Source organism: Mirounga angustirostris, unplaced genomic scaffold, assembly GCF_029215605.1.
Source record: "Mirounga angustirostris isolate CCGP_5_RB_7025 unplaced genomic scaffold, mMirAng1.0.hap1 SCAF_4, whole genome shotgun sequence".
In the NCBI taxonomy this organism is placed as follows: Eukaryota; Metazoa; Chordata; class Mammalia; order Carnivora; family Phocidae; genus Mirounga; species Mirounga angustirostris.
In genome coordinates, this window is record NW_026991712.1 from 10724443 (window position 1) to 11012800 (window position 288358).

Sequence of the window (288358 nt, forward strand, 5' to 3'; positions counted from 1 at the left end):
GATGCATTGAAAGCACCTTCCTGACCCCTTTACAGAGTAGCACTAACCCTGCTATTTAGTAGGTGCTCTTAACAACTGATCTCATATACTCTGAGAGGGATTGCCCGATGAGGAAGTGCCCCACTTAGAATTCAATTTAACATTCTTGGGGCTATAGGCTTTCCTTTTCTAATTTTGAAGATTTTTTTTTTTTTTTTTGCTCCAGCTCACAAAAACTGTAGGTTTTCTCCTGGCCCGGCTAACTCTGCTTGCATGGTTTGCCTATATCAGTCACTAGCCAACTAGTTAGTTACCCAAACTAGGTCATTTTCACTAATTCATTCAAAAGCTGTTTACTAAGCTTCTATTATATGCCAAACCCTGAGGAGAGAGTGGTGAAAAAGGCAGAATGGTCCTCACCCCTGAGGAGAAAATGTTCTAGTTAGAGAAGGCAGAAAACAAGTAAATGAACAAGTAAATGGGATCATTGCAGATTATAAGATGTCCTATACAGGAAATAAACAGATATTTTGGGTTGGAAAATTCTGGAAGAAGGTAACTTAAGTGGGATGGTCAAGGATCACTCCTCTGAGGAGGTGACTTCTGAGTGAGACTAGAATGAGCCAAGCAAGAAATGATCTGGAAAGGGACTCCAGACAGAGGGAACATCAAGCATGAGCGAAAGCAGTTTGTCCTCTTTACCTTTTCTTCTTAGCTAATAATTCAGCATCCGCACCTATTTGTCACAGGGCCTGGTACAAATGTCTTATCCTGGTATCTCTACATTATATATCCATTAGTCCATGAATGAATGAATGAACTGCAAGAAGTATGAAATATTCCTAGTACAATAGGAAGCTAGTGAACAATTTTAAACTAAGAAGTGATATTATCTCATTTATGTGATAATCCCAGCTTAAATCACTGATGAATTTATAAAAATAAAAATTTTTACTGAAACTATTACAAGACTTCTCCTTCCCATATCTTATGAGTTTTTCCTGTATTTTTATGAATGAAAAAGAAAGAAATGCTTTTCCGCCATTCTGATTAGTTTGCAACTGGTTCATTGTTGTTATGGCTTTGGTTTGGTTTTTGTCTAAAGAAACATACTTTGGGGCACTTGGGTGGTTCAGTCAGTTAAGCGTCCAACTCTTGATTTTGGCTCAGGTCTTGATCTCAGGGTCGTGAGATTGAGCCCCACATCAGGCTCCACGCTCAGCATGGAGTCTGCTTGAGATTCTGTCCCTCTCCCTATCCTCTGCCCCTCCCCCTGTTCATGAGCTCTCTCTCAAATAAATAAATAAATAAATAAATAAATAAATAAATAAATAAAAATCTTAAAAAAAAAATAAACGTACTTTACCGGAGGCAGTCAAATAATGTATCAGTTATCTATAGCTGCATAACAAATAACCACAAAATTTGGGGGGGCTTCAAACAATAAACATCTATTGTCTCACAGGTGATGTGGATCACAAATTCAAAAGCAACTTAACTGGATGATTCTGGTTCATAGACTTGCAGATGCACCACCTGAAGGCTTGACTGGGGCAGGAAACTTCACTTCCAAATAGCTTCTGGAAGGGGACATCAGTTCCTCCTTGACTATTGGTAGGAGGCCTTGGCTCCTCAATACATAGATGCCTGAGTGTCCTCACAGCATGGTGGCTGACTTCCCCAAGAGTAGACAATGCAAGGGAGGGCAAGCAGAATGGTCTAGTCTTAGAAATGACATGCCACCATTTCTGCTGAATTCTATTGATCAAACAAACTAATTCTCATACGATGTTGGAGAGGACTATGCAAGGGCATGAACACCAGGATGTGGGGGATTCTTGGGGGTCATCTTAAAGTCTGACTACCGGAGATGAACAAAGAGAAGGGGAGGTGACTGGATAGAGCTGAGATGGAGATGTACACCTTTCTAAGCAAAGAATTAATAGGGGTTAATAAGATAATGTCTGCTGCCTATTCAAGACCCATCTCCCACATGCTTCTTTGTATCAGATCCCTTGATCACTGGAAAGGTGGCCAGGTCCTGGCTTTAGGTATAAGCATGAGATACAGTTCTGGCCAAGGACATATATACGGAAGTCTTCTAGGTGATTCTGGAGAGACTTTTTGACCTCTGATAAGGAGGAGGTACTCAGGAGAAACTCTGAGCAGTGCTCCTACCTCTGCTTTGATCTTTCCATGTGGTGCAAGAGAATGAATGCTAAAAGAGGCTGTAACCATCCTGGAACCATGAGGTAAAGGTCAAAGGAATTCTAGAGTGGCCAATACAAAGCCCCAGATATAACTGATTTCCTGAACCAAATCAGCAAATTTCTACATTCCCCACTTCTTGTTGTGTAATAAAAATAAACTCTTATTGGTTTAAGTCACTCTTATTTGGGTTTTTCCATTATTTGTTGTCATTCTAACTTATAAAGGCATCTAACCCAGACATAGGAGGCCAGGGAGAGCTTTCCTGGAGAAAGTGATATCTGTGCTAAGAGCAGAAGGATAGGTAGGAAGAGGCTCTGAGGAAGGGGGGCAGCAAATCCCTAGATTCAGAGAGAAGGGAGAGCAAGATATGTTTGGAGAGCTGAATGTAGTTGAGTGTGGCTAAAGGCCTGAGGGCAAGATGGGCAGCAATGGGAGAGGGGACTGGAGAGGGCCATCCTAGAGATATTTGTCTTTGATTTTAAGGCATAGGAAGGCAAAGAAGAGCCACTGCAATGTTTTAAGCAAGGGAGTGACATGTTGGCAAAGGAGGTGGGGAGTTGTTCTTTTGTAGATATAAAGTTTCAGTCATGGAGGGTGGTGAGGGAGTTCTGGGTTCATGCTGTACAACAGTGTATGTGAAGTTGACAATATTGTACTGGGAACTTGGAAATTGCTGGGAGGGGGAATTTTATGTTATGTGTTTTTTCCACAATAAAAAAGAGTGACACATTCATATTTTTAATTTAGAATGATCACAGCAGCTGGAGAAAGGAGGCAGGCTATAACTAGAGAGACACGTTCAGTCTACTACCATCACTAGGTGAGAGAGAATGGTGGCCAGAAATAAGAAAACATCAGTGGAGGTGGCAGAACTATAAGAAAGTTTTCATCTACTCTATCAGTAGTTAACAGACCTTATTAATTCAGTGGATGAGGTAGGGCGAGCTCTTAAATATTGAGCATTTGCTACGTGTGTTGTACCATATCAGGTACTTTATGATGAATTGCCTGTAGTCTTCACAAAACCTAGCAAAGTTTTTGCAGTCTTCACAAAATTTAGCAAAGGTAATTCTCCCTTGTTATGAAAATTCCAAAGTGTTAAGGAATTGGTCAAAGTCACCGAGATAGCACCTTGTAAAGTTAGAACTCAAGAATGAGTCTTCCTGACTAAAAAATCAACTCATTTCACTAAACCATGACTTTAGGTAAACATAATATTTAATGATTCTAGTAAGCATCTGAGGACTAGGCCAATCACTTCCAAACGTTTTGTTTACTTCTATCTATATTAAGAAATCCACTTTACATTGTGCCCAGTCCATGTAGTGTGTGTGTGTGTGTGTGTGTGTGTGTGTGAGCATGTGCATGTAGCTCCCAATATCCAAATCTATTTGATTCCTATTTGTATAACAAGAGTTCAAATATCATTTTGGAGAATGAGAAATACCATGTCAAACTGAATTTTATGTTTTGTGAATTTCAGATACTGTAACACTAAGAACTTGATAAGGTATTTTTCTGAAATTTTATCAAATTTTCTTCTGTTCTTTACTTCAGAGAGGAAGAATTTGGATGCTAAAGAATGTCTTTGTATGGCGTAGCAAGACATAATTGTCCTTATTATTCTATTTTACTACCTTTCATTAATGTATTCTTTAAATGCTAATTATGACCCACCAAGTAATTTTGCAGTCTCCCCGATTTGGTTGGAACACACAGTGGGGGAAAAAAAAAAAAAGCTCTGATTGGGAGAAAGAATGAATCTCATACATTTGTATATATGAATCATATTTTGAGATATTAATTCAAGGGGTTTGCTTTTGTGTGCTCCTCTTTTTCTTTGCCTTTGTTCAAGCTTTCTTTAAGTCACTTCCATAAAGAAGGAGCAGAAAGCAAAAGTAATCTTTTCATCTTTTGTTTTTACAAAAATATAACCCCCGAGGAGAACTTAAAGGTTTTAGAGGTACAAGGAGCACAAGTTTTAGAGGAAAGCATGTGCACAGGGGAAAATCAGAATGGGCCTCAAGGAAACGTAAAGGACTGTATCGGTCTAAAGGAGATCCTCCCAAGCTGGAAGAGGAAGACAGACAGACCGGAAGACAGACAGACAGAAACAGAGAAAGCCAGCAAGTCTCAAATAATGACTTTTCAGTAGTGCCCTGGAGAGGGTTCATCACCCCAGAGAGGAAGGGCAATGTGTTACATCGAGCACATGGGACCAGAGGCAGACCTATGAAGACTCTCCCACAGGGACCATGAGAGTCGGACAAAAGATCCACTGCCTCAGGGGTGACCTTTATAAAGGGAGAGCCAAAGACCAGAAGGCATGCACATTCACGGGTGCACACCTTCCTCCTGACACACCTGGGCACTGAGTAAGAGCCAAGAACCAGGGCATCTCTCCAGGATAAGAAAGGTACAAATGAAAGCCTCAAGAAGGATGTGAGTTAAATGTCTCACCAACTGGGTAAAAACAGAAATACATCGTTTTTTGGAAGGTAAAGAAATGTATTTCTTTGATACTTATTTAATGGACAGAGATCCATACATACAATTAATTACATGAATGTGTATAAATACCTATATTATAATGTCATGTATAAATTTTTAGCTTGAATAGTCTCCATAAACTCCAAAGGTCTCCTGGGGGGCAGGGGGCAGTAGTGGGGGTGAAATACTTACAAAATAAGATGTTTTGTGTTATTGAAATAGCACTAAGGTAGGGTAGTTGTTGTTTTTTTTTTTTCCCAAAAAAGAATGAAGAAAATGATCTGCTTTATTTTTCACTGAGTCTGATCATTTTGTCCCCAAACTTCATGTGTGTCAAATTAAAAAGCAGGTCTTAAACCATGACTAAAAGAGGTTTTGGTGATATGGGTGAACTAGCTGGAAACTCTCGTATTTTTTCTTTCATTACTACTTCTTTTAGCTAACTTCTTAATGGTTCCTCCAAAGGTCTGTGCATGTGTGTGCTATTAATTTTATGATTTCAATAAGGGAAGCCTTAGTAAGTAATGTCATAGTAAGCTCATGCTGTAGTTAAACCAGAGACAAGGGGATCGTCTTTTTTTTTTTAAAGGTTTCTTTTATTTCTTTTTTTTTTAAAGATTTTATTCATTTATTTGACACAGAGAGAGAGAGCACCAGTAGGCAGAGCAGCGGGCAGAGGGAGATGGAGAAGCAGACTGGACCCTGGGATCATGACCTGAGCTGAAGGCAGCCACCTAACCAACTGAGCCACCCAGCCGCCCTGGGGATCATCTTTTTTAAAAAGATTATTTATTTATTTATTTATTTATTTATTTATTTATTTATTTAGAGTGTGCATGGGGGAGGGGCAGAGGAAGAGAATCTCAAGCAGACTCCCCACACCTTGGAACCAGATGAGGGGCTCAATCCCACTACCCTGAGATCATGATCTGAGCCGAAACTAAGAGTCCAACACTCAACCCACTGAGCCACCCAGGTGCCCAGTGAATCATCTTTTAAGAAGAAAAAAAAAGAAGAAAAAAAATCATCTTTTAAGATTTCTTCCTCTCACTTGACTAACTGATGAATTCTACATACAGATACATTGTTTCAGAATTGTTTTCCCACTGATGAGACTCTCTTCTCCTTCCAGGCACCAGAATCCAATTTAAACTAGTTCCTGTGAAGATCCAAAATGTATACAAAGAGTTTTTTTCCGCTCTTGCATTTTTTTCAAGGCAAAGAAAATACAAGATAGGAACAAAATAGATACTTTGTTTTTTCTATCGTACATTGTGCTGCATTCCAGATGAAATGTGAGTCCAAGGTTTGTAATTAATACACCGTTTTCATGGATGAGCCCTACTTACTTTATTTTTTTAATTGAAGTATAGTTGACATACAATATTATATTAGTTCTAAGGTACACCATAACGATTTGACATTTATATACACTTTGAAATAATTGCCATGATAAAAAGTAAGCCCTACTTTCTTTAACCATTGACTTTTCCTTGAGTTCCATCAAAGCAGTTAATAATGCCTTTGATATTTCCTAAGAGTAGTGCTTCCAGGCAAGACAGGCATGCCCTCCCCCTGACCTCCAGCTTTATTGGGGTATAATTGAAAACAAAAAATGTGCATATTTAAAACTTGTAAAACTTGATATAAAATGTGAGTTAATCACCACAATCAGTAGTTAATACATCCATCACCTCATGTCGTTACCATTTGCTTTGTTTTTTCTTTGTGTGTGGTGTGTGGTGGACATTTAAGATGTACCTCTTAGCAAATTTCATGTACTTTTCCTTTAAGGATTTCCAGCTATGGAAGCTGCCCTGTCACAAACACCCTCCTTCCCCTTGGAAACAGGATCTCTCTGGTTTCAGGTCCCCTTCCTGAACTGAGTCCATCTTTTCTTTTACGTGTGAATATTTTATGTCTTCAGTGAGTGTCAGGGTTTCTATGGGTATTTTGCAAAGGGCCCAGTGCTTATAAAATTTAAATTTATATGTTAATATACTTAACCTGTGAGGTCAAAGATGCATTGGAGGGAAACAAATTTCCTTTTCTTAAACATATGTACTGTAAATGTGGCCAGTGGTATGCATTAGCATCACAAAGCAAACAATGTTATTTTCTAATGGGGCAAGAGGGATGTTTCCCCCAGGACCACCCAAAAGGAAGTAAAGTAGACCAAAGCAATTATTTTGGTTAAATCCAGTATGTGAAAATCTGCTTTTTCACAAACTGCAGAAATAGTGTCTGTGGCTTGACCTACACAAAAAACTAACAGGCCCTCTACCCAAACAAGAATTAGTTCTGCTACCTGTATCTGCCACTCGGGGTCATGCTACCAGACTTCTCAAAGCCTAAATATCTCAGAAGTCTCTTACTTAATCTGTATTTGGAAAGTCCAAATATATTTGACGTTTTCATTTCTATCAGTCCTATTTAAATTAGGTCAAAACTTGTTGATTTCTTGTGACAGCATTTTTATTAAGCATGTGAAAGCTAAAATTATACAATCTAAATTTAATTGCTGGAGTTTTGTTGTCTATTAACCATGAGGTCCCAAGCAAGTTATTTAGCCACATGGAGGCTCAGTATCTTAGTAAAATGGAAATAACATTTTATTCTCTTTAACTCAGAGACTTGTTGAGATGCTTAAATGAGATGATGGTAAAGATCTTAAGTCCTCAATAAATTGTTGCTAATCTTTTTATCTTCATGTACACTTGGGGAAACCTCATTAAAGTGAGTAGGGAGGCTGGAAGGGGGAGCTATACAAGAATTACAATTACAGGAAGAATTGTAACATAGGCTCCAACAGAAGACTCATCAACAAGAAAGAATGATCAGTTCCAGGCCCCCAACAGGGAAAGACCTACACTGAATCTTCAAGAAATCCACTACCCTTGCAACTTACCTATAAGAAACTGGAATCACCCTGAACTCTTGCCTTTCTCCAATGGACTTGCTTTCAAAACGACCCTTCCCACCTTCCTCCTTCTCCTCCATAAAATAATGTTCCTCTCCTTTGTTTGTTGGATTGGCCTATGGTTTTTCCATAGTTTGCATGTCCCAAATTGCTATTCCCGAATAAATCCATTTTCTTCTGGTAAAATAACTGACAGCTTTATGTTTAAGGTTAATACTATAGTTGCTAGAAACTGGAAGTTATGGGCCCAAGGAAAATCAGTTCTCCCTTTCGATGAGTTCACTGCTTCATGGGGAGAGGTGAGAGACAAATGGGTGAGCAAATGGGACAGAGCTGATCCCCATAGTTAAGTGCCACACTAGCAGAACCAGAATAGACTGGCAGGCAACAAAGAAGTGTCCACCAAGAAGACAACAAGGCTGTAAAGCAACCAAACGTGTTTATTTGGGGTCTTAAGAATTGCAGTCCAAGAGATACAGAAGACACAGAATCTACAGAATTCAAACATCTGCCCTGAAATGTGAAAGTGGTGTGCAGGTTTGTAAAGGCAAAACCTACAAGGCTACATAAGTTGTTTTGAAAGAATTATGATTGGTGCTGGCAGAGTTTGAAGTGACCTTCCGTACATGGCTGGATACTTGGCTAACAGATGTTACGTTATCTCTGTTTCAGTCCAAAGTAGGAGGGTGTGTTCCAGGAGGTGGTAGATCTGTAATTGACAGAAGTCAAAAGTTCTAAGAATTACAGCAGGGATGTGCTTAGGTCCTAGTTCCTTGAGATCCTTCTGACTCTATTTTGAGTGACTCTTTTAGCAATGCTTCTTCATTTTGGAAGCTTCTTTCACAGAAGGAAGTTTTTAATTTTCACTGGGAATATCAGGAAAGGATTTGCACAGAGACATCGCTCAGGCTTTGAAGGATGAGGTGAGTAGTATTTTGAGGGAAGGAAATGGTGGGGGGAGGGACGAAGATACAGGGCCATGCTAAGAGAAGGCATCCATGTACAAAAAGATAGCGAGTTTGCAAAGTACTGTCCCTGAACATAGCAGAGACCACTCATAATAAACAGGCAGGGGACAAGTGAAAGCATGCTGAGAGGTACATTGTAGGATCAAAGCAGCATGTTAACTTGTTTTAAGTGATAATCATTTGGTGGTTTGCCTGTTTCTAAAAGCCTCTCAATATTTGTGTAAAGCCAAGTCTGTCATTTGAAAACAGAATGTTTTGGGGGCTGAATGGCACTGTGTCACCCCAACAAGAAGAATAATAATTGAATCTAATTGTCATCTGTGCTCTTATTTTAAAATAACCTGTTCTAACACCCCCTAACAGCAAAGGAACTTTCAGAGGAGTCAGTTGACCAGATACAACTTTTTCCCTGATATGTTAGTTTCAATCTGAGTTCATTAAATTCTTTGGGTTTTTTTCTGTAGCATGTATGCTCATTCATCAGCCTGAGTCATTTTATCTGATTGGGTCCAGTCTCCCCCTCCTTGGCATGCCTGCTTTGCTGCTGAATAAATCATCCTGGGATATGTCCAGGAGGAAAATTTTCATAGGAAAGTTCCATCTGCATTCAACCCCTCATTTATTCAGGCTGAGTTCTTAGGCTCCCAAGGAGAAAGATTGAGAAAATAAAGAGGCATCTTCCACTGCCAAGTTTACTAATATGGTCATTAGCACAGATGACTTGGGGCTATGCCTGCAGAGAGAGGACACAGTTGGGCATACATCCTGGCACAGGGTCTGCAGGAACCCGCCTCCCTCCCCCACCAGCCTTCTGCCCTCTTTGGGCTCCCTCCTCAAGTCAAGACACTTATTACCAGCCAGAGTTTCAAGAGAGCTGGTGAAGCTGATGAGTCCAAGCAATTTAGAAAGGGAGAAGCAAGAAGTGTTTCTTTTCTGGGATGATTTCATTAATGTCTAGATCACTGCAAAACTGAGTTTTGGGGTGCTCTTTGCCCTTAACCCCCAGGCCCTTGGGAGTGGGACAGCTACCCCAGGAGATCTTTATAGTTAAATTAATTCATCCACAAACCGTCTTAAAAATAGAACCGACTTTCTATTTAAAATTGAGCATTTAGTTTTGTTCTCTTGAGAGATGGTGGACTACAACTCTAAAGATCTGGGATCAAAGGAGTTTTTCAGGGTGTATATTACATCCCAGAAATCTACTGTTAGGGGATAGGGGAAAATGTTAGTCATTTTCTCCCTTGGGATTCTCCTTACAAGGCAGTGGACCAGTTCTGGATTTAAACCGAAACCCATGTGTGTGGATAAGAAAGAATAAAAAGGAAATGATTAAATCCCGTGTTTCTGGGACACAGTGGACACAAATAACCCTGGACATGGAGTATGTGGTTGGGGAAGAGGGCCATCCAAAGCTATTCCCCACTCAGGGCAGGCAGAGAGAGGGGAGTTTCTCCTCGGGAGAACAAGGGAAATCAATCGCTCATTCTTGAGGGCTGAGGGGGCAGCGAGGCGGTCTTCTGGGCTTTCGCGGGACGCCACGGGGAGCCGAGAAAGCGCCCAGGGCTTGACGTCATTGGCCATCAGCTGACTGTGCTCAGGGCTCGGGCTCCACGGCTGCAGCCGCAGTCGCCGTGGCGGAGGTGGCGGCCACCGCGGCTCCGCCACCTGCAGCCGGGCTCGGGACTGCGGCGACCACACTGGCCCTGCGGCCCCGGGACCCGGCGCTCCCGCTCGGCCGGGCGTGGGCGCGGAGCCGGGAGGGCGGGAAACCGGGGCTTGAGCGGGCAGCTGGAAATGTTTTCCCCGCGTCCTCCCCCTCTCCTCCTGTTGTAAGCAGGGAGAAACTTGGTGTGCACTGCACTCGGGGACGAGCCCTCCACTTCTCCGGATTGGTGTAGTAAAGGCTCTTGCTGGAAGCCGTCTCTGCAACTGCGGCTTCTTGCTTTTAGCCCGATAGTTGGTTTCGCCAAAATATGCCCGGGCGGGGAGGACGGAAAGGAGACCCTCTCTTTCATCGCGCTGTGCTCTCGGAGTCCGTGGGCAGAGCGGCCTACGAGTCCTGGCTCTGCACCTGCCGAGGACCCGAGCCAGTGCCTAAAAAAGAAGAGCGGAGGAACCGGCCCGCGCGGCCAGCTGGAGCGCTGGATACTCGCGCGGGGGGGGACAGGGGAGCCCGCGGTCGTCCTCACCCACGCCGGCCTGCGCGTGTTGCTGCCTCCAAGACCTGGGGCGTCCTGGCCAGATCAGGGTGCCAGCTCCCCGCCACCACCCCCACCCGGTTCCGGGGGCGTGGCTTGGCGTGGGGGCGGGCTTAAGTCGCCGCGGGTGTCTGACCGATCTGACAGGTCCCCAAATTCCTCCCCGCCGCCGGGTGCCCGCAGCGCGCTTCAGAGCGCCAGGGTGGCACGCGGCGCGTCCCTGGATCCGGTGGCGTCTCAGTCGACTTCCCCGCGGCTTCGGGCCTCCCTTCTCGTCCAGACCTTACACCCGCCGCACCCGCCGATCTTCTGTTCTTAGGCTTAGGGATCCGCACCAGTAGCTTCTCGGCGATCTCAGAGCTGTTGGCTTCGGAGCCCTCCCCACTTTTTCCGGCTCCCGCCTCCCAGCTCCGGGCCAAATGGACTCCGAAGAGCGAAGTGAAGGGAATGGGAACTGTGGGCTCCGACCCCTCGGAAGCGCAGCTGGAAGGGCTGACCTCGTCTAGCCGCGACTGGGACCCTGCCGCCCTCCCCCTTCCCCGAGGGATGCGACGGGCCAGAGCCAGCGCCGCGCGGTCAGTCCTCGCGCAGGAAAAGGAGACAGCCAGAGATGAGCCGAGGAGGGAGCCTCAGCAGCCCCCTGCTCCAAATTAACTGTTTGGTGACTTGTTAGCCCCGAGGCTACCACCTCTCCAACCCTTCCGCGGGGCACCCCACCACCTCCCCGTCCCCCACACCTCCCCCTTCTTTGTCCCCGCCCCCAGCTCCGCCCCGGCTCCCCATCCCGGCGCAATGGAGTTCTCCGAAGGGCTCTGCTCCAGCTACAGCGGCTAACTTCGCACCCGCCGCCGCCGCCGGTCACCCTCGGCCAGTCCTCCTGCAGGCGCCGAGTCGTGGGTGTCCCGAGCCCAGTGCCGCAGCCAGGACCCGCCCGGCGCGCAGCAGAAAGAAGCACGGCGCCCAGGCGCCTCTTGGAGAGCAAAGGCTGCGCCAAGACGCTGAGCCGAGGAGCGGCCGAGAAGCCTGAGCCCGAGAAGGGGGCTGCGTGGCTCAGAGCGCCGCGGCTTCTGCGGACACCGAGCCACCGCCGCCGCGCACCCCAGCTGCGCGGTTTGGCGGGAGGGCGGCGCGCAAGGACGCAGGGGTCTGCGGCGATCTTCCCGACGCCCTTTGCCCCGAGGAGCACTATGACCTGACGCGCGGGGCCTCCCGTGCAGGGCTCGCGCGACCCGGCGGCCGGGGATACCGGGGCTCGCCGCCCAGCTCCCGCCAGGCCGCCGTGGGGTCTTTGGGACCCCTTCCCCAGCTGCCTCCTCCTGGCTCTGCGCCTCCCCGCCTGCGGCCCGGCGCCATGGAGCTCTCCGATGTGCGCTGCCTGAGCGGCAGCGAGGAACTCTACACTATCCACCCGACGCCCCCGGCCGGCGACGGCGGGAGCGGCTCGCGGCCGCAGCGGCTGTTGTGGCAGACGGCGGTGAGGCACATCACCGAGCAGCGCTTCATTCATGGGCACCGGGGCAGCGGCGGCGGCAGCAGAGGCTCCGGCAAAGCCTCGGACCCTGCAGGCGGCGGCCCCAACCATCACGCGGCGCAGCTGTCCGGCGCCTCGGCGCCGCCCCTCTACTCGCTGGGCCCCGGGGAGAGAGCGCGCAGCACCGGTGGCACCAAAGTCTTCCCGGAACGCAGCGGGAGCGGCGGCGGCGGCGGGGGCGGGGGCGATCTGGGCTTCCTGCACCTCGACTGCGCCCCAAGCAACTCGGATTTCTTCCTCAATGGGGGCTATAGCTACCGAGGGGTCATTTTCCCCACTCTGCGCAACTCCTTCAAGTCCCGGGATCTGGAGCGCCTCTACCAGCGCTATTTCCTGGGCCAGAGGCGCAAATCCGAGGTGGTGATGAACGTGCTGGACGTGCTGACCAAACTCACCCTCTTGGTCCTCCACTTGAGCCTGGCCTCGGCCCCCATGGACCCGCTCAAGGGCATCCTCCTGGGCTTCTTCACTGGCATCGAGGTGGTGATCTGCGCCCTGGTGGTGGTCAGGAAGGACACCACCTCGCACACGTACCTGCAGTACAGCGGCGTGGTCACTTGGGTGGCCATGACCACCCAGATCTTGGCAGCAGGCCTCGGCTACGGGCTTCTGGGTGATGGCATCGGCTACGTTCTCTTCACGCTGTTTGCCACCTACAGCATGCTGCCGCTGCCGCTCACCTGGGCCATCCTGGCCGGCCTGGGCACCTCGCTGCTGCAGGTGGTCCTGCAGGTGGTCATCCCTCGGCTAGCGGTCATTTCCATCAACCAGGTAACTCCTGCCTGCCTTGCTCTTCACCCCCCACCCCCCACCCCCACACTCCCCTGGGTTATTTAGAAATAGCTTTCAGAGAGGCCGACTTTCCTTGCTCATTTGGAGGCCCCTCCCCCAGCCTGGCACAGTGCCTCGCACTTGGGAGGTCCTGGGTGTTGGTGGGATGGTATTTCGCTCATCTTAGAGGAGTTGGAACTAAATGATCTCTAAAGTTTCTTCCAGCCCTGCCCTTCTCTTCGGCTTCTGTGAGTAATTCTTCTCTGACATCAGCTAAGAAACAGCCTTCTTTCTGCTCTGCACGTGTCCCCCAGGCCCTGTAGTCTCTGGAGCAGGAAACAGAAGGGGAGGAGAAGCACCCCGATTTAGAAGATGACCCACTCCTTAACAGCTTTTGGTGTTGTAAGGGACTCTGGGATTCAGAGTTGGGTTTCTGTGTATCTCTGTGCCACAAACCCTCAGTTCTAGAAGTTAATAGCATTTTTTGAACACATAGCAATTGTTGGTGGGGACCCTACATATGTTATATCGTCCAGTCCCTCAGTCCCATGATACGTATTTTACTTGGGAATTCTTTACTGCTTCGGGGTTCTAAGAGGATATCTTCTCTTGTAGGATCCGAACCCAGTGCTTGCATAGATCAGCCTCATCTGGGACCGGTAGGGTAGAGAGGGAAGAGTCTTTGGCAAAGAATGCAAGTTTTGCTTGATTGATAAAGGATATTTTGATGTAGATGGTCTGAAATATGTAGGTGGAACCTGACCCTCCGTCGCTTTTCTTCCTTTCTTCCTGTCTTTCCTGCTAAATGTGGATGTGTTTCTGGGAACAGTGTTCCCATGGTCTGTGAAGGAGAAGGTAGATGGTGATTTTATTGTTGAAATTCATTAAAATCAATAGATAATTAATGGTCTGGAACTTTGTTTGCCAAATGCTTGATAAGTAGCAGGAGACTGAATTTGGGGGCTTCTCCATAAAAATGAGGGAAACATGTCAGCTGAAGTGTTTCCACATAGGAGGCTGACAAGAGGTGCTTGGACAGGGGCCTGGTTTTTATGTTTCTGCTCTAGGCCCAGCCTCTGTGCCTTTGGCTCTATAGGAAGCTTAAAAACTCCTCTTCCTTGTGTTCGGGTTTGAATATATCGTTGAATAACCAGGTACAACACCTCCAAAAATGGCTTGTGGTTTCTGGAACACAGACACCTATAGAAGGCTTTACCCATCATTGACCCTCTGGGTTTCTAGTGGATTTGGGATTCTCTCTTTTCTGATGGCTCTGTATCCATTTGCTCAGGTTACTTATCTGGTTGGCTGCTTTTACAGTGCTTTTTGAAGTCTCCCTGGGTAGAGCAGAGTATTATAAAGTACATGGCTGTGATCATCAGACATGAAATGGAGAGATGAGAGCCTCTTTGAGTAAGGGCTGACCAGCTGAACTTGTCCTTATAAGACAGTAATGAATGTTTTCTCGAAATCACTGTGAACCTTTAATATCCACATCTGATAAAGTCTCAATTTGGGATTGTGTAAAATATGTCTTCAGAACTGTGTTTCTCAGTCTTCACACGTGGATCTGAACCCCACTAGCCTCTGAAAGTCTCAGTTTCTTCCAAGCCCTCCTCCTTTTTTGCACTTTCTTTATTATGTATCTCCACATCATCAGACTCTCCTTCCCCATCTTGCTCCTTTTCCCCTTCTCTTCCTCCTCTTTTTCCTTCTTCTCCTCCTTTTTCCTTATCTTTTTTCACTATGAGTCGTTTTCACGATATATCACAGGTATCTGCTCATTTGCAGAAAATCCCACTGATCATAACCCACTGCTTTCCATGCAGTAGCCTTCCTTAGTACACATTGTTGAGAGACTTCATCAAGTAAGTTTGAATAGTATTTAGAATAACAACATCCCAAGTGGCAAATGATGAATATTTTCAAAGTTCTAAGTATAGAGACGCTTTGCTTGCCAAATGAATCCAGAAAGTAAATTTTGGCTTCATATTTGTTTTATGCTCTACTCAAATACTACCAGATGGGAGAAGATTAAAAATAACCCTAAAATGTCTTCCCACTTCCATCCCATGATAAACAGTCCTTCGATGGAAAACCAAGGTCCAGGTACCTGCAAACCAAGCTCACTTGACTTTCTGTTTGGGTAGGAGTTGTAGATGAACTGCAGTTTCCCAGTGGAATCAGCTTTTACCAGACTCCTGGGAACAGCCAGAGCGCTCTCCTCTCACTTCAGGTGCTGAAAAGACCCTTGTGGCTTTGGTTACCAAATGTTTTCCTTTGGCGCCCTCTAGAGGTCCAAGCTTCTTTCTTAGATCTTGCAGGTGGGTGAAGTGGAGAATTAATAGCTTTTAAAATCATCTTTGACACATTCTGCATGGAGCACTAGGTGTTATGCACAAACAGTGAATCATGGAACACTTCATCTAAAACTAATGATGTAATGTATGGGGATTAACATAAGAATAAAAAAATAAAAAAAAATCATCTTTGATTTTTGAATAGGTACTGTTTAGTTTTCCCTGTTTGGGAACATACAAGGCATGCCCTGCTAATGACCTCTTATAGCAATTAGAATAACATCCTAACTCCTTCCCATGGTCACCCGGTCCCCTTACAAACTGGTTGCTCCTTCTCTCTATAATTATGTTTCCTTCTGTTCTCCTCCTCAGGCTCCAAATACATAGTACCTTTTCCTGCTTTCAGAGATCTTGAGCTCTTTCCCCACTTCTTAGCCTTTGTGCTTGCTGCCTAGAATGATTTTTCCCAGGTCTTCCCATTATCCTGGACGCAGTTCACACGCCACTCCCTAGTGCTTGGCTTGTTCTGTTTTCTCCTGAGCACGTACACTGTCTGAAATTATTTTATTTGTTTATATTTGTTCTGTTTCTTCCCCCACCCCCACCCCCACAGGAACATAAACATCACCTAAGGGCGTAGATATCTATGTGTTTACCAGTTTATGCTCATCACCTAGAAAAATGCCAGGCACCCAGCATACAGACACTGAATGAACAAGACTGTTCAGTGCAGAGGTAATATAAAATATCCAAGCCACCTACTGTGCTAGTGAAAGTTTTCCATGTACACAATCACATGTAAGTTGTATGTGTGTAAGGCAGTCTTTTATACATAAACGCCCTTGGCAAAACCAAGGCACAATGATAATCCTTCACATACACACAATGCTTTACATGTAACTAAGGGCCTTTACATACATTATCACATCTAATGATGACAAACAGATGGCATCCTTCATTTTCATTTCATAGAAGAAAGAACAAATTTCTGGGAACTTTAAAGAGACATCCCAAAGACGGTGAGCCCAAGTGGTGAGAACACGATTCAAATCCTAACTCCAAAGTCATTCATTCTTAAGAAACTTTCTGAGAGTTTCTTTCCAAACCTACATTTGAATTGACTCAGCGTGAGGAATACCTGTTTCATTACTCAGGAGGACAATACCCAGTATAGGACACGAATGAACGTATAGTGAAAAAAGCCAAAGGGAAATCATGAGAGAAAAATGTCTGAATTTCTAGGCATGAACTCTTTGTGGCTAGCTCATCATCTTGCTCAGTTGGATACAAACTTGTCAAGTGAAGGCCATTGACACTGGAATATCATCTTTCTCCACATTTATCTTGATTCCCATTAGTGGATGGCTCACATTTAACTTAACATTTTCAAGAAGCAAGAAGCTACATGAGAGTGTGAAGTCAACACACCTCAGCAACTGTTCCACTTACTGAAAATGCCATTTTCAAAAGTAACAAATGAGTCAATGATTGCCTTCCCTTTACCCAAGCTACGAGAATCTGTTTCTGTTCTTTTCCTCCCGGCGGAAATTACATCCGTGGCTTGACAGGGTAACAACCAAGCTGCGAATCTCGGCAGATGCCCTATATGAAGAGACAGGGCCTTGTGTTCATTTAGATCATCATGTGCTTTCCACTGTGGACACAAGATGCAACTGGAAAAGGGCCACCCAGGAGGTCCTTGCCATCAGCACGGAGATAGCTTATGTTTTCTCCCCTCGGTGAACCGTGAGACCTAAATCATGGATTTCCCACCCAAACTAAGAGGTATTGTCCGTGGCAGATAAATAGGATCACCCATGTATGTTCTAGGTCCCAGGTGGGGATTGGAGATACAGAGGAACCTTCAGAAGGTTCAGAGCTCAGTTCAAAGTGTTGCTTTTCTATTCACCCTGACAAAGCTCAACTACAGGCAACACGAGGGCAGCAGCCATTCCTTCCTCAGGATGCCTCATCCACCTCAAGTTAAATCTGCTTCATGTCAGGTCACCAATAGGAGTGCCTTTGTCCAGAGACGACAGATTTTTTTCTCCACATCTTAAATTGTTTATCCTGCCAGGTCACTTTGTCCATCTAAACCTTGATTACAAAATCAGGTAATATGTATGAATAAAATATTAATAATAAGGGTCTTATTTGCTAGGTTCTTTCATGGCTCAGGTAAATCCTAAGGACTGTTGCTGTAATTCACATTTTACTCAACCTTAATTGCTGGTGACGGTAATGTGAGCTACTTCACATTTGAAGCTCATCTTGTTCTCATTCTTCAGCTCATTAGTGATAAAATGGTGAAGATCATTTGGTTATTGGAAAACTGAGAGGCAGCAGTATTTAACCAGAAAGATCCCTGCGTTATGTTTCCTCTTGGGGATTCTGAAATGTTAAAGCTTGTGGCTAATTAGTCTTCTGTACCTCTTGGTGAGGCAGATAAGCAGAATTGTCAGAGTGAAGGTGATTTCTCCAAGATAACTCTAGGAGCAAAATCAGCCAGGTATGCAAATCCAGGTTAGTTAGTGCTCAAGGTCATGCTGTCAGGTCTGAATTTCCATGCAGCATTTTCTTTACTGTCTTACACAAATCCCATCAAATAACAGAGGCTAGAGCCAGAAAAAAATACTGATTAAATCATGATCATTAAACTTGACTAATAATGAGGGACTTTTAGCTTACATTTGGCCTTTAAAAAATCCTTTGGGAGAAAATGCATTGTTTGTAGGGGTAAGATAGTGGTTAATGGTATGAGCTGGTTTGGGTCAGGTGAGAAGCAGCTTTTGTGCATGCTTTAGAATGCATTCCTGCTGATTTAGGGGCGCCTCGGTAGCTCGGTTGAGTGTCTGTTGATTTCCACTCAGGTCATGGTCTCAAGGTTGTGAGATCTAGACCCGCAGGGGCTCCGCATTCAGCGGAGAGTCTGCTTGAGATTATTTCTCTCCCTCTCCTTCTCTCTCTGCCGCTCCCCCTGCATGTTCACGCACGAGCGCACTCTCTCTCTCTCAAAATAAATAAATATTTAAAAATATAGAGAATGCATTTCTGATTATTTAAATGAAGGATTGGCTTCACAGTAAACACAGTCAGTATAATAGAATCACTAATATCTCTCCCCCCATTTGTAAAATTTAAACATAAGTGTATATTCTGTGTTCTTTGTCTAAATCTGCTAACTCAAATCAAATCAAAGGAATTGTATGACTACTTAATGTACAGCAAATGGCACGTAATTTAAATCATCCCAATTTGGTGGTTAGTATCAAGGTAAGTGCTCAATTCCAAAACACAAAATATCCGTTAAATGAGTGTAACTGGGTTTCTATTTAATTCACCTTGCTAGCTATGGTGTGCATTTTTTTAAAACTCCAGATAGAAACTCCGTTTCTGTACATTTTCCTTTAGCAAATTCATATAGGCTTAAAAAAAATAATTGCAGTGTCCCAGCGTGTCTCAGAAAATGTCTTTCAAAACCAGATTTGACTGTCACCATTCCCAAGAGGTTCCTCTGAATGCCAGGAAATGGAAATACTACTTTTTCATTCTTGTGAAAAATGCCCAGAGACTTTTTGGTTCTAATCCTTCCTTCCTTCCTCCCTCCCTCCCTCCCTCACTCCCTTTCTCCCTCCCTCCAGCTCTCCCTCCCTCCTTCAATCCCTTCCTCCCCCCTCCAACTTTTTTTGTGTGTGATGGAGATGTTAGGCTTTGCAAAGGATATTTTTAATGACTGCTGGAGTGGCCAGTTCAAGTCCTTCAGCCCTGTCCTGTACCCCCCTTGGCCCTAGATTTGCAAATAAGCTTGGTGCCTGTGTATTTAGAGATCGTTGTAAAATGATTGTAAGTTGTGTGCTTTGCAAGTTTGAATTATGAATTTGTTTTCCTTCATATCCGGTAATGTCACCTGACCGGTATCAGTGGGTCAGAGCATAATTAGATCAAAACCGGGAAGGCTGGGAGGACTTTTCCTTCTGGTGCAGCTGCTGCAATGTCGTGCTAAGTAGGACAAATGCATTAGTCATATTTACACCTTGATGATTGATGGCACTGTAAGAGCTCATCAAAAATAAGTGAAACCAAGTATAAGAAGGAAAGACTAAAAAAACAAAGCTTGTCTCACAATCAGTGTTGCTGGTAACGTGTAATCAGAGGATTCTACTACAATCATGCTGCCATGACATTTCACTGTTGTCTAAATATTTTTTGAGATGCTAATTTATTCATTTCACAAGTATATCTCTTTTAGTTGATCCTACATGGGTTTATTTTCAGAACATAGGAGATACTTGCAACATTCCTCTCAAACCTTTCCTCTTACCCACAAATGGGCACAATATTAATCCTTCAAGAAACCAGCAGGTCTAGAATCTTCAGCTGGACAGCATATCAGTTCACTTGACGTATGGCTTTTGAAGCGCGTTCTTTGCTTTCCCTGGGCTGGAAATCAAGGTAACAGAAACTGAAGGTTGGCAGATTTCTATGGTACATGGATTTGAACCTTAGTTAGCAAGAGGTTGGATCCTGGAAATAATGTCTTCCTTGGCTTTTCTCGGGGCCTGAGTGCAGGAACGCCACCTCACCCAGCCAGCCACGGCAGAGCAGTGGACGCCCGGACCATCTTCCCTGTGCTTTCCCAGGAAATGTAATTGGATTTACACACTCAAATTATATCAGGCGCGTTTTGTTTATGAAGGACTATTTTAAGGAGTCAGGTCAGTTAAGCAGCGCTTGGAAGCCAGCTCTTCTCACTGCAAGATTTCACTGTCAGCCCTGCAGGGTAGAGAAAGAACAAGGCAGATTAATTAACCACTGAGGTGCCAGACATTCTGAGGGAGGCCAGGCCATAGCCTGGTAGGAATAAAAGCCATGCTATCTGTAAATACAACCGTGTGACCACCTCCCTGACCAACAAACTGGGGTTATAACTCAGTGTGTTGTCAGATAAACCTGCCAGTCCTTGTTTCTTGGATATCTGTGATTTGATATTTGAATTTGAATTCGCTAGATCATGTATTTTCATACGTGCAATATCTTACACATTGCTTAGCTCCTGGGGATTTCTCTCCCTTTCATCCCATGTCTTGCCTTCTATGCCAAGATCTCTTTGAGGCACAAAATTCTCCGAAATCAGGAAATGATAAAATTCTACATGGTGAGGGACATGAGCTAGATGTGAAATTAAATCACATTAATGGGGTTTTTTTTAGGAGGAAACTTTAAAAACTGCCCTCTCTATGTAGAGTGCATACCGGTATAAAATTTTCATATAAAGCAAGAACTGTTGCCACTTCCTTGTGTAAACAACACATCTTTTCCTGTGTCAGCTACCTTTCCAGTTGACTGGAGGAAACCATTTCAAATCTTTTTTTTTTTTCTTTTTGGGATTACGTGTTGAATACACACGATTGTTTATAAAACAGAGATGACCAAGGATTAGGGAGTGCATAATCAAAATATATATAACTTTAACTTAGAACATGGGAAGATGAAGTGCCGCATAAGCAATTTAACAGAACAAGACCAAGAAAAAAGGAAGAACCCTCGGAAACCTAGGGATACAGGGATGTAGAAGAGATATGGTGGGTGTTCCCAAATGTCTGGGGTGCTGTCATGGTGAAGAGAGACTCGTTATTTTACGTGTCTCCTTGGGGACAGAATACGGATCAATTGATGGCCCCTATAGTGTGAGAGATTTGGGTTAAAGTGATGAGCTCCCTGTCATGGGGATTCTTCAAGGGAGAGTTGTACAGCAGTCCATCAGGGATGGCCTAAAGTAGATTCCATACCAGGCAGACTTTTCCTTAAGGTCAGTAGAAAGCCATTGGCGTTCATCTCCAAGCCATCAAGGCCTCTTTGTAGACAGGAAAAAGGAGAAGGCAAAGGGCAAAAGGCAAAAGGTTAAGATGGCCAATGGGCATTTGCCAACTGAATGGGTTGCCCTTCTAGGAGCTCTTCTGGATCCCTGCCCAATGACATCTGTACATTTTGGGGACCAGAATACTGACACTTAGCCACTCCATGGGTAAGACAGGGTGGCAAAAATAGATGAGATTTTACTGCATCTCAAAAAGTCAGGATTGCATAGGAAGAAGGAGAGAATGAGGAGTGAGTAGGTAAATTGTTCAACAAATATTTGTTGACTGCCTATTGGGTTCTAGGTTCTGGAGCCCAGCTGTGTACTGGACAGTCAAAGCTGTTGCTTTGACTGGAATTTGGTTAATATTTGACTGGAATTTGGGAGGGAGTTTGTGACTCTTGGTGCGGAGGTAGGGAGGTTTGTACCTGGTTCTTAGAATACATCTGGAGGGGCGTCTGGGTGGCTCAGCCGGTTAATCATCCAGTTCTTGGTTTCGGCTCAGGTCATGATCTCATGGGTCATGAGATTGAGTCCTGCATCAGGCTCATTATTCAATGGGGCGAATCTGCTTGAAAGATTCTCCCTCTGCCTGTCCCCTGCTCTCTATCTCAAATAAATATTTTTTTTTTTTTTAAAGACACGTCTGGAACACAGCATTCAGTAGAGATGTAAGTCTTTGGCTTTTTTTTCTATAGATGTTTAAAGCTTGAAAAATCAAAGCTGTGATGGGATGCTTTTAGGAGTTGTGTGAAAGGAAAGGTCAGATTCTAGAAGACATTGTGGACGGGTATGGATCTTCCTTCTTAGTGAAGAGAGTGTATGGGGACCCAAGAAAGGGCTAGAGGATTGGTTATTTAAGTAGTTCCTTTCCACAAACTGAATGCATCCCAAGCCTGGACTAGAAGATGTGGCAGGAGGGAGTGTCTGCCTCACGCTGGGGAGGGTCAGGCTGGTCTGCAGCTCTGGGCACACCCAGTTAGTCTGTGTTCACAGTAACCTCAGCTAAAAATTTGGGAGCTGCAGGAGACCCATTCCCACCCACAGGTAGGCAGACCAGGTACTCAGGTAAAGCTCAAATCCCTCTCCTTGGTACATTGTACACCCTGCATTTGTCCCCTATCAGAGCAATGTCATAATATTCCCTGGGAGCCCCTTGAGCTCAAGGGCAGTATTTTACTCACCTCTATGTTCCTAGCATATAGCATAGCACTTGGCCCATGGAACAGTTCTGAGCATGGTACTTTTAAACAAATGGAATGAATGAATGTTACATGACCCCCTCCTTTCCTCTGGCCCCCCACCCAGAATCACACAGTTGTCAACAGGGAATGAGTAACCAGTGAGAGAAGAGAAATTAGTTTCTCTAAGAAAGAAGAGAGAAATCAGAAGAGGAGGTCAGTGAGAAACCAGAAAACACATCAAAAGTTACCCCCTTCTGAAGTGCTTTGGGCTGGAAGCCCCAAGCTGAGTTTTTGCTAGACATGTGTTTAAAAAGTTATAGTAGACAACATGAAGAAAAATCCCAAGTGATCATCTAGATCATTTAAGTCAAAAAAGAAAGAAAAGGGAGAAAGAGGTGGGGAAGTACAGGCACCTAGAATATCCATTAAGTGTTTGTCCATTCGTGAAAATTTTAAATGGGTCAGGCCCATCCCCACAAAATAGAGTCTTAACAAGGGGCTCACCTCATTCACTTCCTTCTTGGTTCTTCAGTACCTTGGCTCTGAATCCCAACACCAACACCTTGCTCAGGTATTCTTTGAACACATCCCAAATGGCCCCTTTGGCCTGACTTCTTGTCACCAGTCAATGTTCACCTTCTAGCTTCATGCAGGTGCAGCTGTGGGCAAGAGGCGCTCTCATCTTCAGACCTCATTTCTGTCACTCCACACCAGCAGGGCTAGTCTGCCTCACTCCTAAGGGGAGAACATTGCACAAAACTGGTTGACTTTGCTGAGCATGGTGTACAGATCATTGCTTAGACTACTGTTCATTCCCCTCAGCTTAAAACTTAGCACAGAAAGGCTAGTTTGTACCCTAACTGGATCAGTTTATCTGTATATTGCCTCACGGCAAAATCAAGCCTGATTTTAGATGTTGGAGTCCAGTGCAATTAACTAAAACAGTCATCATGAAGTCCCTTAAAAGGATGAATTAAGTCTTCCCTTTTTGGAATTATCCCACGTAATTCCTCTTCTCTACTGTCAATTAGTTCAAGAAACAAAGTCAAAATCAAGAACAGCAAGCTTGTTTTCTTTTAAGTTCGAAGTCAAACTTCCCTCATTTCTTGGGTGAGCTTTCCTCGCCTGTTGGTGGTGGGCAGTGCATATGAAGATGGGTTCATGACCCCAACAGTCAGTTTCCGATGAACAGAGTCCCCCTCCTTCTCTATTTAAGAGACAGAGCTAGTTCTTCCCTTTTACCAAGTGAATAATCGCATCATAAGCAGTCCTTGGGGCCCTGCCCATGCCATTTCAGCCAGAGACCAACTCAGCTCTGTCAATGGACAGTTAGAGATATTTTTGAAATCATACATGTCTTTAAAACAAATTCTCATCCTATTTTTGCCATGATTTTTTTTTTTTTTCCTAGCGACTTTGACCAAATGGCTTTGGCTTCTTTGGCCACGCGTTTCTCTATGCCTAAAAGAGTTTTGTGAGTAGTGGAGAGAAATACAGGATCACAAAGGGTTCCCAGGACCCCAGACCAAGTTAAGTATTCCTGCTCTGCTGACCGCATCACCCTTTCTCTGCCCATGTGCCCTGCCGCATGCTGCTGTCATTGGTCTCCATGTTTCTCTCGCCAGCTGGGCCATGAGCTTCACAAAGCAGGTGTTGTACTGGAGCCGTGGTTGAGTCTCTGTGATAAAGTCTAGTGCTGCTTACATTCTCTTCCTTCTTAGATGCTTCAGTTCTCCTCGTCAGTGTTGGGGCTTCTTAAATTTCCATTGCACATATCTCCTTGTTACCTCACTCCATACATCCCCCTGGGCAATCACTCCCTTCCTCCATTACTGACCATGGACCTAGGTGCTGCTTACTCCTAAATCTGTATCTCTAGCCCAGTTTTCTTGGCTAATTACCAAGCCATTTAATGACCTGCTGGGCACCTCCAGTTAAGGGTCTCACAGGGAGCTCAATCTCAATAAATCAAAAATCATCAGCCTCCCACCCAGCATCTGTGTGAATGCCTGATGGTGTTGTCTTCCATCACTGGGATCTGTCCATAGCTCTCCATCCTTCTCCTCTTTGCTGTTCCAGTGCAGCATGATCTCTCAGTTCTGTCAATCCCTGTGCTCCTCCAAGCCACCCCTCACCCACCAGGGAGTAGGCTTCTCCCAAATTCGAGTCATCTCACCCCTTGTGCCTGAGGGTAAGTTCCACAGTTGAACACATCCCCGGTTTCCTGACACCTTGTGCTGGCTTGCTTCTGCGTCTGCTTTCTGGGGCAGTTCTTCTGTCGTCCTGTCCCTTCCCTGTCTGCTAGTACTCACACAGGGGTCACCAGCTCCAGGAAACCCCCCCTGTGCCCCTTCTCCAAGACACGTGCCATCTTAAGAACAAATGGCATTTGTTTCATTGGAGAATCATATGTGCTTGTTGGATTTTGAGAATCTGAGCTCAGATGAGGTGTTTAAGGGAGGAGGAGTAGGCAGACACTATGGAATTTGACAGAAAGATAAACAGTCTTTCGAGCAAGACTCTTTCAATGGGTCAGTACATGTATGGAGGGCTGCCATGAACCAGACCCACCCATATCACTGGAGAGCACTTGAGTGTGAGCCCAGTGCAGGATGAGGATTCACACCGCCTGGGATTGATTGCCATTGGTAATGTTAGGACACCAATAAGGGTCTTAATCTTTCTGTACCTCACTTTCTTCAGCTGTAAATGGGAATAATAACATTAGCCCAGAAACTTGTTGAAGAGATGAAATAGACATGGAATATCTAGATCTGGGCTGGTTCATAGATTTGCACAGTACATTTTATTTTTTGTTGTAACTTAATTTTTAAAACTAACCATCTTTTCTATGGAGTCCTCTGCCGTAAGGAGTCCTTTCCCAGGCTTTACCTTTCTAAACACCTGTGTACGGCAGACCAATGCTTGCAAACTTTAATATGCATAGAAATCACCTGGAGGTCTTGGTACAGCCTTTGGATTTAGGAAGGGGGTCCCAAGAGTCTGCATTTCCAGCGAGTGCCCAGGTGCTGCATGCTGCAAGTCTGTGGATCTAGTTTGGGGAGAAAGACCTCACCTTCTCTGCAGTGGTTTCCCTGACACTCCACTGATGGGCTCAGGTCCCTGACTCCGGGTTGTCCTCATTCTCTTTACATCCTCCCATCATTTATTGGTTCATACGTCTGTTTAACCTTTTATCTGACAGATAAGTATGGAGTACCATTGTGTGGTGAGGTCAAGAATGCACGATCCTGCTATTAAATGGATTCTAATCTAGAGTGAGAGCCAGCCATCAATCAAATAATGACCTAAGCATGTGACTCATTTCAAACTGAGTTAAGTACTTTTAAGCCAGGTGACGTGGTTTGGTGCCAAGCTATGACTAGGTTGAGGCTAGGAAGGCGTCCAGGATACAGAGTTTAAAGAGGCACTTGCTGTCAGGAGCCAACCCTGGGATGTAGTGAATCCTACGCATCTAGCTTGCCTCACCCTATCTTGGCCCTGGTTTCTCTTTCAAAGGAGAAACCTGACTTGGGCTGAGATAAGGAAATTCCTTTTGATTAAGACCTGAAAGGGGAAAAGGGGCTGGCGGGTAAAATTGGAACTACGGCATCTTTATTTGTTTCTACTACTAAAACACGTGCTCTCCGAGGTCGATCTCTCCTTGTGTATATCTCTGGACTAGACATTGGCACATCCCAAGGGAAGCTTGCAGCAGAGGTTTACCGAATAAATCCCTGAACCATCACCTTAGCATGGGTATGGCTGCTTCCCTTCTCGTAGCAAAGGATGCTGAGCTCGGAGTATTACGTCATTTCCCTTTTGGTCATGGCGCTAATAAGGGATTCTCAGCCACATCTGTCTCATTTCAAAGCTACCCCTGGATTTGATGGTCTTTTAAAGCCGCTTTATCTCAATTAACTCTGCTAGTTTCAGAGGCAATGAGTTAAAAGTAATAAAGAAGAGGAAAAACGAGATTTGTATTCCAAACAGTAGCAGTGCTTATAACAGTGGTCTTGCTCCATGGAGCCAGGGGACCACACATTGTACTGAAATAGCACCTCAACCGTCGTCAAAAGACTGACCCCAGATTTTGCATCCAAAGTGGTAAAACTTCGTACAGACTACTCCACCTGTCTTGGCCTCAGAATGAATTCCTTACAGCTCTAAAAGTCTGTCACCATGAAATGATTTCTGAGGTTCCTCCCAGCTGTAAAATTTTTATTCCCGTGAATTACAGGGAATGCGAATGTGGGGATTTGTATGCTTTTCTGGTTTGTTCGGCTCCCAAGATCAGATAATGACATTTCTTATAGAAAACATAGCTTGCCGAGGTCTCTGACCTCTGAGAAGGAAGAGAACTATGATGAATAATGATTTAGCACATACTGAGAGAATTACTTACTAGGTGGTATTTAATATTTAATTTCTCCTCATGGTTTAATTACATTGACACCATGAGTTGTAAAATTGCAGATCATTTTAGTGATTCAATTTGTTTCAAAGGGAATAGTGATGGAGAGATTTAATTGACAGACAATTGTTTCTTTTGAATATTTAATTAGTAACTTTGTGGTGCTTGTCAGAATTGCCTATCTGGCTTTGCAAAATGGGAATGTCCGCTGTGATCCAACAAGCCATTTTATGTCGGTATTACCCAGAAGCAATTGAACTGGACACTTAGCAGCCTGAATATCCACAAACTGGGGGGTCTGGCTTTTGTGGTTCCCTCTTCTTTGTCTGTAGACCCCAGGACATAGAGGCTGAAGCCTGGAGGAATTCACTTAATCTTGCTGTCCATTAGTCACTTCATTGGTAACAACATGAGAATGAGATTCCTCTTGTCAAGAATTTCACTGTTTTTCGATATGGGGGGAGCTGAAGACTATGAAAGGTCGTGAATAGAGAAACAACACTTGCTGAGCACTGGGTAGTAGTAGTATTACTTCTGTAACACAGATGGGTCTGCTTGCTGTGGTCACAGGCAGCAGGCTCTCTTGCTCTGGAGTTGGTGTGGAGCTCTGCCCAGCACAGGTTGGTTGCCTGAATGGTGGGTGAAATGGGAAGGCCCTGCCACTTCCAGGGATAATGATCATCGCAAGAGCTAGGAGCAACGATTGGGAGCAAAACTGCCCCCAGGATGAGGGGATGTCCACTAACTTTCAGGCTACCTACTGCTACCCCTCTGTTCCTTTTTGTGAACAAAAGCACCAGTCATTAGGAATCACCCTTTTGCCATGGATTTAGAACATTCTTATAAGGAAGAGAAACCATCTTGCCTTTGTTGTTGCTATGTCTCCCTACAGATAACCACACTCAAGCCCTCTCCTATGGAAGGTCCTTCCTAATTTTATGGAAGGGAGAAACAAATGCTCATTTGACATCCTGCAAAAAAAAGACCTTGGTTCAAGGTAATTTGACTGTAAAAAAGGCTGAGAAGATCATTTAAAAACCTAGTTAATAAACTATTTTTTTCATGCACACAGACAGGATTCAAACCGTCTGAATAGGTTCCAGTATTCCAATATTAAACAATCCTTAAATGACAGCAAAACGAATCCATTGTCAATAAAATTAGTAGGAAAACTCAGAGTAAACATCAAGTTCCCTCGAACAATTAGGATAAACAAAAGATTTTAGAATAGCAGGAATCCCTTTTTCAAACTAGACGAAGTAATAAAACACAAAAATAAAGAGGCGTGGCACTATTAGGGGAGGGAGGTCCGTTCTTTCTGTCTCCTTCCTGCATTGCTCTGCCCCACCAGCCAAGGCACCGCCAAGCTTCCCCTCCAACACCATTTAAGGACCACGCCCTTAGAAAACCTCTTCCAGGCCTCTGACTTTTGAGAACTTAACTTAGATGTTTCAAAAGGCAGAGCCATTATATGGTTTCACTCACAACCTATCCACTCCTAAGGGTATTCCTGTACTATAGTAGAATTATAACCTCCCCTTCGAAATGAAGAAATTGAGGTTCAGAAGTTAATTTCGCTGAAGTCATTCAGGATGTGTGTGGCCAAGTGAGGATTCAGCTTCAGGTTTGTTTGGATCCAACCATGCATGGGTTCCGGCTGGCTCCCACCACCACCCCCCTGCACATACCAGGCTGCCATTGAAGTAAATGTATGCTCACATTTAATAGAGCGTGTTCCTTTCATTCAACTGTCTACCGTGTGCTGAACTTGAGGACTGCAATTTCAAATAAGATCCGTTTCCTGTCCTCAAGTCATTTTATATTTTCAGGGCGAGAAGGCAAGAAAGAAAAGTTTACCCATTGATACCCGGCTGCCTCCTGTATAGTCTCTACAGATAGCTGCGATGGGTCTCATACCCTGAAACTATAGAGATACGAGAAATGGTACACTTCCTTACCTGGCCTTCTCTGCACACTTCATGTGCCCAAAGTAGAACTAACATTTAGGGAAGAGACGGAGACAGAAGAACTTAAAGTTTTGATGACTTCACAGTTCACCATCTGTCTTCAAGACCGGATTAGTGGCTACACCATAAGGAAAAGCAGAGGATCATTACATAATTTATTAAAATATGCAGACAAAGCCTTTTTTACCCAAGTCCCTTCTAGCAAAATAAATAGCTTCTTGAGAGTAATCTAGACCTAGTTGCCCATGTGATTCTGAGTTACCCTATATTGTTTCACGTGCTTTAAAATGATAAGCCATTTGAGGATATTAGCTTTCTACCTGGGGCAGGTTTCTGTATACTTCTGTGTTTTAGAGACTGCTGGGTGGTTGCAATATGCATTGTCCTTTCTTCCTTATATGTAGAGCCAAATTTTTATCTTGGGAGGTAATGTGTATAATGTGCACTTACATAGAGAGGGAGTGCGGGGGGGATTTGGCGGGGAGTGTGTGTATACAGACATACCGCCTCCGTACCTACGGGTAGCCAATAAAATAGAGGTACTCATTACTGGAGGATTTTGGAAAGTTTTGAAAAGATGCCTGATTCATCTGGGAGGACTGCCTTTTTTTACTCACCCCGCCTCCCTTAGCCATCTTACTGCCTGGTGAACAGATAGGATGGCACCTCCACCAGTCATCTTTGACCATGAGGAGCCATTGAGGATGGAAGCCATGCGGTAGGATGGTGGACCACAAAGAAATCAGAATCCTAGGACACTGCCAATGCTCTGAGATCACTATACCAGCTGTAGACAGCTCATCCCTAGGTATTTTTTTATGTGACATAAAATAGACTCCAAATGTGTTTCATCCACTGTTATTTTAGTTCTCCATTACAGCATCCAAATCAATACCGGCTGCAAAATATATTCAGGGTGCATCAGCCAATAACTTAAAGTTGTCTGTTCTTTGAGATAATATTGCAACTCTTACACTTGATGATCTGATCGTCTAAGAGAACAGACCCATTTTCATTTTGTGATTTTTTTTGCTCTGTAGTTGAGATTTAGGGAACAGAAAGACCCAGATCAGACGTTGTGTCATCTGATATATAATTTATAGCACTAGAATAAATGGCAGGCAATAATTAAGGCTGGAGAAGATGTGAGGGACTATTTCCCAAAGGAAGAAACCGATGTTTCCCTATTTATAGCTCTTTGAAATTGCACTAGGCCTTGTGAGATTAAAAAGTCATCGCTGAAGGTGCCCTGCAGAGGCCAGCTGCCCATTGTCAGGGGTATGGGGCAAAGGGGAAGGGGTTGAGCTAAATGATTTTTGAGATCCCTTCTATTTTGAAGCTTATGACTCTGTGGCTCGATGTTATAAATAATTGGTTAGATGTAGAATAAGTGGACTCTAAAAAGGAGAGAAGTCCCAGAAACCTGAATCTCAGAAAGGAGTGCTGGATATTTACATCCAGGCACTCCCCTGACCTTGTCCTCTTTGTGGATCCCCACCTCAGTGAGGCTAGGGGTCTGTCGTCCATCCTTACAGCTGCCCAAGCCAGAAAGCCCAAAGGCACCCCCAGCACTTCTCCCTCTGCCAGTCCTTATGGCCAGTCTGCTGCGTTCCTGACAAGTTTCCCTCCAGAATAGCCTCAAGGCCACCCACTTTTGTCTCTGCTCCTTCCTCTTTGGTGCAGGAGACACTGTTCCTCATCTGAATCACAACAGCCTTCCCGCATCTGCTTTCAACCTTTTCCAGTCCATATGATGATGGCTTAGAATCCTTCAGTAGATGTCAGTAGCTTCCATTGCTCTTAAAACAAAGGCAGAACTCCCTCCTGGGACCCACCTTTAGATCTGCCATTCTTTCCCTTGTCCTTCTTCAAGTCACATGACCTTCATTCAATTCCTGGAAAGACCCATGTCTTTTGGTGCCTCTGAGCTGTCTGAGTTTCTATTCCTCCCTTGCCTGAGGTGCTCTTCCCTCTTTCTCAGCTCAGAGAACCTTTCTCAGAGAAGCTTCCTCTGCCTTCTCTTAGGTCACCACTTAATCACATTTTCAAATGTGATTTTCATACTTTTCTTAGAAAACACATATCACTGTGTGTGTGTGAGAGAGAGAGAGAGAGAGCGAGTGAGAAAAAGAGAGTATTTGTTCCGTGTCTGTCTTTCCTACCAGATAGTAACCGATGAAAATGAGAATGAGTCAGGTTTGCTTGTTCACCAGAATATTCTCAGCATCCCATGTTTAATAAATATGTACTTAAGAATTTAAAAAAAGAGAAATTCACCAATCCCATTTATCAACAATAAAAGTAAAAAGCTAAAAAAAAGAAAAGAAAAACTATGGGGAAAAAAATGAATGAATGAATGAATGAATAAGAATGGCTGGGGCTGGTGTTCAGGCCCAGCTGGCGCTTCTGGTTTCTCTCGAAGATGTGTAACAACAGATTTCAACCATCCAAGAAGGTGAGATGATGCTGGTTTGGACTGGGGTTTGGGTTAGTGCTTCTCCTGGGCCTCTGGCCCATTTCTCTATGGCTTAAATCCTGGTTAGTGCTAAAGCTTATAGATAAAATATTTTCAGTACCAGAGACTGAACAGGAATCCTACCAGGAGAAGATGACCTAATGAATCTGCCAAATTGTAACTCCACAAAATTGTTATGCCAGGGTGATGCTTTTCTTTTAATAGTCTGTGTTCTGGTAAAAATACTTGTGGCTTCCACAGTCTTTAAATAGATGGTATCATTAAAGAGGCAAACAACAATTTTATGAAATGTAATTACTCTTATCTTGTTGCTTATTTCTTATGATGGATCTCATTATGGCTGACTTAAAATAAATAAAAAGGACTTTATAAAGAGGAAATTGACACTAATATTGGGTCAGATAGATAGATAGACTACTGAGGAGGATTTTTGAGTCATGCCACTCTTCATTTATCTTTTCAATTTTGGAAAAGGGTCTGGGAGGAGTAAAGAAACAACATAAGGAAGTGGGATATAGATTAACCTATTTAATCTATAAATCCCCTACCAAATTTTTATCCCAGTTCTGCTTGAATATCCCAATGATGGGAACTCACTCTCATCCCTAGGAGCTCTTTGCTTTATGTAACAACCCTACTTACGGAAAATAATGTTTGCTATGGACATGATCTAGGCAGCTGCCATTACTATGTGTTGCAAAAGGTCACCTCTGCTTAAGATGGCACACATTATCATTTTTATGGCTATCAGCATTACTATTGGTTTCATCACTGCCACCATCCCCTTTCTCCTCCTCTTTCATCATCCCCACAAGAGTCCCCAACATTTGTGGAGTATTTTAAGCTAGAAGGCAAATGGCATTAATTCTGGCTGAGGAAGACTTCATCATGGAGGTGGCAGATGAACTTGAAATTCAAGGGTAGGGGGGCACCTGGGTGGCTCAGTCGGTTAAGCGTCTGCCTTCGGCTCAGGTCATGATCCCAGGGTCCTGGGATCAAGCCCCGTGTTGTCCTCCCTGCTCAGCCTGGAGCCTGCTTCTCCCTCTCCCTCTGACGCTCCTCCCCACTTGTGCTCTCTCTCTCTCTCTGTCTCAAATAAATAAATAAATAAAATCTTTTTTTTTTTTTTAAAAAGAAAGAAATTCAAGGGTAGGATACGGAAAAACCCACAAAAGGCGTGGTGATAAGGCTAGACCCCCATTGGGAGAAGATGAGATGCCCACATTCATGCCCTTCACTAGATCTTAATCCTCAGGAAACATACACTCTCCTGTATTTCGTCTCAAATAGAAGAAAATGTTTTGGCCAAGTGAGTGAGAACACATGCTCTGGAGCCCAAGCGCTTGCGTTTGGATTAGCTTTTCTGAGCCGGCCGGTTACTCAACCTCCATAAGCTTCGGTTCCTTCATCTGTAAAATGGGGCTAGGTATGGTGTGTGTCTCATAAGGGAGGTGTGAGCTTTCACAGAGGTGATGCGGGCAGTGTCTTGGAACAGTACACAGCCTGTAAGTATCACCTGTTAATTATGCAGGCTGCAGGGCAAACTGTGAAGGCAGAGACTCTGATTCTCTGACTTACTGCCATATCTCCAGCTGCTAGAACAATGCCTTGCACATAGCTGGTGCTCCATAGTGATTATGAATGAAGAAACAGCTACTGCGGAGAGTAGCGTGGCCAAACTGAAAAGGTTGGCAGTAGGCTCAGGTCAAAGCACTAGCAAATAGCTTGATTTGTGAAAATGCATGCCTCTGATTTTTTAAAAAGATTTATTCATTTATTTGAGAGAGAGGGAGAGAGCACATGAGCGGGGGCGGGGGGGTAGGGGCAGAGGGAGAATCTCAAGCAGACAGAGTGCGGAGCCTGATATCAGGACCCTGAGATCATGACCTGAGCTGAAGTCAAGAGTCGGAAGCTCAACCGACTGAGCCACCCATGTGCCCCTGCCTTTGATATTTCTAATGGATATTTCCAAATCCTTTGAAAGCTGGAAGAATACGTGTAATGCAAACATCACTTCTCCAAGATGGTGTATTTTACCAAAAGAAAAAGGAAGACAAAGAACCACCTCTCTATCTTTGAGTGTTCTCTTTGACCTTTAAAACATAATAATAGCTAAAGGAGACAGCATCAGAACTAACGTTGAGTCATTATTTTATATTGAAGGAGAACATGTATTTCAAAGCCCACTTCTTTCCCTTGAACCAACATTTACTCCAAATGATCCACTCAGAGCACTCATACCAAAAAAAATATACTTGGCTTTTGTAATACAATTTATATTTGAAAGTTTCCTCGTATTTAATGTACCAGATGGTATAATAACTCAGTCATAGAGGGCCTATTTCTAGCCCCGTTGCCTATTGGACCAGGAAGCTCAGGCCTGAAAGATTCCTTAATATCCAAACACTGGGCAGGCTACAGTCCTGGGCAGTTCATCTTTTAGTTCATTTCCTACTGGGTTTTTTCTTTTTTTCTCTTACATGCCCTACTTCTCTGGTGCCATTTCTAAAACTCTGATGGGCAAAGGGACTTAACTGGTCACGGGCTGTGACTGCTATGGGCTCCAGCGTCACGTCCTGAGCAGTGGGATCAGACCCGCTTGGTGGGCACAGATGAGAGCAGAGACCCCTGGTGGCCGCCCCCCACAGACACCAGGACGGGGGAGTCTCTTCTTGAACCAGCACCGGCTGCTCCCTGCTTCCTGGTATTTCACTTCTAGATCCTAAAGAGCGGTTATGCAAACATATTTTCTGTACTTAAATTCAAAAGCCAAGACAATTATCCACTGAAGGATTCCGGGTGGGAGCAAGGAATTCTAATCTGAATGCGTCCGCTCATCCAGCTCGGATTTCTACCTGCTTTCCCTTTAGAATCATTGGCATTCCAAGTCATGGGGGGTGTTCAAGGCCACCGAAGGCCCCTTTGGATCAAAGCAAGTGTCTTTTATCCAGTATTCTGGATGGGGGCAGGACAGCGACTCCTGGAGCTAAAGAAATTTTAGGAAGAGTTCAGGAGATAGCCAACACGCCATTTTGTACTCTGCCAGTTCCAGCATGGGGCCAAGAGCTTTTTGGAGGATAACCCCTGAACCGAGTATGCCATCAAGGCAGCCCCTCCTCTGCTCCAAACCTAGCATGACTCCCCATTTCATGCTGGGTCACACCTGTGTGTCTCTGTCTTCTGCCCTGTCTCCTGCTACTCTCTCCATTGCTCACTCTGCTCCAACCTCACCTCTCCCTTAGAATTTCTCTGAACATACCCTCCTGGCCTTACCACTGGTGTTCCTCCTGCCTGGAGGGTCCTTCACCCAGAGAGATCCATGATCCATTCACTCTCTTCCTCCAAGTTTTGGAAGGAAAGCCACCTTGGTCTCAGCATCCACCCTGGTGTTCTCATTAGTAACCTCTCATACCACATCCGCACCCCCACACCCCTCTCCCTGTTACATTGCCCTCGTTTTTTAAAAAAATCACTTTTACCTTCTACTACCCCAAGTATTACTTAGTTTTATTGTTTACCTCTGCCAGCAAGGCAAGCACACAGATAGAAAATTGTGTCCGTTTTCCAAAAAGGAATCCCTGGAGTCTAGAACGGTTCCTGGCACGTAGGAGGCCCTTGGGAACAATGAATGAAGGAACGGATTTTCCTCAAAAACTGTGTCTTGACGTCTGCTGTCACCCTCTCATGGCCACAGGCTTCTCATCTAGGTGTTGGTACTAGAAGCAGAGTCTTGAGAAAGGAGGCCAGACACTGGAGACCAGTAGACTCGGATCTGCGTTTCAGAGCAGCCCCAGCCCCCTGAGTGCACAGAAAAGTTGCCATGTCTGTGAGCCTCAGATTTCTCACCTGAAAAGTGGGTGTCTTCTCCATACTGACATGTTATTGTAGGGAAGGACATATTGTTTATAAAGCACCAAGCAACCAGGAGAGGCTTAATGAATTTAACTGTTGTTTTGTAATGGCAACAGCTGGATAGAGCTATAGATGATGAATCATTAAATATCCAATAACCAAAATTATAGAGAAGACAATAGGCATATCTGAAATGAGTTTTTAAAATCTCTATAGCACTGGGTAACTTATATCTTGCCTGTCATCCTTTATTTTTACCTTTTATGTCTATCAAGGCATTACTGTGAATGTTCTTGATAATGGAATATATACTGACATTATTCCTTTGGATAGCTGTGTGGTTTGCTCACCTTTTTGAGTCTCTTCAAATACGACCTATCAGAGGTATCTTCTTGACCCCATATAAAATAAGGGTTCATTCCTTTCTCCCCTTCATCACCTTTAATTCTCTCCATAGCATTTTTTACCAATGCACAGGGAGTGCTATAATTTTGTGTTTTGTTTTTTTTTATTGTCTATGTCCCCATATGGTGAGGGAGAGATCTAGTCTATGTCGTTTATTGACATACATCCAGAGGTTACTCATACATATACATACTATGAATTGAAGTGACTGCTCTTCATTCAGCAGCTGCCCAGGAATATAGTCTGAAGATTTATATACTTGGCCTCCCCCTCACCCAGTGGTGTGTGCCGTGGGTAGGATGACCAAACATCACAGTGTGCCCAGGACACTCCAAATAGATGTCTGTCTCCTCTCACTCTCCAGAGCGTCCCAGTTCACCAAATAAATGACACTGTCATGATAGCGATCAGGTCCAAAAGAATTAAGCACGACACATAATCCCTCATTAGAGGAACTTACAGACTTGATGAGAAGGGGAAAGAAATCACTATTGACAGCAGCTAATGGGAACTGAACGCTCCTTCTATGTCTAGGACTCTGTGTAATTAGCTCTCTCAGTCACAACAACCTGTGACTTACCACCTTTTAATATGAGTAGCCTGACACTTAGAGGGGTTAAATAAATGTCTCCTCTTCCCACAACGAGTAAGAGGCAGGGTTGGGATTCAAATCCCAGCGACAGACCTGTGCTCTGCCAAGTAAGCGTAGCAGGTGCCAAGGCGGGGCGTTTCCGAATGTGACATCCTTGTGGTCTGTGGCAATCCTGGAAGGTTAGTGGTCCCACTTCTTTAAATCTGTAAAATCGGCTTTGCTGCGTTCAATGGCAGAATTAGGCTTCTAAGTTAGAATAAGCATGTTTATGAGAAAATGGCAAACAGCCTGGTGGGAGCTAGTCGTCATCATGAGCTGAAGACATTGTACGTTCCTGGCTTCCATGATACTTGTCACCTCCTACTGTGTCACGAGGTGTATACCTCAGCAGTATAAACCAAATCACATTGCACTTACTCATAACCCCTGTGTCTTAAATTTTGGAAGAACATCTTACTTGATTCAGACATTAAATGTTTACTTGACAAAACAAGGGTAAATGAAAGCCTTGTTAATACATGTATTCGTTCATGTTTATTCCCTCCTGCAGATGTCGAGCTATGTTTGCCCTTAGATAAACTGTCCTTTTAATTTTTTTTATTTTTTTATTTTTTTTAAAGATTTTATTTATTTATTCATGAGAGAGAGAGAGGCAGAGGGAGAAGCAGGCTGCAGAGTCTTGAGAAAGGAGGCCAGACACTGGAGGCCAGTAGACTCGGATCTGCGTTTCAGAGCAGCCCCAGCCCCCTGAGTGCACAGAAAAGTTGCCATGTCTGTGAGCAGACATGTCAGTCTGTGTCTGAGCAGGGAGCCCGATGCGGGACTCGATCCCAGGACCCCGGGATCATGACCTGAGCTGAAGGCAGATGCTTAACCATCTGAGCACCCAGGCACCCTAAATTGTCCTTTTTAAACCACTCTCTGGTCTGTACTCCTCAGAGAAAAGGAATTCTGCAAGACTTCTTTGTCCCCCAACTCTGTAAAATAGGACAGTTGAGAAACTTCGTGAAATTTGTAAAGTCACCTTCCTTATGAATTAGGCTACTCAATTTGGACATCATAAACTATTTTCTTTCTTCTCTCTCAGGTCAATGTGATGTTCCTTTGTAACAATAAGCACTTTTTTTTTTCTTTTTTTGGTAAAGCAGAAGGTGATTTGGCCTTCTTTTGAGAAGTCCAGATCAAGACATGGATGACTTGGGGAAAATGCTCCAATTTTTTGGTGCGTGTAACTGTACTTTATTAACCCCGAAAAACAGATGCATTTTAAGAGAAAACAAGCTCTTGGTAAGGTGCTGTTTTTAGCTCAGTAACTAATGATGAATCAAAATGTTTCTTCAAACCCAGTCACCCAGTAAAAATTGCCAGAGTAACCATCACATTACACAACACATCCTCATGCTCACACCACAAGCCTCTTTAGGAACTGCTGGCACCACCATCTGCCATGAAGTGAGAAGGAGAGATGGGGGAACGGTCTAAGGAGGGAAAGGTAATTCTGATCTGCGCAAATCATTGCAGGGAAAGGGAGTCTTGGGGCAGAGACATACTGGTAGAAAGATCCTGTTCTGCGGAAGTCTGGTGGTTTTCACCATGATCTAGGAGTGGCTCAACCCAAGAGCATCCGAGGAAATAAGATTAGACCTTAAATAAGGGTCCCCCTCCCCCCCATCACTGTGTCTGCAGTAGGTGTTCCCTGGTTCTTTCCTTGGCTGACTCTTCCTCATTCCTCAAGTTTCATGGAAATATTTCATCCCCAGAGAGGTTTTCCCTGCACCACTTGATCTAAATTAAGGTCTCCGCAGGATGCCTCCTAGGGAAGGGACATTCGTTATCTCATTTGCCACTGGAATCTAAAGCAGTGCCTAGATCCTACTTGGGACTCAGGAAATATCTATAAAAGGAATGCAGAAAGGGGAAACCACCTACGAGACCGTCATTATCATCATTTATCTGATGGTCTGGATGGTATTCATTGGTTAGATCACCCATTCCACAAATGCTAGAGGCTGACAACATTAGGAAGGGCAATGAACGCTTTCTGGCTGTTCCAGGTTCGATTCTCCAAGAAACAGACTCTGGGAGGGAGGTTAGTGGGTAAGAAGTTTATTAGGGGATGCTATTGGGATCAGCACCCATGGACAGGAAGACGTGGAGGCAGAAGTAGGCAAAGGGACAAGTTGAGCTGTGATGGGGTTTCCACAGAGACCTGTTGCTGCGGTGGGGAGTTCTGAGGCTGGGATGGTCTTTCTGAGATCTCAGAGTTGGAATTATGAGTGTATTCCAGGTGTCCTCCCGGTTGATCAGTCCTGAGCATGACCTTGGTGAGAAGGTCCCCTTCAACTAGGTGATCTCCCAAGGAGGTGGACAGCTGAGGGCTGTCTGTCCGCAGTAACCATGGGAAGATGCATCCTCCATTCCCGAGGGGGATCTGGTCCTACCACAGTCTACCCCTTGTGCCTCTAGGACTTACTTCACCACTGAAGTTCTGAGAGCCGTTCCATGATCCTGGGGGGCCTGTCTTCTTGGGGAAACCTAGAGGAGGACAGCTAATGGGATAAATTGTCGTCCCTACTGCTGCAGCTTGTCTCGGGACCCCTACTGATGTATGTTGTCTCCCTCCTTTCTGCTTTGTTCTAGATTCTCCTCTCCCTCAGCTAGTACCTCTGCTGGTCTTGGTCATTTACCTGATGGCATCATGCAGATTCTAACCATGCCTTTCTCAGGCCAGGTCGTAACTCCTACCTGGATGGTGACTCTCCTGTCTAATGGCCACTTGGCATGAGGAGCCCAACATGCCATATGTTATAATTCATTGGGACTCTTGCTGCATCACCTGGTGGACGTGCTCAGCCTGAGGAAAGCTGGAACTCTAAAGCTATAGAACCCAAGGTGCAGGCTCTGTAATCACAGGTTTCCCAGTTGGGTTACCAGGAGTGATGGCAACCAAGGCCACTCCTGCTTCTGGAAACAGCCCTTGTTTCCCAGACTCATGCATCCTTCCTATCGGGCACAGCACCATATAGGGCCTTTGATGGAAAGTGGCCATTGCATCCTAGAGGGTGGCATCCCATCCTTGGAGGGTGTTGACTACAAGATGGCACCAAGGAGCTCCCTTGTTCTCTCATGGGATCAGCTTCTGGGAGTGGGTAAATGATGTAGCCACTGGGCCCTGCAGCCTAGTGCCCCGTCCTGTCCCATACCCCTTCTGCCATAAGGGAGGTCCCTTGGTTTGACACGAGACCCCTGGAGCAGGACTCTCCCACACACATCTGTGCCCAGAGCTCTAGCGGAACCACCCCAGGCTCACACTTTCTCCTCCATTTCTAGTTTAAACCTAACCTGGGAAGAATAAACACTTGAGAGCAACTAAAGCAGAATTCTCGGCTCTTCCCTGCCCTGGGTGTCAGGAGCAAAGGGAGAATGTGGTAAAGGTGGCAGTTTCCTCAGTGACCTGCTGGCAGCCTGACCCGGGAGGGTCTCAGCCAGCACGGGAGCAATTCACCGGAGTCTCCGCCAGGCAGGCCCTTTGCCTCCTTCCAGACGCATCCATAAAGCACTTCTGATGTGGTGCTTGACAGGCCCCAGGTCAGGAGGGAAGAGAATTGAATCGGTGCCCACTTGGGTCTTCAAACCAGAGCTGATTTGCCTGCCAGTGCTTATTTATAGACCTCATTTCCCACACATGTTGCATATGCCTTGCATGAGGAGCCGTTCCAGAAAGTACTCCTGGTTCTCTTCTGACCGCCAACAGTGCGTGGGTCATGAATTCACTTTTTCATTCTAAAAACATTTATGATGCCCCCGCCGTCACTAACTACTCTGCCAGGGGTTGTGTGAATCAAGATGTTGGCTTTTCCTGCAGCTGCTTCTTTGGTTAACGCCTCCGTTTCTCTGTAACGTGTTGTAATGGGCCCCATCGCTGCTTGTGTGGACCCTACGCCATACTGGAATCACAGCTTACACTGGGGTGAGGTTTGAAGGCTAACAACTTAGTCAGAAATCCTGCTGTAAAAAAAAAAAAAAAAATCCCTGAAATGCCAGAAGAGTCAGGAAATGGATGTATCCTCTCTGGAACCCAAAACAACCAGGTTCTCCCCTGGTATGAGTAAGCTCCAAGCGAAGCAGTTGGTTTGTGTTCAGGGACCACGCTGTGTGAAAAAGATGGAACTTTAAGCCTCGTACACACCCAGTCCAGTCAGGTGGGCACGTTGCTGGAGGCCAAAGGCGTGAAACAGACTGCAGAGACTTATCACCTCATGCCAGGTCATGAGTGCTCACGAGCGGACAGCATTCTCAAGCCATTTAGAGTGCTTTATTCTTTGATTTCTGTCCCCTTCTCCTCCTCTCCTTCTCTCTCCCTCCCTCCCTCTTCCTCACCCCCAACCTGTAACAAATACATAAAACTAAATACACATATGTGAAAATTCCACTGTTCTAATTTGTCACCTTGTGGAACTCAGGGTCAAATAGAGAACCTTCCCCCAGTGCTCCATGCACATTGGACAAAACTCTTCCAGACCTGGCTCTTGGTTTTCCTTATAAAATGCCAGCTAAGTGAATATTGTGCCTACGCCCCTAGAAGAAGCATCTCTTCCCATCACAAAAGCCATTAGCAGAGCTGCTCATAACAATTCCTTGACGCCATCTCTAGCTGGGATGCTCAAGGAAGTATTGCAGACTCCTGAAATAAAGAGGGCCAAGTGTTCTGCAGTTGAGGATTAGATATAGTGAGATGGAATGGATTTTGGCATCAGACATACTCCCAGCTCCCGGGTCAAATGTCGGCTTTGGGAGTAGGAGGGGTGTCTAAGACTCTGTTTCCTTATTTGTATAAAATGGTAAAAGTTCTACTTTGCAGGATTGACATGAAGATTTATTTATTTATTTGAGAGTGAGAGAGCATGAGCAGCAGGAGAGGTGGAGAGAGAGGGAGAGAGAACCTCAACCAGACTCACACTGAGCGCGGAGCCCGACATTGGGCTCGATCTCATGACCCTGAGATCATGACCTGAGCCGAAACCAAGAGTCAGACGCTTAACCGCCTGCGCCACCCAGGCACCTCTAAGATGATTTAATGAACTAATTGACCCTGTCACATGTAGTGGATGCTTCCCCTGCTCCCACCCCCCACAGCCGGCCACTCCAAGCTTACAGCCCTACCCTCCGGCAATGCTCGACACTTTTCAGCTTCCCAAATGGTCCCTGCTTATTCTTGCCACCAGGCCCTTCCACATGTTGCTGCTTCAATACCCCTTTTCCCGTTCTTGACTTGTCCAACTCCTCTGCATTATTCAAGCTTCAACTTAAATGTCGCCTCCTCCAGAGAGCCTTCCTGGATCCCCTACCCTCTATTAGACTCCACTGCTATGCACTGTCTTTACAGCATACTGTTGTTAGTGCTTAAATGAGCAGGCTCTGAAGTCTGACTGGCTGGATTCCAAGCCTGGCCCTTCCATTTATGGAAGGGTGACTGGAAGCGAGCTCCTTAATTTCCCTTTGTCTCAGTTTCTTCATCTGTAAGTAGGGATTGGGCAGCCGTGCAACCTTGTTTTCCCTGGGGGTGGGGGGTGACGTTCATGCCTCTGATCCCAGAATCATTGAATGACCCCCTTCACTGTCAAAATAGTTTTATTTGAATATTTAATTGAATATTTAAATATTTAATTTATTTGAAATTAATAATGATTACTATTATTAGGTGACCCACTTCATTGGATTACCGTGTGAATTAAATGAGTTGGTATAGGTACAATGTTTAAAGCAGTGCCTATCAAAAGTTGACAAGGCAAGAAACGACAAATGTTGGAGAGGTTGTGGAGAAAGGGGAACCCTCTTACACTGTTGGTGGGAATGCAAGTTGGTACAGCCACTTTGGAAAACAGTGTGGAGGTGCCTCAAAAAATTAAAAATAGAGCTACCCTATGACCCAGCAATTGCCCTCCTGGGTATTTACCCCAAAGACACAGATGTAGTGAAAAGAAGGGCCATATGCACCCCAATGTTCATAGCAGCAATGTCCGCAATAGCCAAACTGTGGAAAGAGCCGAGATGCCCTTCAACAGATGAATGGATAAAGAAGATGTGGTCCGTATATACAACGGAATATTACTCAGCCATCAGAAAGGATGAATACCCAACTTTTACATCAACATGGAGGGGACTGGAGGAGATTATGCTAAGTGAAAGAAGTCAAGCAGAGAAAGTCAATTATCGTATGATTTCACTTATTTGTGGAACATAAGGAATAGCATGGAGGACATTAGGAGAAGGAAGGGAAAAATGAAGGGGGGGAAATCGGAGATGGGGGATGAACCATGAGAGACTATGGACTCTGAGAAACAAACTGAGGGTTTTAGAGGGGAGGGGGGAGGGGGGATTGGTTAGCCCGGTGATGGGTATTAAGGAGGGCATGTACTGCATGGAGCACTGGGTGTTATATGAAAACAATGAATCGTGGATCACCACATCAAAAACTAACGATGTACTGTATGGTGATTAACATAACATAATAAAATAAAAAAGCAGTGCCTATGACACAGCAGGTGCTCAATACTGTTCATTAGTTAATGACGTCAGCTGTTGACATGACCGCCATCAGTTGCCTTTGGGGTATCTCTGTCCTGACACCCGCCACCCCATGTGAGAATCGCACACTTAATCATCTCTCTTCCCCACCAGACCCAAGCCCCTTGAGGGCAAGGACATCACCTGTCTTATTTTTGTACCCCGCAGTGTGCCGCTCAGTAGATAGCTCAAGGTTAGTTACACAAAGAAAAGAAATCCACATAACAAGGTTAGAAAGGTGGAGCTACTTGAAAGAGAATTGTTGTGTTCTGTAAGCAAAGCGAGTTTTGAAAATGAAGCTGTGCACCTCCCACTTACCCAGCAGTAAATTTACTGAGCATCTACTGTGTGCTGGTGACTGCAGGACTCCCAGGGAGGGTGACTCCCAGGGAGGGTCTCTCCCCCTCGGCACTGTTGATTGGTTGAGCAGCGTGATTCTTTGTTGGGCAGGGAGGCTGTGCTCTTAAGATGGTTAGCAGCACCGTTGGCCGCCATCACCAAATACCAGTATTGCCCCCTCCAGATGAGACATTCCGAAATATCTCCAGACATTGCTGGAAGCCTCTGACTGCACAAAATCTCCCCTGTTTGAGACCCACTGTTCTAAGGGTAGGACCTGCCTTTTTCACCTTCGTAATAGTGTGGGGAAGCTGGGAGGTCTGGTACTTGTTGGTTTTGTACGAATGTGATCTTGACGTAGCATAGACACGGGCCTTTGATTTTCTCCCTAGTCATTAATATCTATAACAAGTTAATTCAGTGATACTCATTCTTTTTTGCGGTAAAGAGTTTATCAGACCATCAATTCTATATGTTTTCTACTGTTTGTACATTCACTCATTATCGTGCACCTACTGTTTCCCAGATGTGGCTTCTCTCCATCTTGGCTGTTATCTGTGTTGGATAGGATATCTTTCTCTTCCCTCCTTTGGTTTGATAATCAGGAAGTCTTATATGCTTGTTGCAAACAAGAGTCATGAATGGTTTTGAAAGATCAGTCTCATCAAAAATGAAAATCTTCTCTTTGAACAAAATGCCTCCATGGAAGGGTTGTCATCTGGCCTTGGCACCCACCCATGCCTTTCTGGGGAATTATTCAGAAAACATCAGTTCTGACATTTCTCATGGAGATCTAAACAGGGTTGTGAGAGAACCGGTTATGGTTATTTATATCTTCTGAAGCACCTTTCCTTTTTTGCAACATTGGCCACCATTTGCAATGGCCCAGGAAGTGATTTGTTCACTAAGCCACCAGGAATTGTGACAAGGTGGAAACACCCTCTGTAGGTTTCCTCCTACTTCACGGGGAAGAACACTGGACTAGAAACCAGAAAACATGTATTCTAGTAAATTCCCCAATTTTTTATAAGTTTTCAACCCCTGACAGGTTGGTGAGCCAATGTCACCCATGACCTGTCCCACCTTCCCCTTCTACCTCCCACACTCGCACATATACACACACTGACACACATATGCTGTTACCCCAAGACCACCTTGAAGAGCAAAAGGACCCACCTTCTTTCCCTAAAATTACCCCAGAATGATGGGGGAGGCAGGGTCAGCAAGATTTTTCTGCAAAGGACCAAACAATAGGGGCACCTGGGTAGCTCAGTCGGTTGAGTGTCTGACTCTTGATTTCGGGTCCGGTCATGATCTTGGGGTCCTGGGAACAAGCCCTGAGTCAGCTCTGCACTCAGTAGGACATCTACTTTAGATTCGCTCTCTCTCCCTCTGCCCCTCCCCCTGCTTGTGTGCGCTCTCTCTCTAATAAATAATAAATATTTAAGTAAATAAATAAATAGAATCTTAAAAAAAAAAAGGACCAGACAATAAATAGTTAAATATTTTAGGTTTTATGAACCACATAATGAAATCTTCCTCTCCCTCCACCTCCTCGTCATTCCCCTCCTCCTTCTTCCACTATTCCTTAAAAAACGTGAAAACCACTTTTAGCTAACGAGCACTACAAAAACAGAGGCTGGACTGATTTGTCTGGCCCGTAGTTTGTGGATTGTGAGGAAGAGCATGGATGAAAACTCCTCCTGATTTTCCCAGGACTGTCCAGATTTTAAAACTAAGTTCTGTGTCCCAGGCAAGCCAGGACAGTTGGCGACCCCACTTAAGTAATTACTTAACGTCTCTGAGCTTCACCTTTCTGTGAAAGGGGGCTAATAAGATCAAGCAGGATTGCTACTGAATTGTCTGTAAAATGGCACATCTGGAGGCCAAAGGACAGTGTCTGGTACACAATCGGGGCGTGGAAATAGAAGTTCTCCTAAACTCCCCTTATGAGGAGGTGGACAGGAGATTTTAAGTGGTGGAGTCACCTCAGGCTGCAAAACCCTCTTGGAACAATTAGGGCTATTTGTTTTGTTCATCTCTTTGAGGACAATGGAGTAGACATTGTAACCATGTTAATATCTTACCTGCTATGCATGAGCATGATTTATCTTTAAAATTTGGGCAGTCAGCTGTTAATGTTGCTCCTATTTAAGAAACAATCAACTTCGTCAATTGGTACCTTGTCCAGTTTTAAGGAGTTTAACCACTTATTTTTCCTCACTTCCAGTCCTTTCTGTGGTTAGCCTTTTCAATTTTTACTTCTTCCTCAACATCACAGTTTTTTAAGTCCATGAGAAAAGTCTTCTAACTCCGTTCTGTTATTCTTTTAATTCTTTTTTTTTTTCCCCCAAAATTCTCTCTTTGGTGGTCTTCCGAAAAGACTGCGTTGTCCCCTCATTACGTGGTCATTTCTCAGTACGCCAGTTGAGGAAGTCAGGTTTTTTCGTGGAGGTTTTTCATCAGTCTGTGCGACTTCTTACTGTTTGCTAACTGAGTTCAGGAGGACTCATTTTTTTTTTTATCTTTTTCCTAGATGTTCACTTAAGTTTACTACTTGATGGCTCTGTTATATTTTTTTAAACTTCATTCCGTTCCCTTCATGATTTATTTTTCCAGTTCCGTGTGTACTATTTATAAAGGGCAGGCAGGAAGCGTGGTCACGGGCCGGCAGCTGTGGGAGAGCCCACGACCCTGGCAGAGGATGTTGCTTGTACTGTCTGTCCCACCCGTTCACTCAGCCACTGCTGGGGATCCAGCTAATCCTTCCTCCGTGCCATTCTTCACCAAAGTCTTACAGACAGGAGTGTAACCTGAGTGTACGCATTCCGCATGCCACGTCATGAGTGGTCTTTCCAAAACATAGACATGACTGTTTGCCTACTCGCTCAGACCCTCACTGAGTCACCACTGTGATGTAAAAGACAACAAACCAGTAATGACCATCACCACAACCACAGTCAATACTCATTGAGTAATTACTGTGCTACAGGCCCTTTGCTAATTGCTTTTCATCAATTGACCAATGATATTTCTAGGAAAGTATTCTTATTTTACAGGTGAGGAAATTGGAGGACCAGAGAAATCAACTAACTAGGCCAAGGTCGCGCAACAAGGAAGTGGCATTATTGGGAGACCAGATCCTTAACCACTGGGCTAGGCTGCTGAGCTCTTCACCTTACAACAAACTGAGCTGTTTAGTATCCGGCCCTTAGTGAGGGGAATGGTTTGCCTTGGTCACCCTGGGGGAACATGGTGGTTTAAGGCCCACTCTGACTCCAGAGTTGGCTCCCTAATCCCCACCTCCACTATCTTCTCTGAGAGTAAATAATGGGAAATAAACATTCTTTGTAAAGTAACATAAATACAAAAGATTTTAATACTTTGTGCTCCTCTGGGGTGTTTCTTAACCTGCAGGAAGAAAAATTGTAAGGCATCCTTTATTCAGAAAAAAAGTTTGTGTGACACCAAAGAAGAGAATTGAGAAAAAAAGATGGCCTTATATTTAAAGATATATAGAACATCTATTGCATGTCTGCTGTTAGGTGCGTTCATATATATATATGTAGATGCAGATATGCATATGTATACATTACTTCTATGAGGTGAAGTTTTATTCTCATTGTTCAGATGAGAAACCTGAGCCTCAAAAAGGCAAAAGGTGACTTCCCTAAGGCCATAAGCCTAGTAAGTGGTAAAGATGAGGTATGCAAATCCAGGCCTCTGGCTACAGAAGCTCTAGCACCAGGCAGGTGCAAAAGCTTCTTGTGGGTAGCTGCCCCACTCACTTTGTCAGGACCCCCTTCCACCAAACCTGAAATATCCCTGGGGATTGTGGAGAGTATTATTTTCATCATTCGGCCCCGTGTTCATGTTTCCCACTTCTGCAGCCTCTCCCTCTGCCCAGGATGCATCCATCAATGTCCATGAGGACAAGCCTCAGTCCAAACGCAGAGAGGCCCAAACACGGGGACATTCTCCAGTTGTAAGAAGGACTTGTAAAAACATGCCACAGCTTGCCAAGAACACGGGCGTTGGGGTTAAAGAGCCTGGTGCTCCTCACGGCTCTTGAATCTTCTAACCTTTGGGCAAGTTACTCTCAGGTTCTTGGTTTTCACATTTATGGATGGAGGTAACTGGTGGCCTGGAACATCTTTGTTGGGAGAAGAGTTAAGAATGCAGACTTCTGGCTAACACAGGGTCTGGTTCACAGTCAAGTGCTCCGTGAATCTCTGAATCGATGTAAGTAACTGTTTTTAAGATGTGTTCGAAGGCCTTTTCCCTGCCTTGGGTGACTCTCTTTTATGTCCTAGAACCACTTACATGCCTTCTGGACTGTGTTAGAACAAGCCTGCTGGACGGCACACACACCTCTTGCACGGTTCCTTCCCCTTTCCAGGCATTGCAACCGAGCCACAAAAAATGGCCAAACCCTAGTGTCTGCCATGCATGTGCCGAGTCTGCATTTGTGGCTCTCGTGGACTTTCATTGTGTTCGCACAGCAGCGGGCTCAGGGAGGAGGGTGGAGGGCACAGTAGTTCAAAGTGCAGGAAGTTCTGATGCCAGTGACGCTCTGCCGCTGGCTTCGTCTGTTATCTCGAGCCAATGAATGAACAGTGCCTCCCACATCGGGCTCTTGTGAGGTCTACGTGAATGAAAACCTGCCAGGCACTTTGGACGATTCCTGGCATATACTAAGTGCTCGGTAAATGCTAGGTTTCAATTAGAGAAGGACGCCAGACCCTCGTCAGCCAGGCTCATTCACCTGCAGATACCAGGCCTCTACCTGCATCATTCACCTACGCCCATTATGTGGCAAAACATCCAACCTGCCTCATGTGTGGTGCAGTATTTAGTTGCTAAATTCTACCCTGGTCTCCTGAAAGGGCTCCATTTCTTCTGAATATCCAAGGTTTCTTTCAGGTCCTGGCCAACCCTTGCTTGGATCCCGCAAAGTCAGACTTCCTGCATTCAGTTCCCTGCCCTACCACCGGGAGAGCTGTTTAATCTTAGACAAGGTCCTTAACCTCTCTGAACTTCAGCCTCCTTATATGGACATAACAATACTTCCTTCCCCATTGAGATTATCTAAGAACATACATGAAAATTACTTCGTAAGATACCCTGTGCTTAATATGAACTCAAAAAAGTAAGTTATACGTGCGATTAGGTAGTCTCCCAATTTCAGCCTGCATATCCTCCAAAATTTATGATGTACCGTTAATGCAAAGGGCAAATCAAGGTGGAAATCCTTTAAAAATTAGTTTTCAGCATCTCATATAAATTAAGCTGCAGGGTAACACCTTTTAAATTTCTGGTTTCTATTAAAATATTGGAAATTATCCAAATACAAATCAATCCTTATGGGATTACAACACATCTCTTCTTCATTTTCTTTCTAAGTTTTAAAAATAAAACTATCTCCAGGGACAGAATCACTTTTCCAGAACTGGAAAACACACACAACGGCACTTGAGTGGATGCTTCTGGAGACCCAGAAGCAAGTGGAAGGAGGGTTTTCCTCCTGTTCTTTTTTTTTTTTTAAGATTTTATTTAGTTATTTGACGGGGGTGGGGGGAGCACAAGCAGGGGGAGCTGCAGGCAGAGGGAGAGAGAGAAGCTCCCCGCTGAGCAGGGAGCCTGATGCAGGGCTTGATCCCAGGACCCTGGGATCATGACCTGAGCCCAAGGCAGATACTTAACCAACTGAGCCACCCAGGCGCCCCTCTTTCCCCTGTTCTTAATAAAGCAGGCCTCCTCCAGCCATCAGCAGCTTGGGCTGTAGACCATGGTGAGGTTTCCTGTACAAAGTGAGCCACAGACAAAATGCAGTGCATCCTCCGTGGCACCAGAAAGTGCACACTTTGGTTGTGAGGCCCCCAGGGACCTGGTCTTCTTTCCCCACCTCTGATCTGGCTACTTGGCAATGAATAGCAGTGGATCTTTTCTGCAGTGACAAAATGCAAATCCTGTATCAAATGGGGAAGCCGACTTTCTGAGCCCTTCCAACTCTGAGCCTCCTGGCCTCAAACAGCAGTGTCCACACGTGGTCACCACCCTGGGCCCATAGAGGACCCTTCCAATGCCAGGGGCTGGGGGAGGGTGGGGGGAGGTAGGGAGGGACTTGTCCTGTTTTGGATGAGGTTGTGGAGGTCTTCCTACCTCAGTGACAACCTCCCTGTTCCCAGTGATTACAAAACTGGACCAGAGCGGTGGGTGATTGGAATTTGCTCCTGTGACTGTGTCAAATCAGACTGGACAGTTGTTTGCTGAGCACTAGGATCCTAGGCCCTGTATAAGAGATGGAGATACAACAGACATGGTCTCTGCCCTCTGGGAGTTCAGAATTTAGTAAGACTGGTGGACCTACAAAAAGGAGGTCAAAAAGTATTGCTATGTGTGAGCTTCAGGCCATTTTTTTGAAGCAGAGATTCTCTTATGCCAGCCTGTGGAGCCACTGCTATAGATCATTTTGTGAGCTTTCTAAAATGAAAGATTCTCTGGCCATATCGTTAGGTATTTTTACACAATAGGTCTGAGTAGGGCCCACAGGACTGGCATCTTTGTAAGCCCCCAGGTGCTTCTCCTGTGCAGTCACAGTAATGGTGTTTCTGGAGGCCATTTGGTCTCTGACTTTTTCTGATACTCTACACAAAACCCATCTGCAAATCGGGCTGTCTCTTCCTTTGACATATTCAGGGTCCAGCCATATCACAATGCCTGCATGATTGCTGCCCTGGTCTGAGCCAAACTCTCCTTCCAATGGGACTTTTGTAAGAGGCCTCCAGCTTGTCTCCTTTCCTCTGGCCTTGCCCTTCCTGCAGTCTGTTCTGTTCCTGGCAGCCAGCATGACCCTTACAACATGGAAGATGGGTCATCTGTCCCAGTCCCCAGAACTCGGAACTCCCTTCCCATCTCATGGAGAGAAAAATCAATGCAGGTTTCCCCTGCTTTCCAAAAGTAGAATGCTCCTATGAAACTTCTCATAGGCCGAAAATGGTGCACAGCCAAGAAGCAATTAGCGTTGACTTATATGGAAAATTTTTTGAGCATTCCCAGACCCCAAAAATCACCTCTTAGGCTTTTCTGATCTACTTAGTACATGTGTGGCTAATGGATGCACACAATAAGTTGAGATAAAGGACAGATGCTCCTAGACACAGAGCTCTGGCAGTTGTTGCTGAGATGCCGTGTGGTCCCCGGGAAGGAGCTGGGTGTTGCCACTCTCCCTGCTCAGGGTGCATGTGGCTTCTGTAACATACCAATGTTGGACACTATTTTTACATATGGCTAAAGCAAAAATCCTCTTCGGATTTCTTTCAGGTAACAAAAACAGGTGGCACCACCTGTCCTTCTCCTGCTGCAGAGCCTCTGCACTTTCTATTCCCTTTGCCTGGAATGTTCTTCCCAAATATCCTCATGACTCATGGCCTCACTTCTTTCAGGTTTTTACTCAGATGTCTTCGTATCAGAGAGGACATCTTTGAACTCCCTATGAATGAGCAGTCCTACCCCTCATTGTCACTTTCTATGCCGCTTATGCTGCTATGTTTTTCGTCATAGCATTTATCACACACCGCCACCACTTATTAAATATTCCTGGTTTATTTGTTGATTGCCTGTCTCCCACTACTAGAGTTGAGAGCAGGCATTTATCCGCTTTGCACACTCCCAGTTTATGAAACTATACCTGATGTAGAACTTGCTCCATAAATAATTTTGAATGGTTACATTTATTAATAGGAGCGAGGGGCTAGGAAGGCTTATCCATGGCAGTTTACAGATCTATAAAGGTAGAAAAATAGAGCATTGATCAACAAGTGCTTCTTAAGCATCTCACACTTAACATGTCAGCTGCAGGGCAGAGGTGGCTTACAGAGGGGTCTCACAGGGACCTAGGTAGAATTAGGTAGTTTGGAGGATTACAGAATATGACCAATCCAAAAGAGTTGTCACAATATATGCCGCTCCTCCATGGAACTACACATCAGCAGCTGCCACAGTGGAAAAGTATTTCTTTCATAAAATTTAGTTATAAGAAAGAACAATAACTTATTGAACAATGTAGGGTTTGAGGGGGGTACTTAGTTGATGCTAAAATGCAGCAGTAAAGGGCGCCTGGGTGGCTCAGTTGGTTAAGCGACTGCCTTCGGCTCAGGTCATGATCCTGGAGTCCCTGGATCGACTCCCGCGTCGGGCTCCCTGCTCGGCAGGGAGTCTGCTTCTCCCTCTGACCCTCCCGACCCTCCCCCCTCTCATGTGCTCTCTCTCTCTCAAATAAATAAATAAAAAATCTTTAAAAAAAAAATGCAGCAGTAAAGATATTTGGGAAGTCAGTTACTAAGAATCAAGTCCATATAGGAGTGTGTGCTTCTGGGCTCTGTTCTCCATCTCCTCAGCTTTTGTTTCCCTGGTGCCATCTTGTTAGATCTTCACAAGTGAGTTTGTCCTATTTCAATACACACACATATATACACACATTTACACATAGGCAAGCACATACACATGCAAATATATATATACATATATATATGTATTTCCTTTTATACGTGTGTACACGTATATATTTCCTTTTATTTTAAGCATGAGGATTACATTGGACTTATAGGTTTGTGTTTTAACACAGCTTTAAATTGAAAAGTTTTAAATTAAAGCTTTTAAGATTGAAGTTAATTTAGATTTAATCTTAAAAGTTTTGAATTAAAGTAAAATTACATTTTACTTAATGTATCATACAAATTGGCTCGTGCCATTAAATATTTTTCCTGTGATTTTATGTTCTTTTGTGTATGCACACCTCCAGTGCATTCAGCCATGTCCCTACTGGTAAAAATATGCAATTTTCTTTTTCTCTCCATTAGAAAGCTGCAGTGAAAATCCCTTAACAGAAGTTTCTGGTCCTATACCTGATTATTTCCTTCAAATAGATAAGCAAAAGTTGGGCCAGAAGGTCAAAAGAAATGAGTAAAACTTTGCAACATGTTGCCAATTGGCTTTCTACTTCAAAGATGATCAAATTGTTTTAATTTAAAAAATTTTAGTTATATTTAATTTGAGATTTGGGTCATGCTTTTGTGCTTACTGGCTCATTTTCCACGTGTAACTCCTTAATCCACTGGCATCTATACGCATATATAGCATGAAGTGACCGTCAATCTTTTTTCCTGTAGTTGACTAATAGTCAACAAATCCCTTTACTGACAGTTATTTTTCCCACCGAATTGTTGAGCTATATGTATCATAATAAAAACTCGTTGTCTTCTCTTTTGGCTATTTCTGGGTGGTGTACTCCCATTTTATTCTATTAATTTTTCAGTTGAGATTTTCTCTACTGCCACAGAATTTTACTTACTGGAGCATGATGATTTGTATTACCTTTTGGCTAGGCAAGCCCCCCATGTTCCCCACTTCCAAATCCCTTTTGTAAAAATGTCTTTGGTATTCTAACTCATGCATTCCTTTTTAAAAAAGATTTATTTATTCATTTCAGAGAAAGAGAGGGCATGGGGGCGTGAGGCAGAGGGAAAGAGAAAATCTCAAGCAGACTCCCCTCTGAGTGCAAGCCCGATTTGGGACTTGATCTCATGACCCTGAGATCATGACCTGAGCCAAACCCAAGAGTCGGGCGCTTAATCGGCTGCACTGGCTTCCACTTGGGAGTATAATATTGAAGCTATAAAGTGATTCGGGCACTATTTACATAGTTAATAATGGCACCCCTTATTAGAAATACCTCCCTCCTTTATCTCTGTAACGTTGCATATTTTAGTTACTCCCCCCCCACCCCCAGCTCTCACATATTTGCTATTATTATTGTCAAGGATATTCTTTGGTGTTTTACATTATCATTGCTACTGTGAATAAGATCACTGTTTCATCATATCTTGTAAATGATGATTAGTGGTACATAGGAAAGCTGTTTATCCATTCAGCAAATATTTAGTACTTAGTGGTTGCTGAGCACTTAAACAGGTACTCTGCTAAGCACATCTACTATGCTAGGTACTAGGTGTCAATCAATGTCTAAAACGAGCACCATCCTTGCATTATTAGAACTAATAATCCAGCGTGACAGGCATCAAACAATCAACCAAGCAAATAAATACACAATTACAATCTGTGATAAGTGCACAGTGTGCAGGAACAAAGAATAACAGGGAATTCCTATTTTGATGTAGTGATCAGGGAGCATCTCTTTGAAAAAAACAATAATAAAATCGAGAACAAAGGGTAAGAGGAATCAGCAAGGCAAGAAATATGGGGAAGTGTGTCTCAGGCACAGGAAACAACATTAACAATAGCCCAGAGGTGGGACAGGCCTACTGGAAGAACAGAAACTAAACCAGGTTGTTGGCTGGAACAAAATGAGTAAGGGGAGAAATGGTATGAAATGACCTTGAAGATGATCAAGCAGGCTTTATTGTCACGATGAGGAGCTCGCATTTTTCTCATTCTTAGCAATAAATTTATCAATCTTTTTAAAAATCCGTGCGTTGGGGGCGCCTGGGTGGCTCAGTTGGTTAAGCGACTGCCTTCGGCTCAGGTCATGATCCTGGAGTCCCAGGATCGAGTCCCGCATCGGGCTCCCTGCTCAGCAGGGAGTCTGCTTCTCCCTCTGACCCTCCCCCCCTCATGCTCTCTCTATCTCATTCTCTCTCAAATGAATAAATAAAATCTTAAAAAAAAAAAATCCGTGCGTTGGGATAGGAACTACATGCACATATTCAAAATATAAAAGGTAGATATTATAAACCAGACTTCAGTTTCTGTCCCCAGAATTATCCACTGCCTTACTGAAGGAGTCTGTGCATATAAAAATGAGAACAAATGTTAGACCTTTGCTCTTTCCCCCCACCTAGCAGTATGTCCTAGAATGTTCAGTACTCATACACAGAAAATCAACTTGATTTTTTCAGCATATGATCCAGTTGTATGGCCTTATAATTTAACCAGTCCTCTGTTCATGAGCATTTAGGTTCTTTCTAATTACACGTGAACGATGCTGTGTTATCCTTTGGTGCTAGCACCTGGTGGTCATATTTATAAGTCCATTGAAATGGAATCACTGGGCTGATGAGCATGAATATTGTCAACTTTGAGAGGCATTGCAAAATTCATATCTTCAACAACTAGGCATGAAATGACTTTATCCCACAACCTATCCAGAGGAGTATGCCACCAAATTTTTGATCATTGACAATTTGATGGGTAAGGAAAAAAATGCCATCAGATGCTATCTCACGTGTCCATAAACAATATATTGTCTAGTTTTATTGCTTTTATCTCTATGTCGCTGGATTATACCTTTTAAAATATTATTATTTTCTGTACTTCTCCATTTGGACGCATGCAGTGATAGTTCATATATTTTCAATGCTCAGTAGTATTTTATTGTTTTAATTCATCACAGAATATGTATCTAGGGCACCTGGGTGGCTCAGTTGGTTAAGCGACTGCCTTCAGCTCAGGTCATGATCCCAGGGTCCTGGGATTGAGTCCCGCATCGGGCTCCCTGCTCTGCGGGGAGCCTGCTTCTCCCTCTCCCACTCCCCCTGCTTGTGTTCCCTCTCTCGCTGTGTCTCTCTCTGTCAAATAAATAAATAAAATCTTAAAAAAAAAAAAAAGAATATGTATCTATTCCACTATTGGTGGACATTCAGAGTATTTCCAGTTTCAGGCCCTTATGAAGAATGCTATTCCAGACATTCCTGGATACGTCTCCTGGCCACACATGCAAAGGTGGCTGTGGAGTGAAAAGGTGAAATTCTGGGGTGGCGCAAATTAAATAGTAATGTGTAAAGTCAAAGTAGTTGCATCATTTCAGATTCCCACTGGCATCCTTGACAATTTGATGATGCTCCACTATATATTTTCTTTTTAGAGCCAACCTAGTAAGTGTGGAATGGGTGTGGACTTTAACTTACAGTTCCTGGATTGTTGCACTCAGTTTCATATTTGTCTTTTCTTGTCTTTGAAATATCTGTTTATCTTTTGCCCTTGTTTTCTATTGGATTGTTTATGTTTTCTTATACATTTGTACAAGTTCTTGTAAGCTAAAATTACTTCTTGGCTGGTTATAAGTATCACAAATATCTTTTCTTAGTTTATGTGTAGTTTTTTTCTTTCAATTTTATTTGTGGTGTCTTTGAATGTATAGAAATTCTTTAATCAAATATACTCCTCTGTTCTTTCTAGTTTGTATTCTGTGTGCTTTATTTTTTTTATCTTTTAAAGATTTTTAGTTATTTGAGAGAGAGAGAAGGAGAGAGCAAGAGAGAAAGAGTGCATGAGTGGGGGAGGAGGGGCAGAGTGAGAGGGAGAAGCAGACTTCCCACTGAGCAGGGAGTTCTATCCCAGGACCCCGAGATCATGACCTGAGCCAAAGGCAGATGCTTAAATGACTGAGCCACCCAGGTGCTCCTGTGGTTTATTGTAAAAATCTATCAAGGTGATAAAAATATTCTCCTAGATTGTCTTCTAAAATTTAATATTTTTGCCTTTCATAGTGAAGACTTTAATCCACCTGCAGTGTGTTTCCATGGGTGGTATTAGGCAAGGGTTTACTTTTACTCTATTTTCTAAATGGATAACAAACTGTCCTGATACCCTTTGTTGAAAATCCCTGTTTTCTCCTTAGACCTGTGGTGCCCAAACTTTGTGCCTTTGTGTTTCTGGGTTCTCTGTTGACATCCACTGGTCAATTTTTGGATACCTATATCAATACCATGATGTTTTAATTGCTAAAACATTATAATAAGTCTCAATATCTGGTATCACAACTCTTTCTATTTTGTTCTTCTTTAAGAATATCTTTTGTATTTTTGACCCTTTGCCCTTCCATATAAATTTTAGAATCATCTTGAATTCCACTGGAGGTAAAAATACCTACTGAGATTTGAGAACTTTACTGTAGCAATTCTTTCCTATCCATAACATGGTATATAACCCTCCATCTATGTAAGTCTTATTTGATTATTTTACATTAAATCCCATTATTTTCTCCACTAAATTAATTTCTTTCTGTTTGTTATGGGTGCATAGAAATGCAATTGACATTTTATTTTGATTTTGTATCCAGCATCTTTGCTAAATTATTATTAATTTTAGTCATTTTTCTGTAGATATTTTTGGATATTCCACATGGATAATCATCTGAAAATAATGAAAGTATATTTCTTCCTTTTCAAACTTTATCACTTTTATTTTGTTTCTGTGTTTGTCCTATTGAGATGGCTAGAATTCGAGAATGGTGTTGAATACATTTGATGGTAACTGCTACCCTGGTCTTTAAACAAATGCTCTTGAACCTTTTTCCATTGAGCAGGATGTTTGCTTTAGGTATTTTTGGTTTTGTTTCTGTACATATTCCTTGTGAAAAGATTTTTAATTATGGTTCCTTTTATTGACTTTTTCTCCATTTCCTTGAGTCAGTTCTGGTAAAGATGTATTTTGAGAAATACACCAATTCCATGTCAGATTTTTTGTAGCATTAAACTTCATAACATATTCTTGTTACCTATTAATTTCTGCAATATCTTTGTCCCATTTCCTATTCTTAATATTGCTTATTTGGACCTTTTCTGTATCTCTTTCTTTTAAATTAAGCTTATAAGAATTGTTATCCTTTCTTTGTCTTTTCAGAAAATGAACTTTTTGACTTCATTTATATATTTGTCTTATTGTATCTTTGTTTTTTATTTATTTTTGCTCCTGTTTTATTATTTTTTTCCTTCTACATACTTTGGATTTATTCTGCTTTTTGTTTTTTGCTAAATCCTTAAGTTGAATGGCTAGCACATTGATTTTCAGCTTTTTTTTTAAAAAAAGCATTTATTGGGCGCCTGGGTGGCTCAGTCGTTAAGCATCTGCCTTCGGCTCAGGTCATGATCCCAGGGTCCTGGGATCGAGTCCCACATCGGGCTCCCTCCTCGAGGGGAAGCCTGCTTCTCCCTCTCCCACTCCCGCTGCTTGTGTTCCTGCTCTCGCTATCTCTGTCTCTGTCAAATAAATAAATAAAATCTTAAAAATAAATAAATAAATAAAAAATAAAGCATTTATTAATATACATTCCTCTGTGAGGACTACTAAATTTTGTTCAGTAGTATTTTCATATTATTCTTTAACTATACATATTTTCCATTATAATATATTCTTAGATCCATGAGTTATTTAGAAATATTTTTAATTTCCAAACACATGATGTTGTCTTTGTAAATTGATTTTATTGTAGTAATTGACTATAGTTATGTGCTACTAGTTCTTTGAAATTTGCTGAGGCTACCTTCAGGTTTTATCATAAAATCCTATTTATAAATATTCAGTAAGTGCCTAAAAAGAATTTGTACCATCTAGTTGTTGCATACTGTATTCCATTTCAAGTTTGTTAGTTGTATGAGGTATTTAAGTTGTCTCTGCCTTTGCTGATTTTTTTAATCTGTTTGATCTGTTAACTGCTGAACATTGTGTAAAAAATAGATCACTGTGATGACAGATTCGTAAATAATGCCATAGACTTATGTCACACTTGGCATTGTGTATTCTGAGCTATGATGCTAAATGTGCTCAAGTTCGTAATTTTTAGATCTTTCTGGTGAATTAAAGCTCTTAACATTATATAGTGACCTTATTTATCACTAGTAATGTTTTTTTCCTTCAGTTCTCTTTTATATAGTATTTACACAGCAAAACCAGCTTTATTTTGTTTGACTTTCAAACTTTTCAGTGTATTTTATTATTTTTTAAAGATTTTATTTATTATTTATTTAGAGAGTATGAGCAGAGGGAGGGGCAGAGGGAGAGGGAAAGAGAGAACCTCAAGCAGACTCCACACTGTGAGTCTATGCAGTCAGTACTCCATTTCGCAACCCTGAGATCATGATCTGAGCCGAAGCCAAGAGTCAGATGCTCGACCAACCGAGCCACCCAGGTGCCCCTCATTTCAGTGTATTTTAGTAATGTCTTTCTTTTTTATTTACCCTGAAAATCATTATCATAACTAGAGAGCATGTCCCCTGTCTGTAACATTCTCTCTGACTGCTTTGAAGGTTATTCTTGGCTTATTGATTTATCTTCAAGTTTATTGGTTTTTTTCTTCTGTCACCTACATTATGCTATTACTATCCTCCAGTGACTGTTTTAATTTTCAGTGTTGTGTTTTCCACTTCTAGAATTTTCATTTTGTGTGCATGGTTTCTATTTCTCTGCTAAGATTTTTTTTGCATTCATTGCTAGTATATTTACCTTTATATCATCAAAAAAAGTTGTAAGAGCTACTAGATATAATAGTAGTACTATTAGCTATTTCTTATTAGTCCCTTTCCCTTCTTCTGACCTGCTCCTCCAACCATCTAGAAGGCTAAAAACTTCAGCTAGTGAAGGCGGAGAAGTAAGGCAGAGTGAGAAAGAGAGAAGTGCTCCTATCTAACCTCAAGTTTTCAATTCACGTTCAAATCACACTTGCAGTATGAGAAGCTTTAAATTGGATGAAAAGGTCAATGGGGGGATGACATTTCACCCATGACCTGAATGGTTCTATTAGGCTGATGCTAAATGTTTGGATTACTACCTTAAGATTTACCTTGGAAATCTTTCTTTATGTTTTCCTCTTTGTCTCCAAACAGCTCTTGTTTTAATCATCTGACCAGCCTATGTTTGCAAATGTGTTTTAGGTTGTGGCCCAGGCAGTGTTATTCATGTGTATGAACACAGCTGGAATCTTCATCAGCTACCTGTCAGACCGGGCCCAGCGCCAAGCCTTCCTGGAGACGCGGAGGTGTGTGGAGGCCAGGCTACGCCTGGAGACGGAAAACCAAAGACAGGTACCAATTGGAAAGGCCTAGTGTCTGAGTTACATGGAGCTTTTTTCCTCCCCAAACACATCCTGACTTCAAGTGTTTTCTTCAGGTTTGTGTCATGGATTCCAGAGTCTAAAATAGTTATGTTAAACTTATAGCTCAAAGCAGGTTGGTCTTGTTTCCCGCTTTCAATTAAATGTTGTCTACAAGAAATAAAATTTGTCACCAAGTGCTTTTCTGACACTTTGACATCTGTGTTTGTGAACAAGGCCATGGTTCCTAAAAACCATTAACATTCTCATTTTTGACCCTCTTTTTTTGAAACTGTGAACTCTTATTTGAAATAAATATTTTCATTACATACCAAATTGTAGTAAGCTTATGGAAGAATCTTGTACATGTGTAGTTCCTAATACCTCATCCTGATTTTCAGAAGAGATTACAGAACACAACAAATTTTGTGGAACGTGATACCAATCCTAGGAAAGGGATGCAGTAGGGAAAACAGGGTTGGGTTGGGTCAGAGACCATGTGTCTTCAGTTTGAAGAGATTGAAATGAAGATTCTTGGACATCCTGATTGGGTAGCTGTTAAAAGGATTTAAAAAATAGCTTTGGCCTTAAATTATATGTTTCCCCAAAATGAAATCAGCTTTCAAAAAATAAAGATTTGCCCCATGAAAATTATTCATGTGATATTCAAAATTCATGCCTATCTTTGCCTCTGAATGCAGTTTTCAAAGAGGAGTAACAGGAATATATGGAAAAATTGGTTATGGAATCAACATATTATCTCCTAAATATTATGCTCTTGGGAATTCTATGCTCAACAGATATATTAGTTTTATCATCCAAGGCTCTCTTAAAAATGTTACATCTATAGATACCCACTTGTTATATTAAGCTTTATACAACAATAGTTTGAGAAATTACGAAAAAGTGCCACATTGTCTTCATCTTAATTTGATCAAATTGTCAGTAAAACATGGATCTTTGAAGTGAGTGAAGCCAGGTATGTGTGATCATGGATGGGCCAAAACTCAACTCCCACTGCCATATGTCATTGCCAGGGGCACAGAGGAAACTACTGAATTTCCAGACCCTATGTGGACTTCACAGGAATCAGAGCTTGGAAATGTTGAAATTAATGTCTAGAATACTTATGCAACCTCATAATAGATTTATTATAATTGTCCTGAATAGCCCTATAAAATAATTGAGAAAAATAACTTGAAATCACCTTGTGCAATCAACACGAGTATCTGCCAGGATAAAATGTTGTGTTCCTCTGAAAAACAGAGCAGTTGCCAGACTGGGACGTCACTCTTTCCATGGGATGCCTGCCAATTCAGAGAATACTGCTGCATTAATAATTTATTTGACTGTTCTCGATGCCCTATTGCAACGAGAACGGCAATTGTGGGTGAGATGTCTGGGAAGCTCAGGCTTTTGTTTCATGTTTATGAAATATTGGAGGTCCTACAAATGATTGCTTTATCATACCCATAAAACTTTTCTTCTTTTCCTGTCCTTCAAGTTGAGTGTCTTGGAGTCACTGTGATGTAGTCATCCCACGTGGTAGAAGGACCTTCCTCCGTCCTTTATAAGCTTTATTTTTTTAAGCTGATGGACGAAAGAAGGAAAGAATACTATACAGGGAGGAGAACAAGTGACAGCTGGAATGTAGGAACACCTACTTTCCCATGTTGCTGTCCTTCATCACATCATATGTATCATATCATCAGTATCTTTGCTAATTCTTTCTTCCCTCTCTTCCAATAATAAAGTTCTATTCATCCTCCAGGCCTACTCCAGAGTGCAGACTGAGACTGACTTGTCTTTGTAACCCCACCATGTAGGTGTTCTCGACACCCTAGCAAAGTTATGTACTTTCTTCAGTGGCATACCACTATGCTCACTTTCCATTCAGTATATATTTATTGTTAACTATGCATTGACATAGCTCCCTGATGGGCATACCAAAATGAAGAAAATCTATTGCCAACCTCTGTTCCACCATGGAATACTGGACCTCGATCACTGCATGCCTGTTACCCTGTTAAGGTAACTGACCCCTTAAGAGTGACCCATGGCTCATTCCTCTATATAGCCCACCAGCAGTTCCTGAAAACCAGCATGGAATAGATGATTATAAAATGACTGAGATTGTCAATATTTAATAGTGGTTACCAATCATTTTTCCAAAGAAAATTGCCAAGCAGTAGCTAGAGGCTAAGTGGCACATGAGCCCTCTTGCTTGGCAGGTCCCATAATATGATGATATGCTTGAGGTCCGGGGAAAGAGGCTTTTTCCTGGGATAACCTGAGGTTGCGTGTGTGGGTCTATCGTTGAGAGCAAGCAGGTAGGTCTCTTCAAACAAGGTTTTGGTTTTTTTGCATTTTATTATTTTTTTAAAATTTTATTTTATTATGTTATGTTAGTCACCATACAATACATTGGTTAGTTTTTGATGTAGTGATCCATGATTCATTGTTTTCGTATAACAGCGAGTGCTCCATGCAGTATGTGCCCTCCTTAATACCCATCACTGGGCTCACCCATCCCCCCAACTCCCTCCCCTCTAAAACCCTCAGTTTGTTTCTCAGAGTCCATAGTCTCTCATGGTTCATCTCTCCTTCCGATTTCCCACCCTTCATTTTTCCCTTCCTTCTCCTAATGTCCTCCATGCTATTCCTTATGTTCCACAAATAAGTGAAACCATATGATAACTGACTTTCTCTGCTTGACTTATTTCACTTAGCATAATCTCCAGTCCCATCCATGTTGATGTAAAAGTTGGGTATTCATCCTTTCTGATGGTTGAGTAATATTCCATTGTATATATGGACCACATGTTCTTTATCCATTCATCTGTTGAAGGGCATCTCGCCTCTTTCTACAGTTTGGCTATTGTGGATATTGTTGCTATGAACATTGGGTGCATACGGCCCTTCTTTTCACTACATCTGTGTCTTTGGAGCAACTATCCAGTAGTGCAATTGCTGAGTCATAGGGTAGCTCTACTTTTAATTTTTTGAGGCATCTCCATACTGTTTTCCAAAGTGGCTGTACCAACTTGCATTCCCACCAACAGTGTAAGAGGGTTCCCCTTTCTCCACAACCTCTCCAACATTTGTTGTTTCTTTCCCTGTCCATTTTTGCCATTCTAACTGGTGTAAGGTGGTATCTCAATGTGCTTTTGATTTGAATTTCCCTGATGGCTAATGATGATGAACATTTTTTCATGTGTCTGTTAGCCATTTGTGTGTCTTCTTCAGAGAAGTGTCTGTTCATGTCTTCTGCCCATTTTTTGTCTTGATTATTTGTTTTGTGGGTGTTGAGTTTGAGAAGATCTTTATAGATCTTGAATACCAGCCCTTTATCTGTAGTGTCTGTAAATATCTTCTATTCTGTAGGTTGCCTCTTTGTTTTGTTGACTGTTTCCATTGCTGTGCAGAAGCTTTTTATCTTGATGAAGTCCCAAAGTTCATTTTTGCTTTTGTTTCACTAGCCTTTGGAGACGTATCTTGAAAGAAGTTGCTGTGGCCGATGTCAAAGAGGTTACTGCCTATGTTCTCCTCTAGGATTTTGATGGATTCCTGTCTCACATTAAGGTTTTTCATCCATTTTGAGTTTTTCTTTGTGTATGGTGTTAGAGAATGGTTGAGTTTCATTCTTCTGCATGTGGCTGTCCAATTTTCCCAGCACCATTTATTGAAGAGACTGTCTTTTTTCCATTGCATGTTTTTTCCTGCTTTGTCAAAGATTATTTGACCATAGAGTTGAGGGTCCATATCTGGGTTCTCTATTCTGTTCCGTTGGTCTATATGTCTGTTTTTGTGCCACTACCATGCAGTCTTGGTGATCACAGCTTTGTAATATAGCTTGAAATCGGACAACGTGTTACCCCCACCTTTGTTTTTCTTTTTCAACATTTTCTTGGTGATTCGGGGTCTTTTCTGATTCCATACAAATTTTAGGATTGTTTGTTCCAGCACTTTGAAAAACGTCATTGGAATTTTGATCGGGATGGTATAGATTGAAGGTATAGATTGCTCTGGGTAGCATAGACATTTTAACAATGTTTATTCTTCCGATCCATGAGCATGGAATATTTTTCCATCTTTTTGTGTCTTCTTCAATTTCTTTCGTGAGTGTTCTGTAGTTCCTAGAGTATAGATCCTTTTCTTCTTTGATTAGGTTTATTCCGAGGTATCTTATGGTTTTTTGTGCTATTGTAAATGGAATCCTTTCTCTAATTTCTCTTTCTACAGTTGTATTGTTAGTGTATAAGAAAGCAACTGATACAAAATCAATGCACAGAAATCAGGTGCTTTCAAACTAGGTTTTTAGCTTGTTCAAGGTGGCTCTCAACATCTTTCCTTCCCATGGCCACTCGCACAATGCCAGGGAGAAACTACTGAATGGATCCAAATTTTGACATGTTTCATTTAGATTGGCATCAAGAGGTTGAGCACATATTGGCTCTTTCTTTGGGGGAGGCAAGGACATTGCCTTTTTTTAAAATAATTTTATCCCCAGTTGTAACCAGCACAGCACATACTAAACATCTAGCTGGTCTCTCGGTCTCCAGCTTCTCTTCTTCCAATCTATTCTTTCCAAAACCCTGGTCTGGTTCAGAGTCAGTACAGGATAGGGTTTAAGAGCTAAACCTTCAATGTCTGGAAGATATGGATTCCAGTCCTGTTTTCTTTGCTTCCTGGCTGTGGAAATGTAGGTAAACTATTCCCTCGGGAGACCTTGACTTTGTCGGTTTAATGATTCTGCCTTCCTCCAAGGGTTGTGGTGAGGGTTAAGGATGAACTTAATGGAGGCAGAGTATATACTTAAGCTATATGAAAGAGGATGCTGTGATGATAATGACATTGATGTCACTCTTGCCTGCAAGAAAACCCTTCAGTGGCCACGTTCCCTCCCAGATAAAATCCAAACCCCCACATGGGGCCCAACACCCCTCCACCTTCTAGCCTCCATTGTCTCTCCCCAGATTCTTCTCCACTCCCTCTCCATTCTTGCAATACCATAGGACCATCAGCTCCCTGAACTGTTCGATGGCCCTGTGCTCTGTGGTTCTCTCGGCCTGGAAAGCCCACCTCCCTCCTAATGTCTTCACCCTGAAAATTCTCCACCATCATCCCTTCCTCCATGAGGCTTGATTTTCATCTTTCCAAGTTGTGTGGAAATGCTTTGCTCCTGCTTCCAGCATGCCTTAAAGTTAACTCTGTTATAGAGCCTGTCACACTTTATGACATTTGCTAGCCTGAGTGTCTCTCTATCCTCCACGGCCAGTACAGACTACTTAGAGGCACCTGCTCTTTTCAATTCATCTGATTCTCCTGGCATTTACCCAGCACAATGGCTGGAGTATAAGATCTTCTGATTAATGTCTATTTAACTCAGTTATATTGAATTCAAACTTTGGCTCCTGGCCTTACTTCTACCTACCTGTGTTGTAATAATTCTCCTATGTAAAAGGAAAGGGACTTGTGCTCCTTGTGACCCCCATGAATAACGGTGGGGGGAGGACGCTTATCCAGTTCAGGATCGACAGGGACAGCCTGAACACATGTCTTACACAGACCTGTTAGGGGAATTTTCCATCTAGAAGATGAATCTTAGAACATCTATCTTGGGGGAGCTGAATTCTAATTATTGTAGTTACTGTAATCCCACTTCTCCTCCCAAATGATCCAATGGCCCATGTTTATTTTAAATATTAAAATGTTTTTCTTTTAGTTTGAGAATTACCAAAACCTGCTTATGGTAATCATGGCATTTCGAGGTGTCTCAGAAGCTCCGGGGGCACTGGAATAAAGTTTCTGATGATGCCATATGTTGCAGCAGCAGGAAGATTATTATTAAATGCAGCAGATGTTTTAGCTGTTTTAAAGCAATTCTGTTTAACTTAAACATCTTTGTTAGACAACATTGGTGTAAACTAGTGGTTAGGACAATAGTTTGGGTGAGAAAGTTAGGTTTCCTATGGAGTTCTGAGTTAGTTTCACTCATATTTGTGCCCTACAGAATTGTTTTTAAAGTTACAGATAACTAAGTAAGGCAGCACCTTGTCATTCATTCATTCATTCTTTCATTCATTTAAGGTTGACCTGAAAATGCCAGAATCTCGAAATATTTGGATTTTCTGCTCCAACTTGCTGTCTTCCCATTATATTCCAAAAAACCTCTTGAGTCTCCTATCATCAAGCCATTTTTCTACTGTTTTCCATCTCTTGCATTTAAGACTACCCATGTACCATCCGCCATGCTCATCCTTATCTTTTATTAATGATTTCATATTAACTGTTCTCTAGTGTATACTGGAATATTCTTGTTCTCCTAAACATTCTTATTATCTTTTTACACTCATGCCTTTGCTTCTGCTCTTCTCCCTTCCTGGTCCAACACTCCTTTCATCAGGAAACACTCGGCTCAAATGTCACCTCTTCCACAAAGAGCCTCTCTTTTCTCCCCAACTGTGACCTCCATGAGTGTTTTGTGTGTGTGTGTGTGTGTGTGTGTTTCTTTATGGTGTTAATCTCCTTCTCCATTCTGCTGTGCTCTTGCTTTATTTTTCCTTCTACACTGTAAACTCATTGGAGATTGGATATATGTTTAATTTGTGTGCCTCACAATCGCTCTGGATCCAGAAGGGGAGAAGCCCAAGCTGGGAAGAAAAGCAGAGACAATGACCATAATCATGAGTGCTGTCATTGTGTTTTCCCAGTAATCTTTCATGCAAAACTACTTGTGAATAAATAGATCTGGGAAATCCTCTCCTCTTGTGCTATGGTGTCCAAGGTCTTTGTCCTCCAAAACCAGGAGTCCAACCTCTCTTTGGCAGTTAACAACTCCATCTTCCTGATCTTCCTGATCTTCCGGTCCAGCTTCTCCTTCTGTTATTCCCTCACATAAATGACTTCAGCCTTGGCAGAGCTGTGCCTCAAATTTAAAAAAGTAAATCTCACTTCAAGGCATCTTCTTGATTATCTGACTCTTGCAAGTTTCTCCATCTCCATGCTGTTTTTGTCGTAGCGTCATTTCATTTCTTCTCATGGTTTCACTTTCATTTCCCTCAGGTATTTTGGGGATAAAAAGTGAAATGTTATTCCAGTCACCATCTTACCCCAATATATAATGCTCTGCAACTCTGTTGTCCAGTTCCTGTGATGATGGGAAAATTTTAGAGCTGTATCATCCAGAAACCACCAGCCACCTAGGACCAGAGTGTAGCATGTGCAATGTGGTTAGTATGACTGAGCAATTGAGTCTTAAATTTTAATAAATTTAAATAGCCATTGAATCACCGTTTTTGTCTCTTGTCTCTCTTGTGGTGATTTATTGTGACTTCAGCCATCACTTCTGGATTGTTCCACGTCAGTATCTCTAACACCATGTTCTTTTCTGAGTTCCCCATGCCCATCATCAGTATCCTGCTGGGCAGCTTCATCTGCATGTCCCTGTGGTATCACTGGCTCCACCTGTTCAGGATCCTCTCACCACCCCCAAAATGTCCTTTGTTCTGATACGACACATTTTTTTGACCTGATCCATCTGAATCAATTATGGCACCAATTCCTGTTGATGCTGTCTCCGCCATATATGTACTAACTGTCCCTGAATTTCTTTTTCTAATCTTGTTTAAGCCCTCCCACACTGGTTAGCTTTCTAATGGGTGCTAACCAGTTTCTAACTAGTATGAACTGGTCTAGCCACCTGTAGTCACTCCACCCTGAGATTCCTCTTGCGAAAGAAGTTGTCTTTGCATTTTCTTTATGATCTATGAAATCAGACACACTGCAACCATATGACACCTCATGGAAATGAATGAAGCATGACCCACAGTTTTCTCTCCATCTATTCTTGTCCCTGTCCATCTTATAGAGAGGAGTATTCCTGTGTAATGTGCTTATTTTCCAGGTCTCTTTGTGTCGTGACAATGAGGATCCTCTCCTCCAGCAGGAAGCCCATTCCTGCAGGCTACTTTCCTCCCCACAGTTAGCCCCCTGAGGCAGTGAGCCCCACAGTGGCCCAGCTGCCCTCTCTTTGGCTGGAGATCTGTAGCCAGTACAGAAAGAAGGCATAGAACCCCATGTTCACTCACTTTGCAGCCACGGTGCCCATCCCTTTGCCAGCAAGACCAGTGTCTATTATGATTCCTGTATACTTCTGGTGTCTATTTCTCAGCTGGTTCTTCTGAGAGGTGAGGCATGTGCCTAATTCACGTCTCAGAGCCCTACCCCAGTGTAACATCTGTCAGGATCATCATCTTAGTGTCCCCATTTTTTATTTTTATGTTTATTTCTTTTTCGAGAAAGACAAAGATATTTATTTTTTTTATTATGTTATGTTAATCACCATACATTACATCATTAGTTTTTGATGTAGTGTTCCATGATTCATTGTTTTCGTATAACACCCAGTGCTCCATGCAGTACGTGTCCTCTTTAATACCCATCATCAGGCTAACCCATCCCCCCACCCCACTTCCCTCTAGAACCTTCAGTTTGTTTCTCAGAGTCCATAGTCTCTCATAGTTCGTCTCCCCCTCCGGTTTCCCCCCCCCTTCATTTTTCCCTTCCTGCTATCTTCTTTTTTTTTTTTTAACATATAATGTATTATTTGTTTCAGAGGTACAGGTCTGTGATTCAACAGTCTTACACAATTCACAGCACTCACCATAGCACATACCCGCCCCAGTGTCTTTCACCCAGCCACCCGAACCCTCCCAACCCCCACCACTCCAGCAACCCTCAATTGTTTCCTGAGATTAAGAATTCCTCATATCAATGAGGTCATATGATACATGTCTTTCTCTAATTGACTTATTTCGCTCAGCAAAATACCCTCCAGTTCCAACCATGTCATTGCAAATGGCAAGATTTCATTCCTTTTGATGGCTGCATAATATTCCATTATATATTTCTACACCACATCTTCTTTATCCATTCATCTGTCGATGGACATCCTAGCTCTTCCCATAGTTGGCTATCGTGGACATTGTTGCTATAAACATTGGGTTGCATGTAGCCCTTCAGGTCCCTACATTTGTATCTTTGGGGTAAATGCCCAGTAGGGCAATTGCTGGGTTGTACGGTAGCTCTATTTTCAACTTTTTGAGGAACCTCCACACTGTTTTCCAGAGTGGCTGCACCAGCTTGCATTCCCACCAACAGTGTAGGAGGGTTTCCCTTTCTCCGCATCCCCGCCAACATCTAACGTTTCCTGACGTGTTAAATTTAGCCATTCTGACTAGTGTGAGGTGGTATCTCATTTAGGTTTTGATTTGGATTTCCCTGATGCCGAGCGATGTTGAGCACTTTTTCATATGTGTGTTGGCCGTTTGGATGTCTTCTTTGGAAAAATGTCTGTTCGTGTCTTCTGCCCATTTCTTGATTGGATCATTTGTTCTTTGGGTGTTGAGTTTGATAAGGTCTTTATAAATTTTGGATACTAGCCCTTTATCTGATATGTCATTTGCAAATATCTTCTCCCATTCTGTCGGTTGTCTTTTGGTTTTGTTGACTGTTTCCTTTGCTTTGCAAAAGCTTTTTATCTTGATGAAGTCCCAATAGTTCATTTTTGCCCTTGTTTCCCTTGCCTTTGGCGATGTTTCTAGGAAGAAGTTGCTGCGGCTGAGGTCGAAGAGGTTGCTGCCTGTGTTCTCCTTTAGGATTTTGATGGACTCCTGTCTCACATTTAGGTCTTTCAACCATTTGGAGTCCATTCTTGTGTATGGTGGAAGGAAATGGTCCAGTTTCATTCGTCTGCATGTGGCTGTCCAATTTTCCCACCACCATTTGTTGAAGAGACCATCTTTTTTCCATTGGATATTCTTTCCTGCTTTGTTGAAGATTAGTTGACCATAGAGTTGAGGGTCCATTTCTGGGCTCTCTATTCTGTTCCATTGATCTATGTGTCTGTTTTTGTGCCAGTACCATACTGTCTTGATGATGACAGCTTTGTAATAGAGCTTGAAGTCCGGAATTGTGATGCCGCCAGCTTTGCTTTTCTTTTTCAACATTCCCACTTGGTCGTGGTGAATAATCCTTTTAATGTACTGTTGGATCCTATTGGCTAGTATTTTGGTGAGAAGTTTTGCATCCATGTTCATCATGGATATTGGTCTGTAATTCTCCTTTTTGATGGGGCTTTTGTCTGGTTTGGGGATCAAGATAATGGTGGCCTCATAAAAGAAGTTTGGAAGTTTTCCTTCCATTTCTATTTTTTGGAACAGTTTCAGAAGAGTAGGTATTAACTCTTCTTTAAATGTTTGGTAGAATTCCCCTGGGAAACCATCTCACCCTGGGCTTTTGTTTTTTGGGAGATTTTTGATGACTGCTTCAATTTCCTTAGCGGTTATAGGTCTGTTCAGGTTTTCTATTTCTTCCTGGTTCAGTTTTGGTAGTTGATACATCTCTAGGAATGCATCCCTTTCGTTCAGATTATCTAATTTGCTGGCATAGAGTTGCTCATAATATGTTCTTATAATTGTTTGTATTTCTTTGGTGTTTGTTATGAACTCTCCTCTTTCATTCATGATTTTATTTATTTGGGTCATTTCTCTTTTCTGTTCGCTAAGTCTGGCCAGGGATTTATCAATCTTATTAATTCTTTCAAAGAACCAGCTCCTAGTTTTGTTCTACTGTTCTTTTGGTTTCTATTTCATTGATTTCTGCTCTGATCTTTATTATTTCTCTTCTTCTGCTGGGTTTAGGCTTTATTTGCTGTTCTTTCTCCAGCTCCTTTAGGTGTAGGGTTAGGTTGTGTATTTGAGACCTTTCTTGTTTCTTGAGAAAGGCTTGTATTGCTATATACTTTCCTCTTAGGACTGCCTTTGCTGCATCCCAAAGATTTTGAACAATTGTGTTTTCATTTTCATTGGTTTCCATGAACTTTTTAAATTCTTCTTTAATTTCCTGGTTGACCCATTCATTCTTTAGTAGGACGCTCTTTAGCCTCCATGTATTTGGGTTCTTTCCAACTTTCCTCTTGTGATTGAGTTCTGGTTTCAAAGCACTGTGGTCTGAAAATATGCAGGGAATGATCCCAATCTTTTGGTACCGGTTGAGACCTGATTTGTGACCTAGGATGTGATCTGTCCTGGAGAATGTTCCATGGGCACTAGAGAAGAATGTGTATTCTGTTGCTTTGGGATGGAATGTTCTGAATCTATCTGTGAAGTCCATTTGGTTCAGTGTGTCATTTAAAGTCTTTATTTCCTTGTTAATCTTTTGCTTAGGTGATCTGTCCATTTCAGTGAGGGGGGTGTTAAAGTCCCCCACTATTATTGTATTGTTGTCAATGTGTTCCTTTGGCTTATATCATTGGCTGCTCTCATGTTAGGGGCATAGATATTTACAAGTGTTAAATCTTGTTGGATAGACCCTTTAAATAGGACATAGTGTTCTTCCTCATCTCTTATTACAGTCTTTGGTTTAAAATCTAATTTGTCTGATATAAGGATTGCCACCCCAGCTTCCTTTGGGTGTCCATTAGCATGGTAATTGGTTTTCCACCCCCTCACTTTCAATCTGGGGGTGTCTTTGGGTCTAAAATGAGTCTCTTTCAGACAGCATTTCGATGAGTCTTGTTTTTTTATCCAATCTGATAGCCTGTGTCTTTTGATTGGGGCATTTAGCCCATTCACATTCATGGTAACTATTGAAAGATATGAATTTAGTGCCATTGTATTGCCTGTAAGGTGACTGTTACTCTATATTGTCTGTGTTCCTTTCTGGTCTATGTTGCTTTTAGGCTCTCTCTTTGCTTAGAGGACCCCTTTCAATATTTCTTGTAGGGCTGGTTTTGTGTTTGCAAATTCCCTTCTTTTTTGTTTGTCCTGGAAGCTTTTATCTCTCCTTCTATTTTTAATGACAGCCTAGCTGGATATAGTATTCTTGGCTGCATATTTTTCTCAGTTTAGTGCTCTGAATATATCATGCCTGCCAGGTCTCTGTGGATAGGTCTGTTGTCAATCTAATGTTTCTACCATTGTAGGTTACAGATCTCTTGTCCTGAGCTGCTTTCAGGATTTTCTCTTTGTCTCTGAGACTCGTACGTTTTACTATTAGATGCCGGGGTGTTGACCTATTTTTATTGATTTTGAGGGGTTTCTCTGTGCCTCCTGGATTTTGATGCCTATTTCCTTTCCCAAATTAGGGAAGTTTTCTGCTGTAATTTGCTCCTATATACCTTCTGCCCCACTCTCTCTTTCTTCTTCTTCTGGGATCCCAATTATTCTAATATTGTTTCATCTTATGGTATTACTTATCTCTCGAATTCTGCCCTCGTGATCCAGTAGTTGTTTATCTCTCTTTTTCTCAGCTTCTTTATTTTCCATCATTTGGTCTTCTCTATCACTAATTCTCTCTTCTGCCTCATTTATTCTAGCAGTTAGAGCCTCCATTTTGGATTGCACCTCATTAATAGCCTTTTTGATTTCGACTTGGTTAGATTTTAGTTCTTTTATTTCTCCAGAAAGGGTTTCTCTAATATCTTCCATGATTTTTTCAAGCCCAGCTAATATCTTTAAAATCATCATTCTGAACTCTAGTTCCGACATCTTACTAATGTCCATATTGATTAGGTCCCTGGCAGTCGGTACTGCCTCTTGTTCTTTTTTTTGAGGTGATTTTTCCCATCTTGTCATTTTGTCCAGGGGAGAATAGATGAATGAGAGAACAAAATGCTAACAGAGTAAGAATGATCCCAGAAAAATATACACTAAACAAATCAGAAAAGACCTGAAAAAGACCTGGTTAACTACTATGAAGGGGTAGAATATGACTCTGAAAATGAAAAATAAAGATTTTTTAAAAAGGGGGTTGATAAGATGTTGATTGAAAAAGGGAAAAAGAAAAATTAAAAAAAAAAGAAAAAAATTTAAAAAAAACACTAAATTTGAAAGACTAAAGAATCATGGTAAAAAAAGCCATGAATTCTATGTGCAGTATTCCCCTAGCGCTGGAGTTCTGCTGTTCTCATTGATCGGTAAACTTGGTCTTGGCTTGCTGTTCCTGCTGATCTTCTGGGGGAGGGGCCTGTTGCCCTGGTTCCCAAATGTCTTTGCTGTAGGCAGAATTGTCCCGTTCTTGCCGGTCTGGGCTAAGTAATCTGCTGGGTTTGCTCTCGGAAGCTTTTGTTCCCTGCAAGCTTTCCGAATAGCTTTGGAGGACGAGAGTGAAGACGGCGGCCTCCCAATCTCTGCCCCAGAGGAGCCGAGAACTCAGGGCCCCACTCCTCAGTGCGCCCCCAGAGAAAAGCAGGTGGTCACTCCCATCTCCCTGGTCTCTGGCCACACTCCCTGCTCACCCGGCCTGTGACCAAGCATTTCTATCTCCAGCACCTGACTCGGTGTGGAGTCTCCAAACCCAGCAGATCCCTGCGGTGCGCCCCCATGCCGCTCCTCCCAGGGGAGGATGGGGAGTCTCCCCGGATCTGCCGCTTGTTGGGTCCCTGCTGGAGGAGCAGTGGCCCGACTGTGCCATGGATCACGGTTTATGGCAACCCCGAGCTAGAGCCCGTGCCTCGGCTCCATCTCTGCAGCCGGCTTCCCCTCTCTGATACCTGGGAGCTCTGCCGCACTCAGGCACCCCCGGTCTTTCTGTGACCCTGAGAGTCCCAAGACCACACTGTCCCAGTGAGGGTTCCACCCCCCGCTTAGTCACTGGAGCGATGTCCCTTAGCGGAGCAGACTTCTAAAAGTTCCGATTTTGTGCTCCATGGCTCTATCACTTGCCAGAAGCGGCCAACAGAGGCCCCCTCCCCCGCCGTTTATCTTCCCGAATATAGCCTCGGATTCACTTCTCCGCATGTCCTACCGTCCAGAAAGTGGTCGCTTTTCTGTTCAGAGAGTTGTTGCTATTCTTTTCTTCGATCTCCTGTTGAGTTCGTAGGTGTTCTGAATGGTTTGATCCCTATCCAGCCGAATTCCTGAGACCAGACCAAATTTAGGTCTCCTGCTCCTCCACCATCTTGCCCCCCCCCATTTTTTAAAAAGATTTTATTTATTTGAGAGAGGAGAGAGAATCCACAAGTAGGAGGGAGGGGCAGAGGGAGAAGCAGTCTCCCCACTGACCCAGGAGCCCAACTCAGGGCTCAATCCCAGGACCCCGGGATAATGATCTGAGTCAAAGGCAGATGCTTTACTGACTGAACCACCCAGGCATTCCCTTTTTTCCCATTTGATTATAGAAGACTTTAGAGTAACACTCCCTATGGATTGCTACTACCCACAGAATACAATCCAATCTCATTTACCCAACATTATAGTCCATCCACTACTTGGCGCAGCCTGAATTGTCAATCGTTTTACTTACTAACTCCATTCCCGTACTCCACCCAGACCAGCAAACATGCCCCCACTTCTGTGCCTTTGACTTTTTGCTGGATGTCCCCTGCCCACCCTCCAGATCCAGCCTCTACCCTTCTGTGCCTTCTCAGTGCCCCTGGAGGCTAACCTTTTGGGATGCACCAGCAAGCTCAATACCATCTAGCTTCTGGTTGGGTTTGGCCAATGGGAAGTACAGAATGAAGATGGGAGGGCAAGGAGGTCAATGGCTTTATCTCCTCATCAGCCTTGCCACACTGTGAAATGAGAATGGCTACATTTCTCTACCAAGGGCCACAGCTTCTCTCAGGCTCCCCTGTCCTCTGGCTGCAGGATTTGCCAGGTTCCAAGAGTATTTGTAGATTCACTCTTTCTAAAGCCTTCGGAGGTTTTACCATTCATTGTTGGGTTCCTTAACTCTTCGTTAACATCTCTTCTGTTACCCTTTCTGAAGTACCAGTTTTGTCCTGCTGGGACCCTGAATTACAAGTTGCTGTTGCTTCCTTTGTGTGAGATGCCCTGCTGCCCTCCCTCACTCCCTGTACATATGAGGTAGGTTAGGAGAGCTGGAAGGACAAGGAGTCAGAAAAACTGCCCTGCCCAACATGGTAACCACCAGCCACATGTGGCTATTGAGCACCTAAAATACCCTTCATCTAAACTGAGACGTGCTGTGAGAATAAAATACACACCAGAGTTTGAAAACGATAAAACAAAAGGAATGTTAACTGTCGCCTTAATAACTTTTTAACCATTGGTTACATATTGATTATACACCAAAATAATATTTGGGTTATGTTTGATTAAATAGAATATACTATTGGTGTGAGTTTCAACTGTTTCTTTCTACTTTTTAAAATGTGTACACTAGGGATTTTGAAATGTGGCTCGCATGATATTTCCACTGGACGGGGCTGCTCTCAATGCTCCTCCCATTTCCATGATGTGACCGAGTTAGTTGTTGAACCACTTTGTGTGTGAGCTTTCTCCTCTCTCAATTAGAAATGATAAGTCCTGCCCTATCCCATGGTGGTGTTCTGAGAGACAATAACATAATGCCTGAAAAAGTGTTATTTCAACTGTAAAGAATTCTACAAATGGTAGGGCTCTATCTATGAAAATCTCACCAACACCCCCTCTAGGAAGCTGATGCTCAGATGTCCTCTCTAGGAAGCTCCCTCTGCTCTTCCCAGTCATGAGCTATGACTGGCATTCAGAGATTTTTAGTTAGCATGTTTTTTTTTTACACTTTGCCTGGTGTCTCGATTAGCACCATGATTCCCTCCAAGCGCTGATAAGATGCTGAGTGGTGAACAGAGACCTCGTGTTAATAGCTTTGACCCTCCTGGAAGAGCTGACTTCACTCAAGGGTCTGTGTTTACCCCCTGTGGGTGGAACACCAACTCTCGAATTCCATCTGGCTGCCTTGTTCTTTGTGATCCTCCCAGTACATTATTTGCATTTTCTGGCACAGTGGAAAGAGTGTGAGCTCTGTGGAACAAACTTGGATTCGATTGCTAGTTCCATCTCCATATCTGGGTGACCCTGGGTGCATCAGTTAAACTCTCTGATTTTTGGATCTTTCATCCATCAAAAATGATAATCCCTCTATCTCAAGGTTGCTGTGAGGAAATCAAGCATATGGGTGAAAGTTGATGTCACAGTTGGTCCTTGAACTATTGGAACACCTGGGTCATATGCTGAACTTCATAGCAGAACATACTTTGATTCTAGTAACTATAGTTTTTCTTCTTGCAGTTTGTGTTCTTACTCGTATTGCCATCCCTGGGCAGTACTAATTCTAAATACTCCCCCTCTTCAAAGAGAGGCCATCACCCTGTGCTCATTTGCATACAATTAACATTTCCAAAGGCAGTTCGGAAGGGAAGAATCAATCACCATCCTTGCCCTTAATACCTTTGATCCAGCCTGAAGAAGCTGAGGAGTAGCTAGAGAGCCAACTGGGCCTCTTTTATCTCAGAAACCTGTCCAGGGAATTTTGACTAAAGAAATTGGAATTGGAAACCCAATACAGCCCAGCTACAAAATGCTGAAGGGAGGGCATGCTCTGTTGCCTGGATATAGTTGAAGGCACATCTCAAAGTGGTAGGAATATAGAACAGGGGAAAATAAAATAAGTGTTTTTAAAAAGCAATTCATGCGGGGTGCCTGGGTGGTTCAGTCGTTAAGCGTCTGCCTTCGGCTCAGGTCATGGTCCTGGGGTCCTTGGATCGAGCCCCGCATCGGGCTCCCTGCTCTGCAGGAAGCCTGCTTCTCCCTCTCCCACTCCCCCTGCTTGTGTTCCCTCTCTTGCTGTGTCTCTCTCTGTCAGATAAATAAATAAAATCTCTAAAAAAAACGATTCATGCCTACAATAGCTTATTTCAGCTGGATTTGAGTACAGGTCCACTGATGGGAATTCTGTATCCTCTATTTGGCATAAATGGCAGCCAAAATGGATTGGCCATAAAAGAGGACAAATAATTTAAGAATACTTTTAGAGCAATCTGAGTACAGAATCATCCTAGAATTGTGTTTGTTTCTAATCTTTTGTAAATGTCTTGCCCACACCTAATTTGAGAGCAATGTTTTAGAAGGAAACTAAGTATTTACAAAGTGTTCAATTTATTTTTCATAGAAACAAACACTTGCTTTCTTTTCATGCTTATATTTTGTTGTTTACATTATACTCAATTTAATTTGGTGATAGCAATGGCAAGTATAACTCATATAAACAGATTTGGGAACAAACATACTGCCTGTTCATAGAGATAGGACATAACTGAGGGAGCAGACATGGGTGGTGGATGGCCAGGGGCTTGATAGCTATGCGTATTTAGCATGTTGGAAGCCTCCATCAATCAGTTAAGTGGAGGTCTACTGTAATGCAATGACATTTTAAAAATTATTTATAAAAAATCAAAGGAATCCAAACTGATCTTTTAAAAATACTGAAACTACTCTTGATTAGCGGGCAGAGTCTACAAAGTTAAGACAGCCTGAGAACTCTGGTGTCAAGGCAAGAAGAGACACAGAGACAGAGAGGAGGGACCCCTGGAGCAAGGGCCAAGAGCAGAAGGAGGCAGAGACTGGAACTGACAGATCTAGGACTCCATTTGGACTTGAGATTGGAGAGATGCACAAGCCAAGGAAAGCCAAGGACCACTGGTACCCAGTAGAAGCTAGTAAAGTGGTATGGGGCGGTCTCTCTGAGAGCTCCTGGAAGGAACCAACCTGCCTACACCTTGATTCCAGACTTCTGACCTCCACAAATGTGAGAGAATAAATTGCTGCTGTGTTAAGCCACCTAATTTTGTGGTGATTAGGAATCCAGTGCCAATTTCCATTGCCTTTATTTTTTTTTAAGATTTTTTATTTATTTATTTGACAGAGAGATACACAGCAAGAGAGGGAACACAAGCAGGGGGAGTGGGAGAGGGAGAAGCCGGATTCCCGCCCAGCAGGAAGCCTGACCTTGGGCTCGATCCCAGGACCCCGGGATCAGGACCTGAGCCCAACGACTGAGCCACCTAGGAGCCCTTCCATTGCCTTTAGAATCCAGTCCATTTCTTACCCCCTGTCTTCACCTTAAACATTACCTGGATAGAATTAACAACAACTAGTCCTTATAAGGCATTTACTGTGTGCTAGATGCTGTATTATGATGCTCTTTACATATATAGGTGACCCTTCTTGAATAACACAGTGCACCCACTTACTACTCAGAGAAGGAGAACCAGCAGCCTGTGGAGCTGCTAGCTTCCAATGAAAACTTAAAGGGAAGCTTTCCCTTCATGGGAAGGCTCTTGCTGACAATGGGAGAGCCTGGCCAGGCCAAGGATAGTATTGGGTTTTCAACAAATTCTCTTTGCCTTTGTCACAGCCAGAACATCCTGGGTCCTCCCAACTATTCTAAAGGCCCCAGCTTTGTGCCTACCTGCCCACCATGGCAACAAATTGATAATGAGCTCAGAAGGTCATCTTCCAAGGTGTGTGGTCCTCCTCCCAGAATAGCTTTGTCCTGCCTGAGTTCCATTCTTAACAGGCTTCAGGCACAAATTGAGCCAGGGGCCATCCAGTACACTTGGTTGACTTCTTCCTTATTTAGGACTCAGTTAAGTCATCAAAATCCAATCAAAATTCCACATTAATTGACTTTTACTCAGAGCCTTCTTCAGAGCTTTCCTAATAGTAATAAGTGTTATTATCACTATTCAGGTTAGTGCATTAGGGAATGTAGACAAAACCCTGAGTTAGAGGTCAGGAGTAAAATAAGATGAGATTTTTTAGATCGAATTTCTCATAATTAGCTGGAGTTTGGTAAGCTTGGCACTTTCCAACTTAGAGTTATATGTGGCATGTCTTATATCTCTTCACTAGAATCCCAAGTTTCTTGATCAATGGAAGACTCATGTTTCCCCCCCTAATATCGAACTTGGTATTAAACACTTAGTAGTATTGTACCAAATAAATAAAGTAATGACTGAATTAAGGAGCATTTCCCATGAAGCCCCTTCCCCAAATATGAGTATTATTGACAAATATTGAGGAATAATTTCCCTTTCCTCCTTAATCAGTTTGATGATAAATTCTGCAGCAGATTTCATTTACAACAGAGGGTGTTCCTGCTCAACTTTCTTCTCCATCAGCTCCTCTTCCTCCTTTCCCATTGTCCAAGAGTCTACAGTTTAACTCAGTGGAAACCACCTCTTCTGTTAATCACTGGAATGTAAATACTTCATCTTAAACCTCTTGACTCTCCAACGGCTCAAAGCATTTCATTTTTCACATCTATTAACTTGTTACCTCTTTGAAACACATAAGAGGCAGGTAGTTCCCTGTACCGACTTTTATCCTAATGCCATTAATATTTTATTGCAATCATTTTTAGTCTCCGAGTCAAGTGGACTGCAAGCACAGTGAAGGCAGAAGTGAAGGTCATCCCTTGCTTTGCTCAGTGCCTGCGTGAATAAGTAGTGGATGATATTCCACAATAGATTATATAAACAGGTGGAAAATCTTGTGACAGGAGAGTCAACCCCATGTGGTCCATTGCACCCACACAGAGCCTGGTGGATAGAACTCACTCGCTAATAAATCTCGATGCCTGGATTTGTATCCGGGGGCTGCCACTTACTCGCTCCATGCCCTTGGGACAACTATCTGACTTCTCTAAGCCTCAGTTTTCACCTCTGTGAAATAGCAGTAAGAAATGTATCTTACTGTGTGGATGCTTCGTGAGCTGCTGTGAGGATGGAATGAGATAAATCATGGACAGAGCTTGACCCATAGTCTAAGTGCCGAGTAAGACCCGTTGTTGGCTGTGGGGTATTCATTGTACTTGTTAGTCTTTTGAAGCATTTGTTTTAATCATAAAGTAATACATTGTACAGAAAACGGCATCTTTGGACTACCCCAGGCTGAATTGATTTTAAGCAGAGGGAGAGACACACTGATGTGGTGGCAGTGTGGAAAGATGGGGAAATCAAAGGCAGGCAATCGAATTAGACCTTATGTTGTAAGGAGTAGCTTGTGTTTGCCCTGAGTTCAAGGGGGCTAATGAGTGAGCATTGCATGTATTTTCCAGGTAACCTTACTGATTATGATATTTTTTGTTTTTTCAAATATAAATGAGGAGGGTTTAATTGTTCTTTTCATGAGCAGAGAATGGGCATAAGCTCATAATTAAACACTGGGGTGAAAGTAACAATTCAGCTCAGCAGCCAGTTGGTTTTATAGCCTGGGAGGAAGGGGTCACAGAGACCACATGCCCACACCTGATCTGAACAATTTCCCCGGGCATTTTGTGGAGGTAACAGCTGAGGGGCCACCAGCCACATTGTCCCTGCCGTGCCCTCTGGCCTCTGACTCCATTTCTTTTTTTGGAGCTCAGGCATTGATAGCCATGCTTTTCTGAGATGCAGCAGAAGTGGGAAATGCAGCTTGGATTCCGCATTAATACATAGATTGGCCTCAAGCCGATTACTTTTCTGAGCCTTAGTTTCTTCACCTGTAAAATTGTTTTAATAATTCGTACCTGCAGTTCCTGGGTGGCTCAGTTGGTTAAGCGACCAACTCTTGATTTTGGCTCAGATCATGATCTCGGGGGGCGCCTGGGTGGCTCAGTTATTAAGCATCTGCTTTCAGCTCAGGTCATGATCCCAGGGTCCTGGGATCAAGCCCCGTATCCAGCTCCCTGCTCAGCAAGGAGTCTGCTTCTCCCTCTCCCACTCCCCCTGCTTGTGTTCCCTCTCTTGATGTCTCTCTCTCTCTGTCAAATAAATAAATAAAATCTTTTTTTTAAAAAAAGATCATGACCTTGGGGTCCTGGAATTGAGCCCCCATCTGGCTCTGCACTCAGCAGAGAGTCTGCTTGGGACTCTCCCTCTCCCTCTGCCCCTCACCTCTGTGCATGTGGTCTCTCTAAAATAAATAAATAAATTTTTTAAAAAAATAATTCCTACTTCATAAGATTCTTGTAACCATTACCTGAGCTGGTACATATGAAAGTAAGTTTTGAACTGTAACCACATTTCAGTGAAAGTGACAATTTCTTCATTTTTTAACTGTTGTATTTGAGAGGATATATAACCTCCTGATAATGCTGCATGCAAGGGGTTCCTTTTTTAAGTTTCAACTAATCTTTTAACCTCTCAATTAGAGCTACTTCAATTACCATCACACATACAATGTTCTTGAATAAATGTGAAAAGCCCTGCTCAATATCAAGATAAAACATAAAGACAATGTTTAAAAAAATGTCTGTGGATGAGTGTCTAAAGCTCTTGTAAATTAATAATTACATAGATCCCAGAATCATAACAATTGAATTAGAAACTAAGAACTCCCTGTGTTGGATTCTCATCATTTGGGCTTCAGCACAAATATACCCTTAAGTAGGTTGCACAATTACATTGTGAATATATATGCTTTTTTTTTTTTTTAAGATTTTATTTATTTATTTGAGAGAGAGAGAGAGAGAGAAAGGACAAGTAGGCAGAGAGGCAGGCAGAGGGAGAGGGAGAAGCAGGCTCTCCACTGAGCAGGGAGCCCGATGTGGGGCTCGATCCCAGGACTCTGGGATCACGACCCGAGCCAAAGGCAGCCACTCAACCGACTGAGCCACCCAGGCGCCCCTGTGAATATATACGCTTACTCGGTTATTGTAGGTCTCCCGATTAAGAGTAATTCGGTAAAAATAGGGGTCTTATTAGTTTTGTGTTTCATTATATCTCCCAAACTTCAAAAGATGTTTATTGAATGAATGACTGTTTTCTGGGAAAAGAAGAGAAAAAAACCACTGTGTTGGAAACAGTGTTCACATAGCCTGGGAAGCATGCACGGTGGCATAGTTAATAGGCAAATGTCACAGCTGCATAGTAATACTTGCAGTGGGCAATAATAATTGGTTGTATCTGTCCAAATGCAGCCACGGGCTAGGTGGTGCTCCCACGTGTCGGCATCTTCCAACATTTATAGTAATAAAAGTTTGCCTGCTCAGCACAAAAGATTGTTTGCCTGCTCTGGTGAAGTATGCTTAATGAAGTTGAAGCTTCAAGACCGCTCATTTAAAAAGCCCTCCAAGGCCCTCCAAAGGGCCCTAGCAAGTGTGTACTGACTACTGGTGATGTGGGGGTTTTTTGTTTTGTTTTTTTAGAATTTTATTATTTGAGAGCCAGAGAGCGAGAGAGCACAAGCAGGGAGAGCAGCAGAGGGAGAGGGAGAAGCAGGGCAGGGAGCCCGATGTGGATTCGATCCCAGGACCCTGGGATCATGACCTGAGCCAAAGGCAGACACTTAACTGACTGAGCCACCCAGGTGCCCCTTGCGATGTTTTCCTTAAAGAGGATCCCTCTAAAGTACTTAAGTGTGACAACCCACAAACCTGGATCAAGCCACTGTCCCTCCCCCCTTGGAGTGGATGGAATATCCTCTCCCCCCACTATACTTTCAGGACCTAAGCCTTCCCCTTGTAAACACCCAAGTGGTTTACCGGCCTCAGACATGGATGCCAATTTGAAAATGTGTGTGTTCTGCCGAGTCTGCTCAAATATTCACGGGGGCAAAAAACTTACAGCGTGGAGGTCTTTTCCACATCAAGATTTGCAGTTGTCCAAAGAGGTGCGCCTGTGCAGCATCTTGAAGGAACACTTGGTAGCTTTTGTAACCTTGTTCCTCATCACCGGTGATAGCACGCCGTGATAGATGGTGAAGTTACCATGGTTGGACAGCAGTTCATCAGAATCGAGGGGAATGTAGCAGACAGTGCTCAAAGGCAAGTCTACCTGTGACTTCTGATTTTTCCTTTGCTAGAATTTCAACGGGAAATTTATTTCTGAGAAAATCCCTGTGGTGTTTATGGGCAACTTCATTATTGTGTGGACGGTGGAGTCAGGCACACCTGGGTTTGAATCCCAGCTTTGCTCCTCAGTAGCTGTGTAAACAGAAAAAAAAATGTACCTCGATGTGCCTCAGTTTCCTTATCTGTTAAACTGGAATAATCCGATGTACCTCACTGACTATGGTGAGCCTTACTTGAAATGAATGTTTGTGGTGTGACCCAGGAACAGACACCACAGATCCCTGCTTCCCCTCCCCCGACGTCACAAGTCTGGTTCCAAAGCGTGGCCTTCTTGTTTCCATGATTGAGCTTGTTGAATCGAGCCATCAGGATGTTGTTCCCACATCTTGGATGCCCCAAGATGTGTGTTCTTTGGGGCCAGGGTCTGACTCAGCTCCCAGGAACACACTCCGAGCTTGGCACACATCAGACATGATTACTGTTTATTGAAGGAAATCAAATTGAATAGTTAAACAGAGCCAAATATGCATATTTTTGGGGGTATGTAATGGAACAGTAGAGAGATGTGTGGTGTGACGTTTGCAAACATGTAGTCAGGAGGATTTCCAGGGTGTACGTAATTTCTCCTGGCCTGATGAATTTTAGAAAGGATTGCTGAGTATTGATGAAATTCTAAGACGCCTTCCTGCTCTAATTCCCTGCCAAGTTTACACATGAAGACTTTTCATCTCCATTGGCCCTGGAGGGTTAAATCCTCTCTAGGGACATCGATGTTCCTCTTCTAGAGGTCGGGAAACCACCCCTGCCACAGCTGTGAGCTCCAGAGCCACCCTGCCTTCTGGGTCTGCCCTGGCAAAACATGGACAGTGGCCACCTTCTGGACCACCACAGATCTTGCCACTGGACACCAGAATGACGCTACTGAAAATTCCAGTATCTCCATGACCATGCTTGCTGGTGACAAAAAGAAGAAATAGCTAAAAAAAACAGCCTCTGTCTCACCTCTGCATTCTAGATCTTGCATCTAATTTGCAAAATTCAGATCCTCTCCAGAGCTGCAGGATTTGGAGAAAATGCAGGAATTAACTTTCCAGGCCTTTTAATTCAGAGTATCCAGGGATACTCGCGGCTTTCTCACTCTTTGGACCACACCTCCCAGTAAGAAGTTCATTTTACTTGATGATCTAGTAGCATATACTTAAAACAGAGAAAATGCCCATGAAGCCACATTTAACGCAGAGAAAATACCCAGGAAACTGTTCTGATGTTTTCTGTTTTTACTTATTTCGATTTTTAATGCTGTGTAGGATCCACTACATTTGATTTCAGGCTCACAAATGTGCACAAAGTCCAGTTTTTAAAATGCTGCACTATTTGCACATGGTGGGGAAGAGCACGGAGGGCTAGGTCACCACACCCGCCATGCCCACAACACGTTTCATTATGTCCATTTCAGCAGACTCTGTAGTCCCTCTGGCTGGAGCCTATGGCCTGTAAGTAATTCTGATACCTCTGGATCCAGGACCCCATGGGGAAGCATCCTGGGAGCAGGGCATCCATACCTCCTCCAAGATGGTGGCTACCACTGTTGACTCTAAAGCACAGAAAGTAGGGGAGGTAGACAGCCCATTGAAGGATAAGGAAGCAGAAACATGAATGGTGCTTTGGTGGACAGGGTACTAGCTTCATTTATAGACAGAAGGGCAGCTTTGGAAGCTTGTGGTGTACCTAAATCATCAAGAGTATTCAAAAGAACACTGGGTCTTGTGCCAAACTTACCAAATTTTTTAGTCCAGTTCTGCCACTTACAGTTAGATTTCTTGGGTAAATGTTTTCACTTCTGAGCCAGTATACTCATCTATAAAACAGGATAATAATTCCCACTTTGTGGTATGTCCTTGGACAATATATAATATCTCTCTTGTTTTTCTTGGCTGTAAAATAGGCTTTGCTCCATGGGCTAGTTGTAAAGATCAAATGAAATAAATTGGGTGAGAACTGTCACACACAGGTTCTCAGATGTCAGTCCCTTTCTTAGTCATTTATCCTAATCAACCTCCTTTTCCTTCCATCTCTGTTAACTTGGAGTATTAGTTATCTTTTGCTTTGTAATGACCCCAGTGTGTAGTGGCTTAAAATAATCACCATTATTTAGCTCCCAATTCTGCGGGTTGGCTGGGGAGCCCTTCTAGGCTCTAGTGAGTGTATCCAGTCACCTTGTGGGACTGATGGCTCTCAGGTGATCTAGGGCAAACCCTCTTACACATCCAGCAGTGTGGCAGACTAGAGACCAGGGCATCCAATTCTCTATCACATGGCTTCTCATCCTCCAACAGGGAGTGCAGACGCACTCACATGGTGGTCTCAGAGTTCCAAGCATTGCAAGAGTAATGTAAGCCCCAGTGAACAAGCACATTGCACACCTCTGCTTCTGTCGTATTTGCTATTGTCCCATTGGTCAAAACAAGTGATGTAAGCACGCCAAGAATCAACGTGGGAGGGTGCTACCCGAGGGTAATTATTATGCACATATTTACACACAATTTACCACGATTAGTACGTTTGGACTGTCCATGGTCCCCTTCCCAGAAGCTCTGTAGAATACTGGACAAAAACCACATCCCTCATTTTTCTCCCCACCTGTAGGGCTTACAGGAAATGAGAAAATGTTTGTTGTAGACCATTGTGTCTTATCCAAAAAGGCACATGTTGAACGTGGATGGCCTAATATTATATAATTCATATTAGATATAATATCTAGTATTAGATGTTTATATTATCTAATATAAACTTTCTTTTCTGGTACATTTTGGGAACTTAAAGTATAGAAGGGAAGGAATGTGGGGGAAGGAAAGGAGACAGAGCAGCCCATCAGCCTTGGTTGAGCCCCCACCATCCATCAGCAGCTCTAGTGTCTCTTCCACATGAGACCCTCACAGAACCATTGAGGGCGGCTTATCATTCCTATTTCCCAGATAAAGAAACTGACACTCAAGTAAGATCACTCAACTAGAAAATGAACTCAAACCTCATCTGCCTTACATCAGAGCAAAATCTCTTCCTTCTCCGAGGTAGTATGAAGACTCAGGCTGGTAAATATGGGGCCTCATTCCTGTGGTTTCCTAAATACCCCACAGAGAAAACATTTTTCATTTTAAATGAACATAGCATGCTCATCTCTGACTACAAAACAGGTTTACAAATACAAATGGATTCCTGAGAGAATATCAAAGTGTTTTGGTTCCATTGATGTATTTAAGAAATGTCATTTTTCAGGCTTGGGAAGCCATTCCAAAATAGATGCTTTGGACTTTTTAAGTTTTATTTTTAATATTGTCTTATTTCTGCTTTCATTATTATAACCTTGCAAGTTGTTTTGTCCTGACAAGGCCAAATGAATCAAAGTCTTAAGTTTTGATCTTTCAGTGTGTGTGGGGGGGGAGGGGTGGGCAAATTGATCCCAGCCATGTTGACAAAAGGAACATAAAGTTTAGCAAAGCACATGATGAAAAACCATAAGAGACCTACATTGACCTACATACACTGAAATTTCTGTTCTCCCAAAATGTTTAAGAAAGGAATGTTCTAGGTGATTGAATATGCTGGTTAATACACAATTCCATGTGGATCAACTGCTCTCAAATGTTTGTTCCCAGGGATCCCAGACACTCTTGAGAGGGCTGCCATGAGAGCACCAACGTTTGATGGTCTCTCACTAAGGACTGTCTTCTCATTCATTCTAAACTCACCTGTTTCCCTCTTGTCCTCCTCCGATCCATCGCCATTCCTCAGCCTGAGTATCTCTGAAAGATGCAGTGTGAGTCATTCATAAAGTAAGTCAGCTGGCATTTATCAAGTGCCCACCATGTCCCAGACACTGCTCCAGGTTCTCGGGATACCACTAAGATTCTTGCTGTCAGGGACTTATGGAGAGATAGGAGGAGATAAGCAATGAGCCAAGGAGCAAATGCATAACCATGAAATTATTCATCATGATGAATGTTATGATTATGGGAACTGATGAGGTGACAAGAAGAACCTGGAACACTACTCCAGAATAGGGGTTGGATGAAATGAAACCTGTTGGAAAAGGCAAACCAAGCAAGGAACTGGGGGAAGAACATTCCAGGCAGAAGGAATACCTAATGCAGAGGCCATAAGGTGGGAATAAGTTCACCAAGGAGCAGAAAGGTTCATGTGGCTAGAGGATGATGTTTATTGGGATGAGAGATGGAAAACTGGGCCAAAGCATGTATCTGGGTCATGTGAATTTAGATTACTATTGTTCATCCCAGTGGAGTTGTCAAGTAGGCACCTAGGTATAGAGCTTAGAGTCTAGCAGAAAGGTTGAGGTTGAAATACAGACTATGGAGTGGGTCAACATACATATGGCGTAGAAAGTCATGTCTTAGAAGAGTTAATCCAGGAAGGTAGTGTAAACAAAGAAAGGAAGAAGCTGCAGTACTGAACTCTGGAGTTCCCCAACATGTAAAGGGGTAAATAGATGTGAAACAATCAGCAAAGATGTTAAAAAGGTAAAAAATTATAATAATAATAATAATAAAATAAAACCATGCCAACAACAACAACAAAAAATCAGAAGAGCAGGTGCACAGACCGGAATCAAAAAGTGTCTCAAGGAGGAGTAGTGGACGACTCCCTTCAGTGGCTGCCAGAAGGTCAAGAAACATGAGACCCACAAGTGACCCATTCTTCCTAGATGCAGAGTGATAGAAGCCAGACGCAAAGGAGAACATACCATGTGATTCCATTATACGAAGCTCAAAAACAGGAAAAACTCATCTATGGCACTGGGAGTTCTGACTCCAATAGTTCAAAGCATTTCATCTTTCACATCTGTTATCCTGGCATCTCTTTGGAACATGCAAGAGCCAGGTGGTACCCTGTGCTGATGTTTATGTAATGCTGTTAATATTTTATTGGAGCCATTTTCAGTCTCCTAGCCAACTAGACCACAAGCATGGTGAAGGCAGAAGAGAAGAGCATCCCCTGTTTTGCCCAATGAAGTGCAAAGCAAAAAGCCCACCACTCACTCCTTCCTTAGTACCTGCTTGCTACATAGCAGTTCATCGGATTCATGAGTGAGTAGTGGATGATATTCCACAATAGATTATACAAAGACATGGAAAAGCTGGTGACAGGAGAGACAGCCCCAGGTGGTCCACTGCACCTGAGAAAAGAATGAACCCTAAGTCAGGCTCCATAACGCACAGCCTGGTGGATAGAACTCACTTACTAATGGATCGAGACACCCGGGTTTGCATCCAGGTGCTGCCATGTATTCGTTCTTTGCCTTTGGCACGTTTCTTTAGTCTCTGTGTGCCTCAGTTTCTACATCTCTAAAGCAAGGATAATAGAAGTATCTTCTTTATGAGCTGTCATGAGGACAAAAGGAGATGCTTCATGTACAGAGCCTGACACATAGTAGTGATCAACAGGAGTTAGTGTTGGTGGTAGTGGTGGTGGTGGACGGAATTATACTTTGGCAATATGATTGCTACTCTTCCTTAGGCATTAGCTCTGTTAAATAGTGTGTTCCCTACTTCTTGAAATTGTGGCTTGTTGGGGACACAAAGGGCTTTTGGGGTAATGTCATGTTCTGCTTCCAGGTCTGGGCTCTGTTCATGAGAGTGTGTTCAATTTGTGAAAATTCATACAGCTGTCCATCTAGGATATGAACATGTTCCTCTATGTGAATTACACTTCAATACAAATAAGAAAAAGATCCTTCAGTGGCTCCCCTTAGCTTTCAAGCTGAAGTTAACTGTTTCTTAGCTTAGCACACAAGTACCTTTAAGACCCAGCCCTTATCTTCTCCACATCAACTCTTTGAAGTGCTATGAATATACCATCTCTGTTACCTCATCATGGCTTCACTCATACAATTTCCTCTACTCAAAACCAAAACTCAGCTCAAGTACCATCTCTTCCGGGAAGACTTCCCTGACGGGGTCAAGATGTCCTTAATGGGATTCACACTGTCCCTGTACTTCCATCCACCCTAATATCTTTTTTTAACTTTTTTATTGTTATGTTAATCACCATACATTACATCATTAGTTTTTGATGTAGTGTTCCATGATTCATTGTTTGTGCATAACACCCAGTGCTCCATGCAGAACGTGCCCTCTTTAATACCCATCACCAGGCTAACCCATCCTCCCACCCCCCTCCCCTCTAGAACCCTCAGTTTGTTTTACAGAGTCCATTGTCTCTCATGGTTCATCTCCCCCTCCGATTTCCCTCCCTTCATTCTTCCCCTCCTGCTATCTTCTTCTTCTTCTTTTTTTTTTCTTAACATATGTTGCATTATTTGTTTCAGAGGTACAGATCTGTGATTCAACAGTCTTGCACAATTCACAGCACTCACCATAGCACATACCCTCCCCAGTGTCTTATCACCCAGGCACCCCATTCCTCCCACCCCACCCCCCACGCCAGCAACCCTCAGTTTGTTTCCTGAGATTAAGAATTCCTCGTATCAGTGAGGTCATATGATACACGTCTTTCTCTGATTGACTTCCTCTGTTCAGCATAACACCCTCCAGTTCCATCCACAACGTTGCAAATGGCAAGATCTCATTCCTTTTGATGGCTGCATGATATTGCATTGTATATATATACCACATCTCCTTTATGCATTCATCTGTCAATGGACATCTTGGCTCTTTCCACAGTTTGGCTATTGTGGACATTTGCTGCTATAAACGTTGGGGTACATGTACCCCTTCAGATCCCTACATTTGTATCTTTGGGGTAAATACCCAGTTGTGCAATTGCTGGGTCGTAGGCTCCTTTTTGAGGAGCCTCCATACTGTTTTCCAGAGTGGCTGCACCAGCTTGCATTCCCACCAACAGTGTAGGAGGGTTCCCCTTTCTCCGCATCCCCACCAACATCTGTTGTTTCCTGACTTGTTAATTTTAGCCATTCTGACTGGTGTGATACCACCCTAATACCTTTATGTACTTGTCTGAAGTTTGGTGAGAGTAGCAACCTTTTCTTTTTTTTCATTAAATTGTGTCATTTTGAGTAAGAAAGAGCTTGAAAAATAATGATTACTTAAATAAATGGATGAATAACATTAAAAGGGACCCCTTTTCAGATGTATGACCATAGAGAGGTGGACATGGAAAAAGACAGGGCTGGAAATTCTTTAGTACAGGTTCCTTGGGTTTCTCTGAGAATGTGCCTTAATGTCATGGCCAGTCTTGATTTTATCCACTTAACCCTGTTGTAAGAGGTGCTCTCTGAGAGCAACACTTCTACTTCTAAACAACCTAAACGGGAGTATTGAATGCAAAGGACATAGCTAACTCTGTGACCAGTAGTTTATTACTAACATGGAATAATTAACATGACAATGGCCACCTGTTAGCACAGCAACAAGCAAGAGATATTTAGTAAGCATTTATTGGGTTCCTACTGTATACTATCCAGGTGGAATTCAGACTTACATGTTCAGCAACTCTGGAAGGAAAAACTGAGGTGGCTTTCATGGAGCCCCTCTATGCATTAGGTATTACATAGATTATCTCAATTCCTTCAACACCCCCCAAGGTGGGGATTATCAGCCCAATGTGGCTGTGTAATCACACAACTAGTAGAAGAAGGACAAGCAGTACAGAGGTCCTTCCACCTCTAAAATCCAGGTTCTCCCATCCCCTAGATGCCAGTTCTTAAGCAGAGCAGTGGGAGCTAATCAGTTTGCTGAGTGGTTTTTTTGGGGGGGAGGGCGGGGGGGATCAGGGATGCTGAAGGAAGAGGCAGAGAGCTCCAAGACTCGTCTTTCTCAGGTTAGAGAAAGACGCATTGCTCTTTCCTTACCATGCTCTCCCTTGCCAAGCCCCATGTGAGGAGTTTTGAAAACCAGAAGCAGCAATTTGTCAAGCAATTTCCTTTGGGTGCATGCTATGTAAGAGACAGCCATGGTGCTGCTCTGCGGTGGTTGAGATTTTGAGTGCTTTTGCACTAGGGAGCTTGTCTGCATTCCTCCTTGAGCCCAGGCAGCAGGTAAGCAGTCCCTGCTATCACTGAATGTTGTTTACACTGCAGTGTACAGAGACTGTATAACTCCGGGTGCTCTGTGTTGTTCAGTAGGTCCATGAGCATTGCTGGGCATCACTGAAATGACCGTAGTGAAATAGAGAAGACAGAACACTTTGGGTTCCTAGGCTACTGTATGAGCAGGGTATCTATCTTTCTGACTACCTATTGATTGATCAATCTATATCTGTATCTGTCTACTTATATATTTACATATTACATATTTATAATTTAATATATAATTTATATTTATGTCTTTGTTATATATATATATACCATTTTCCCTGTTTTGTATGGTTTCATCCCTTGTAGAATTTCAAAAACTTTTTGGAAAATTTTCCAGCCCATATACAATGACAGTACCGTCCCTTTGTCTCTCCATTCTAACCCTTCTCTTTGCCCGCTGCCCTGGCCCACATTCAGATCTCCTCTCCTTGCTGGAGACATGGCAACAACTATGTCGCATATTTTCTGTCTGTCCCCTAGCCTTGCAATCCATTCTCTAGGCTCACACAAATAATGATGTCACCTCCCTTCTCCGCCCCCACTTAAAAAATCACTCACTCCCTATTTCCCTATTAGCTGAAGATCGAATTCCTTGCCATAGGATACAAGGGTCATTCCAAGGGCACTTGGGTTGCTCAGTGGTTAAGTGACTGCCTTTGGCTCAGGTCATGATCCGGGATCGAGTCCCACATCAGGCTCTCTGCTCGCCAGGGAGTCTGCTTCTCCCTCTGACCCTCTCCCCTCTCATGCTCTCTCTTACTCTCTCTCTCTCAAATTAATAAATAAAATCTTAAAAAAAAAAAAAAAAAAAAAACCAAGGGCCATTCCAAACTGTTCCCAGGGAACTCTCAAGTCTCAATTCTGACCAGTCTTTCACAGAGAACCTTCAACCATGGTGAACTCACCCACAAACTTGCCATCTGCTGTCCATCCCCTGTGTCTTTGCTTGTTGCCTGAATGGTCTTCCCTCACTCCTAACTGGTGAACCCCTATTTTTTAAGACACCATAATATCCAGCTGGAATGTCTCACCCTCAATAAAGCCCCTCTGTGAAGTAGGCAGAGCAAAGTTCAATGACCGCCTTTACACCTTAGAAAACTCAGATTCGGAGAGAGGAAGGAGCTGGTCCAAGATCAGACACTGAGTACGCCTATGCCAGAAAGAGACTCAAATTCAGGTCTTCTGATTGCGATTTCCGACCTATATGTCAATGTCTCTTTGTTGAAAATGGCGCAATACTTTTCTGTGTCGGAGAAAAGTGGCAAACCTTACGTGAAAGAACCTTTCAGCGCTCTCTAAAAGGACTGAAATCCTCAAGCCATACGAAGTGCTTAAAAGAAATACTTTTCAAGAGGCAATGCTTGGCAGCAGATTGGGCGCCTAATGTCTGCTGTATTCAGCAAATGTGCTCTTTTGCACATTTGACTAAATTCCTTGCAGGAGAATTCAGCATCATGATTTTAGTGTCATATTGCCTTTGGTTTATCATTTTATTACCAGAGCAAAAAACTGCCTTCCTTTTTATTCGATCAACATTATCCTGGGAGTGGAGGGGAGTATTTTGTCGCTGACATTGTTTCAAATAGTCCGTGAATGGTGATAATGATAAAAAGCAAAGCAACTCTTAGTCCTCTTACTATTGTTTTAAGTTCTCTACAGACCAGGGACCCGCTTATTGTCTGCACCTGGGGTGGACCACTCCCCACTTCATCCCCCCGACTCCCAGGGCATGTTGATCAAATGTATCTCACGGGGTTCTGAGGATAACCGCAGAAGGGAGCTACTGTTATCATTTTGCACATGAGGATGATAGGCTTGGAGATGTTAAGTCACTTGCCTGGGGACACACAGCAAAGTTACAGGATCCGTGAAGGCAGGGCCTGATTGGCCTTATGTGCTGGGGCCTCCCGGTGTACAATAGGCATTCAGCAATGCTTAAGCAAACCAAAGAATGAAGAAAGAGCTTTGTTTGGCAACTACTAAATCAAGGGATCTGGGGAAATCCTAACTCCTTAAAAAGAGAAAAATAAGAAAAAGGTCCCTGAAACCTGAATTTTATTACTCATCCTTTAAGTTCTGTTCCATATTGTGGACTATAGACTATAGAGTAATGCTGGCTATGATCTGTGAACCGGCCACTGGAATGAATTAAAACGCCCTTGATGACTACTGCTATTTAATAGACACCTACTGTATGCCAGGATCTATAAAAAGGGCTTGAGTGTAAACCACAATCCTGGGAGGCAGGCAGTATTTGTTCCCATCCTGTAGATGAAGAAACTGAGCCACAAAGGGGTCATATAAGTTATCATGGTCACAAGGCGAGCCAGTTGTTGAGCTCAGGCAGGACTTAACTTAAGATTGCCTGACTCCAAAACTTTTGGTCTTTGCATTTCTGGGCAGAACTAAATTTCCTGGTGTCTTAGACCCCCACCAAGTTGACACGGATGGTATCCGGACTGTCAGCCCCCTCACTGAATCAGCCTAAAGAGCATATACAGACTATGGCTTTCAGAGCCAGCTCAACAACACCTTTTGCATGGCTGGGCTCGCGCTTAGCTTTCAGAAACAGTAACAGTTCTGGGTGACAGTTCCATAAATTCCCTTTCAGATACAAACTCAACTGCCAGAATCAAGATTTTGGTAATAAAAATGGAAGAATTTTCATTTTTACAAGTGTGACTGAAGCTTTTCACTGTGTAGTACGATAGCCTTTTTATATTCTGTCTATTCATCCCCCCATACTTCCTGTGTAACGTTCCTACTTCAAGAGCTTAAAGCATTTGCACCCAAGTACAATTCGAGTTCTAAAACAATGCTTAAAATAGAGCATGCTTGCCAGTGAATTTCATCAACATTTGGGCTGTGGTTACAGCAAGCTAGACACTAGATCTAATTCTTTTACCAATACTAACTCACTTCATCCTCCAGCCCTGTCAAAGAGGTGCTGTTATGGGGCGCCTGGGTGGCTCCGTCGTTTAGCGTCTGCCTTCAGCTTGGGTCATGATCCCTGGGTCCTGGGATCGAGCCCCACATCAGGCTCCCTGCTCAGCAGGGAGGCCTGCTTCTCCCTCTCCCACTCCCCCTGCTTGTATTCCCTCTCTCGCTGTCTTTCTCTCTCTGTCAAAAAATAAATAAAAATCTTTAAAAATTAAAAAAAAAAAAGAGGTGCTGTTATTATCAGCTCTGGGTTACAGACGGAGAAACTGGTACAGAGAAGCTAAAGGATGCGGCCCAAGTCACAGAGTCAGGGACGGGCCGAGTTAGGTTTCGAAGCCAGAGCCTACCTCCGGGGCGGTGCACGTGACCACCAGCCTACACTGCTGCTTCCGCTTACTGACCTTCCCTCCAGGTTCCCTGCTCTCCACCCCTGTGGTCAAAGCGGAACCCTTTTCAGGGACAGCTATTTGTCTTTCACTCATCTATTCCTTCTGCAAGTGTGCACTGGCTACTGTTTTGTGCATCTTTGTTTTCTGCATGTCCCCGCTTGGTTGGGACCTACTCTCTCCCCTCTGTATCCAACCTGCCCCTCTCTTAATGGTCACTTCAGTGATCACCACGCTCTTTATTGTGCCCCTGCACCTGACCATGAGCCTTAGGCAGCACTGAATGTTTGACCCAAGCAGACTCCTTATGCACACACGGTGAGTCTTGAACTGAGCAAGAATCTTCTCAAAATGGCCAAAGAGAGAAGGCATAAGATACAAGGCATACAAAGATAGAAGGCATAAGAACTCTCAGTAAAGGAGAAGTGAGAGAGCCTCTTGCTAATTTGTAGGATAAGTAGAAATCCAAGTTCAAGGGCAATAGTCATTAAGGTTCACTGGGTCCTTTTGTTCCCAAGACCCAGCCTCTCAGTTTTGCCCTTAGCTTCCATGAGACACCGCAGTATCCTTAGGATAAAGCCTGAGTTTTCTGAAACTCTGTAGAGTTGGGTATCGATCTGTCACCAGAGGAATCCAGATAAATATGGCTACCCCTTCCTTCTAAAGCCTGTGTTGGGTTCTGGAAGTGGACAGGACACCGCCTTGGCTCTCAAAGGCTTCGTGGCCTGGGGGGGGGGGGGGGTGACAGACATCCAAACAGGAATTGTAAAACCACTTTAGTGGAAGTAATCAGGGCGCATGGTTGCTTGATTCATTGGAACAGTAGATTAAAATGAGGAACTATTGAAAAATTATACTTGAACATTTTATTTATGACTTAAACATAAAATAATACATTCATTACCTGGTCTTTTAAAATAAGGCCAAGGCATTTATTTTTAGCTTTGATCTATTGTTTCTTATTGAGACCATAGCTAATTGTGCATCAGCCAAGACTTCTAGTTTCTTAAAATGGAGCAAGAATTTAAAAGTTCTTGCAATATTATCAGAGTGACTTTTGAATTTTTATCACTTTTCTCACAAACATTCATGGCCACCTGGCCCATGTCTTAATTTGGTGACGATGTTTTGGTTACTCAGCATTTCCAAGTCTTCCCGAAGCATTCAATTTCATTTTCATACAAACAGCAACACTCATTCCTACTTGTTTAAAAATTTTAATTTAATACCTAATTAAATAGAGTGAACACACTCACAGATAAACCGACATAATTGCATGTGGGAACAAGCCCAGAGGCTCCTGGCCTGCATGGGACTAATATGGAATAGAAGCTGTGGGCATTTAGAGAGCTCCTTATGAGCTGGGGACCTTCAGCCCTGTAAGTGCCCAGCTGACAGGTGTGAGGGAGGGACTGGAAAACGTGGACCCACTGAGTCAGGTAATCCAGAGCGTTGGTAAGTGGAGGTCAGCCAGGAGAACTGCTACTGCATTCAAGTAGTCCAGGAACTGGTTCAGAAGTTGGTGGAGGTTGCCATCAGGGCAGAAACAGGCAGGTCAACATGGCATAGGATTCGGGGGAGGGGGGGCTTCATGGAGGGTTTCACTTCAGCAGAGCCGTTAGAGAAGGCCTCCCCGGGGCAGGTCCAGGACGATCAGAGGAAGGCGTGGCTCATCTGAATAACTGTCTGGTTTAGAGCACTTGGGTGGCGAGCCCCTGGACCAGGATTGAGCATATGCCTTCTTCCTGAGACTTGGCACAAATGTTTAGGCTCTGCGGATCCGAGTTCTCATCACTTGCTCTGTGCCTGGCTCTGAGTCTTGATGCCAAACTGAGTAGAAGCCCAGCCTCTCCTCCTTTACCTTTACAGCTCTCGCAAGGCTCCCAGGACCTCATCGGTGGCTTATAGAGCAGTCTGCCCCGAGTGACTGGGTTCTCTGCTCATGCTGCTAGCAGGAGCTTACCCCTGACTTACCTTCATAGTGCTTGTCAAGCTCCTGCCAGCCACATTCGCCCGACATCTCTGCTACCATGACTGTCACTTCTTGAGCCTGTCATCTCTGAGACGGAGCCTGTAAGCCCCCCAGGGAATTCAGGATCACATCTGTTTGTTCACTCCTATATTCATAGCAGCTAACATACTTGTCTACAGGAGAATCTCAGTAAACGTGTGGAGTGAATGAATGAGTGAATTTCAAAAGAGACTGTATCCCATAGCCTCAGTACTAGTTGTCCCCCTGTGCCTGCAGCACCTTCTCTAGCTTTCTATAGGACTGCTCCTTCTGTCCTTTAGCTCCCTGCTTCAGTCACTATTCTGTCCTTTAGCTGACTGTTCAGCTAAAGTAGCCACCAGCTCCTCTTCATCTCTTCCAGGATCTGTTTGTTAGCTCTAAAACACTGGCTCTTCAGAGGCGAGTGCCGTGCCTGTTTTGGTTTTCTGCTGATTCTCCACACCCAGCACCGCACCTGTCACATGGCACCTTCTCTTTGACATGGTAACTGAATGAATAAATGGATGAATCATGATCCAAGTTCCAGTGGCGTGGAGGAACCATAAGCTTAAGTCTCTGCCATCTGTGTGTTCACCATTTGTTTAGGGCGCATTTATTGAACTTCTACTATTTTCAGGAAATGAATGCCCCTCAAAGCCGTGATTAGCACCTACTCCCATCCAGCATGGATGCATGAGCAGGGCTACGGATACCCAGGAAGCTGGCAAATAGTGCTAATGAAGACAAAATGGACATGATGCACGGTCATTTTCAAGAACCACGCTTCTCAGTCTCATGATGAGACAGCTTTCAAGAGAGGAGAAGCCTCATCGTATGAAGCTCCGTGGGCACTTCACTGATAAAGCCCTTTGCATGGGAGCAGAGTTAAGGAGAGCAGAGAGGAGGGAGGGAATTCATGCCAGGCCTATCGCACGTTTTAGTTCATGGAATGCTCGCAACAAGTCTGGGAAGTAGATGATTTTATTGCTATTTGCCAAATTAGGAAACTAAGGCACAGACATGACCAAGCTCACCTAATACTACGTGACTATCAGTGATGGAGACAGGGTCTCAGACTTGCTGGTCAGCCTAACAAGCCTGTCCCTCTCCATTGCTTTGTTCCAGGAGCGGCTCGTGCTATCTGTGCTCCCCCGCTTTGTCGTCCTGGAAATGATCAACGACATGACCAATGTTGAAGACGAGCACTTGCAGCACCAGTTCCATCGGATCTACATCCACCGCTATGAGAACGTCAGGTGAGAACCACGCACCCTCCCCTGCCGCCCCCCCCACCACCACCCTGGCTCCTTGCATGATCTGGCTGTGCACCTCGCTGCTCTCATCTGAGTGTCATGACTTCTGTCTGCCTGAATGTCAAAGCCTTTCTTTATTTGGTTGATTAATTCATTAACCTGTGATTATTCATCATAGAGTTCCTTTCCAAATTGAGGCTCAAGAAGAATGTCAGAGAAATGCAATTATATTGGCTTGCCTGCCTTTATATTTCGAGTGGAAAAGCAAAAGCCTTTTACATTATGATTGAAAAAAATAATTCCAGGATGTGATCTAGACTCCTCAGGAGTGATCACGTAGCTCTTCTCCTTATATCCCTTATAACTTTCTTCAAAACAATATAAAAAAGGATTACAGCTGATTTTGCTTTTGTAAACATACTTTTGGCCAACCATCCATCCATCCACCCATCCATCCAACTACCCACCACTCACTCATCCATCCATCCACCCAACTATCTACCCACCCAGTCATCCACCCATCTGCCCAACTACCCACCCACCCTTCCACCCATCCACTCATCCATCCTTGACCCATCCATCCATCAGTGCCCTCTCTGCCGAGCACTACCCTGGACAATATGGTATGTACTGAAAAATTAGAGGTGGGGGCTCCTTGATGAGGCAGGGCAGTTTTAAAATTCCAATTCTACTTCTTCCTTGTGTGTGACCTTGGGCAATTTACATAGCTGAATCTTAGGGACCTTCTCTGTAAAACGGGCATTTTATTTTTTTTTTAAAGATTTTATTTATTTATTTGAGAGAGAGAGTGAGAGAGCACAAGAGGGGGGAGCGGGAGAGGGAGAAGCAGACTCCCTGCTGAGCAGGTAGCCCGATGCGGGACTCGATCCCGGGACTCCAGGATCATGACCTGAGCCGAAGGCAGTCGCTTAACCAACTGAGCCACCCAGGCGCCCTTTTTTTTTAAAGATTTTATTTATTTATTTGAGAGAGAGTGAGAGAGCACAAGAGGGGGGAGCGGTAAAACGGGCATTTTAATAACCACCTTGCAGGGGTTGATGCAGATGATGTGAGTGAAGATACATATAAAGCATAGAATAGGGGTAAGCATATAGTAGAGCATTGGACATATTGTAGATGGTTTCAGACATGTTTCCTAATTATAAGCAGAAACAACCTAACCCTGGTTGATTTAAACGAAGTCTGTAGAAAGGCTGATTAGTGGCTCACAGAGTAACTGGGGAAGGATGGAGAGGCAGGCTCAGCAAATGGGCCAGAATCACAGCTGAACACTAGGCCAGTGAGTACGCTGCCTCCACTGTGTCTGAAGAATCCACTGCTTATGCTACCAACTCTGTCGCCTTCCCCAACACAGCTGCTACCTCTTGGATTCCTCCTGCGGTGCCCCAGGATCTGGAGTGGCTGACTCTGCCTTGCCCCCACTCCCTGTTCCCCCGGCCTCTTTGCGCTGCGAGTTAACTCGGGCAGATGTGTCTGATTGGCTTAGCCCAGTCACTCACCAGAAGAGCAGATTTTCATGAGACGATTAATAAACTAAGAATGTTTAAAAAAAAAAAAAAGTGCCTGGAAAGCAGATATCTGACATTTGCAGCTTGTACAGTAGAATTATATCTCCCTCCCACTAAATATCATAGAGTGAAAATTCCCAAACGTAGGAGAAAAGTTTATATCTTAAATAGCTCTAAAACTGACCAGTGTTCCCTTCTTCTTGACTTTGGTTGGAGGGAGGAACAACTTTTCCTTCTTACCAGCCTCTCTGGGCATTCACCTGGCATGCTGGGACACTCACTTGAAAGGAAGTCCAGGGCGCCTGGGTGGCTCAGTTGGTTAAGCGACTGCCTTCAGCTCAGGTCATGATCCTGGAGTCCCTGGATCGAGTCCCGCATCGGGCTCCCTGCTCGGCAGGGAGCCTGCTTCTCCCTCTGACCCTCCCCCCTCTCATGTGCTCTCTGTCTCTGTCATTCTCTCTGTCTCAAATAAATAAATAAAAAAAATCTTTAAAAAAAAAAAAAAGAAAGGAAGTCCAGCAGAAAGCATGGTTCTAACCCAGCAGACGTATTCATAGAGGTCATTATCAGAGTTTTGTCCAAGAATAGAGCTACACTGGTTTAGATGCCTGGATTCCAAAGCAGCCTTTTGTCAAATAGCTGCTCCCATAAAAGATACTCCCCAGATCCACGAATTGGTCCCATCCGTAATGGGAACTCATCAATACCAGTTGTAGACAACAGGCTCAGGGAAGCATCTATAATTATAATACATTGTGGGATTCTATTTTTACAGTAAGCAAAGGGTGCAAGTGGATCATAAAAAGAGGAATACCTGGAGTGAGGGGGGTGGGGTGATAAAAGAAAGCTTCCTAAAAGAGATGATTCTTATTTGCCTTATTGGAAATTGAGTCAGCTTAGTGAAAAATATCAAAGAAAAGGAATCTTAAACCGAGGGATTAGTACAAGTGAAGGCTGAACAGTGAGATTTATCTGTCTATATCTGTATCTCTATATAATATATAACATATATATTATGTATATATGATGATATTCTCTGATATTGATGATTATCATTATTATATGAGATATATAGATATGTAGATATGAAAAGAATATTATGAAAGTGCCTGTCACCATGGAAAAAGTGATGGTGGGGGAGGAGTAATTCCCCTTAATAAAGAAAGAAAAAAAAGGAAAAACTAAACAAGCTTGCACACCCACACCAACATACTTGGGAGCCTTAAGTTCAATAAATGACATGTTTGGCTTTCTTTCTGCACCATCAGTTTTCAGTGCTTCCCTTAGTCAAGAACAACTAAAGTGACTTCTGCCTTCTCCACCTCACCCATTTATTTTAAACCATTAAACTGAGTTCTTAAGCTTGAGACAGACCCTCTTGCAGAAGTGCACACTGCACTAAATTAGAATTGGGTTTGCTGCCTTGCATTTCTCAACGGCCTCAGCCCACAGCAAAGAAGCCGTTCTAGCAGAAGAGTCTGCAGACCCTGCTGCCACACTGGGCCTCTCTGGCCATCACAGAGGCGGTTGGGGGAGGGGGCGGGGGGGGGGCGGGATGCCCACCACTCCCTCTGGTATCGGGAAGAGGAATTCTGGGAGGGGTGATGGGGTCCCTCCAGCCACTGCAAGGTTGCTAGTTGCTAAAATAAGACCAGAGATGAGAAAAGCAGAAGAGGGTGGTCCTTAGCCCATGTCTGAGAACAAAGCCAGACCGGCTGCTCTGCCCTGTTCCCCAGCCCCTAGAGCACGCCCACTGCAGTGGAGGGAACATTTTTTAAATTATTTCCAATCCTGTGTCTGTCTCTTCAGGGCAACCCACCTAGTTCATTCTTTCTTCTCTGTTGCTTATATTATTGTCTGTTGTTTTGTGACCCTTCCCTAAAAACAGTCTGCTGTAAATGTCTGACTCTTGATTATATTTCCTACAGTTCTTGGCCTCCTGTTGTGTACGTAGGCATCCACGTATCGGTACAGTGTGTATGGTAAGGCGTGCACACGGCCCTTCCTGTGCCCAGGGGACTGGGAACCAGTGGATTAGGCTTCTCGCTCCAGAACACATTCTCTGAGCCACATCTCCTGCTAGACTTTGGCTGCATCATTTCATCTTTTGGGGCCTCATTTTCCTAATCTAAAAGCTGCACTGTTTGCAATGGACAGTTTGGATTCTCATGTTGATTTCAGCTCTGTGCATCTGAGACTTTCCTGGATTCTCTCTGAAGACCTACTTGGCCACTTGATGTTTTACTGGAAGTCTTTTGGGCTTCTAGTCCCCCCTGCCCAATTCTATTCATTTCCCCTATTTTTTTCCCATATATTTTAAGACGCTTACATTATTCAGAGTAATACTGTCTGCTCCAACAAATCATTTCTCAAATGCATTGATTTAAATTCAATAACATTTTTTCACACAACTGGCCACTGCTGATGTTCCTGGTTGGCGGGTGACTCAGGGACAAAGGCCCCCGAGTTTTATATCTGGGTCCTCCCCTGGACTCAGAGTTTTTGGCATTTGGCTCTTGGAGGAGAAACGGGTAGAAAAGGCACACCTCCTTGGCCCAGAGATAACATGTATCACTTCTGTTCAGATTCCACTGATGAGACCCATGATCCCATGGCCCTACCCAGACACGAGAAGAAAACAGAATCCCCAGCTCAGCAGCCTTTCCTGGTGACAGGGGAACATGGATTTGGAGGATGGTTCGCTTCTCTTCCAAAGCTCCCTTCCCCTTCCTCTCGCCCAGCCCCACGCCATGGACATTGGCACATTTGCTGGTGCACATTGTTTGGATCTACTCAGGAGGCAGATTTGTCTTTACCTCTCCCGGTGTTAGACAGTTCAATGAACCTTCATCAGGGATCAGAAAATCCTTAATTTTAGAGGCTTACTCAGTCTACCTGCTTTCTGGGCTGGCTGTTCTCTCCAGTCAGCCCTGTCCACATGGGTAGCCACCACATTGGCCATGTAGACCAGAGTTTCATGTACAAGCAAAATGCAACTGAGTGGGCCCAGAGAACCTGTTGGCTTTTGAGACCTATCTGCATGGCAATCTATTAAACACTCTCTGACTCCCAGAAATTTCCCCAAGGAGTTACATATCCTCCACTTATCAAGAACTATGTTGTGATTTAAAAGTTACCCACTTGTAGGTAATGATACAGAGTTGCTTCAGTGATCTCTTCTTTATTATCAAGAAAATGGAAGCTCAGAGAGGTTAAATAAACTTTCCAAGGACACACAGTTAGGAAGAAGAGTCTACCCAGGGCCCATGTTCCTAACGATTCTTTAGAACTGTGCTAAAGCTTTCTTCAAGTCTCTCCATTTGCAGAACAACTATTAGGTAACAACACTTATTTTTAGCCAAATAAACAACTTACATAAGCAAATTAGATTTGAAAATTAACATGGCCTCTTCAGTACATTCTAAAATGAATACACTCCAAGATGATTATCATGGAAGATTCCAAGTTCATACCTAGAATCAAGAGACCTGACCTGGAGTTCACCACTTGAGGGATAGCATACCAGAGTGATAAAGAATACAGATTCCAGAGCCAGGCTGCCTGGTTCAGATGCTAGCTTTTCATGTCCATGGGCAAGTTACTCAGGTCTCCATCTCCTTATCTGTAAAATGGAGATGGTCACAGTAGGTCCCACCTCATGGATTGTTATGAGGAATGAACGAGTTCATACATGTGGGACTTAGGACAGTCCACAGGAGATACTCTGTAAATGTTGCTGTAACTCTTCTTATTCCCGTTTGTGTCAACAGTTAGGAATTCTTTCAGCTGCAGGTAACGAATGATCTAATTACTTTCTCCTCTGATACCTCTCTTCTCTCATTACCTCTCAAATGCAATCATTCAATTCTAGTACATTTTTGTAAAATAATGAAAAGAGCTAACACATTTATGGAGCACTTACTATGCCAGGCACTGTGCTAAGCACTTGCTACCCACCAACGAGACAGATACTAGAATTATCTCCTGCTCGCAAATCAAAGGCTTAGAGAAGTTCAGGAAGTTACCCAACGTCCTGGTATTCGTAAGTGGTGAGCTGGGCTCTGAACTCTGATCTGTCTAGACTCAAATCCTATGCACTTGGTCCTATGCACTTGGCAGATGCTGTACCATCGGAATGCTGTACAGGACGGTGACCATGTAGTGACTTGCCCAGAGGAAACCGTATACACTAGAAATCTAAAGGCATCAGGCACATGCTTAAACCCCTTCACTGGCTTTCCATCACTTTCAGGACAAAGTCTGTATTCTTGAACCTGGCTTACCAGCCCATTTCCAACATTGCCCTGCTCCGCATCTCTAACTCACACACACTCTCTCTCTCCCCTCTTCTTTTCCCCACCCCATTGCTCAGTGCTACCCTCTGACCAGCTGCCCCTGAATTCTTGCAGAGCTTCGGTACATTTGCCCCACTTCCACGAGACCCTAAGAGGTGCCGATTGCTCTGCTCAGACTGCCCATCCTACTCACTTTACCATCTGTCTAGTTACATGGGTCCTTCAAAACTCAGCTGAGACTTTGTTGCATCAGGAAACTCTTGATCCCCTGTGACTGGTCATCCCTCAGTGTGTCCTTCTGTCAGAGTACAGTGGTCCCCCTGTTATCCGTGGTTTCAGTTTCCCACGGTTAACTGCAGTCCAGAAGCAGATGACCCTCCTCTGACTTAATGTCAGAAGATAAACAGTAGCTTCACACTGGAGTGCAGTGCCTGTCTCATTCCGTCACTCACCCCTCGCTTCATCTTATTACATAGGCATTTTATCATCTCTCATCACAAGAACAGTGGGTACAGATGTTTTCAGAGAGAGACCACATTCACATAACTTTACAGTATATTGCTATCATTGTTCTATTTTATTACTATTGTTGTTAATTTCTTGCTGTGCCTAATTTAGAAATTAGACTTTTTTTTTTTTTTAAGAAATTAAGCTCTATCATAGGTATGCATGTATAGGGGGAAAAATAGTCTCTATAGAATTCAGTACTATCTGTAGGTTCAGGAATCCCCTGGGGGTCTTAGAATAGATCCTCCTCCCCCACCCACCATCCTTGGATAAGGAGGGGGCTGCTGTATTCATCTCCTGTGTTGTTTCTGTCTTTCTCCTTGACTGGCCTACCTCAGTCCCTACACTGTGAGCATCTTGAGACACACACTCCATCTTTTTTATCATTTAATCCAACTTCCTAGTGCAATGTGTAACTAGACACATGGTAGATGCACAGGTATTTGCTAAAATAATGAAGGCATTACATAATTAATTCAAGCAATAGTTGTTGTTTTTTTTTTAAACCGGGACCTGATTCCTAATCAGTCCATAAATGGGCTTCAGGGAAGGTGCAAATTCCTTGAAATGAAGTGCAAAATTGTGAATACCTGTGCATTTTTAGGAGAGAGAATTCATAGCCTCTGTCAGATTCTTAAAAGGGTTTATAACGGAGACAAATTTAAGAACCACTGAATACTGAGGTTAGTAACCAATGTAAGTCAACACACATTGCACAATGTCTTCTGGCTAATTAACCTATCACATTAAAACTAAGTTACACTGATTGTAAGACTCGCCATTATTTTATGCAACAGTAAGAAAAATAAAAACGAAAAGTTTGAAACACTGCTAAGATGGTATCCTAGCTTCAAAGATGATACAACATGAAAAGTGCCTCTGCTCTTTTTTATGTTCTTCTTCTTTTTTTAATTTTAATTCCAATATAGTTAACACACAGTGTTATATTAGTTTCAGGTATACAATATAGTGATTCAACAATTCTATACATGATTCAGGGCTCATCACAGTAAATGTACTCTTAATCCCCATCACCTATTTCCCCCATCGCCCACCCACCTCCCCTCTGGTGACCACCAGTTTGTTCTCTATGGTTAAGAGTCTGTTTCTTGGTTTGTCTCTCTCTCTTTTTCCCCTTTTGCTCATTTTTTGTTTGTTTGTTTCTTAAATTCAACATATGAGTGAGATCATATGGTATTGGTCTTTCTCTGACTGACATGTTTCACTTAGAATTATACTTTCTAGCTCCATCTATGTCATTGCAAATGGCAAGATTTTACTCTTTTTAAAGGCTGAATAATGTTCTATTGCATATATATACACCATATCTTCTTTATCCAGTCATCAATTGATGGACACTTGGGCTGCTTCCATAATTTGGCTATTATAAATAATACTGCAAAAATAATAATTTTTTCAAATTAATGTTTTCATATTCTTTGGATAAATACCCAGTAGTGGAATTACTGGATCATTTAATTTTTTGAGGACTCCATCCTGTTTTCCACAGTGACTGCACCAGTTTGCATTCCTACCAACAGGGCACGAGGCTTCCTTTTGCTCCACACTGAGGGACCTCTGCTCTTGCCTGGGTCCCTGAGCTAGTACGGAGAGGTGGGTGGGGGGGCAGTGCCCTACAGTTTAAGTGGACAACCCCAACTCTGCCACGTATTACGAGGGGACTGTTAGGCAAGTCTCCTTGCTTCTCTGAGCCCCAGTTTGTTCATCTTCACAGTGGAGTGGCATCCCCACATACTCACTGGGTGGATGAACTAAGGCAGGCTCATACAGTGCCTTGCTTTCAGATGGCTTTCAAGGACTACCCCCTTCCCTTACTTTCCTCATCACTTATGCCAAACATACGCAGAGCTAAGACCTGACCCCACTTAAATCCTTAGTCAGTGTGAGAGTTTTAGGCAATGAACTATTCTGCCTGAGGTCTCCCAGCTCTGCTACCTATTCCCATAATTTTTGAAAAATGCCACTCTCTATTTGCCTGCAATTTTAGGTATGTCATTTGCTGGAGATAATGAGATTTTTTTTTTTTATTCTTTGTTCCCCTGTGTCCATTTCACACTATGTTCACAGCATCTTCATTGTAGTTCACTGTGAAAACAGAGAGGTAATTCGTAAAGCTTCATTTTGCTTTCCACAACAAATTGATCTGTTCATAGTGACAAATTCCCTTTGGGGTTGTTTGCATTGCCCACACTCCATGGCCCTGCACAGGAAGAAGGGCTTTCTGTTGCCCCCTTGCCCTTCCTGAACTCCTGGGGGGACTCTGTCTGCTGAGATATTTGTTAAATACTGACACATTCCTCCTGACTCTCATGGCAGGGAGAACTAGAATCTCAGACCACGGTTGAGTTATTTGGATGGTGTTGATGTCTTCCAGGATGGAGTAAAATATTAATATGCCTTCTCCCCACCCTGTCCCTCCCCTGTTGTCTAGTATTCTTTTTGCAGATGTTAAAGGATTTACCAACCTCTCCACAACCTTGTCCGCCCAGGAGCTGGTCCGGATGCTCAACGAGCTCTTTGCCAGATTTGATCGACTGGCCCATGTGAGTTGAATTTAATTCCCTTCTAGTCTTTTGTGGGAGTGAGGGACTGCATGCGGAATTAGGGAGAGGAGGACTCAGGCTTCATCACCAATTATCTCCTGTCCTGCTTCCTCTTGGTGTGGACCCTCAAGCCCTGCACCTTCTGGGAATCAATAGTAGTTATTTACAGATCTCGGATGGGAGGTTTGTCAGATTAATCTTCCCAATTGAGAGATAGCCGGTTGAGTGACAGTTAAGCCAAAGCCCTTTTTTTCTGTTTTCTGCCCCTTCCCCCCATTACTTCCCTCTCTGTGTGGCCAGGTGCCATCCAGCTGCAGCCTCGGTTTAGTTCAGGCAGTGATGGCTGCCTGCAGCTTTCCAGCCAACTCCAGCCATCTGAAACAAATCAGCCTGTTCTTGAGAGCCAGCAATCCACTGGACCACCATTTTGTTTGACCTAGCCTAACAGCTTTGCTTTTAGCCAACAGGACACTATCTTTATTTTTCAGCTGGCTCGAGAGAACAGGCTAAAGGAGATGGGCATTTGCTCTCAAAACACAGATTCCTAGTCCTAAAGCATACAAGTTGTGGAAGAATATCACTGTCACACTGTATTTTAGAGTGGGCTTTAGGTTCAAACAGGCATGCCTTAATTTCCTTCTTTGTAAAGTGTGTTTCTATCAGTGCCAACTTCACAGGGCTCCTGAGAGAATCCCATGCAATCATATCAAGTGGGAGTTCATTTTTCAGAGCGTCCAAATTCCAAATTTAACGCTGTCTCTGTCCAACGAGAGCCATTCATACTTGTATCTGAGGACCTGCTAGGTGTTGTGCACTGTGCTATGTGTCGGGAGCGTGGGAATAACAAAACCACACTTTGTCCTTCCTAGAATTAAGTCTAGCCAGGAACACATCAATAAATGGTCAGTGCACAATGTGTTGTGTGTATGATGAGGGTGAGTCTGGGATGCTGTGGGAAGGCAGACTCCGCACATAACCCTTGCATCAGAGAAGACTTTCCGGAGAAAGTTACTCTTAGACTGAGTCTTAAAAATGGGAAAAGAAATACAATTGAATACTATTCAGCAACAAAAAGGAGTAAACCACAGAGACATGCAGCAATATCAGTGAATCTCCAAAGCAATATGCCAAGTGAAGGAAGCCAGATGGAAAAGCCTAGATAACGTATGATTCCATTTATAATACATTCTAGAAAAGGCAAAATTATAAGGACAGAAAAGAGATAAATGGTGGCCAGGAGTTGGAGGTGGACAGAGCGCGATTGATTGCACAGAAGCATGGGGTGCAGTGATTTGGGGAGTGATGTGGCTCTCCATATGTGAGCAGGACTGTACCCTTTTTCAAAATAGTCAGCTTTATTGTTTATAAATTGTACACCAGTTAGCAAAGTGAAGAAGACAAGGACAGTCATTTTTTTTTAAAGATCTATTTATTTATTTGAGAGCACGAGCGGGAGGGGCAGAGGAAGAGAGAGAGAATCTCAAGCAGACTCCAAGCTGAGTGCAGAGCCTGACGGGGGGGGGGGGGGGGGGCTCAATCCCAGGACCGTGAGATCACGACCTGAGCTGAAACCAAGAATTGGATGCTTAACTGACAGTACCACCCAGGTGCCCCTGTCAGGGAAGATCAAAGATAAAGATGCTACCCTGTATGTGTGGAGAAACCAGAAGAGATTTAGCGCTGCAGGAGGGGCAAGTGAAGGTAGGGAGGGGTGGAGATGAGGCCAGAGAGATGGCCAAGGACCTGCCAAGGAACCTGCCTTGTAACCTGTAGTTACTGGACAGCTGTAAATAGGAGACTTGACTTGGCAGAGGAGGAGGGGCAAACCGAGCCCCCCTCCAGCCCCCTACCCCAGGAGAAGGGTTGAGTTTACCTGAAGGGCTGGAAATGTGGAGGTGGAGAAGAATGTATGCCACTTCTTTTTACTGTTGCACCTCTGGGGCTTGGTGCCAGTTCCAGTAGTTATTCTACTTCATATTACGGTTCTGACTATTTCTGTTCAAAGACCTAAGATGACCAAAAATGGCCTTCCAGTGAGAACCAACAGATGTGATCGGGGTCAATTTTTAGAGTCATGGTAAATAAACGCCACTGCCCCAGGGATGGTTGCTAAGTAAAATCTAACCCAAGTTGTTCAACCAACATTTATTGCTAGGTACCGTGCAAGACTCTGGCAAGACAAAACCCGTCCCAGCCCTCAGGAAGCTCAAGTCTGGTAAAGGGAGAGCAAATCCATAAGAATTGCAGGGCAGAGTGGGTTCAAGCCACAATAGGCTAGGCGCAGAAGTCCTGGTGGAGGAAGGAGCAGCCAGTGCTTGGGCAAGGGGGCGGGGGCAATGGTGGTGATTTGGTAGCACCCAGAGAAGGGGCCGTGTGCAGGCGGGGTCTTGAAGAAGAGCAGAAGCTTCCCTGGTATCAGATTAGACCAAAACAAACAAACAAAAATACCTCCTAGGCTGAGCTGTGGTGCCCACGCAGGAAAATGTGAAAATTCAAGAATGTGCTGTTTGTTTGAGGAGTTATAAGAAGCTAAAGATTGGGGCACCTGGGTGGTTCAGTCAGTTAAGTGTCTGCCTTCGGCTCAGGTCATGATCTCAGGGTCCTGGGATGGAGCCCTGCATCGGGCTCCCTGCTCAGTGGAGAGTCTGCTTCTCCCTCTCTCCCCGCCTTTGCACGTGTGCACACTCTCTGTCTCTCAAATAAATAAATAAAAATCTTAAATAAAAAAAAGAAGCTAAAGATTACTAGAACATCAAGGGCAGGGACACTGTAGTGAGAAAGGAGCTTAGAGACCAAGCAGAAGTACGTTTGGAGGGCATGGTGCAACTTTTTAGGGGATGTGCACTTTGTCCTGTAACTGGGCCTTTCCCCTGGTTACCTTACACACAGTGCAGGGGGACGGGGGAGACAGGGTACACAACCCGTTGGTCCGCAATGGGTGCAAGAAGCTATCATCCGTCTTTTGGGGTGAGGCTTACTGAAAGTTTAAGAAAAACTTTTTGGAGAAAGAAAAATTAAGCACAGATCTATGGTGGAGTAAAATTATTATTAATTTGATAAGACTATTAAACGCTCATCAACTGCCTGGTGTATGTTACTTACCGCTCTGGGTGCTTGCCCTGGATTCCCTAATCCAGTTCTCACAACAGACCTAGAAGATAGGTTATTTATTGTTCCCATTTTACAGAATGAGTGACTGAGGCTCAAAGAAGTAATCTTCCTAGAACCTGGTAGGTGGGTGTATCTGTGATTCAGGCCGACTGGCCCAGCTGCTCACTTTTTTTTTTAAGATTTTATTTATTTATCTATTTATTTGAGAGAGAGCGAGCAAAAGCACAGGAGAAGAGTAAGAGGGAAAAGCAGGTTCCCTGCCAAGCAGGGAGCAGGATGCTGGAATCATGACCTATGCAGAAGGCAGACACTTAACCCGTGAGCCACCCAGGGGTCCCACAAGTGCTCCATCTTGACCACCAAGCAATGCCACAGGCATTTCAGGAGACAGAACACAAGACATTGGCAGATGTGTTGCTGCCCATGCAGGAGCTTGAAGGGTTAGATCCGTGGGACTTCAGGTGTGGGCTGGACTTGAATGTACCTGTGCAATTCCTCTCTGTGTCTCCGTTTTCTGTCAGAATTGCAATGGAGGATAAATGAAAAAAAAAAAAAAAGACAAAACAAAACACATGAAATGTCTCTTAACCTAGAGATTGTCTCCACATAAATACTCAGCACCCATTAGCACTCCGTAGCTCTGACCCCCACCCCGGGTGCATCAGTATCTATTACTCTCAGGGACCTCCCTGGAAAAGTTTGAGAAACACTGCCAATAAAAACAATTCTACTCATCTTGGAATGAGAAAACCTACTTTCAGTGCCTTTTGCCCCCAGTGGTGGGCCAGTCACTTAACCAACTGGGTCAAACTCTGCTTCTGTATAAAAAGGTTTTAGAGTTGACCGTTTTTGCATTTTTTAGCGTCGAGATTCTGTGGCTTTGTAAAGATTATCTGTCTCACCATGATTTTTCCACTGTAGATTTGTTTATGTTGCATATCAGAGAGAATTCACCTTGCATGTGAATTTCATACACTGTACCTCTTTCTCTACAGCATTATTGAAATGCAGGAAATTTCAAAGCTTCCTCTTAAAATTCCTCTTAGTTTGATTGAACTCCTGAGTGCCCTTGTGGTTCAGGCTGCTCAGAATAGAGCTTTTTTGTTTGTTTTTCTTTTTCTTTTTTTAAGATTTTATTTATTTATTTGAGAGAGAGTGCATGAGCTGAGGGGAGAGGTAGAGAGAGAGAGAGAAGCAGACTCCCTGATGAGCAAGAAGCCCGATGCGGGACTCGATCCCAGGACCCTGGGACCATGACCTGAGCCGAAGGCAGACGCTTAACCAACTGAGCCATCCAGGAGCCCCTGATTTTGTTTTTTGGTCCTTGACAGGGCCCTTGGCAAATTTTGTAACTTTCTGTCTTTGATCTTTTTTTAAAATACTCTCTGCCTACTCCTCCCCCATCCAAATTAAGAACGAAGAATTTGCATACTATTATGAAGGCTTTAAAATTGTAAAACAAAGAACATATTTACTGTTACGCAGTTGACATGATTGTACCTTAAACTTTATTTTAAACTGCTGACAAACTGGAAGCAACCTAAATTATTGCTGGAAGGAATAAATCCAACACTATGGAAAGGGAATGAACAGATTAAAAAGAATGAGCTAGCCATTTCTGTACTGACATAGAAATTCAAGACCTGTTTTGCCTGAAAAAAAGCATGTCTCAGATCCATAAACATGGTATAATATGGCTAAGGATGTGATACGGCTGCAGAGGATGAAAAATAGTACATATTCTAATGTAATGTACTTGTAGACGCATAGTAGCCTCTGAGGAGGGGAACAGAGCCAGGCTTCCAGGCGGCTCTGTGTCTGAGAGGGAGGGACTTCCCAGGAGGATTTATCTACAAGGACAATATATTCATGTCACTTGTGTAATGACAATTAAATAGAATCTTATAAAATTGTCATGATTTCTAATACAACTTTCTCAAAAATACATAATGTTTTTGTTCTGAGAGTCTTTCATTTTTTTTTAAGATTTTATTTTATTTATATGTCCGAGAGAGAGAGCAAAGGCAGGGGAGAGGCAGAGGGAGAAGCAGGCTCCTTGCCCAGTAAGGAGCCAAATCCGGGACTCGATCTAAGGACCTGAGCCGAAGGCAGATGCTAAACGGACTGAGCCACCCAGGTGTCCCAGTCTTTTACTTTTTATTGACTTTTTTCTGATTACTGAAGCCATACTTACTCATTATGTAAAATTCAAACATCAAAGATACAGAGAATACAGCAAGTATACATCCCTGTAATCCTGTCCCTCCCCAATAATATAACTATCTTTGGTAATTTGGTGCTTTTATCATTTCATTATCATCTATGATCAACATGATTTCATAAACTTCCAAAATTTTTATACTATATCATAGCCATCGAGATGGGAAGAAAAGGATTATATTAAAACTCACTTAATAAAATTTGCAAGAAAACCCTCACCCTACTTTATTTTTCCTGTTCAGTATCTTTTTTTCAAAGCACCCTGCTTCCTTAATATTAACCTTCTGAAGCAGTTTCTGGTAAAAAGAAGTTGCTTGGATATTACTGTCAAGTCATCTGACAGCTCACAGGAATTGATCAGAAAAATGTGCCTGCAAATTGACAGAACTTGACAGACCAGACAGGTCTTTCATGTGTGTATATTTTTATATTTCTCACACACACACACACACACACACACACACACCATTTATGTTGAGCTCAAAGTTTTTCAAAGAGGCTGCCAAACCTCACCTTTTGTTTATAAGAAAAATGGACCCTGGGCACAAACATATTCACCCTATTATGTGTGTCTGCTCCAGAAGGATGATAAACCATTTTACACCATTTGCTTCGAAAACATGTTTTTGTCAGGAGAGCTACCATTCTGGACTCTGTCATCATGTCTTCAGTTTCCTGGAGAGAGAGCATGGAGTTCAGCAAAGGTCAGATAGACACAGGTGTGAATTCCAGTTCTGCCTCTTATTTGCTTTATGACCTTCGCTTACTTAAGCCATCTGTGAAATGGCACATGACTCAAAATGTGCTCATGAAAATTCACCAGGATAAATGGAATGCAATTAACTCATCGCCTGGCACATAGTAGATGCTCAATAAATATTACTGCCTTTCCCTACTTAAGTTTTTCCAGAATGCTTTTACCTCTGTTTTCATGGAAAAGTCACTGATTGATGAATATCAATGAATATCACATGTAGTCCATAACCTTTTTTTAAAATTTTTTTAAGTTTTTATTTAAATTCCGGTTAGTTAATATACAGTGTGATATTAATTTCAGGTATACAATACAGTGATTCAGCAGTTTCATACATCACCCAGTGCTCATCCCAACAAGTGCGTTCCTTAATCCACATCACTTATTTCACCACTCCCCCACCCTCTTCCCCTCTGGTAACCATCAGTTTGTTCTCTGCAGTTAAGAGCCTGTTTCTTGGTTTCTCCTTTCTCTCTTTTTTCCCCCTTTGCTTATTTGTTTTGTTTCTTAAATTCCACATATGAATAAAGTCATAGGGTATTTGTCTTTCTCTGACTGACTTATTTTGCTTAGAATTATACTCTCTAGTTACATGCATGTTGTGCAAGTGGCAAAATTTCATTCCTTTTTATGGCTGAGTAATATTCCATTGTATATATATGCCACCTCTTCTTTATCCATTCATCAGTTATCAAAAGAAAGGCTTCTGCACAGCAGAGGAAACAATCAACAAAACTAAAAGACAACCTACAGAATGGAAGAAGATATTTGTAAATGACATATCTGATAAAGGGTTAGTATACAAAATATATGAAGAACTTATAAAACTCAACACTCAAAAAAATAAATAATCCAATTAAAAAATGGGCAGAAGACATGAATAGACATTATTCCAAAGGAGACATCCAGATGGCCAACAGACACATGAAAAGATGCTCAACATCACTCATCATCAGGAAAATGGAAATCAAAACTACAATGAGATATCATCTCATACTTGTCAGAATGGCTAAAATCAACAACACAAGAAACAACAGATGGTGGTGAGCATGTGGAGAAAAGGGAACCCTCATGCACGGTTGGTGGGAATGCAGACTGGTACAGCCACTCCGGAAAACAGTATGGAGTTTCCTCAAAAAGTTAAAAATAGAATTACCTCTATAATCCAGCAAATGCACTGTTAGGTATTTACTCAAAGAATACAAAAATACTAATTCAAAGGGATACATGCATCCCAGTGTTTATAGCAGCATTATTTACAATAGCCAAATTATGGAAACAGCCTAAATACCCATCAACTGATGAATGATTAAAGAAGATGTGGTCTATATATACAGTGGAATATTACTCAACCACAAAAAAGAATGAAATCTTGCCATATCATTACTTTTAGCCAGCTGATCTGTGGCACAGGAAATTTTTCACGTATTTCCTATCTCTCATACTGAAATGTTCACATATAAAAACAGGTGTAAATCCTACCTGTCCTCCTGTGTTCAGGGCTATTATGACAAGACTCAAAGGAAGAAAGATCACTGAACACTGGGATGGCTGTTTCCAAGGTGTTTGTTCTCATTGCTACCTTTGCTAACTGATGGCCATGCTTACTTTATTATGTATTAAGAACAAGATGGGGAGAGACGATGGACTCTGAAAAACAAACAGGGTTCTAGAGGGGAGAGGGGTGGGAGGATGGGTTAGCCTGGTGGTGGGTATTTAGGAGGGCACATTCTGCATGGAGCACTGGGTGTTGTGCACAAACAATGAATCATGGAACACTTCATCTAAAACTAATGTTGTAATGTAAGGGGATTAACATAAGAATAAAAAATTAAAAAAAAAAAAAAAGAACAAGATGGGTTACTGTGACACGTTTTCTAGATGGGGAATTGAAACTCACATATCAGTGGCTTCAGTGATTTAGCCAAGGTCAAACAGCTGGTAAATGTGACCGGAATGCAGATGTCAGATTCTTAGACTAGAGCATTTCCTGCTCTACCCTTCCCCACCGCCAACACACAGTGCTCCAGACTATCATTAGTCTGAGTCACTCAGAGCATGTTCTACCCCCAAAGAGTATGGTTGACTGAATTCACCTACTGAGCCTCTCAGCCTCAGTGTTCTCAGCAAAATCTCAATCAGTGATTTATTTGATCAGTGGTTCTTAAATGCTCTTTCACAATCAAGTATCAGTAAGTTCAATTTGTGGCCATGAGATAAAATACACACATACTTATCTGCAATGTAGTGAGTTTTCATAATAATTTTATTCAAAAAACTTCCTTTTAGGAATGTCTTTTTACTTTTTTAGTGTTAAAAATGTCCTTTCTTTCATAAAGTCATGGGGATAGTGGATGGTACTTGGGTTATTTTGTTTGTTGATGGATTTTTTCATACTTCTTTGGCAAAATGCAAAATTGAACTTTATAGCAGTCCTTTGTTTTTTTTTTAACATAACTGTCCCATGGATGCCACAAATCTGGAAACTGCCAGGACCCGTAGGCCAAATACTCTCTGGCTCTGTTCCAGCCATACACTAGGGGTCTTAGAAGACACAGCTGAAGGTCTGGAGCTTCCCTTGTTGATCAGACCCCCAACAGAAGGTCTCTTGCAAAATTAGCTGCAACAAAGCAGCCAGAAGACAGGAACCACAAGTTACTAAAAATAACCCTGGGACAGCTGTGCATGCCATCAGAGTTCTGAAGATTGCATCTGAGCCCATTTGGGAAGGTTGGCAAAGTCCTGGCCATCTGATCGAGGTTGGGAGTCTCTCGTGCCAGTTCTTCTCTTTTCCCTGTCTGATATTTGTGTTTTGTATTGGGAGAGTGATTTCATTCATTCGTTACCCAAACACAATGGCTGAATCCCCCGATCTGATGAGGAAACCAGCATGGTGCTGTATAAGTTGGCAGGACAAAGGTGCCCATTGTACTGCTGGTGTCTCAGGGGGTCCTTTTCTGTGTGTGCCTCCTCTCCTCTGCCCTTGAACCCTGCTTTCCCAAGGAGAGCCTCGCACTCACAAAGCCCGTAAGTTTTTAGGACTTCAGATCTGAGATACATCTCAGAGGTCATACGGTTCCACCCGTGTAGCTGAGGAAGCCAAAAGGGAAAGTCATCTGCCCACGATCACAGACAGATGTGAGAAAACTGGGACAGGAGTCCCACTCCTCATCACAGAGGCAGGTCACACTGATGTAGTACCCTATGTGCTGGACCCCATAATAAGCCTCCACAGACATCATCTTATGGTCCTCGCAGTCAAACAATGAGGTCCCCTTCATTTACCATTTTACTGATGAGGCAACTGAGGCTCAGAAGTTAAGTAGCTGTAGGGAGTGTAGGATTTAATACTGTGCAGTGGGACTCTTTAGCTGGTGCTCTTAGCTCCTACGTTATGCTGCCTCAAGGTCTCTTTTCCTTGAAAACCTGCATCATCCAGCCTCTTCCCATTCAGCACGAAAATGCACCATTTCCTTGGTGCTTTTTTCTCTGAGACTTGGTAAGAATCGTGTCCTCAAGACTGCGAATCTGCCAAACAACTGTGCCATCCTCCTTACCTATGATGTATCGAAAGTACTACCCTTACCTTAACAAGGTTAAAAATTGTACCTACTTCATAAGGTTGTTGTGAGGGTTAACTCTGTTTAATATAGGGTGCATCAGGGGCGCCTGGGTGGCTCAGTTGGTTAAGCGACTGCCTTCAGCTCAGGTCATGATCCTGGAGTCCCGGGATCGAGTCCCGCATCGGGCTCCCTGCTCGGCAGGGAGTCTGCTTCTCCCTCTGACCCTCCTCCCTCTCATGCTTTCTGTCTCTCATTCTCTCTCTCTCAAATAAATAAAAAAAATAAAAAATAAAAAAAAAATATAGGGTGCATCATAGGGGTGGTTATTAATTATCTTTGTGTGAGGGACAATGCTTGACTTAATCATAGTGCCCTATTGGCATTTTTTTTCAATGAACAAGCATATGAACTCACACATGAATAAAATGATATGTAAGACACAGTCAGCCCCTCTTCTTGAGGTGCCAGTACGCTAGTTGGGAAAGGGTCTAAAATAGAGTTGAAATAGTAGGTATCCCTGCGTGATTTATATTTTTCAGTGCTTTTATTGAGCTAAGACTGCTAAAAAGTGTTAATTCAGAAACCTGTCCTGTGAAAAAAGACATTGATGAGCAGGATTCACAGGGGAACACTGAATATGGGTGTTCAATGCCCACACTTTGCCAGGCCTGCCCACATGATGGGTGTTCATCTGAAGGCTAGTACATGGCAGAGCCGGGATACCACCCTGTATCTGTTGAGCTCAAAGTCCAGTGTTTTTCCGTAACTCCATTCCACCTCTGAGGCCTTCAAACTCTTATTTAGGATAGCCCTCCCCCAATCTCTTAGGAAGATGATAGAAGCGCATTTCAAAGGTAGGTGCTCCCCCAGCCCCAGGGTGAAGACCACTGCCCACTGCCAGCCTTTCCAAGCCTTTCAGAAGCACTTACCTGTGTGCTGACTCAGTCCTCTTCTCTCCACCCTGTTCCTTCCAGGAACATCATTGCCTTCGCATTAAAATCCTGGGGGACTGTTACTACTGTGTTTCAGGGCTTCCTGAGCCCCGCCAGGACCACGCCCACTGCTGCGTTGAAATGGGCCTCAGCATGATCAAAACTATCAGGTAATCTGGCATCTCTTCCATAATACCCAGGCCTTCGATGTGCATGAACACAAACCACCCCATCTGTCCTTTGTGGTAGATGATGTGTGTGTTGAAAGGTGACACGCTTTGACTTATGGCACAAAAACTTTATGCCCATTAACTCTCTCATATGAACCCATGAACCTGCCAGCTTCATTATGTTCCTGGTATACCTTCCTTCCAATAATTGTCCAGCATATTTGTATTACCAGTGTCCTTGTGGGGATACAGCTGTTTTCTAAAAAGTGAGCAAACCTTAGATCCTGGGGGAGTGGAGAGTGTGATTTGACACGTGGGGGGTCAGGATATGATACAGTGACAGCTGATGAAGCCTGGGGAGGAAAGGGTGGTGACAGATGGATTGCAGACTGGAAGCAGGCAGGGCTCACAGGGCCTTCTCAGCCTTGGTAAGGATTGTACTTTAGCCTAAGGCCAACAGGAAATCATTATAGGGCCACCACCAGGGTTGGCTTCATGAGTGTGTGACAAGTGCTTTTGGCTTTGGTCAGTGTATCTGACAAATAGAAGCTTAATCAAGAGGGCAACAGTTATTGAGGTCAAGGATTTTGGAATTAGACTGCTTGTGGCTTTGGGACAGAAGCTCAGTGGTGTCAGAGCTCCTCCTGAGGTTCCAGATAGGAAGCTCCAAATCGAGCCTCCAGGCATTGCAACCTTCGCCAGCCACAACAAAGACAGAAGAGAGGGTACATGGGTAGAAATCTTCTCTGTGGCTTATGCCTTCATCTTATAAGGGGAGAATAATCCTGCCATTAACAGGCCAGAAAAATCTTCCAGTGAACTCATGCCTTGGTTGTGTGGTCTAGTAGTTATGTTCATGATCCTTGGCTGTATCAGTCTGGTTTAAAGAGCAATAGGAGAGCAACTCATGTACCCCACACACATCCTCCACTGAAGGCTCAGATCACCTGCTGGCTTCCAAGACCAATCCTGGAGGGGGCAGGAGGGATGTAAGCAGTTGGAGCCATGACCAACACAGTGTGCCTGACTCCTTCTACGTGCTGACAGATCCCTGACTTCATTCAAGTTTGGGGCAGAGGTCTGTTGACTTCAGGAAAGGCTGTGTAGTCCCCTAATTCAGAAAAGGATGGAAGCTCTTTCCCTAAATATGATTTTGCTTCATCGATGTGACACTGGTGTTTTCAAGGCTTAGCCAAATATCACATTCCTGGTGGGCAGATATGCTACCCTGGCAGACCCTCAGGGCCCCACCTCTGGAATTAACCCATCACCAGGGCCCAGTCAAGGTGGCACTGTGCTTTGCTATGGGGTGTATGATGAAAACCCAACCATCACCATCCCTAAGAGCAAGTAGACTGGTGGAGAAAGAGATAAGACATGCCCCCTCTTTGACGGAAATGCAGAAGTTCTCACCTTTAGGAACTGTGGAGAGAGGAGCCCACAAAGTCCAAATCAGAGTTCCCTTTTGTTAAATGGAAAAGCTTGCAGATGCTTCTTAGTCGTTAATTTGGACACTTGTGAGTCTTGTTCTGAAAACTGGGGTGAATTGTAATATTTTAACTAGCTTCAAGGGAGGCAATGGGGCTGACACGCAGAAGACTTGCTGTCTTGTATGCATTCTACAACTAATTACGTGTGTGAACTTTATTCTACCAGCCAATTAGTAGGTAGATCAACCAAAAAAAAAAAAAAAAAAAAACCCCAAACAAAACCTGTGGAGCTCTACCAAGTGTCAGATGCCACCATGCTAGTCACCAGAAGTCCAGTGATGAACAGGTCACAGGGCGTCATTCTCTTGCCCATGGGTGTCCATTAGGGAGATGACTTGGATTTTCTGTTTGTGAAATGAGGAAATTGGGCCAGACCAGCTCTGAAGTCTTTGCCAGTTCTGAAAATCTGTGATTTTTGGTTAACCACATCAAAATCAAGTTTAAGTAGCAAAACTGGCCACAGGCTTTATTTTTATTTTTATTTTTTATGGTGGTATAATTGACCAAAAAAAATGGTATGTATTTAAAGTGCAGAGCATGATGATTTGATATATGGGTACATTGTGGAATAATTATATAGTCGTTAATTAACACATCCATTGCCTCACATAGCGATCTTTTTCTTTCTTTCTTTCTTTCTTTTTTTTTTGTGAGAACGTTTAAGTTCTACTCTTCTGGCAAATTTCAAGTACAGCATTATTAACTATAATTGCCATGCTGTACATCAGATCCTCAGAACTTACTCATAATGAAAAGTTTGTACCCTTTGACCAGTATCACCCCATTTCCCCCACCCTCCCTTAACGCTGGCAACCACCCTTCTACTTCATTTCTATGAATGTGACTTTTTTTGGTTTTGGTTTTGGGTTTTTTTAGATTTCACATATACAGTATTTTCTTTCTTTGTCTGCCTTTTGTCGTTTAGCATAATGCCCTCCAGGTTCATCCTTGTTGAGGCAAACGGTAGGATTTCCTTCTTTTTTAAAGCTAATTAATATTCCATCCTTATATGTGTGTATATACGGGGATTTTCTTCTTTATAAGAGCTGATTAATATTCCAGTATATATATGTGTGTGTGTGTGTGTGTGTCTATAGATACCACATCTTCTTTAACCATTCATGTACAAACTTGCCATAGGAGTTTGTATCTTGAGCTTAGAAGAAATGCTGCAGAGATGATATTGCAGAAAAAATGAACAGTGATTATCAAAATGCTTAAGATACTTAGGACGTTATCATTTATCTCTCTGGAAGTGACCTTATTCCTCCTGACTATTTTATCCAACTTAAGGGCTCCTCTCTCGAGTTCTGGAGTAGGTCAGTGAGAGGTGAGAAGTGGATAAGTTGAAATGACTCAAGGACTTTCTCTCACCCGTTGCTTAAGGGCTGCTTTCATTCTCTTAGAATAAGACAGTTCAGTAGGATATTTTTTTAACTGCATGAATCAGAGTCTATTAATACTCAAACACTCCTTGATTATAATGTAGGTGACAGGAGGTCCAGCATTAATTCTTCCAGTTAGCAAGAAAACATGAGGCAGAGGAATACATGAGAACTCTGGAATGAGGCAACTTCAGTTGCAATGGGCTCAGACTTCTAGAGCTCCCACCCTTACAGTCAAATATTGCAGTCTGAGGAAGGATTGGCAGACAATATCTCTACCTGAGTGCATATAGAAGAGAATCCCATTTACATAACTTTATCACAATCTTAACATCACTTTCACAAGATGCGATTTTCTTCTTCAGACCCAAAGGCACTTGTTCCAACCGGGAAACTTAAGAGAAGCCATAAAGGGCGCCTGGGTGGCTCAGTTGGTTAAGCGACTGCCTTCAGCTCAGGTCATGATCCTGGAGTCCCGGGATCGAGTCCCGCATTGGGCTCCCTGCTCGGCAGGGAGCCTCCTTCTCCCTCTGACCCTCACCCCTCTCATGTGCTCTCTCTCTCTCATTCTCTCTGTCTCAAATAAATAAATAAAATCTTTAAAAAAAGAGAGAAGCCATAAAGTCTGGAACCATATATAACATGACACTGTGTGTGTTGTCATATAATGAAAATAAGCCATTTATTTACTGGTGTGCCCAGACTTGATGGCTGCCCTGTGTATTTGTCATCAGAGATGGATCCCTATTTGAGGTATTGTCCCCACTTGGTCAGGGTCTCTCCTTGTTCTTTTTGGCATTTCCTCAAAGAGTTAGGGTCCCGTGCTGGTCCACAGAGTGCAGACTGGCAGTGAGGAGCTGGTGTTTTGTTGGTGAGATGGCATCTGGATCTTGGGTCTCTAGATCTCAGGAGCTCCAGTAGTTTCTTTGTTCAGTGAGATGTACAATTTTGGCACAAATGGCAAGCCAGCACTCAAAAGGGCCCTGTACCTTAGTCACAAATGAGTCTAAATATGGGCTGGAGGTCCTCCTACAATCGTAGACAGGTGAGGACAGGTGCCAAGCTGACCCCGAGGTCAGCTGCTGCTGCGTAGAGTGCCAGCAGGACACAAGAGAGCAAGAGTCGAGGCAGAAGAACAAGCAGGACAGAAGTAGTTTCCCCTGCATTTTGTCTTCAGATGTATCTCCACAGTAGTCGTTTTGACTGAGCAATAGAGGTGTTTTCCTGGAAACAGAGACAGGAAGAATATGCCATCCTAGCTGTTAAGAATGGCAGAAGCCGTGTGTGTGTGTGTGTGTAAATGCGTGGGCATGTGTGTATGTATGTAAATGTGGTGTTTATTTCTATCTGAGTGTATGTGGCATGTGTGTGCGCAGACGTGTGGTATGTGGGTGTGAGTGCATGAGTGTGTGCGTGTCTATACACATGCGTAGGCGTGTGTGTTTACACGTGTGCGTATTTGTGCAGGCGTGTGTGCATTGAGCATTTGAAGCAGGACTTTGTGATCACAATTCTAAATTCAGACAGTGAATTTAGAGTTCAGAGTTAGTGCACAGTTAGTTGATGACCTTGTGAGACAAATGTGGCTTTGTCCCTCGGGCAGTGGGTTGTCACCAACACTTAAAGTAGGGAGGCATCATTTCCCAGCTGGGGCGTGAAGAAGGTAATTGTGGACATAAGTAACTCTCTCTTCAGTTAACTCTAGAGAAGAGGAGGCAGATGCAGAAGGAAGGAAACTGGTTGGAAGATATTTTTGTAGCAATTCAGGGAAGAGATGTCAGGCCCTGAATAGAACACGAGCTATAGAGGAGAAAGGGGACGGTGATAATATTCCATCCAACCGGAGATCGTGAGAGCCTCTGTAAGAAACAATACATGATATGGACATTTAAATTAAACAAAACACTTGTCAGGATGGTGAGCTTATGTATCAGTTGACAATGCTCCAATAATTTTAGACAGGATTCCATTTTATTGAAGATAGAGTTCATTGCTAGATCTTGCTGACATGGATGTTCCCTGAATGGTGACTTCTGGGGAATGTTCTGAGGGTACGTATGGAGGGAGCCCCTGGCCTGCAATCAGCAGACCTTATCTGGTTTCTGCTTCTTCCTATCATTAGATACGTGGCTGGGGACAAGTGTGACATCACTTCTCAGAGCCTGTGTGGCCTCTTCTTTAAATGGGGATCATAAGATCCCAACTTCAGAGTGTTCTTTTGAAAATTCAAATAGATAGCAGGCACATGGTGACCATACAGATATTTAATAGAATCTTGTAGTTAGGGCTGAGTTTGGACACTGGGAAATTTGACTCAGTTAAGTTATAGAAACCTATTCCTTTCTCATGGTTTCTATTTTATTCCAGTAAAATAATGATAATAGCTAAGGTTTATTGAACACCTGCTATGCTACTTGCCGAGCACTGAGACAAGTGTTTTACATGTATTATCTCATTACGTCTTAACGACAATTCTAAGAGGTAGGCAGGGGTGGTCGGCAAAATACTGAACAACCAGTGTGGCCACAGTACAGACTAATCAGAATAGTCCAGGGCAGTTGATGAGAGCGGATGTCAGCCATTAGCAACAGGTACAAATTTTCGGGTTCATCCTGACTAACTGAAGCTCTGGAAGTTGGCCTTTCCTTTACCAATGCGGAAACTGGAACTTACAGAGTTTGTGTAATTGCACAAGATCACACAACTAGTCAGTGGCAGAACAAGGAACACCCATCTGGAGCTGTCTGAATCCAAAGCCATTGGCCTTAACCATCATGGTACCCTGCCTCTCAGCATCAGGTTTCTACGATTAACTTCTGACGCCTGAAGCCTGCCATTAATAACCGAAGGCTTAACACACAGCTCAGGAGATCCTCCATACATCCGTAAAAAATTAGCAGAACCAATAATGAGGGGGAGGGAAAGTCAATAAACATCTGAGAAGAACAAGATAATAAGTTGTAATCAAGCCTCATAGTAAATCCATCCCATCAAAAATACTTGATTTTAGAAACATGACATTAGCTGGATGAATGGAAAAAAAAAAAGTAATTGAGTGTAACTTTATTTCTAATGAAGCATTTAATACCATCTCATGCATATCTGTTCATAAAATTTAATTAATTAAAATCGGCTTAGATAATAGTTCCATTAAATAGATTGAGAAGTGGCTTCGGGTGGATCCTCTTCACATGCCCTGGGTCTATTTTGGGGAGGCTTGATAGCTGAGAAGACAGTGGAGTTAAGGTGGGCTGTTACATGCAGGATCTTTATTAATGATTTCAAAAGGCGTCCTTGATGAATCTTAATGAAAATTGCAGAGCCTGGTCTTTTCAGTGCAGTTGCTAAAAAGTCATAGAATGACACCAGAATGCCAAGCAGGAACTGGCTGTTCCCCAACAGTTAATTGGAGCAAAGATCTTAATCCTTGTGGCCGGGTTCCCCTGCCAAGCAACATAGCAGGACAAGGGATGAAACACAGGAGATTCTGCTGCCCTCATTTGAGGCAAGAATGCCCAAGCCCCCTCTTGGTGTCTCCTACTCTTTCTCTCTCTCTCTCTTTCTTGTATTTCTTTTTTGTTCTGTTTCTCCACTCCCCCACTGTTCCTCCTCTTTTCCTTTCTTTCTTCCTTCCTTCCTCCTTTTTCCCTCCCCCACCAATCACTGTTTGTCTCTCATCCTGTCCCCCTAAAAGCCCCCCCTTTCTTATTCATTGTTCTGAAATGCCATTCACTTATAGGATCCATAAAGTACCCCCTCCTCTTAAAGATACAGCAGTCAGAGTGGTCTTCAGTCCATGAACAGGATTTTTTTTTTTTTGCAAAATTATTTATAATGGTGAAGATTGAATCTATCTAGTAATGATAGTTGATAAAGCTATTTTTAAGTGAAGGCTCACCATGTGCCGGCCACTAGACTAGAGTTCCTGACTCACCTCACCTAAACCTTGTGAGGATACTCCTGTTACTTCCCCCACTCTTCAGAGAAGGAACCTGAAGCTTTGACAGGAGAAATAACTTCTGACCAGTGACATACAGCTTGAAAGTGGCAGAGAAAGAACTTAAGCTGGTTCACTGGACTCTGTAAATGTCCAAAGGCAAAGAATTACTTAAATAAATTTTGGCATACTACAAAATAGGAAAATGGGGAACTATGAAGCATCATGGTTTACGTTAATATTCAGTGGCACATGAAGATGGTTGTGAGTTTAAAGAAGTATGCTTTATGGAGTACACACACAAACACATATCTGGGTAACCTCAGTTTTTAAAAAATCTATTTTAGCAAAAAAAGAGAAGGACATAAATCTCTGTGACGGAAAATGGATGGCCAGATTGTTTCTCTCACTAGGTCCGCACTGTTTTGGAATGGGAATGCAACATTAGATCTTTCCATTACTTTCCACCCGAGAAACAAGAGTCTAATGCTGAAGGGAGTGCAGGCAGCAGTTAAGTCAAGCAGAGCACTCAACTTGGAGCCTGGCACAGTGAGGACTGATGGGGCCATTACTTACTGACCTTGACTGAATAACTTAGCCTCTCTCTTGCTCAGGCTTTCTTAGCTGTGCACTGGAGTAAACCCTCCTCATGGAGCTCTATGAATACGGACGCTGACTTCCTGACTTGTCCATTTGGTTTACTGCTTATATTTGCAGAGGTCTTCAAGAAACTCTTGTTGAATGAATGAGCGAGTGAATGAACTCTAGTGGCATTGGATGGTTGTGAGGATGCAATGAGATTATGAAAATAAAAGGCCTGACACAGAAAAGGTAATAGAGTGGGTGCCCAGGTGGCTCAGTCAGTTAAGCATCTGCCTTCAGCTCAGGTCATGATCCCGGCCGGAGTCCTGGGATTGAGCCTCGCATCGGGCTCCCTGCTCAGCGGGGAGTCTGCTTCTCCCTGTGACCCTACCCACGCTTGTGCTCTCTCTCTTTCTTTCTCTCTCACTCTTCTCTCAAATAAATAAATAAAATCTTAAAAAAAAAAAAAAGGTAATAGACTCACCCCAATTGTCTTCGAGCCTCAATTCCCGCATCTGTAAAACGGAAGCTTATAACCCTTATAGAGATTCTGTACCTCTCAGAATCACTGTAGGCATCAAAAGGAAGCACTTTGTGAAATTGCAACTTCTATGCTAGGATAAGACATGGTGGCTTTCGAACATTTTAAGAAGTCTGATGCCTTTGGAATTAATTGGTAGAGACTGTCATCGGCCTATTGGGCAGAGCCAGATCAGACCCCAGTGGTCCATATACCCTTGAGCATGGCTTCTTGGGTTTAGACTCATACATCTGGGTTGAAATTCCAGCTGTTTCACCTGCAGCTGTGTGACCTAAAGAAAGGAACTGCTTGAGACTCAGTTTCCTCATTTGGAAAATGGTGTGGATGATAATAATACACAGGGTCATTGTAAAGATAAGGTGTGACACAGTGATCGTAGATGACCTCCATAACTAACTCTCTCACCTTTCCTTTTTTCCAGAATGTTCAAGGGCACTGTTTCTTCCAGGTAGCTGAGGACGACCCAAGTTTTTATTAAATTATAAATTAGTTCTTCCTTTTGGAGCCAATTTATGCCTAGGAACTGCCTACCAGGTGTATGAAATGGGTTTGGTTGCAAATAGAGTGATTGCAGGCACAGTTTAAGCAGGAAAAGTTTGTGTGATCAATTTATAATTTTTTTATCCAATTCAACATGTGTAGTTGTAAGTTGTTATTACTAACAAAAAATAGTATTTGTTATTATTTTTGCATGTTCACATACACCAGGTTAAGTGCTTTATATACATGAGTTTATAAAGCATCCTAACAGTTCTGCAAAGGACCCGTTCTCTTTCCCATTGTACCTTAAAGAGCAGGACTTGGAACCTAATGCACGCAGCCCACGGGCCAGGAAGTGGGGGAACCTAACTTCACATCCTGGTTTGCTTCAATGCACACTCTGCCCCTTGGTGGTGTTGAGAGTGATTTGCATTGAGGAGCTGATACCATTCCCACTGACAGAGGAGATGGGGGAATGAATATATGTGTTTGTTCTAGCTCCCACAGCCAGCAAGGGATAGAGCCAACACTGGAACTCCGGTTTCTGCCCCCAAAGCTGAGGAGTTGGGTATCCTTCCTCCCACAGTACCAACTGTTCCAGTGCTAAAGTTGGTCTCTTTTTTTTTTTTTTTAAGAGAGAGAGAGAGACAGCACAGGAGGAGGGAGGGGCGTGAGGGGAGTTGGACAGAGGGAGAGGATGAGAGAGAATTTTAAGGAGGTTCCACACTCAGCGGGGAGCCCCACAGAGGGCTTGATCTCACGACCCTGAGATCATGATCTGAGCCGAAATCAAGAGTCGGACACTTAACCGGCTGAGCCACCAAGGCACCACTGAAGTTGGTCTTTTTATTCATCCATTCATTTAACAGTAGAGAGAGTCTGATTTACAGATCAGTGATGGCTACTAGATTATGCTTTCTATCATTCCTCCAGCACCTTCTACAGATTGATTAATTGGCTAAAAAAAAATTTTGAAGCATTGAAATCAAGAGAAAAATTCTCAGGGTTTTCATGTTTTACCATTTATCAAGCACTCTCCTCTTTAATGGTTCAAATAAAAGAAATAACATCTTCAATTTTTTTGCAAGTTGATTGTTGTATTATTGGTCCCCAGCTTGAAATACAACTGCAAAAACTAATAATAATTAATGCTTTCTTTACTTAAAAGAAATCTTAGATGGAAGCCTGCCATGAGAAACAGATGAGAGCAAAGCTGCCTTATTTGAAGGGGGAAGATGCGGAAGGTTCAAAGACACCTCTGTGGTTTCCTGGGACTCTTAGAAGCGTCCTGGGACAACATGGAGCCATAGAGCAAGAAAGCCTTTGAGCTTTGTCCATTAACTCAGTAAATACTTTTGAGCGCTGACTATACCTACGCGCTCAGCATTGTGCTACGGTCTGGGCATGTGGAAATAAAAGATAGTAAGTACCCCTGTCCTCCAGAGGCTCAGAGTTTGTGGAGAGGAAAGAGAGAGTACACATATGTAGAATGCAAGTGATCTCTAGTCATATTCTCTTTATTTGTGGCTGATGAGGCACAGCAAAGCATCCCTAGGGCTCTGCCTTGGAAGAAGTGAACAAGACTTGTAACGCAGAGCAGAATTCCTTCATTTTAGCTTCAAGGATGCTCACAGGTCCTCCCCTCCAGAGCTGATCTTGAAACGCATGGTGTGTGTTTGCAGTTCTGTACAACCATCGGGTCGCCTTTCCAAGGAGGATCAATACCTGTAAATTATTCATTACTTTTACACTGTTTATTCCTATCTTTCATTTAAGTCAAATCCCAGACATAACAGAAAGAAGGAAAAAAAAAACAGTGCAATAAGGAAATTTTGTCTTATTATGATTTTTGTTTTGCAGAAGAAAATAAAAAATCTAAATGCCTTTTCATTAAGAGGTTCCAGTGCATTCCCTGTATCGTGTTAATTATCTCATGGCATGAGCACAGTGTGCTATTCAATAGTCTCTCACAATTAGTTGGCAAAGCATCTTAACATCCATTACCTCCTTTGGGACTCACAAAGGCTCCATGAGTGAGGCAATCTGCGAGAGCTTTATTTTACAGCTCTTGAAACTCAGGGTCAGACCAAGCTATTTGCCCAAGATCCCATGCCATAGACAGTACCTATGTTACAAAGAGGGTGAGGGGTAAAGACACACAATCCCAGTTTGGTCCTAGAATCCTGCTTGCCAGCTATGTGACCACAAGCTTTTACTTCCTTTTACTTCTCGGCTGCAGTTCCTTCAGATGTGATGAGCAACCAAGTCATCCTTCGCCTCTGCCAGACGCTTTCTCAACTCTCCGTTCATCTGTTCACTTAATCCTGACAGTGCTATTATTATTTGCATTTTATAGATGGAAGTTAAGTAATTTGCTGAAGGTCATAGAGCTAGGAAGTGGCAGAGCAAGATGTACACTCGGGTAGTCTGGCACTAGAGTCCATATTAAGCCCTACACTGTAGGGGTAATGGGAAGAAGGTAGATTGGGACTGATGATTGTACCAGTCAGCATGGTCCTGGTTATGCTGAAGTAACAAACATCCTCCCAAATCTCAGTGGCTTAAAACAGAAAAGAGTGGGGCGCCTGGGTGGCTCAGATGGTTAAGCGTCTGCCTTTGGCTCAGGTCATGATCCCAGGGTCCTGGGATAGAGTCCCACATCAGGCTCCCTGCTAGGCGGGGAGCCTGCTTCTCCCTCTGCCTCTGCCTCTGCCTCTCTCTCTCTCTCTCTCTCGTTCTCTCTCTCTGACTCTCATGAATAATAATAATAAAAAAAAACAGAAAAGAGTTATTTTTCACTCATATTTCCTGTCCCAACCCTATGATAGGTTTGGGGGGAGTGGCAAGGTACCACTAGACATCGTCCTCATTCAAGAACCCCAATTTCAAACTCTCTCCCAAGTGTCCTTGAGTGACAATTGACACAGAAGGAAGGGGGAGAAAGAGAGAGAGAGTGTGTGATTTTTCAGGCTCTTAAAGCTTCTGCCCAGAAGCAAATCATACATGTCACTTTGTTCACATTTTATTGGCCAAGACAACATGAAATATACAGGAGAGTGCAACCTTGCCACGTGCTTGGTATTGTAGTACTTGACCCAGCCAGCTGACAACAGAGATGACCTCTCCCAGCGACCTGCCCCACACACATTCACTGGGTGTCTGTGTCAGAGCTGAAATGTTCCTCTCAGCTGCTGGATGCTATTTCTCCTCTTGCCTTGTTAAAATTTTCCACATTGAATAGAAGAGGAATGGTGATTAAAAAAAAAATTTTTCCACATGGCTTCTACTATTTGCTTCATTAGTGGATGAAGGGTACTATATAATTTTAACATAAAAGTTAAAACATTGGCCCAGAAACTAGAATCTTCACCAGGGACAAGAATTCTTTCTTTAGCCATAGACATTCTCCCATGACTGCCTTCCTAGTATCTGATTTATTTCAATATTTCTATATTTTCAACCCACTGCAATTTTGCTTTCTTATTTAAATAACTTTGTATTATCTTACCACTTGTGAGGAACAGTGAAGACAGAGATTTGCATTTTGTACATGGAATCATTCATTCATTTATTCTTTCAAATAAAGCCTGGGGGAGAGGGGTCATGTTTTTAAGCCCAACTATTGACAAGGCTTGAATCTCCACGCATGATTTCAAGGGTTGACTGTATTATGTTCTGCCATTTGAATTTCTTTCTATGAAAACAACATCATTTAACTCAAACTAAAATTGTTTGAACTGCTCTGAAAGTGAAGAAGGGATGTGGGTGCCTGCAGAAACCTTCCAACAGTAGAAGTCCTTTCTTTCTTCAAGAAGCTTCCTCCATGCTTACAATCTGGCATGGACCCTGTGAAGTCAATGAGGGCAACCCATATATCAAATTTGGGTAAAGATTTTTAAAGAGCTATAAATGGAGGTTTTAACATTTTCTTCCTACATGCCATGGACGAACCTGCTCAGCCCTGGGACGCGAGCACTCTGCTCTGGAGTCCACTGCTCTCGGGGTAGGAGGTCAGCAAAGAGTCTTCAATGAGGGAGTGATGGAGTGACGAGGTCACATTTGTGTTTGTGATAGCCTGGCAGAACATGGGCTGGAAGAAGTTCAGCCTGGAGCAGGGCCCCCAGACTGAAACCTGCTGAACTGGAGTGTTGATGGAGAGAGAAGGAAACAGAATGAAAATGAAAATACTTGTCTTGGAAATGGAGTATGCCATGGAGGGCAGAATCTATAGTCAATCCCAGGTTTATGCACTAGCGGACAGAGAAAGATGTTGATGCCATTCTCTGAGACAGGTTGTATAGCATGAGCAGGTTTGGGGAGAAGGGTGATAAGGACACTTAAAATTTCAGGTAGAAGGGTAGGGGAGCTCAGGGGAGCAAGAAATTCCTTCCTGTTACCAGAAAAATCTAAGAAGGCTTCATGGAAGAGGTGGCATATGAACAGGCAGGAGTTGAACTTATGGAGTTGAGAAGAACTGGGCTGCCACCAAAGCCAGGAGTGTCCACTCTGGCCTTATGCATGTGTCTCCATTTCACCTATGTCAACAGGTATGTGAGGTCAAGGACGAAGCATGATGTGGACATGCGGATTGGAATCCACTCGGGCTCAGTGCTGTGTGGGGTGTTGGGCCTGCGGAAGTGGCAGTTTGATGTCTGGTCCTGGGATGTGGACATTGCAAACAAACTCGAGTCTGGAGGAATCCCTGGGTAAGTCAAAGCAAAGCCGTCTTCTTGTTTAACCCTCGTCGTTTTGCTCACTTTGTGACAGTTGGTTTCCTTTGTGCAGAATTCAGAGGTATTGATCTATAAGAAGCAGTGTTTAGGAGGAGACAGGACATTAAAACGTCATACAAATATTGGCCTCAAAAGTCTAGTGAAATTCATCACAGGCAGTGAAGATGGTGGGATGGCAGGCAGGTGTTCAAGACCCAGCCCTGCAAAACATTGGTTTCCAGACTGGACTCCCATTCGAATCAACAGAGGAACATTTTAAAACCACTGGTGTCCAGACCCATGTCAGTACATATAAAGCAGAATCTGTGCAGAGTCTATGACTTCTTAAAGCAATTCTCATGGGCAGTCAGGGGTAAGACCTCCTGACCTTCTATATGACCTTACCTACCTTGAAAACTCAGCTCTCTGAATTTGGCTGGCAAGACCAGTGGGTATAGAATCCCCAGTGGTACTAGTGGCCTGGAAGGGTTCACTGAACCCTGAAAAGTAGTAGTGAGATTCTGCTTATGCAGATTGGGCCTAATAAGATTTTGGATATATGTGAACCAGTAAGTTGTACTGAGTTCTTGCACATACTTCTCTCTAACAGATGATAAATATTAGATGATAGATGATAGATGATAGACAGATAGATGATAGATAGATAGATAGACCAAGAGGGAGACAGAAAGCTTAGATAGACAGAACGTGTACACATACTCCTTTCCCTACGCCTCATCCCCAACCCTACCTTTGGAGTCAGAGTTGTCTGGTGTCTGCCATCATTCCTTGTTAATTATATTTAATATCAGGTAATACAGTATCATGGGAAATAAACCGTAGGAGGTGATATCAGAGAAACTAGGATTTCCACTCTGCCCCGTACTAAGCTCTGTTACCTTAGCAAGTCATGTAAAACACACATAGCACCTGGCATGTGATTTTAGCACAGACTTGGCTTTAGTTGCTATGTCTGCATGATCTGAGGCCAATACTTAACTTCTCTGAGTCTCACTATAAAAAGAGAGATGATAATACTGATATGGTACCTTGTGATTTTATGTCCCTTCTCCATGAGGGTTTGTTTTCTCATCTGCCAAATGGGCACAGTCCACCTCACAGATTTTGTCTGAGGCTATGTCGGGCAGTGGGTGTGAAGCGCTTTGTAAACCATGCAGTGATGTCCACCCTTTTAAGGGAGCCCTCACTGTCTTTAATGGTCACCACTCCTTGCCATGCAGGCTTGGAACTAAGATAAGCCTAACATGTCACCACTGGGTTTCTCAAATCCTTACATTCTCTGGGATTTTCCTACAATAACTACCTGCTGGATTCAAACAAACCAGACAGCTAATCCCATCTATGTATATGTCTTAAAAGCGTAGCTGCATGAAGAGTTGCCGTATGCTTGGTAAATTCCCTTTGCAAACCTCAGAACACAGCTTTGTGGGTATGTGACATAATTTTTGGTCTTCTGGAGGCCAGTTGAACTAATGTTCTCAGTCACACCAAGAAACACAGGAGTGACTGAGTTTAAATCTGATGATGTATTTGAATGGTGGATTTACTACTTACCAGTTATAGAGGCTGGGGCAAGTTGCTGAATCTTCCTGCCTGGTTTCTTCACCGTAAAGTTGGGCTGAGAATGCTTTCGATCTCAAGAACTTGGCTTCCAATAAGATAGTATTTAGTCTTCTGTACATTATGCAGGTCTGCTGAGGCGTAGGATGTTGCCCATTTGCAGAAATGTAGTAAAACCAAGACGTGTCTCCAAATCCTCCATGGTTTGAAATTGTTGGGTTTTATTTGCTTTTTAAATGTCTACTTCCTTTTCCTGTCCATCAAGACATATAGGAATAAACTCAGCTTACTTTTCCTTTCAGTGAGAATTAGCCCCCAATTCCAAACATGTATTGAGTACCTACCACACACTCACAAGTCAGCTAACCACCATCAATATGTTACATCGTTTGATCTTATGACACTCCACATAGTAAATACAGACATACCTTAGAGATATTGTAGGTTCAGTTCCAGACCCTCCACAATAAAGTGCAAATTGCAATAAAACGAGTCAAATGAATATTTTGGTTTTCTAGAGCCTATCACAGCTATGTTTACACTCTACTGTAGTCTCTTAAGTGTGCAGTACCATTATGTTTTAAGAAACAATGTGCACTAAAAAATGTCAACCATCATCTGAGCTTTCAGCAAGTCCTAATTACTGATCACAGATGAGCATCACAAATCCAGTAATAATGAAACTGGTTGAAATATCGTGAGAATTATCGAAATGTGACACAGAGAACCGATGTGAGGAGATGCTGTTGGAGAAATGACGCTGATAAATTTGCTCAATGCAGGGTTGCCCCAGACCTTCAACTGGCAAAAGATGAAATATCTGCAAAGCGCAGTAAAGCAAAGAGTACTGAAAGCAGGTGTACCAGTCTTAGGTTTCTTGTGTTCATAAGGAAACTGAGGCTCAAAGATATTAAAGATGTCACATAAAAACAGCTTGTAAGTGCCTCACTATGCATCACTGCTAAATCACTATACTCTCTAATGTATCTAACTTGCTCATGACTGTCTTCTTATTGTGACTGTCCGGGCCTCCACTGTATCCCCAGAGGCTAGCACGATGCATAGAATAGAAGAAGAGAGAGGTGTACAACTCCATGGCATAGTGGTTAGTACCCTGACCCTGAGGTCATGCAGAATTGGATGAAAATCCTTTCTCTGCCATGGACACCGGCCATGTGTTCCCAAACAAGCAGGGATTCTCAAATTTTGGCATGCATCTGAATCACCTGAGGGCTTGTTAACCCATAGGTAGCTGGGCCCCACCCTTGGGGTTTCTGATCCATATATCTGGAGAGATCTAAGAATAGGCCTTCCTAACAAGGTCACAGGTGATATTGATGCTGCTGGCCTTGGTACCACACTTTGTGGACCACTGTTCCTGAGCTTCTGTTAAATGATATAATGCATATAAAGTCCCTTGTCCTGTGCTCAGGACATATTCACTGTGGTCACGGCTGTCATGGCGGCCATATGATACAGTGTAGGGTCTTGAAAAGACTCTGAAAATGCAAGTCCTTGTCTCAATCCTGCACCGTCATCTTCCACTGATAGAACCTCAGGCCAGTTACTTACTCATTATCTCTGGGCCAATCTCACCATCTGCAAAAGGAGGTGAAGAAATGCCTGTCCCCGAAAGTGGCTGGGAAGAATGGAAATTATATGAGATGATCCACAGAGCCAAGCATCTAGTAATACCTTTGGCTACAAAATAACATCTATGCAAAATAAGTGTCACCCAACTGTTACATCTTATTTACTATCATAACTGTTATTATTATATGCTGGCATTTGAAATTACCAGAAAATGTTGACCCAAAATTCCATATATGAGAATATTGTCTGAGGCTGGATTCATTTCTTTAGGCGGAAATGTAATTACCACACTGTCATCTGCAAATGCCTCACTCCGAAGCTCAAGGCACTAGCAAGGATGAAAATGAATATCTGAAGCCCAGTTTCTATCAAAACATTTAAGTGTATATTGATTAGAACTTCAGCAGAACAATCAGCAATAAATGAAAGTGAGGATGTCTTCCACCGTGGAAAACATAGTATTGATTTAGTATATGTAAATATTAGTCTGCCTGAGCACTGACAGCAGAATAATAAAATGTAGAATCCATATAAAATATCAGATGAGGTTGATACTTAACTTATTTAAAATCAACCATCGGACTTAACAAAACCCTTCCAAGAGTTTTGTTTTGCCTGGGAGAAAAAGACAGTTTTCTAGACCCTAGCTCTGGACTTGATCTAAGAAAGAAGACTGGCGTATCCATTTCATAGAAGGTCAATGACTTTTGTATTTCTCTAGGTTAACATGATTGAGTTCCCAGGTATAACAAAATTCATCATGAGAATAATTTGCACTTACACACAGTTCTCACATTTCTCAAGAAAGCTCAATCACATGCTTTTATTTTTAATATCTTGTCTTGCTTTTGAAATCGATGACTATGTATGATCATACTTGTTTGGAAAACATGGAGAATGTATCTTAAATGATCAGGAATTCCTTTTTTTTTAGTTTCTGTTTCTTTCTGTGTCCTTTGCAGTGAGTTATTCTCCATAAGCAGGAGCTTAGCAGGATGGGTAAAAAGGGTAATGGGGAAGTAGAGATAGTACTAAAAGTACAATTCATTTGGAAATGCTCCTTTTTAAAAAATTTTATTGTTTCCTTCTTTGGATATATTTTTTCTACAATTGCAAAAGCCAAGCAAAATACTAAGCATCTCCCTTATTCATCCATTCATTCATTCAGAAGAGCGGTAAAGTCAGCCCAAGGAAGATGACTTTTGAGCTGAACTGGGGAGTAAGAAATTGTCCTGTAGAAAACATGGGGTGAGCATTCCAGGCAAAGAGCATGGCTTGTTCTGAGTTTAATAGGCATGAAATGGTACCTTGGCTTTAAAGAAATGCCAATTACTTGATTAGCTGCAGAAAGCATAGGGTACAGGAGGGGAGCAGTGTCAGAGAATGAGTTTTATTTTTTTTAAGTTTTATATTTTCTTTTTTTTTTTAAGATTTTATTTATTTATTTGACAGAGAGAGACATAGCGAGAGAGGGAACACAAGCAGGGGGAGTGGGAGAGGGAGAAGCAGGCTTCCCGCCAAGCAGGAGCCCGATGCGGGGCTCGATCCCAGGAGCCTGGGATCATGACCTGAGCCGAAGGCAGACGCTTAACGACTGAGCCACTCAGGCGCCCCCAGAGAATGAGTTTTAAAGTGGTAGAGCCCAGAAAAGCGGGGCTCAGAAGCCTTCTTCAGAGCTTAGGTTGTATCCTGTAAGCCTTGTGGAGGCATGGAATAGACAACAGTATTATCACAGTGGCATTTTTGAGAATATTGCTAATAATTTAAGCATGTGCTTTTATAGTATGTTCAGTGTACCGTGCACACTGTCTTTACACAAATCAGCTTTGGAATACAATGACCTTAGGAGATGGGTACTTTTATTTTCCCATATTTAACGTAAGAAAACAGACTTACTGAAAGTTTAAGTAGTTTGCCCAAGATCTCTCAGCTAGCAAGTGGTAACGCTAGGATTTCAATCCAGGCAATCTGGCCAAACAGTCCATGCTCATCATCACCATACTAATCTACCCAGACCACAATACAACACAATAAGTAATCTGATTGAATTAGACAGTTAAGAGAACAGAAAAACTCTTCCCCAAAGGATTTACCATGTGAAGTTTCCACAATTCAGGTCTGATCCTTAAGGCTCTTGATGTCATCTGTTGTTTTGCTAAAACAAATATAAAAACAACAATTTGGATCATGAGCTGTGATGCAGTGGTGATGCAGGGATGAGCACTTACCTTGTGAGTGAGCCTAGCCAGCCACCTGCCTACCTGTGTTCACTTCTCTGTTCCCTGCTCCTTGCCATATACACCTTCTAGAAGAAATTGCATCTTAGAGTAGTTTTCCTAAAGGACCCGCCATGCAGCCCTGTGAACTCCTAAGACCTGCCTTTATTTTTAAGAAGATTATAGACAAGTTGAAGAATCCAGGCACAAATATATGAAAATTAAAATGAGGAGAAAAGAAAAGTCCCAAGACACTAAGGGAACTGCTGTGGTTGCATGGTAATTTGGACAATAATTACTTTTGGGTTCAGAAACATTTATGGAACTTGTTTTTCCAATACAGTCAACAATACCAAAAATATCACTGATTCTTGAAGGTTGCTGGGATCAGGCTGACAGTCATAGGAAAAGTCAAAAGAGGTGTTTAGATATGGCTCAGCAAGGCTGGAATTTATGAGGCTGCAATGTCCCTTGGGGTGAAGTCAGCAATACGCTGCTCACTGATTTATATCTGTACTTCTGTTTTCTTTTATTTTTTCTGCTTTTTCAGGGGAGCGCGTATTGTCCTTGAAAATATGTCTTCACGGTACCCGTGTGTAGCCCTGATGTTGGCTTTGCACAGGACGGCAAACAGCAATGGTTTTTGCAGGCCACCTTGGGAGTGTATAATGACCTATGCTTTGTGCCCACAGGAGGATTCACATTTCCAAAGCCACGCTGGACTGCCTCAACGGTGACTATAACGTAGAAGAGGGTCATGGTAAAGAGAGAAACGAATTCTTGAGGAAGCATAATATAGAGACCTATTTGATTAAGCAGCCTGAGGAGAGTCTGCTGTCGTTGCCCGAAGACATTGTCAAGGAATCCGTGAGCTCCTCAGACGGGAGAAACAGTGGGGCGACATTCACAGAAGGATCCTGGAGCCCCGAACTGCCCTTTGATAACATAGTGGGGAAACAGAACGTAAGTCCTGGCTTCCTTCTTCTGGTTAGCCAAGAATGCATGCTCGAGTGCACCCCCAGCCCAGACTCCTCAGAGAAAACCGATTCATCTTTAACCTTTTCTCTGCAGAGCACCATAATTGCAAATGATTAAACATCTCTCCTCAGGACAGATTTAACCTATGTATGCAATTTCAGGAAATACCAGAAATATCAGAGGGTTCCCAACACCCTCTCTCTTTTTTTTGATCTAGCTGAAAATAAACATCATGTGAAGGTGGATTATAATCCCCTCCCTCCCCCCGCCCGCAAAATTACTCATGTTGGAGAACCTGACATGACTAAACTAGCAACAAAAGTAGAAGATAGAAGTCCATGAGAGTGTCATTTCTTAGGGAGCTGGCAGGCCAGGAGTTCTGAGTTGCCCTCTGAAATTTAAAATCAGGAGGGCACTGTTGATCTGGGAATATAAAAGCAGCACCGAGTGAGGCCAAGGGTGAGTATGAGCGCTTTAGGAGGAGCCTGCAATTTCAAAGCCACCCACATAGTCCTATTCCTATTTAGTGTGAATTTGCATCTTAAATGAGGGATAGGGCTACAGAGTCAGTACATAGATATAAATCACCAATAATCAAATTATTTTAAAAAATTATTTTTTCCAAATCCCAGAATCACTCTGAATCCAATGAGATGCTCCGACTCCGAGATATACTGGAGAAGTGAGGCTGATCAGGGAGAGAACCAGAGGGATTCAGAGATGCTCTTGTCCCCAGTGTACTTGTCCAGAGCACAGGCAAAATCACCTGCTCTCCTAGGAGTTTACTTTTAATCCTTTAGGCCAAGTACAGATAGTCGAATTCATGTAAATTCATGGTGTAATTCCAACATACCTTTTTAAAGAAACAAACAGAAGTCAGTATATAAGACTTAGAATCAGTTTCCGACAGGCTCCTGAGCCAAGCAAAAGCTGAAAGCAGTGTGAAGAGTGTTGTAGCTTTATGAGGACATAAATGGGTAATTGTCCTCATCCGTGGACCTGAACTTTTCTCATTAACTTGCAGATAAGAAAATCTATCTGCTTAAAGTCATTTAAAAATGGAGCAGGTTAAAATGGTGAAAGCCTTCCCTCTTTATTCTGCACTTGAAAGATGGATGTGGGGTGCCCCAAACCAGGTTAACCTGTTTCTTTCCAGTTCTTTGTGAAGAAGCTATGGAACAATCCATGAATCAGATTCCAATGGGGAAGGATGTAGGTCCAGCTAAGCCCACATGCCTTGTAAGAATTTTACCGTTAGGTCTTCACTTGTCTTTTGTGAGTGTTTAATTTGCCCCCAGATTATATGTCCACACAAGTCATCACTGATTTCAGTGTCTACTTTTTTCCATCCTTGGATTGGTATGCATGGTACAGTTTGATGTTACATAAAATAACAGTCTTGTACATTTGCTGCAGTGGATGCATGGCCAACTGACAGTGTCCTCCCGGCTCCCTCTGCCTGTTGTTAGCTTGAGCCTGAATGCCGGTTATTGAGAGGAGATGCGTGCCTCACCCTGGGTACCTCAGTAACTGCATAAAATTCTCTCTTTGTTTTAGTGTTTCTGTTTCTCCTTTTTGGTCTTTCCATTTGAAAACTTTCCTATTTAAGGTCATTGTAGAAATTGGGAAAATTCCTAATTGTTCTCACCTCAGTTGTACCCAACCTTGCCACTAATAGTTTAGAACCAAGAAGAGAGAGGTGGAGATGCTTGGTTTTATTTCATGATTGAGCCATCTGGCAAAATTGTATAGGGCGAGTGGAAATATTTTCTTTGCTGATTTCCTAAAGATATTTTCTGGTGTCATGAAGTAGTTGGGATGATATATCATTATCAAAGACTATTAATCTTGGTGTTTAACCATTTCTTGTGATGCCTGAGTTTTACCTGGATACCACCCATCTGCGCCATGTTCAACATGCATAATCTCAATTCATTTTAATGCCATCAGACCTACAAGCCAGTGAATGTGTATTGATATTCATAAATAACCAAGTGGAAATGACTGAATCGATGGAAATGCCCACAAGCTCTCAGAGCTTGTACTTAGGCTTAGCTCTAGAAGTCAGTGAGTCATGTGTGTGATTCAGAGATAGGATGTGCACCTGGAAGAAATCAGGAGTGATCTAGGTAAGCCCACGCTCTGCCAGACACCCAGTCAGTTCCACAGACAGTCCAGACCATCTGAGTGTTTGCATAACACAAATAAAACATACTAATGCTTCACTGGGGGGTGGGGTGGTTTCCAACTAAATTGGCCAGATGTTTTAGAGTCTATTAATTCATAACGTGTGCTTAGAAATCGTGTTAATGATATCAGTATGCTGAGCCCTAATCTGTGTTATGTAGACAGCAGATGTTCAGATAGTTACATTCTCATGTATTCATTCATTCATTTGATAAAGATAAATCTATTATATGCCAAGTACTGCTAAGAATAAAAGATAAGGGGAGACAGAGGAAAGAGACACTCTAGAGGTAAAGTCAGACAGTGGTTTATATGCATCGTGAAGACAGGAATTATGTATTTCACTTACCCACTGTTTAGCCTGCAATTAGAACACTACCTGGTAAATAGAAGGGCTTGATTATAGTTTGTTGAATGAATGAATGGAGTGAGTGAATGAATGAATGAAATGATAGCAACAGATGGCAAGGGAGAGGAACCAGTCAAGTTTGACGTCCAGATTTCTTGTTTGAGTGACTGGGTCAACGATAGAACTGCCCTCTAAAATAAGCACTACTGGAATGAAAGGAGACTGGGAGGGAAACATTAGGAAGTCAGTTTGGGACATGAGGAGCTTGAGGTGCCTGGGATGGATCAGGGAAAGATCTCCATATTGGACACACACTTCTGAAGCTCTGGTATGAAAGAACAGTGCAAGAGAGGAATCTGGCAGTCGTCAGGATTTGCATGCTTGTTGAAGGCATGAGAATGGCACAGATCACAGTAGGGAATATGTAACATAAAACAATAAGAAGACACAGGGCAGATACTGGAAGGCACCAGATGCGAGAGTAAGGATCCCATGATGGAAATAGACAGGAAGCAGTCAGAGTGATCAGGAGAGAATTAGGGAATGTGGTGTCATGGAAGCCTAGAGAACAGAGCATTCTGAGAATGAAGGGGAAATCAACCATGTCAACTATAACCAGGAGGCCCAGTAAGATGAAGACTAAAAACTACCAATTGGAATTAGATTGAAAAATATCACTGGCAGGAAGCAGATTTGATGAGGTGATGAAGTCGGAAGCCAGATTGTCAGTTGATAAGAGAGAGTTCTAGGTTTCGAAGAAGAACCCCAATGCAATCCCTCTCCCCGTCCCAACCACCCATTTCAGGAGTCCATCGGCGGTTTGGAAGAGCAAGAGAAGTCACTAAGCATTCTCTCCGGCCCCTTATCTGAATCTTCCAGTCCCTGTCTATGCCTGAAGATAATCTCTTGATTTTGATGTCCTGCACCTTCCCTGCCCATATATCTGTATCCATTTGGGTTAAACTTGCTGGTTCAGCTCTCTGGGTTCTGGTATCCAGGTTGTGTTTGGACACACTGAGCATTTCTGCTTTGCATCCCTAACTCTTGACATGGGCAGGTGTTCTGCTCATTGATTTGGTGTCTTGCCTTCCTGAACCCAAGACTCAGTTACCAGTGAGGCTTCCTATGCTCTGAGCCTATGGGTGGAATGAAAGTAAGAAAACTGGAAGGCAAGAAGCTTAAATCCCTGATGGACTATTGAAGGTTGAGATTGTAATAGCAGAAGTAGGTCATTGAAGTGGACCAAAAATTAAAATGTTGACATTTAGGGGAGGATGTCCAGAAACTTCAAGGTGAGATTATTGGGTGAGTCATCAACATGGTCATTGGATCTCTCAGAATAAAGACAAAACTTGAGATGTGAAGTGAAAACTTAAGAAAATGATCTTTGTGTTAAAGATCACATTTCCCTGCTGGTTGCATGCTGTATCTAAAAATCTGTTTGTGATCTTGAACTCTTATTCATTTAGTTATTTAATAGGCACTCTGTATTCTAGATCCTGGGGATCCAGTAGTGAGCAGAGAGACTTGGACCCTGTCTTCTGGAAGTTTGCCTTTTAAGGGAATGGGGAATGCAGACAATGAACTAAAACATATAAGTGCTACAAAGGAAGTAGAGATATATGAATAGGAGGTGGATAGAATTACTGCAGAAGAATTATACAGGCCTCTGAAGATTGTGTTTGAGTGTTGAGAGGACTGTAGATGCAAATAACCAGGAGAAGAGCTTTGCAGACAGAGAAAACAGTAGTGCAAAGACCGTGAGGTAGGAAAATTTTGGTATGTTAGAAAAAGAACAGGGCGCCTGGGTGGCTCAGTTGTTTAAGCGACTGCCTTCGGCTCAGGTCATGATCCTGGAGTCCCGGGATCAAGTCCCACATCAGGCTCCCTGATCAGCAGGGAGTCTGCTTCTCCCTCTGACTCTCCCTTCTCATGCTCTCTCTCTATCATTATCTCTCTCAATAAATAAATAAAAATCTTTAGAAAGAAAAGAAAAAGAACAAAAAGGAAGCTAGAACATCATAAGCAGAGAAGAAAGGGGTATGAGATGAAGTTAAAGGAGACAGGAGCTCAGTGTTACAAGCCTGCTGGTTTTAGATTTTATTCTAAGGGAAATGATAGAAAGTTTTTAAGTGGGGCAGTGACATGATCAGATTTAGATTTTTAAGAGATCACTTTGGCTGCCTTGTGGAGAATAGATTCTGGGGGCAACAATGGACTTATCCTCAGACAGACTGCATCTTAGACTTACCATTTACAAGAGGATACCAAAGGGTGAAGCTTTCATGTTGCAGTAAAAAGTATTGTGTGAGGTCATTAATAATTTTAACTTGATTTTTATGACAAACAATAGGCCAGGGGAGGTGCAGCTGCTCTTTCAGAAGCAAGACCCTCTCAGTGCCTGGGTTCTGTCCTCAAATACTTTGAAATCCTCAGCCCTGTCCCATCCATCCCTTTCACGTTCAACATGGCATCCCAATCCAGACATTTTGCTATTACTCCTCCAGGCTTCTTAGAAGAATCACCTTGAGAAAAATACACATTTACCACTTCATTCTATGTATTAGTCATTTCTACACTGTAGACTGACTTTAGTCATCATTGTTACCATGAAAATAATGCCAGCCCTGTGAAGATTGAAAACATAGGTAGAACTTGTGTATTCCACACAACAAAACAGAACGTGAATGCACTTCATTGCTGAGGGTATAGCTAAATAACCACAGCATCGCTAATGCTAAGAGAGATCTAGAGTCTGGGGTCAGGTGCCATGTTGGGAATATTGTTCCTATCTTTTCCATTTAATTTCTGTACCAACCTTACAGGATAAGTGTGATGTGCCTGTTTTACAAATGAGGAAATTGTGATTCATAGAGATTAATTAATAGCCTAAAGGACATGTAACCAGTAAATAGCAGGGCTGCAATTAGAACCCAGTTATGTTTGATTTCAGGCCACACTGCCTCCCTTTTGTGACCTGAAGGTAGATGCTGGGTGTCTACCTTCTACTTTGTTTCCAGGTCAGTCAGTCAGTCTCAAAAGTGTGTGTGTGTGTGTGTGTGTGTGTGTTCACCCACTAAAGATGGGTAGCCACTGATATTTAGGAATTTTCTGTGAAAGCTCCAGGAAATGACCAGATATTCCCGCAGCTTGTCCTGATGTACTAGGTAGCATCTCATCCCGTGAGTGTCCTGATGTGATTGCTGTTTGCATGGCAAAGGCTAAGCTGGGCAGCCTGCCATGTCTACCTCGTGATAAAATGACAACACACCATTTGATGTAGTACCACTTTCATTGGAGAATGTTGAGCCTAGGAGACAAGGAGATGTGGAGAGAGTGAAGCTGGCTCGGCTGGAAGCAGGACAAAAAACCTTAGTGGGTTATATGTCTTCATCAATCCCAGACTTTTCTTAGATCTTGCTCTCTTTGTCCATAGGGAGAAAAGAAAGAATTCTCATTTGATTGTCCTACTGATCAAAACCCTCATGTTGTCCTGATGCTGAGGGTCACAGTTTCCTCATACTAAACTGGTTAGTCCTGTAGGTTGTGAGTCTCATGATCCTGGGACAGATCTCTGCAGGACCTAAAATTTGTCCAAATGAGAGTGTGAAGGGCCTGAATGGAAACTCCAGAGAACCAAGTTGGAGCCCTGATCGCTCCACTTACGACCTTAAGGCCTTGGGCAGTCACTTCCTTTCAGCACTGACATTGGCCCATTCCATTTCTCAGCCACAGACGCATGCTGGGAGTCCGTGGCTGTACCAGGGAGTTACCCACACTTCAGAATCCCACCCTCCAAAGCCCAGGAAACACAATTCACCAGGAAGCAATGGGGCCACCTATTGTTTACAGTTGTCCTAGTATAGGATGGCAGTTTAGCATAATTATCATCCAGTGAACTGTCTTAAAACATCAATATCAAGCTCAGCAATAAGTTAAAGCAAAACACTAAAAAGGTATTTGAGGTAAAATCTTACCTAACTAGACAATGCAATCTGACTCTCTCTCAGCACTCCGGATAGTTGAGTTTTGATTATATGAGCTAAACACCCAGACATCACAAACATCATCACACTTTGCCTTCTTTCAGCATCCTGCTTTCAACATGATCATTGTGTTCTGTTGAGTAGTATTGATCCCTGGGTTTGGTGTCTTCACTTGGGTTTCTGCCCCTAAAGGGCAGGGGGCAAAGTGGTGGGTGGCTTTTTTGTGTCAACCAATGCCCACAAGAAGAACTCTCTAAATTCAAGCTCATTTTAGCTCTGTCATCCACCTGATGATAGCAAGTCACTCCCCATCAAGGTGTTCATTTGTTCGCTCATTCAGTCATCCATTCCTTGGCTGCTCATTGAGTAAAGGCCAGGTGCCAGGCACTGTGCTGGGGGCTGGGGAGAGAGATGAGAAAGGAGGTCCAAGTTGTCAAAGACCTCATTGTCCCTGGGATCACCACCAGGTCAGCAGCTCAGTGTGAACTTGCTATCCTTATAGCAGGAAAGCGTTAGTAAAGGACAGAAAATTGAACCACGGTAATTGGGGAAGATCTTCCCAAAGAAGTGACTGTAAAGCTGAGATCCACAGACAAGTAGGAGGTAGGCCAAGGGTGAGAGCGCAAGATCCCAGGAGGAGAGGGATGACAAGGCCACCATCTGCTGCTCAAGAAGAAACACCTGCTTCTCCCCCAACCCCCCAAGAACTCTGACCTGAAATTCCCACTCCTAAAGATGCCTGAAATACTGGGTATTAGTTTTAAAGGAAAAGAAGGTGTGTTCTCAGACCTTGCTGCTTCTGTGATAAGCTGCCAAATATCTAATTGTCCACATTCAATCTTGTATGCAGGAAATCACAGGCGGATTTTTCTCCATCCGCAATTTATTTTTAACTATTTAACATCAGATTAAGTCTTGATGTTCCCTGGATGGGACATCTGCAGGCTTTTTGGGCAGAGAAAATGGAGGGCTTTGTCCATTTCCCTGCAGTGCGTCTGCACTCTTCCTGTAACGTGGTTTTTTCTGACAACAAATCTCCCCAGGCTCTCCTTAGCCCTGACTCGGAAGATAGCCTCTGGGTTGAGCCAGGGAGAGTCATTAGAGGGGTCTGGTTTTTCACTCTCTTCAGACAAGCAAGTGGATTTGAAGCCTTTGGGGAGTGTTGAGTGGATTAAGTAGGCAATTTGATCCATTAACTTTGACTAATCATCCTTCTTTTCTGTGAAGTTCCAGAGCTAGCCAAAGGTGGGAGAGAGAAAGGTAGAGGTGAGCTTGTGGCCCATGCGGGATCGCAGGCCTGCAAACGTGCATTAGTTAGCAAGTGTACAACACACGGCCTATGCTTCCCCGATGGTCAATACCTGGCTAAAACTTTTCTAAACCAACCGGCCGGACTTGACTTTCACTAGGGATTGACTCATTGTTCGGGGAGTCACAAAACTGTGGCCTGAGGAACTAGAACCAATGAACGCATGGTATCTTAAATAAGAGAAAATGTATGATATTTTATTTTATTTTATTTTATTTTTGCTTACAATCTTTATTGAAGTTATACAAAAAGAAGCCCCCCAAAGTGAAAAAATACATTATATACAAAAACACTTTCCCTCAGGAGGAAGGCTCTGCGCCCTCTCTTAACATGCAGTGCTTTCAACCGTGATGTATGATATTTTAAATATTTGAAGATAGGTAGCGAAAGAAAGAACAAAAATCTGGATTTTTTCCCCTGACTCCTTTATATCTTTGAACTGGGATCTCAGTTTTATTAACCTTGGCGCTAATTTGACCAATGACTGGGATAAGATTCTTCAGTGTAAAATTTCTTCATTGAGCTACATCAGATTTTTTCCTCTTTTCGCCACCAAGGATACTTTTTATTATTTTGACCCAGTGCAAGGCACATGTATGAAGGTTTTTATTTCCACACAAAATTGCATTTGGCCTGAATGAGTGTGCATGCCCACTTTTTAAAGTGGTGCGGTAGCATGTGGCTCTGCACAGGGAGGCGAGGGCTAGAACTCTCGCGTGATTTCATTCCAGCCCAGAGCAAACACTTGACATTTCCGGTGGTCTCAACAGCCTCATCTTGGTTATTCATGCATGTACTTATTTTTACTTCACTTGGGTCAAAAAGGTATTGCCTGGCCTTATACTTTCTTGGGTATTGATGCAACTTTGTGAAAGGTTTACTCACATCCCAAGGCCCCAACATGTAAGAGGAAGTAGAAGACACAGTGTCCCAAAGACAAAACATGACCTGAGTAGCTTCTTTTCCGGGTTCTGTCCTACCATACCTGATGAGAAGTAAGAGAGGTTGGGCTCTTGAAGGTCAGTTATTGTAGCTCCACTGGAACCAAATTAAGGAAAACATCAATAACCAGATTAAATTAACAAATTGCAGAAAGGAGCCTGGAAAAAAAACCTCAGACAGAGAGACTTTTTAAAACACCGAACAGGAGTCATTTATCAGCAACTCACATTTATAATACTTCTTTATTTTTTTTTCTATTTTTATTGGTAACTTTTATTTTAAATAATTTCAAGCTTACAAAAAGCTTCAAGGATAAGACAAAGAACTCTTTTATGCCCTTCACCCAGATTCTCCAGTTGCTCACATTTTGCTGATTTGCTTTATCCTTCTTGTTTTACACATAGGCATATAATTATAGGTTTTTCTGAACCATTTTTTTATTATTATGTTATGTTAATCACCATACATTACGTCATTAGTTTTTGATGTAGTGTTCCATGATTCATTGTTTGCGTATAACACCCAGTGCTCCACTTATTTCTTATTCCTACATAAAAAGAGTTACTTCAGAACCTTACAAAAGATAAACGTTTTGGTAATGCTTATATTTCAATTCTCTTCAAATTTCTAAGAACACACACATACACACTCCACCCACAAACGTGCCCCGCCCCACACATGCTTTCATTTTCCCCTGTGGCATTGACATTTCTGAAAATATACATATGTTCACACACACACACACACACACACGAAACCAAATAACTTAGGTCCTCATATGTTTTTTGATTCATTTCCTGAGCTGAAAGTATCTATTTTGTTAACCCCAAAGGTTATTTGGTCAGTGCGTAGTGGTTACCTCTCCCGCTGCAACCTAGTTGACATTTTGGTCCAGTTACTAGAGCCCTACAAGTCCTTTGATCCACGCCTGCCCTGTGGCCCTATACACAAACCATTCATGTGTCAGAGTCTCTCCAACTCATGAGTCATGTCCTGAGCAGGAATCCTGCCTCCCTCCCTGGGCTTGCCCCATCCCTTTTACTCATTCCAGCTTGACCCTGAGATGAGGTCAGTGCTGGGGTTTACATATGTAATCCGCACATCACAACGGATGTAATATTTTAAAAGCTAAAACTTTGATTGGCAGCTTGCCTCAAATCCTTCAAAGTGGCTGTATCTGAATGGTTGTGCCGAGTTCTGTTTCAGCCAGTTCTACAGTTTAGCGACTCTTTTTGATTAAAAATGGCCCAAGTGTTTAGTGACTCAAGCACAATCACATTCCCATCCCAAGATGAGCATCTTTCTGAGAAACTCAAAGGATATTATCAGAGTAAGAAATCCTGAATTAGCTTAATAGAGGATTGGCTGAACAGAGCCAAACAATCCCAGGCAGGACAGAATCCATGTCAGGCACCACTTGTCCTGGGTTAACCTGGTTCTGCGGTCTTGAGCCAGAGCTTGGGGACAAAATCTGGGATGTTGGTGATTCCCTCTGTGGGCTCTGAGCCCCCTTATCCTGAGAGTTCTGTGCTTGGCCTGGAAGTTTGGCCACAGCTGACCATTTGCCCACACCTCATCCAAAGAGAACCAAAACCAGTGAGTCTCCAAGACCATGAGCCTCCGATAGGATGAACTGAGGCAAGGAGCAAAGCATTAAATGTCAGACAAAGCACACTGGGAAGAGAGCTTAGCATGTCTGAGACCTAAACCCCCAAATGAAGAAACTGTCTAAATGATCTGGCTTATCAATATTAGTTGAAAGTTCAAGAGCGAGGCTGCGGGCTTCATATAAGTAGCAAATTCTAGAAAATTCTTCTTGTGGGATCTACCAGAAGTAGGGTACCTCCCACATCACTGTTTTATTCTCTTAATCATAAATTTCAGGACACAGAGTGACAAAGGCCAATGAAAGAATTTCATACAACTTTGATTCCTCATCAAATGTACCATCCAGCCAATATTTGCAAACTTTCAGTTCAGCTGAAAGCTGGAAAACAATGATTGTCCAGATAGTCTGGGCCCCAGACTCGTGTCTGAGTGCTCATGATTGAAGTTTGGGAACCAAGTTACACACGGTTGCTGGAATCCAGCACAGGCTGGCTGGAAACTTCTGGACTATTATTTCAGCAAACAGAGTTCTGCCCCCTTGTTATTTCATTTCTTGGAGCAGAAGCTAGGAGATTATGAAAATTACTGAAACCTCTTCCCATAGCGATACCACATAGACCTCTCCTGCAAGAAGATCTCATTGGCCATTATTTGGCTTTGTTTGGAAGACAGATTATGGTGACATAAATACCCAGAACATAAAAGAGAAGTAAGTGGTATCCCTAACCAAAGTACTGTTGGGCATGTAATCCGAATGTGATTCTTCATTTTCTTTTAGTATAGATGAGGAAAGTTGTTAACAGTCCTGACTAACACTCCATAACCTCGTTTATGGAGGATGGTCCAGTTTGCTAACACTAACATTCCTATAAAAAGGAAGAAATGTTAGCAGTGGGTTCCAAGAAGCCCCACAGGGATAATTTCCCAAGGGTCCCCCAACTCAGTACTTACCCAAATGCCACTTAGAGCCTCCTTACCAGGAAAACAGTATGTACCACATTCCAAGGAAATCCCTGCTCCCCTATCCCTAGATTGGAGGGGAAAAAACTTGTATCTCTTTCAAACACAACAAACGTTACCCCCGAAGCACTGAATGCAAATCATCCTGGATTAGATCACCTCAAAGCTTTCCTAAGAAGTGAGCTTAGGGAAAAAAAAAAAAAATACCTTTCTTTTTTAAAAAGGTAGGAGCTTTCTATTCTGGGGGTGATTGGAGTTTTAATAAACAGAGAAAAAAATAGCTCTAATGTGTGCCGCTGGGTGCTCTTATTCAGGCTTAGGGTTTGTTCCTGGCCATTTCTTCTTACATTTGTAGGACCTGGGAAGTGGGTTTGGAACTGAGTGAGGCAGAAACCTCCGCCTTTTGCACAACTCAAACCGTGCAAGTGGCAAGTTTGATGTAGAACTGCAGAGACCTCCAGGGCAGGCACAGGGAGATGCTGCCAGGGAGGCAATGCAGGGGTGAAGCAGGAGTTGGCTGAGGAAGCCTCAGCCTTACCTGCTTCTAAGTGCAGACTCCAGTCTGAGCCTGGAAGCAAGGAGGGTCTTGGGAAAAGATAAAGCATCTCAGCACAAGAGAGGAAGGCACTGAGCCTGCCGGACTTGGCATTTTCTCTGGGTCTTTCCCAGATCAGCAACAAGCTGGCCCACACTGTGGGTTCCCGATCACAACCGCCTACAGCTAAATCTCAAGGCTGCCATGTCCATCTCCCAGAGGCACTCACAATGATGACTTCAACCTCCACTTCAGGCTGTCTTGTGGCAAACACTCAAGCTGACCTGAATCCAGGCTTTGGTCTTTGTCATCTGTGACCTCTGGTGCCTCAGTGGCCAGCACTGGGAGGTAGTAAGGGGGTGGTGCATTCTCTGGATTCCAAAAACCTGGTTGAAACCTCATGTTGACAAGCATCATAAGGCTGCCTTTCAAGGCTCTGGCTCTTGGCTGGAATTATATTCAGTTGTGTGCTAATGCCTTTTACTTCCTGCTGATCAAATACTAGGCATTTGATTGAATGGTAGAAAAAGAAACTAGGTTTTATTTAATGAATACAGTTTGCTAAACAGAATCTTTCCCAATCGGAGTCCACTTGGGAGAGAATAGGGAAAAAAAAAAAGGACTTTTGATAGCAAGAGTTTGGAAACAATGCCCTTATTAGTGCTCTATAGTCTTATCGCCACTCATACGTGCATGCATTCACTCCACACGTACTTAGTAAGAACCTACCAAATATTCCAGATGCTCGAGATTCAGTTATGGATATAACACAGTGCCTGATCCTCAAAGGGATCATAGCCTAGAGGAACAGACAAACACACAGTTAGGCAACCCCCATACATCACGGTAACTGCTCTTCTGAGAATAAGTGCAGGCTCAAGCAGGCTTCCTGGAGAAGGTGATGTCTAATTTTTTTTTTTATGTTATGTTAGTCACCATACAATACATCATTAGTTTTTGATGGAGTGTTCCATGATTTGTTGTTTTCATATCACACCCAGTACTCCATGCAGTACATGCCCTCCTTAATACCCATCACCGGGCTAACCCATCCCCCCAGCCCCCTCCCCTCTAAAACCCTCAGTTTGTTTCTCAGAGTCCATAGTTTCTCATGGTTCATCTCTCCCTCCGATTCCCCCCCTTCATTTTTCCCTTCCTTCTCCTAATGTCCTCCATGCTATTCCTTATGTTCCACAAATAAGTGAAATCATACGATAATTGACTTTCTCTGCTTGACTTCTTTCACTTAGCATAATCTCCTCCAGTCCCCTCCATGTTGATGTAAAAGTTGGGTATTCATCCTTTCTGATGGCTGAGTAATATTCCATTGTATATATGGACCACATCTTCTTTATCCATTCATCTGTTGAAGGGCATCTCGGCTCTTTCTGCAGTTTGGCTACCATGGACATTGTTGCTATGAACACTGGGGTGCATATGGCCCTTCTTTTCACTACATTTCTGTCTTTGGGATAAATACCCAGGAGTGCAATTGCTGGGTCATAGGGTAGCTCTATTTTTAATTTTTTGAGGCACCTCCACATCGTTTCCCAAAGTGGCTGTACCAACTTGCATTCCCACCAACAGTGTAAGAAGGTTCCCCTTTCTCCACAACCTCTCTAACATTTGTTGTTTCTTGCGTTGTCAACTTCTGCCATTCTAACTGGTGTAAGGTGGTATCTCAGTGTGGTTTTGATTTGAATTTCCCTGATGGCTAATGATGATGAATTTTTTTATTTTATTTTTTATTCTTATGTTAATCCCCATACATTACATCATTAGTTTTAGATATAGTGTTCCATGATTCATTGTTTGTGCATAACACCCTGTGCTCCATGCAGAATGTGCCCTCCTTAATACCCACCACCAGGCTAACCCATCCTCCCACCCCCCTCCCCTCTAGAACCCTCAGTTTGTTTTTCAGAGTCCATCGTCTCTCATGGTTCGTCCACCCCTCCGATTTCCCCCGCTTCATTCTTCCCCTCCCGCTACCTTCTTCTTCTTCTTTTTTTTTTTTCTTAACATATATTGCATTATTTGTTTCAGAGGTACAGATCTGAGATTTCAACAGTCTTGCACAATTCACAGCGCTTACCAGAGCACATACCCTCCCCGTGTCTATCACCCGGTCACCCCATCCCTCCCACCCCACCCCCCACTCCAGCAACCCTCAGTTTGTTTCCTGCGATTAAGAATTCCTCATAGATGATGAATTTTTTTTCATGTGTCTGTTAGCCATTTGTATGTCTTCTTCAGAGAAGTGTCTGTTCATGTCTTCTGCCCATTTTTTGACTTGATTATTTGTTTTTTGGGTGTTGAGTTTGAGAAGTTCTTTATAGATCTTGGATACCAGCCCTTTATCAGTAGTGTCCTTTGCAAATATCTTCTCCCATTCTGTGGGTTGCCTCTTTGTTTTGTTGACTGTTTCCTTTGCTGTGCAGACTCCACCCCCAAATTACTAGAACTCATATAGCAATTCAGTAATGTGGCAGGATACAAAATCAATGCACAGAAATCAGTTGCTTTCTTATACACTAACAATGCAATTATAGAAAGAGAAATTAGAGAAACGATTCCATTTACAATAGCACCAAAAACCATAAGATACCTCGGAATAAACCTAACCAAAGAGGTAAAGGATCTATGCTCTAGGAACTACAGAACACTCATGGAAAAAGTTGAAGAAGAAACAAAAAGATGGAAAAACATTCCATGCTCATGGATCCGAAGAATAAACATTGTCAAAATGTCTGTGCTACCCAGAGCAATCTATACCTTCAGTGCCATCCTGATCAAAATTCCAATGACATTTCTCAAAGTGCTGGAACAAACAGTCCTAAAATTGGTATGGAATCAGAAAAGACCCCCAATCGCCAAGGAAATGTTGAAAAAGAAAAACAAAGCTGGGGGCATCACGTTGCCCGATTTCAAGCTATATTACAAAGCTGTGATCACCAAGACAGCATGGTACTGGCACAAAAACAGACATATAGACCAATGGAACAGAATAGAGAGCCCAGATTTGGACCCTCAACCCTATGGTCAAATAATCTTCGACAAAGCAGGAAAAAATATGTAATGGAAAAAACACGGTCTCTTCAATAAATGGTGCTGGGAAAATTGGACAGCCACATGCAGAAGAATGAAACTCAACCATTCTTTAACATCATACGCAAAGATAAACTCAAAATGGATGAAAAACCTCAGTGTGAGACAGGAATCCATCAAAATCCTAGAGGAGAACATAGGCAGTAACCTCTGTGACATCGGCCACAGCAACTTCTTTCAAGGTACATCTCCAAAGGCTAGTGAAACAAAAGCAAAAATGAACTTTTGGGACTTCATCAAGATAATTGGTTTTTAAAGTAGTGGTAAGGCATGCAGCTTAGATGCTCCATGTTTGAATGCATAAAATAGAATGGGCTGAGTAATTGTTTAGTAGGTCATATTATGGCAGGTGTCTAGGCTCCAGCACAAGGTCAGATGTCATTTGCATTGGGTCTGATTCTATACACTAGAAGGGGGTCACATGGAGGGAAGTTAATAGGATCTTACTCAGGGATTAGAGATAGGACCCCAGGTAGAAGCTGTGAACAAAAACAGGGAAGAACTTCAGACCAACGTTTCCCAAATGATATTTCATAGAACATGTAGAGGTGATTTGAGCCAAAAAGCATTTTGTGGTTCTAAGTTTGGAAAATACACAGTTTTAAAATCTCATTTCTGCAGAATTTATCCGTACCTTAATTTCAGTGACGCGTACTGTAAGTCTCTCAACAAACACGTGCTGAGTGGCTATGGTGCAATTTGAACCATAATGGATCCATATTTCCTAAACTGATTGGTCCACAGAACCATTTTGTAAAGAAGCATCCCTTGATTCCCTGTGTTCTTTGAACAAGTTTTTTGGAAAGGACTTAACTAGGAGAATTAGTGATGACTTCCCCAGATGCCAACACTGCAACTATGTCAGCGGATTTGCAGTATCTCCCGGGATGCTTTGGAGGGTGTTTTGCAATTGGAATATGCGATCCATAAGAACTACAGTGTTTCTGACTCAACAAAACTGGATGTTTCTGGAGAGTACACCTTCAGCCGGAAATCTTACTGGGAAGGATGTATTTGCTGCCACAACCTGATGAAGGACTACCAAAGTTCATGGCCATCCATGAAGCGAGAGGACAGTAGGAAAAATAGATTTTCACTCTGTATGTCATATAAGACAATTCCCAAAGAAAAGTCACGGGCCGAAACCAGATGGTGAGTTTAAGAGGATTTATGGCTTGCCCCACCCCACTCAGATGTGGTTTACAAAAGCATAACTGGGACCTGTGATGCTGATTTTCACCCGAACCCCCAGATTATCAGGCAGACCCTACGTTCAGAAACTTGGGAGAAGGGGCTTTGGTTCTCATCTGGGCTTTGATCTGTCCTAAGTGCCTATGAGTAAGGAGGTCATTGAAATGCGTCAGGAGGGCGTGGATCTTGGTTAGGTTAAATCTCAGGGCTGCTGTGCTTTTATGTGAAGAGACTCAGATCTGAGAGGTCAGCTCAGCAGCAACCTTTGATATTTCTCAACATTGCTGCTCTAATCTGACCTCCCAAATATCTGGAAATAGCAGCTAAGGTAAATAAATGAGTATACACACTTATGATTGTATATAAGCATAATATGTATTTGAGCTATACATTGAAACATACATTCAGATACATGTATTCAGTTTCATGTGTATGTATGTGTGTGTATATGTGTGTGTATAAATATATATATTTCTATTATTCTCAGGCATTTCCCATTTCCCTCCATTTTATCCATTTGTTTTCCTATTGCTAGCCAACTGCTTAAGTCTTTTACATAAAATAATCTCGACTTTTAAGAGGTCAGTTGCAGTTGGAATCCTATTTGAAAGCTTATGCTATTTTTTAATATGATCTTAATCTTGCTCCCACTGCAGCTGTCCATCTCAAAAAGAGAAAAAGGCATATTCTATTAAGAACAACTGGTTCTATAATGACTTTAAATCTGCAAATGAGACCCATTACCCATTTCCCCAATACTACTTACAAAAGAATCCCTGTGAAGTATCAGCGTATGGATTTTTGGTGTTGACAACCATATCCAACCTGGTCAAATCTTAGTGGTCATCATGAATGGAGGAGGAGAGGTATACCAGATCATCTCAAACCACAGTCACTCCCAAAGCCAGCCGTGCTTTGCAGTGGTGCATGGGGGGTGAGTGAAAGCAGATGATTTCCCTCCCTAATTCCAGTTCGCTTGACTTCTTGAGTTGATGCTGGCCTTCCCTTGAGCATATATATCCTGAAGCTGTGAAGTGGGTACCAGAGACATTGCTGGTCAAACAGCAGATATGATGGTCCTATGTCATTGACAAAGTGAACGATCAGGAAAGGGTCCACTGAACTCTGACAACTGTAATAAAATCCTAGGGATATAACTACAAAGAATAAAAATAATTGCCTGGAGAAGAAAAGAATTCTCCAGCACAGCATCATTGACATGTTGATACAAGGGCTCCTTCCCAGCTCTTAACTATAACCTGGTAGCGATGATGAAAAAGAGAGAGGTGCTTCCAGACTTTTATTTGAAGTAGCCACAAAGCTGGTAGAATTTTGTGGGGGGTAGGAAAGCTCTGACAGGTGCCTCAACTGGTCTCTGCCTTCAGAAGTGGCCGATGATACAGGCAACCAGGAAGCAACGTGTATTGCTTGTTTTCGGAAGGACGGCTTATAGACCAGAGTCAATCTCTCATGCCATTTTCACCAGTCCCAATCGACGTAAGAAAAAATGAGCAGAGTTATCCATTAATTTAAATGCAACCAATGTAAAGGACTATCCTTTGTTTCGAGAGTATAGCATTCTTGTTGAAAAAAATTACCCTTTATTTTATGAAGTGGTGGTCACATCAGAGAGCTGTCATGGCACTGGTGGCTGCTTTTGTAATTTATATATATCTGTCCCAAAGGTATTTTTTGAAATTCCCCTTCTCTGTGAAATCCAGAGGTTCAAGAGCCAGTGAAGGCATGAGGGACTGGTAGAGTAGGTAGGATCAGTTTCGTTCCAGGAAGGAAAACCGTGAGAAAAATTAAAATGACAGGGAAAGAAATACCTAACGATGAATGTAGTGAGCCAATATTTAGCCAATTCCACATCCAGCTGTTCGACCCCAGCTCCAAGCACTTGCTGGGGGAGCATCTTGGCATCTCTAAGCCAGAGGGTAAAAGTGCATGCCCAGACAACAACAACATGAACATTTCCCCCTCCCCTCCAAGATAGAGAACTAAATCTTGTCATTTTCCAAACTGTGTGGGAAGAATTTCTGCCCAAGAAACCAATGCGGGATGCACAGTGTTGCCGACAGTGCAGATGCCTTTGCCTTCTGAGATGCTGTTGTAACAGCATTTAGTTCCAGGGGCTCAAGCCCTCTGGCCCTGCATGGTTCCTGCTGTTCAATTTTCTGGAACATTGGTCCCTGCTTCCTTCTCCCTGCTCCAGCCCTCCTCCTCCCCTCTCATCCTGCCATTCCTCCCCCTAACATCTATCTTTTTCTCTGCAGTAGCCTCCTTGGTATTCAGAGCTGAAATTAACTGCTTCAGGGTTCTACGAGCATGTACTTTACTTTCTTATGTTGGCACATGCAACTCCATCCTTTATCCTGGGGCTGGAGAAAGGGTTTCAGTAAATTCTACTGGTGATGAAGCCCTACTATGGAATTCCTTAGAGACCTTGAATTTAGGTTACATTAAATATCTCCATGAAAGTTAAAATGAAGAGTCTAACAGTACCAGAGGAAGAATCCTTATGGAATGGGCTAGAAGTTTTCCATGAGCTCAAAGCCCCTGACTCTGGCTCTGGAGTCAGAGGATCTGACCCGACTGTAGATGAGCTGATGGCTCTTGAGCACATGCCTCTGAGGCTCAGGGATACATGAAGGGTTCGGGCAAGACAGCATCCCAGGTGCTCTGTCAGGTCCCACAGGCTGCCATCTGATGGCTCCATCACCTGATCCCAGTCTAGTCTGTGGGCTAAGTGTGGCCAGGCTGGGAGGCTGGCAGAGAAAAGCAGATGCGGTGAGCGTGTTCAGAGAGGCAGGGAGTTTTCACTTCCTGACTCTACAAATGCACCTCATCCTGGACCTCTCCCCAGGGAAATCTCCTGGAGGAGGAGATGGACATCCCTGTCCCCATATCCCTTCGGCTCTGACTCCCACTATTTTGTCAAAGCATTTGTCTTTAATTGGAGCTGTGAGCGATCACTGCATTTGGCTTGATCCAGCCAGTTGGTGTTGTCACCTGCAGCTGAAACAGCGGGAGACAGAGGCCTCCGTGTCACACCTGGTGGATCTTCACAAGCCAGTGCTGTGGCTGCGTCCATGTGACCAACCAAGGTGGCCGCGCCTTTCCCCTCCTCATGCTGTTTAACCCCTGGGAAATGTTGAGAGGCTGCAGCTGCTTGCATTTTTTGCCTAAAAGGAATGAGGCGTTATATATCATTATATATCTATATCAAGATTTAGATCTATGGGGGAAAAAACATATTTGTGAAGTGCAAAAATCTAACAATCTTCGAGTTTAAGGAAGAGATCCTGGCACGTTTGGCTCTCCGTCCACAAGGAATGCCAAAAACAAAAAAATGCAAGCCCTGGGTCTCCCAGTCTCTCCACCGCCATTAAAGGAAAGACCACACGAGAGTGTGGACTCTGCTTGGTGAGAGATGATCATTTCTGTGGACTTTTCAGCTATTTTACTTTCTGTTATTTCTGGTGGTTCTCTTTCTCTCATACCAGCCATGTGCCTGGTTAGAGAAAGGGTCTTGATTAACATCTCCAAGCCAACAACTCTTTAAATACCTGAACCAAAGGAATTCAGTGCACCTACCCAGAGGAAAGGCAAGTGACCCTCCTGATGTGGTATTTTGTGTTTCTCTGAAGCAAATGGCTAACTGATCAACTTCTGTAGGTTTCACTGAATACGACTGCATGCATGGAGTGCTATTACTGTTTGCAATGCAACCTGATCTAAAAACATTGCATTTCTTTTTAATCCAAAGGGGACTAGCAGGTTTATTGTGTTTGCATGTGCTTTCCCCCTAGACTCTGGCTGCCCTAACAAGAAATTCAATAAATCTACTTCCAAACCATCTTGCACAAGCTTTGCATGTCCAGTCTGGGCCTGAGGAAATTAACAAGAGAATAGAACATACCATCGACTTGCGGAGTGGCGATAAATTGAGAAGAGAGCATATCAAGCCATTCTCACTGATGTTTAAAGACTCCAGCCTGGAGCACAAGGTAGAGCTGGGTCTCCACAGTGGCTCTTTTTCTGAAGTTACTTGTCGTAAATGTTCATGGGACCAGAGAGAGAGCCCAGGGGCTGCGGTGTTGGTTGGTGTGTTTGTCGTTTGTTTGTTCGATTTGGTTTGGTACTGTCTTTTCTTTTTCTCATGAGTAGACTGAAGGCCATGAATGGAGATGCTGGTTAGGGCAAGAGGGCCTCAGCTTTGCTCTTTAAGGAGAAGATAGCTAAAAGAACAAAGGAGTTTCCTCGACTTTGAGGTTTTTAACCCTAAGGGACATTAACAGCCACTTGCTTTTGCTTTTAGGAGAACTCATGTCCGTTCTAACCCTTGTCACATAATGTATGAGAACGCCCAATAATTGGATGCAAGCATTAGTGATAAAGACTGCCTTTCTTAGATTACAGACACCTCTTCTCCCATTTTCCCAGTTGTCCGATGGCTCAGAGGCCCGCTGATGTAGGCATAGCGGAAAGGAGATGGGTGGTGGGTTCAGCATTCGGTTGGAATTCCACCTTTGCCACTTCCTTGCCATGTGACCTTCAGGAAGTGAGGTAGCCTCTCTGAGCACGAGTTCCTCAATGCACCATGAGGATCATGGATGTGCCTCCCACTTAGGCTATTATGAGAAGCTCCAGGCAATGCCTTGATTAGGTTAAGTGTTCAAAAATGGAAGCCATCCCCATACTGACAATGGCATTTTCCCATGCCTCTCTCCCGCCCTAGCTCTAAACTGTACAGGGTTGTGGGCAGGTAGGCGCTGTGCCTGCCTAGCTGGGCTGCTCCTCTGCACTGAGGGAAGCGGACAGACCTTCCTGGACTGAGCACAGGAGGGTGCTTGGTCTCTGCAGGAGCCTCAGGCGAAAACAGCAGGGAATTTGCAAGCAAGTTTCAGGAGTTTGATCCAATACTCTGCAAAGCTCCAGTGAGCAATTTTTTGTTACTTTGTTCAGCTGCCTGGGGCATTCTGCTTTCCTGGATTTGGAGAATTCACACTTCTGTGCACATACACCATTCCCAGTGAGTTTCTGTGATTAACTAAAGGTTGCAAACTCCAAAATTAATATCTTCACCTCTAGTTCACAACTTGAAATGGATTGTGTCTGGGTGCTAACAAAAAGAGAAGAAACATTTTGTCTCACTCAGCACCCTCCCCTCCTCCAAAGAGCAAGTAGGCTTTTCTTACTTGTAATATATTTAAGGGGCTTAAGGTCCAAATTAAATGCGTTTTCTTTTGTGGTTGCAACATTGAAGAAGTTAGGAAGAACAGGGTGGTCTAGCAAAGAATCTTCTCAATTAGCCTGGATAAATATGTACATCCAGAGCTATACAAAACCCTTTTGTTCATTCTTGCTAAAGATGTACTTGGTTCGCTAATGACCTGACCCCTGCAGACTGTAGATAATTTTTAATGTGTTTTATTCAGTAGCGTCTGCATCTCATCTGCGGACCTGGTGTTGGAGCAGGAGTGGGCCGGGGGGGCGGGGGGGCGGGGAGGGGTTAGAGTGTGTCTGAGGTTGATTTCTGGGTCCAGGAAAGGTTCTTCTAGGAGAAGCAAAGGATAGCATCCTGAACTGACATGTGGGGATTTGCCCACTGACTGTCCAGCCTTGCACTATCCAGCGTGGGCTCTGCCTTGCATGGGTGCCCCGTGGTGAGGACAGTGGGTCACATCAGAACGTTTGTTCAATCCCCCCCTTCCTGTCACAGAGACCCTCGCATTGACTTTTGCTCTGAGACTCTCTCTAGGGGCTGCATTACTGTCGAGCTGAGGATGTATCATAAGTAATAGCCATTGGGTATTTACCAAATACCAGGCACTATTCTAAGTTGTTAGCACAAATTCACTAACAATGACAGTGTGAAGTAAGTGCTCTTATGAGCCTCATCTTATACTTGATGAAATGGAGACACAGAGAAATGATTAGGTGCCCCCCCAAACTCCACCTGTCAGTAGAGGGGCTTCAATCTGAGCCCTCTGTGAGCCCCCAGCCGCTGCCTGGTCTGTTCACCACACTGCCTCTCCCAAGAGTCCTGGAGCTTGTTCTCTCCCAGGCCCTCATATAAAGACAACAGTCCTGTGCTATCTGCATTCTCTCCTCTTTGAACTTTGGATGGGGTGGGAGGCAGGAGGCAGGAGGTTCTGGAGAGAGAATAAGTAGGAAAGAGTCCTGGAGCCTTAGCTGATTTAACATAGCACCTTCAAGTCCATAAGATTCCAGAACTGGAGAATAGTATCAATGTGCATCTACTGTGTGCCTGGTGTTTATGTATATCAGTTTATTGCATCCTCAGAGAAACATTACTATCCCGCTTACAAAAAAGAAAACTGAGCCGTCTAGAGGTTGAGTAGAGGTCATAGATCTCAAAATCTGGCTGCCATATTCTGTTGACTCTAAGGTACCATCATCCGTGAGATGCCCCATTTTCTATGCAGCACTAAGTGAGAAAAACCCAGTATGGGGAGTCTAGAAGGAACTCCTCCCGATAAGCTGGCCTTACTCCTCAAGGTAAGGATGGACAGAAAAAAATCCCACCCAGCAGATAATCCCACCCACATGCCCACTCCCTGGGACTGGTCTGGAAAAAAAGGAGCTCTCCAAGAGGTTAAACTCCAAAATGGAATCCATATAGCCTTGCCGCCTGATTTCACACACTGAATGTGGTCTTTAAAAAACCTCAGTCAGGGGGGCGCCTGGGTGGCTCAGTTGTTAAGCGTCTGCCTTCGGCTCAGGTCATGATCCCAGGGTCCTGGGATCGAGCCCCGCATCGAGGTCTCTGCTCGGCCGGGAGCCTGCTTCTCCCTCTCCCACTCCCCCTGCTGTGTTCCCTCGCTAGCTGTCTGTCTCTCTCTCTGTCAAATAAATAAAATAAAAATCTTTTTAAAAAAATTTAAAAAAAAAACCAAAAACCTCAGTCAGGGAATTGGATGTGAAGTGGTCCCGGGTTGATATCGCCCCCTGCTGACCAGCAGAAGCAATCACAAACCTCTCTGAAAGAACTCAAGGCTTTACCACTCCATGGAGAGTAAGATGCATCCTGGTTTCAGAGAGGTTTAAAAGTGAGGGGAAAATTGTGCATCTTAGGATTATTGTAATATATATAGCATTTGTGACTCCAAAGACCTCTTTGTCCCCACTGCCCTACCCTGTTTCTTAGGAGCAAGTTTGCACCCCTAAAAGCATCTTTTCCAAAAGGAAAACAGGAAATGGAAACACTGATTTTTACCGTTGGAACTTTTGTGGGGAAGGAAAGACTTCATTCTGTTTGAACAATAAGATGTGTGAACAAGGGAACGCCTTCCCCTCTCCACCCATATAGTGAGTTAGAGAACATAAAAGCTCCTTCGAAATGTCATTCAGACATTTCCTAATCACATTAGCTTATAAAAATGGGCACCTCTACCAAGAGTGCTCTGTGAAATAGGACCTTTATATACCTCGTGGTGTTGCACAAAAATACCTGTTGAATGAATGAAGACTTGGGTTAAGGAGCAGTTTAGAGGAGACTGTCTTAACTCCTGTAAGCTGGTCTTGGGATATTTTTTAGAACTCCAAGAGCCAAAAGACATGAGTCAGTGTTGATCTGACTCTCAGCAGTGGAGCTTCAGGAGAGAAGACTGTGAAGTTCTGCTCATGTCCTACCATGTCATTTCATGGTGGTACACACACACTCACACACTCACACATACACTCACACTCTTGTACACTTATACATTTACACTTTCTCACACACATACCCACACAGAGGAATCTTTTGAGTTAAGCTTCAGAGCAGCATGCTTATGACTCGTCATCACCAAGGTTGGGCAGCATGTGTTTGCTTCTCTCTGTGGTCCTCTGTTTCCTCATCTGTGAAGAGAGTTGGACAGCCCCTGGCATCTTTCAGCAGTCGATGCCATGAGCCCCAGAATTCCCTATGACCATGGTGACCATATGTCCTGGTTTGCCCAAGATGTTTCTTTTCTTTTTTTTTTTTTTAAGATTTTATTTATTTATTTGAGAGAGAGAGCCCAAGCAGGGGAGGAGGGGCAGAGGCAGAGGGAGAAGCAGACTCCCTGCTGAGCAGGGAGGCAGACATGGGGCTCCATCCCAGGACCTTGGGATCATGACCTGAGCTGAAGGCAGACGCTTAACTGACTGATTCTCTCAATGTGATTATTAGTAGCACCTCGCTTCATTTTCAAAACTCACCAGTGTGGATAACAAGAAACATGAGCCAGGGTTTGGACCTCAGCCAGGTTAGAATCCATGGTTCTTAGCATCTCTAGTTCCCAGCATCCCCATGAGGACCTTCTGAGCAGACCTCTGGGTGGGTTGGGGGGCATAATCCAGGCAGCAAAAGTCCCCTCCCATCCTCCCAAATTTCACAGAAAAATTCTCTGCCCTTCTTTAGCCTCGAGCTAAATACTTCCTGAGACAGCTTACAGATCTCAGGGGCAAACAAAAATCAGAATTAGGGGAAAGGGATGTAGAAACATGGCATGTTTGTCAAACACTGTTGATCATACTGGATTTTTTTCTTTCCTTGCATATGACTTTTTTTCTTTCCTTACATATGACTTTTTTCTTATAAAAAAAAATGAATGCATTTTCACTAACAAAAGTTTATGCCAAGGATATAAGACAAAAAGAAGAAAATAATATCTCCTGTGACCTTACAACCCAGGATAACCACTGCAAATATTTTGGCATCTGTCTCGCTACGCCTTCATGATTGCAATTCTGTATGCTTATTTACACGATTTTTTTATTAAAATGGGACCATTTTATACATAATGATTTGTGATACAGTGTTAAGCACTCTTTGCTTGACCCTTTTCCCATATTATTAAATATGCAGTTACAAAAAAATTGTAACTACTTCATTGCATATTTTAACCATTTTTGGCTTTTTTTCCTTAGTTTTTCACTCTTATAAATTATAAACTATATTGCAGTAACCATTGTCTTAGTTAAATCATATACCCATGCTTAATTCTTTGCTTGGGAAGAAGATCCTAAAAATGGCTACAAGAGAAATGTACATTTAAAAATATTGATGTGCATTACAAAATTGCTCTCAAAACTGTGACTATGCTTTGAAATTGCCACTTTGACAAGAAACAGCATATCTCTGTCACTTTTTTTTTTTTTTAATTATTCTTGAGGTTGAAAGTCTATCTGTATATGTTTTTATGTTTTGGTCTTCCTGTTTCTCCTTTTGTGATTTGCACATTCCTCTTAATTGTCATCTTTCATTGCAGTTATTGATTTGTGAGTATTCTTTATATATATAGTGGAAGACTTAACCCCACAACACTTACAGGAAGGGGATCAGCCTCTGGTCCTCATTTCTCTTCTAGGACAAGGCTCTTTTTTTATTATTTGTGAAGCTTAGGATGGGGAAGGCAATTAATTATAATTACTTATGGATGTTTCCAGGCCAAATAAACCAGCCCAATATCTGTAGTGCCTGAAGAGAGCTCAGTAACACAGGGATACATACTTGGAGGGGCTGCATTACTGTCGAGCTGAGGGACTTAATACATACTTGGAGGACTTTGTTAAGCTTAGTTTTCGAAAACAGTATCGCCATCTCCGAACACGTCAACTTCCTCATCACGAGTAAAGATTAGGCTATGTTTAATATATACTTCAGAATTGGTTTATGGGAATTTATGCTTTTGATGTGAGCATTTTAGGAGGCTAAGTATTAAAGTCAAACCATATCAGTGATGATTAGATTTCCTTCTTTTTAAATGCTGGCATCTTTTTTGCTAAATTCCCAAACCCTTCCCATTGAGAAATGACCTCCTTATGTGATTATGAGAATTTTAAGGATAAAAAGCCTCTTTGTCCTAGGCTGATATTTTTCCAAGTAAAAGAGTATTTGGGGATCTTGTTAAAAATACAGGTACCCACCCGTCACTCTGTCCCCAAGATTCTGATTTTCCAGGGGGACCCACACTTAGGATTCCAGGATTCCTTTGTCCCACACTGGTGGCCAACCTTCTCTGTCTTTGGCTGCACATTAGGATTTGGGGTTGTCACTCGCCAAATACCCTCAGAAATCAGGTCATATCAGAAGGTCCTAGATCCACACTGGATGCCAATATGGCCTCAGGGAATGTCTCCATAAGGCTCACAGTGTTCCTAGGAGCTCAGACTCTAGAGTCAAGCAGACTTTGGTTCAAATCCCACTTTGGAAATAGAAGTGGGTGCAAAGAATGGTTGATGGATTTACAGGTCGTGAGTGGATCCTGACACATTGAGAGCTTTCCATCATGCAGGTGGACATTCATACATCTCCTTTATCTCACAAGTGTCTGGTCTTTGTTAAACAACAGAGAAAGAACATACACTTGATTGCTGGATAGACATGCTTGAATCCAGTTCCTACCAATTACTGACTGGGTGACACAGGACAAGATGGTCTCACTGAGAGGATGATGATCATAATACCTGCCCCTCACTGGGTTGTTGTGAAATTTAGTTGACATCATACTCATGGAATAGATGTTTGAATAAATGCAATAGTTATTCTTTTCCCTTTCTTTGTGATTCATCCTATGTCAATCCACATCTGGGGAGGCTAAACCCTCACTTAACATAAATCTCACACTTGTAGAGCTTCCATAAAGAAACCACTTCATTAAAAATGGTGGGAGGAAACAGTGTTCCTGTGGCTTATATACCAGGGTCACAACCTTCACATACACATAATCACATAAGTACATAAAGGTGCCAACTAACCAAGTACACACGGACAGCCCATTGTGGGAGGCTTTCCCAGCCCTGCCTTCAGGTCATTAGAGCACAAGCAGTGGCCATCTTGACCCCCTGGGATCAAGAGTCATTCAGTTGTCTTTTCTCTAAATGATTTTATTGTTCCAAATTCTCTGTTATCACCATCTTCTGAATAAGATGAGAAAGATCAGCTCTCTCTAAGGGCATTTGGTATTTGATCATTCCCAAAGGCCATGCCCTTCTTCCTGGGAGACCAAGCCAGCTAAGGATTTTAGATTTCACAGATAGCTCTCTTTATGCTCCTGTGAGGACTGTCCTTCTGTCCATGCACGTGATCCCTGGGAAGTCCCTCAGGCCCAGTGCAGAGCATTTGGTACCTACTGACTGCTTCGGACATAGACCAGGGCAGGCGCTGTCAGAAGACAGAGAGACGTGGCTTCCACTCTCTTCAAACTTACACTCCAGCTTGTGATCCTAGGCAAGTCACTGAACTTGCCATCCCCACAAGGTTGCTGTGCAGATGAAAGGCAGATAACTCCTATGGAGTGCCTCGAGGCAGCAGTGTTGCAAGGACACTGACATTCGTTGATCACTTGCTACTGTATCAGGCCCTACTGTAAGCATTTTATATTTGTTACCTCATTTAATTTTTACAACAGTCCTTTCATGTAGGTGTTAGCTTTATTGTCTGTTAAATGAGGGAGGCTCAGAGAGTTGGAGTAACTTTCTCAAGGCTCAAACATGTAGAAGATAGCAGAGCAGGGATTCAAATCTAACTCTTTTTCCAAAACTCAGATTCTACCATACTTTACAAGATCTATTGTTTTCAGGGTGTCTACTTCTCACATCGTTTGGAATTGTGCTGAGGATGACGCTGATGGGGTGTGCTGGAGAGATTATATCGCTATGCATGTGGCAAATACCTTGGAGGCAGAAAAAAAAGCAAAATTAAACCATGAAAATTTCTCTCATCCTTTGTTTACTCCCCCCACACACACCCATGCACATGCACAGACATGTGCACGTGCATGCATGTAGACACATGTGCACAGACACATACACGTGCACACATGTACCCACACCCATGCACAGACATGCACACGTGGACACACATACCCATGCACATGCACAGGCATATATACATGCATGCATGTAGAAGCATGCACGTGCATAGACACATGCAATGCATGCATGTATATACCCATGCAATGCACAAACATGTATACATGCAGACATGTACACACACCCATGCACAGACATGGACACGCATGCATACATATACACACCCATGCAATGCACATACATGTACACATGCATACACACGCACAGAGGTGTACATGCATGCATGCACACACGTGCATGTGCACAGACACATGCACATGCATGCACACATGTGCGGGTACACAGACACATACACACACATGTACACATGCACACGCATAGGCACACATGCATACATGTGTGCACACCCATGTGCATGCATATACACATACACGTGTACACATGCAAGACAGGTACACATGCATACATGTACACAGAGACACATGTACACACACATACATGTACATGCACCCACAATCTACCACATTTCCTGGCAGCACCCAGATACAACAAAGACAGCCCCATCACTCTCACTGTCCATGCACCCGTGAAAACCCAGTAAGTGACTAAGCTGACACGTGAGATAGCTCTGCCTTAGGGCCGTGGGGGTGCACATGCTGAGCCCTCAAGTTGCTGCTGAGCTGTGTATCCAGACAGAAGGCTGGGTGGTGTGAGCCATCGAGGAACGAGCTGTGTGAGCCAATGGTTTGAGAGAGCAGGCAAACTGGACAAGAGCCACCTCACAGGCCAGAGGCCTGTCTGAATAAAACTGAGGGTGAGCTTCCTCTTCACACCCAAGTCAGCCATCAGCTCTTGCCCACTTTTTAGGTAATAATAATAATACTTGTCATAGACAGTACTTGCAATGAACCAAGTTTTGTGCTGAGTCCTTTCAAAACATTCATTTGACGTTACTCTTCTTGCTGTCAGCAGCCACATAAAAACAAGGACAACAAGGACTTGTCACACAAGGGAGCCTTTAGGTAATCCTTTCTGAATACAGGTGGTTCTTATCTGCATTCAGAATTTCTCTCAGTTTCCTCCAGCCTTTATAAAGAAATCCAAGTTAAGTAGGGGCTTGAAAGAGTTCTGGAAAAATGCATCATAAACTTTGACATTTCTTTCTTGTTTTTCCACCTGCTCTTGTTGGAGTTATGACAAGTGGAATGACATCATTAAGGAGGACTTGTGGCAAAGCCAAGAAAGCTAGGCAGATGAATGAATTTTCTAGTGGATTAGGATTTTGGACTCTGGAATTAGATGTTCAGAATTTGTTGAACCATTCCGTTTCTTATTTAGGTGCAGAAAGGTAGGAATCTGGAGCCTGAGCCAAATGGTCTCAGGTCTTCTTTCTTATTTTTCTGGATCAGACACTTCCTGATCCTCTTCATAACCTTATTTTTTATAATTTTTTTACTTTTTTATTATTATTATATTCAGTTAGCCAGCATATAGTACATTGTAAGTTTTTGTTGCAGTGTTTTAAAAGAATTATTCTGTTGTGGTCTCAGGTTACTCTTGAGTTTTACTCTTAGTAAGGCCCAAAATACCAAGATTGTTTAGGCCACCTCCTTCCGGTGGGAAGAACAGATTTCAAAGAAGCTTAGGAAGAAAATCCATCCCTTATTCAAATAGTAGCTTTGTGATACTCCTTTATATTCATGATATTACCCTGCAAAATTACTGCTATTTCTAACACCCTCTAGGCAATCAAATGATATCAAGGGTCATTTCACGTGTCTCTTTTTATCAGACCAATTAGCTAGCTCCAGTCCCCCGAGCCAGTATTTTCAGAGTCAAAAGTACCAATTTCATCCATAAGTGCAGTGTAAAATGGTAGAATTGTGATGATTTCAACCCAAAAGACACTAGCTCAGTCCTCAGAGCAATCCTAATGCTTCATGTGTAGACCTCATCAACACCTACAACCAGTGGCTTCTAGGCAAGGAACACAGGAGTAGTTATCACTCCCTTGGGCTTATCGTGGCTTGGGGAACTGGGCCAGTAAAGAAAGGAAGAGTCTGTCCTCCCAAGGATGAGAGATTTGAGAAAGGGTGAGATGGAAGATTCAGGTGGGAAGCTTTGTAAAGTCCTGCTTGGAATTCTCATATGTCAGTCAACCTCCCTATCAAGGAAGATGGTAACATGGTATCATAACACATTAATGATATTGTATTGTCATTAAGGATCTTCTATAATGCCCAGTATAGTGTCCTTTCAGCCTCTTTCTTCTGAAGCTGTCCATCTTAGATATGTGTTCACATGATTCCTCATGAGTTTATTAAAGATGAAGAAATCTACCTTTTTCAGAGGTCAGGTTACTTGGGAAGAAGTAAGACAGTGAGACATTGCTCAGACACACCTGTCACTCATAGAATTATTGCTGATAATGATTTGGTTAGACACTAGACAGCAAGATAAGGAAGATTATCTATTTCAAAATATGAAATTATTGAAAATTAGTCCCTCCCTCTTTTATTGCAATTATGTCTTTTACTCAGATGATCAATTAAGGGTACTCTAGCCATTGTCATGTTACATAATGCATGAGTTTAACAACAGAAGTTAAATTCCTTCATTCACTCATGCAAAATGAGCAAATTGTCCTGGTTGAGATCCCTTCTTTAATTTAACAAACCTATTAATTTATACTAATTAGAGGTGTGCTAGAAAATGATCTTTTTTCCAATTAGATTTATCCAAAGATGGAATGGGCTCTCAAGTGAGGGGCTGATTTCTCCCATCACCGGAAATCTTCAGTCAGGATTTAATGAGAGATTTTACTGAGTGAAATTGGCATGAGTAAGCATTGGACGAAGGTGACAAATACAAAACACTCCTCCTGTAAAATTGTGTAATCTCACATACGCAGTTGGGTAAAAACAGTATAGCTGTAGTTTAGACAATCAACTAGGTCCTTGCTTTGTTTAGAACTATTCTTTACAATTTATAGAGATGCAAGAATTTAGTCGGTACTCTTTAGCTCATAGTTGAAGTGGCCAATCTAGGAGAAAAGAGTAATTTTCCTCCCACACGTATAGGAAGATTTTCCAGGCCTGACTCAGGCACAGAAACAAAAAATTGTGAAAGCTCTCTTCATTCATCTCTGAAAGCTAGCTTCCCTGGTCACACCTTTGTGGATGAAGAATCTAGAATAGGCTTTTCCTTGTGTGACCAAACTCGGGTTCCAAGCTTCCTGTGACAGATCTAGGAACCCGTAGATCCTCATGGCTCTGATGTCATTTCTGAAGATGCCTTTCAAGAGAATGCAAGACCAACGTCCCCAGACACTAACAAAATGGAACACTTGTTCTTCCTGCCCCCATTTCCTTGGAAGGGACCCCATGTCTCAACCTGGTCAAACGAGTAGGAGAGTTTTATTTTTAAAACAACGGTTTAATCACTTGAAGATTGTGGTTCTTCTTCTTCTGTAACTCTTTTTTTTTTTTTTTAAGATTTTATTTATTTATTTGAGACAGAGAGAATGAGAGACAGAGAGCATGAGAGGGGGGAGGGTCAGAGGGAGAAGCAGACTCCCCGCCGAGCAGGGAGCCCAATGCGGGACTCGATCCCAGGACTCCAGGATCATGACCTGAGCCGAAGGCAGTCGCTTAACCAACTGAGCCACCCAGGCGCCCCTTCTTCTGTAACTCTTAAATAAAACCCACTGTGCCTTCTCTTTTCTTCCCTGCTAGTGGTTCACTCCTGCAGGCTTTAAGAAAAGGGCTCTTCCTTTGTATTGCTTTGTGCTGAGAATCCATCCATCAATCATGAAAATTCAGCAGTGCCAGTTTATTAAACTCATTCATAGGATGTTTTTAAGGGCCATGCTTGGCCCAGATCATGATTTACTCTCATTCTAACCATGATTTACATAGACTCAAATTTTTAACACATTCCCTTTCTTTGTATCATAAACCACATCACTGAAATACAGCAAGACACACTATACTGCATCCTGTGAAGAAGATAACCATGCCTTAAGAACATCAAAGTAATAGCAGTAGTACAGCCAATGAGACCTGGCACTCCAGGGCTAACCTCAGGATTCCCTACTTGTAATCCGTGAAGTCCTGTTTGAGTTACTCGATTATTCTAGTCCTCGGTTTCATTATCTGCAAAATGGGGATATGATAAACAGTATCTTCCTCAAAGCATTGTTGGGATAACTAAAAGAGATCGTCCATGTAAAGCATATGGCATGGTGCCTACCTTGTACCAGACATTGGTTATTATTATTCCAATATGTTACAAAATTTTGACCATTTCCTGAGTCAACCAGAGCCCTACAGATTAAAAAAAAAAAAAAAAAGGTAATCCAAACTCTAATCTAAGATCTCAAAGAAAGCGCTTGTAACTTGTTCCAAGGGGCATGCTCTTTCATTGGTATTAATCCCAATATACTTGGCTCAGGTACTGGCTTCAGGCTTTTTCTGCTCTCAGACAGTGGTCTAATAGAGTGAACGCCCCTCTGAGAGCCAAGAGGTGTGGCTTATTGTCTGAACTTGGCCACCAATCCCCTAATTGACCTTGACAAACACTTTCTCCATATTTGATTCTCAAGTTTCTCATCTGAATATATATATATATATATATATATATATATATATATATATATACACATATACATATACATATACATATTCTCTTGCAGACCAAGGATTCGGTGAATTATAAAGGCTCAGTAGTCATTTCCAAAGACACCTTTCCTAAAGGTCCCTGGAGAAGTGGAGAATTCTACCCACTGGTGGAGGATCTTTTAGGAAGCAGGGGAAGGAATAAGGGCAGGGTCTTTTCCTAAGACAAAAAAACACATACGAGATTACAATTCCTTTTAAAAGAATCCTTTCTAACATGATGGACCAATCAGTCAGCCACACTCTAGGGGACCCTACTGAGTACAAGGTACCATTTTGTACAGAGGAATAGAAGACAGCATTCTAGAAGGCAACACTGAGGTTGAAAAGCAGGCTTTGAAAAGGTAACAAGCATAGCAATACAGTAAATATTCTCCCTCTGACCCTCCCCCCTCTCATGCTCTCTGTCTCTCATGTATGTAAATTTAATTGATTACAGGGAACTCGTATATGAGGTTGCCCTGCCCCCTAAGCACCTGCTCTAGGCACTTTGCATATATTAACTCTTCCATTCTCCCAGCAACCTTAATGAGATATTAAGGATTATTATCCTGATGAGCAAACCATGGCATACAAAGCTTAGTCAACTTGTACAGGGTTCCATAGGTAGTAGGTGTTGGAGCTAAGGTTTAAATCCAAGTAGCCTAGCTCTAGGTTAGTTCATTTTGCTCACCACTAAGGCTTAAAAGGATAAGCTGGGCCAAGTGGGGACAGAACAGACATGAGGTGAGCAGGAGAGAGCTCTAACGATAGCAGAAGCGAGTAACTTAATATAGCTGCAAGCCCGAGTGTTCAGACCTTCACAAGTCAAGAGGAAGTGAAATGAATCACCACCCAATGTCAGTACCCTATCATCCTGAGCCAATTAGGAATGTTCCTTCCATAGTTCTGTTCTCCTTTGTGCTTCCAAAGTAACAACGCACTCCATTTGAAACCCAGTATTTTATATTCAATTGACATCGGCTTTCCAAATATTATAAGGCTCTTTCTTGTGACAGTGCTGACATTGGAGTTCAGACATGAAAATAATAGAATTTATTATTCAATTCTAGCACAAATAAGATAATAGCATTGGGAACCTATGAATTGTATTCATGCCCCCATCTGACAGATCAGAAAAAGGAAGTTCAAAGAAACCAGCTTCACTCACAGTGAGCCACTGACAGAGTGGATGATCTGGAGCCAGAGGAAGTCTTTCCAGCCTGCCAGCCGAGGCAAGTGAAAAACCTAAAGCCATGTGCAACTTTAAGCTGGACCAATGATGACGAGGTGACATTTTTAAGGTCATCACTGAGAAGCATTCAGGAAAGGAAAGGAAGCGGAGACTCAGGCTTGGGGTCTACAAGAAAGACCTCTTCACAGTAAAAATGGACCCTACATGGAAAGGAATCTTTGCAAAGGAATGAGTTCTCAGGCACTGGGAGTGTCCCAAGGCGAGGGTGTTTAGAACCTCCTAGAATGGTCTGCCCCAACCCAGCGGGAAGAAACCCACTTGCCCCAACAAAGCAGAGAGGGTCATCTGATGATAATGAGCAGGCATTTGAGTAGACCTCAGGAATGTCATGGAAAGGATTCCTGATGGCCACGATCCATTACAACTCCAAGGTGTTGTGATGATGGTGGGGATGATGAAGATGCAGAAAATGAGGAAGACAGGGATTAGACACACTAAAAATTATCGTTGTTGTTTTAAAAATCTCATGACCAAGTCTCTAACCAAGCTGGTTTGAAATTCATCAGTCAGCCGACAAAGAATAATTGGAGCTTGTACGATTCGTTGTTAGAAGAAATTCAGACATGTTTCTTTCCTTGACTGAACTGCTGTGTGGCTAACTTACTGATTTCCAAGCTGGTATGCATATGCCTCTCTCTGACTGTGCCCCGTCCTTAGGTAGCGCTCTTGGTAATACAGATTTTCTGTAGTTCTATAGGGAGTGAGGGTGGCTTATCGTGATGCCTCGGGGGAGTATTCCAGTTTCCCCTCCAGATACCAAGCAGGTTATTGGCAAGCAGACAGAGGACTCAGTACTGGGGAATAGAAAAAGCATTGCCCCGAAGAAGCAATGAAGGTGCACTCTCTGAGCAACTTTGTGCTTCCCCCGTGGAGCTCGCCGGCCACAGGACATTGCCATTCCCCACATCTTAGCCAGGACACTGAGCAGTCTGTTCAGTCTAAAACCCAGACCACACCAAGAAGTAGGCAAGAAAATAAAAATTATGTAACTGTTGATCATGACTACCACACCAACAAGTTGGACTGATTTTATTATTTCATTGACCTGACCAAAGCCTTCTCTTGGTACTGGGGATGAGCCTACGGTGTTGCCAGAGTTCCATTTACTTGTTTCCTTTATAAAGTAACTCTGAATTTCAAGCCAGGGATTACAAGGTTCCAAAGCCAGGCTTAGCTTTCTGTTCCCCCGCCCTAAAAATGATCCGTATGCTGTGTGATCTATGGCAAGTTGCTTGACCTCTCTGGCATTGAGGGAAAACGAGGGGCTTGACTGAGGCTAATTTTAAGGTCTTCTTCAGTTTTAGAAATATTTTCTTCATTCTGAAGGAATTGGATTCTTCTCCATTTAGTGACTCCAAGATGGTTTCAGGAAACTAGACAGGACTAAGGCAAGTGCATATTCCTTGTTGACCTTCCAGAAGCTTTTAAGCCTGGACAGTGAAATCACTGAGCCTTCTGGATAATCAAAATTAAGTTAGCACCATTATGCAGGGATGCCTGGCGCAGACAAGAGAAGGGCATGGAATACACTGGGCGATCAGTTGGGTTTCTCTGTGTGAAATTAAAGGGCTTTGCACTCGCTGGAGTTGTCTTAGGCTGCTCTCTCTTCTAAGATTCTGTGATCTTATTTTTTAATAGTTTTCGTGAAAAAGGAGGCAGGAAGACTCGGACGAAACCTTTCCCTGTGTCCCCCACCTAACAAGAAATAGAGAAAGACGCTTTAATGACTTAAGTTTACAAATGAAGAAAGTCCATATGAATTTGATTCGTGACATATATGGCTGAGTGCTCTTCTGTTTTGTTCAAGTGATGCTAGTTCAGAGAGAGGAGAGCTGGAGAATCTTGTGCAGAATCCCCGCCCATTCCTTTTTGCTGGGAACAGAATTGGATTCACTCCTGGGCTCTCACTGGAAGGTTGGAGGGAGGGATGGAGATAATGCTCTGTGAAGAGTTAATTAAGATATGGATCCCTCCTTTAAAAAAAAGTTTTAATATTTTTTTTTCTTGCTGTTTGCCCTTAACTCCAAACACCAGAAAAACTTAACTCTTCCAGAAGTCCAGTTTTGCTGTGAAGTAATTTATTCTCCTTCTTTTTTTTTTTTAATTACAGTATTCTCAAATGAGGGATGAAGTATTCAAGTCAAACTTGGTCTGTGCATTTATCGTTCTTCTATTTATCACGGCGATACAAAGTTTGCTTCCTTCTTCAAGGTAAATACGAAAGGACTAAGTTTTCAGGTGAAATGTCTTTGTGAGTTGATGGTCCCTCACCTGGAGCCAGCCAGCTGACCTTTCCAAGGGATCGGAATTTAAAATAACAGGATCCAGGATCCACACCAAAATGTTTGACAATATCAGTGTCTATCCTGGTTGTCTTACTCTGCATCATCTCATTGCTCTGCAATGAGTCTTTTTCACGATCTTAATAAAAACAACCAAAATCAAAATAAGCCCCAGTCTTATGTGACATTGCACCCGTGAATGCAGCAAGTAAGTATTAGGACCTCTACCACCACCGTCTTGTGCTTCTGTTAATCACCTCTTTGTTGTTCATAGATACAGCATCAAAGCTTCCTGGGCCAGCAAAACTGGCCCTTTTGTTATACCACAAACACCTACATGTGGCCAGTCACTGTTCCAAATACTTTCCATGCAACAACCCATGAAATCCTCATGGCAACCCTATGAGGTAGGTACTACTATTGTCCCCATTTTAAAGAGGAGAGTACTGAGGCTCAGAGTCATGGAATAATTTGTACCAGGTTTCACCACTGAAAAAGTTACAGCCTGCATTCAAACCCAGAAAGTCTCCCTCCAGAGTATGGACTCTTGACATTCTATCAGACATGGGCATATATATTGTACAGGTCGTCAGTGCCAGAGCCAGCATTTGAACTTAGTTCTGGGTTAGTCGAGGGGCCATGCTTTGTGCTCTTCCTGTACTTTAAGGAAGCCCCCACATCCTTTCTCAGGTAAAGTCCCTTCTCCTTAAACTTACTGTGAATTTTCCCTTTTAATGGGATCGACACATACCTGTGAAATGTCTCATACAGGCTAGCAATATGCCAGACCTTGAGGATGGTATAATGTTGTAAGAGGAGGTCTCCATCCTCTAAGATGTAATTTATTGGGAGAGAGAGAGACATCAGTGATGACTTCCAGTTAATGAGCACTTATTACATAGAAAGCACTAAAACCTTGGCATGCATTGTCTCAGCAAAGCCTCAAAGGCAACCAGTAAGTGAGAGAACACTCTGATTCCCATTTTGTAATGGCTGAGTTGGGAATTGAACCCAGAGACAGAGTCTGTACTTTTGACTACCTACCTACTCTGTACCAAAATCAGTAATTCATTCTGACCAGATGGCTGAAGGAAGAGTTTGCAGAAAAGATAGTATTTTGAGCTGAGCAGGATGAGATAAAAAGAATAAGTGGAAGGGCATTCCCAGTTTAAAAAAACAGCACTGGCAAAAGCACAGGGGTGTGCAAAACCTTGTGTTTGTAGCGTAGTGGACACATGAGAGAGTCCAGAGTAAAGGGTTTGTGTGAGGATGTGGTGGGCGCAATAGCAGAAGAAGGAGTGAGCTAGTGCAGGTTCAGTGTCTACAATGATAAAAAGTGTTCAAGCTAAGTAACATTCCGAGAATGGCCATGCTTGACCTTCTCTGGATTAGCAGGGATACTAGGAGAAAGAGAAAGGGGACTCCAGGGAGATGGTGGCAGAAGGTGGTGTACTTCGGAACAGCTAGATAGCAAAACCAAACACTTCGTGGGCTGTATTTACAACAAAAACAGGTGAGATGATAGCCCCATACGTTCCCAAATGGAAGTGGGTGGTGATAGTCTCCCAATAGCCCCAGGATTGGTATGACATCAGCATCCATGTAGGAGGAATCAGAAACAAGCAAGTAGGCATCTGTCACGTCTGAGAACAAAAGAGCCCCAGTGCAGCCAATAGATGGAAGTACCGCAGGGCAAACTGAGAAAGCAGCTGGAAGCAGGAGGGGTTTGCCCAGTCTGGCATCCAGTGAGTGCAAAGGCCCACAGTAAGTTCTGAAGAGCTGAAACTGTCACACACTGGGAACCTGCCAGACCAACCACCCGTCTCCCCCGCAAGAGAGCGCCTTGGAAGGATCTGTGTGAGGGGCATCAGGAGAACTCACAATAAAGACTATAGAGAAGAAGAAAAGCCAGGGTCATTGTAAAAGTGGAAAGAGAATGTAGCCGTCACGCTTTTGAACACCACATGAAAGCAACCAAAGAGAGAGCTCTGTAGAGTTAAAAAATAAACTCTCCTAAACCACACTTATTTCTGGAAGTTCAGGAAAGTTAACTTGACACAAAAATGAGCAACAAATCATATTGGTGGCAATCCCATACCAAGCTATTATCAGAAAAAAGAGGGAAAAAAGTAGATCGATACCCTTACAGTCGATGAAAACGTTCCAAAAATACAGCCCCACAGCATATATCAAATCTACAACCTACTACCTCAAAAGAATTGAAGCATCTCATGTGGTTCAAGACACAAATTAACAACCTAAACCAGAAGTAGAAAAACTTAGAAATTCAATAAGATAGCTCAGGAAGGAAATAAAAATGAAAAGAGATACATTTCGGAAATGAGGACCTAAGAAGAGGGAATACAGAGCACATAAAGACGCAAATAGTGCCTTAAAAGGAACAGAAGGTAAAAAGGAAGAATTTTTTTAATAAAAAAGAAGTGTAAAAGGCGGAGCGCCCTCCCCCACACTTTCCCACCACACTGACAAGAATCCAGAAAATTAATGGTGGACTATAGCTGAAAGAACTGCAAGACACAGACTCTTTCTGAGGAGGAGTTCTCAGGGGAGCCCAGTTCAAGAGGGGAGACAAAAACAAGGACACAAGAGGAATATGAAGCCACTGGTACATATATAGCTACTGAAAACACTAAATGTAGCCCAACTCCAATAGAAAAATCAACAAAACTGAAATCTCCAAGGAGATTTACTTAAATCCTCACAGTAAAGATCAATTCGCCTCAGTTTCTCAAACCTCATACAATGTGACCAGTTTTCAACAAAAAAATTACAAGGTATGCCAAAAGGAAAGAAGAGACAAAGCAATCATTAGAATCAGACTCAGGGATGACAAAGATGCTGAAATTATCAGAAAAAGAATTTAAAATAACTATTTTTAAGGTATTGAGTGTTCTTCACAAATTTGCACGTCATGCTTGCACAGAGGCCATGCTAATCTTCTCTGTATTGTTCCAGTTTTAGTATATGTGCTGCTGCAGTAAGTACAATATAGTAAGTTCTAATGGAAAAATTAGACACCATGCAAGAACAGATGGGCAGTATAAGTAGAAAACTCTAAGAAAGAATCAAACGGAAGTGCTAGAAATAAAAACACTGCAACAGAAATAATGAATGGGCTCATCAGTAGACACAACAAGGCCAAGGAAAGAATCAGGGAGCTTGAATATAGGTCAACGAACTCTCAAACTAAATATAAAGGAAAAAAATAAGTGAAAAAAAAAAACAGGTCAAAGTATTTAAGAACCCACTTTAAACATAGAAAATCAAATATGTTAAAAGTAGGGGTGCCTGGGTGGCTCAGTCGTTAAGCGTCTGCCTTCGGCTCAGGTCATGATCCCAGGGTCCTGGGATCGAGCCCCGCATCGGGCTCCCTGCTCAGCGGGAAGCCTGCTTCTCCCTCCTCCACTCCCCCTGCTTGTGTTCCCTCTCTCGCTGTGTCTCTCTCTGTCAAATAAATAAATAAAATCTTTAAAAAAAAAATATGTTAAAAGTAAAGGGATGGAGAAAGATATACTATGCTAACACTAATCAAAAGAAAGCTGTAGTAACTGTACTAATTTTAGTCAGAGTAAACTCAGAACAAGGAAAATTATCAGCGGTGAAGAGGACATTATATCATGATAAAAAAAATCACTTCTCAAAGAATACATAACAATATGTATGTTATGTCTTGTATCTACCTATGAAGAAAGTGTCAAAATACATGAAGATTAAATAACACATGGGATAAAAAAGAAATCTCAAGAGAAATTTCAAAATATTTTCACCTAAGTGAAAATGAAAATACAATTTGTCAAAATTTGTAAGATGCAATGAAAGCAGTGCTTAGAGGGAAATTTACAGTAATCAATGCATATATGACAAGAGAAGGATCTAAAAATCAATAATCTAAGTTCTACCTTGGGAAACCAGAGAAAGAAAAGGAATTTAAACCTAAAACAAGTAGAAAATAAGAAATCATATAAATTAGGTCAGAAACCAATGAATTTGGAAACAGGAAAATAATAGAAAAATCAACAAAACTGAAATCTGGTTCTTTGAAAATATCAATAAAATCAATAACCCCCTGGCCAAGTAAACAGAAGAGAGAGGCAAAGAAAGTGTCACGCACACAAATTACCAGTATCATAAGTGAAAGAAAGGTATTCACTACTGATCCCAGGGGCATTAAAATGATAATAAAAGAATATATGCCCATAAATTTGATGACTGAGATGACATAGACCAATTTGTTGAATGAGACACAAACTACCCAGATCCACACAAGAAGAAAAGGCTAACCTGAATAGCCCTATATCGATTAAAGAAATGGAGTCAGTGATTTTAAAACTGACTAAAAAAATAAAACGCCAGACCTAAATGGTTTCACTGGTGAATTCTACCAAAGATTTAAAGAAAAAATACCAATTCTACACAATCTCTTCCAAAAATTAGAGGTGGAAGGAACAGTTCTTAACTCATTTTATGAGGTCAGCATTATCCTAATACCAAAATCCAGTAAAGACTTTGAAATAAAGGAGAACTACAGACCAATATCTTTCATCAACAGAGACACAAAAATTCTCAACAAAATGTTAGCAAATCAAATCCAACAATGTGTGAAAATAATAATACACCATAACCAAATAGCCTATATTGCAGATAGGCAAGACTTATTCAGCATTTGAAAATCAGTGTAATCCACCCTATCAACAAGCTAAAGAAGAAAAATCATACGATCACATCAATTGATGCAGAAAAAAACATTTGACAAAATCCAATGCCTATTTAAAGTAAAAACTCTCAGAAAACTAGGAATAGAAGGGAACTTCCTTAACTTGGTAAACACAGTCTACAAAGAACCTATAGCTAGCATCATCCTTAGTGGTGATAGACAGGAACCTTTCCCCTTAATATCAGAAACAAGACAAGAATGTACTATCTCACTATAATTACTTAACATCATATTACACATTCTTGCTAGTAAAATAGGACATCAAAAAGGAATAAAAGGTATACATATGGGAAAGGAAGAAATAAAACTAGGTGTATCTGCAAATGACATGACTGTCTATGTAGAAAATCCAAAAAAAAAAAAAAAAGCCACCAAGAAAACCCTCCTAAAACTAATGAGCAAGTGTAGCAAGCTCACAGCATACAAAGTCAATATATAAAAGTCAATTGCTTTCCCATATAACACCAATTAAAAATTAGCATTTAAAGTTAAAGAAACTATTTTTAAATCATCAAAAATTAAATACTTAGGTATAGATCTAACAACATATGTATAAGATCTGTATACATAAAACTAAAAAACACCAATGAAATAAGTCAAAAAATATGTAAATAAATTCTATGTTCATGGATTGAAGGACCTGATATTACTAAGATGTCAGTTCTTCCCAACTTGATCTATAGATTCAATTCGGTATCACTCAAAATCCCAGCAAGCTAGTTTATAGATTTCAACAAACTGATGCTGAAGTTTATATGAGAACACAAAGGCTGTAGCATAACCAATAAAATACCAAAAAAAAAAAAATCCACCCAAACTAGAGTATTCACACCACTTAATTTTAAGAAAATATAAAGCTATAGTAATCAAGAGAGTGTGATATTGAAGAAAGAATAGACACATAGTTCAAAAGAAGAGTGAGCCCAGAAATAGACTCACAGTAATATATATATATATATATATATATATATATATATATATATATATATATATAATAATCAACTGGTCTGTGACAAGGTGCAAAGTCAATTCAATGGAGAAAGGATACTTTTTCAACAAATGGTACTAGAAAAATTGGATGTCCATATGAAAACAAAAAAGAACCTATACACAAACCTTACACCTTTCACAAAAATAACTGGAAATAGTTCATACACCTAAGTGCAAAATTATAAGAGTTCTAGAAAAGAACATGGGAGAAATTTGTGATCTTGCATTTGGTTGTGAGTTTTTAGATCTAATGCCAAAATCATGATCCATGAAAGAAAAAATTGACAAGTTGGACTTTATTAAAATTAAATTTTCTGCTGTGTGAAAAACATTGTTCAGAGAATGAAAACTCAAGCCACAAATTAGAAGACAACATTTGTAACTCACATATCTGATAAAGGACTTGCATCCAAGATACACAGAGAACTCTCAAAACTCAACAATAACAAAACAAACAACCCAACTTTTAAAATAGGCAAAAGATCTGAACAGACACTTCACCAAAGAAGATACACAAATATCAAAACAGCATATGAGGGGCGCCCCAGTGGCTCTGTCGTTAAGTGTCTGCCTTCGGCTCAGGTCATGATCCCAGGGTCCTGGGATCAAGCCCCGCATCAGGCTCCCTGCTCAGCGGGAAGCCTGCTTCTCTCTCTCCCACTACCCCTGCTTGTGTTCCCTCTCTCGCTGTGTGTCTTTCTGTCAAATAAATAAAATCTTGAAAGAAAAAAAAGCATATGAGAAAGATGCTCAATATCATTTTCCATTAGAGAAATGCAAATTAAAATAATGACACTATACCGCCACATACCTATTAATAATGATGAGGAAGTATTAAAATACACAGACCACACACACACACACACACACAATGATGGGAGAATGTCAAGGGACACAGGAGTCAACTGAAAGAACTCTCAGGAGCCAAAGATGGAACAACTTGAATAAGAAAATAAATAAAATAGAATTGGGCTAAAAGCTAAAATATAAAATAAATATCTATGGGTTGGTACTGATAGAAATAAATGATTGAATGAATAAATTAACTAAGAATAGATAAATCTCCCATTCAGAAAAATCTCAAATAATTTATGTAGATACTCTGTCCTCAATGGTAGAATTTAACTCCCTGCTCCCGTGGGGGGGCATGTGGCTATGCTGAACATAACTTCCTTCTGAAGAGTACAGTATGGATGGAGAGAAAGCCTGGAGAAACATGACAAATGCTCTCAGTCAGCTGATGAAGATTAATATCAACAGTGATAAGTCATGTTGAATGAGAATGGCACATAACCACTGTGGTCTTCCTCTCAAAAACCCATAACCTAATCATAGGGGAAAAAAAGGACAAATTCCAATTGAAAAACATTCTACAATATACCTGGTCAGTACTCTTCACAACTGTCAAGGTCTTTAAAGCAAGAGAAGTCTAAGAAACTGTCACAGTGAGTAGAGCCTAAGGAGATATAACAACTAAAGTTGAAAGTGGTATCCTGGATTGGAGATATGAACATGGAAAATCCTATCAAGAATGTCCAACCCAGTATCTATGAGCCTAACAAGGGCCCAGACTGTGCTGTTGAAATAGTATTCCAGTTTTTATTTAAAAAAATTTTTGGAGATATGTATGATTCCAGGGCTGGAAATATACAAGACAAGCCTGGAACATCTTGTCCTATTAAAAAATAAGGAAGCCATCAAGTTTATTCACCATGTCTAAAGGACTTGGAAGCCACACTGAAGAAGTTCTCATTGTTCCAAGATGGAATAACCTGAGCTTCAGTATGGATAATTGTTAAAACAGTCAATGAAAACCCAGCAATTATTTTTAACTTTATGAGTTTATAATGACATTTTTAGAAGTTAGATGGATGATAGAGAACTGATTGGTTATCTTGGAAAGAACAAAAGAAAAAGAAAGAAAGGGAGGGAGGAAGGAAAGAAAGAGAGAAAGAAAGAAAGATGTTTTCTGTCTTTCAGGCATGAAGTGTACCACGAACTCACCAAATAGTAGGTGAGTGAAACATCATAAAATTATTCATGCTAATAGTTTTTAAAGAAATTTTAGAATTAAAATACTGCCATTTTCCAACATCCCAATGAATTAATGGATCTAAGAATTGAGCATCAGAGGACATTATTAACACAAAAGGAGAGACAGCCTTGTCTCCTGATGGGAGAAGAACATAACATGTTTATAGTCTTACCAAAAGGATTAAACCTAAGTCTGATCAGGCCTTTGAATCCAGCTTCCAATTTGCGGGAATCATGGAGGATAAAGGACGTTGAATGAGTCTGCAAAAGTAAAATCCAGGCAGTGGGAAATGCTACAGGTCAAGGGCACATATTCTTCAATAAAGACATTGTGAAGAAAATAAAGGGATAAAGAGAGAGCCTGCAGATTTTTTGGAAGACTTGATAAGACAATTTAATTTAAAAATGAGCACAACTAAACTGTACTGTCTAAATATAGATGATAAAACTATAAAGGAAAGGAAAGTGATTGATTGAGGGTAGGAGAGAGGGTTATAACGGAGCCTGGGGATGGGCTTTCAGAGTGCCCAACAAAGTTCTGTTTTGTGAACTCAGTGGTCATTACAAAGGCGGACATATTATAATAGCTAATTAAGCTATACTCTGGTGTGGTTTTCTGTGTTTATGCTTCATTTTACAATTTAAAGTCTTTAGTGAGAGAGAGAGGGAGAGAACGAAAGACTGTACCTCTGCTAAATTGAATGCCTATTATGAGCCAGACGTGCGTTAGATGCTGGGAATCTATCAATGAACAAAAAAGACAAAAAAAGTGCTCTCCTGGATCTTATAATCTAGTGGTAGGAGTCAAAGAAATAATCAAAATATATGCATATGTCTAGATGTAGATGCCATCTATGTAGCTACTTATATGCTATATAGAGGTACATATGTAGATATGTTTATGCCCTGCATATAGATAACATATATACTATGTATGCAGATCTGTATTTGCTATTGCAGTGAATGAATGAATCAGGAAAGGTACCAGGGAGTGCCATAAGAGGATGGGCATCCCGCCTCCCCAAGAACTATGTGCGGCCTCAAGTCTCAGGGATGGTCTCAGGGTGGTGAGCTGTGAGTGATGGCAGGGTCTTGTCAGATTCACCCAAACTCCCTGGACTCCCCTCTTGACTCCTGCCAGTGGAGAGTTGGGGGCCAAGAAGGGCCCTATCTGGTGGATGCTCCCTCCCGACTCCTGGATTCCCAACAAACATCCTTTATGTGCCTGTTTGTGCTGGACACCATGCTGGACACTGCAGGTACCCAGTCCTGGTCCCTACCATCATAAAGCTCACGGTCTGATGGGGGGAAAGGCAATTAGCCGAACAGCTAGAATATGGTACAAAGACTCTTACGGTAGGGCAAGTATAAGGTGGAAGAGGATGTGTAGGAGTGAGGTGAGGAAAACAGATCAAGGCAGTCATCCCAGAGGAGGTGACACTGTCATCTCAACCCCCTCCTGAAGGACTTGCCAGGTCCAGAAGAGGACTGAGATGGAGGGGGCGGGGAGACTGGAAAGTGAGTGTCTGAAGGTGAGGGGTTTGTAAGCCTTGCTGAGGAATTGTGACAGGTTGGCAGAGAAGATATTATCGAAGCTTTTCACTGAAGCAGTGATGAGGTCAAATTTGTGAAGGATCACACTAACATGGAAAATGGAAAGGTGGAAGGGCCTATGGTTGGGGAGACCAGTAGAAGGCAGGTGCAAAACTCTGGGGTGAGAAATGGTAGGGACAAGGTGGTGGTGGTGGTCATGGAGGTGGGGGGGACCAGAGAGGAAAAATTTGCCAGATAGTTAAGGCAGAGATGGACTGGGTTGTGGGGAATGGGAGACTGAGAGGAGCCCAGGGCGGACCTGAGGGTCTGGACTAGCACTGGGACAGAAGGGGTCACTGTGCCAAAGAGGAAGGGAGTATGGCACTTCTCGTGGCCCGGGCAGGCTCCCTTCCCAACGGCCTTGACCAGGGAGGTGAGCCAGCCCTGATGCCCGATTCCTGGCTTCAGGGGAAGAGACCTGGTTCCTTGGGCAGCAGCTGGTGGGCAGTAGTCTCTGACTCTGGGGTGCAAGCTGAAATACCAGCCAACATCCTGAGCTCACTTGCACAGCTGAAGAGAAAAAACTGACAATGAAGAAAACATCCCAAGCCGATCTCTGACCAGACAGGCCACATGTTGTGCGGACTGAGGGGCCCCTTTGCCCCAGACATGGCACAAGCTTTCATCAATGTGTGCTTGTTTCCTCTTCAGCTCATTTTGTGTCTGATTGATCTTTTGTGACTAAACAGATGGCAGGTGCCTTTCACTGACATTTCTTCCGTCATGGAATTTTTAGCAGGGGAGGCAGGCTCTCCTCATATGACCACAGCCGACTCTCAGCCCCCAAAGCAAAGTGTAATGGACCCTGGCCTGCATAGTGCTCGCTTGGCTCTTTGCTCTAATTTCCTCATGCTCGCAGATGTTCCTCTCCCAGAGGGGTAAACTGAGGAAAGAACAGATAATATCTTTTGTGATTATAGAACAGTGTAGCTCAGTCTGCAAGCATGGTGATGACAGGGTGGAGGACAGACAGCAAGGAAGGTGGGGAAGTGGGAAGGAAAGAAGGCGAAAGAGAAAATATGCAAGAAAAGAGGGAGGCTAGGAAAAAAGAAAGAAAGAGGCCCTGGGTCTTACTACTTTCTGTGCATCTCACTAGCTGTATGTACATATTTGACCTCTCCGGAGCCTCGATTTTCTCATCTGTAAAATGGGAATAACAATCCCCATTTCCCAAGGTTGCTGTGAGAATTAAAAGAACCATATCCATTTTGATAAATTCTGGTTCCCTTCCCTTTCCTGAGCCATAGTATTTTCATCTGTTGAAGTGGCTAAGAATACCTACCTCTCAGGGTTGCTATGAGGCTCAGATGTACTATTGTACTCATAGGCTCTTTGCAGATTCTGAAAGGTGGTATAAATATCATCTTTGGGTATGATCCGACTTTCTGTTTCCTACTGCACCCCAAGCTGGTAGAGGCTGTTCACTCATCCCCATTGATCCCCACCTCCCCAGCAAACACCCAGTTGTGATACCAACCCACACTCTGTTTTAAAGACAGACTATGGGGAGCAATTAGAACTTAATGTCTAGAAATGATTTGGAGAGAGCTGTTTGCAAATCCCTTATCATTTCTTTCAGATTGATAGAAATGAGAGGTTTCCTTTCCTCTATGGACACCAACAATGCAAAGCCAATTCAGAACCCCTGGACGCCTAAGTAGTTTTATAGTTAGATTAAAAAACGACAACTGGTTGCTACAATGTTGATGTGTGCAGGAGATGATAGCTGAAGAGCTGCTGCAGAGATTCTTAGAGGAATTTTATAGGCAGCGCCCGCATCTCACATCTTATAATTAATACCCTTCCCATTGGTTTTCTGGATTTCACTGTGAAGAGAGGAGAACTAATGTTTCTTTGAGTTCGTCTTATGTGCTAAGCATACTGCTTTATTACTTTAACCTCAGAGCCTCCTTAAAAAGTGGGCTTAATAATTCTGGTTTTGCAGACTAAAAATATGATACTCAGAAGAGTTAGTTACCTTGCCCAAGGCTGTGCCACTGGTTAGGTTTTGGAGCTATGGGTTCAGACACCCAGGGTTTTGTTCGCTCTTGCCACTCACTAACCCACATGCCCGACTTTTACCTCCTGTCTTAGCTCCTTTAGGAGCTGTCACAAAATACTACGGACTGCGGGCTTATAAACAGCTCACACAGTTCTCACAGTTCTGGAGGCTGGAAGTCCAAGATCAAGACACTGGCACAATCTGTGTCTGGTGAGAGCCCTCTCTGCCTAGTTTGTACGTGTGTCCTCACGTTGAGGACGGGGCCAAGGAGCTCTCGGGGGGCCTCTTTTATGAGGGCATTGGCCCCATTCATGAGGGCTCCACCCTCGTGACCTCATCACCTCCAGTGCCCCACCTCCAAATACCATCACATTGGGCATTACGATTCAAGATCCACATTTGGGGAAACACAAGCCCTCAGTCCACAGCTCCTCCCTTTCCTTTGTTTCAGTGAACCCAGAAGGAAGTGCTGATCACTTAAAATGGTGTTGGGGCAGAGGTGGGTTCTGTGGGCCAATCCCACACACAGCCCACCAGCATACCAAAACACCCCACCAAAAGTCAACCCAGAAGCACAATAGCTAAATGGGCAACAAAGTGTCAGTTTTGTAAATTGCCAAGCAAATGCTTGCTTTGCCTGTGCAAAACTTATGGTAAAGGCTGGAATACAGAATGTGGTTGAAGTCAAGAGACCACATGGTGTCCATTCTGAATCTCCTGGCTCTCTCCTTGTGTCCCCTGCTCCACCTTCCCATGCCAGTGTGGGATCTCACTGCTGTGATGCCGAAGAAGACCAATGTGAGGAGCACCCTCCCATCGCCAAAGGAACAGAGAAGATCTGGGCAGTTGCCTATTGGTACTTCCTGGGGACACCTGAGCCTCGTTGCTCAGGAGGAGATGGCTAGTCTTCTTCTTACAGAGAAGGTCCTGGTTCTGGCTTCCCAACCATCTTAGTGGATCTACAAGGAGGGGAGGGCCAGCAGCAGAACTTCAGATAAACCTTGAACTTTAACACTGGCCCTGCCTTCCAAGAAGAGCCAGGTCCCCTGAACATCCGGGATAGGCTCTGATCAGGCCAATGGCAGACTCCTTCCAGAGGTTGGGGGCAGGTAGAGGGGCAGGAGGGTGGCTGGGAATCCCTTTCCCTATGAAGGCTGGTGAGGGGAGGAACAGCATCTTCTTTCCCCAAAAAAGTGTACGTCAGTGAGTGTTTATTGAGTGTTGTCTGTGTGCTCAGCTCTATAGCAGGTGTCATGGAAGAATCCAGAGAAAAACTGAGCCTTGAAGGATAAATGAGACATTCCCCAGGAGAGAGCACAGGAGAAGAAGCATAGTCCTTAGGTCACATGCCTGAGTGTTGCCCATGGAGGGCGGAGAGGCTAGAGTGGGAGCCCAGAGCAGCCCCCACAGCCCTGCACATTGCCATGGAGGTCCGAAGACTATCCGAATGGCAGCAGGGGCCGCAGAAGAGTCTGAGGCTCCTGCTGAGCGACTCTCAACGTCGTCTTTGCCGGCTTTGCTTCTGCCTCACACTTTGAAACAAGGCATTCATATTCTTGGTGGCTGCCTCGCGGTGTCGAGATGCATCAGCCTCGAAATTGGCCCCTTTTCTCTGGGGACTGTCTGACAAAAGCCATCCTCCTCCATTTGCCTCCCCTGGGTGCCCCAGAATAATGGTGTGCTGTTCAGGAGTGTGTTTCCAGCCTGTTTGGGGGGAAGTTTCCCATCTGCCCAGAGCCCTCTGGGAACCCACTGCTACACAGACCTTCTGTTCTTATCTAGAACTCCTGCAGAGACTTCCTGTCAAGGTGATCTATAAAACCAAAACTGTGCAAGTATTTTTTTTTAAAAGGAAAATATAAAACCTTCAACAATAAAAGCTGGGGCTGTGGGGAGAGCGACTTGTCAGCCTTTGTGATGCTTGAGCATGCAGAGGGATTTGCCACTCTTGGTTACCCACCCACCCCCCTTGCAAATGTCTTCCTCCTGGCTGTCCTGATGCCATGCACTCTTTCTCTCCTGCTCATTTGACTACATTTCCTAAATTCCTTTTGCTGCCTTCTCTCCTTCCAGCCCATCAGCTTCTTCTGTAGCTTCATCTGTAGTGCTCTTACCCCTTACCCTCCTTGGGCAAACTCCTCCCTTCTCAGATCTTCAACCGCCACCTGTTCACTCCAGACCCAGAATTCCACAACTGTCCCTCCAACTGTCTAGCCATCTGCATGTCTCTAGCTGGATGACCCACAAGCATCAGAAATTCAACTGGCCCCACATCAAATTCATCATCCTTATCCTCTATGGATCAGCTTCTCTTCCTGAATTTACCAGTTTAGATGGTAAAAGCATGAGTATGATCCTTAATGACGCCACTCTGCTACACACCTCCACACACATACAAAAAACACTTACTAGGATTATTGACATGTCTTTACCCGAACCTCCCAGTTATCCGTGCTGCTAGCTTATGTCCCTCCCTTGGTAACTCAGGCGCCAACTATCGAAACCTCTTCTAAACCCTTTCTCTTCTCTTCACTCCATCCTTCATCTCCCACCATGGTTGCCCTTCCGATACACAGATCCGACCCGGTCCTTCCTGATTAAACATCTGGAATATCTGAGCATCGCCTCCATGCAGAACTTTCTACACAGCATGTATGAGACCCTCTCACTCTCCAGCCCCACAACCTCACCACCTGGATTAGTGGAACTTCTAAACACTGGTCACTCTTACTCTCCTGCTCCTTACTTTTCCCTCCCTAAAACCCTCTCTTCAACTTCCAAGGCCTGACCCAAATGTCACTTCTTTTGTGAAGCCTCCCTTGGTTCCTTTTCCTGTTTTCTAAATGCTGGTTGCTCAAACCCCTTTATAGATCATAGCATATTATCCAATAGTTCATCGTGTATATGTCCATATTCTCCTCTAGATTATGATCTCCTAGAGGATGGGGAAGATCTGTCCTAGTGCCTACCGCTGTATCTGGGAAGAAGATTGTTGAATGAATAAGTAAATGACACCACAGAATCCAAAACAAAGATGACAGCACACGTGGGAGGTCTGTCACTCACCAAAATGATTAGAATGGCACAGTGGACTTTAAATCTTAGCTCTAACACTAACCAACTCAGCGACCTCTGGGAAATTGCTTTTCTCTTAGCCTTAAATTTCACCTGAAAAAAGAGAGATCAAGAGACTTCATAAGTCTGTACCAGGGAATGGAAATCAGCTATTATGTAAAGAGCTTAGCATTTTGTCTAGCACACAGTCAGAGCTCCGTGCATTACTGACACTAGTGTTATTAATAATAAATATATGATAATCCAAGCAGAATGAGAGTAAGGCATTGTTCACTAAATGCATGTTGATTGAGCACCAACCAGTGGAAGATGCTAAAGCCAAATGGATGGACTTCACTGTAGAGAGGGAAGGGCCACTTCCATGAAGGTACCCTTCAATGTGCAACAGTTGGCTGGTTGAAAGAGAAGTAGAGAAATGAGACACGAATGGCTGGACAGAGAATAGAGAACGAGGGATGAATTCCCAAGGAGAAGCAATATGCCTGCTGAGAGTTTGGTTGGTAAGGAGAGGAAGCAGTCAAAAATGCCTCCAGAGATGGAGTTTGAGATCACCAAGTTGCTGGAAACAGCCTGACACCCAGCAGAGGTGTCCAACGGACAGGGCTACCATGGGACAGAGCTTTGGTGAGACCTTGAAGCTCAAGATGTATACTTGGGAGTGATGTTGAAGCCTTGGGCAAGGATGAGTTCTCCTACCTACAACTCAAATTGTACCCTTACCCATGTCTCAAGTGGCACATAGTATATTCCCTGCAAACCTTGATAATCACTAACCAAACTGAGCAACTTGGAACAGGTGCCAAGTTCAGTTCTTGGCACCAGAGTAGACCAAGAGGGAAAGTGTTTCATAAAACACACCTCAAAGGGAAAGGGCATGTGGGTCCCTCCCACAGCCTGGGTACTGAGATAAAATTCCAGTGGTATGTTGCTTTGGCAACAGTTGCCTAGTGAGAAAGATGATGATAGAAGAAGCAAAAAAAAAAAAAAAAAGGCAGGAACAACAAATCATGCCAAATATTTCATGGTCGTTTCAAAGTTTCTCGATAGAATATTCTAGGGATGGATGTAATAAAAATGTCTCCTGCTAATTTTTCTTCAACAAACAGAACTTTGGAGAATTATTGGGTGCCAGGGGTGGGGAAGGGTAGTTACGAATGTGATTACCAGTGTTGCCCAGTGAGTGAAGATCAGACAATTGATGCCATGTGACCCAACGTTCTGGGTTTCCCTGCAGGGTGATGCCAATGGCCATCCAGTTTTCCATCCTGATTATGCTGCACTCGGCTCTGGTCCTCATCACCACAGCAGAGGATTATAAGTGTTTGCCCCTCGTCCTCCGGAAAACTTGCTGTTGGATTAACGAGACCTATTTGGCCCGGAACGTCATCATCTTTGCATCCATCTTGATTAACTTCCTGGGCGCCATCTTGAATATCGTAAGCATTCCAAACCCACCAACCCTCTGGCTTCTCGCGTGCAGGCAGGAATGTAGGATTTATGGAGCCTGCAGCTTCTTTGATTGCCTTGGTACCACTTACCTTCAAGTGCCTGGTGCAGCCCCAACCTTAGGGATAGAGAACAGAGATGCGGCTACTATCAGAGCTGTGCATCTTACTGGTGGCAAATTGTCTTTTTCCTAGGGGGGGGGTGGTTATCTGCTCCAAAGGAGCGTAAACGCCCTAAAGTTTCTATATTGTCAGTGCCCAACCAATTATAATCGTGAATCAAAGTTCCCTTTAATTAAGTACCTACCTGCTATGTGCCATGCACTGAAGGAGGAGCTGCACGTGTTTTTCTTAATAAATCCTCACATAAACCCCGTGAGGTAAGTCTCCTTATCCCCACTTTATGGCTAAGGAAACTGAGGCTCAGAGACATGAAATAACTTGCTAATAAGGTCTGTCTGACTCCATGACTCATGCTCATTCTCAAATGCTAAATTGTATCTCTGGGAGTGGGGGTGGGGTGGGGAGTGGAAATAAAAGAGCTGTCATTTCTTGAGCACCTACTATGTGCTACAGGTAGGTATTAACGTTCCCATGCAATGGGTAAGGAAACTGCACTTCAGGAAGCTTGAGATCTTGCCTATGACTTTCTAAGGGTTCATATTGGATGTGACACATGGAACTTGGATGATTCTCTAGCTGCCATATTTATCACTGTTTTTAATTTGGTGATCCATGTTTTAATGATTTCATTTTCTCTCTAGAATGGTAACATGATAGCGACAGCATTTTTTGTGTATATACAAACAGTCTGTGTTGTCCAAGGCTTAGTTAGTCTAGATTTTAGGAGTGATCTGTCTGATTCCAGGTTTTGAACTTGGCACATTGAGAGAGGCCAGTGGAGGCATCCATCTTGTGGCTGAGCCCATCATTGTGCCCTTTGGGCCTGAGGGAGGGTCTCTACGTGTTCAGGGACCCAAACTGGGGACTCACACAGTTGTCAGCTATGAGTTGGAGGCTTATACTGCCTGAAATTCATTGTCCAGAATGGCCCAGTAATTACTTACAGTCTATGTTGCCCAAGCTCCGTGGTTGGCCTTGTAGGAAAGGATTCTATGGGATAAAGAAAAAGGAAAATCCTAATCTAATTAAAGTCATCATCTAATGAATATTTTATAGATTATTGCAATTGAAAGTGGAAGTGCTTAGGAGCATTGATCATGGTCTGCGGAGGCGTAGCCAGGATCTCAAGGCTTGAGGAATCAGGTATTTCTGGGGTGCAGGATCTGGAAATAAATTCAGTGATTCAGGTCAGTGTTACCTCTGGACCACCCAGGCCAGAGTGGTGCAGCAGGAAGTTCAGAGGCTTTGGAGTCAGATAGACCTGCCATCAAATCTCAGCTCTACCGCTTACCAGCTCGATGATCCCAGACAAGTTACTTTACTTCTCGGAGTTTCATATTTTTCTATTGTAAAATGGGGATAAAAACAGTAGCTACATCACAAGGTGGTTGTGAGGCTTTTTTGTCCAAAGTGTCTGGCACAGAGGAGGCGTTCAGCCAATGGCAGCTACTCTTTCCCGAGCACCGCAAAAATCTGCCGCAGTTTCTGGCCTAGGGAATGCCCACCACCCCCCTTACCGGCCCCGCCTCATGCTAAGAGTCTTTCTGGAAAACGTGCCCCCCTCAGATCCCTAGAATCCTCCTAGCTGTTGATGAGGAGACAGGCTGCGAGCATCCCCCAGACCTTTTCTCCTGCCATCTGGCTCTCTTCAGAGCCCCACAGGCACTCTCCACCGACCCTACATGAAGGGGCCAGCAGAGCTGTCTTAACCTGGCTTTGGGGCTGGCTTGCAAATGCTTTTTCTGAGCCAGTACCTTCTTTAAAATGAAGGAGGAGATCCCAGCTGGCACCTCCATTCTGGAATGAAGCCCCCTATAGGGCCTGGTGTGCCCAGGCTCCTGTCGAAGCTCGAAGCTCGGCACACTGCTTTGTTCCCAGCACTCACACTGACTTTGTTGTTCCTGTGTTGTTTTGTTTTGTTTTGTTTTGTTTTTTGTCGTTGTTGTTGTTGTTCTTTTTTTTTAATCCGCAGCTGTGGTGTGATTTTGACAAGTCAATACCCTTGAAGAACCTGACTTTCAATTCCTCAGCTGTGTTTACAGATATCTGCTCCTACCCAGAGGTATTTATTCTCAAGCTCCCCTGGGCAAGACTTGGGCCTAGGTACCTCCACCAGCTCCACACAAGGCCTGCTTCCTTCTTCTGCCCCTCCTCCTCCTGCTCTCCTCTTCCTCCTCCCCCTTCTCTGCCTCTCCTTCTCTCCCCTGCCTCTTTCCCACCCTACTTCTAGCCTTTCCTGATTCTCCCTTCTTCTTCCTCCTCCTTTCTTCCTTCTTCACCTGTACCTCTATCCATTTTCCTCTTCCCCTTCCCCCCCTCCCCTACTCATTTCCCCTTCTCATCTCAAAATCCTAGAGCAGAATGTGCTGTTGTTCCCAATGTAGGGCAGAGTTATGGCTCAAATGGTATTTGCTGCCTTCAAGAAGAAGGGATGGAAGGAAGAGAGGTAGGGGGAAGGGAGGGAGAGAGGAAGGAAGGAAGGGGAAAGGGAGGAGAGAAAAAAGGAAGGAAGGAAGGAACAAGGAAGGAAGGGAGGGAAGAAAGGGAGGAGAGAAAGAAAGAGGGAAGAAGAGAAGGGAGGGAAGAGAGAGAGGAAGGAAGGAAGGAAGGGAGGAGAGAAAGAAAGAGGGAAGAAGAGAAGGGAGGGAAGAGAGGGAGGGAGGGAGGAAGGAAGGAAGGAAGGAAGGAAGGGAGGAGAGAAAGAAGGAAAGGGAAGAAGGGAAGGAAAGGAAGGAAGGAAGGAAGGAAGGATAAAGAGGGGAGGGAGGGAGGAAGAGAGGGAAGGAAGGAGAGAAGGGAGGAAGGAGGAAGGGGGAGGGAGAAATAGAAGGAAGAAAGCTAATGAGTCACAAACACAGAAAACCACAACTAAACTTAAAGCAAAGAGCAACACCACAGGGTCAGGAGGTGTCCCAGCAGATACCCATCATCATTATGTAAGTCTCACCCTCCCTTGGCCACAGAGCCAGAGGTCTGGCCCTGGGCCTTGGGGTCAGCCTATGGCACTGGACAAAGGACAGTCTTAGGCTGTGTTAGCCATAGCCCAGAACTTTACATTCAGGGGCAGAAGTTCTGGGTCAGGAGAGAGGACAGCTGGGATGTCCCAGCAGACCCCAGCCAACCTCACACCCCAAGGACCCAGGTAGACCCTTGTTCTCTAAGACCTCTCCATCATCTGGGTGGGGAAAAGCTCTGTGTTGTCTCACTGAGGCCCCAGAATCGTTGTGCGAAATGTTCTGAAAAGGAGAGAAAGCTTCCTGCCTTGTACAAGTACAGAGCATCTATTTGATGAGCATGGCATCATTCAATCCTCCAGCTGTAGGGGGCACAGGTGGTTGTTATCTCCATTTTCTAGATAATGTAACAGAGGCCCAGAGAGTAACTTGTTCAGTGCCCACCCAGCACCACTCCTGCCTGCCTTCCATCCTCCCTCACGTCTTTCCTTCCTTCTTTCTTTCTGTCCTTCTCTTCTTAATTCAGTTCTCGAGACTTGGAACTGCAGTTCAAACCCTGTCTGGATTGTTCTTGACTTTGTGCTTCTGCATCTAGCCTCAGTCCTCCATCCCTAGGGGGGAAATAGGCTTTTCTTAAGGAAGTCCAGGGCAGGATGGGACTAGCTCTTGTTGAGGGACCTCCTCCCACCAAGTACCAAGAGAGCAGAGACTTCATGGACTCTGTGGGCCACCAGCTCCCTGAGAACGTCTCAGTTTGGGGGGCATGAGCAGTGTTCCAAGAGGCAGTGAGTTGGCCACCCATCAGCTGTGGAGAGTTAGGCAAAGCTGGATTTCACTCCCGGCTGAGCCCCTTCACCTGCTAGCAGTGGAATCATGAGTCAGCTCTTCTTCTCTCTGAACCTGAGCTTCCTTGTCTGGAAAGTGGGAAAAAAAATATCTTCTTCACACGGCTCTTGTGGAGTTAGGGAATATCATGTTGTCATGGTGCCTACCTAGATGAATTAGCGGATGTGGAGCTCCAGTGTGTCATCTGACATGAAGTTGGTGTTCGTGAGCTATTCATCTGGGCTTCCACATCGCCCTAAAACGGTGCATACCCTTGACCCCAGACCTAAACTCCCAAACTCAGGACCACAGCACTCATGGGTTTGCCAGTCCTAAGAAAGTGGCTTTTGGATTACATATCATCTCTGTGCTTTGGTTTCCTTATCTATAAAACGAGGAGGAAACTAGTACCTTCCTCAAGGGCAGTTGTGAGGATTAAGGGCATTAATCCATGTAAACTGTCCCGAGTAGCATCTAGCACAAAGTGTCTGCTCATTAAACATCAGCCATGATGTATTTCTGATTTCCTGTAAGAAGGTTTTGAGCCTGCACCACTGAGACACGTTTATCTCTAAGTTACATTCCTGTATCACTGTGCTACTGTATCATGTACATTATGGAACATATTCAAAATGTAGAAATGTTAAAAATGAGATAAATAAGAGTTTCAATACTTTCCTCCCACAAACAAAGGATCATCTTGCTCAGGGGTGAGCAAACTGTGGCCTCTAGCCAAATCCTACCTGCCACCTGTTTTGTAAGTAAAGTTTTATTGGGGCCTAGCCACACCCATTTAGTACCAATTGTCTATGGCTAGTTTTTTGGGGTAAAGATTTATTTACTTAATTAGAGAGAGAGGGAGAGAGCACGCATGAGTGGGAGGGGGGGCAAGGCAGAGAGAGGGGGAGAGAGAGTCCTCAAGTAGACTCCATGCTGAGTGTGGAGCATGATGGGGACTCAATCCCAGGACCCCAAGATCATGACCTGAGCAAAATCAAGAGTCGGCGCTCAACCAACTGAACCCCCCAGGTGCCCTGTCTGTGGCTACTTTGATAGTACAGTTGGCAGAGTTGAGTAGCTGCAAGAGATGGTGTGGGGCCCGGTGAGCCAAAATATTTACTATCTGACCCTTTACAGAGTTTGCCAACTCCTGGCATCCCCCCAGATGCAGGCATCCCACTGGCCTAAAAGGTGGGGATCTGGACTCTTTCCATCACCATCTACCACCAACGGCCTGATCTGACTGACCAGTTGCCATCTTGATATACGTGGTTGTGCCTCCCTACCTAGGGATTTGTCCACCAAACAAGAAGGAATTAGACCTTCAGACCTTGTAAAAGACTTATTCACACACAATGCCTCCCAGCACTCACACTCGTGTGTCCCCAAATCCCTTGATCTCTTTGAGCTTTGGCTTCCTCATCTGTGTACCTAACCTCTCTACCTCACCCCATGAGAAACAGGACTCAGCCTGAAAGCATGTGATATAAACATATCATATAAACATGGATGATGTGGTGTAAGCATAAGAGGCTGTTCTAATATATGGTATCAAGTATAATTTAGTCTTGAACTGGAGCTTGCCAATTACTCAAAATGGATGAAGATACAGTAAATGACAGTGAAGAAAGCTGCATTCCAACTATGATGTGAGAAATCATCTGGGGGAGGGAAGAGACACGGGTTTGCAAAACAAATGCTGATCACACGCACAAACCCAGAGTGTGGTTATCTCAACACCTGCACGGGGTTCTCAGCAGGCTTGATAGGAAGACCTTCATTTTAGAGTCAAGCCCCTTTATTATATGCGCTGGCACATTTGAATAAATAGTCAACTGTATTTGCAGGAACAGTTAGAGCTTGCTAACGTTTTGAAGTGTCCCTGAGAGCCAATCTCCCACAGGGGTGTCATTATCTGTGTCTTTGCTCATTAAATACTTGCTGTCTTGATGAAGATGAGAGAAGAAGGGGGGGGGATTGAAAGAGGAAGACAAGAGGGAGAAAAATCAAAAAGGAGGCAGAAAGAGGAAGAGAAACAATGAAAAGAAAAGAGAATCCATGATCAAGCAAATAGGCAGATTTTTTTTAAATTCCAAAAGTGACGATAAAAACTGGTGCTTTCATCTCTCTGGTTAACTCCTCAGGTGGGAGTCCAAACCCCGAGTGTCTTGGAGGAAACTTTATTCAGGGTGGTCAGAAATCCCCAGCTGCTGCTATTCAGGATAAAATTAGGTTTTCCCACGTTCCCGCAGTGGCAGGCCCACCAAAATATTCAAACAAAGGAGTGTCAAATGGCTTTGCAGTAATTTCAGAACTTTTTCTAGTTGAACAGAGGGCTGTTACATGAGCCCATTTTGTTTCTGCACAGAGCCGATCAGATGTTATGGCTAAATATATAAAGAAGATTGATGTGTTTTTTCCCAAGTGATAAATCAGTTTTTGGAATTGCCTTTCCCCACAAAGAGCCCAAAAGCCATAAAGGCACAGGATGATCCAAAAACGAACAAGCCCACCTTGCTGAAGCTTAGGTTTCAAGTCTTTAAGGACATTAACAGAACATGGGAAACAGAACAGGTATGGGAGGCAGACGCTGTGTGGTGACCTCGAATGAAGGAGGACTCTTCTGCCATTTACTTGCTTTGTAGCTTTAGACAAGTCACTTAACTTCTCTGAGCCTTAGTTTTCTCATCTATATAATGGGATTATTTTTTGTTGCTGTTTTGTGGAGCCCATCACGGGGTTTGAACTCACCACCCTGAGATCAAGACCTGAGTCGAGATCAAGAGTCGGTTGCTTAACCGACTGAGGCACCACTATAATGGGATTATTAATAATATCCATCTCATAAGATTGTTGGGGTGACAAAAAGAGATGACATCCATAAAACACTCATTAAATTTTAGTTTCTTTCTTGTCTCTTTCTTGAAGCTTTTGGTAACGAGGGGAAAATAGTGCCTGCCCAAGTGGAGATCTGAATTTAAGGAAGATAGGGCCATTACAAATTCTTTAAATGCACAATGTTCTATGCTCCAAACATGAGATTATCTACATGATCATGTGTCCGATGTATGACTAAAAACTTGAACAGGCCATATTTTCATAGCCTGTTTCCCTCTCATAATCTCGCTCTCCTGGCCTCACCAAGTGTTTCCAAGATGGTGACCACCTTGCATTGCATCGTTCTCAGGGAGCCAGATCCTTCAAGACCCTGCACTTGTTGCCCATGCTTAGGGTGTGGCCTTGGAGGGCACACACTTAATTCCAACAGTGTCACCATCTTCCTCTCTGCTGATCGTTGTTAGCTGAAAGCGTATACTTCCTAGATGTATGTTTCACAATTTCAAATTGCTGTCCTCTGGAAGCACATTTAGTTTCTGAAAGTCACTGAGATGCATGATCTGGCTGGACATCACTGTTCAAGAATCAAACACAGGCTGCGTTTTTATATTTTTCAAAAATGGACTCTGATGATGATTTACAAAAATTTGAGTTCAGTCATCAAAGAAGTACAGCCAAGACAAGGACATAGTCTTGCAAGTGACTGCATTGAATCAACCAGTAAGCACTGCCAAGATAAGCATCATCCTACATTTTTAAAAATACTGTGTAGTAATGCCTTTCCATGTCTCCTTGCGGAATAAAGTGCAGACATCTCAGCAGTACATACAAGAGTTTCTCAACGTGGCTTTGCCTCCTGTCTCTGCCCTGCCACACCTGTGAACCCCTAATGTTCAGGACCCTTTCAGGGGGCACTCTAGAAGCTATGGAGCACCTGAGTTCCTGGGCTAACTTAAAAGAACACATAGACTATTGGTCGTTTGACAGAAATTTAGTCATTGTGTTGAGCCCAGCAACCTTCCAAGTTGTAGGAAACATGCAATTTATGGGCCCAGATGCAGCTGAAAGAGAGGTTTTCACAAAGTCATAATACTTCGTAGCTTCCTGTTCCTCTCCATTTCCTGGTCTAACTCCCACTATTCATTCAAGCCAGAAAAGAGACAGAGGAAAAACTCCTGATGCTATTTACCCAGGGTCCTCATATCTTTGATGTCCTATGGTTTACAGCATCACCATAAGGTTCAACTTTAAAGCAGAAAGTTTCCTAAACTGTGCAAGGCAGTGAGCAAGGTGGTTCTTTTCAGTGGAATGGAGGGTGATAACAGAGCTGCCAAGAGGACACTAACACAGTCGATGGAGGCAACAAAAAGAGAAAGATCCACCAATCCATTGTGCAAACATGGGACTATATTTAACTACTATGACTTCAGATGTCTTGGCAGAGAAAGAAGGAGGGCAACTCATTTGAAACTTACCTGCCTGCCACTGTTACTAGCTCTCTTTATGATTAATTATGTGGTGTTTTGATATACCCAAGGCATTCATTCCATAGATTTGTTCCTTTGTACCTTTGAGTTCATGTCATTCTATCTTCCTAGAATGTTCTCCCTTTTCCCTTTTCTGTCATGTGAATCCTATCCATTCTTCAGATCCAGTTCAAATCCACCTGTCCCGTAAATCCTTCTCCAAACGTGTGTTCCTTCTGCCTCTGTGCTCCATCATATTTGATCACATTGCTGGCAGAGCACGTCCCACAGCACATTGGTGTTGGTCTCTCCACGTCAGGTTTACATCTTAGACCACAGGATATGGTCCAGGCAATCTCTCACCTTGGAATTCCCAATGCCTAACAACATGCCTTGATTGCAACAGCCACTCAGTAAATCCTTATTACACTTCTTAAACTTAACTGTTGTGCCCTCATAAAGTTTTTCTTAAAGGCATAATCATTTTGACAGCTTTGATTTAATACATGATTCATAATTTGCATTGACAAAACCGTGCACAACCCTTCATTATGATGCAGGTAACAATGAAACAAGATGCTTCAGGTCTACCCACCTCTCCTCTATCTGTTAAAATGATGGATTCAGGGCATCAAGATGAGTTACCTGAAAATCTTGCCAAGGGAAGATCTTAAAGGAGAGTTGAAGAAAGCTCATCATCCATTTGAGACATGGATGTAATTGGATTTACTAAGAAAAAAAGATAAAAGTAAAGGGTGCCCAGACACAGGGGTCTTTAGGGATAGGCACGCTGCCTTGTTCATTCCCAAGTCCACCACATGCACGATAAAGGCACGGGACCTGGCCCTCAGAGGGGTCTCATCAGGGTCCTATCCACATTTGTTGATATCACTGTTGAAAGTATACATTAATGAGTCGGTTTGACTTAGGAACTCAATAAACGTGTCTTCCATAGTCGCTTGGAGATTTCTAGAAATCTTACGGTTTCCTCTGCCCATCCAGAAACTGTCTCTTCCTGTAATAGGAGAGAGGAGACAGCCAGTTGTTACAAAGAGCCATGCATAAGAGGGCTGAAGTGGATTTTAGGGATTATCAAGCTCAGTGTGTCCACTGGAGTCACATGTATGTGGACAGATTGCTCCCAAGGGAGGGGACCAATCCACTGTGCAAACATGGGACTATATTTAACTAGGTGCCATTTTCCAGTTGTGAGAATTTGAACATTTCACTTAAGCTCTGTGAGTTTCAGTCTCTTCACCTGTAAAGTGGGAATTGTGATTCCCATCTTGGCCAGTTATTTTGAAAATTACAAAAGAACCAAGTGGGCCTTGATAACACAACTTTTATTCTTTTTTCCCACTGGAGAGTCAGAATCCAAACCGGACATTCAGAATGCTACAGTGGGTTGCTTCTGTAAGGGAAAGAGGCTGGGGAGGATCATACAGAAGGCTGAAATCTGGCTGGGCAGACTGAGCTGTGGGGGCCACATCAGGATTCCAGCTTGAGTGGCACCAGACTGGCCTTTTGAACAGCTACTTCTTATACAAGGAGATGAATCTTATCCTGAGTGTGGGTGGTGCTATGGAGGAACGAGGCAGTTTCCAGGACACCTGGAAATGCACACTAAGGCTTCTCAGAGGAGAGGACACTTGTCAGAGGAGTGAGGCTTAGTCACATGGATGAGCTCTGAGCAAGAGGACATGGGATGCAGAGCACAGAGGCCCAGGAGAGTCAGGAAACAGCCATGGGAGACGCAGGTAGATGGTGAGGCTGAAGCATATGTTGGGTTTGGAAAATGAAGGGAAATCTGATCCGTGCTGGCCTTGTGAACTTCCCACTCAGAAAGGAGAACACCATTTGAAGGAATGGTGAGCCGTAAAAGGCCTTCAAGCTGAGGCATGGCATGATGAGGTCTGTGTTTTAGAAATTCTAGAGAGAGAAAGAGAGCGTGTGTTCAGTGGGGGTTGGGGGTTGCAAGCAGACAGAGTTGCCAGAAACTGTTCTGGAACCAGAACAGACAATGCTTGGGAGGGGAGGGCTGCCTGGTTGTGAACTCTCTGAAGGAAGTGGAGGCTACAGACTTAGGGTGGCCTGACTGTGGAGTGTGGGGAAGAGAAAGGCAGCAAAGAAGAGACCAGTGGTTCTGGCTTAGGGCTGGTGTGAATGGTCCTCAAACGCCAGGGAACAGAGGCTCAGGAGGTGGTAAGGAAGTGATGAGTTCTGTTGGGGGCCTGTTGAACTTGAGGGAAGTCTGAGGTCTCCAAAGGGAGGTGCTCAGCCACCATCTGCGTCAGGAGACCCTCTGGCACCCATGCTGAGGGGACTGGCCCTCCCGTGTTCCTGTTGAGTCTGACCACCTCCCCCTCTCTGTTTCCAGTACTTCGTCTTCACCGGGGTGCTGGCCATGGTGACCTGTGCAGTTTTCCTCCGCCTGAACTCTGTCTTGAAGCTGGCAGTGCTGCTGATTATGATCGCCATCTACGCCCTGCTGACCGAGACCATCTATGCGGGCCTCTTTCTGCGCTACGACAACCTGAACCACAGTGGAGAGTAAGTGCCCGCAATCACATGCTCAAAATGTGCTCAACCCCCAGTGGGGAATGGAGCCCTTGGGAAGATGATTGAGATGGCATCACCAAAATTTGGGGACCGTTGGATATTTTTTTTTTAAAGATTTTATTTACTTATTCATGAGAGACATAGAGAGAGAGAGAGAGAGAGAGAGAGAGAGAGAAGCAGGCTCCCAAGGAGCAGGGAGCCCGATGCGGGACTCGATCCCAGGACCCTGGGATCATGACCTGAGCCGAAGGCAGACGCTTAACCGTCTGAGCCACCCAGGTGCCCCCGTTGGATATTTTCTGTTCCTCAGCTCAGGCACTCGCTAGCTTACAAGTCTAGGCAAAAATCCCTTGTTTTCAATTTTAAAGTTTGGACTGAGTCATAACTAAAGAGTATCTCCATTCTCCTTCCTCCGAACCTAACAATTTATGATTCCTTCCAATTTGACAGCTCTGAGATGCATAGGGTCTGATTATAATTTGGCTGTGACGGTATTAATAGTAGGAGTCACTGTGCATTGAACACTTACCTATGCTCCTTGCACTGGATTATTTGTGGAATACAGGAAATTACAAAAAATAATGTCTCAGCCTAGATTTCTTGCAACAGAGCCGGAGACAAGGCGAAAGGCCAGCACAACTCCAGGGCAGTGAAAGGGAGGGGAAGAGGTCAGGAGGCAAACACAAGCTGACATGGTATTTTGTGGCCATGTGGGTCGTGAAGAGATTGAAAGGAGCCACTCAGGGGCACCTGGATGGCTCAGTCGGTGAAGCGTCTGCCTTTGGCTCAGGTCATGATCCCAGGGTCCCTGGGATCAAGCCCCGCATCGGGCTCCTTGCTCAGCGGGGAGCCTGTTTCTCCCTCTCCCTCTGCCTGCCGCTCCCCCCGCTTGTGCTCTCTCGCACTCTCAAATAAATAAAATCTTTAAAGATTTTGTTTATTTATTTGAGAGAGAGAGAGAATGAGAGAGAGAACACGAGAGGGGGGAGGGTCAGAGGGAGAAGCAGGTTCCCCGCTGAGCAGGGAGCCCGATGCGGGGCTCGATCCTGGGACTCCAGGATCATGACCTGAGCCGAAGGCAGTCACTTAAGCAACTGAGCCACCCAGGCGCCCCGCAAAATCTTAGAAAAGAAAAAAGAAAGGAACCACTCAGTTGAAATGTCTCTGGATGGGCAGTGAAGTGGGGAAAGGAGGCTCAGGATGCAGAAAGGGAGAGGAATTTCTCCGCTGGCTCCATCCCTTTCCTGTCTCTTGTGAGTCACAGCTCCATCTCTGGATGAATGTCCTGGTGACAGCCAGTGGTCCTTCACATAGCCCCATGGGGAAGCCAGACCCCACACCTGCAACATGGAGCTTCATCTGAGCCGGAAGTGGCAGAGGCAACGGGCCTCAGGTCTAGGAAGCACAGGGCTAACTGAGACCACAGTAAGAGGCCCACCGAATGAGAAAAAGATGAGGCAGAGATTGTCCAAAAAGCCTCAGAAAGTGTGCTGGATACTAATCATATGAACATCTATGAACCAACCCCTGGAAATAAACAACGCTAATAATGAGTCATATTTACTTCTGCATTTTTTAAAGATTTATTTCTTTATTTTAGAGAGAGAGAGCAAGAGTGGGAGGGGCAGAGGGAGAGGGAGAGAGAGAATCTCAAGCAGACTCCTTGCTGAGCATGGAGCCTAATGCGGGGCTTGATCTCACCACCCTGGAATCACGACCTGAGCCAAAATAAGAGTCGAACGATTAACTGACTATACCACTCAGGTGTCCCTACTTCCGCATTTTTAAAAGGATGAAGTATCTCAGATATTTAGCTGAAGTTCTCTTGTCCCCGGCATTAGTCTCCTCTCTCTCTCCTAAGAGCCAACTTCTAATGCACTTAATGTGTATCCTTCCCATCCATGTTTTTTACGTATATTTAGTTATGTCTATATTATAATTTACTTCTAAAATTATTTCGGCATCATGCAGTATTGCATTTCTTAGATGCATCGAGGTTGATAGCCACAGATGTAATTCTGCAGACTGCTTTCACAGTCTGCAGCTGTAATATGTTCTGATTACATAATATGAAAGTACCAAAATATGTTTATCCTTTGACCTATTAATAGACATTCAGGCTGTTGGCAGTTTTCCCTACTTAAAAAATGCTCAGGGACCATTATCAAAAACGTCTCCTGGAACTTATATATAAAAGCACACTTGCTGGATTGTAAGGTATTTGTATTTTCCACTTTGTACAGTATTGCCACATTGCTTCACCACTGAATCACAGCAAGCTAAGTGTCATCTCTCCACAACCTCTATGATTATTGCTCACCATCACCCTGAAACCAAGTGTTCCCCATCCCGGCACTCATGTGTCCCACCTTTGCTAGGCCCTGCAACTTCACAGATGAATAAGACATTATTTTCATCATCAAGGATCTCAGGGGCAAACAATTACAAGTAAGTGCATATAGGAGGGCACAGTAGCTACTGAGAAAGTTATCACTGAGATGTAGATTGACAGCCTGGCTACACCATTCACTGGATCGGTGAACTAGAATGAGTCGTTGGACAACTGAGCCTCAATTTCTTCTTTCCTGGAATAGGGCTAATAATGTCTTAATCATTGATATGACAGTTAAAGAGGAACATGTATGTAAAGTGTTATCACAGGTATGGCATAAGATCAGCACTTAGCAAATGTAGTCATTAGCATGACAACAAAAGAAAGCATCATTCAAACTGGCTGGTTTATTGTGAGTTTCAGAAGGGGAAATGGGAACTAATAGCTAAACTAAGAATTTGGCATCAGGTCCACAAATGGCCAAAGCTCTGAACTTGGTGCTTGAGATGTGAATGCACATCCTGGCTCCGATAGGAATCAGCTGTGTGAACTTGGGCACGTAGCTTCTCCCTGGTCCTCGATCTTAAATCTATAAAATCAAAGCTATGCAAGGGATATTACATTATCTATTGTACACATAGTATGGAATAGAATGGATCCACCCAACTTGCATTGTAAAGTAGTTAATTACATGGTATTATTTTCATAATATATACAAAGTACAGAAGTAGGTTTCAAAAATAGTATGAACCGTACAGTCCTAAATTTATAAACATATTTTTGCATGGAAGAAAAAGAAATGACATTTAGTTGGCTCCAAAATATTTTTTAAAGGTTTATTTATTTATTTAAGACAGAGGGAGGATGACCTGGAGGAGGGACACAAGGAGAGGGAGAGAAATCCTCAAGCAGACTCCCCCTGAGTGTGGAGCCTGATGCAAGCCTGGATCGCAGTATCCTGAGATCATGACCTGAGCCAAAATCAAGAGTCGGACGCTCAACCGACTGAGCCACCCAGGCGCCCCTAGTTAACTCCAAAATATTAACCATTGTTTTCTCTGGGTGGTAGTCGTAAGGACAATTTCTGTTTTCTAATTTGTGAATTTGTATTAGCTTCCAAATTTACCACATTAGCATAAATACTTCTGTAATGAGTAACACTCAAATTAAACATTAATTTCTATGAGACATCAGATAAGATGCTCTCTAAAGACTGTTATAGCCCTTGAGAATTAGCATTATTCTACATGTGTTTTTACTTAATTATGTGCCTTTCTGTTAGCATGGGGAGATGGTTGTATTAATTCTGTGATTTTATTACTATAAATAAATTAATTCAAAATGTCACTGGATTTAAGTCTGTGCCACCCAATATCAAGCAAAGTGTTATAATTTCATACACATTTTGGTCATTTGGCTCTCTTGGATGTTCTTCAAAAAATCACAGAATCTACCAGGAAAAAAAAAGTTCCTTCTAAATTCGAAAGACTGTTCTTTTTGGATGTTCCTTGGCCTGGCTGACTTCCTATGCATATTTTGCAATCTTGACTCCAGCCATAATATTTCCAGGTGAAATAGAGCTTAAAGACTAAGAAACCATTTATAACAATTTTCTCGTACTTTTCTTCTGATCTAGCCAGCTCTTTATATTTGGTCAACCACTGCTTTCCAGAGGTATTTGTGTTTTCTCTCGAAAGCGTGTTGCAAGTGATACATTGCTGGCCTTCCAAAAGTCTTCTACGTCACAAAGAAAAGGATGTCAGAAGTGCCTGGGAGAGCAGGAGTTCCGTGAGGGCACACTCAGGAGGAGTTAAATGCAGGATGTGTCCCATTCTATGAAGCTGTGTGAAGAAGGGATTTGTTTCAAGCATCCCCAACAGCAGTAAGAACAAGCAGCTGCAGCTTTTCAGCCAGCTAGCTTAAGCAAGATACATGGCCCATATCTATAGAGCTTGTCCTATCTTTTCCTCCTGAAGTCTTACCACCCTTGAAGACTCAGCTCCTGTGTTCCCCGAATATCCATCCTGGGTTACTTTCTCCTCCCATGTATTCCCATGGCAACAACGACGTATTTTTACAATGGAGTGCCTTGTGTTATGAACTTATCTATCTGTTTGGTTCTCTCCTTTCCTGGACTGTCTTGAGGGCAAAGACAATGTGCCTTCTTCATTTTCTGTATCCCAGCATGTGCCTGGCACACAGTAGTGCTCAGTAATTATGTGCTTTGCTGGGGCTATAGACAACAGACACAATAATGAGTACCATCTATTATTAGCATCTTATCTCCAAGGAAAAGCAGATGGAACTAGGAATTCACAAATCTGAATCTTGTGCCAGCCTGCAGACATTTTGGTCCCCTGGGTCCCTGTATGCACAAGAGCTCCCCAAGAGAAAGCACATTTCTGTTCCTGAGTCCTTGTTCTAGCTGCAGATCTGGACTGGGCCCGCCTGGATCAACTGAGAGCATCCTTGACATAAAGCTAGATGAGAAGCTGGTCTTGGCAGCAGGGTTCATGCCCCCATTTCCTGAGCCCAGTGCTACTCCTGCTCATCTCCCGTGAGGAGAGGAAAGAGAAGGCTGGAGACCACCTGGGTGCAGCCATATCAATGTTCACTCTCCCCCCTCCCACTACACACCTCATCTCCTCTTTGATGGCCCCTTGTGTCCTGAAGCCTCATCAGAGTTAGGTCACTAGTGAGTATATGTGTGCTTGTGGTTGGGAGACAATAAAACAGAGAGTGACGTGATCCGATTTTAGTGACACAGAACATTCCGGCGACCATGTTGGAAATAGATGGTGGAGGGCAATGCAAGGGGCTACTGAAAGTCATGGTGGCTGGACTCAGGTGTCACAGGTAGAGATGGAGAGAGTGGAGGGACTAGGGACGTATTTGGGTGGAAGAGCAGACAGGATTTGGATATAGGGGTGGTGAGGGCTGACTCCTAGGTTTGCTTTTGTATTTGGCTCAAGCACTGGGGTGAGTGGATGAGGGGGGCATCGCCCAAGATGGGAGAAAGGTGGGGGAAGAACAGGAGGTAATGGAAAGCAAGTCCCACCATCCCTACAGACAATTTGTCTAAAACATTTTTATTCTGAGTTTTCTTCATTAGCCACCGGAAACCTGTCAAGGGGACTGTTTATTTCCACAAATCGCCTGTGTCCATATTCAAAGTCCAATGTTGCTTCCTCTAAACCCTTTGCCTCCTGGCCTAGCTTGTCCTGAGAAAGGCTTCATGCTGGGCTGAAATGAAGGAGAGAAAACATTCGGAATCAAACAAGGGTCTCCCTGGAACTTCTGATTTCCTTGGGTAACTGAAAGTCACATCAGTGTTTAAATACACACTTACCCATCTTCAGCTGCCTTCCAGCTTGGTCTCTGGGAGAGCCCAGGACAGGCCAGACCAGCAACACCTTAGCTTGTACCCAAGCAAGGACAGTGAATGGAGCATTGGGGAGGGAGGGGGGTATCAGTCCAGGAGGAGATGATGCACAGGGAACAGAGCCTTTATTAAAAGATATAAGAATTAAAATGGGGATTATAACAGTGCCTGACTCATGGAATTGATGTAAGAATTTAAAAAAATTGATAGAATTAAAAGTGTCCAACTCATAGAATTGATTTAAGAATCTAAGTGAGGGTGGAGCAAGATAGCCAAGGAGTAGGAGACCTGGATTTCGTCTCCTCTCAGGAATTCAGCTGGATAGGGATCAAACCATTCTGAACACCTACAAACTCAACAGGAGATCGAAGAAAAGAAGAGCAACAACTCTCTCATCAGAAAAGCGACCACTTTTTGAGATTTGAGATAATTTCTTCTAACAGATCAAAATATACCCTAAATATCTAGTGTATGGTTTTGTTCTACTCTTCCTGCCTGATCACATTCACTCCCTTTTTTTTCTTTTTTTAAATCCTCTTCTTTCTTTTTTCAAACAACTTCTTATCAATTCCTTTTATAAAATTTTTTAGAATTATCATCTTTACAGTCATATACCATCCCTTCATCATATCAACCCTTATTTTTGTACATATATAACTTTTTCTTTCTCTAAAATTTTGGGAGGCACTTTCTTCTAACAGACTTTTAGTCTTTCAAAGTTAATTTTTTTTTACTGTCTTTTCTTTTTTTTTTCTTTTTTCTTTTCATTTTCAACCAACATCTTATCATCCCTTTTTTTAAAAAAATTTTATTTTTCATTTTTAGAGTCATATTCTATCCCTTCATAGTAGTTACCATCAAAAAGGACAATTACAGACCAATATCCTTGATGAACATGGATGCAAAAATTCTCACCAAAATACCAGCCAATAGGATCCAACAGTACATTGAAAGGATTATTCACCACGACCAAGTGGGATTTATTCCTGGACTGCAAGGTTGGGTCAACATCTGCAAATTAATCAATGTGATACAATACATTAACAAAAGAAAGAACAAGAATCATATGATCCTCTCAATAGATGCAGAAAAAGCATTTGACAAAGTACAGCATCCTTTCCTGATCAAAACTCTTCAGAGTATAGTGATAGAGGGTACATACCTCAATATCATAAAAGCCAACTATGAAAAACCTATAGCAAATATCATTCTCAATGGGGAAAAACTGAGAGCTTTCCCCCTAAGGTCAGGAACATGGCAGGGATGTCCACTATCACCACTGCTATTCAACATAGTATTAGAAGTCTTAGCCACAGCAATCAGACAACAAAAAGACATAAAAGGCATCCTAATCGGCAAAGAAGAAGTCAAACTCTCACTCTTTGCAGATGATATGATACTTTATGTGGAAAACCCAAAAGACTCCCCTCCAAAACTGCTAGAACTCATATAGGAATTCAGTAAAGTGGCAGGATATAAAATCAATGCACAGATATCAGTGGCATTCCTATACACCAACAGCAAGACAGAAGAAAGAGAAATTAAGCAGTCGATCCCATTTACAATTGTACCCAAAACTATAAGATACCTAGGAATAAATCTAACCAAAGAGGCAAAGGATCTGTACTCAGAAAACTATAAAATACTCATGAAAGAAATTGAGGAAGACACAAAGAAATGGAAAAACGTTCCATGCTCATGGATTGGAAGAACAAATATTGTGAAGATGTCAATGCTACCTAGAGCAATCTACACCTTCAATGCAATCCCCATCAATACCATCCACTTTTTTCAAAGAAATGGAACAAATAATCCTAAAAACTTGTATGGAACCAGAAAAGACCCCGAATAGCCAGAAGAATGTTGAAAAAGCAAAGCAAAGCTGGCGGTATCACAATTCTGGACTTCCAGCTCTATTACAAAGCTGTCATCATCAAGACAGTATGGTACTGGCACAAAAACAGACACATGGATCAATGGAACAGAATAGAGAGCCCAGAAATGGACCCTCAACTCTATGATCAACTAATCTTTGACAAAGCAGGAAAGAATGTCCAATGGAAAAAAGACAGTGTCTTCAACAAATGGTGTTGGGAAAATTGGACAGCCACATGCAAAAGAATGAAACTGGACCATTTCCTTACACCACACACAAAAATAGACTCCAAATGGTTGAAAGACCTCAATGTGAGACAGGAGTCCATCAAAATCCTAAAGGAGAACACAGGCAGCAACCTCTTTGACCTCAGCCGCAGCAACTTCTTCCTAGAAACATTGCCAAAGGCAAGGGAAGCAAGGGCAAAAATGAACTATTAGGACTTCATCAAGATAAAAAGTTTTTGCACAGCAAAAGAAACAAGTCAACAAAATCAGAAGACAACTGACAGAATGGGAGAAGATATTTACAAATGACATATCAGATAAAGGGCTAGTACCCAAAATCTATAAAGAACTTATCAAACTCAACACCCAAAGAGCAAAGAATCCAATCAAGAAATGGGCAGAAGACATGAACAGACATTTTTCCAAAGAAGACATCCAAATGGCCAACAGACACGTGAAAAAGTGCTCAACATCACTCGGCATCAGGGAAATCCAAATCAAAACCTCAATGAGATACCACCTCACACCAGTCAGAATGGCTAAAATTAACAAGTCAGGAAACGACAGATGTTGGCAGGGATGCGGAGAAAGGGGAACCCTCCTACACTGTTGGTGGGAATGCAAGCTGGTGCAGCCACTCTGGAGAACAGTATGGAGGTTCCTCAAAAAGTTGAAAATAGAGCTACCATACGATCCAGCAATTGCCCTACTGGGTATTTACCCCAAAGATACAAATGTAGGGATCTGAAGGGGTACGTGCTCCCCGAAGTTTATAGCAGCAATGTCCACAATAGCCAAACTGTGGAAAGAGCCAAGATGTCCATCAACAGATGAATGGATAAAGAAGAAGTGGTGTATATATACAATGGAATATTATGCAGCCATCAAAAGGAATGAGATCTTGCCATTTGCAACGTCGTGGATGGAACTGGAGGGTGTTATGCTGAGCGAAATAAGTCAATCAGAGAAAGACATGTATCATATGACCTCACTGATATGAGGAATTCTTAATCTCAGGAAACAAACTGAGGGTTGCTGGAGTGGGGGGTGGGGTGGGAGGGATGGGGTGACTGGGTGATAGACACTGGGGAGGGTATGTGCTATGGTGAGCGCTGTGAATTGTGCAAGACTGTTGAATCACAGATCTGTACCTCTGAAACAAATAATGCAATATATGTTAAGAAAAAAAAAATAGAAGACAGCAGGAGGGGAAGAATGAAGGGGGGGGAATCGGAGGGGGAAACGAACCATGAGAGATGATGGACTCTGAAAAACAAACTGAGAGTTCTAGAGGGGAGGGGGGTGGGAGGATGGGTTAGCCTGGTGATGGGTATTAAAGAGGGCACGTTCTGCATGGAGCACTGGGTGTTATGCACAAACAATGAATCATGGAACACTACATCAAAAACTAATGATGTAATGTATGGTGATTAACATAACAATAATAAAATTAAATTTAAAAAAAAAAGAATCTAAGTGAAAGCAGTTAGAACAGAGGCAGCCAAAAAAAAAAAAAAAGAACAGAGACAGCCATATCATCAGCACCATGTACCTGTCCCTTAAATAGACTAACATCTAAAGAAAGAGGAAGAGATCCTGGTCTTCGCATGGATTTTTGTGATGAGAAAGTTTCAAAGCTCTTTGAAGTCTGGGAGTGTTCTGCAAAGGGAAAACATTTTTATCAATGTAAGTGCATTGTCGAGATGCTAGACTCTAGACTCGTCCACCAGGTGTGACCAAAGTGACCTCATACCTTGGAGAATCAACTGATTTCTGAATTAGCCTATATGGAAACCCTCAGACAGCAGCCCCTATCACCTAGTGGGTGCTCAAGAAATATTCCGTCCTTTCTGTTTATCCTGCTCCTTTCTGAACCTGGTCTGCTACTGAGTCTCTTTGGGGTCCCTCCATGGTTGTAAATTCACCCCACTTGCCTTTCTTCTTCCAACAGAGATTTCCTGGGGACAAAGGAGGCATCACTGCTGCTGATGGCCATGTTCCTCCTTGCTGTGTTCTACCATGGACAGCAGGTAATCTAACACTTTGCTCAAACTCCCCTCTGCTACCTGGCATTTCCCATTACCGTGAAACTGACCTACAACGCTTCTGCTCTTCTTTGCAGCAAATGACCTATCAACTGCTTACAGGAAGTGGTGATTCTTAATGAATCGATTCCTAATAAAGACCACCTAATTTAAAAAACTAAGCTGGAGATGACGATTTGGCAAGCCAGGTGGTTTTTATGTCTTTCAGGTATATCTCTTTCAAAGAGATCATTGTTATGAAAAAAAAAAATGCTTTCAATTTCTGCCTGAGGCAAACCAGGATCTCTCCCAGTTCCATTATTGCCTACATAAAGTCATTCCTGGAGAAGTTGTGTGCTGGTCTAGGGAACCATGCAGGTGTGAGGATCAGTTGAGCCAGGGTCTTAATCCAGCCTCTGACTCTCAGTTTGTGGCCTTAAGCAAGTCGCTCATCTCCCTGAACCTAGAGGCCTTCCTCAGGTGTGAAATAGGATAACAACACCTGGATGGGTCCGTTTTGAAGAACCATTTGAGATTATCATGTGCAGCATTTTGTGCACTGCCTCACATAAGTATAGGAAATGCTTCATTCCTTATTTGTCTCAAGCAGATAAAGTACCTAAAGTATATCGATGCCATTTCCCTATGAGCCGCTACTCTGCTGGGATCTGGGGTGGGTACTGTGGCTAGCTCTGTATAAAACCCCATCCCTGGTCCCAAGGGTTCCAATCTCCTGGAGGAGAGCAGACCCTAAATAATGCGATGAGGGACCTGCTATGTGCGGATCAGGCCGTCCAAGGACTTCAAGAGTTGGAGGGGCAAGAATTTATTCTGCATGGGAGCGTGATACCAGGCTTTGCCTAGGGGATTTACCTGCTGTGGCCAGTAGGACATCTCCATGTGGACTCAGACCATGAATGCTGTGGTGTTCATCAACAGGGGAGATTTTCTCTCCCTGGTAGAGCCAGGTCCTGCCAGATTCTCTGCCCTGCCCTGGATCCCTGTCCATCTTTCTTTGATCTGCATGCACTTCAAAAAAAGTAACCAGAAAAGGAGAAAAACAAAACAGGAAGACTCTCAGCTAGAGCAGAAATAGAAACATAGTGCTGAGAAATCACCATGAAAACACGGAGGTAATCAACCCTGAGAAACCCTGAAACAGCTCCAAACCCCGAGAACCTAGAAATACATACGAAGTGATGTGTAATAAGGGGGATGGTAACATGTAGTCAAGGTGGGAGAAAGACAAGTATAAAGACTTAATAAGGAAGAAGGGTTAGTGTGTATCAAGTTCCTACTCTGTGCCTCTATTATCTGTATCATCCTCCCAACAACCCAGAATGGTAGTTACTAGCAGTCCTGTTTCACAGATGAAGAAAGTCATGCTACTCATCTAGTTGGGGGGTGGGGGGAACCAGTTTCAAACCCAGATCTTTCTCCAAAGCCCACCCTTTCCACTTCTCTAGAGTGGAGAAAGAAAGAAGTTAACATACCAACAAAATGGCCCCAGGCACTCAATCTTGCAGTGTGACTTTGATTTGGTTTTAAATTTGAGCTGAAATCATGGCAAACTAATAAGCCAAATATCAAAGTCTAGCCATTTCCAGAATTCCTGTATTTAGGTATTTCTGGCTATCTGTCAGAGCTGGGGTCATATCGTCCATGTCTCGATGGCTTCTGGTTACAGAGGAGAACTCCTTAGTCTGACACGCAAACAGCAATCCATCTGAGGGCTATGAAGACGGAATCAGACAAGGCGATCCTACAGAGAAACATACCCACCCTCCACCCCCCATGTTTGAAACTGAGGAATGAGCAACCCCACTGAGATAACTAAGAGAGAGCAAGTTCAGAGTGAGGGGCTCATTCCACAATAGGAAGGATGCTCCTTTCTCCTCTGTCACCTTACAGAAGTGTTTTGTGCCCTGGCAGTGCCCCTTCCTCAGTACCCTTCTAACATTCTGATTCAATTTGTTCTATGCCCCGTTTGTCCTGGGAAACAGACAGCCTAACCATGTTAAGATTATGTGTAAAGTAAGAGTATATTTGTGCATAGTGAGGATCCGAGTGCTTAAGTGAAATCTGATATGGCTCCTTATTTTTAACTTTCAAAAGGCTCTAAAATTACATAATCGCATCCCATAATGGTAGCAGTTTCAGGTCTATAGGCTTTGGAGTGGGGAAGAAGTATTCAAGCCCCAACTCCGCCACTTAGTGGCTATGCGACCTTCAGCAATTTACTTAACTTTCTGAGTCCCAGTTTTCTCGCCTATAAAATGGGTGTGCTAACAGGTTCTACTTCATAGGGCTGTTATAAGATTATACAAGAATATAATTGTAATATACTAATCCCAGTGGTTTGCACATAGAATACGTTTTCAAAAATCCTAAGCTATGGATGCTTTACTTTGAAAACAGGCCTCTGAGACAAACAGGGAAAGTATTATTATGCATCTGGTCCCAAGTCACCGAGGTCTTAAAGCCAACAAGGAACACCAGGTAGAAACAGGAATCCAAAACTTCCGGGTCTGTTCTCTCCCCACTGAGTGCCCCTGTCTCTCTTTGCGAGAGGAGTCTTTCTGCCTCACCTGCATCACTTCTGTGTCCTCTGTCTACCGCACATGTCAGGCTCCTGTTTCTCTGAACCCAAGTCTGCCTATCCCTGGGTCTGCTACCTATTTCCACCAGTTTCTCTTTTTGGGACTCAGAGGCCCTTAATTTTATTGAAGGTTGAATGGTGCCCATCGATGCCTGGTACACAGCAGCAGCCTTGGTAGGAGCATGTGTAATGAGACATCTCCAGAGGGACAGAGGGACTTATGTAACTGAACACTTGGGAAATTTCATCTTGTCCATATGCTGAAGGTCTATGCCATTGCTTCCTCCTCCTCCAAGGCAGGTGAACGTTCTAAACGGTGGAGAGACAGAGAGCAGTCAGGTGCCTGCCGCCTCGCCTGGTTCACTTGCAGCCCTGAGGTGTGGGCTTGGCTCAGGGGCTCCATTTATAGCAGAGGAAGCCGTCTCTGCACACAGGGACAGAGATTAATGAGGTCTCCAGTCACTTACTTCCAGGTCAGATAAAGACAGGCACCAGGACTGTGTGGCTTAGAAGGAAAGACCCAAGCATTGGAACCAGGTATTCTTTTTTTTTTTTTTTAGAGAGAGAGACTAAGAGAGAGAGAGCACATGGGGCAGGGAGAGGGAGAGAGAGAATCCCAATCAGGCTCCACACCCAGTGTGGAGCCCCATGTGGGGCTCCATCTCATGACCTTGAGATCGTGCCCTGAGCTGGAATCGAGTCAGATGCTTAACCGACTGAGCCACCCAGGCGCCCCTGGAACCAACTGGGAGGATGGGTGACATTGAGAAACTCAAGCCCCTCAAGCTCACATTCCAAATTACCTGTAAAATAAGAAGGATAATAGTTCCCTGCAAGGAGTTGGAGAATGGCTCCATGAGGTCAAATACATATAGAGCAGGGGTTAAGTCACAGCTTGGCGTCAGAATGTTCTGAGTTCAAAGCCAGTCTCTATTTGTGAGCCCTTGGGCAATTGACTTTGCCTTACTGTGACTCCATTTCCTCACCTGTGAAATGGAAATAATAAAGTATCCACCTTGTTGAGTCGTGTGACTAAATGAGCTTCGGTATACAGGAAGGGCTTAAAACAGTGCCTGGTCCAAGGCAAGAGCCGGGCCAGTGTTAGCTCTCATTCTGTGCTAAGAGCCTGGCACAAAGCTTCTGAACAATAAGTGTTGGTTCCCTTGGTACTCTTCTCATAGAGCCAGTTCCCTAATAGTCTGGTGAAAATCAAGAAAGAGATTGCACTTCCAAATCCATTGACAGTTCTTGAGCAAATGCTGAAGAATTTTCACTTTTAAAGCTTCTGTGTGCCTTCTGTGTGCTTTGCCTTGCTGTCCACGCCTGCTCTAACCAGTGTGTTGAAATGTTCTCTTTCCTTAACATGTTCCTCTGTCTTTCATTTTTCTCCCTTCACCACTGAGCTGAGAGCAAATCAAAGGCAGAGACTGAATTTCACGCATCTTTGTATGCCAAGCACCGTGCACATAGTAGGTGCACAATACACTAGATCTTTAGTAAACTGGAAAGGCTTACTGTCCTCCCCTGGAGATTAAATAAGCGATGCCTGCCTGCATGAGACTTGCTTTGTCAAGAGACAGAGCTGTCCTCGGATTAGAGTCTCCTTATGGACATGTCTTCAGCACAGTGACCAGCCGTCGCCTGGCTGAAATGCAAAGTGTGTTCTTAACTTGTAACTGAAAAATCCTGGCTGAAATCAACTCCAGGACTCAAGGTTTCCCTACCTGTGTTTCCAAGCTGAATTCAACCAGATGAAAGGTTTTCAATAGAAAATAAATAAAAAATGATCTGCTTCAACCAAGCATGCATTTTTAACGGAGATAACTAAACATTTCATTTGGGTAAGAAAATACTGTCCTACAACTTGACAAATTAAAATTTGATGCTCTTGAATCTGGAAGGAAAAAAGCTAAAGCACAGCCTTGATCTGACCTTATCCGCTGCTGCCTTAAGTTGAAGTAGTACCTTATAAATCTATAGTTTAGACATTTCAGAATTCTTTTGCATGCAGAATGTGATTTGGTCCATATAATAGATCCATATAATAATCCATGCCTCTTGAACTAGACATGATGGGGACAATTATCCATATTTTTTTAGAAGGGGAACCAAAATACCAGAAGTTGAATGACTTTCCCAAAGTCATACAACAAAACAGTCAAGACCAGCATTCTTTTTTTTTTTTGGTAGTTAATACGAATTTTATTTTTTTCCCTTTTTTTTTTATTATGTTATGTTAGTCACCATACAGTACTTCATTAGTTTTTGCTGTTCCATGATTCATTGTTTGCGTATAACACCCAGTACTCATTGGAATACACGCCTTCCTTAAGACCAGCATTCTTTTGTGCAACATGCTGCCTCCACTCATTTTTGTTCTTATGGAAAATCTCAAACATATACAAAAGTTTATGAAATGCATAATAGTCCCACAACTTCAACTCCTGTGTCTTTTCTCGCCTATCTCTCTATTCATTTTGCTCATCGCTCCTTCCCAGTTATTTTGAAGCAAATTCCAGATGTCCTGTCATTTCATCTGTAAATGCTTCAATATGCATCTAATCAAGATAGAGAATTTTAACCTAATCACAATGCTATTAGACACTTTAAAAAAGAAAATGGTGTTTCTCTAACATTGTCAAGCCTCTAGGCACTGTTTCAATTTCTTAATTGGTTTATAATTATATTTTTTTTAGTTTGTTTATTTGATTTGGGTCGCAAATAAAATCTGTGTATTGCCATTGGTTGATTATCTCCTAAGTCTGTTAATTTATAAGATAACTCTCCATATCTTTTTTTCTGGCAACATTTTGTGAGAGTCGTCCAACTTCTATAATGCTTCCCAGTTTAGAGTTTGTCAATTGCATCCTCTCAGGGCATTTAACACATTCCTCTGTCCATTGTTTTTCCTGTATTGGTAGTTATGTTTAGAAACTTGGTGAGATTCAGTTTCAATTTTTTTCTACAAAAATATGTTATTGGTTGGTTTTGTGAATTACTTTTAACAGGCACGTAATATCTGCTTTTCTTTTTTTCTATTAGCAACTATTGACAAGAATAGCCTCTATTCATTTATTATATAGGTGGTGATATCTCCATTCTATCAACAGTCCATAAGTTATTAGCTAGAATATAGTTTGAAGGAGAGCCTACTCTTCCAAGTACAGCTCATAAAGCAAAGGCAGGATAAATGATTAATTCTTTCCCTGTCACTGCATTTCCCCATAAATTTCCCAGTCAGCCTGTCCCCAAGCACTGTCCAGAGATGATCAATGAGGTTGTGTGTCTTAAGTGTCATTGTGAACTGAGGCATGCTACCATATTCCCTGTGTTTCAATCCATTGCAATCACTATCCTTTTTTTAAAAAAGATTTTATGTATTTATTTGAGAGAGAATGAGATAGAGAGAGAGAACATGAGAAGGGGGAGGGTCAGAGGGAGAAGCAGGCTCCCTGCCGAGCAGGGAGCCCGATGCGGGACTCGATCCAGGGACTCCAGGATCATGACCTGAGCCGAAGGCAGTTGCTTAACCAACTGAGCCACCCAGGCGCCCGTAATCACTATCCTTATTAAAGCTCCCTTTGTCACATCTTTGACACGTGGGAGCCTGTTCACATAACCCCCCATCGTCTCTGGGGGTCTTCTTATTTTCTGGTGTGAAAAGATGGTCCAGGCTTGTACGTTTCCTGCCCTAAATTTCGGCCATTTCTGCAAAGAGTGTGAGGTCACTTTTGTAGGAATTGATACTTAAACCACAGTCTGGACACTGGGAGTTCCCACTGCTACTAGATTTTCATTATTTCTAGGCTTTTATATCAGTGGGCCAAGGTAGGAAATATGTACATACCATGAGTTCATAGTAATACTTACTGACTTTTGGCTTAGACCCATCAATTTTAGATCTGCGTCTCCTTTTTCTCTTCCCAGAAATACCAGTTCTCAGTGACAACAATACAATTACCCATTTGATTTATCCTGCAATTCACATGCAGTAGTCTAAGAGCAATGACACAGACACTGTTATAAATGGTTTTAAGCTTCTTTTTGAGTTCCTTTTATCCTAGACTATTTCCCTCTACAAATGTGTCATCAAATTATTGTGTTAAATATATTTGGAATATCTCTTCTCGATGTGGTTCTATGCATAGATTCATTTGCTTGTCTGTCTGGTTTTTTTTGTTTGTTTTGTTTTGTTTTGTTTTTAAGATTTTATTTATTTATATGAGAGAGAGAATGAGAGAGAGCACATGAGAGGGGGGAGGGCCAGAGGGAGAAGCAGACTCCCTGCCGAGCAGGGAGCCCGATGCGGGACTCGATCCAGGGACTCCAGGATCATGACCTGAGCCGAAGGCAGTCGCTTAACCAACTGAGCCACCCAGGCGCCCCCTTGTCTGTCTGTTTTAACAGAGTTTTTTTAAACAACTATTTAGGTTTTTTTGTTTGTTTGTTTGTTTTTTAAAGATTTCACCCATTCATTTGAGACAGAGAGAATGAGAGAGAGAGAGCACATGAGAGGGGGGAGGGTCAGAGGGAGAAGCAGGCTCCCCGCCGAGCAGGGAGCCCGATGCGGGACTCGATCCCGGGACTCCAGGATCATGACCTGAGCCGAAGGCAGTCGCTTAACCAACTGAGCCACCCAGGCGCCCCAAACAACTATTTAGTTTTATAATTTATAATTAAATGTTTCCACGATTCAATAGCCAAGTTTATGAAACAAGATATAATTTTAAAACTTTAAATTCTATCCCTATTTCTCCACCCTATTTCCTCCCTTCCTCATCTCTTTGGTAATGAGTTTTTATGTTTGACCTTTTATTCTTCAATTTCCCAATAAATAAAGAAAAATATATACATGTGGACAGACAGAGAAGTAGATGCCCCCTTTTTATTTATTTTTTAATTCTTTATTTTAAATTCAATTTAGTTAACATATAGTGTATTATTAGTTTCAGCGGTAGAATTTAGTGATTCGTCAGTTGCGTACAACACCCAGTGCTAATTACATCACACGCCCTCCTTAATGCCCATCAACCAGTTACCCCATCCCTCCACCCCCTCCCCTCCAGCAACCCTCAGTTTGTTTCCTAGAGTCTAGCATCTCTTACAGTTTGCCTCCCTCTCTATTTTCATTTTATTTTATTTTTCCTTCCCTTTCCATACGTTCATCTGTTTTGTTTCTTAAATTTCACATGAGTGAAATCGTAAGGTATTTGTCTTTCTCTGATTGACTTATTTTGCTTAGCATAATACCCTCTAGTTCCATCCATGCTCCTTTTTTAGATGCTCCCTTTTTAGATCAAAGGTGGCATACTCTACACACTTTTCTCTACCTTGGAGACTAGTCCATCAAAGTATAGAAAAACAGTTTTCCCCTTTTTTTATAGTTTATTGGACCAACAAAATGAGCACCCGGGTTGTTTCCAGTTTTTGTTGTTACAAATTCTGCTGAGGGAGTTATCTTGTGCCTCTGTCTTTCCATATTTTTACCATCCACTGAGACTTTCACCTAAGACAAAGGAAAGGAACTAGCTGAATGTTTTAAGCCCTTGAATTCAGGACATTTAATCATGTGTTTGGCCATGCAGAATATTGTCCATTTTGACAGTTAAAGACTTGGAAATAGGGATACCTGGGTGGCTCAGTTGGTTAAGAGTCTGCCTTAGGCTCAGGTCATGATCCCTGGGTCCTGGAATCGAGTCCTGCATCAGGCTCCTTGCACAGCGGGGAGCCTGCTTCTCCCTCTGCCTGCCACTCCCCTTGTTTGTGCTCACTCCCTCTCTCTCTGACAAATAAATGAATAAAATCTTAAAAAAAGAACAGACTTGGAAGTAATGGCGTCCCCAAAGCTGTGGTAAATATGGTATAGGAGATTCTTTAAAAAGGAAGCTGTCTGCTCTCCAGTACAGGGAAACTAAGACAAAGGGGAACTAATAATGTGCATTGAGTACCTACTGTGAGCCATGTGCCTTCTCTGTAACTTCCTAAGTAATTTCTTCTTCCAGTCCTGCATGCTCATTAGTCTTCATCCCAGTGGTAGAGATGAGGAATCTGTGATGAAGTCAAAAGTCCAGGTTATAGCGTTTGAATGTGGGACTGGGACTCTAAGGCACATCTGTGTCATAACTTAAAATCCACAATCCTTCAATTCATTTCTTCTTCTTGCCTAGTGATAAAGAGCTGAGACTCTGAAGTGGGACTCTGGAGTTACCTCCAGTCCTGGCTTCCCCCCTCACTAGTGTGTGACTTTGGTCAAGTCACTCAGCCCTGTTTGCTTTGACTTTCTCATCTGCAAAATAAGGGTTGATAATGATACCTCCCTATCAAGGTTGTTGTGTGATGAAGGGAGTGAATGGATGTATATTGGTTAGAATAATAGCTGATACGTAGCAAGCACCATCTAAGTGTTAGCTGGCTTTATCATTGGAATTTATTTGTGGAGTCAACAAATATTGACGGAGTATCTCCCCTGCGCTGGGCACGGTGCTCCAGGGTAAAGATATCATTGAGCAGGTGAAGGGACTCCTGACCTCACAGTGCCTACAATCTATAGACGACACAGTCATCCCCAGATAATCACACAATCACAAAATCATAGGTGCCTTAATGGTAGGAAGGGAAGGTACACAGCCCCGTGGAGTCTAATCACCCTCCCATCTCTGGGCATCAGGCAAAATGCCCCTCAGCATGCTCAGCTCGGCTCTCTTTCGTTTGTGAAGGGTTCCAGAGAAGCCTCCCACCCTGCGTACTTGAGCCCATACCCTGAGATCTCACCAGTTCCTTCTCTCTCTCTCTCACACATGGCAGCTGGAGTACACAGCCCGCCTTGACTTCCTTTGGCGAGTACAAGCCAAAGAGGAGATCAATGAGATGAGGGAGCTGAGGGAACACAACGAGAACATGCTCCGGAACATTCTGCCCAGCCACGTGGCCCGCCACTTCCTGGAGAAAGACCGAGACAATGAGGTGAGCCCAGGCTTGTCTGGCTGTGAGGAGGGGGGGTGGGGGCGGGGGTGCAGTTGGACACACTGGTCCCGAGCTCTGGGAGAATTCCCACTGCCCTTGTGTGAGCACCCGAGAATAGAGACCATGCTACCCCAGAGTGCCAGGCCACCCAGACTGCCTAGCTCCACCAGGTCTACGCAGGGCCTCCCCAGCGCTAGGGACCACATCTGTAAGATGGACTTCATGTGAGCTCCATCCCGAGACTAGATTGAAATTTGAGTTTTAGATACATCTGTGCACATGTTTCTGTGTATCCATGGAGTGGGATCTCCAGTGTCTCTCCCAGTGTGTGTAAGATGCTACTATTGATGTTACTTGCTGATATGCTGAAGACATTTGGGTTTGTGACCCTTGCCTGAGGGTAGAACTAGGAGAGACCCCCCCCCCCCAGGTCCATTTCCCACCCAAGCCACCACAGCAAGATCAGTGGAAGAGAAGTAAAGGCAATGAATAAGCTGCTGCTTGAATAATCTTGATGCATCAAGACCTTGGAGGTCTCCTGGATGCACATCCAAGCACCGCCCACCCTCCTCAACAGACAGAGTTCTCTGGAATCAGCTTCAGGCCTGCTTTTCTCAAGGCCCCCTAAGGTCAGGGGCTTTGTTGCAAGAGCTTCTTGACAAATCCAAGAAAGTAGAGAGACTTGTGCATCCGCCATGACCACCAGAAGGAGCAGGTGAAACACTGGAGCCCTCAGAGGGAAAACCAGAAGAGAAATGAAAAGAAAGCTGCTTTTCAATTAAAGCACCAAAACAATGAGGTATCTGGGACCATGGGGGAAGAGCAAGAATTTACTGGCTTTATCCTGAAAGGAAGGAAACCCCCCAGAGATGCTGAGGTCATCAGCTGTGGTCCAGGCCAAACCTCCAATGAGCAAAATAAATGACAGATTCGGCCTTAATCATAGAAGACATGTTCAATCCAATGTCTTGTCATGCTTCTTTGAGGTTTTAAATACTTAAATAGTTCAGAGTTGACCAGGCTTAACCACAAAGTTTTGACATGGCCTAGAGAATGTTCACTCTATAAATAACCATTTACGGAACACCTGCTGTGTTCTGGGCACTGGGCACTATCTCAGCTACTGAGATAAGCAATTGATGTAAATGATATTTGGTTCTAGTTACAGTCTTAAGAAGAGAGTTCATCACCCCACATTATTGACGAGGACTCGGGGGCTCAGAGAGGGCCATGACATGCCTCCCTGTATGGAAGCAAAGCTGTGAAAAAAATCCAGCCCCGCAGATTTCTTCCCTCTGTGCTGCACTGCCCCTATCGTGCCTCTGGGGGGTTGTTGGCAAGACTAGCGTGTGTGTGTGTGTGTGTGTGTGTGTGTGTGTGTGTCAGACAGAGTAACATGAGAAGGGGTGACAGAGGAAGAGGCAGGAATGTTGTAATCTGTGGGAACTCCCAATAACCTGTTTTGTTATTGTGAGAAGCATTCTTAGCTTCTCTTCTTGCTACAAATCTGAACTATGATACAAACGTCTGAAAGGTTGGGGTCTGAACATTGTGAGTTTGGGGCCCAGCCTCCACAAGGCCACAACACTGCTCACGGATAAGAATGATTATCCCCATTTCGTAGAAGAAGAAAGTGAGGCTCAGAGAAGTAAGAACACAAAGCTAGTGAGTAGTGAGCTTGAATTCACACCCAGGTCTGTGCAACTTCAAAGCTAAATCTTGTGTTTTGTCCCACATTGCTGTTAGGACCTGAGCGGGAGAGAAGGGACAGCAGTGATAAGCAATGACTCAAACCATCTAAACACAGGGCGGTGGACAGAGTTTTGCCCCCTGGGACATCCTGTCCAGTTGGTTCCGGCTGTGTCACCCCACATATGTTCTGGAAGCTTCTGCTATTCCGCTGGACATTTGACTTAGATTAGTGCTCACCACCCCAGGGCAGGTACTTTCTCACAGATGAGGCCCCCTGAGCTGGGTCATCAGTGTCAAGCTATTGCTGAGTCCCGGGAAACCCACTTGCTCATTGTAGCTTTTTTAAGACCTGCAGAAAGGACACTAAAGAGGGCAGGTGTCCCGGCTGCTGCAAAGTGCATACAGCACAAATTCCGTCTCTGCCCCTCGCCAGCCGTGTGACCTGGGGCAGCTTACCCAACCTCTCTGAACCCATTTTTTTCATCAGATTCATGAGGAAATAATTCCAATCTTGCTGACTTTAGTGTGAGAACTCAACTGAGTAAGAACATATGAAGTGCCCAGCTTGGTGCCAGGTGGGTTCGGTATAGAAAAGCTGTGTGGTATTCTCAAAAGCTTGATGCCTTAGATTCAGTCCTGGCTCCTCTTCTCACTACCTCTGGAACTGAGCAAGGGATGAATCCCCCTGGACCTCACTTTCCTCACCTGCAAGGTAACAGTTCTTTGCAACTTGCTCCAGTTGCTACAATGTTTCCATGAATAATTATGCATAAAACATCTAAATGGTGCTTGGCCCATTTTAGGAACACACTGGGTTATTGCTATTGTTTTTGATAAGGGTGAGCCATCATTATTTTTTTTTAAAGATTTTATTTATTTATTTATTTATTTGACAGAGAAAGACACAGCGAGAGAGGGAACACAAACGGGGAGTGGGAGAGGGAGAAGCAGACTCCCTGCCGAGCAGGGAGCCCGATGTGAGACGCCATCATTATATTTTTGGCTCCTTTGCAATCCGAGCCCCCCACCCACTGACTCATTTACTCATTCACTCAGCAAGAATTTATTGAGGGAAACCATGTACCAGGTGTCATTCTAGATCCTGGGGGTCAAACAGTGAACAAAGAAGAAGAAAAGTCCTTGCCGATATGGAGCATGCGTTTTCATGAGCAGATAAATATGAACGTGAATAAATACACAGGATAGTGCCCAGTAGTGATCAGTCCTCCTTGGACAGAAGAAGCTGAGTAAGAAAACAGAGTAGGTGAAGGGGGTGGGGTTGACACCGGAGGGTCTCTCCAAGGCGGTGGTGTTCGCACAGAAACCTGAGGATGCTAATAAAGTCAACCGGCCCCAGACATTGTTTCTCCCCTGCAGAGAGGTGGCTTAACTCAGTATAAGAAACACAGGACCTGGAATCAGGCAGGCCTAGGTGCCCTGGGCCAAGAGCTGGCTAAGTCTTCATCCTGGTATCTGGGTGGAGCCGGAAATGTGCATATGCTCAAAATCCTCTATGGAGCCCAGACCAAGAGGATGATAGAACAGTAATAGCTTTTCTATATTCATCAGTCCCTCCCCAGTTTACAGTGCTCTTATGTTCTTTGAGCCCAAAATAGCAAGAAACAGATGGCATACTCAAAGCAGCGGACTGGGGAGAGTTGAACAATGGGGCTGTCTTTAAAGGTGTAGGCAGGTGGCTGGCACTTTTCCACGCCCCCCCAAACCCCTCATCTCCTTTGTGTGCAGCACAAATTCCATCTCTGTTATTAACTAGCTGTGTGACCTAGGGCAGTTTACCCAACCTCTCTGAGTACATCTCCTCATCTGATTCATAGGAAATAATACAGACCTTGCTGAGTCAATGTGGGAATTAAATCGGGTGAGAACACACACGAAGTGCCCAACACAGCCCAGTGCAAGGTGGGTTCGGTATAGATAGGCCACCTGGTGCACCTGAAAGCCCACTGCCCTGGGTTTGATTCCTTAGGGCCACTTTCTTCACCACATAGCGTCTGACAGAGAGGACTGAGCCTCCTCCCACCCCAGTCCCACCCCTCCAACCCCTAATAGGATGCAGCAGAGTCAAGAACTGAACTCAGGTCATAGGTCTTGAAGTTTATGCACTGGGAACCCCAACACCACAGGTCCAATCAACCATCCATTGAGAAGGACTTACGGATCCAGTTTCCAGTCCCAGTGACATTTATTCCCAGGCATTATCCTGATTATTATTGTGGTTACTGGGGTGGTGGTTGCAGTCATGGTGTTTGCTTATTAGCATTAGTAGCAGCCCCAGTGCCATGGGCTCTGGAGTCAGACTGCCTGGGCGGGCATGAAGTCCGGCTCTGTCTCTTGGGTGAATTACTTAATGGCTACGTGCCTCAGTTTCCCCACAAGTATACCAGGATCTTAACTGTATCTAGGTCCTGGTTTGTGAGCATTCAACACGGTGATGTGCGTGCAGACTTCTGTGTCATGCTTGTCACGCAGGAAGCGCTCCATGGATGTAGCTGACATTATTAGCATTATTTGTGTTGTATAAGCAACCGGAACATTCCGGTTGTTGGCAGAGGCTGAGAAGTAAAACTAAGAAGAGGCTGGGAGGAGCTAGGATTTGTGAGAACACTCAAGCAGATAAATGATTGATGAGAAACCCCTGGCAACCCGCCTTTATATCACAGCAGCATTTATATATCACCAGGCAGAAGTGGGAGGCAAGCTGGCCCACTGGGTCATTATGGACTGGGTTTCAGAGGGCTCTGATAGGGTTTTCTCTTTTCTCTCTGTTTTAAAACAGAAAATAGAAATAATGGGTGTTGTGGGCTGAATTGTGTCTCCCACAATTCATTTGTTGAAGTCCTAACCCCCCGTACGTCTGGATACAACTGTATTTAGAGATAGGATTTTTAAAGAGGTGATTAAGTTCCAAAGAGGCCATTAGGGCAGGGCCCTAATCCACTCTGACTGTGTCCTTACAAGGGGAGATTAAGCTGTACACACACCCAGAGGGGAGACCATGTGAGGACATGGGGAGAAGACTGCATCTCCCAGTCCAGGAGAGAGCCCTCAGGGAAAAAAAATAGCCCTGCTGACCCTTGATCTTAGACTTTGTAGCGTCCAGAACAGTGAGAGAATCAATTTCTATGTTTAAGCCACCCAGTCTGTGGCACTTTGTGATGGCAGCCTGAACAAACTAATATAATATGTAATAAACAGATTTTTTTTTTTCCTCCAAATCACAGCCAATTGGAGGAGTCAGATAAAACAGAGTCAGGCTCCTTCTGGGGTATCACTCCATTGCTCAAGGCCAAAGTGAATGGCCACCCCTTGAAAGCCACGTGCCATGGCTCTGCCCTTTGGCCATGATCTGCGCTCCCCACGCCCTGCCCAACCCAACCCAGGGCAGCCAGTCACCACCAGCCTGTGCTCTTTTGGACGAGGACTAGTGAAAGTACTCAGATTCATCCACGCTTGAAGCTCAAGACTTACTGATCTTGAATCAGGGTCACCATCTTTCTCAGACCAAGGGCATGAAAGCCAGAGGAGACAAGCTGCATGGGGAGGGCCCTGGAGGTCCTCCAACCCTGGCTCATCCACTGCTAGTGGTGTGATCCAGAACCACAGCTTAACTCCTCTCTCTCTCTCTCATTTTCCTTATCTGTAAAGTGCAATAAGAATCAGTGCCTATTTCACAGGATCACTGCAAGGATTAAATCATTGAATTCATATGAAAGCGCTTGGTAAGCTTTGATGTTTCCTGCAAAGACCAGGGAGTAATTAATTTCAACAGGTTAGAGCATTTACCTTGTACCAGATGCTATAAACAGCAGGCATGATAGTGCAGGCATCCAAAAAATATGAACTGGATGATTAGAATGCACCGAGGTGAATGGCATGGGGTCTTTGCCTCGTGGAATTCACTCCAAAGGAAGAGACAGACAGTAGGTGGTGAGCAGGCAACCCGGGTGCTGCCGGGGCGCTGCGCTCAGCCTCCTGACCCCAGCTACGGGTCTGGGAAGGTTCACAGCAGACATGGTATCTACGTGGCTAGTGAAGGCAGAAAACAAGGTTAGCCTGGTTAGGGAGGCTAACTTCAAGAAGGAAGGACATGTCCCGTCAAGGGACAGACAGTAGGAATCAAAGCATGCACGTGTGAGAAGTGTGTGTGTGTGTCTTTGTTTGGCTCTTCCAGAAGCAGACCTTGAGACAAGGATTTGGTGGAAAGTCATTCGCTTGGAGGTGGTTCCGGGAAGCCCAGGCAGGCTGGAGAGTGGGAAGGGAGGGAAGGGCTAAATGAGGCATTATCAGACTAGTTACCTCTGTGGGGCACTGGAGCTCTATCCCACTGGGAATTCGGGGACATACTGATAGCATACCTCACAGCAGCCTGGCCCAAGGGGTGAAGGAGCTGAGGACTATAAGGCCATTGCCATCAGTCGCTGGTTAAGAGCAGCACCCCAGGGACATTAATTTCCTGGAGCAGTGAGCCAGCTGCTCACGGGGCTGAGTGCCCTCTAGTGGTCAGAGAAAAGCTCCATGCAAAGCAACGCAAGGGCCCACAGCTGGACTTCTGGGAGAGCGGCGGTCAGTCAGGACACCTGCAGCATCTGCTACCGTCCTTACACAGGAGTACAATGTTTCTGGAACATGAGGTCCGATGCAGGGAATCGCAGGCAATGAGGCTGAAGAGAAAGGTGGAGGCAGGGGCATGCATATATGAATATATGGCATGCAGCTGCGTTTGAGCTTTATCCTGAGGGCAGTTGTGGGCCACTGCAGGTTTGAAGAATGGGAGAGGCATGGTCAATATTCTGTCTTTAAAAGATCACTGCGGCCACCATGGGGAACATGCCTCGGGATGGGACAAAACAAGTCATGGAACCCAGTGTGGGGAGGAAAATGGGTAGCCCTGATAAATAGCAACGGCAGAGGGGGCAGAAAAAAATACTTGAGACAAAAAGAAAGCCAGCAGAACTTGGCAGTTTATTGAATCCAAACATGATGGGGAAGAAGGCTGACATCAAGGCATCTCTGAGCATCTCTAACTTTGATGACTCAGCGACACTGGTGCCGCCCACTGAGAGCATGAGGGGGGCAGGTTTAGGTGGAGAGAAGAGGCACTTGGGTGTGGCTTGAAGAGTATGAGGACAACCCAGCTTGGGACCCAGCGGCTGAGAGCCTGAGAACGGGAGCCGACTCGAAGACAGGAGTTCAGAAGATGTCCCGCCTGAATGTTGGTGAAAGGTGGAGAGTAAACGAGATGGCCCGGGTAAGTGTGTGAACTTTGAACCTGGCCGTGGGTCAAGGACAGAACCACAGCCATCACCAACATTTCAGATGGAAGGTAAGCCCCAAAAAGGCATCTCTGAAGGAGCCAGGCATAAGGAACGCAAATGCAGCATCACTGAAACAAGGAAAGTCAAGAGACTCGTGGCCTTGGGAGGGTGACCCCACTGACCCACATAGGTGTCCCGGAAGATGAGCCAATACCCATGCCACGGAGTGATTTTTTCTTTCCACTTTGGCCGGCAGTCTGACCTGCTCCAGAGTCACTTCATCTCGGCCTGACATGTGAATGAACACTGCCAGGGTGGGGACAGGCCATGGAGGGAACTCATTTGGGAAGTTTGTGCAAAGAGGAAGAGAGACGGGTGGATGGTCACAAGTGTGTTCAGGTTCCAGGGGGTGTCATACTATTCCATGTAGGGCACATTTGGAGGGGGAAGAGGGGAGGGAGAGGAGGAGGAAAAGGGGGAGGAGAGAAGGAACAAAGAAAAGGATCACCGCAGGAGGAAGCTGCTGAAGAAGTTAGAAGCAGGAGTTGTCAAGACATCTGGTAGAAATGTTGACCTTCAGCAGAAGGAAAATGCATTGTCTGCAGTTGAAGCAAAGGGGATGAAAATAAATATGAACGTAGACACAAGTATGAGTATTGGAACAGTGCTGGGTCACTGCCAAGAGGCTCAGTTTTTGCCACAGACTTAAGAGACGAGATCATTTCTTGAGAGGAATCGAGTGGGGGGTGAAGTCAGGGACAGTGGTGAGGGTTTGGACTCGCTGCTAGGACGACAGAGGGAAGGTGACCAAGGTCAAAGGGTGTGCAGTCCGAACTCGGGGCCCAGCCGAGGCTGGAGACCATGAATTGTCAACGGCCCCAGTGCACATGGCTACCGTGTTGACATGCCAGTGTCAGGGCCCCGTTCTCTGTGCTCTCCGTGGGCATCTGTGCATGGGAGTAGGTGCACGTGCTCACGAGGGAGCATCACTGCAGAACCTCACCTCTGATGACCAGTTGTGGCTCCCCGTGTCTGCCCCTGCAGGAGCTGTACTCTCAATCCTATGATGCCGTCGGAGTGATGTTCGCCTCCATCCCGGGGTTTGCAGACTTTTACTCGCAGACTGAAATGAATAACCAAGGAGTGGAATGCCTGCGCCTGCTGAATGAGATCATTGCTGACTTCGATGAGGTAAATCAAAGCCTCAGAAACGTACAGGCCCCGGTGGGCATCCCTGTTGTCCTAGCATCACATTCGCCGTGGCAGTAGCCACGGTTGGTACTCACAGAACCCCAGGCTGCAGTATGAACACAAACATGTATCAGCTAATTTAAGTACCATGTGAGATAAACGCCATTGTTTTTCCATCTGGGAGATCGAGATCAGAAGCGTCGGTGAGGCTGGGTAGTCTGACCCAATGGCAAACAACCATCAAATGGCAAAACCAGGACTTGATTGGAGGCCACTGCTCTGCAGGCGTTGGCATCTCAGAGACTGGGCACTGATGGGGACATTTCTCCATCTGCTCAAAGTGCCAGAGAGAAAACCATCAATTCGCATTTGGTCAAAGACCTAAACACAAGTATACAGGTGCTCCAGATAATGTTTTCTCCTTTTAGGCTCCGTAAGTGTAAAGAACACGTGACATGGGGGGATATACTCATATGGCACTGTATTTACATTAATAGATTTGGCAGGAAAGAACCTCCCCAACCCCAATCTTCTAGCTTCAAGTAAGGCACCATTGTCTATCCATTTGCCCAGGCCTGAGAAGGGAAGCGATTCATCAAGAAAATGTTAGGGAAGAGGCCATGTAAAGATGGGGGTTCAGCTGAGGTCTAGCCTCTTAGCCTGATCCCTGGGGAGCTCAGGAGCATAAGTGGTACCACAGAGTTGTTTCACGCTGAGGCAAGGGGGCCAAGCTTTTGTACAACCAAAAGCTTGGTCAGCCATTGGCTGTGGGCTGCCCCTTGGTGGGGGGGTGGTTGCCTCACTTCCCAGGCATTTCCAGCATAGGGGCTCCCCGTGGCCCAAGGCAGTTCTCCAAAAAAGGGTACAGCAGTGCATTGTCAGCAGCCAGACCTCATGGCATTCTTGAGAATGGCCCCACAAAGGAGATGTACGTGGGGCACCAAGAGCATTTGCGACATCACTCAATGTCCTCTCCCTCGATCCCCAGGTTCCATTTAGCTACTGAGTCCTGTGGGTTCCTTCCTGATGGCTTTTTGGTCTGCCCTTCCTCAGCATCTTCTTGCATTCGGCCGTCTTACTTCTCCCCTGGATGGCTGCGGCATTCCCTAGCTGCCCCTTCCTGTACCTCACCTCAGCCATCACCAAAAGCACAACTATCTTTTCACAACCCCTTGAAACCTAAAGGCCATCAGTGGCTCCCAACTCCTTGTAAGGTCACCTGAGGCTTTGCACTTGCTGTCCGGTACCCTCTCTGGTCTTACCTCCCACTGAGTGCCCCCCGGCCCCCCACCCACCATCCAGCAGCTTACAAGCCTTTACACCCACCAGGCTATTCCACATTCTGCTCTTTCTGCCCCAAAATTATACCATCCTCACTATACCTTGTCCTGTCTCCCTCAACTCCATGGCCAACAGAAAACCTAATACTAAACAATCCATTCAAATTTCATCTCCATGGAACACTACATCAAAAACTAATGATGTACTGGGGCGCCTGGGTGGCTCAGTCATTAAGCGTCCGCCTTCGGCTCAGGTCATGATCCCAGAGTCCTGGGATTGAGCCCCGCATCGGGCTCCCTGCTCCACGGGAAGCCTGCTTCTCCCTCTGCCACTCCCCCTGCTTGTGTTCCCTCTCTCACTGTGTCTCTCTCTGTCAAATAAATAAGTAAAATCTTTTTTTTTTAAGATTTTTATTTATTTATTTGAGACAGAGAGAGCACATGAGAGGGGGGAGGGTCAGAGGCAGAAGCAGGATCCCTGCCGAGCAGGGAGCCCTATGCGGGACTCGATCCAGGGACTCCAGGATCATGACCTGAGCCGAAGGCAGTCACTTAACCAACTGAGCCACCCAGGTGCCCTAAATAAGTAAAATCTTAAAAAAAAAAAAAAAAAAAAACTAATGTACTGTATGGTGACTAACATAACATAATAATAATAATTTAAAAAAAAGGAAACTATGTGGAAAAAAAAACCAAACATCATCTCTACTTCTGACACCTCTTCTAATCCCCCTTCTATCTAGGTAAATGTCATCACTCCTATTTTGATGAAAAACTTATACTCTGAAACCTTTCATCACAGAACCTAAAATCCTTCAGTGTACAGATCTGCCTCCCCCACTAACCATGAAGTTCTGGGGCAGAAACCCATCTTATTGATATAGGTGTTTACCATGTGTTGCCACAAATGCAAAACAGTTTCAATATATAACATTCAGTCGGTACTTATCCCTCAGCGAAATACACAGAGTAGGAATTATTAGCCTTCATTTTATAAATAAGCAACACTGAGGCTCTGGGACACCGAAAGAGCCCAGGTTTTGCCACCTGTCAACATATGAACCCAGGTCCACCATACTGTTTTGGTTTTTAGCCATTAACTGTCATTTATGGTTCCAGTTTTGTAGTCAAAAAGACAACAATGGCCGTTTTAGTTGTTCTAGGGATGGGGGTGGGGATCGAGATAAATAAGACACAGTCACTTCTTGTTCCCATGGCTTCACAGTCTAGTGAGGGACAAGATGATTGAATCACCTTTACACGGGATGTCAGGAGTAAGTGTACTCATACGGAGGGCTTTGCATTGTGGAGACTGGAGGGTGATTCCATGATAATAGTACCTTTATTCCAGCTCTTTGTGGCAGGCCATACTCTCATAAAGATAGAAATTATACTCTTATGTATCTTGGTCTTCTTTTAAGATTTTATTTATTTACTTCAGAGAGAGAGAGCACAAGCAGGGGAAGGGCAGAGGGAGAAGCAGACTCTTCGCTGAGAAGGGAGTCTGATGCAGGGCTCTGTCCCAGGACCCTGGGTTAGGGTTAGGGCTGAAGGCAGACGCTTAACCGACTGAGCCACCCAGGAGCCCCAACTCTTACGTATCTTGTTAAGTCCTCAGGGACTAGCACTATGCCTAGAACATAGGAGATGTTTACTAAGTATTTATTTGCTAAAGGGATCAATCAATCAATCAATCAATTAATTAATGGGGGACAAAAACAAGCTGGAAAATAGCAAGGTGAAGATAAACTAGTGTAATCCAAAACATACCTTTAAATTAAAAAAAATTAAAATAACTGTATTTAAAAAAAAAAACCTGACTGAAGGTTGAGCCATCAGGCTGTTTTATTTTAAACTCTATAGTCCCCCACCCCCCAAAGGTACTCACGAGCATGTATTTAAATTGTAATAAATAAATATGAACTAAATTTGCATCTCCGTGCCCCAATTTGTAGACACCTGGTATCTTACCAAAACAAGACAGCGCCCCTAGTGGTAGAGATGGGTTTTTGCAGAGGGAAGTTGGATTGCTAGGAGAGGGGGAGATTGATTGGTCCAGGAGCTGGGTTTTAGACCAGGAGGAGGGGAGGAGGATGAACTGGAGGAAAGTGAGAGAAGAGAGGAGGGCAGAGATGAGAGGGAGAATCAAAAAGAAGATGTCAGAGAGGATGTGGAGAAAGGGGAGCCTTCTTACACTGCTAGTGGGAATGCAAACTGGTGCAGCCACTCTGGAAGACAATATGGAGGTTCCGCAAAAAGTTAAAAATAGAGCTACCCTATGACACAACAATTGCACTACTGGGTATTTATCTAAAGGATACAAACATAGTGATTCCAAGGGGCACCTGCACCCCAATGTTTATAGCAACAATGTTCACAATGGCCAAACTATGGAAAGAGCCCACATGTCCATCAACTACATCAAAAAGTAATGAGGTATTGTATGGTGACTAACATAACATAATAAAATAAAATTAAAAAAAAAAAACACAGATGAATGGATAAAGAAGATGTGGTATATATATACAATGAGATATTACTCCGCCATCAAAAAGAATGGAATCTTACCATTTGCAATGATGTGAATGGAACTAGTGGGTATTATGTTAAGTGAAATAAGTCTGAGAAAAACAAATACCATGTGATTTCATTCATATGTGGAATTTAAGAAACAACACAGATGAACATAGGGGAAGGAAAGGAAAAATAAAATAAGACAAAATCAGAGAGGGAGACAAACCATAGAGACTCAACCCTAGGGAACAAACTGAGGGTTGCTGGAACTAGGGTAACTGGGTGATGAGTATTAAGGAGGGCACATGATGGAATGAGCACTGGGTGTTATATGCAACTGATGAATCCCTGAACTCTACCCCTGAAACTAATAATACAGTATATGTTAACTAAATTAAATTTTTAATTATTTTTTTTTAAAGGAAAGAAGGGGCGGAAAGGGGAAGAAGTGGAAGAGAAGGGTCAGAGGAGGAAGAGGGAAGAGCATGCAGTCAGCAGGAACATTCCATGGCTTGCCCACCCTGAGCACTCTCAGCTTTCCCCACGTGGGTCCTTCGGACACCCAGACGTGCCTTGTTCCTCTGTGTCAAGAGAGACCCTCCACATTCTGCCCTGGCTAAGCTCCAGCCAGATGGCCTGGTGCTGACTTTAGTAACAGTGCTGCTCTTCTTGCTGATAAAAGTACCACGGGAACCTGGGAGCGTGTGACATTCATTCTTGGCTCAGAGGAAAGCAGGACATTGCATGGAGCACATGCTCCAAGACTGGGTTTGCAATAACCCAATGCCGGGGCTCCTCTCCCCACAGCCCCTGCTTTGTTGAAGGCCGAAGCATGCTCCCACATCTCGGCACTCTGTGCAGACAAGCGAAATAATAAAGGGGCTGATTAAGACCTGCATTATGCCCCCAGATGCTTTTAGCTATATGGCCGATACATTTGCTGCATGGACATTCGATGAAATAATGAAGCCTCTTGCTGCCTTCTGATTGACTTCTGAGGAGGAGGCAGCTTTTCCTGGGCCTGAAATTGGCCCTTGGCCAAGTCGTTCCAAGAGAAGAGAGGAAGGAAGGGTTCCCCCCTCCCTGCAGAAAGCTGGGGAAAGGCAGTTGTAAGGAGGCAGAGAGAGAGAGATGGGTAACCAAAGATATGCCAAGATCCCTGAGCTAACATTTTAACAGCCACAGGGCTGCTAAGAGACCAAACCTGCTTAGTGGTGTGTGAAGGCGAATGTCAGACATGATCCCAGGCTGAGGATGTGCAGGATGCTCCAACCACTTCCTTTCCTGGGTGCAGTTGGTGGAACCTTCGCCAGGGCAGAACAATGGCCTCAAGAAACAAAAATAATAAACAAAGGACGCCTCAGCTGTGAATTGGGTTACACACACCCCAAAGCAAATCACAAAAGCATCTGCCAGTTTTCCTTGTTTCCCAGAAGAATTTCTCTCCAGCTAGAATTTTTCATGTTTTCTTAGCTCCAGATTAATTTTGAGAGGATGCCCGTAGCAAGATGTGTGTAGAAAACCCATCTCGTCTTCTTGGTCTGACCCACCTGTTGCATGAGCCCTGAGCATATTGTAGTCTTAAAGGGAGGCAGAGAGTTGGAAAACCAGAAGTTCTAGCTAAATACCTGCCAACACAGGGGAGTAAGAGGCTATAACTTAGCCTGGGAGCCAGGGAGGTTTGCGTTTTGAACCTACATCCTCCATTCAGGGCTGGCTTCATGGATGTGTGGCCTGTGTGGGGCTGGTAGTGAGACACAGTCAGAATCTGGATGTCTTTGAAGGTGAGCTAAGGATTTCCTGAAAGGTTGGATGTAGGTTATGATGTTTTTATCCAGAACAACTGGAAAAGTGGAGACACCATTAATCAAGATAGCAGATGGGTAGAGGACCAAGGGTGTAGTTTTGAGAATGGCAGGCTAGAGATGCCTCTGAGGCCCGTAACAGGGATGTCACTGAGCAATTTTGTGCAGAAAGAGTCTGATGGTAAAGGGAAAACACATACATTTAGGAATCTTCAGCAAAGAGGTTGTGTTGAAAGCCATGAGCCATCATGAGATTGCAAGGGAGTAAGTTATTTTTTTAAGATTTTTTAAATTTATGTAGTGGGGGGAGGAGCAGAGGGAGAGGGAGAGAGGGAATCTCAAGCAGAATTCCCACTGAGCATGGAGCAAGACATAGGGCTCGTTCCCATGACTATGAGATCACAACCTGAGCCGAAATCAAGAGTTAGCTGTTTAACTGACTGAGCCACCCAGGCGCCCCAGGGAGTGAGTTAAAATGGAAAAGAGAAGAGGTCTGGGCCTGAGCCTTTTGGCCACCGACACCATGAGTTAAGGAAGATAAGAAGGAACTAGCAAAGGGGACTGAGGAATTGCCAGTGACATGGAAGTAAAGCCATGAGTGGGCAGAAACCACGTGCGTGGGAAAGGTGTCACAATCAACTGGTCAGATCCTGCTGATGGGCCAAGCAGGGTGAGGCCAGTGGTCAGGCAATGGGAACGGTCGTCACAGGTCTGAACAAGAGTCATGTCAGTGTTAAGGGGGGACTCGGGATGCCGGTCTGTAGCGGATTTAGAAAAGCACAGGGAAGAATTTAGAGGCAGTGAGGAGAGACAATTTGAGGATTTTTATAGCAAAAGAAATGTGATGTCCACAAGGACTTTTCTTAAGATGAGAAAAATAACTACAGCCCTCTTCTTACTTCTTTGAAACTAACATGCATTCTCCCCAACCTCCGGCCCTCATTCGTGTTGTCCCCTCTGTCCGGATGCTCCCCGCAACCCTTTCCATGGCACCAGCTTCCCAGCACACAAAGCCAAGCACCCGCCGCTGAAAGACCTTTCCTTCCTCGCTCTTAAAAGTGAAGCTAGAAATCACTTGCTCAGGGAAGCCTCCAGATGTTAACAAAATGCTCCATTCTCCTCGTTCCTACACCCTGTATGTTTCCATCATGCACTTTCCTAGAATTGAACTAGGGGACGTCTTGTGTGATTATTTCTTTAACATGTGGTCCCGCCCCTGCCTGGGCTGTCAACCCTCTGATGGCTGGGACCTCCCATCTTGTTCATGAGACATTGCAGAAGATCAATGGATAGTTGCTGTATTAGTTACTTCTGCTGCTGTAACAAATCACCACCAATTTAATCGCTTCTTGGTCTTTTGGCTAAGATCAAGTGAAATCACCACCAATTTAGTGACTCCAAACAACAGAAATTTACTATGTTACAGTTTGGAGGTCAGAAGTCCAAAATGGATCTCACAGGTTAAATCAAGGTGTCAGTGGGGCTGTGTTCCTTCTGGAGGCTCCAGGGGAGAATCCATGTCATTGCAGCTTCTAAAGGCCACCGGCATTCCTTGGCATGTGGCTCCTTCCCCCATCTTTAGAGCCGGCAGTCACACCTCTGACTCCTGCTTCTGCCCTCACATTGCTTTCTCCACCTTTCCTGCCTCCTCCTTTCACTTACAAGGATGCTTGTTATTACGTGGAGTGCACCCAGCTAATCTAGGGAATCGCCCCATTTTAGGATTATTAACTTCATCGCATCTACGAAGTCCTTTCTGCCATGAAAGGTAACATATCCACGGGTTCCAAGGATTAGGACGTGGACATCTGTTGGGGGGAGTAGAATGGGAAGCCATGGGAGGGTTTTGCACAGAGTGGGCACATGATCTGACTTGCCGTGGAATGGGATCTCTCTGGCTGCCGGGCTAGGAGTGTGGGGGTGAGGGAGGGAGTAGGTAGGTCATGGTGGTACAACAACCAGGTGAAAGCCAACAATGGCTCAGACCGGGATGCTGTCAGCAAGTGTTAAGATTCCAAATACATGTTGAAGGTATAGCCAAAAAAGATTTGTTCTCGGATTGGGGAACATTTGTGATTTCTTTTTTGAACCAATAAAATAACCATTTATTTCAAAGATAATAACAGATCTACTCCTTTGAAGTCTACTTTGAAACAGATCTACTCCTTAAAGAGTATCTGGGTGCACCCATCGTGGCGCCTGGCACTTAGCAGGTGCTCAGTAAACGTACGTTGACTGTCTAAAGGCATGATTCTCAGAGAGAAAAGTAGCTGTCTTGAGGATGCTAAACCAGGCAGAGGTAGTCCTCATTGTGAGCCGGGGGCCTCTTCAGGAAAGCAACCCCGTCTTCTGGAAGAATAAACACCAGGACTAATATCATTGCCTGGATCTGTTTCAGCTGCTTGGCGAAGACCGGTTCCAGGACATTGAAAAGATTAAGACCATTGGCAGCACCTACATGGCCGTGTCAGGCCTGTCCCCCGAAAAACAGGTAAAGCAACTCCTTGCACACGGCCACACCACATGGCAGGCACCTCACTGTTCTCATGTCGCTGAAGGCAGTGAGGCTCTACCGTCACCAGGCTGCATGCGGACTGGTGGGGAGAGAATCTGATGAACTGGATACTCCGGTTGTGTGACGTACATTTGCTCCCGTGGGAAGTAAGGTCTACTGGGTTTAACGATGCTTCGTTATGATTGAGAAACCTCTAGGTGCCATTCTGAACCTCGTTGTTGACTTGACGAACAAAATCAGGGCCAAGAAATACCCTGGCTATGACTCAGATGTAGCTGTTATCAAACCCCTGATGCCAGGCTGTGTTCTTATTCTTACAGTATGTAAGAATAACAGCTCACACTCTTTTGAGGGCTGACTGTGGGCCAGGCACTATTGTCAAGTAGGAACACTAGCATCTACCTCCCAGCGTTAGTGGATGAGTTACCTGAGACCATGTCATGCTCCCACGCAAAAGCCTACATGGATATGAGTCTAAGTTACTGGGAAGAAGGAATCCTCATTTCTTCCTCTCATCCTTCCTTCACTTGCATCCCAACTAAACACCTAGAAACATTCCACGAGCAACTCCCTGGGAAGACCCCCACACTAGTCATTGGAAGCATGCGTGGCGCTCTATAGCAGGGTCCACAAAGTACAACCAGCCGGCCAAATCTGATCCACCATCTGTTTTTGTCAATAAAACTTTATTGGAACACAGCCATACCCATTTATTCATAGTTTAGCTTTGGTTCCTTTCAAGCTAAAATGGTGGTGTTGAGCAACCATGACAAAGCCTAAAATATTACTATCTGGCCCACCATGATTCACCGACCTGTGCTCTGGAGGGGCACAAAGTGCTTTTACATACACAATCTCATGCAATCTTTGGGAGGCAGGCAGGACATATATGTGAATCCCCATTTTATAATTGAGGAGGTTGACGTTCAGAGAGGCCCAGAGGCTTACTGTGCTCTTCCCTCAGGAGTTCTGTGAGCAAATGTCTATATGAAACATCCCTTGAACAGACAGTGTGAGCGCTTCAAAGGAAATATACAGATTTCCCAGCACTTAAACACATACACATACACACACACATACACACCGTATGTGTACTCAGGAATGTGTGGTGTGTCAACCCGACAGGACAAGTGTAGATGTGGGGAAAGGAATGTGATGAGCCACGCATATTACACTCGCTTCAGCACATCTCCCGTCATCCCGCGTTTCGGGGACGCTGCTGACTTGAGTGTACAGGGGCTCACATACCTGGTCATCTCCATCTCAGGGACGCGCAGGTGGGCTGGGACATAGGACAGGCCCCTGCTGCAGAAAGGTTCACGTTCGCCACAGTGAATGAATTCTTCTCTCCCCTCTGCTCCAGCAATGTGAAGACAAGTGGGGACATTTGTGCGCCCTGGCCGACTTCTCCCTCGCCCTGACCGAGAGCATACAGGAGATCAACAAGCATTCCTTCAACAATTTCGAACTCCGGATTGGTGAGTAGCCGCCAGAGGTGTGGCGAGTGGGGGACCCCACAGAGCTGGCTGGCCTGGCTCCATCGGACCCTCCCGATGCCCCGGGCCATGGGTAGCTTTCTCCTGCGAAAAGCAGCAGGCTCAGTGTGACCTTGCCAAGGACAGGGAGCATCAGCTCAGGCCAGTCTGGCCTTCTTCTCACTCAGGGTGCTGGAAGCCAGGGAGAGACACTGGCCCGTGTGCAGAAAGACACAGCAAACACTACGCCCTAGCTACTGTTCTCCCAAGTTACTTGTGCGGTACCCCACGCACACAAGGCCCTGTTGGGGGAGAGAGCTGAGTCATCTGTCCTTTCATTCCGACTTCATGTCATCTGATGCTGTTGGTCAGGGTGCTGCTCCCTGGTTCTTCTGGATAATGCCTTAAAACAAAAGCAGGATTTGAGTCCCAAGGATGTCAGATGCTATGTTGCTCAGGGACAGAGAAAGCCTTTGGCTCTTCCTTGGCCACACAGCTCACCCTTCCTTGAGCTTAGAGACACCCTGGAGCAACGCAACAGTGCAACTGAAACCATGGCAATGTGAATAGTGACCTTTTATAACGTGTATAACTGTCAATGTCTTCGGCATCCCTGCTGGTTCTCCAAGGCCCCCTCCAGCAAGGTGTGAAGGCCCCCTGCTCTAGTCCACATTCTCATTCCATAGTGGGTCAACTCAGGCCCCGAGAAGGGGAGTAATGACTTATGATCACACAGCCAAATGGCCGCTCGGGCAGGGGCTCCAGGACGTCAGGACAGACCAGTGACGTTCTGGCTGCCAGGCCGCAGGCTGACACAACCTTCGCTGCGGTGTTCGGATTTTAGATATCCTCTGGCCAGCATGTCATCTGACTGACTTAGGTCTCCCTGAGTAGCTTTCAAGAAACAAGGGTCAAGAAATGCCAATATCTGACTTGTCAGATCTAACAAATGCCAGGAACCTTTGTTCACCAAAATAAAAAGAAGTCCTATTTTATGTTTTGGATCTATGGCTGGGATGTTCAGGGCTTGTTCCCACATGTTCCATCAACCCTACGTGTCCTTTCTGAAATCATTGACCACACACTTGAACCAGGACTAAAAAAGCAGAACATCAACCCTGAACAAAGCCAGGAGATGTCGCTGGGGTCAGGGCCGACCCTTGGTGTGAAATCTCAGAGTGCTGGCGTCGTTCAGAGGTTAGAAGATCATTTTCCCGACTTGGCTGGGCATCTCAGTTTGTGTTTGGGTCCACTGCGACCGGCTCTACGATGTTGGACAAGCCATTTAAACCCTCCAAATGTCAGTTTCCTCATGTGCAAGCTGGGCATGATATTATTTACCTCCGCTCCCCGCACCCCCCGCCCCTGCCCCCACCTTGCGGTAGTAACGTGGAATCAGATGGGGTGATGTCTGTAAGTGCTCTGCAAATCACGGAGAGATCTCCATCCCTGTAACTCCCACGCGGTCTGAAAGGTCCGCTTCTCCGATTTCTCAGTCACTTCTCTCTGATTTTGTGTGGGGCTGGGAGGGGTTTGCTCTTCCCCCTGCCTGGAATGATCTAACCCAGATATCTGCATGGCTTGTCCTGTCACTGTCTTCAGATGTCTGCTTAGAAAGGCCTTCCCTCACCACCTCCTCCAAAATGCCCCCTCCCACCTCTCTCTCCCTCCAACCCGACTGGTTTTTCTTTATAGTCTTCATGATTCATTGATACATTACTTTTTTTTTGTTTCTGTCTCTCCCCAGTAGAAGGTGAGCTCCATGAGGGCTGGGGCTATGTCTCTTTTCTCTTCCACCATTTCCCCCACGCCTGGAACAGTGTTGGTCCTTGGCAGGTGTCTAGTCAGGTAGAATACATGAGAAATTCTAAGTCTACTAGAAGGAGACATATATGCCCACCACCATGATTAGTGAAATGTTATTATTCCTAAAAGAAGCCTACGTTTCATGAAAGAGGAGTCATTGAAACTGTTTTCAAAGGCATTTGCCAAATAAACAGTGGGATTGGGCAGACATGATAGTCCAAGCAGGGAGATGGGCAGGGACAAAGGCACAGAGGTACTTGATGGCCGGCAGGTGAGGGCAACTCTAGCACTTCGGGGTGGGTACAATGCAAAGAAAGGTGACATGGTGAAGGAGGTGGTGGTGAAGGAGGCTGACAAAGCAGGCAAGAGCCAGATTCGAGAGGCCCTTGGCTCAGGTTCCAAGGCGCATGGGCATCATCCTGTAGGCCAAAGGAGCCATGGCGGTGTTGAAGTGGGTTGGAACTTGGTCAGATGCACCCCAACAAGAGCCCTCCTGCTCTGGCAGTGGTGTGGAGGACGGTCTGCAGAGGACAAGGCAGGGGACGGGGAGGCCGGGTGGGAGGTTTTTGCCATGGACCAGGGAATGATGCTCAGGACCTGGACACAGACAGAGAAGGAAAAGTTCTACCCCAGCTCTCAGAGTACTGTACCAGAAGAGGCTGGAGGACACCGGATGTCCTGACTCCTGGTCCAGTGCTCCGTCTGTCCCAGCAGCCACGATAAGTCAGTGTCCATGTGAGAATAATAATAATTTCCTCTCGAGCCCCCCCTGGTTGTCAGGCACCAGGCCAAGGCCTTACTTCCATCATCTCGATTCATCTTCTACTTTGAAGATGGGAAAAGTGAGGTCCACGTAGGCTAAGGAACGGACACAGGCCACACATGTAATGAGTAACTGAGGTGGGATCTGGGCCCTGCAGTTTAAGCACAGAGACCGCCCCCTCGCTGGTCACTGTCTCAGGCTTGGGTGCAGCCACCTCAGTGATGTCCTTCTTCTCTCACCTCTTGTTCCTTTGGTCACCTGTAGGCATCAGCCACGGCTCGGTGGTAGCTGGCGTTATCGGCGCTAAGAAACCACAGTATGACATTTGGGGCAAAACCGTGAACCTAGCAAGTCGAATGGACAGCACAGGGGTCAGCGGCAGGATCCAAGTCCCCGAGGAGACCTATCTCATCCTGAAGGACCAGGGCTTTGCCTTTGACTACCGAGGGGAGATCTATGTGAAGGGCATCAGTGAACAGGAAGGAAAAATCAAGACGTACTTTCTGCTGGGAAGAGTCCAACCCAACCCATTCATCCTGCCCCCGAGAAGACTGCCCGGGCAGTACTCCTTGGCCGCGGTCGTCCTGGGCCTTGTCCAGTCCCTCAACAGGCAAAGGCAGAAGCAGCTCCTCAACGAGAACAACAACACTGGGATTATCAAGGGTCATTACAACCGGCGGACTTTGTTGACACCCAGCGGGCCAGAGCCTGGAGCCCAAGCTGAAGGCACCGACAAGTCCGATTTGCCATAAAAGCATTTTCTTTGTGTTTCTTTTTTTGTATTTCTTTTATATATAAAATAAATATACTAATAAAAAGGTTTAATTTTTTTTAGAACAAGGATGGTTTCATTGGTCTTTGGCTATACTAATTGAAGATAGGAGTTGAGTTTCTCTTCCATCACAGACCTTTATTGACCACCTCTTATGTACAAGGTTCTTTGGGAAGCACAGATAAATAAGGTCCGGTCCCTGACCTTGAGAGGCTCACAACTGAGTGTGAAAGAGGGACATGTAAACAGACATTTGACACACCTGCCATTTATTGAGCTCCTGCGGTGTGCAGGGCCCAATGCCCAACTCTTGACATAATGAACTCATGTAATCCCCACAGTACCTTGTACATCCCTTCAACCAGCATATATTGAGCACCTACAATGTGCCTCTGCTTTCCTAAGCTCCAGAGAAATCCTGGCAAAATCTTGCCCTCGTAGAGCTAGCATTCAGGGTGCGGATAATAGATCATATTCCTATAAACCAATACATAAATGGTCTACTTCCAGTTAGAGGTAGAAGCAATAAAGAAAATTGGGTAGGACAATGGGGATAAAGAATTGGGGGTCAGGGAGGCTATTGAGCTGGAATCCACAAAGAGGCCTTCTTTGAGGCCTTTGTGTTGAAGATTTGCTTTAAACGATGAGAAAGAAGCACCCTGGGAGAAAATTGAAGGAGTCAGAAAGAATCGGAAAGGCCCAGAAGTGGGATCAAGCCCATGCGACCTGTTGGAGGAACAGTGACAAGGTCATGGGCTGGGAAGTGGTTGCAGGTGGATTACACCCTCTCCTGGGAAGATTGCATCCTACGCCCTCTTTGTCCCTTGACCTCAAAGACTCCCAGGAAAGTTTCGTGCAGGTGAGAGAGTTCAGAAAATTAAAGGATTTTTCCCAGATGGTGTAGTTAGTTGCCGAACTAGGATCAGAACTCTATCGGTCAGTCAACACTGACCGCTGTCACAGGTAACTCCCACCTTAGTGGCTAAAACACAGAGATTTCTCTCATTCACATCCTGTTGGACAAGTCGGGGTGTGGGGGGGGTGCTCCATGCCATGATTTCAGGACTTAACCTCCTGCCACTGGGGACATAGAGCGCTCTGCTTGGTCCTCTATGTCCAGCCAGCTGAAGAGAAGACAGGAAGGAAGGGGCGTCGCTCAGAAGGTCTTAGGCACCCAGCCTGGAGGTGGCATATTCTTGCCATAGCTCAGTCACTGGCCCCACTCACTACAGAGGACGTTAGGGAAAGGGCTCTTCCTGTGTCCACTACTAAAAGGAAAACGAAATGTAGTGAGATGCATTATCTCTTCCCTAAGAATCTACACTCGTCTAAGTCCATCTTTGCAAACACTGAGCTACTCTGGTAAGTTCTGTTTTGGAGGAATGTACAAGGTTGAAGTAATGGAAGGAGAAGTATGAAATCCCAACCATTCTCTAAATTCTTGACTCTTAACAGCAGGCCATTTAGAAGAAACTTAGGTCCAGTGGACACGCTCTCAAGGAAATACCTACCTGATATATCTCCAGTGAGAACCCCCCTGGCAGAAGAGAGACTATGGTATCCAGTGAAGCACAAAGCAGTGGAGTGGGGAGAGGGGCTTGAACGCCGAGCCATGTTTGGAATGACCTTTGCTCTCAGAAACTATACAGGTATCAAAGAAATACACAAGGTCCCAATATAGTGAGAAGAGGGTATCAGGTGAGAACCTTTGTCACCTGTAAAGCCTTCCAAACACCAGCCTTCATTATTACCTCTGCAGACCGAGAAAGCCTCCAGGTTTGTTCAGTGCAAACTGCTGAGGACATTTAAACAAAGTCAAGCTCAGCGCGTGCTGAGACTTGGAACCACAGGAAAGAGGGGGGAAGCTGAGTTCAGGTGGGCTGGGGACTCGGCAAACGTGCCAGCAATGAGTCCAGCCTCTGATGGCCATCAGACTCTGACAGCACGGCATCCCAAAGACAGAGGAAACTTGATGTGGGCCATCAAATTTTGGTCTGATCCACAGCGCAGGGTCCTTCTGGAATCTATGGCATGTTCAGCAGAGGCCCCGGGAAGCAGACAGGCTGTGGGGAGGTGGATTCAGCCCCAGGGAGAGAGTTCACCAAGCATAGATGTTATCCCTAAACTCTGAGCTAGGACTTAGGACAGAGTCCCTGGACTAGAAGCAGATTATGGTCCTAAGCAAGATAACTGGGAAGAAACCAAGGTAGTAAGCATCAGGCCAGGCCCAGGCTTGTGGATGCTGCCAATTTGGGGGTGATGGTGGGGCTGCTGCCGTCAAGCTTCACCCAGAACCTGCCCCCGGCTCAGTGATGACAAGGCCTGAAGTGAAACAGATGGAGGTGATGGGGACCCCATCCTGAGTCTGGGAGGTGTGGCTTCCTTCCAGGCTCTCTCAAACAGAGGAGCAAGGGGGCAAGATGGTGCCGAGAATCTTCACTGGATCAACAAGAACCCTGCCAGGTGGGCATCTGGCCATCTGCTCCTATACAGCCCCAAAGCACTGAGTCCCTGCCCCTGGGTCAGCCCATTCCATGGTACCCAGTCTTCCCATAAAGGGTAAAGCGCAAGAAACAGAGCCAGGAACCTGGCCTGTGGTTGACGAACTAGGAATCACACCTCTTCTTGGGCCTTGTATAAGGCTGGAGGGGGTGGCGAAGAAAGGCAGTCTTCCTGACATTAGAGATAATGTTTTCTGTTTGCCTACTTCTTGGTCTGTTCATCTCATTTATTAGAAGAACTTCACATGTCATGTGATTTCTAGGAACCTGGTATAACTCAGAAACAAACCTGGCATGATATTCCAGCCAGGGACTCCAACCTGATGTTTTCCCCACTGAATTCTGCTTGTGAAATTTTAGGTTTGATCTTATTAATGCCAAGTGTAAACTCTGGCAGAGGGAACATACAAAGAGAAACACAGAATAGGGACTGCTTAGTCTCCATATGTTCAGGCCCAATAGAGGGGCTTTCTCAATAGCTCTGTATTCTTGACAGTCTTGACATCTTCCGGGTGCTGATTCCGGTCACCCCCACCCGCATTTTTCAGCCTGTGTGAGTGATGCACAGCTTCCCGTGAGATGAGTACAGTCCGTCTTAGAGAAGAGATAAGGCATTCCTCCAAGGGCTGGGTCTGAGGACCTGCTGCCTCCCGTTCTGCACTCCCATAAAGTCAGGCAGATGACCCGGAACTCAGAAACGCCCCACACCAGCTCCACTGCGTCCCCTCCTTCTTAAGGACCAGGTGAGCGTAGCTGCCCTCAGTTGGAAGTTAGGACTGGGTTATCATCACCATTTCACAGATGAAGAAGCTGAGGCTCAGAGATCTGAGCAACTCTCCTGGTAAGATCTTAGAACTGGAAAATAGGGGCGGTAGCTTTCGAACCCAGGAGCTCTCATTCCAGAGTCCTGCTCTGAAGCACCACTTCCCAGCCTTTTGGTGGGTACGTAATATTCGTTAAGTGAGAGTTGAAAGTGTGAGCAGACTCTGTGCCAACAGCCTGCAGGCTAAAAAGACGGGTGAACCAGGGCAGAACTCTGGAATGGCAGTGGGCAGAACAGCCCGGCATCACAGGCCCTGATCCTAAACAGCCTCCCCAGCTCCCCACCAGGAGGTCAGACAGCGTCTCACTCTCTCTGTGGGGTGTGATGTGGAAAAGGTCCCGACACTCTGGGTTGAGAGTTCCGAGCTCAGTTCCTCGAGGTGCGCAGACCATGGTTCGAACCCCCCACTTGTCAGTGGTTCAGTATTGGGTCAGGCATAAACTATGCACCAAAGATTCTTCATATGCCACATGGGGATAGTCATGGAAGCCGCTGTGTAGAATTTTGAAGTTCTCGGGTTTGAGAAGTATGGTTAAAATATCATACACTAGAGAACATCCCCAAAAGGTCTGAGGCAATGCTCAGTAATTAAATCTGTTAATAAAAATGTTCTCACAATACATGAATATTCACACCAAGTGGCATAACTGGAGTCTGTAAATAGGACTCATCTCAGGGCATGTTTTGCCCCCAAATTCGTTATAAAACAAAGGTCAGCTTTTAGAGCATCATGGAATTTGAAGTGTCGATAAACGATTGTGCACCCACAATGCCTCACAAGGCTGCTGTATGGATGACAAGCAACAATGCGTCTCATCTCCCAGCAGCTTGGCCCTCTGCCCCACCCAACATAGCTTGTTGCTATTATTACACATGACGGCTTTTCTGAAATAATGGGCATTTGTCCTTTGCCTTTATCTTTAAATCTTGGTTATTTGTCCACATTTACAAAATTTGCTTTAAGGAGTATATGTTACTTTAATCATGAAAAAATGGATAATTCAGCAAAAGTAAAGCATGTATATTGCCTTAAAGGCATGCAAAGGATTTCACTGGACCCTTGGAGACTGCACCCTGAGCCAGAGTGTCTGGACCACTCCCAGGATGGAGGTGGACACCTCGCAGAAGGGGCCGGCTCAACATGGTGCATGGCGCTCCCCCCTGCCCCCTGAGGCAGAATTTTCCCAGCGATGCAGTCACCACTACTGACCCAGATTTCAAGGCTCCCCTTTTGGATGCAGTAAGAGAAGGGGTGTCGGAGACTCATTTCCTCCCCTGACATTTTTATTCCAGACCCGCAGGCTTTTCTGATGCTCTGCTTCCTGTGCCAACCAGCATTTCCAAGTGAGAATGTTGATCTCAGATGAGCTATGGGCTCCAAACAACTGAACCAAATATTTTATTGATAAGTTACCAGGGGGGCAGGGTGCCCTGCAGAATAGCGCCCTGTGCCGATTTGAATTATTAATTGCATATCAGCCACACACCTCCCGCCACCATCCTGCCCCTCCGGCCCCAGGAAGATAATATCGCCATTCTGATAAGCAATCTGAGTCAACTCCATGCACCTGTCTTTTCCTTTTAGAAAAACAGTTCGACTCGAGTGCAATCAGCTTCTGTTTGGAAATAATTTCAAATATAGTTCTTTCATAATACACTGACTCCTATCTTGACATGATTGTAACAATAATGGTAATGAGAACCATTTTCAGAGTGCTTTACAGTTTGTAAAGTCTATTTCCAAAAATGATTTCAGTTGATCTTCATAACAACTCTTGGGGAGAGATTTTATTATCTCAATGTTCCAGCAATCCAGGGCTCATAAAAATTAATAAAAATAAAATTTTAAAAAACTCTATCTAAAAATACAATGTTAAGAATGTTCCCTCTAGGGCACCTGGATGGCTCAGTTGGTTGAGCGACTGCCTTCGGCTCAGGTCATGATCCTGGAGTCCCGGGATCGAGGCCCGCATCGGGCTCCCTGCTCAGCAGGGAGTCTGCTTCTCCTTCTGACCCTCCCCCCTCTCATGCTCTCTCTCTCTATCTCATTCTCTCTCTCAAATAAATAAATAAATAAAATCTTAAAAAAGAAGTTCTCTCTATCCCTATACTCTGAAGAGTTTTAATCAGGAAAGGATGTTGTATTTTGTCAAATGCTTTTTCTGCATCAATTGAGAGAACCATGGTTCTTCTCCGTCCTTATTAATGTGTTCTACCACATTGATTGATTTGCGAACGTTGAACCACCCTTGCATCCTGGGGATAAATCCCACCTCACGTTCATAAAATCCATCTATGAAAAACCCACAGCGAATATCATCCTCAATTTGGAAAAGCTGAGAGCCTTTCCCTTAAGATCAGGAACACGTCAAGGATGCCCACTCTCGCCACTACTGTTCAGCATAGTACTAGAAATCCTAACAATAGCAATCAGACAACAAAAAGAAATAAAAGGTATTCAAATTGACAAAGAAGAAGTCAAACTCTCTCTTTTCGCAGACGACATGATACTTTATGTGGAAAACCCAAAAGACTCCACCCCCAAATTATTAGAACTCATATAGCAATTCAGTAATGTGGCAGGATACAAAATCAATGCACAGTGATCAGTTGCTTTCTTATACACTAACAATGCAATTATAGAAAGAGAAATTAGAGAAACGATTCCATTTACAATAGCACCAAAAACCATAAGATACCTCGGAATAAACCTAACCAAAGACGTAAAGGATCTATACTCTAGGAACTACAGAACACTCATGAAGGAAATTGAAGAAGACACAAAAAGATGGAAAAATATTCCATGCTCATGGATCAGAAGAATAAACATTGTCAAAATGTCTGTGCTACCCAGAGCAATCTATACCTTCAGTGCCATCCCGATCAAAATTCCAATGACATTTTTCAAAGTGCTGGAACAAACAATCCTAAAATTTGTATGGAATCAGAAAAGACCCCGAATCGCCAAGGAAATGTTGAAAAAGAAAAACAAAGCTGGGGGCATCACGTTGCCCGATTTCAAGCTATATTACAAAGCTGTGATCACCAAGACAGCATGGTACTGGCACAAAAGCAGACATATAGACCAATGGAACAAAATAGAGGGCCCAAATTTAGACCCTCAACTCTATGTCAAATAATCTTGGACAAAGCAGGAAAAAATATGCAATGGAAAAAAGACAGTCTCTTCAATAAATGGTGCTGGGAAAATTGGACAGCCACATGCAGAAGAATGAAACTTGACCATTCTCTAACACCATACACAAAGATAAACTCAAAATGGAGGGAAGACCTCAATGTGAGACAGGAATCCATCAAAATCCTAGAGGAGAACATAGACAGTAACCTCTTTGACATAGGCCACAGCAACTTCTTTCAAGATACATCTCCAAAGGCTAGTGAGACAAAAGCAAAAATGAACTTTTGGGACTTCAACAAGATAAAAAGCTTCTGCACAGCAAAGGAAAAAGTCAACAAAACAAAGAGGCAACCCAAAGAATGGGAGAAGATATTTGCAAAAGACACTATAGATAGAGGACTGGTATCCAAGATCTATAAAGAACTTCTCAAACTCAACACCCAAAAAACAAATAATCAAGTCAAAAAATGGGCAGAAGACATGAACAGACACTTCTCCGAAGAAGACATACAAATGGCTAATAGACACATGAAAAAATGTTCATCATCATTAGCCATCAGGGAAATTCAAATCAAAACCACATTGAGATACCACCTTACACCAGTTAGAATGGAAAAATTGCCAAGGCAAGAAACAACAAATGTTGGAGATGTTGTGGAGAAAGGGGAACCCTCTTACACTGTTGGTGGGAATGCAAGTTGGTACAGCCACTTTGGAAAACAGTGTGGGGGTTCCTCAAAAAGTTAAAAATAGAGCTACACTATGACCCAGCAATTGCACTCCTGGGTATTTATCCCAAAGACACAGATGTAGTGAAAAGAAGGGCCATATGCACCCCAATGTTCATAGCAGTAAAGTCCACAATAGCCAAACTGTGGAAAGAGCCGAGATGCCCTTCAACAGATGAATGGATAAAGAAGATGTGGCCCATATATACAATGGAACATTACTCAGCCATCAGAAAGGATGAATACCCAACTTTTACATCAACATGGATGGACTGGAGGAGATTATGCTAAGTGAAATAAGTCAAGCAGAGAAAGTCAGTTATCATATGGTTTCACTTATTTGTGGAACATAAGGAATAGCATGGAGGACATTAGGAGAAGGAAGGGAAAAATGAAGGGGGGGACATCGGAGGGAGCGATGAACCATGAGAGACTATGGACTCTGACAAACAAACAGGGTTCTAGAGGGGAGGGGGGGATGGGTTAGCCCGGTGGTGGATATTAAGGAGAGCACGTACTGCATGGAGCACTGGGTGTTATATGAAAACAATGGATCGTGGATCACCACATCAAAAACTAATGATGTATGGTGACTAACATAACATAATAAAATTAAAAAAAAAAAATACAATGTTAAACCTGCAAAGAGCTTAAAGATCATCTGTGGTCCAAAGACTTGATTTTGTGCATATGAAAACTAAAGCCCAAAGTAGGGGGACACGTTTGGCCAAGATTCAACAAGCAGGAGTAGACATAGAGCCAGTGCAGAGAACCAGGTCCCAGTCTCATGCCCTCTGACTCCACGTGGGCTCTCTGACCTCCTCTCCTTTGCTCACTGTAAAGAAGGCTGCCCTGTCACCTTAAGTCCTCCCTGCCCTCTGAGCCTGAATGAGGTTGGCCCGACATCCTCTGGAAGCCCACAGTGCCTGCCAGCCCCCACAACCCTCGTCATAACCCTGCTTCTGGTGCTCACTGCTCCACAGCCCATCTCTGCTCCACGCTGCTGGGACCCAACCCGAAACTCGGCCCCTCCTCAGTTGTGTAAACATGCACGTGCACACATGCGTGCACAGACACATGTACATATACAGAACACTTCCATACACACTCATATACACTCACATGCACGTATACTTCCACACACATGCATATATACTTACACACAACCACCCACTTATGTACACATACACTTACACACATGGGTATACACATACACATACCCACACTCTCATATGCATATACATTTCCACACCCACATACCCACATGCACATATACTTACAGGCACACACACTTCCACATATACCCATACACACCCACATGCACCTAGATGGTAAGCCCAGAACTCTCTCCTGAACTGGGAAATCAAACATCCAAGTGGTTCCAAGCACCACCACCTGGATGCCCCATGAGCTTCTAGTCAAATCCTCTGTGAAGGAGCCCATCTTCCATTCCTCTAACTTCTTGTTTCCCTATGGCCCCGAGAGCAACTCCCTGAATCCCAGCTCAGCTGAGGCCCATCCAGCTGGTTCTCCTTCTCCTTCCCCTTCCCCTTCTCCATCTTCCTCTGCTTCCTTTACCAACACAACTACACGCGCACACACACACACACACACAGTTATTCCTGATTAAAAACCTTCAGTGAATAGGCTGGTTTCCCCTCCCATAATGACTGTTTGACTTTAAGCCTACCTTCCTGGAATCCAGTGAAACTGTGTCATCTAGTGGTTAAGTGTGTGGTTTGGGACCAGGTGAACTGTATTGCAAACCTATCAGCATGTTGCCCAAACAAAGCCTGTGCAAGCTATTATCACTTTGTGATCACTCATTTTCCTTGAGCAGACCCCAAATCCCTCAAACACTGTGCACCTTAAGAAATGATAGCCCAGAACTGCATGGGGAAGGCAATTTTGGGATGCAGCCCCTGGCTTCTCTGTGACGCAGAGAAGACCTTAGAAGAGGGTGACAGTGGTTCCAAGTTAACACCGACAACCAGCACAACAGGGCTGCCCCCTCCAGCTCCCCAGTGCGCACTACAGCTCATAACGCTGCCTCTCAGCCCACGTGTATATGCTCTCACAATTTACTGCTAATTGTCTGTGACTTCCCCATCTGCTAATCACAGACGAGATCATAGTTCACAGTAATAGCTTAAAATGCAATGCTCTGAGGCCCCCTTGCTTAAATAAAAGGACTCGATCTCTAATAGAGAATCCAACCACTGAAAATAGTACCTTGGCCAACGTCAAGGCCAATAGCATCCAGGCCTCATATAGGAATGGATACATTGGAGGTACAGAGCCCAAATAACTAACTGATGGCACCTCAAGCTTCCCCATCAGATGTGAACTCCTTGAGACTGGGACCATGTCACTTTCTTGCTTCGAAAACTGTGGCTAATGCAGTGGCTAGCCATGGTAGGTCCTCAAAATCGTTTGTTGAATGAATGAATGAATGAATGAATGAACGAACCACTAAATGAACACAGGAGAGGACGTGTAAATGAATAGGATCAAGGTGTGCCTGCTCAGAGGATATAGCCCAAACTCTCTGGAAAGCCCTTCTAGACCTGGCCCCTGACCCCTCTTCAGCCATCTCTCTACTCATGCCCTCTTTCCATGCCCCAGGCAGACAGAAACCACTTCATCCCCCCCAATCTGCTAGGATTGCTCCCTGCTTTCTCTGTACTTTCTCTCCTTTCCCAGGCTGATGATGATGAGTTCAGGACCCTCCCTAGGAGTTACTTCCTCTGGGGTACCCTCCTCATCCCCCTCGCTACATGGCTTAGCTGTTCTCACGTGTGCTTCCAAGCTTGCCGTCCTTTGCCTTTACAGCATTGCCAGACTTTGCATTATTGTGTTTCATTGTTCACTTTCTCCCACTAGACTGTAACTGCCAGGAAGGGGGACCGTGTCCAATTTATTCTCAGGTCACTCTGTGCCTGTCAGTACCTCATGTTGTCCCACCCTGCAAAACACCATGGACTCCCCCTGCCCTGCTGGTGCTCCACCCTCAGTGCTGGCCCCTGGGCATATAGTTATTCTTTCTTCAAATAAGTATTCATTCTCTTCTAGGTAGTGAGGACACAGTGGTGAACAAAACATACAACTCCCGCCTTCGTGGAACTTGCATTGTACAGATCAGCCTAACCTGTTAGGATTATTTGCATATATTAGATTTTCAAAATGATGCTCTTAGAGCAGAGGACCCAGAGGTGCCCTAATGCTGTCTTTCCCTTCTCCCCTTCCTCCCCAAGGATAATCCTAGAAAGCTCTGTCTACATAGACTTACATACACACACGTACACACACTATTAAAGAAAAATTATTCTGACACTTGTTAAAATGGTAAGGAAGACTTTATTCAAGACTATTGCAATAGGGGAGAGAGATGGGACTCCACTCCAAACATGACAGGACAGGTGAGGATTTACAACCAAGGAGTGGGGGGAGGGGCAGTGGATGGAAAATCACTGTGAGGAGATATGAAGGGTGGGGGGATCAAAGACTCAAAGATGGGACTGAGGAACCTGATCAGATATCGAAGATGGGAGTGATGACTTAGCAGGAGTCTTGCTAAAACTGCTCTCTGCAGACCCAGCAAGGACAGGACAGACACAAAAGGTCAAGATTGAGTCCTAGTTGAGAAGAGGGCTCAGAGGGGCCCTAACAAATTTTTGTCAAGGAGAGTCTTTGTCAACATGCACATGCGCGCACACACACACTCGCACATGCACACGCACATGCACACATGATAGCAGCAGACAAGTCACAGTACTACTTTCTTAGTCACTGGCCCAGCCAGCAATGACCCCAAAGAACTGCCCTCTGGTTAAAGTTGAGTTGTGCTGGCAGCTTCAGCACCCAGCCTCCTACTTCTCCAACCAGTGGAAACATGGGGACCAGCAGAGTAGGGCAGAATGATGGGAAGAAAGAGATGGCCAGATCTCAAGCTGGAAGGGGGTTAGGGTAGGATGCTGGTTCAGTTGACAATTCTGCCACATGGAGAGGGACAGAAAGTCTAAGAAAAGAGCAGAGAATAGGCTCCTGCATTATGGTATGTCTCCCTGCAGCTAGCCAGTCATTGCCCGGTGGGCATCCTGAACTCACTCAATGGTGACCTCTCTGTCCTCATGGGAACGGGGAGAGCTAGAGGACAGGGAGGACGGGCAGAGTGTTCCACACCATCCATGACAGTCTTCCAACCATATGGAAGACATATGGATTCAAAAAGTCTTCCAAGGGGGCCTTCTGGGCACGAGAGTGGGGGAGCTGAGTCCACCCCATCCCAGACTTGGAGCCCTCAGTCAGTGTCCTCAGTCAGAATCCAGGCTAGCGTCCCCTTCAGACGCAACCTTGCATGTCCAAGATGGCCCCTGGCCACAGCCCAGGGCCTCTGGGTTCTGTTACCCTTCACTGGGCTCAGGCTGTTGATTTTCTTTGTTGCTTAAAGATCCCACAGCCCCATTTAGCTCAAGCCTCAGTCTCAGATCACAATTTTCCCCAGTTCATTAAAGTCGCTCTCGGCTGGCCACAATTTCATTCTTTTTCTCCACCCTTTGTTTGAGGGCCGGGCAGAGAGATTGCAAAAAGCAGCATGGGGGTTGCCTGGCACACCTCCAGAGCCGCAGAGGAAATGCCCTTGGCTGCAGAGCCACAGGCAGGAAGGGAGGCTGGCCTGGGCCACCCAGGGCTAAGCTCCCGGAAAGGAGGGGGCAAAGGATCAACAGGGAACAGGAAAGCCTGGGGCACTGAATCCAGCCCCCGAGGAGGCTGGGAGCTGGCAGAGCACTCCTGCCTAGCACAGAAAAAGGAGACAGACAGAGAGCAGGCAGGGGAGGAGGAAGGCTATTTCAAGTGTGCACATAACTACCAATTACAGGGAGTGCGGGATCTTGATGAAAATGCCTGAGAGACAAGAAGATTTGAATCCTCTTTGGAGACCAAAATTGCAGATAATAGGATTGAGGTGAGGTTAAGAGACACAGTAAAAGGAGTCAAGAAAAGAGAGAGATTGAGCAGAAGTCAGAATTCTTCTGTTTATCTTTTTCACCTCACGTCCCATCTGCATTCAGAGGCAGCGGAGTCCCAGGTTCAAAGGCTGCCTTCACCTCTTTGGAGTGGCAATGCTTGGGATAGTTACTTAATCTCTCTGTGCCTCGGTTTCCCACCTATGTAGAAAGGGACTAGCTGTCCCTCTCTCACGAGATTCCTATGTCAGTTCAATGTGATCCTGTGTAGAAAGCCACCAGTAACCAGGCCCAGCTGCTTAGCTCCTGAGCCAGGAGGAGAACAGACTTGTCCAGAGATGAGTTTCCTGTGAAGTTTGGCAGGTGGATGCTCTTCCGGTTCCCAGAACCTCTCCAGGAGTGGGGGAACAGCCCTGGACAGAAAAGGAAGGGTAGGCTCTATGTTCATTGCAGCATTATTTGCAATAGCCAAGATATGGAAGCAAAATAAGTGTTCATCAATAGACAAATGGATAAGGAAAATTGGTGTGTATACACAATGGAATATTACACAGCCATAAAAAAAGGATGAGATCCTGCCATTTGAGACAACATGGATGGACCTAGAGGGTATTATGCTAAGTGAAATAAGTCAGATTGAGAAAGACAAATACCATATGATTCCACTCATAAGTGGAATCTAAAAAAAAGGAATAAAACAAAAAGCAGAAGCAGACCTATAAATAGAGAGAACAAACTTATGGTTGCTGGGGGGAAAGGGAGGGGAATTTGGGGAAAATGGGTGAAGGGGAGTGGGAGATACAGGCTTCCAGTTATGGCATGAATAATTCATGGGAATAAAAGGCACATCACAGGGAATATAGTCGATGATATTATAGTAGTGATGTAACGGGACAGATGGTAACCACACTTGTGGTGAGCATAGCATAATGAATAAACTTGTCAAATCTCTAAGTTGTACATCTGAAACTAATGTAATGTTGTGTGTCAACTATACTAAATTTTTTTAAAATGTAAAGAAAGAAAAGAAAGAAAGAAAGAAAGGAAGGAAGGAAGGAAGGAAGGAAGGAAGGAAGGAAGGAAGGAAGGAAGAAAGAAAGAAAGAAAGAAAGAAAGAAAGAAAGAAAGAAAGAAAGAAAGAAAGAAAGAAAGAAAGAAAGAAAGAAAGAAAGAAAAAGAAAAAGAAAAAGAAAAAAAGAGAGAGAAAACAGTAGGGTCATCCCAGACCCAATCTGGACCACGTCTGCCTTAACAAGTCCTTGCCAAATTCAGCCCCCAAATGTGTTTTGGCCATGTCGTGTGCCAAGCACTCTGCAAGAAACTAGGGTCAGGGAACTGAACTATATAGAGGTGGTCCTTCCCTCCCTGAGCTTGCAGACCCCTGGGGAGCAGAACAGGAGACAAATGAACCCCCAGAGAATGGTGGGATCCATGCCCCGCCTGGAAAGTTCAGGATGTCACAATCAAGAGTGATGGCCACACAGTGGGGACCACATGCCACACTCACTGGTTCTCGTCTGGGCACTTCCGTGTGTGCCAGGATCCACTCTACCTCTGGAAATACCGTGAGAATCGTGACTAACACTTCCCTAAACGTCCTTGTGAGTTGAGAATCACAGACACACAAAAGCAACTTAGAAAGTAAAAGCAAAATTGCTTCTGATAGAGGTGAGCACTTTGAAGAAGTGAGGCAGAAAGTGGGGGCTACTTTAAATGGGGGCAGTCATCGTGGAGGAACAGATACTTCAGTTGAAACTTGAAGGACGCAGTCGTAATAATAACACCTGTCTCCAAATGAGATGATGGTGCAAAGATTTGTAATCAATCTGTATAAACCGCAATGACATTCCTCATGCTGGCATCTAGCCCGCAATCCCGGTCTGACCTCATCCCCGCCCCCGATGCCCCAGTGGGGACCCGTTAAGACACAGGCTCCCGTCAAAGGCTCCACAAGACCAAGGTCAGAAAGCTGTCCCTTCACATGTGAGCAGCACCAAGCCACTTCAGAGAGGATAGTGATTAGGCTCTGCACGGACCCCAGGTCGCGGGAGCTCAGGGAGCAGTGAGAACCCTCCCTTTCCTAATTCAGGGAGACCAGCAGCCTAGAAGTCTGAGAGGCCCTTAGAACTGCCAGGGCCTTGTCATTGGGACCCACTTTCCTTTGCTGCCATCTTGTGGTCAAATTTGGGAACAAAAGCCTGAAGTGTGGGGCGTTCAACTGGGGTTGACTCCAGCAATGACCAGGTGCGTTCTAGGCGCTGGTGCTGGACACAGAGCAGTGGGCAAAACGAAGTCCCTGCCCTCACAGGGCTTGCATTCTAGCTGGCTGTCAGATCCTGCTGCATAAAGGAGGAATCATTCTCACTTGGCAGAGGAAATGATGAGGTTTCAAGGAAAACTTTTTGCCCAGACCACACAGCTTGTACATGGAAAAGTAGGATTGGAGCTGAGAACCCCTTTGACCCAGCACCATCTTGCCTTCCCATAGTCTGTCAGGAGGACAGGAGGTTGTCTCTGAGTGAGGGGCCAGACAAAAAATCCTAAGAGAGCCACAATGTGCTCAAAGGAAAGAGCCCTAGGCCAGGACCCTGGAGACCCAAGTTTGAGTCTTGGCCCTACCACTTTCTGGCTCTGCGACCTTGAGCAAAACACTAAGTGTCTCTGATCATCTGTCAAATGAGAAAAGCAAGACCTATGTTACCTAACCTGTCTATGATTTCGTTCCCCTGCCAGCTTTTTTTGAGCACCGAGCATGGGTGGGATTGTGCTGGTAGTTGACCACAAAGCTAGTTGAGTCTTTGCTTCTTCCAGGCCCCTTCCCATGGTGAAACAGCCTCAGTCCTAGACCCAGCCCCCTAAAGCTCACCCTCTCTACTGTTCCAAGGCTGCTGACCCTTTTGGCCCCTCCAGGTGCTCCCAGTCTGGCTGCCTCCTCCTATCCCCGTGTCCTTCCACTTCGTGTGGTTTCCATGATCAGCCAAAGTAACAGCTCCCACCTTTACCCTTGTTTGCCCCGGGCATTAACCCTGATTGAACACCACCATTGCTGGTCCCATGCCTATCCAGACTGCTTATCTCCAAAGTCCTCAGGCCCCACTCTTACCTACGAGCTCTTTCTGAAATGTGTCCTCCTTTCTTCATCCCTATTGGCACCGTCTCCTTAAGCCACTGAACCTGGGTCACTCCTTGCCCACATATACCTCGGGCTGGAGCTGTCCACCCTCATTGTCTCATTGCCTCACTGCTGGCTCTCTGCAAGTTGGCTTGACCTTCCTTGTCTCCTCCTAGCTGCAGTCCCGTTGACACTCTTGCTGCATGTAGCACCACCCAGCCTGGCCCGCAATGTCTTGACAGCTTCTCCTCCCTGGCTCCGAGCCCATCATGCTCTCTTGTCTCTGAACACTCTGCCCTGGTTCACTGTCTGTATGAGGAGCCTGGTCAAATGGCTCTGCTGGGAAGTACAATGTGCATGCTTGTTGTCTGGGTTGTCCCCTGCCTGCCACCCCACCCCCAACCCCAGGCCTTGGCAATGTGTTCTAAGACCCTTCCAGTTGCACAGCGTTTACTGGGCATGGACTACACTCTTGGCTCTGGTCTGAGCACACTTCTTGAATTATCTCATCTATGCCTCTCAACAATCCTATTAGATGGATGGCATACTATTAGACTCCAGTTTAGGCTTATCCCAGATAAGACTGAGGAACTCAGCCAAGGTCACAAGGCTCATAAGTGGGGCAATCTATCTCCAAAGCTTCCCTCTTACGCATGACATGCATGCCCTGAAATTCACTGACAGAGGCACCATGCCAATGAGTCATCCCTGAGAGGTCATGAAGTCACTTGAACATAGGTTCTTCATGGAGTGGGGGATTAACAGGGATTCTCAAGGGTATCAGAAGTAGACTTCCTCCATAGCCATTATTACAACTGCTAATAATACGTTCATTTGTATGATCACATCCTAATGGTCTTCCCATCCAGATTGACATGGCGCCCAATAAATACTTACGAAAGAAGAGTTTAGGAGGAAAAGGGAGAGAGAGGAAGGAAGAAAAGGAGGAAGAAGAAAGGGGAATTTGAGGCATAGATCATACAGCTAGGAAGTAGTCAAGGCCATGTGGCCATGGGTGGTCACAACCATGCAACTGGACAGTGGTCTAGGTTATGTAGCCATTGGTGGTCATGGCCATGCAATTGGACAGTGTTCAGGGCCATGCAGCCATAGGTGGTCAAGCTTAGGAAGTGGCACCTGGAAGTCTGGCTCCAGGCCATGAATTGAAATGCAGCACTGCTTGCTCACAGTCTGTAAGGCCAGAAAACCCACATCAAGTGAAATGAAAACACGGAGAACAAATAAACAAAAACTCAGCATGCCATTCTTTAATCAATACCAAGTTCCTTCTCAGTCTCTGTGTGTTCACTATGTAGGTATATCTTATACTTTAGTATCCCTGGGGCTCCCTCCTCCTTCTTCTTGCCTCCCTCTACCCCAGTAGTTCTCAAAAGGAATGGGGTAGGGACAAATTTACCCCTGAGGGACATTTGGCAGCATCTACAGACATTTTTGGTTGTCACAATTTGCAGGATGCTGGGGGGGCGTTTAGTGTTAGACCTGCTCCCCACATTCTCCTGGGTCGTCCTAGCCTCGCTTATGGTTCCAAAACCCCCTCTAGGTGACACACCAAATCTGTATCCAAACTTGAGGTTGCCCTTTGAGCTTTGGACCACTTGCCTGACATTTCCACTGGTCTGTCCCGCAGGTAACTCAGAGTCAGCCTCCTCTGCACCTTCCGTGTTCCCGACCATTATTCCATACTGAATTCCACCCATTCCAAAATCTACACTTTAACATCTCTGAAATCCAGACGCATCACGCAATCAATGTCAGGTTTCATTAATGGCATTTTGTTTTCTTTCTTTGTGGCTTGTAAAATAATGGTGCTGTTTCCTTGTCCGTTTACCACGTCTGCAGCTGTTCCTTGGCACAGTGCAGGTGTTCAGCTCCTGCCCTGACTCACATGGCCCCTCTTTCAGCAGAGCTATGGGTGTTCGAGGCCAGCCCCAAACTGGAGGAACCCAGAGGCAGCTCCAGGCAGGAAGGCCACAGACTCACACCCTCTTTGCCAAGTGCACAGGCTTTCAAAATCAACATTTCTCTTGCACAATTCCATCCACGTGCCAAAACAATTACTACATCCAAGGCTTTAAACAGGTTAACTTTATGGTATGTAAATGACATCTCAATAAAGCTGTTAAAAAATAAACTTCTCTCTCTCTCTCTCTCTCTCTCTCTCTCTCTCTCTATATATATATATATAGATAGATAGATAGATGAGTTATTTGTCTTTCTGTTGAGAGTGTGTGTGTGTGTGCGCTCTCTCTTGCCTAAATCATCAATTAACCACCACTATACAGTTTATTCCACACCATCAATCAATTCTTGCTATGTCTGTGTGAAGTCCAGAGTTTGGGACTAAAGTCAGGGCTGTGACAGAGGAAGTTAGGACCCTGGCCAGTGTTCACTTTTGAAAGTTTGGTGCCCATCAAAATGTTCCTGTTGAGCAAACACGGGGGGGCCCACAAGTGGAGAGGGAAAGGACCATCCTGAGCGCTTTTCTTGAGGACCTCCAGGCCAGGTATGTTTAGTTGACACTCCTCTCCCCTTTGTTCTACTGGCTGGTGCTGCAAAATCTCCCTGGTGGCCTGTGTTTCTTTATATATCCTTGGAGATGTGTCACTACACCCAAGATTCATTCATTCCTTCATTTAACAAATAACTTGACTCTGTGCTAGGTTTTCAGAATATAGGGCAGGGGGCCATTCACATGGACCCTCCCTTCCCCAAACCTACACATTAGCAGAAAAGGCAAGTAATGATAATCAACTGGGATGGTTGCCATGGTGAGAGAGTGCAAGATGTCAAACTATTTTCTGAAAGAAAGAGGAAAGAAAGAAAGAAAGAAAGAAAGAAAGAAAGAAAGAAAGAAAGAAAGAGAGAGAGAGAGAGAAAGAAAGAAAGAAAGAAAGAAAGAAAGAAAGAAAGAAAGAAAGAAAGAAAGAAAGAAAGAAAGAAAGAAAAAGGGAAAGGAAAGGAAGAAAGAAGAGAGAGAGAAGGAAAGAAAGAAAGAAAGAAAGAAAGAAAGAAAGAAAGAAAGAAAGAAAGAAAGAAAGAAAGAGAAAGGGAAAGGAAAGGAAGAAAGAGAGAGAGAGAAAGAAAGAAAGAAGAGAGAGAAGGAAAGAGAGAAAGAAAGAAAGAAGAAAGAAAGAAAGAAAGAAAGAAAGAAAGGAAGAAAGAAAGAAAGAAAGAAAGAAGAAAAGAAAAGAGAGAGGGAGGGAAGGAGAGAAGGAAGGAAGGAGGGAAAGAAGGAAGGAAGGTAAGAAGAAGGAAGGAAGGAAAGAAGGAAGGAAGGGGCCCTCCTCTGTGCTTGGGCTACTGTTAGATATGTAAAGAGCTGGGATTAGTCATCCTCCCCATATTTGCCATGAAGCATTTATGTAATCTTGCTGTTCTACCCCCATCTTTGGATGCTGGATATTTCAAGGACACTCTATGGCTTGAACCGTACCAGGGCGCAAAGAAATGAAAAATATGCTGGCCTATCTTTCCAGGTTGTTGGAAATCACCAAATTGGATCCGTAGGAGCAAATATATCTAAAGTGAAGAGTGGATGATGATGGCTCGTTTCTGTGGTTTCTCCTGCTAAGGTTCATCGGCCTGTAATGAGCCCTGGGTTGTTTTGGTGATGCTGGCAGGAAGGGGAGGGGAGGGAAGAGCTTGCCATCTGGAGGGAGATGTAGTTTCTGTGAGATTTGATGAAGTTGTTTCACTGGAGGGCAGCCAAGCCCACCAGAGACACATTGCCTCCAGGCATCATGAAGTCAGGAAAATCTCCGGAGACTCAGAAAAACAAACTGGTTTCTATCCTAAATTAGCCTAGGAAATCCAGGAAGTCCTCAGATGAAAGAAGAGAGAAGAGGTTTGTGGACGGGAAAGCTGGGGTCCAGGACTCTTCCCAGCTAACAGCACTTCATTCTAGAGCATGTGTTTTAAACTACCTACCGGGTTTGTAAATCAAGCATTTTTTAAGGAAATTGAATGGAAATGGGAACAGCAGTGCATACAGGGAGGACGGGTATAATTCTGTCACACTTTGTTTGCGTCACACATACCCAAATACACAACGTGAACAGTACAGTGTCATCATGTAACATCTATTTCTATCTGCGAAGAGCAGTTTAGAATTTTGGAAACCTGTTTTCGGTGGCAGGATTATATGTTTCCGTGCTTCATTTTTCTTCACAAGTGTTCCGAATTTTCTACAATAAACTTTTGTTACTTCTGTGACAACCATAAAAAGTGGGGGCTTTTTCCGTTTTTCATTTTGAAAAATATTCTGTTGTACAAAAAAAATTGAAAGAATAATACGATCCACGCCTGTATGCCCTTCAGCTAGATTCACCAATTAATAGCACTTGATCATATTTGCTTTCATGGCTCTTTAGTTCTAAGTTCTTCTAACTCCTGAGATCTGGGACATAACCACCACACAGTTAACATGCTCAAGAGATTTAGCATGGATCTAATAGTGTTATCTAATACACAATCCATATTTAAATCTCGCTAATCGTCTTAGTAATGTCTTAAAACTTTGGTTTCTTTTTTTGTTTTGTTTTTGCTTTTCTAAAAAATCTAACAGTGAATTAATTATCCCACAGTGTGTTTAGTTGTCTTTAAAAGTGCATGTTTTTTCATTATCAAAAAGAGAAAGAAAGCAAAAGAGGGCAGAGCAGGTAGAGTGTTCCTTAACACCACACTGTGTTTCTAGGCCAGATGTTTATGCTGACCGTTGTGTCTGGGGCCGCCTTTGTGACACAGGGAATTGGGGCTCCGAGGTGAGCTCACTGTCCCTACGGGTTCCCTTCAGCTCCTGATTGGGCACCCTTGGTGATATGAACCTCAGCAAAGTCCCAGTGACAACAGAGCAGAACTCGTATCCTAGCTCTGTTATTTATCATCGGGGCGACCTTGGACAGTTACTCACTTCTGAGCCTCGGTTTCTTACCCATCCATGGAATCATCACAGCGCTCGCTTCATAAAGTTGTCATGAAGGATTAAAGGGTACAATTTATAGACAGCTGGCTCATATTCAGTATTCCAAAAATATTAGCTAGTTATTAATAACATTATCTTGATTCTTGTCAAGGGATCTTAATTAAGACATGCCAAAAGACCGTCCCTCTGAGATGGCCTCACGGCTGCACCCTCAAAATGGAGCATTGATGCATCAACCAGGAAGGCGTGTGCAAGTATGACCAGGACAAGGACCTGACCCGCTGGGTGGGTTCCACTGTCACCTCTTCCTTTCAGTCTCTGCTAGTCTCCCCTTCCATTCTTCTAGAACAGGAGGAACAGTAGCATTGATGGATCCTATTTTGGATCTCAGTCCCTTGGCCAACTCACGCATAGGATTTGGGCCACCGGCTAACCTGTTATGGACTCAATTTCCTTCACTGCAAAATTAAGAGTGCCCAGATGGGTTCTCTTCCAACCTCATATCCCCTGATCTTATAGGATGGATTTAAAAAACTCCAGTCCAACGTGAGTGTTGATTCTCACAACAAAAACAGCAAAATTAGCTTGATGTCATGCAAGGGAAGAAAACAGTGGGCAAGGTGCTGTTAAAATGACGGAAGACAAGTGATTTCTTTATTTTTTACAGCTCTCAAGTACAGAATGTTTCCATCATAACTGACAAAGCATTGCCCAGGCTTTCCATATTCTTAGATATGGTCAATTTGTTTGTTTGTTTGTTTCACAGGAGCAATGAAAGCTAAAACCCGGTCCAACAACAGATAGAGACTCGAGATCAATGTTAAGTTCCTCACAAGAGCTCCCCAAACGTGTTCAAAGTAAAAAAAAAAAAAAATACCCTGGAAGTTTTTCATTGATGGATTCATATATTTTCCGAATAGCTTGGACTCTGAATAAGAATTTGTGGATCCTGAAGCATTTAAATTAATTTAGTGACCATAACCCCCTTGATTAAATGTTATCTTTATATCACCCCCATTTTGATCAGTCCAGCCCTTCACTAGCACTCTGGACCAGAGAAAGGAAAACAGATCCATACAGTGGAAATACAGTGGGCAATTTTAAATCATTGACTTCACCATTAAATTATCCATTTTTGTCTGTTTGAAGATCTCAACAAAGACATTTATTAATAGCCACCCCACAGGGAGGATAGATAGATTAAATCAATTCTACCTACTTCAGGGCAGATTATCATTTTGACAGTTACCTATGAAGGAGAAAGCATCAGTGTAGCTAACATTTACCAAGTGCTTACTATCTGCCAAGTACAATACTGATGCTTACGATGGAATCCCACCTCTCTGGCTACATGTCTTTCTCACCCAACAGATATAGGACAGCACCACAGTCTGAGAGCTTATAAAAGAATTGATCCACTGACATGAAATTCTGCATAACATCAACATGGACCAAGGTACCCACTCTACAGCAAAGGAAAGGTTTTAATGGACACAAGACCATGGGACCCACTGCTCTTTTCCCATGCCATACCACCCAGAATCTTACAACCTAGCAGAGAAATGAAATTGCTTGTTGAAGGTACAAAGGAAGCACTAATTTGGGGAAATGTCTTCTAAGGAGTGAGCACCAGCCTCCAGGATACACCGTAAATCAACAATCATTACACAGTGCGTGACCCCAGTAGTTAGGATCCAGGGGGCCAGGAGTGCAGGGGTAGAAGTAGGGAAGGTCATGATTGCATCACTCTCAGTGATCCACTGGGGCATTTTTCCTTCCCATGCCTATAACCCTGGGCTCTATGTGTTTAAAGATCCTGGCCACAGGGTCACTTGCTGTCCCAAGTCATCAAGAGTCAGATGAGGCTTTTTGAACAGCACGTGATTCTCTGCTGCCGATGACATAACTTTGCTTCAAAGCTTTACATTTTGAGTGTCCTATTGTGGCTTCCCATAAACTCTTCACAGAGTCTTCTCATGGCAGATCCTTCTCATACCTTAAGGGCTGCCAGATTATATGACCCAAGTCACTGAGCTGTTTGTATTGCAGCCTGGAGTTAGGATGATCCTTCAAGATTGTCCCAAACTGAGGAGAGGGAGCCCAACTTTCATCATATTGATATCACTCAATGCAGGCTGCCCTGGGATGAGGGGGGAAACTAGGATGAACCATAGATGGTCTCCAGAGAAGTACGCTGATGCCAGTCCTCAGGAGCTAACACTCCCAGCAGCTGGAGGAATCCAAGATAGGCAGTAGCCTCCACCATAGTGGAAATTCATCTCCTGGGCAGTTCTCGTCCTGAACAGGATTAATCCCTCCATCCTCGGTGTCCCAAGGCAGGGTTCAGATCCCAACTGTAGCACTCATCCAAATGAACCAGTTTCTTTTTCTCTACAGATCCACAGTCAACAGCTCCAGGACAAGAAGTATATTTATTTAACAGTTGCACAGTATTCAGCTTATAAAAAGCCATCAAAAAATGTTTTCTGTTAGGTAAATAAATACATAAGCCACCTGACGGAGGTTTGAATATGCTTAAAAACAGGTAATGTACCTGTTATTTTATGTCTGTCAGCCAGTGATAATGACTTCATACTGGCCTTTATATTCCCCATAGATTCCTCCAGTTTTATACCCAGGGATTTTGTAACCTAAAGGACTTTCCTTCTGAACACCCACTCATCCTTTACCTACATTTAAACAACTTTATAATAAATACTTTTTTTGTTTCTTTCCTTCTTTGTTTTTTATTATTATTATTTTCAATAAATTCTAGTTCAGATTCTCTCACAGGTCAGGCCAGGTTCTATGTTTCCATTTTATAGCTGAGGAAATTAAAACAATGTGGAGGTTGTATATCTTGTTCCAAGATCAGGTACACAGCTAGTTAACAGACAGTAGTGGGATTTGAACCCAGGCAGTCCGGCTGTGGGGTTTCTGATCCTAGGCAATAACAAGACAAATATCATTTCTTCCAACTTGGAGCATAAAATCTAGTGGGATAGAGAAACACTGTGCAATTTAACAAATAAAATAATTACCCATTTATAGCATTACTTTCTATTTGGGAGAGGGAAACGCACTGTGGGTAAGATTCAAAATAACAAAAAGGTTCTACTTTTAAAATGGTGCACAGGGAAAATCCCTGTAAGAAGATGATATAAACTGAGAACTAAAGAATATAAAGAAGGCAGGTATGAGAGGGAGCATTACAGGTGCAGAAACAAAGCTAAAAGGAGACCAATGTGGCTAGAGCTTAGTAAACAAAAAGGAGACAGACAAGTGAAGCATTTGAAGATAGGAGTGCCAGCAGACCATGCTCTGAAGTCTTAAGTAAGGACTGGGTTTTTACTCAATGTAATGGAAATTTGCTTTTAATGAGAAGTGTCAACATCTGATTTTAAGAGGACCACTCTGGCTGCCATATGGAAATTAGGTTGGACCAGAGTAAAGTGGCATCATACATGTGAAGGGCTAGTGCAATAGTCCATGTAAATATGTTCATCTGTGTTACTTACCTTCCTTTCTCTTATCCTTCACTTCTCATATTAGAGCATACCATTCATAAAACCCACAAGGTTGCAACTATTTCTAAACATAGGGCAAGAGTGTGCAAAAGAAAAACCTTATAACCCTTCAAAGTTAGCTGTTTCCTTTAACATCAAAATGTTTGCTCTTTTCTTTTTTTTAAAGATATTTATTTATTTATTTATTTGACAGAGAGATAGCACAAGTAGGCAGAGCAGCAGGCAGAGGGAAAGGGAGAAGCAGGCTCTCTGCTGAGCGGGGAGCTTGATGCGGGGCTCGATCCCAGGACCCTGGGATCATGACCTGAGCTGAAGGCAGCTGCTTAACTGACTGAGCCACCCAGGCACCCCAGTGTTTGCTCTTTTCAATGCCCTGAATAGTGACTAATAAAATGAACTCCCCTGCCCCGGCCCAAACTCTAAATTAAGGACTTAACATTCCATTTATAGTGTTCTTTACCTGGAATAATTAATGCCAGATGCAGAGTAATGGCAGTGATTAGTAATTTTCTCCCATGAGAGCCATTTTTAGGAAGGATACAGATTGTGTCTTACTCTACCACCTCCATTCCACCCCATCCCAGCTGCTTTCTCAAGCTGGGTTTCCACTCACCTGACTGACAGCAGTTCTCATGGGGATGGAGCATCTTGGTGAGGAGAGCAATGAAAACCAAAAGCATCCAATATGCAGAATTGTCCCTAAATGGAAAATAGTAATAACAACATAATGGCTATCATTTGTTGAGAGTTTGCTATGGGCCAGGCACTATGTGAAGAATTTAAGACACCTTTAAAAAGTACTGAAATATCTCACCAACTCATTGCCAACTTACCGCACTGGAGCCTTAGCAGGTGTCTCCAGCAGAGCAAAATGCTACAAGCCACATACAGGAAAAACAACATGGTGGTTGCTTGGTATTTATAAAAATCCAGATTTCAACTTATTCAAATGTCATCTTACCTAACCATCCATTTTCCAACCCCGAGTTTGAATCTCTGGATCATGTCCTGCTCTGCTGTCCCAACTTGCTGACAACTTGAAAAACTTTCTCCTCTCCCCACCAGCCTGCACCAGCTCCCAGACATTGATGAGTATCTGTGTCCTGGAAGCTATTCCCCTCATCACAGTCTTCCTGTAAAGACCATCATGGCAGGTTAGCCAAGGGAAACCTGCCTCTATGTCTCACTGCCCTTCCCAGATTGGTCCTAGGGATTTAGCAAAGGCTATAAGAGAAGCATGATAACACATTATTTAATGAGATGTTATATAACCTTATTTTTTACAATGATCAAGCTTTATTTCCTGTCCCAGGGTCCTTAAAGTCAGCCAACCTCAACCATCAACAGCAGATAGCACTACATTTCTTCACTCCTCCCTGTATCTGTCCACCTGTTGACGTCACCTTGCAAATCCTCCCTTCAAAAGAAGGGGATCAATTTCTCAGAGCTTTTTGTCTGGGCTGGCCTTGTGACTTGGTTAGGCCAATGGAATGTGGTGAAAGCAATGGGCTCCTAGTTTCAAGGTTAGGCTTCAAGAATCCATGCACGCCTTCACTATCCTTTGGGAAATTTGTAACTGCTATGTGAACAAGCGTAGGCTAGCCCACTGGGGATGGGAACCATGTAGAGGAGGGTCAAGGAACACCAGCCAACTTCCAGAAGCAGAGCTGCCTAATGACCTTCAGCTGATGGCAGACAGATGGAAAAGCCTCTTAAACCAGAACTATCCAGCTGAAACATAGACTCATGAGCATATTTGTGGCTACTTTAAGTCATGCGGTTTGGGGGAATTTGTTATGTATCAATAGATATCTGATACAGTCAGGAACTTAAGCAGCTATCTGAGAAAATTATCCAAGTCATCAGCCTCTTCTCCTTGCCCATCAGTCTCAGCTCTTACTTGTTCTGAACTCATATCTATGACCTCTACCTTGATAGCTATGTGGCCCCTCTGAAATTAAAATAGGTTAACTCTGATGTTTGAAATGCCCCTCTACTCAACAGACTCTGTTTTGAAATATAATATACCAGAGTCTTTGCTATTAAAAAAAAGTAAAACCTTGATCATGTATCCATGCAGCACACACACATTAAGGTGACCCTCAATTAGTCCTGTCCTTGTAGATTTCCCTCTCCTGGAGTGCAGTTGGAATCTATGACGTGCATATAGTCAAGAGAATATGGCAAAAGTGATGGCATAGTCACTCCAGTGATTACATTACATTATGTAAGACTCCATCTTAGCAAACTGGAGTGAGAGGTTCTCCTGCCAACCTTGAAGAAGTGAGCTGCCATGCTATGAGAGGGTCATATGGCAGGGAACCATGGCGTCTTCTAGGACCTGAGATCAGCCCCAGGCTGACAGCCAGCAGGGAAGCAGGGACCTCAGTCCTACAACTGCAAAGAACTGTATTCAGCCAATAACCATGTAATCTTGGAAGGAGACCTTGCAATGGACTGAACTTTTGTGCCCCCCTCAAAATTCGTATGTTGGAATCTTAGTCCCCCAAAGCTTGGTATTAAGAGATGGAGTGTTTAGGAGATAATTAGGTCATGAGGGTGGAGCCCTCATGAAGGGAATCAGTGTCCTCATAAAAGAGACCTCAGAGAGCTCCTTCATCCCTTCCACCATGTGAGGACACAGGTGGAAGACAGCCATTGGTGAACCAGGAAGTGGCTCTCACCAGATACTGACTCTGCCATCACCTTATCTTAGACTTCCAGCCTCCAGAACTGTGAGAAATAAATATCTGTTGTTTATAAGCCACTCAGTCTGTAGTATTTTGTTATAGCAGCCTGAATGAACTAAAATAAACCCCAAGCTCCAGAAAGGAATGTGATCCAGCTGACACTGATGTAGCCTTGAGAGATTCTGATCAGGTGACCCAACTGAGCTTTATGAGCAGGGAACTCTTGATCATTAGAAGGATCCAAGCAGATGGCAACTCCCTGGCTGGCCTCCTTCATGGAATGGAGGTCTAACAGAGGGTCATTAAGGTCCCTTCCATCCCTAGGATTCTAAGACTCTTTGGTCTCTACCTTTCCTAGAGAGCACAACCGCTGTGCTCCCAAGAACATCAGAGAACAAGGATCTTTCTCAAGTCATTGCTCCATGGGCCTCAACCTCAGGACTGAGGCGTCAAAATAAGCTCCGCTTCTCTTTCTCATGAGTCAATGTGGCTGATAGGACATGGAGGGAAGTATCACAGGCCAGACTTGAACAGAGTGTTTTCCGCATGGTGGTATTTCAGTGGGATCCACATCCTTCTTCCAAAGCGCCGTAAGCAACTCCAAGCAGAGTGAGAGGAATTTTCTCGTGGCTTACCTGAAGGAGCTAATAAGAGAACCAGCACAATGATAAGTGTATGGCAGAGGGTCATGGGAGAAACATTTACTGGGGTTTAAAACAGACCGTGTGCTGCATGTTCCTCACAGCAGACCTCTGGGATAGTTGTCTTTCTCCTCCTTGAACTTGCTTGAACTCCCAGAGCTGGTGTCAAGGTAGAGATTGGAATGCTTACACACGGAAAGCTGCCTGGCCTGCCTCACAGCATGCTTAAGTGACCCTTTAAATTATGCCTTGGCTTGTTTCTGAAGTTAGATTCTGGATGTTAGAAAGAGGTCATGGAGGGGAAGTGTTTGTCTGTGTTTCCCCAGCACTGTCTCCCAGGATGAGTCCCGGCCTTTATACAGAGGTCACACAAGCACGAATGTAAATGGTCATCCTGTGGGATCATTCCTAGTATTCATGAGGGACACTCTCCTAGGATGGAATCCCCTCCCATCTTCCTTTTTGGGGTTCATACTTCCATCTTAGCGCATGTCACATGCTCTGGTAAGAATGCTGCATCCCCAATTCTAAGATGCACAAATTCTTCCATATTGAAATGTTTCTAAAATTGGGATGTGTCTTAAAAGCACTTGTACATTTAATATAGTGTTTCTTTTGTCCTCATAAACTAGAGTAACTAGATAAATAGTACGTGTTCAAGTCAATAGTATCTTAGGACCAAGGAAATCCAAATATGCTGTTTCTTTCTTTGTCCATCTTCCCCAGTAAATGGAGCCTTGAGGCAGAAATATATTCATTCTATTATTCACAGTTCCTAGGGCAGAGCAGGCTCAAAAGATAGGAGAATAAATAAACAGACAGATGAACAAAAATGTCTCTAAAGCAGAAGGGAAATACATTTTCCAATGGCCTGGTGCACATGGCCTTCATAAATCTGTGTGTTCAATTTCGCACCTCTTAAACATCCTTCTGATCAGTGGTTTGGTCTCCAGAGATGACATTTCTCCAGGAGGAAGTCTTCCACAAACACGTGCTGTGCCAATGCTCCGGTCATTGAGGACATTACAAGGACATTAAGAATTGGCATGTTGGTCCACCTGTCAGACTCTTGGTCATTTGGGTGGTGTGGGGCAGGCCCTGCAACTGGTTCTACTTGGATGGACTGATAGAATCAAGGTCTCGGGCCTACAAATGTGCTGTTCTGACTCTGGATAGCCAACTATAAGAGCTTCTGCCATTTCTCCACCCTCCTCACCTCCCAGCCTAGTTGCATGCAATTAAAAATCAAAGACCTCAGAGGCCTCTGGGCATGACAGAAGTTCAGGAAAAAATTACAACAATGCCCTAGGATGACTGAAAAAGTTGATTTCTGGCCCTCCCTCACATCTGTAGAATGAAGGTGTCTGGCTGCATCCTTTCAGATTAGTTGATCAAATATTTCTGAGGACCTACTGTGTACCCAGTACTATGAAATGGGTTTCAGAGGGCAATGATGAAGGAGGGAGTTGAAAACCACCAAGACTCAGTTATTATGATTATGTGACATCTTTTGTATTCACTGCCTAGTAGTAACAATAATTAGTAGACAGAGCTTTAGAATTTACAATCCCTTTGGTTCAAAACTCAAAACAAACAAAAAATAAAAATAATAAAATAAAATAAATCAAAACAATTCACATGAAAAGATGCTCCTAATCATCAGGAAAATGCAAATCGAAACTACCATGAGATATCACCTCATACCCATTAGAATGGCTGTCATCAAGAAGACAAGAGGTAAGTCTTGGTGAGGAGTTGGAGAAAAGGGACCCCTTGCTCACTGTTGATGGGAATATAAGTTGGTGCGGCCACTATGGAAAACAATATGGCGTTTCCTCAAAAAATAAAAATAGAACTATCATATAATCCAGCAATTCCATTTCTGGGTTTATATCCAAAGGAAATGAAAACAAGATATGGAAAAGACATCTGACTCCCATGTTTATTGCAGGACTATTCACAGTAAACAAGATAGGAAGACCTAAATGTCCATCAATGGATGAATGGCTAAAGAAGCACCTTGAAATTAGCCCCATTCTCCAAATGCAGGACCACCCCTTGCAAATTTGGGGGAAGCAAGAGTACGTAAAAGGTAAGAAGCTCACAGCCTACCTGTTGGGAATCAGCAGACAGGTGGGTGTTCTCTGCCTAGTGCCTCTTCACAATTTCCCACCCCAGATCCCAGTCTATCCTTCCACTGTCTAGCCTAGTGGTCTTCCCAAAGAGGCAATGCTACAGATTGAACACCTACTGTGTACTAGGTGTTCTACATTCATTGTCTGCAAAGAAGGTGTTGTCTACATTTTACTGCTGGGGCAATTGAGGCTCAGTCATTTTTAGCCACACAACCAGTAAAGAAAGGGAAAACCCTAAATTTGAACCCAGATCTGCTGGCATCTGCTGCCTGGGGCTCTTCTCCCCATATGCGGTGGTGCTATGTGACCTTGGGCAGGTCATTAACCTCTCCAAGCCTCAGTGTTCTTCTCTATAAAATGAGGATATTAATGACACTGGCCACATAGACTTATTCCAAGGATTAGAAAAGAGAATATGTCTAAAATATTTCCTGGAAACAGCTCAAATAATGGTAGCTAGTATTACATAACAATAGCCCTCCCTAATACTTAAGAAGGTCTGTAGCTATTCAGAGAGTTAGCTAGATTGACACTGGAGTAGAACTTAGAGGGGATCTAGTAAAATAAACCTCCCAATTTCAAAGGTCATATTTTTTCCCTTAAATCCAATTATTTTGATATCTTCTTTCAGTAAAATCTCAAAGGCAGGAGCATTCCTTGTTTCTTGATATTTTCTTGTATCACAAAACATTTTTTAGGTTCCCTAGACCAGTCAGAGGGGAGAATTTGTCACATTGCTTTTTCTTCTCAAATACGGTCTGTGACCGCTTGCCTGGCTCATTAATGTCTGTTCCAGCCCAGGGCTGGAAATAGCAGCCCTTAGTTAACAGCAGGAGCCAAAAATATCACATTCCCTCAGTGAAATGATTTAGCCACTTTAGACCAGACCCTTCTTTTACTGTCCTCATTTTCAAAAGCAATGTTAAATGTAGGTTTTATTCCTTATATGTTGATGAAATGTCCATATACAGATAAGGGAAGCATCACCCCTAGTATTCATTTTTTTTCTGTTCATGTGTACAAATAATATGTATTGAGTGCATACATATCAACGCCAGGTGCATGCTAGGCACTAGGAATGAGAGTGAGCAAGTCAGGAGCATGGTTTCTACCTGCATAGACCTTTGGTCTAGCACAGAGATAGTAAATCAACATTTTTTAAAAATTATTGTGTAATTGCAATTGTGCTAAGAGCTGAGAGAACAAATTGAGGGACTCTAAAAGTGTTGAACAGATTGCCAATATAATTCCTGAAGGATGATGCTCTCTCCTTCTTTCATTGAACTGAACACGGAGAAGAGCCTGGTGGGCAGGGATAGCTTCAAGGGAAGATGCTGCCCAACCAAAGTCACAAAGCAAGGGAAATGGAAGGGAAGCCTCCTCAGGTTAGCTATGTGAAGCAGATACGATAAGCCCAGCTAGCTCAACATCTGTCTCAACTTTCTAAGGTCACTTCTGGTACTACAGCGGCTAGAAATCTGAACAGCACATTTCTCGGACTCCCTTGTCACAAGGGTTCTGGAGGCAATTCAGGACACAAGTCCAGAACCAAGTTCGTGGAGAAAAGAGAAGGCAGTGGGGAAGGCATCATTTTGCTGGTGCTGATCTAGAGCAGATGGCAGAGCTCTGAGTCAATAGTGCTTTACTGACCTCTAGCTCAAGATCTACGTAGAGTGAGAGTTTGGAACCAAGTGTTGAGAAAGAGATACTGATATCCCAATGTAGTAGTAACAGCCATTTTGTGTGCGCCATGCTATATCCCCTCAGCCTAGCTGGGTTTCGCACGGCATTGGTGCACAGTTCTGTGCATGCTGCCTATATTCCCACCCCAAGCTCCCACCATGGCATGTCTCTGTTTCTCTGCCTCAGCCCTTCATCCAAAGTCATGGACGGTTGCTCAGCCTATAGAGATGCAACCCACCAGTTCTAAGGTGTTTACACCCTGGGGGCCCACCCTCAACTAACAGGAAACACATGCCATGAGTAAATGCCCCAGCTTCTCACATTAGGAGGGACGATACCAAGGTACATTCTCCTTATTTCCTCTTAGGGTCCCCAGAGGAATACCCCAGGTGCCCACAGTGGTAACCTACCCACAAATGCACACTATTGGCTTTCCCCTCTTCTCTGTTTTACTCTCCCTGGTCCCCCATCCTAGCTTTCTGGAATAGCCTTCCAAGTAAACCACCAGTTTTATCTCAGATCCAGCTTTCTAGGAAGCCGAATTAAGACAACCAGCATACAGAGCCAGTCAGATGTAATTATTCCCTTACCAGGACACGTCTGCAGTATTTTTCTGGGAGTCATTTGGAGACCCAGCCCAGAGCCAGCCCCTCCAGCACTAGCAAAAATTCTTTAAGCAGTAATTCCTTGCATCAAATCCTTTTCTAATCAAAATCACTGAAGTGGTTTGTTGGATATACTTGAACCCTGACTGCTACAGCAGGGTTTCCATACTCCTAATGTCCCCCATCTGCCTGGTACTTGGGGAGGCAGAGTGGAGAACTTCTAGTCAACTTCGCTTTGACTCCAATGCCAAAGGGGCCCTTTCTTCCTAGCAGATCAAGAAAACTGCAGCTATGGCTTTACTGTTCTTCAGGTCTAATGTATTCTGCTATTTGCTAATTTGGAATTTTCTCTTGCCCATATATCACACATTCACTTGTTAAAACATCCCTTAACTCCCTCCACTTGTCTTCTTTGGTCAGGACAAGACCTTTGGGCATGACTTACCAACAGAGTAATGTTTAAGACATGACTATACAATGGTTTATTAATGTTTCATGAACACACCCAGTTTATGGTTTTCTCTAAGCAAGCAAATGATTTCAGTGTTAAGACCAAATAATACCAGTGGTGAGGCATATGGCAAATGGGGGTGAGGCAAGGATTTCTTTTTGCAAGTTAAAATGTTGAAATATACAAAAATACAATGACTATTATAATAAGCACCCAGAATTAACAAATGATATCATGCTTACTTCCAGTTTCAGTTACTTTTCTAAAAAGAAATAGATATAAAAATTACAAATAAGTCAAAACCCCTTATGTCATCCTCCCTATTCTAATTCTTTATCCTCCTTCCCCCAAAGCACCCACTATCATGAATTTCATGTGGAACCTTTCAGTCTATATAGACATAATTCTGTTACAAGATCAATCCATAAATATATATAGTTTGTTTTTCTAATTTATTTAATAATACATTATATTAATTCCTCTGTAACTTTATTTTACTCAACATTATTAAAATCTATCCACACAGATTGATCTATTTTATTTATTCTAACTACTATGAATACTTTTATTCATTTCTCCACTCACCCACTGATGGACAAATATATTGTTTCTAGATTGATGCCATTAATAACTTTACTTCAACAACTACCTTTATGTAACTTTCTTTGTAAAAATATGTGAACCATTCATTAAGGGATATAGTTAGAAATGGAATGCAAAGTATATTCTCTAGGGTGTGCACATACTCAGTTTTTCTAGGCATTATCAAACTGTTTTCCAAGGTGGTGGTTGCAATTTACAATCCCATCAACAACATATAAAAGTTTTTGCCCCCTCCCACCTTTGGCAAAACTTTATATTTTCAGAATTTTTAAAAATTTTGCCAAGTTTATGGGTGTGAAATGGTGTCTTATTTTATTGTTTAATTTGTATCTCTGTGATTTCCTGGTAAGGTTGAACATCTTGTCTCATATTTATATGTGAATACAAATTCTAGAATGCCTATGCATTGGTTATGTGCATGTTTCTATTGTGTCTCCTGTTTATTACTGACTCAGAGAATGTGTGTGTATGTGTACACAAATGTAAACTTAAGATGGGTTAAAGATCTAAATGTGAGACCTGAAACCATAAAATTCCTAGAAGAAACCACAGGCAGCAATTTCTCTGACATCGACTGTAACAACATTTTTCTAGATATGTCTCCTGAGGCAAGGGAAACAATAGCAAAAGTAAACTATTGGGACTTCATCAAAATAAAAAGCTTCTGCACAACCAAGGAAAGCATCAACAAAACAAAAAGGCCACCTACTAAATAGAAGAATATATTTGCAAACAATATATCTGATAAGGGGTTAATATCCAAAATATATAAAGAACTCATACAACTCAACACCAAAAAAACCCAAACAATATCATTAAAAAATAAGCAGAGGACCTAGATAGACATTTTTCTAAAGCAGACATCCAGATGGCCAAGAGACACATGAAAAGATGCTCAACGTCATTAATCATCAGGGAAATGCAAATCAAAATCACAATGAAATATCACTTTACACCTGACAGAATGGCTAAAATCAAAAGGATAAGAAGTAAAAAGTGTTGGTGAGGATGTGGAGAGAAAAGAACTTTTGTGCACTGCTGGTGGGAATGTAAATTTGTGTAGTCATTGTGGAAGGCAGTAGGGAGCTTTCTTAAAAAATTAAAAATAGAAATATCATATGACCAAACAATTCCACTACTGGATATTTATCCAAAGAAAACAGAAACACTAATTCAAAAAGATACATGCATCCCTATGTTTATTGCACCATTATTTACAATAACCAAGGTATGGAAGATATGGAAGCAACCTAAGTGTCCATCAGTAGATGAATGTAAAAAGAAAATGTGGTGTGTGTATATGTATACATGGATACACACACTCACACATATATATGGATAAAGAATATGTGGTATATATATGTATATATGTATAGACACACACGCACGCAGCAATATTATGCAGCCATAAAAAAGAATGAAATTCTGCCATTTGCAACAACATGGATGGACCTAGAGAGTATTATGCTAAGTGAAACAATTTAGAGAAAGATAAATACCATATGATTTCACTCATATGTGAATCAGACAAATACCATATGATTTCACTCATATGCGAATCTAAAAAACAAAACAAATGAATAAACAAACAAACAAAAAGCAGAATTAGACCTAAAAATACAGAGAATAAACTGATGGTTACCAGAGGGACAGGAGGTGGGAAATGGACAATATGGTTGAAGGGGAGTAGAAGATACAGGCTTCCAGTTTTGGAATGAATAAGTTATGGAAATAAGAGGAACAGCATAGGGAATATAGCCAATGATATTGTTTTTTTTTTTAATTCTTATGTTATGTTAATCACCATATATTACATCATTACTTTTTTATGTAGTGTTCCATGATTCATTGTTTGTGTATAATACCCAGTGCTCCATGCAGAGCGTGCCCTCTTTAATACCCATCACAGGCTGACCCATCCTCCCACCCCACTCCCCTCTAGAATGCTCAGTTTGTTTCTCAGAGCCCATAGTCTCTCATGGTTCGTCACCCCCTCTGATTTCCCCCCTTCATTCTTCCCCTCCTGCTATCTTCTTCTTTTTTTTTTTAACATATAATGTATTATTTGTTTCAGAGGTACAGATCTATGATTCAACAGTCCTGCACAATTCACAGCACCAACATAGCACATACCTTCCCCAATGTCTATCAGCCAGCCACCCCATCCCTCCCACCCCCACCACTCCAGCAACCCTCAGTTTGTTTCCTGCAATTAAGAATTCCTCATATCAGTGAGATCATATGATACATGTCTTTCTCTGATTGACTTATTTCGCTCAGCATAACACCCTCCAGTTCCATCCACATCATTGCAAATGGCAAGATTCCATTCCTTTTGATGGCTGCATAATATTCCATTGTATATATATACCACATCTTTATCCATTCAACTGTCGCTGGACATCTTGGCTCTTTCCACAGTTTGGCTATTGTGGACATTGCTGCTATAAACATCCGGGTGCATGTACCCCTTCGGATCCTTACATTTGTATCTTGGGGGTAAATACCCAGTAGTGCAATTGCTGGATTGTATGGTAACTCTATTTTCAACTTTTTGAGGAACCTCCATACTGTTTTCCAGAGTGGCTGCACCAGCTTGCATTCTCACCGACGGTGTAGGATGGTTCCCCTTTCTCTGCATCCCCACCAACATCTGTCGTTTCCTGACTTGTTAATTTTAGCCATCCTGACTGGTGTGAGGTGATATCTCATTGAGGTTTACATTTGGATTTCCATGATGCCAAGCGATGTTGAGCACCTTTTCATGTGTCTGTTGGCCACTTGGATGTCTTCTTTGGAAAAATGTCTGTTCATGTCTTCTGCCCATTTCTTGATTGGATCATTTGTTCTTTGGGTGTTGAGTTTAATAAGTTCTTTATAGATTTTGGATACTAGCCCTTTATCTGATATGTCATTTGCAAGTATCTTCTCCCATTCTGTAGGTTGTCTCTTGGTTTTGTTGACTGTTTCTTTTGCTGTGCAAAAGCTTTTTATCTTGATGAAGTCACAATAGTTCATTTTTGCCCTTCCTTCCCTTGCCTTTGGCGATGTTTCTAGGAAGAAGTTGCCGCGGCTGAGGTCAAAGAGGTTGCTGCCTGTGTTCTCCTTTAGGATGTTGATGGACTCCTGTCTCACATTGAGGTCTTTCAACCATTTGGAGTCTATTTTTGTGTGTGGTGTAAGGAAATGGTCCAGTTTCATTCTTCTGCATGTAGCTGTCCAATTTTCCCAACACCATTTGTTGAAGAGACTGTCTTTTTTCCATTGGACATTCTTTCCTGCTTTGTCAAAGATTAGTTGATCATAGAGTTGAGGGTCCATTTCTGGGCTCTCTATTCTGTTCCATTGATCTATGTGTCTGTTTTTGTGCCAGTACCATACTGTCTTGATGATGACAGCCTTTGTAATAGAGCTGGAAGTCCAGAATTGTGATGCCGCCTGCTTTGCTTTGCTTTTTCAACATTCCTCTGGCTATTCGGGGTCTTTTCTGGTTCCACACAAATTTTAGGATTATTTGCTCCATTTCTTTGAAAAAAGTGGATGGTATTTTGATAAGGATTGCATTGAATGTGTAGATTGCTCTAGGTAGCATTGACATCTTCACAATATTTGTTCTTCCAATCCATGAGCATGGAATGTTTTTCCATTTCTTTGTGTCTTCCTCAATTTCTTTCATGAGTATTTTATAGTTTTCTGAGTACAGATCCTCTGCCTCTTTGGTTAGATTGATTCCTAGGTATCTTATGGTTTTGGGTGCAATTGTAAATGGGATTGACTGCTTAATTTCTCTTTCTTCTGTCTTGTTGTCGGTGTATAGGAATGCCACTGATTTCTGTGCATTGATTTTTATATCCTGCCACTTTACTGAATTCCTGTATGAGTTCTAGCAGTTTTGGGGTGGAGTCTTTTGGGTTTTCCACATAAAGTATCATATCATCTGCAAACAGTGAGAGTTTACTTCCTGTCCAATTAAGATGCCTTTATTTCTTTTTGTTGTCTGATTGCTGTGGCTAGGACTTCTAATACTATGTTGAATAGCAGTGGTGATAGTGGACATCCCTGCCGTGTTCTTGACCTTAGGAGGAAAGCTCTCAGTTTTTCCCCATTGAGAATGATATTCATGGTGGATTTTTCATAGATGGCTTTTATGATATTGAGGTATGTACCCTCTATCCCTATACTCTGAAGAGTTTTGATCAAGAAAGGATGCTGTACTTTGTCAAATGCTTTTTCTGCATCTATTGAGAGGATCATATGATTCTTGTTCTTTCTTTTGTTAATGTATTGTATCACGTTGATTGATTTGCAGATGTTGAACCAACCTTGCAGCCCAGGGATAAATCCCACTTGGTCGTGGTGAATAATCCTTTTAATGTACTGTTGGATCCTATTGGCTAGTATTTTGGTGAGAATTTTTGCATCCATGTTCATCAAGGATATTGGTCTGTAATTGTCCTTTTTGATGGCGTCTTTGTCTGGTTTGGGGATCAGGGTAATGGTGGCCTCATAAAACGAGTTTGGAAGTTTTCCTTCTATTTCTATTTTTTGGAACAGTTTCAGAAGAATAGGTATTAATTCTTCTTTAAATGTTTGGTAGAATTCCCCTGGGAAGCCCTCTGGCCCTGGGCTTTTGTTTTTTGGGAGATTTTTGATGACTGCTTCAATTTCCTTAGTGGTTATAGGTCTATTCAGGTTTTCTTTTTCTTCCTGGTTCAGTTTTGGTAGTTGATACATCTCTAGGAATGCATCCATTTCGTCCAGATTATCTAATTTGCTGGCATAGAGTTGCTCATAATATGTTCTTATAATTGTTTGTATTTCTTTGGTGTTGGTTGTGATCTCTCCTCTTTCATTCATGATTTTATTTATTTGGGTCATTTCTCTTTTCTTTTTGATAAGTCTGGCCAGGGGGTTATCAATCTTATTAATTCTTTCAAAGAACCAGCTCCTAGTTTTGTTCATCTGTTCTACTGTTCTTTTGGTTTCTATTTCATTGATTTCTGCTCTGATCTTTATTATTTCTCTTCTCCCGCTGGGTTTAGGCTTTATTTGCTGTTCTTTCTCCAGCTCCTTTAGGTGTAGGGTTAGGTTGTGTACTTGAGACCTTTCTTGTTTCTTGAGAAAGGCTTGTATTGCTATATACTTTCCTCTTATGACTGCCTTTGCTGCATCCCAAAGATTTTGAACAGTTGTGTTTTCATTTTCATTGGTTTCCATGAAATTTTGTAATTCTTCTTTAATTTCCTGGTTGACCCATTCATTCTTTAGTAGGATGCTCTTTACTCCATGGATTTGAGTTCTTTCTGACTTTCCTCTTGTGACTGAGTTCTAGTTTCAAAGCACTGTGGTCTGAAAATATGCAGGGAATAATCCCAATCTTTTCGTACTGGTTGAGACCTGATTTGTGACCTAGGATATGATCTTTCTGGAGAATGTTCCATGGGCACTAGAAAAGAATATGTATTCTGTTGCTTTGGGATGGAATGTTCTGAACATATCTGTGAAATCCATTTGGTCCAGTGTGTCATTTAAAGTCTTCCTTGTTGATCTTTTGCTTAGATGATCTATCTTATCACTTATCTCTCAAATCCTGCCCTCGTGATCCAGTAGTTGTTTATCTCTCTTTTTCTCAGCTTCTTTATTTTCCATCATTTGGTCTTCTATATCACTAATTCTCTCTTCTGCCTCATTTATTTTAACAGTTAGAGCCTCCATTTTGGATTGCACCTCATTAATAGCCTTTTTGATTTTGACTTGGTTAGATTTTAGTTCTTTTATTTCTCCAGAAAGAGTTTCTCTAATGACTTCCGTGATTTTTTCAAGCCCAGCTAGTATCTTTAAAATCATCATTCTGAACTCTGGTTCCAACACCTTACTAATGTCCGTATTGATTAGGTCCCTGGCAGTTGGTACTACCTCCTGTTCTTTTTGTTGAGGTGATTTTTTCCATCTTGTCATTTTTGTGCAGAGGATAATAGATGAATGAGAGAACAAAATGCTAACAGGGTAACAATGTCCCCAGAAAATATACACTAAACTAATCAGAAAAGACCTGAAACCAGGGGAAAAGAAAGGGAAAGAAAGAAAAAAGGAAGAAAAAGAAATAGATAAAAACAAACAAAAACAAAACAAAAAGAATATGATCAAATATGATCAGGCTGGTGTATAGATCAGTGCCACACACTAGATTTTGGGCATATTTTGGTCTGTTAGAAGACAGTGCCTCTCAAAATTTTAAAGAAAGAAAAACTTATATATGTACAAAAGTAAGGGTTAATATGATGAAGGGATGGAATATGACTGTAAAGATGAAAATTATAAAAGATTTTATAAAAGGAATTGATAAGATAAGAAGTTGGTTGAAAAAAGAAGAGGATTTTTAAAAAAAAAAAAGGAGGGAATGTGATCAGGCAGAAGACTAGAACAAAGCCATACACTAGAGATTTAAGGTATATTTTGATCTGTTAGAGGAAACTGTACCCCAAAATTTTAAAGAGAGAACAACTTTTATATATATATATATATATATATATATATATATATATATATATATATATACTAAAAATAAGGGTAACTATTATGAAGGGATAGAATGTGACTCTAAACACAAAAAATAAAAAATATTTTTTAAAAAAGGGATTGATAAGATGTTGGTTCAAAAAGGGAAAAATAAAAATAAAAAAAAAAGACAGTTAAAAAAAATTAACTTTGAAAGACTAAAGAACCATGGTCAAAAGCCATGAATTCTTTGTGCAGTGTTCCCTGCGAGCTTTCCGTACAGCTTTGGAGGATAAGAGTGAAAATGGCGGCCTCCCAATCTCCACCCCAGAGGAGCCGAGAACTCGGGGCCCCACTCCTCTTTGTGCCCCCATAGAAAAGCAGTCAATCACTCCAGTCTTCCTGGTCTCCAGCCACACTCCGGGCTCACCCAGCCTGTGACCCAGCATTTCTATCTCCAGCATCCGACCCCGTGTGGAGTCTCCAAACCCAGCAGATCCCTGTGGTGTGCTCCTGAGCCGCTCCTCCCAGGGGAGGAAGGGGAGTCTCCCCGGGTCTGCCACTTGTTGGGTCCCTGCTGGAGGAGCAGTGGCCCAACTGTGCCCCAGATCATGGTTTATGGCAACCCCAAGCTGAGAGCCAGCTCCTCAGCTCCATCTCTGCAGCCGGCTTCCCTGCTCCGATACCTGGGAGCTCTGCTACACTCAGGCACCCCTGGTCTTTCTGTGACCCGAGGGTCCTGAGACCACACTGTCCCAGAGAGGGTTCCACCCCCTGCTTAGCCACTGGAGCAACGTCCCTCAGCAGAGCAGACTTCAAAAAGTTCCGATTTTGTGCTCTGCGGCTCTATCACTTGCCAGAAGCAGGTGATGGAGGCCCCCTTCCCCGCCATCTATCCTCCCAAATATCGCCTCGGATTCACTTCTCCGCATATCCTACCTTCCAGAAAGTGGTTGCTTTTCTGTTCAGAGAGTTGTTGCTATTCTTTTCTTTGATCTCCTCTTGAGTTCGTAGGTGTTTAGAATGGTTTGATCCCTATCCAGCTGAATTCCTGGGACCAGGAAGAAATCCAGGTCTCCTACTCCTCCACCATCTTGCTCCTCCCCCTGCCAAAGATATTGTAATATTGTGTGGTGACAGGTGGCAACTACCCTTGGGAGCATGGCATAACATAAAGATGTTGAATCAGTATGTTGTACACCTGAAATTAATGTAACATTTTGTGTCAACTATACTCAAATAAATTTTTTAATTGATCAAAAAAAAAAAAGAATGTGTGTATGTGTGTACCCTGACTACCAAGTCTATAATATATGTTGCTTTTTCCAGTCTTAGCTTATATTTTAATTTTTCATACATTGCCTTTTTCATTAAGAACTTTAACTTTTGAAAGGGGGAAAAGATGGGAGAGGAGTAGGGGACCCCATTCTGATCCATCCCGGGAATTGAGCTGGATATCTACCAGACCACTCTGAACATCCATGAAATCAGCCTGAGATGTAAGAAGATAGATCTGGATCTCTACAAACAGAATATCGCAGGCGCTTGGTTCCTAGGTACGAAGCGGGGAGCCATGATTCCATAGCTTTCCGTACAGCTTTGGAGGATAAGAGTGAAAATGGCAGCAGATAAATGGCAGCAGGAGGGAGCCTGGCCATGGGGGTCCTACACCGCCGGTGAGCAAGAGCCTCCCATGATGCAGATGGGGCACAGACTCACAGACCAGTAGCCACGGGGAAAGGACTTTAGGGCAGACCCCCCCAGATGGAAACCTGGAGCGGCGGGGCCACCCATGTGAACTGGGGGTGGCTGATAGTTTTAGAAGCACAAAGGGCAGAGACGTGCCCCAACCTGGAAGCAGGACTGGGAGGGCTGCGGAGGGGGTGCACAACCCAGGACGCTGCAGTTTATAGCAGCACAGACAGAAACGGAGACAGTATGGCGTGGAGAGCTCACTGGAGAACAGACTGAGATCTCTCTGCTCTGAGCAGAGGGTTGGAAATGGTCTCTTCTGCTCTGACTCTCGGAAGAGATGCGGAAGGCCGCCAGGGACATAAGCCCTAAAAAAACGGTTTTTGCTGAACCCATCCCCCACCACAGGGGGCAGGGCAACTCTGCCCAAACAGGGTTGCCTGAGTAACAGCATGGCAGGCCCCTCCCCCAGAAGACAGGCTGGGAAAACAAGAGGCCAGCAACCTTAAGGTCCCTAGAAAACAGGTGCATCTTGCTTGGGTTGTGGTCAATAATTTAGACTCTATACATTCCTTCAACCACTCCTCAACTGAATGACTAGGAGGAAGAACCCCCCAAATAGGAAAAACTCAGAGATTATGATTTATGCCACAGATTTACAAATCGATTCAGATATAACCAAGATGTCAGAGATGGAATTTAGGCTAGCAACTGTGATGACAATAGCTAGAATGGAGAAATCGATTAATGGCAACATAGAGTCTCTAAGGGCAGAAATGAAAGCTGAATTGGCAGAACTTAAAAATGCTATCAATGAGATCTAATCTAATCTAGACAATCTAACAGCTAGGGTAAGAGAGGCAGAACGAATTAGTGATCTAGAAGACCAAATAGTAGAGAAGAAAGGAAAAGAGGAGGCCAGGGAAAAGCAACTCAGAATCCATGAAAATAGTATCAGAGAAATAAGTGACACCATGAAACGTTCCAATGTCAGAATTATTAGAATCCCTGAGGGGGTGGAGAGAGAGAACTAGAAGATATAGTTGAGCAAATCATAGCTGAGAACTTCCCTAATTTGGGGAATGAAACCAACATTCATGTCCTAGAGGCAGAGAGGACCCCTCCCAAGGTCAATGAAAATAGGCCAACACCCTGCATGTAGTAGTAAAACTTGCAAATCTTAGAACCAAGGAAACCATCTTAAGGGCAGTGGGGGAAGAGAATTCCTTATGTACAGAGGGAGGAACATCAGAATAATGTCAGACCTATCCACAGAGACCTGGCAAGCCAGAAAAGCCTGGCAAGACATATTCAGAAAAGCCTGGCAAGACTAAATGGGAAGAACATGCAGCCAAGAATACTTTATCCAGCAAGGTTATCATTTAGAATGGATGGAAGAGATTCCAAGACCAGCAGAAAGTGAAAAAATATGTGACCACTAAGCCAGCCCTGCAAGAAATATTAAGGGGGGTTCTATAAAAGGAGAAAGACCCCAAGAGTGATATAGCAAAGAAATTTACAGGGACAATCTATAAAATCAAGGTCTTCACAGGCAACATGATGACAATAAATTCATATCTTTCAATAATCACTCTCAACGTGAACGGCCTAAATGCTCTCATAAAATGGCACAGGGTTGCAGATTGGATAAAAAGAGAGGACCCGTCCATATGCTGTCTACAAGAGACTCATTTTGAATCTAAAGATACATCCAGACTGAAAATGAAGGGATGGAGATCCATCTTCCATGCCAGCAGACCTCAAAAGAAAGCTTGGGTAGCAATTCTTATATCAGACAAATTAGATTTTAAACTAAAGACTGTAGTTAGAGACACAGAAGGACACTATATCATTTTTAAAGGGTCTATCCAACAAGAAGATCTAACAATTATAAATATCTATGCCACCAACATGGGAGCAGCTATCTACATAAACCAACTGTTAACCAAAATAAAGAGTCATATTGATAACAATATGTTAATTGTAGGAGACCTCAATACTCCACTCTCAGCAATAGACAGATCATCTAAGCAGAAAATCAACAAAAAAACAAGAACTTTGAATGACACACTGGACCAGATGGACCTCATAGATAATTACAGAACATTCCACTCTAAAACAACAGAATACTCATTCTTCTCAAGTGCACATGAAACTTTCTCCAGAATAGACCATATACTGGGTCACAAATCAGGTCTCAACCGATACCAAAAGATTGAGATTGTTCCCTGCATATTCTCAGACCATAATGCTTTAAAACTGGAACTCAATCACAAGAAAAAATTTGGCAGAAATTCAAACACTTGGAAGTTAAAGACCACTCTGCTCAAGAATGTTTGGGTCAACCAGGAAATCAAAGAAGATCTTAAAAAATTCATGGAAACCAATGAGAATGAAAACACATCAGTCCAAAACCTATGGGATACTGCAAAGGCAGTCCTAAGGGGGAAATACATAGCCATCTAAGCCTCACTCAAAAAAATAGAAAAATCCCATATTCACCATCTAACTCTACACCTTAAAGAACTAGAGAAAAAGCAACAAACGATGCCTAAGCCACACATTAGAAGAAAAATAATTAAGATTAGAGAAGAGATCAATGAATTAGAAACCAGAAACACAGTAGATCAGATCAACAAAACTAGAAGCTGGTTCTTTGAAAGAATTAATAAGAATAATAAACCACTGGCCAAACTTACCCAAAAGAAAAGAGAAAGGACCCAAATTAATAAAATTATGAATGAAAGGGGATAGATCACAACTAACACCAAGGAAATAGAAACAGTTATTAGAAATTATTATCAACAACTATATGTCAATAAATTGAACAACCTGGAAGAAATGGATGCCTTCTTGGAAACCTATAAACTCCCAAGACTGAAACAGGAAGAAATTGACAACCTGAATAGGCCAATAACCAGTAACGAGATTGAAGCAGTGATCAAAAACCTCCCCAAAAAACAAGAGTCCAGGGCCTGATGGATTTCCTGGGGAATTCTACCAAACATTCAAAGAAGAAATAATACTTATTCTCCTGAAGCTGTTTCAAAAAATAGAAACAGAAGGAAAGCTTCCAGACTCATTATATGAGGACAGCATTTCCCTAATCCCCAAACCGGGCAAAGACCCAATCAAAAAGGAGAATTTCAGAGCAATATCCCTGATGAATATGGATTCAAAAATCCTCAACAAAATCCTAGCTAATAGGATCCAACAATACATTAAAAGGATCTTCCACCATGACGAAGTGGGATTTACCCCTGGGATGCAAGGGTGGTTCAACATTCGCAAATCAATCAATGTGATAGAAGACATTAGTAAGAGGAGAGAGAAGAACCATATGGTCTTCTCAATTGATGCAGAAAAAGCATTTGACAAAATACAGCATCTTTTCCTGATTAAACTCTTCATAGAGGGAACATTCCTCAGGTTCATAAAATTCATCTATGAAAAACCCACAGCAAATATCATTCTCAATCTGGAAAAGCTGAGAGCCTTTCCCTTAAGATCAGGAACACGTCAAGGATGCCCACTCTCACCACTATTGTTCAACTAGTACTAGAAGTCCTAGCGACAGCAATCAGACAACAAAAAGAAATAAAAGGTATTCAGATTAGCAAAGAAGAAGTCAAACTCTCTCTTTTCATAGATGACATGATACTTTATGTGGAAAACCCAAAAGACTCCACCCCAAATTACTAGAACTCATATAGCAATTCAGTAATGTGGCAGGATACAAAATCAATGCACAGCAATCAGTTGCTTTCCTACACACTAACAATGCAACTGTAGAAAGAGAAATTAGAGAAATGATTCCATTTACAATAACACCAAAAACCGTAAGATACCTCGGAATAAACCTAACCAAAGACGTAAAGGATCTATAGGAACTTCAGGACACTCAAGAAAGAAATTGAAGAAGACACAAAAAGATGGAAAAATATTCCATGCTCATGGATCAGAAGAATAAATATTGTTAAAATGTCTATGCTACCCAGAGCAATCTATACCTTCAATGCCATCCTGATCAAAATTCCAATGACATTTTTCAAAGTGCTGGAACAAACAATCCTAAAATTGGTATGGAATCAGAAAAGACCCCCAATCGCCAAGGAAATGTTGAAAAAGAAAAACAAAGCTAGGGGCATCACGTTGCCCGATTTCAAGCTATATTACAAAGCTGTAATCACCAAGACAGCATGGTATTTGCACAAAAACAGACATATAGACCAATGGAACAGAATAGAGAGCCCAGATATGGACCCTCAACTCTATGTCAAATAAACTTCAACAAAGCAGGAAAAAACATGCAATGGAAAAAAGACAGTCTCTTCAATAAATGGTGCTGGGAAAATTGGACAGCCACATGCAGAAGAATGAAACTCAACCATTCTCTAACACCATACACAAAGAAAAACTCAAAATGGATGAAAGACCTCAATGTGAGACAGGAATCCATCCAAATCCTAGAGGAGAACATAGGCAGTAACCTCTTTGACATCGGCCACAGCAACTTCTTTCAAGATACATCTCCAAAGGCTAATGAGACAAAAGCAAAAATGAACTTTTGGGACTTCAACAAGATAAAAAGCTTCTGCACAGCAAGGGAAAAAGTCAACAAAACAAAGAGGCAACCCACAGAATGGGAGAAGATATTTGCAAATGACACTACAGATAAAGGACTGGTATCCAAGATCTATAAAGAACTTCTCAAACTCAACACCCAAAAAACAAATAATCAAGTTAAAAAATGGGCAGAAGACATGAACAGACACTTCTCCAAAGAAGACATACAAATGATAATCGACTTTCTCTGTCACATGAAAAAATGTTCACGTCATTAGCCATCAGGGAAATTCAAATCAAAACCACACTGAGATACCACCTTACACCACTTAGAATGGAAAAATTGCCAAGGCAAGAAACAACAAATGTTGGAGATGTTGTGGAGAAAGGGGAACCCTCTTACACTGTTGGTGGGAATGCAAGTTGGTACAGCCACTTTGGAAAACAGTGTGGGGGTTCCTCAAAAAATTAAAAATAGAGCTACCCTATGACCCAGCAATTGCCCTCCTGGGTATTTACCCCAAAGACACAGATGTAGTGAAAAGAAGGGCCATATGCACCCCAATGGTCATAGCAGCAATGTCTGCAATAGCGAAACTGTGGGAAGAGCCGAGATGCCCTTCAACAGATGAATGGATAAAGAAAATGTGGTCCATATATACAATGGAATATTACTCAGCCATCAGAAAGGATGAACACCCAACTTTTACATCAACATGGATGGAACTGGAGGAGATTTTGCTATGCTAAGTGAAATAAGTCAAGCAGAGAAAGTCAATTATCATATGGTTTCACTTATTTGTGAAACATAAGGAATAGCATGGAGGACATTAGGAGAAGGAAGGGAAAAATGAAGGGGGAGAATCGGAGGGAGAGATGAACCATGAGAGACTATGGACTCTGAGAAACAAACTGAGGGTTTTAGAGGGGCGAGGGGTGAGGGGATGGTTTTGCCCAGTGATGGGTATTAAGGAGGGCACTTCCTGCATGGAGCACTGGGTGATATACAAAAACAATGAATCGTGGATCACTACATCAAAAACTAATGATGTATTGTATGGTGACTAACATAACATAATAAAATAAAATTTTAAAAAAAAACTTTAACTTTTGACACAGTCAAATATCTCAGTTTTCATTTATAATTCCAGATTTTTGCATCTTATTTAAGAAAATATTCTCTCCCTGGGACAGTCTGGCTGTTTACCAAAACTCATGTTCTCTTTTCCTTGACACATTCCCAGATACCCCACCTCAGCCATTGGCTAGTGCTAGTAGAAGTGAGGTGTCTCACTTCCAGGTCTGGCCTCTAATACCTCTTGTGTGATTCCCCATCCTCTTTCTTCCTTCATCAGTAAGGTAGCTGCTGAAAAGCCAGAGAGAACCTCAGGCCCTAAGGTATGATGGAACCACTAGATAAAAAATAACCTGAATCACCCAATGGAAGGCTGCCCAATGAACACCCAGTTGAACTCTAGTATAAGAAACACTTGTTTCAGACCACTTGCATGAGACCACCATCATCTGATATTTTATTTGTAATCTCAATGGAGCTTAGCCTTCACTTACTTGACATCACGCTGAATCTAAAACTTATTCTCCTAGATTTGTTTTTCAAGTTATAAAATTTTGCTTTTCTACATTGAGAGTTTCAATCCTTCTGGAATTTGTTTTCTATAAATAGTGTGAAGAAGGAATCCATATTTTCCTTAACATTTTTTCCATTAACTCCCCACAAGTTAATTCCATCAACTCTACATTTTAAGCACTTATTAAATAGTCCTCTTCCCACTGTCATCTCCATCATATATCAAGTACACAATTTTGTGTGTAAGTCTGCTTCTAAACTCTTCATCCTGTTATGTCATTTACAGTGTGTCTGAAAAATTAAGAAACATGAACTACATTTATTTATTTACTTACCTTTTTTTTAAAAGTAGGCTCCACGCCCAGTGTGGAGCCCAACACAGGGCTTGAACTCATGACCCTGAGATCAAGACCTGAGCTGAGATCAAGAATCAGATACCTAATCTACCAGGCCATCCAGGTGCCCTAAAATAAATTTATTTTTAAATCGTATGTTCATTACATTCTTCAAATTATATGCTCAATTTATTTGTTATCAGCCTTCAGCTGAAATCAGCTATTTTATATCTCTACATATAAAGCAATGAATCTATCAATCTGAGAATAGTACCTCAAATGTACCATTTTCCTTATGTCTCCAAGATTTTTAGACACTCTGTACTGTCTTTATTTTCCAGAGAAATCCTTAACTTATTAAAAAATAACAGAATTTAGTCACATTTAATCTTACTTGAGATCTTTGCTTCAATCTGATTAGGTGTCTTTTATCAAAAAAAATTTTTTTTTGCTTATTAGTTTAGGTTTAAAAAACAACAGAAACTAGAACATTCAACAGCCCAGAATGCAATAAATTAGTTTCATGACCAGAGGTTTGTTTTTATAGTTTTCCTTTAATTAAAGCTAATTTTCTTCATAAAGAGAGATTACAATTTCTGATTCCATATTTTTCTTCCTCAAAGAGCTATATTATATTAATTCTAATCTAAAAATAAAAATTATCTGGAGGATTTTAATTAAAGTTGCTTTAGAGACATATATTAATATAATATTTCCTTGAACAGCATTTTGTAACTTTCTCTGTGAAAGATTTTCATATCATTCATTAATTTAATTCAAGTACCTTTATGTTATAATTATAAATCTGATTTTTTTTATGCTCCACTACATATTCTATTTTCTATTCAGTTTCTAACATCTCACACATACTAATAAGTAGCAACGTCTTGACATTTCATTCTAAATGTTCTTTTAATTCTTGTGTGGCTTATTTTAAGGTAATGTTATGACTAGTGTTTTTTTTAGTCAGTCTAAATGTATGTATATTTTTACAAATTATATTTTATTTATAAATTTCTACTTTAATTGCATTTTGGACTGAAATATGGTCTATGACATCTTTGGATTTTGTTAAAACTTTCTTCATGGTTTAATATGTGGTCAGTGTTTTCAAATGTTCTATGTGTATTTGAAAAAAGCCGACATTCTCTATTTGTTAGATGTAGGAATATATATAATTTCAAGCTTATTCTCAGTTTTCAAACTTCTATAACATCAATGAGTTGGTAGCTCTGTGACCTGTAGTTTTCTGAAATAAATATATTAAAACCTCCTCTTAAGAGCATAGGTGTGTCAATTCTTCTTATAACTGCATTGATTTTAGCTTTACATGCTTTCGGGTTGTATTGAAAGGTCAACATAAGTTCATGTTTATTATATCTTCTTTGTGAATATTTCTACTGTCTTGTATATAGTATATCCATTAACCTTGCTATTTAACAAACTAGTTAAAAACTCAATAGTTTAAAAACATAAAAATTTATTATTGCTCACAAGTCTTTGGGTCAGCTGGGCGCTTGACCTGGTCAGGCTCTGCTAATCTCAGCTGGGAATGCTCATGCTTCTTGGTCAGACAGTGGGTTAATAGGGAGATGACTTCTCTAGGTTGGCCTCCTCCGTCACACATCTGGTGTCAGATGGCTGTCAGCAGTGACAACAGATGTAACTGGGTCTCTCATCATCTGGTAAGTTAGCTCCGGCTTGTTCATAAGGCACTGTCAGAGGAATCATAAAGCCCTCTTAAGACCTATGCTAAGGGGTGCCTAGGTGGCTCAGTCAGTTAAGTGTCCAACCCTTGGTTTTGGTTCAGATCATAATCTCAGGGTGGTGAGATTGAGCCCCTTGTCGGGATCCACACTGGGTGTGGAGCCTGCTTAGGATTCCCTCTCTCCCTCTCCCTGTGCCCCTCCCCACCCCACTCACTCACACGCACACTCTCTAAAAGAAAAAAAAAAAAAGACCTATGCTCAAACCTGGCCCAGTATCACTTTCAGAACATTCTCTGGATCAAATAAAGTTACAAACTAGCTCAGATTCAAGAAGTAAGGAAAGAGGCTCCTCTTGACAGGAAGACCGGCAGGATCACTTACAAAGGGAAAACAAAAAATTGGGCACACTATTTATTTATTTTTGTTGAAGTGTAATTGATACACAATATTATATTGGTTTCTAGTGTACCACATAGTGATGTGGCAATTATATATACATATACATTACAAAATACTGAGCACACTATTTAAATCAATCTGTCACATGCAATGTTTCTTCTATATCTAATAGTGCTTAAATATTAACGTACTTATTAATCTTGACCTAGTTATTTAATATTCTTTTATATTTTCTCTGGGAAGTCCAAATTTATTGAATATCTCTCTCCTACTTCCAATAGGACAAAAAAACTTGGCATGTGCTAAATCATTATAATTTCCACATTCCCTGGTTATATATACATATACATGGACTATTACTCAGCCATTAGAAAAAGAATGAAATCTTGCCATTTGCAACAACATAGCTGGATCTGGAGGGTATTATGTATGCTAAGCAAAATAAGTCAGTCGGAGAAAGACAAATACCAT

General features: G+C 43.4%; 1 protein-coding gene and 1 non-coding gene across 2 annotated transcripts; one reads left to right on the plus strand and one right to left on the minus strand.

Annotated features, from left to right (window-relative positions):
• The first annotated feature begins 10969 nt into the window (after positions 1-10969).
• Positions 10970-238555, plus strand: ADCY8 (adenylate cyclase 8). The gene is made up of 20 exons (XM_064587441.1): positions 10970-13071; positions 58693-58842; positions 95983-96113; positions 104894-105005; positions 115628-115755; positions 128718-128876; positions 134965-135235; positions 155238-155435; positions 171251-171351; positions 187086-187287; positions 189392-189481; positions 193662-193772; positions 194694-194756; positions 197874-198052; positions 207830-207908; positions 217306-217464; positions 225477-225623; positions 233621-233713; positions 235101-235215; positions 238046-238555. The coding sequence occupies exons 1-20, from the start codon at positions 12121-12123 to the stop codon at positions 238531-238533; spliced, it is 3927 nt and encodes a 1308-aa protein (XP_064443511.1). The 5' UTR covers positions 10970-12120; the 3' UTR covers positions 238534-238555.
• Positions 174322-174428, minus strand: LOC123860636 (U6 spliceosomal RNA). The gene has a single exon (XR_006794763.1). It is a non-coding gene; the product is annotated as a U6 spliceosomal RNA (small nuclear RNA).
• Positions 238556-288358: the final 49803 nt, after the last annotated feature.

Coding starts and splice junctions, on each gene's coding strand:
- ADCY8 (XM_064587441.1), top strand. CDS start 12,121: ATGGAGCTCTCCGATGTGCGCTGCCTGAGCGGCAGCGAGGAACTCTAC. Junction 96,114..104,893: donor CACCGCTATGAGAACGTCAG/GTGAGAACCACG, acceptor CCTGTTGTCTAG/TATTCTTTTTGCAGATGTTA. Junction 155,436..171,250: donor ACTCCAGCCTGGAGCACAAG/GTAGAGCTGGGT, acceptor TTTTAATTACAG/TATTCTCAAATGAGGGATGA.